This window comes from Pristiophorus japonicus, chromosome 3 (genome assembly GCF_044704955.1).
Source record: "Pristiophorus japonicus isolate sPriJap1 chromosome 3, sPriJap1.hap1, whole genome shotgun sequence".
Classification (NCBI taxonomy): Eukaryota; Metazoa; Chordata; class Chondrichthyes; family Pristiophoridae; genus Pristiophorus; species Pristiophorus japonicus.
This window is the reverse complement of record NC_091979.1, coordinates 90,744,495-90,996,926: the sequence shown is the minus strand read 5'-3', so window position 1 is coordinate 90,996,926 and position 252,432 is coordinate 90,744,495. Positions and strand designations below refer to the sequence as shown.

General features: G+C 44.9%; 1 protein-coding gene across 1 annotated transcript; it reads right to left on the bottom strand.

Moving 5' to 3' along the window:
• Positions 1-57,606: 57,606 nt before the first annotated feature.
• ifih1 (interferon induced with helicase C domain 1) lies at positions 57,607-247,253 on the bottom strand. The gene is made up of 16 exons (XM_070875538.1): positions 246,719-247,253; positions 205,392-205,566; positions 198,237-198,449; positions 159,619-159,720; positions 107,543-107,772; positions 105,939-106,149; positions 99,294-99,499; positions 90,032-90,148; positions 89,189-89,312; positions 79,549-79,770; positions 75,386-75,642; positions 67,134-67,283; positions 61,852-62,013; positions 59,638-59,828; positions 58,424-58,517; positions 57,607-58,326 (listed from the first exon to the last, which is right to left on the bottom strand). Exons 1-16 carry the CDS (start codon positions 247,172-247,174, stop codon positions 58,150-58,152), a joined length of 3,087 nt encoding a protein of 1,028 aa, XP_070731639.1. The 5' UTR covers positions 247,175-247,253; the 3' UTR covers positions 57,607-58,149.
• Between the last annotated feature and the right edge of the window lie 5,179 nt (positions 247,254-252,432).

Below are 252,432 nucleotides of genomic sequence, written 5' to 3'. Positions count from 1 at the left end.
ACCACTCTCTGGGTGAAGAAGTTTCTCCTCATCTCGGTCCTAAATGGCTTACCCCTTATCCTTAGACTGTGACCCCTGGTTCTGGACTTCCCCAACATTGGGAACATTCTTCCTGCATCTAACCTGTCTAAACCCATCAGAATTTTAAACGTTTCTATGAGGTCCCCTTTCATTCTTCTGAACTCCAGTGAACTATCGCCCATGCTGATCGCCGGCACAAGGCCCATTTTTTTTCGCGATTTTCCACTCGGCCTTAGCCCAGCGATGTCAAATGGGCGATGTGATTTTGCGGTGATCTCATGATCGCCCAAAGAAAACGGAAGTGAATGAAAAAAAAAAGCTTCCCGAGCAACGCATTACTGCGCATGTGCAGGTTGTTTTTTTTTTCAGGTTGATGCTCCTTCCCGCATTTTGGGAGGTCAGGGGTCATCACACATGCTCAGAAGCTCTGTGAGGGTCAGAGAGAGAGAGAGAGGAGAAAGCATTTTGTGGTTTGAATAATCTGCTGATAATTGACATGGAGAGATCATTTGAGAGACGTAGGGCCAAGCCCTTCAGCGAGGAGGCCAATGAGGCCCTCGTGAATGCTGTCAGCACCAGGTGGAAGGATCTGACATGGGATGGGCATGGGAAACCTCCATCCCATGCATATCGGAGGATTTGGTCTGACATTGCCGACGTGGTCACGTCGGCCTCTAATAAAACGCGCACACCGGACCAGTGCCGCAAACGGTGGAACAGCCTACTGGCAGCTGCGAGAGTAAGTTGAAATTTATACTTATGTATTATTTAATGATCTAAATAGTAACTAGAATCTGCAATGTCATTTGGTTACATTTAAACACAACTAAACCCAGCATAAAGTTAAATGTTGTAGTGTGAAATAAGCAACGTAATGCTAATTTGTAATAGAACATTTAAATCTGTCAGTCTTAAATGTCTTCAATGTCTTAAATTGCCTGATCCATTTGCTTATGCTGTGCAATATTATCGTATCATTTATAGAAGAAGATCTTGATCAATAATCGTGAGCAACGCAGGATGGGCGGGGGCTCTGCCATGATGCACAGTTTAAGTGCTTACGAGGAGCTTGCGGTGGCCTTGGTGGGACCAGAAAGCTGTTCGGTCACATCCCGTGGTGTGGCCAAACCCACCCTTGAGACATGTGAGCAATGAGAAATGTGCATTGTGCAATGTGTGAATCATTAGTAAATACTGAAAATACCATAGTTATGCATGTAATTTTATGCAATAAAAATGTAATTTGATGTTATGCAATTACAATGTAATGTTATGCAATTATAATATAATCTGATATATAATGGTGATGTACTATAGATGTTAGAATGAGGTCATGTTAGGTCATGTTAAACCTGGTGATCACTTGTGCATATGGGGTAATGGAAAGCATTGCAATGTTTTGAGTTCGAGAAAAATTGTAATACAATGATTTGAATTGTTAAACGTTGTTTATCAAATTAAAGGTCAAGTGGTCGTCGAGTCAGTGGAGTCCACTACCACTGAACCGTCTCCTACATCGCAGGAGGCTGAAAAAGAAGAGGAGTCACTGCAGACTCCTGCTGCTGTGCTTCAGCAGGAGGAGGAGGAGGAGGAGGAGCCAGAGGAAGAAGAGAGATTTTTTTGTGGAGGGGGATCAACCTGCGGCCATCTCGGTTGAGATGGAAGAAGCACTGGGACCAAGCGGTGTGCAGGTGGCGACGCCAAGGCGCGTCATATTGCAAACGCTGACCCCACGGAGGTCCGGTCAGTGTGGCGAGCAATCACCTGCCTTGGAGGGCCAGACAGAGAGCTTGATTTCCCTGTGCAGGGAGACGGTCGCGGTTGGTCGTGACCTTATCCAGGGGTTCGCGGGATTCTCTGTGAACTGGAGCCAGTTCTCTGCGAACTGGAGCCAGTTTCCAGCATCCTGCAGCGAGTTCTGCCATAACTTCTCCAACTGGTCTTCTGAGCAGTCACAGACTGCAAGGGAGACCTTGGAGGCTATTCGGCAGCAGACAGCCGCAACCAATGCCCTACGGCATGCATTGCTGGCTGGACACGGCGCTGCACCCCAAGGTGTCATGTCTACTCGTAGCGACACCCCGAGCACGGAGGACACAGTTCCTCCGGACTTGGAAATAGAGCCTCAGGCTTACGCTTCCTCTGCGTCATCTCCACCACGGCAGGAAGTCTTGACATCCCACTCTGCCCGACGTCTTGGTGTCGGTCTGGAAGTCTTGACATCCCACTCTGTCTGATGTCATGGTGTCGGTCTGCGTAGACCAAAACGGGCGGGTGGGATGCAAACACGGAGTGGGACAGGATCTGGAGAGAAATGTGGCCGCAGGTAGGGAGGGGGGAGTGCTTCTCTACAGTTCACTTGTTTTAAAATGTTCATTTGTTATTATCAATTTATTATACTCTTGTTATTGTTATTGTTACTAAATTGACCAATTGTATTTAATAGTTAAATGTTCACTTGTTCACTTGTTATCATTACTTAACTGTTCACTTTCCATTCTTTTTGAAATGGTCACTTGTTAGCATGACTGAAATGGTCACTTGTTGTCATGACTGAAATGGTCACTTGTTGGCATGACTGAAATGGTCACTTGTTATCATCACTGAAATCGTTACTTGTTCTTTAAAATGTTCAATTTCTTCTTCTTCTAACGTTTTGGGGATTTTGAGGGAAGGGTGGGTTGGTGCGGGGTGTGGGGGGTTGGAGAGAGGGTGTTGTTCATTAGTTCTTACAAAAAATTTTGTTTGTTAATAAAAAAAAAATTTCTACAACTTTTGTTCCTTCTCTCTTATTTACATAAGTTTTACAATGTACGGTTCTTCATGCAAATTTGTTTGTTTATTCTGTTTCCCCACGGAATATCATTAAATAACTTCACTATGTAAAAGCTATTTACTAATAATTCCAATATATGAGATCTATTTTGCATAAATAAGGTGATAATACCTATTTATATTCCCTGTCCCAAATTTCTGAGTACAATTGGCTTCAATTTTACTTTCTAAATAACTCAGAACAATTCTCTACCCTTCCTCAGAGGCTAAAAAAGGCATCCGTAGTGCACATTTCCCTGTCTAAGGCCCTGAAAAAGCAACTATTTTTGAGCACTCTTTTGGGCCTTGCATCGGCCCAGCGAAGTGCATGCTAAGTGCTGAAACTTGGGATAGGCCTTGTGTGGGTGATCTTTTGGGCAATCATCTCAGCGATCAAAGTGGAAACTTGGGGGCCTATTTTTCCGGTGATATTTTGGGCCTAGTTTCCACTTTTTGCTCAAAATGGGCAATAGCGGTCCATTTTGGGCCATAGATGGGCCTTAGATGGGCGATGTGAAGTGGAAAGTCTAGCCCACAGGCTCTAAGATGGCTGATAACTTCAGGAACCTGTCAGGTGACCTGTTCCCTCTTTATTGTTGTAAACAGCAATGGATGCATTACCACAGTAGTCCACTAGGTGGAGATTTATATATATTACACTTCTCCCTCCTTAATGAAGAAGTAATTCTAACAAACAATCATCATACATAACTTGCATGGTTATACATAACAAAGGATATGGACTTATTTTGCCATATTTACAAATCAAGCTTAACCACTTGTTTTCTGTTTTGAAGAGGATGCATTCACTGTCAAACAGAACCTTCCAAACATGGTGTCAAACTTACACTCATTCTAGGCTGATCCTGAGGAAAGATTTCCTCCAAGGGATGCCCTTGATTTACATTTGAACTCTTTACAACTTCAGACTGTTTGTCTGCCTAACTCGGACTCAGACTTAAATTCTAACTTTCTCTTGGACTTGTTTCCAGTACATTTGATATAGGATGTGCTACTGGTACTCTACTTGTAATAAAACTATCTGATGAATCAGAAATAATCGAATCATTCCAACTTCCAACTCCTTCCACATCTGTAGATAAAATATGATCAATGTGAACAAACCTGTCCATGATTAAACATCTTGACCAAATATTTGCGAGGACCACATATCTTCATCCTAGTAACCACTTTAACCATTTATGATGATGGTTCTTCACTCTTACCTTCTGATTTAATTTCACACTTCTCTATTATTCTACCTCTATCATGATTCTCTTTCTGTCTTAATTGTTTCTCTGCTACGGACTGTGCCAAGTTTGGTTTTAACATCGATAATCTGGTTAGGTGGCTGTCATTAGAGAAACAACTCTGCTGGTGTTCTACCAGTAATTGTATGAGGAGTATTACGATACGTAATTAGAAAATTAGCCAATTTGTGGTCTAGTGACAACTATTGTTTCTTTGGATTTGGATCCAACATTTGTTTGATGAGGGCACGCTCGACAATTTGTACTGCTGCATCATTTGAAGCAGCTTGGTACGATGGGACCTTGCTGTTTCACACCATTTTTTCTTGTGAACTGTGCAAATTCTTCTGAACAAAATTGTGGTCCATTATCATACATAATTTCTTCTGGGAAGCCATATGAAGAAAATAATCTTCGCAAAATGTCTAATGTTTTACTTGTTATTTTTTGCATTGGAAACACCTCTACCCACTTTGAATGACGATCAATCACAATGAACAATTGCTGTCCTTCTAGCTCAGCAGAATCTATATGTAACCTTTACCACACCCTGGGAGGCCATTTCTATGGCTGTAATGTTACTGATGGTGGTTTCTTGCTTACCGATTGACATGTTGCACACTGACTAATGATGTACTCTATATCTTTATCTAGACCTGGCCACCATAAGTAACTGCGTGCACAACTGTTGGTCAAGCACATTGCCAGGTACTGGTCATTAAGATCTCCTAATAATTTGAACCTGAATTTATTTGGTATAACCACTCTTGCACCCCACATGATACAATCTTTATCAACTAATAATTCATTCCTATGAATGAAGAATGGATGAATATCTTTCTCTGATACCTGATTTACAGTTATTTTATAATCACCACACAACCTTACCTTACCATCGGACTTAGGTACAACAACAATGTGTGTAGCCCAATTACATAGATCTATCTTAGAGATAATGGCCCCGAAATTCATGGTCCTGGGAAGGACTGTGATACGTCCTTACTACACAGTATAAATGCACACGAGGCCCATGCTTGAGAGAAGGTCAGTCTGTGACCTGTCCTTTATTCCTTAGCACTCAAGTAATGAAGGTGGGTGGAGCTTCCCCTTTTATACCTGAAGGTCCAGGTTAGGAGTGTCTCCCACCTAGTGGTCAGTGTTCTCACGGTGTACAACTTAGGTCAGTTTATACATGGGTTACAATGCTGGTTGAATACATGACATCACCTCCCCCCACAAAGTCTTATTGGGATCACAGGTTGAGTCTCTCTGGTGGTTTATGCTCCCTTGTAGAGCGCCTGAGTTGGGGCTCCGGTTGTTGGGCGCTGGCCTGAGTGTCTGCTGTTTGCAGTGCCTCAGGCCTGTCCGGACTGCCCACAGTGACGGGGCTCTCCTCCCTTTGGTTCCGGTGTTCGGTCACCTGTGGTGGAGTGAATTCTCTATCGTGTTCTTCCTCTGCTTCTTCTATGGGGTTGCTGAACCTCCTTTTTGTTTGATCCACATGTTTGCAGCAGATTTGTCCATTGGTAAGTTTAACTACCAGAATCCTATTTCCCTCTTTGGCAACCACAGTGCCTGCGAGCCATTTGGGCCCTGCAGCGTAGTTGAGGACAAAAACAGGATCATTTACATCAATACATCGCGCCCTCGCATTCCTGTCATGGTAGTGATATTGTGACTGGCGCCTGCTCTCGACAATTTCTTTCATGGTGGGGTGTATAAGGAATAATCGGGTTTTGAGCATCCTTTTCATTAGTAGCTCTGCGGGTGGAACCCCTGTGAGCGAGTGTGGTCGGGATCTATAGGCCAACAGGAGGTGTGATAAGCGGGTTTGTAGGGAACCCCCTTGGAATCTGAGCATCCCCTGTTTGATTATCTGCACTGCTCGTTCTGCCAGGCCGTTTGAGGCCGGCTTGAACGGTGCCGTTCTAACATGGTTAATTCCATTGCCTGCCATGAAGTCCTGGAATTCAGTGCTTGTGAAGCACGGGCCATTGTCGCTGACCAAGATGTCCGGTAGACCGTGGGCGGCGAACATTGCCCGTAGACTTTCTACCATGGCAGAGGATGTGCTTGAATTTAAAATGTCACACTCGATCCATTTGGAGTAGGCGTCTACTACAACCAAAAACATTTTCCCCATGAAAGGACCTGCGTAGTCCACATGGATGCGTGACCAAGGCTTGGCGGGTCATGGTCAGGGGCTAAGGGGGGCTTCCCTGGGCGCATGGCCCAGCTGGGCACACGTGACAATGCCCGGGTGCCCATTGTGGAGTTCTCTGATGAACACCTCTCTGCCCATCTGGGGCATGACTACGCGGTTTCCCCACAGTAGGCAATCGGCCTGAATCAAGAGTTCATCCTTGTGCCTGTGAAATGGTTTAAATTTCTCAGGGCATGCCCTGTACGTGGCTGCCCAGTCCCCATTCAGGACACATTTCTTGACTAAAGACAATAGCGGGTCTCTATTTGTCCAGACTTTAATCTGATGGGCTGTCACGGGTGAGCCTTCGCTTCCGAAAGCTTCAACAGCCATGACCATCTCAGCACCATGCTCGGTAGCCCCCTGAGTGGTGGCTAGTGGGAGCCTGCTGAGTGCATCGGCGCAGTTTTCGGTGCCCGGTCTGTGCCGAATTGTGTAGTCATAGGCAGCTAACGTGAGTGCCCACCTCTGTATGCGGGCCGATGCATTTGCATTTATGGCCTTGTTGTCGGCCAAAAGGGACGTTAGGGGTTTGTGATCTGTCTCCAGCTCAAATTTCCTGCCAAACAGGTACTGGTGCATTTTCTTTACCGCATATACACATGCGAGCGCCTCCTTTTCTACCATCCCGTAGCCCCTTTCTGCCTGGGACAGACTCCTGGAGGCATAAGCTACCGGCTGTAACTGACCCTTGGCATTGACATGCTGCAACACACACCCGACACCATAGGACGACGCATCGCACGTTAACACAAGTTTCTTACATGGGTCATATAGCGTTAACAGATTGTTGGAACATAACAAATTGCATGCTCTATTAAAAGCCCTTTCCTGGCTGTCCCCCCAGACCCATTCGTGACCTTTGCGAAGGAGCACATGTAGCGGCTCTAGCAGCGTGCTAAATTGGGGAAGGAAGTTACAAAAATAGTTCAGGAGCCCCAGGAACGAACGCAGCTCCGTCGTGTTACGGGGTCTGGGTGCTCTCTGGATCGCTTCCGTCTTGGATGCAGTAGGACTGATCCCGTCTGCTGCTACCCTCATCCCCAGGAACTCTACCTCTGGAGCTAGGAAGACACACTTCGCCCTTTTCAGTCACAGACCTACCCGGTCCAGTCTGCGTAGCACCTCCTCCAGGTTGTGGAGGTGTTCTTCAGTATCATAACCCGTAATGAGGATGTCGTCCTGAAAAACCACCGTCCCTGGAATCGAATTGAGGAGGCTTTCCATATTTCGTTGGAAGATCGCGGCGGCCGAGCGAATCCCGAACGGACATCTGTTGTACTCAAACAACCCCTTGTGTGTCGTGATGGTGATCAGCTTCTTCGACTCACTCGCCAGCTCCTGGGTCATGTAAGCTGAGGTCAGGTCCAATTTTGAAAAAAGTTTGCCACCGGATAGCGTCGCAAAGAGGTCCTCCGCTCTCGGTAGCGGGTACTGGTCTTGGAGTGACACCCGATTGATGGTGGCCTTGTAATCGCCACATATCCTGACCGACCCATCCGCCTTGAGCACCGGCACAATCGGGCTCGCCCAGTCACTGAAGTCGACTGGCGAGATGATGCCTTCCCTCAACAGGCAGTCCAATTCGTCTTCTATCTTTTCCCGCATCACGTACGGCACCGCTCTGGCCTTGTGGTGTACTGGTCTGGCATCCGGGTTTATGTGAATCACTACCTTGGCCCCCATGAAAGTGCCAATGCCGAGTTGAAATAATGAATCAAATTTGTCCAGGACCTGTGAGCATGATACTCGCTCCACAGAGGAAATTGCATTGACATCGCCCCATTTCCAGTTCATGACAGCAAGCCAACTCCTCCCCAGTAGTGCGGGACCATCCCCTGGGACAATCCAGAGTGGCAACCTGTTCTCCGAATCTTTGTGGGTCACGACTACCGTGGCGCTGCCTAGCACCGGAATGATCTGCTTTGTGTAAGTCCGTAGCTGTGCGTCAATCGGCGATAATTTTGGCCTCCTGGCCTTGGATGCCCACAACTTTTCGAACTGTTTGATACCCATCAGGGACTGGCTGGCACCCGTGTCTAACTCCATTGATACTGGGATGCCATTGAGGAGCACTTTCATCATTATCGGTGGCGTCCTGGTGTATGAACTGTATACGTGCTCCACATGAACTCGCTGAACTTTAGCTTCCAGCGATTTCCCCCAGTGTCCATTTCTGCAATTTCTGCAGGTATTTTGCTCATCTCTGCAAACTCTAGCTGAATGTATGCCTCCATGCCTCCAGCATGAGTTGCGGTTTGAAACAAAAGGTCCCTTGCCAGTCGATCGTCCCTGACTGCCCCTGTTATTGTCCTTGAGTGCACCATTAACAGGTGTTGATGGCCCCACTACTGGCCGCATTGTCCCTTGCAATGGCGTGAATCGCTGTTCAGCTTGCCATTGTCTCTGTTGAACTCCCCCTCTGGGTTCGACTACATGTTGGGGCATGCCTGACTGCCCTTGTCTGCCTGGAAAACTGTGTGCTGCTTTAACAATGTTGAATCTCTGTCCCAACCATTCCTTAACACAGTACCTCTCGTCTGTTCTGCTAGTGGCCATGCTCGCGTGGTTTAAATCCCAGTTTCTTGTCGCCATTGATACGTCCTTACTACACAGTATAAATGCACACGAGGCCCATGCTTGAGAGAAGGTCAGTCTGTGACCTGTCCTTTATTCCTTAGCACTCAAGTGATGAAGGTTCCCCTTTTATACCTGAAGGTCCAGGTTAGGAATGTCTCCCACCTAGTGGTCAGTGTTCTCACGGTGTACAACTTAAGTCAGTTTATACATGGGTTACAATGCTGGTTGAATACATGACAGACTGTAACTGCTTGTTTGCAGCGACCATTCGTCAAAGTCGAATAGCTGCTGCTTTGGGCGCAACTGGCTGCCCTGACATAGATTCGGCCCGGTTGGTCTTGCAGTGGTATGGGCCACCGCTGATTCTCATGGCGGTGTGGGGTTTGCGGCAGTGGTGACACGGTAAAAGTGCACACTGTTATCACTCCGCACCCGGACGCATTTTCAACATTAAGAAGCCGGCCCCTTAGCTGACGGTGCCCCCGCCAGCTTTTAGGGCCGGTGAACAGTGGCAGAGATTGTGGAGCCGTGGGAATGGAGTGAGACAAGAAGGTAAGATCTAAACCTGAGGATGTTCAGCACAGAATTCACACTCAAGGGGAGAGAGGGAGAGGGAAAGAGAGAGTGTGAGAGAGAGAGAGAGGGAGAGAGAGGGAGGGAAGGTGGGAGAGAGAGGGAGGGTGAGGGAGAGAGAGAGAGGGAGAGAAAGAGAGAGAGGGAGAGAAAGAGAGAGAGGGAGAGGGAAAGAGAGAGGGTAAGAGAGAGGGGGTGAGAGAGAGAGAGGGGGTGAGAGAGAGAGATGGAGTGAGAGAGGAAAGAGAAAGAAGGAGAGGGAAGGGAGCAAAAGAGAAAGGAGAAAGAGATAGAAGTGAGGAATTGGAATGAGAAACAGAATGAGAAAATTTGATTGGGAGAGAAAAAGAGAAATAGGAATAGAGAAAAAGAAAAGGGGGAAAAAACTAGAGAGAGAGAGAGAGAGAAATAGAGATCCCAAGCTTCACAGAGAGAAAACTGAAATCTCAATCCAGGGGCTCGGACTGGAAATGTCACCCCAGCTCAGCATACCGAGCGGTAACAAATGGAAATCTGTTCCACCTCTGCCGCCTCCAGGCTAGATCCAAGGTTGTCCCATCCTTTGTCAGCGAAGGCCAAACTCCAAGCCATCATCAACACCTTCAGCGAGGCGTACGAAAGCAAGGACCTTACAGTAAACATCTGTGAGACAAAGGCCCTCCACCAACCTGACCCCGCCACACAGCACTGCCCCCTGGTTATCAAAATCCACGGTGAGGCCTTGGACAACGTGGACCATTTTCCATACCTCGGGAGCCTACTGTCAGCAAGGGCAGACCTCGATGATGATGTCCAACACTGCCTTCAGTGTGCCAGCGCAGCCTTTGGTCGCCTGAGGAAGAGAGTTTTTGAAGACCAGGACCTCAAATCTGGCACCAAGCTTATGGTCTACAGGGCAGTAGTGATACCCACCCTCCTATATGGCTCAGAGACATGGACTATTTCAAGCAGACACCTCAAGCAGTACCACCAACGCTGCCTCTGCAAGATCCTGCAAATCCATTGGGAGGACAGATGCACCAACATCAGTGTTCTCACTCAGGCCAACATCCCCATCATCAAAACACTGACCATTCTCGATCAGCTCCACTGGGCAAGTCACATCGTCTGCATGCCCGACACAAGACTCCCAAAGCAAACACTCTACTCGGAGCCCCGACACAGCAAGCGAGTCCCAGGTGGGCAGAGGAAACGTTTCAAGGGCATCCTCAAAGCTTCTTTGATAAAGTGGAACATCCCCACTGACACCTGGGAATCCCTGGCCCAAGACCATCCAAAGTGGGGGAAGAGATCCGGCAGGGCGCTGAGGACCTCGAGTCTCGTCGCTGAGAACATGCAGAAACAAAGCGCAGACAGCGGAAGGAGCGTGCAGCAACCCAGGCTCCCCACCCACCCTTTCCTTCAACCATTGTCTGCCCCACCTGGGACAGAGACTGTAGGTCTCACATTTGACTGTTCAACCATCTGAGAACTCACTTTTAGAGTAGATGCAAGTTATCCTCAACTTCGAGGGATTGCCAATGATGATCTTACGAGTGCCTAACTTGCGACTTCGCCTCAGTGTCTCCCCTGTGGCTGCCTCATGGATCTGGGAAGACTGCTGCGTTCCCTGTGTGGAAGCTGCAGATGTCCTTCTAGGACGCCCTTGAGCAACTTTGGGCCTGGAAGGGCTGGCTGGAGACTGGTCAACACCCTCCTGGGACGGTTCAGTCTGGCTTGGCTTGGGCGAGGCCATGCGTGGAGGCACTGGCAGAGTGAGAGGTCTGGGGCCATGAATGCTGTGAGCCGGAGAGAGCGCATCATCTGTATCCTGGCCCAAGGAGCCTGAGTAACTCACCAGGGGCGGCACAATATCACCACCACCAATCTGAGGGAGGTCAGGTCGGTGCTGTGGCACCATACCAGAAGGTCCCCCGTGGCCCGTGGTGGACCCAGCTGCGAAAGTTACACTGAGGTCTCGGGGGGCATCCAGCTGAGACTGCATGCGAGCAGCCACAGTCTGAAAGCCACCAGATATGACAGCACTTAGACGCTCCGTCGACTCTTGCAGAGCTGTGGCCATCCTCTCCAAAGCAAAACGGATATGCTCGTTCCCTTGCACCTGTGCTGCAATGGCAGTTGCCACATCACCCTAAGGGTGAATTTCCCGTGGGACAAATGCCCCAATTAAGACTGCAAACTTTCAGGTTTGAAGGGCTAATAAGACTGGAACACTTTCTTGTGGTCAAAAAGCTGAATTTGGATCCAATGGCCGCCGCAAACTTTGAGGCACTAATCAGGGGGAAAAAAGGCCTTAACACCACCAGCTTTCTGGCTGCACTGAATTTCAGCCCCAATGTTCTCAGTCTCGAATCTTTTGAGTTCTTGCTCAACTTTCTCCTTGAGTGCATATGGTACAGGACGTGGCTTGCAGTAAAGTGGTCCAGCTTCCTTCTGTACGCTGACACTCGCTTGAAGCCTTGGATTGGACTGCCTGTTTCACAGAACACCTTCGGATACTACTTGATGACATCATCCTTCGATGCAAATCTCGTTTCAACATGAAAAATCTCATTCCAATCCAGCTTCAGTGATCCCAAGCAATTTCTTCCTAGTATGGCAGGTTTGTCTCCTGCCACTACTAAGAGAGGCAAGCTCTGAAATTGATCTTTGTATTTCACCGGTACGGTGATATGACCTACCACAGGGATGTTCTCTCCCGAGTAGCCTCGCAACTCTATCTTGGATTTCTCCAATGGGACATCACGCAATTTGTCGAGATACAGCGATTCTAGTACTACGCTCAGGCATGCACCAGTGTCAATTTCCATAGATACCCTGGTTCCTGCAACATTTACTTGGATGATGATACTTTTTGAATTGCTGTTAGATAACCTTGTGCTCCTGATGACTTGTATCTCTTCATCCTGTTGCTTTTCTTCCATGCTATGTAGTCTCTGGGGATTTCTACTTATAGCCTTGAAAGTTAGTCAATTGGCATGCCTTCGCAAGATGCACAGTTTTCTTGCAGAAGAAACACTCTGCCTTCATATATGGACAACTTTGAGCAATGTGTTATCTCAGGCACTGATAGCATGACTTCAATGTTCTGTTACTATTGCCAGTTGCTGAGACCTTGGGGCCCAACTGCCTTTTACATTTAACCTGCAGGCGATTCACCTTGATTGTCTGATGACTGGAAATGGTACAAAATTCTCGGAAATATTGGTCGGCCATGTCCATTGACATAGTTGTCTGACAAGCTAAATCAAAAGTTAAGTTAGGGGTTGTCAACAACTTTCTTCTGATCGCTTCAATTTTCATCCCACAAACAAAGCGGTCACACAATGCTCGGTCCTGAAAGTTCCCAAAATGACAGTGAATGGGTAGCTTCTTTAATGGTACAATGTACTCACTGATACATTCGTCAGGTAATTGATTTCATATTCCGAAACAATAACTTTCAGCAATTTCCAGGGGCTCAGGACTGTAGTGCTGTTCTAACTTCCTTTGAATCTCCCTAAGTGAAGTATCCTTTGGCTTAACGGGAACTCGCACATTTTTCAGGGTCCCATACACCTCGGGGTCTGCTTCAGTCAAGAAAATAGACCATTTTCTTTCCAACACCACCCGGTTATGGTTTTGATCATCAGGGATTTCGATGATACTATTCGTGGTGAAAAACATTTCTAGCCATTCCATATACGCTCCGAAAGTCTCATGGTCACGTTGAAACTCACCCAAGCGCCCCATTATTCCCATAGGAGCGGCCACCTGGACTCTGGCAGTTCAGTCACGTGTGCTTGGATTATTAGCGGTTAATCAAAACAAAGAAGCTCTCAAAGTTTCTCTGTCGGTTGGCTGAATCATCCACCAACAAAAATTTCAGCTAGGTTCTCCAGAAATCCTATCCTTCGTCGCCAATGTTATATCTTCTGCATGACCTCACAAATACACAGGCTTTAAGATGGCTGATAACTTCAGGAACCTGTCAAGTGACCTGTTCCCTCGGTATTGTTGTCCACTGGGTGGAGCTATATATATTACAAGGAGGATAGTAGCAGATTTCAGGAGGGCACAGATAAATTGGTAAAATGGGAAGACAGCAGCTGAAATTTAATGCAGAGCACAACAACAACAATAACTTGCATTTATCTAGCACCTTTAACATAGTGAAACATCCCAAGGCGCTTCACAGGAGTATTATGAGATAAAAGAATTTGACACCGAGCTGCATAAGGAGAAATTAGGGCAGGTGACCAAAAACTCAAAGAGGTAGGTTCTAAAGAGCATCTTGAAGGAGGAAAGAGAGGTGGAGAGGTTTGGGGAGGGAATTCCAGAACTTCGGGCTTAGGCAACATAAGGCACGGCCACCAATGTTTGAGCAATTATAAAGAGGGCAGAATTAAAGGAGCGCAGAATCTCAGACGGGTTGTGGGACTAGAGGAGATTACAGAGATAGAGAGGGGTGAGGCCATGGAGGTATTTGAAAACAAGGATGAGAATTTTGAAATCAAGACGTTGCTTAACCGGAATCCAATGTAGGTCAATGAGCACAGGGGTGATCGGAACTATGTGCGAGTTAAGACACAGGCAGCTGAGTTTTGGATCACCTCTAGTTTATATAGGGTAGAATGTGGGAGGCCAGCCAGGAGTGCATTGGAATAGTTAAGTCTAGAGGTAATGAAGGCATGGATGAGCAGATGAGCTGAGACAAGGGCGGAGCCGGGCGATGTTACGGATGTGGAAATAGGCGATCTTATTATGCTGCGGATATGTGGCCGATAGCTCATTTCAGGGTCAAATATGACACCAAGGTTGTGAATAGTCTGGTTCAGTCTCAGACAGAAGTTGAGGAGACAGATGAAGTCAATGGCTAGGGAATGGAATTTATGGCCGGGACCGAAAACAATGCCTTTGGTCTTCCCAATATTCAATTGGAGAAAATTTCTGCTCATCCAGAACTGGATGTCGGACAAGCAGTTGACAATTTAGAGACCGTGGAGGGATTGAGAGAAGTGTTAGTGAAGTAGAGCCGGGTGAACATAAGAACACAAGAATTAGGAACAGGAGTAGGCCATCTAGCCCCTCGAGCCTGCTCCGCCATTCAACAAGATCATGGCTGATCTGGCCGTGGACTCAGCTCCACTTACCCGCCCGCTCCCCATAACCCTTAATTCCCTTATTAGTTAAAAATCTATCTATCTGTGACTTGAATACAATCAATGAGCTAGCCTCAACTGCTTCCTTGGGCAGAGAATTCCACAGATTCACAACCCTCTGGGAGAAGAAATTCCTTCTCAACTCAGTTTTAAATTGGCTCCCCCGTATTTTGAGGCTGTGCCCCCCTCGTTCTAGTTTCCCCGACCAGTGGAAACAACCTCTCTGCCTCTATCTTGTCTATCCCTTTCATTATTTTAAATGTTTCTATAAGATCACCCCTCATCCTTCTGAACTCCAATGAGTAAAGACCCAGTCTACTCAATCTATCATCATAAAGTAACCCCCTCATTTCCGGAATCAGCCTAGTGAATCGTCTCTGTACCCCCTCCAAAGCCAGTATATCCTTCCTTAAGTAAGGCGACCGAAACTGCACGCAGTACTCCAGGTGCGGCCTCACCAATACCCTGTACAGTTGCAGCAGGACCTCCCTGCTTTTGTACTCCATCCCTCTCGCAATGAAGGCCAATATTCCATTCGCCTTCCTGATTACCTGCTGCATCTGCAAACTAACTTTTTGGGATTCATGCATAAGGACCCCCAGGTCCCTCTGCACCGCAGCATGTTGTAATTTCTCCTTATTCAAATAGTATTCGCTTTTTTTGTTTTTTTTCCTAAGGTGGATGACCTCACACTTTCCGACATTGTATTCCATCTGCCAAACCTTAGCCCATTCGCTTAAACTATCTAAATCTCTTTGCAGACTCTCTGTGTCCTCTACACAACCCGCTTTCCCACTAATCTTTGTGTCATCTGCAAATTTTGTAACACTACACTCTGTCCCCTCTTCCAGGTCATCTATGTATATTGTAAACAGTTGTGGTCCCAGCACCGATCCCTGTGGCACACCATTAACCACCGATTTCCAACCCGAAAAGGACCCATTTATCCTGACTCTCTGCTTTCTGTTAGCCAGCCAATTCTCGATCCATGCTAATACATTTCCACTGACCCCGCGTACCTTTATCTTCTGCAGTAACCTTTTGTGTGGCACCTTATCGAATGCCTTTTGAAAATCTAAATACACCACATCGATCGGTACACCTCTATCCACCATGCTCATTATATCCTCAAAGAATTCCAGTAAATTAGTTAAACATGATTTCCCCTTCATGAATCCATGCTGCGTCTGCTTGATTGCACTATTCCTATCTAGATGTCCCGCTATTTCTTCCTTAATGATAGTTTCAAGCATTTTCCCCACTACAGATGTTAAACTAACTGGCTTATAGTTACCTGCCTGTTGTCTGCCCCCTTTTTTAAACAGAGGCGTTACATTAGTTGCTTTCCAATCCGCTGGTCCCTCTCCAGAGTCCAGAGAATTTTGGTAGATTATTACGAATGCATCTGCTATAACTTCTGCCATCTCTTTTAATACCCTGGGATGCATTTCATCAGGACCAGGGGACTTGTCTACCTTGAGTCCCATTAGCCTGTCCAGCACTACCCCCCTAGTGATAGTGATTATCTCAAGGTCCTCCCTTCCCACATTCCTGTGACCAGCAATTTCTGGCATAGCTTCTGTGTCTTCCACTGTGAAGACCGAAGCAAAATAATTGTTTAAGGTCTCAGCCATTTCCACATTTCTCATTATTAAATCCCCCTTCTCATCTTCTAAGGGACCAACATTTACTTTAGTCACTCTTTTCCGTTTTATATATCTGTAAAAGCTTTTACTATCCGTTTTTAGGTTTTGCGCAAGTTTACCTTCGTAATCTATCTTTCCCTTCTTTATTGCTTTCTTCTCATTCTTTGCTGTCGTTTAAAATTTTCCCAATCTTCTATTTTCCCACTAACCTTGGCCACCTTATACGGTTTTTAATTTGATATTCTCCTTAATTTCCCTGGTTATCCACGGCTGGTTATCCCTTCTCTTACCGCCCTTCTTTTTCACCAGCGTGTCATCAGCGTACATGTGGAAACTGACGCCGTGTTTTTGGATGATGTTGCCAAGAGGCAACATGTAGATGAAAAATAGGAGGGGGCCAAGGATAGGGGGACACCAGAGATAATGATGCAGGAGTGGGAAGAGAAGCCATTGCAGGTGATTCTCTGGCTATGATTAAATAGATCAGAATGGAACCAGGCAAGTGCAGTCCCACCCAGCTGGACGACGGTGGAGAGGCGTTGGAGAAGGATAGAGTGGTCAACCGTGTCAAAGGCTGCAGGCAAGTCAAGAACGACAAGGAGGGATACTTTGCCTTTGTCACAGTCACAAAGGATGTCATTTGTGTCTTTGATGAGAGCCGTTTCGGTACTGTGGCAGGCGCAGAAACCAGATTGGAGGGATTCAAACATGGAATTGCAGGAAAGATGGGCATGGATTTGGAAGGCTACAACACGTTCATGGACTTTGGAAAGGAAAGGGAAGTTGGAGATGGGGCGGTAGTTTGCAAGGACGGCGAGGTCAAGGGTTGTTTTTTTTGAGAGGGGTGATGACGGCAGATTTAAGGGAGAGGGGGACAATACCTGAGGAGAGAGAACCGTTAACAATGCCAGCTAACATGGGCGCCAGAAAAGGAAGTTGGGTGGCCAGCAGTTTGGTGGGAATAGGGTCAAGGGAGCAGGAAGTGGGTCTCATGGACAGGATGAGCTCGGAAAGGTCATGAGGGGAGATTGGAGAGAAACTGGAGAAAGAAGTGAGGCTAGGGCTTGGGCAAGAGGGACCCCAAGAAGAACTTTGGCCCAGGGGAAGGAAGAGAAAAGGCAGAGACGGCCAAACAGATGGCCTCAAACTTAGAGACAAAGAAGTCAATGAGCTCCTCGTACTTATTGTCACGGATGAGGGTGGAGATTGGGGACAGGTGTTTAAAAAGACCATTAGCAGAGGAGAATAGTAGCAGGGGTTTATCTTTACATTCCAGAAAGATTCTGGAATAGTGAGCGATTTTGGCCGACGAGAGCAATGCTTTATGTGGTCCAGCCAGATCTGGTGGTGAAGTGTGAAGTGATGCATTTTGGAAAGTAAAATGAGGGGAGGCAATATAAATTAAATGGTACAATTTTAAAGGGGATGCAGGAAGAGAGTCCTGGGAGTTCAGATTCACAAATCTTTGAAGGTGGCAGGACAGATTGTTAAGGATGTTAAAGAAGCGTGCGGGTTCCTTGGCTTTATAAATAGAGCCAGAGTACATATGCAATGAAATTATAGTAAACCTTTATAAATCACTGATTAGGCCTTAGATATAGTTTTGTGTTCAATTTTGGGCACTACATCTGGAGACCTTGGAGAGGGTGCAAAGGAGATTCACCAGAATGGTAGCATGGAAGAGGTACTTCAGTTATGTGGAGAAGCTGGGATTGTTCTCTTTGGAGCAGAGAAGGTGGTTCAATAAAGGTATTCAATATTATGAGGGATTTTGATAGAGTAGGTAGGGAGAAACTGTCAGGAAGGTCGATAACCAGAGATCATAGATTTAAGATAATTGGCAAAAAAGCTGGGGGGATAAGGAGAATTTCTTTTCACAGTGAGTTATTATGATTTGGAAGGCACTGCCTGAAAGGGGGGTGAAAGCAGATTCGGTAGTAATTTTCAAAAGTGAATTTGATATTTACTTGAAAGGAAGAAATTTGCAGGGCTATGGAGAAAAAGCAAGTAACTGGGACTATTTAGATAACTCTTCAAAAGCTGACACAGACACGAAAAATCAAATGACCTCCTCTTTGCTGTTTGATTCTGTGATTCTATGAGCTCGGATAGGGCATGAGGGGAGATAGGAGAGAAACTAGAGAATGATGGGGAATGAGCACTGGGATAGGGGAGCCCGGAGGAAGGTTTGGCTTGAAGGGCAAGGAGAAGGGGAAGCAGCAGAGGCAGCTGACTGAATGGCCTTAGAGACAAAGAGATTTTAAGTTACTCGCACTTGTGGTGGAGATGGTTGGTAGTGGTATAAAGCAGACAGCAGACAGCTGATTAGGCCTTAGATACAGTATTATGTTCAATTTTGGGCACGAAATCTGGAGACCTTGGAGAGGGTTCAAAGGAGATTCACCGGAGTGGTAACAAGGAAGAGATCCTAGCTTTCCATGATGAGTGGCAGAGCAGAGCCATGGCAGCTATGGCATAAAGTGTAGGCCAGCTGAGCAGCACAGTCCTGATGGTAGAAAGTCCAGGAAAACAAATGTGAGCAGAGTTTTTATACAAATTAAAACTTTTAACTTATGCAATAAACTCACTGGATGCAGTAAATATTGATTCATCCAAAGTACTCATGTAGGAAAATTAATAAATATTAATTCAACAAGGAGTGAAGTGGTACTGGATTGGCACTGAATCAGGAGGGAGACAGTCTATTTGGGTCCAGTGCATCAACCTGAACAACAGTGAGATTGACACCTGAAAGACTTATTCCCAATTCATCATTTTATATTCTTACTGTAACTATTATGAAGAGTGTTTTGTCAGACACTGAAGTAGTGACAAGAACTGCAAATAAATCAAGTTGTTGAAAGGCAACACGAACTGTGAGAAAGAAATGCATAAGAATATTTGTACATTAAAATAAGGCATTAGTGACAACAATGCAAATTTACTAAAAGGAGAGGTGGACATACTAAGGATAGATGCATAGATAAAGATAGACAGACAGACACATTATAAAATTCATATTTCAAAAGCACTTGTACTACGTGAATAGGTTAAAACCTGCCTAAAAACTTCACACATGAATGTTGTAAGAGCGTGTCAAATGTTCATTTCTGATGATGTTTAGTATTCACATTTCTTGAGTAAAAGTCACTTATCATTAAATTCCATCAAACTGTAGGATGTAACCCAATTAAAGCACTCCCTAGAAAGCGCTAATTTTGATAAGAAATATTCCTTGCTTTAAGTGTAATTCCCACTCAATTGAATTTCTAGCAGTTACTAACATTTATACGAACTTGAATTTCCATATCATGGACCTTCAAAGATAATTGTTCACGTAATCCCATTCTATCATCCAAATATAATATTGAAAAAGTACACAGTGCAGTGTGAAAAATACATACAAGAACAAATTTGGAAGATAATGAAACTGACCATAGCTTTAGCTATGATCAATTACACCCAGAAAACAACAACAACTTGTATTTATATAGCATCTTTAACGTAATAAAACGTCCCAAGGCACTTCACAGGAGTGTTATAAGACAAAACAAATGAATTTGACACCAAGCCACATAAGAAGAAATTACGGCAGATGAGGTAGGTTTTAAGGAGCGTCTTAAAGGAAAAAAGAGAGGTAGAGAGGCGGAGAGGTTTAGGGAGGGAGTTCCAGAGCTCAGGGCCCAGGCAGCTGAAGGCACGGCAACCAGCATTCATAAATGATCCTTTATTCAAAACGTACAAGAAAGTCGTTTCTCTGTCTCCCATTTCTATGTTTCCCCTCTCTGCTTTTAAGTGCTCAAAACATGCGGATTAATTTTTACTGGCAGTGTGGGTGACAGATTTTTGAACATGATACTACCTGGAGTTTACCTCCAACAATAGACATGAGGGAAAATTGCTTCATAGAAAAAGCAACAGCTTTATTATGAAATAAATCCTTAATAATCTGCTCTGTAGGCCCTCAGGCTCTGAAGAACATGCTCACATGTTCTCATTTGGCTTAACACAAGCACAGGGTGCTCCACAGAAGTTCTTAAGTGATATCTTTGAGCATTTGCTTTGTATTACAGATTACTGCATGGTGGCAATTTATAGTTATTTCCTCATCCACATCAGAGGTTCTTAACCAAAGCAAATGTGTACATACATTTCATCTTATGGTATAACCCATGTGTTCAACCAGGAAGATTCTTACCTAATGCCCATATGGATATTCACTCCATATAACTACAATAGGTATTTGTTGACACTGGTGCTAATTATTTGGTGCTTTGCAGAAAATGATATTCATTTAGATCAACGCACACGACTGCCCTGTGATGCTTTCGGAAACAAAAAAGAAAGATAATGCCTTAATGTAGTTTTGTGTAACAAAGTCCCCATAGATTGTGACAGTAGTGCATTCAGTACCAGTAATCCACGAGGGAGGGTGCTTTCAGGTCCTTACCATAACGTAATATATATATAAAGACCATTGAATACATGACTACTTAAAGATATTTTGCCAATAAAGATATCTAATTAATTAATGGCATATTAAAAAGAATTATATCTGTAAAATAATACTTGGTGACATCTAGTTAGCTAAAAAAAAGAGGTGGAAGAGAGGAAAATTGAGCAGAGGGAAGTAATGAGAAGATATGGATAAATTTGTATCGATACAATTAATCCCCCGCTTTAGACCCGAAAGCTCACCTTGCTGGAGCCAATTTACCGAGCATTGCCAATTATCACGTTCAGCTGATGGTGTCCATCTTGCAGGCTGTCAGTGACTACAGTGTCACTGTTGGACTTGAGGTACAGACAGAAGACAGAAGACAAAGTTGCCTGAAAATAATAATGAAACAATATCTATGAATAATTCAATGTTATGGTTACCTAGCCATTGGGGTGTTTAAAGAGAAACTCTGAATGACAGTGATTACATAGTGGTCTGCAGAGGTCCCTTTAAAAACTGCTGGTTAGGCAGCATGCAGACCTAGTTTTTCCCTACGCAGCTGCTGTCAGGATAACCCTATTTTGTACCAAGGGCCTCAAACAGATCTTGGCTCATTATTTACATATGCAAAGGGCTTAATGCTTGTTTCAGGAGCTTACCCTGGACACCTATTATTTTGCCCACACCAATATGGTGGTCGGCACACCAATGGTTCATAAAGAGTGCGTGTCTCCTGCCTATTGGAAGCTTAGGCCTGAAAATTAGATGCGGCACAATTGCTCGGGGCAATGGGAACATTAAAAATTATTTTCTTCAGCAAAAAAGTATCAAAGGCCATTGACAAAATATGGAGGATACACTGCCGAGGAACATAAAATAATTGAGGTAATTAATCAACAATGGATGCTTGGTTCCTTTCAGACTATTGATTCAAGGAATGTGTTTAATAATTCAAAATGTGCATAGGTTATGGATGTGCACTTATTTGGAAGGGACAGTCTCCTTGAGAGAGGGGGAGGAGGTGAAAAGTTACCTTGATAAAATTTGTGGGTCTCCTTGTCTAGGATTGCAGCAGCTTGGTCAGTGACATCTGCTTTGAGATGTGAAACTGAAAACAGTTGGAAATGGAGTGCCAGTAGTCAACTCTTTTGCTTCGATTCTTTAGTATTACAACAGGTGATGTAGAGGGCAACTGTAAGAGGAACAGATGCCTCATGAACTTGATCTTAGTTGCTGCTGGAAGCACAAAGAGACCTTAAGAGATTGTACTGCAGTATCAATGGATACTTTTCATAACTTAATGTGGGCCCTAGTAAGTCTGGTAAAGTCTGTTAGGGACAAATCTGCATTTGTACTTTGGCATACAAGAGATAGAATTGCACATGACAACACATATATTTGGCACACATACAAAATATCAGAAATGTGAAGATAATTTAAGTTTAGTCAGTTCATTTCTGCCTTGTGGAGATATGATGAACAGTTTTTTAAAAAATGAAAATGTTGAATGCTATAATATTGGAGCATTGCCTATGTCTGGGCTGCATGGAAAGCCAACATCATTTATTTTTACTATTATCCATATGAGCTCATTCTGAGAATTATCCAATGCATGACAGTTTCTCTCAACACAGTAGGCATTTGACTGAGACATCACGCTGTTGTTACCAAGGGCTGAATTAGTTAATGCTGGTGTCTCAGTGACATGGTTCCTATGGGCTAGATTTTACACTTTTGTGCAGATCGCCCAAAAATGGGCGTTATTTCCGGTGTGGGCAGTAAAAATGGGTTTTCAGATCGCCGGCTTGTTGCCCGTTTTCATAGCTCCTAGTCTCCATTTTTGAAATTAGGTGTTACCGCTACCGATCTGAAATAGGCGTTAGCGTTAAATCTCTCTGACCTTCTGTCGTAAAGTGTCACCATCCTTAGCAACGGCATGGCAACGCTCGATTCCCACAATTCAGGAGGTCAAGGGTCATCATGACATGCGCATAAGAGGAGACAGAGAGAGAGGGAGAAGAGAGGGAGTGAAGGCGTGTGTGGGTGTGGTGTGGCTGTTTTGGGAGGAAGGAGGGAGAGTTTCGAGCTTTATAGCAAATTAGAATAAATAAGTTAACTGTTACCAGCCAGATATTTTCCTGAATTTGGTGCCTATAATGGAGGAAGAGGAGGAGGCAACACAGCGCGCTGTGGAGACTGACGCTGGCGAGAGCAGTGAGCTGGGAGAGGAGCACTTTGGAAGGCACAAAAAAGCGAGGAGGTTCTCAGACGAGGCAAATGCCTCCCTCCTGCAGGAGGTCGAGTTACGCTGGTGTGATTAGACACAGGGAGGGCGTGGGAAGCCCACCCCAAAGGCCTACCAGAATGTATGGGCCAAGGTAGCAGAGGTGGTCTCGTCAGTGACCAACAAGGTGCGTGAGGGCAACCAATGCTGCAAACGATGAAACGACCTTGTCGGATCCGCAAGAGTAAGAATTACATTTATTTACATGTACTTATATATATAATTTGATTTGTAAGAGTCATGAGTGACTATAATCAGATGTGAGGTGTTTCACTTTTACCGGGAATGTTTTACTCAAAGCCTGCGTTCATGGTGTATGTCTTTAGGTAAAGAATGATAATAATCATAATAATCATGATTACATCTGTCGGTTATGCATTGTATCAGTCTCTGTGTTCAGTACCTAGCAATGATATCAGGCAATGATCTCATGCCATGTCGTCCTGTTACGTTTTACAGAAGAAGCTATCGACGATTAAGTCAGAGCAGAGGCGAATGGGTGGGGGGCCACCAGTCACCAGCGACATCACTAACATGGAGGAGCGGGTGCTCACACTCGTGGGGAGGCACACCCGGACGGCCATGCAAGCAGTTGTAGACCCTGAAGTGATGCCATGTGAGTAAAGTATACACCATTGCGTGATCTAAAGTCAATTGTTGCCACACCCACTTATATGCGAACAATAATATATGATAGATGGTTTCTAAAATTGTTCTATAAATACCGCTGACTAATGAAAATCATTGCAATGGTATTGATGGTCATGAAATGTGACGTCTGTGATGATTTTGATAGTGGTGGTGCTTTTGTTGTGCATATGATGTGTATAGCACTGGACTCACCTTGTGACCCGAGCACCCTTCTTCTCCCCTAATAACCTCATTTGTGTTTTGCAGCTCAGCCAGCAGTGCGTCCAAAGGCAAGATCACAGAGGCCAGAAGGTGGGGGCGTGGGGCCGGACTCGGCAGATGATCCTACATCTGCTGCTGAGGAGGTCTGATTCTCGCCCGTCAATCCGCTGGGTATGTTCTCTACGGATGAGAGCGCCAACTTTGAGGAGCCTGCATCGGCAGGCTCCAGAAGGCATTCCGCTCCAATGGCTCCTCTGGCCATTTCCGCCTCCACTCTGGAAGTACTGGGCCCAAGCATCTCGTCACAGAGCACCCCATTTATCCCCAGGACGGTGTCGACCCCGTGGAGGTTTCGTGGACCTGGCAGGTCTGGTCCACGAGTGCCAGATGAGAGCGGAGAGATGGTTAAGTTGTCCAGGAGGATTGTAGATATTGGTGACCAGATCCTCAATGCATTGGGGGGCATATCCCGACAGCTGGCCAGCATCTCCGGCACCATGACTGAGTACGTTCTGTGGATGGCGGAGGTCCTGGAGGTGATAGCCAGGAACGCTGCTGGCACAGGCCTCCCAGTGGTCCCGGAGCACGGCACTCCACCCCGAGGTTCTGCACCACCAGTGCCAATGACACATAAGAGGCAGGACCAGGATCCTGCTTCTGGATCCGAGAATGTTCCCACCTTGGCAACCCCCGCTCCCGTACCCGTGCAACCACCGGTTCTGCCTTCATCCCCCCCAATGAGGCACCGCCTGAGGAGTTCCTCGGCCAGGCAGCGTGGAGCGAGGAGGGGAAGTGGTAGAGATGGGGAGAAGAAGGGGAGGGGGGAAGGAAAGTGCATGTCCACTGGTGATGGATGTGAGATATCTCCATCTCGGTGTATGCAATTTGTTGTAATGTATGGGGGGAGGGAGCCACCCTCCTGCTTTGCAGTTGTGTTCTGTGTTGCTGGACATGTTGACCATTTGATTGATGTCAATGGTCGAAAAAGTGGGGTAGGGGTGGAGTGTTTTTGCCCATGATACTTATGATTTCAGACCAATGGTCGTATAAAATGTTTTTTATTCAACATAACCTTGTTGCGCATTGTTTCAGATAGCTGGACAGTTACACACTGGTGATTCCTTAACATGAAAGGGTAACATTAAACATAACTTTGTAATGTCTTAAGCTTGTAATGTTTGTAGCTCCACACTATGGATGTGGACATATTGTGTACTGCAATTGCACAGTTAATAATTAAACAGAACCAGGCAGATTTACGGAGGCTTCTGAGAGAGCTGCCTGCCATGTCGGAAGCTGTGTGTGCTTGTGCTCTGTGAATATATCACATTTGGCGGCGAGATAAGAATTTTTGGATGATTTAAAGCTTAAATTTTGTTGGTAAAGGATTCAGCCAGCCGACAGAGAGACTTTGGAAGTTTCTGTCTTTGGAAAAAGCTAATAAATCCGAGGTAAGATACAGCACACGGCATGAACAGCTAGAGATTAAAATGGCAGGTGTAATCGAACATTTGGGAGAATATAGACATGACCGGAAATGTTTTAAAGCATATGTGGATCGGCTAGAAATGTATTTCACTGCAAATAACATAATCAAAGTTCCAGACAATGCATTCCAGAACTGGGCTGTATTGGAATGTAAGAAAGCGATCTTCTTATCGGAGGCGGGTCCAACATTATACGAAACCCTTGTAAATCTTCTTGTGCCTGACGAGCCAAAAGACACAACGCTTAAAGAGATTTTAATGAAGCTGGAGCAGCACTATAAACTCAAACCGTTAGAAATTGCTGAAAGCAATCGTTTTGGGATTCGGAATCAAAAGTCTGATGAATGTATCAGTGATTACATCGTAGCATTAAAAAAGCTATCGATGCATTGTAATTTTGGAAACTTTCAAAACCGAGCATTACGGGATCGTTTTGTTTGTGGGGTGAAAAATGATGCGATCAGAAGGAAGTTATTGACGACAGATAACTTGACTTTTGAGATTGCTTGTCAGACAGCGAGGTCGATGGGCATGGCCGAACAATATTCCCGAGAATTAAATAGTGATTACGGTCGTCAGTCAACCGAGGTAAATCACCTGCACATTCAAAGTGGGGGCCCAAAGTCTCAGAAACTGGAAATTCTAACAGAGCGTCGAAGTCATGCTATAGGTGCCTGGGACAACACATAGCTCAAAGTTGTCCGTACGTGAAGGCAGAGTGTTTCTTCTACAGGAAGACTGGGCCTCTTGCGAAGGCATGCCGACTGAAGGGTAAACCAGTTTTTAAAGCTATGAGGCCAGTGTTCAAAGCTATGAGTAGAAATCCTAAGAGACTACATAGCATGGAAGAACAACAACAGGACGAGGAGATGTTAGAATTACACATCATCAGGAGCACAAGGTTAACGGACAGCGATTCGGAAAGCATAAAAATCCACATAGATACCAATGGAAATTGACACGGGTGCATCCGTGAGTGTAGTACTGGAGTCACTGTACCGCGACAAATTGCGTGATTTCCAACTGGAGAAATCCAAGATAGAGCTGCGAGGCTACTTGGGAGAGAAAATTCCTGTGGTAGGTCGTATCACCGTACCGGTGAAATATAAAGATCAATTTCAGAACTTGCCACTAATAGTAGTGAAAGGAGACAAGCCTGCCTTACTAGGAAGAAATTGGTTGAGCACATTGGAGTAAGATTTTCTGTGTGGAAGCGAGATTTTCATCAACGGATGAGGTTATCAAGAAGTAACTGAAGGCGATACGGCAGTCCGATCCAAGGCTTCAAGGCAAGTGTCAGGATACAGCAGGACGCTAGATCGGTTTACTACAAGCCACGTTCCGTACCATATGCACTCAAGTAGAAAGTTGAGCAAGAACTCAAAAGACTAGAGACTGAGAACATTATTTGTAAGATAGATCGATGTAATTGGGCTACACCCATTGTTGTTGTACCTAAGTCCGATGGTAAGGTAAGATTGTGTGGTGATTATAAAGTAACCGTAAACCAGGTTCTAGAGGGTAATGTCCCCAATACATTGCCGAATATAGAAGATTTGTTCACAACACTGACAGGTGGTCAGATCTTCTCAAAACTGGATCTTATAAATGCCTACTTACAGCTTGAACTAGATGAGGAGTCCAAGTCATGTTTGACTATAAATACTCATCTAGGCCTATATCAATTTAATAGGCTACTGTTTGGAGTGTCTTCTGCCCCTGCCATATTCCAAGGGGCGATGAACCAGATTTTGCAAGGTATTGAAGGGGTAGTATGTTATTTGGATGACATACTCATTTCAGCACCAAATAGGCAAATTCATAATAACATATTAAATGAAGTCCTCAAACGGCTAGAGAAGCACAGAGTCTGCTCGGAAGTGTGAGTTATTTAAAAACTCAGTGGAGTACTTAGGATACAGAGTAGACAAAGATGGTTTACATCCAACCATGGAAAAATTGGATGCAACTAGAAATGCACCCACTCCCAGGAATGTCACTGAACTTCGTTCATTCTTGGGTCTTTTGAACTATTATGGGAAGTTCCTACCAAATTTGGCTACAGTATTACATCCACTGAATGAACTTTTGAAAAAACAGGTCCATTGGAAGTGGTCAAAAGAATGCGATACAGCATTCAAGGAGTGTAAAAGCAAATTGGTAGAGAGCACCATGTTAGTTCACTATGACATATCTAAGGAGATTAAGCTAGCATGTGATGCCTCTCCGTATGAAATTGGGGCAATAATCTCTCATGTATTAAGTAGTGGGGAGGAGAGACCAATTGCTTTTGCTTCACGCACTCTCAGTGCCAGTGAGAGTAATTAAGCGCAAATTGAAAGGGAAGCTTTGGCATTAATTTTTGGGGTCAAGAAGTTTCACAAATACTTGCATGGTCGTAAGTTTACTATCGTTACGGACCATAAGCCCCTAAAAGCAATCCTCCATTCAAAGTCCCCAGTTCCAACATTAGCTGCAGCCCGAATGCAGAGATGGGCTTTGATTTTGTCAGCATATACATATGATATTGAATACAGACGATCAGCTGATCACAGTAATGCTGATGCAATGTCTAGATTGCCTTCCCCATCACAAGTTACACTCGATAGGGAAGAAGTATTTTATTTTTCATACATTGATGAACTGCCAGTCACAGCTGAAGAGATTGGTAGAGCAACCAAACGTGACCCAGTGATGTCAAAGGTATATAAGTATATTGCAAATGGATGGCCAAACCAGGTAACAGACAAAGATACACATCCATTCTTCATTCGTAGGAATGAATTATCAGTCGATAAAGATTGTATTATGTGGGGTGCAAGAGTGGTTATACCAAATAAATTCTGGATCAAATTATTAGGAGACCTCCATGACCAGCACCTGGGAATGTGCTTGACCAAGAGTTTTGCACGCAGTTATTTATGGTGGCCAGGTCTTGATAAAGATATAGAGTACATCGTGAGCCAGTGCACGACATGTCAATCGGTAAGCAAGCAACCACTAGTACCAGTACAGCCATGGAAATGGCCTCCCAGGGTGTGGCAAAGGCTACATATTGATTTTGCTGAGTTAGAAGGACAACAATTGTTCATTGTGATTGATAGCCATTCGAAATGGGTTGAGGTGTTTCAAATGTGGAAAATAACAACAAGTAAAACATTGGACATTTTACAAAAATTATTTTCTTCATTTGGCTTCCCTGAAGAGATTATTTTGGATAATGGACCACAATTTCGTTCAGAAGAATTTGCACAATTCACGAGCAAAAATGGTGTGAAACATACCAAGGTTCCACCATACCACCCTGCTTCGAATGGTGCAGCAGAGCGCACTGTACAAATTGTAACACGTGCCCTCATAAAACAAATGTTAGATCCAAATCCAAGGAAACGACAGTTGTCATTGGATCACAAATTGGCTAATTTTTTGATTACATATCGAAATACTCCTCATACAGTTACTGGTAGAACACCAGCAGAGTTGTTTCTCAAATGACAGCCACAAACCAGATTCTCGTTGTTAAAGCCAAATTTGGCACAGTCCGTAGAAGAGACACAATTAAGACAGAAAGAGAATCATGTTAGAGGTAGAGTAAAAGAGAGAAGTGTGAAATTAAACCAGAAGGTGAGAGTGAAGAACCATCACCATAAATGGTTAAAGTGGTTACCAGGAAGAGTGGTGAAGATATGTGATCCTCGTACCTATTTGGTAAAGATGTTTGACAATGGACAGGTTAGGTTTGTTCATATTGATCATATTTTACCTACAGACATGGAAGGAGTTGAAGGTGGGAATGATTCAATTATTTTTGACTCATCAGATAGTTTTGATATACTAGTAGCAAATCCTAAATCCAATGTACTGGAAACAAATCCAGGAGAGAATCAGAATGAAAGTCTGAGTCCGAGTAAGGAAAACAAAGAGCCCGAAGTCAGAGTGAGTTCAAATGAAAATCAAGGAAATTCTGTGGAGGAAAACGTTCCTCAGGATGAGCCTCGAATGAGTTTAGATTCAACACCATGTTTGGAAAGTTCTGTTCGAGAGCGTAGGTATCCTCTTCGAAACAGAAAACAAGTGGTAAAGTTAAATTTGTAAATATGGAAAAAATAAGTTCATATCCTGTGTTATGTATAATGAAAGTTATGGATGATGTTGTAATAACTTCTTCATTAAGGAGGGAGAAGTATAATGTCTGTAAGCTTGTAATGTTTGTAGGACGTATTGTGTACTGCAATTGCACAGTTAATAATTAAACAGAACCAGGCAGATTTCCGGAGGCTTCCGAGAGAGTTGCCTGCCATGTCGGAAGCTGTGTGTGCTTGTGCTCTGTGAATATATCACAAACTTGAATTAACTTAAACTATAACTGGCATCAAGGTGATGCCCACCATTGATGTCTGAGCTGCACACACACAGCAGTGTGTCAACTTTGTCAATTACAGCAACGTTCATTGAGGCAAATCACTCATTTATGAGCTCCTGACATAAGAGTCTTGCAGCGAAGTAGCCACCACGGGCCCTTTCCTGTGGTCTGGAGTGGGGCATGGGCATGGTTGCATAGTCAGCCTGATTGTCTGGCCCGAGGTCAGCGTCCTGCTCCTCGTCCTCCTCTTCCTCATTCTCCTGAGGTGGACCATCAGTCCCTTTTGCCAATTCCTGTCCCCTCCTGATAGCCAGGTTGTGCAGCATGGAGCACACGACCACGAATTGAGCTACTTGCTCAGGATTCTTTTGTAGCTCCCCTCCTGAGTGGTCCAGGCATCTAAAGCATTGCTTAAGCACACTGATTGTTTTCTGGACCACTTTGCGTGTGTCTCTGTGGCTCTGGTTGTATCGCTTCTCGGCCTTGGTGTGGGTGTCACGCAGGGAGGTCATCAGCCAGGTGGCTAGGCCATATCGGTTGCCACCAAGCATCCAGCATTGTCCTTGTGGCTGACAGTTAAACATGTCAGAGACAACACTTTCACGCAGGATGTGAGCCTCATTGAAGCTGCCCGGATATTTGGCATTCACTGCCATTATTATCTGGTTGTGGTCGACAGCTAGTTGGACCTTCAGGGAGTGAAATCCTTTTCTGTTGCGAAAAAACTCTGGGTCCTGAGAAGGTGCCCGCATGGCGATGTGACACTGGAAACATCGCTGACTTCCCACATAGCATAGGAGGAGCATGACCATAATATGGTAGAATTCTTTATTAAAATGGAGAGTGACATAATTAATTCAGAGACTAGGGTCCTAAACTTAAGGAAAGGTAACTTCGATGGTATGAGACATATAGAATAGACTGGCGAATGATACTTAAAGAGTTGATGGTGGATAGGCAATGGCAAACATTTAAAGAGCACATGGATGAACTTCAACAATTGAACATCCCTGTCTGGAATAAAAATAAAATGGGGAAGATGGTTCAGCCGTGGCTAAAAAGGAAAATTAGGGATAGTGTTAAATCCAAGAAAGAGGCATATAAATTGGCCAGAAAAAGCAGCAAACCTAAGGACTGGGAGAAATTTAGAATTCAGCAGAGGAGGACAAAGGGTTTAATTAGGAGGGGGAAAATAGAGTAGGAGAGGAAGCTTGCTGGGAACATAAAAACTGATTGCAAAAGCTTCTATAGATATGTGAAGAGAAAAAGATTAATGAAGACAAACGTAGGTCCCTTGCAGTCAGAATCAGGTGAATTTATAATGGGGAACAAAGAAATGGCAGATCAATTGAACAAATACTTTGGTTCTGCCTTCACGAAGGAAGACACAAATAATGTTTCGGAAATACTCGGAGACCGAGGGTCTAGCGAGAAGGAGGAACTCAAGGAAATCCTTATTAGTCAGGAAATTGTGTTAGGGAAATTGATGGGATTGAAGGCCGATAAATCCCTAGGGCCTGATAGTCAGCATCCCAAAATACTTAAAGAAGTGGCCCTAGAAATAGTGGATACATTGGTGATCATTTTCCAGCAGTCTATCAACTCTGGATCAGTTCCTATGGACTGGAGGGTAGCTAATGTAACACCACTTTTTAAGAAAGGATGGAGCGAGAAAATGGGGAATTATAGACCGATTAGACTGACATCAGTAGTAGGCAAAATGTTGGAATCAGTTATTAAAGAAGAAATAGCAGCGCATTTGGAAAGCAGTGACAGGATCGGTCCAAGTCAGCATGGATTTATGAAAGGGAAATCATGCTTGACAAATCTTCTAAAAATTTTTGTGGATGTAACTAGTAGAGTGGACAAGGAAGAACCAGTGGGTGTGGTGTATTTGGACTTTCAAAAGGCTTTTGACAAGAGATTGGTGTGCAAAGTTAAAGCATATGGTATTGGGGGTAATGTACTGACATGGATAGAGAACTGGTTGGCAGACAGGAAGCAGAGAGCCAGGATAAATGGGTCCTTTTCAGAATGGCAGGCAGTGACTAGTGGGGTGTCGCAGGGCTCAGTGCTGGGATCCCAGCTATTTACAATATACAACAATGATTTAGATGAAGGATTTGAGAGCAATATCTCCAAGTTTGCAGATGACACTAAGCTGGGTGGTGGTGAGCTGTGAGGAGGATGTTAAGAGATGCAGGTGACTTGGACAGGTTAGGTGAGTGGGCAAATGCATGGCAGATGCAGTATAATGTGGATAAATGTGAGGTTTTCCACTTTGGTGGCAAAAACACGAAGGCAGAATATTATCTGTATGGAAAAGGGGAGGTGGAACGAGACCTGGGTGTCATCGTACATCAGTCATTGAAGGTAGGCATGCAGGTGCAGCTGGTGGTGAAGAAGGCAAATGGCATGTTGGCCTTCATAGCTAGGGTATTTGAGTATAGGAGCATGGAGGTCTTGCTGCAGCTGTGCAGGGCCTTGGTGAGGCTACACCTGGAATATTGTGTTCAGTTTTGGTCTCCTAATCTGAGGAAGGACGTTCTTGTTATTGAGGAATTGCAGCGAAGGTTCACCAGACTGATTCCCGGGATGGCAGGACTGACATATGAGGAGAGACTGGATCGACTGGGCCTGTATTCACTGGAGTTTAGAAGAATGAGAGGGGAGCTCATAGAAACATATAAAATTCTGACGGGACTGGACAGGTTAGATGCAGGAAAACTGTTCCTGATGTTTGGGGAGTCCAGAACCAGATGTCACAGTCTAAGGATAAGGGGTAAGCCATTTAGGACTGAGATGAGGAGAAACTTCTTCACTCAGATAGTGGTTAACCTGTGGAATTCTCTTTCACAGCACGTTGTTGATGCCAGTTCGTTAGATATATTCAAGAGGGAGTTGGATATGGCCCTTGGCTAAAGGGATCAAGGGGTATGGAGAGAAAGCAGGAAAGGGGTACTGAGGTGAATGATCAGCCATGATCTTATTGAATGGTGGTGCAGGCTAGAAGGGCCGAATGGCCTACTCCTGCACCTATTTTCTATGTTTTCTATGTTTCTATGTGAGTACACTGTATTGCTCCCTGCACCATGGGGAACTTAGCAATGCGGTAGAATGCTCCAGCCCTGTCAATCTGAGCCTCCGTGGTCATGGGGAAGCTGATAAAGTCGATCCTACACGCGTACAGGGCCTACGTGACCTGCCTAATGCAGTGATGTGTGGCATGGTGAGCCATAGAGAAAATGTCGACCGCGGAGGCCTGAAAGATACTGGACACTTAGAACGACAGTTCCGTGGTGACCTTGACCTCGACGGATAGTGATGTCCTGAAGGTGATGGCAGGCTACAGATCTGCCCTGATGAGCTGGCATATTTCAGCGATCACCACTTTGTGGAAGCGCAGACTCCGAAGGCAGGTGTTCTCGGACACGTCGAGGCAAGACCTCTTCGCCCTGTAAGTGCGGGGTGTGTATGGCCTGGATCTCCTCCTCCTCATTTTGACACCATCTTAGATTGGGCACATAATGGTGTGCATTAGACGTTGTGCCATTTGCATTCTGCAGCATCTGCGTATTAATCGATGCAGGCTGAGAAATGGCTGGCCCCATTCCAATGAAAGTATAATACCGATTGATCATAAGCAATAATTTCAACATTAAAAGACACCTACAGTAAAACCCAATCATCCAGAGTCTGAAAAGATGTCTGTTGAGATGGTCACTTCACCCGAGACAAACTCGGAGATTGACTCCCCGGAAGTTGAAGCAGTCTTTTATTGAAGTGACCTGCGATTTGAAAAATGGCGCCCACACCGCTGTGATTAGTTCAGAACAGTTCCACTTTTTCAGAGCGGTGTTTTGGGCGAGCGATATTGTGTGCGAGGTGGTGAAAGTGAAGCTGGGTGATTTCCTGGGCGTTAGTTTTGGCAAATTTGATCTTTAGGAAACAAAAAGTAGGCGGCCGGTATTATTGAATCTCGGCGTTAATTATGTGCTGAAAGTAATGTTGGGCGATATTATGGGCATTGGTTTCGCCCATTCTGATAATTCCGCCCCAAAAAAGTGGACGGGAAGTTTTATTTTTGCCCAGTGTTACATACATGCCGAAAGTAACGCTCGGCGATAAGTGTCCGAAAAATGGGCTTCGGTTTCCATTTTGTGGCTAAATGGGCGATATCTGGGCGTTACATCTCATTTCAGCAGTAAAATGGATGTTAAGTGGGCGTTATGCATGCAAAAATAATGGAAACTCTAGCCCCATATGTTTCCTTCCCATTGTGTAGATGAACTTGTTGCACATGTGTCTTCCTATTCTTGCTACTGTGGTTATTAGGGTCAATGTGATTTGCTGGATTGTTCAAACTTATGGAGAGTTTTCTTCTCCCTGATCTTTTAAATTCAGCTGCTTTGTGATACTTTTAAATTAGTGACTTTAGCTGTACTTTTTGTGTATAGTGTTGCTGCAAACAGCAGGAGTACATGATTGGGTAAGAAATCATGAAGTAAGTAGGAAAGCCCTGACTTAGCCTGAATTGCTAGATGAAGTCACTATGATAACAAGAAAAAAATGTCCTATTTGAGAAAACTAATAATAGTTCTACTGGCAGTTACTTTCGAATAACAAGGGGAGAAATTAGACATACCTAAAATAGGTGGCAAGTTGCCAAACCGAATACTTCACACATCTGTTCGTGCGGGCCTGAGGCCTGATCCAAAATCGGCTCATTGAACTAAATCATTCAGCTGTTGGCACCAATTGGGCATCCCAATGCAATTTGCAAGTCGGGGCCTGACAAATTCCGACTGGCTCCCACCTGACATGCAGGAGAGTCCTGGACTACAAAGCGGTCGGGGTAGGCCCAGGCTGGCAATGGCTTGTAGTAATTTTGGTGGAGCCAGGCTCCACAGAAATATAACTCATATAGAGTTTTATGGCCAATTCTTCAGTGGCGGTACCTTTAAGGATCACTGGTTGGGACATTCAAGACATGGTGGAGTTCTGGCCAGAGATCTGTTCTACCCGGGAGGTAGCTTTTTTTTTTATTCACTCATTGGATGTGGGCATCACTGCAAGACCAGTCCTAATTGCAGGCGAAGGTGGTGGTGAGTCGCCTTATTGAAACGCTGCAATCCGTTGTAAGAATAAAAGTGTTTATTAATGATTAAAATTGATTGTGTGTGTGTATAAATGTTAAGTGTAGATTATACGAAAAGGCCTGTTTGTGTTGAAACAAAATGAAAGCCCACAGGTTGCCAGCATGGGTTGCGTTTTGAAAGAAACAAAATGAAAGCCCACAGGGTTGCCGCATGGATTTTGTGTATTGGAAAACCATTAAACTAATCAATGGCTGAGCCAGGCTAGCCAGGCCAGACAGCCACATGTGTGAGGAGAGCCAATAAGGAACTGCCCTGGAACCAATGTCCAGTCCGGAGGCGTTTTGAGGGACAATGACTTTGACAAGTATAAAGAACTCAGGCAAAGACCTTTCTCTTCCTCTTCTCTCTGCTGGACACATGGCATGAGACCTCCTGAATCAGCCAGCCAAAGGGAAGTAACGTATGTCACTCTTTATTATAACCTCATTGTATCTGTTGTAACTAAGGTGGATGTGCGTTTATGTGCGTGTTTTTTTAATAAACTGTTCGAATTGTTTTAGAAGAATTGTCTCACTGTCAAATTTAATGCCAGAGATTTAGAAATCTTACATTGGTGGAGAATGCGGGCAGCTGGCGAGACAGTTAGCTTTTTGATGATTCTTTTGAACAATTGGAAATCTTGGGAGTTGTGATTCTAAACTGTGTTGTGAAGTATAGCTTGAAACGATTATACGGATCGGGAGAAATCGCATCTTAAGGAGCGGTCGTCTCGATAGTTGTAACTATTGAAGTGGGGTGGGTTGTAACTGTTGAAGTGGGGTGGGTTGTAACTGTTGAAGTGGGGTGGGTTGTAACTGTTGAAGTGGGGTGGGTTGTAACTGTTGAAGTGGGGTGGGTTGTGGGGTGACCATAATATGGTGGAATTCTGCATTGGGATGGAGAATGAAACAGTTAATTCAGAGACCATGGTCCAGAACTTAAAGAAGGCTAACTTTGAAGGTATGAGGCATGAATTGGCTCGGATGGATTGGCGAATGATACTTAAGGGGTTGACTGTGGATGGGCAATGGCAGACATTTAGAGACCGCATGGATGAACTACAACAATTGTACATTCCTGTCTGGCATAAAAATAAAAAAGGGAAGGTGGCTCAACCGTGGCTATCAAGGGAAATCAGGGATAGTATTAAAGCCAAGGAAGTGGCATACAAATTGGCCAGAAATAGCAGCGAACCTGGGGACTGGGAGAAATTTAGAACTCAACAGAGGAGGACAAAGGGTTTGATTAGGCAGGGAAAATGGAGTATGAGAAGAAGCTTGCAGGGAACATTAAGATGGATTGCAAAAGTTTCTATAGATATGTAAAGAGAAAAAGGTTAGTAAAGACAAACGTAGGTCCCCTGCAGTCAGAATCAGGGGAAGTCATAACGGGGAACAAAGAAATGGCGGACCAATTGAACAAGTACTTTAGTTCGGTATTCACGAAGGAGGACACGAACAACCTTCCGGTTATAAAAGGGGTCGGGGGGTCTAGTAAGGAGGAGGAACTGAGGGAAATCCTTATTAGCCGGAAATTGTGTTGGGGAAATTGATGGGATTGAAGGCCGATAAATCCCCAGGGCCTGATGGACTGCATCCCAGAGTACTTAAGGAGGTGGCCTTGGAAATAGTGGATGCATTGACAGTCATTTTCCAACATTCCATTGACTCTGGATCAGTTCCTATGGAGTGGAGGGTAGCCAATGTAACCCCACTTTTTAAAAAAGGAGGGAGAGAGAAAACAGGGAATTATAGACCGGTCAGCCTGACATCGGTAGTGGGTAAAATGATGGAATCAATTATTAAGGATGTCATAGCAGTGCATTTGGAAAGAGGTGACATGATAGGTCCAAGTCAGCATGGATTTGTGAAAGGGAAATCATGCTTGACAAATCTTCTGGAATTTTTTGAGGATGTTTCCAGTAGAGTGGATAAGGGGGAACCAGTTGATGTGGTATATTTGGATTTTCAGAAGGCGTTCGACAAGGTCCCACACAAGAGATTGATGTGCAAAGTTAGAGCACATGGGATTGGGGGTAGTGTACTGACATAGATTGAGAACTGGTTGTCAGACAGGAAGCAAAGAGTTGGAGTAAATGGGTACTTTTCAGAATGGCAGGCAGTGACTAATGGGGGTACCGCAAGGTTCTATGCTGGGGCCCCAGCTGTTTACACTGTACATTAATGATTTAGATGAGGGGATTAAATGTAGTATCTCCAAATTTGCGGATGACACTAAGTTGGGTGGCAGTGTGAGCTGCGAGGAGGATGCTGTGAGGCTGCAGAGCGACTTGGATAGGTTAGGTGAGTGGGCAAATGCATGGCAGATGAAGTATAATGTGGATAAATGTGAGGTTATCCACTTTGGTGGTAAAAACAGAGAGACAGACTATTATCTGAATGGTGACAGATTAGGAAAAGGGGAGGTGCAAAGAGACCTGGGTGTCATGGTACATCAGTCATTGAAGGTTGGCATGCAGGTGCAGCAGGCGGTTAAGAAAGCAAATGGCATGTTGGCCTTCATAGCAAGGGGATTTGAGTACAGGGGCAGGGAGGTGTTGCTACAGTTGTACAGGGCATTGGTGAGGCCACACCTGGAGTATTGTGTACAGTTTTGGTCTCCTAACCTGAGGAAGGACGTTCTTGCTATTGAGGGAGTGCAGCGAAGGTTCACCAGACTGATTCCCGGGATGGCGGGACTGACCTATCAAGAAAGACTGGATCAACTGGGCTTGTATTCACTGGAGTTCAGAAGAATGAGAGGGGACCTCATAGAAACATTTAAAATTCTGACGGGATTAGACAGGTTAGATGCAGGAAGGATGTTCCCAATGTTGGGGAAGTCCAGAACCAGAGGTCACAGTCTAAGGATAAGGGGTAAGCCATTTAGGACCGAGATGCGGAGGAACTTCTTCACCCAGAGAGTGGTGAACCTGTGGAATTCTCTACCACAGAAAGTTGTTGAGGCCAATTCACTAAATATATTCAAAAAGGAGTTAGATGAGGTCCTTACTACTAGGGGGATCAAGGGGTATGGCGAGAAAGCAGGAATGGGGTACTGAAGTTGAATGTTCAGCCATGAACTCATTGAAAGGTGGTGCAGGCTAGAAGGGCCGAATGGCCTACTCCTGCACCTATTTTCTATGTTTCTATGTTTCTATGTAACTGTTTAAGTGGGGTGGGTTGTAACTGTTGAAGTGGGGTGGGTTGTAACTGTTGAAGTGGGGTGGGTTGTAATTGTTTAAGTGGGGTGGGTTGTAACTGTTTAAGTGGGGTGGGTTGTAACTGTTGAAGTGGGGTGGGTTGTAACTGTTTAAGTGGGGTGGGTTCTAACTGTTTAAGTGGGGTGGGTTGTAACTGTTGAAGTGGGCTGGGTTGTAACTGTTGAAGTGGGGTGGGTTGTAACTGTTGAAGTGGGGTGGGTTGTAACTGTTTAAGTGGGGTGGGTTGTAACTGTTTAAGTGGGGTGGGTTCTAACTGTTTAAGTGGGGTGGGTTGTAACTGTTGAAGTGGGGTGGGTTGTAACTGTTTAAGTGGGGTGGGTTCTAACTGTTTAAGTGGGGTGGGTTGTAACTGTTGAAGTGGGGTGGGTTGTAACTGTTGAAGTGGGGTGGGTTGTAATTGTTTAAGTGGGGTGGGTTGTAACTGTTGAAGTGGGGTGGGTTGTAACTGTTGAAGTGGGGTGGGTTGTAACTGTTTAAGTGGGGTGGGTTCTAACTGTTTAAGTGGGGTGGGTTGTAACTGTTGAAGTGGGCTGGGTTGTAACTGTTGAAGTGGGGTGGGTTGTAACTGTTGAAGTGGGGTGGGTTGTAACTGTTTAAGTGGGGTGGGTTGTAACTGTTGAAGTGGGGTGGGTTGTAACTGTTTAAGTGGGGTGGGTTGTAACTGTTGAAGTGGGGTGGGTTGTAACTGTTTAAGTGGGGTGGGTTCTAACTGTTTAAGTGGGGTGGGTTGTAACTGTTGAAGTGGGGTGGGTTGTAACTGTTGAAGTGGGGTCGGTTGTAACTGTTAAAGTGGGGTGGGTTGTAACTGTTTAAGTGGGGTGGGTTCTAACTGTTTAAGTGGGGTGGGTTGTAACTGTTGAAGTGGGCTGGGTTGTAACTGTTGAAGTGGGGTGGGTTGTAACTGTTGAAGTGGGGTGGGTTGTAACTGTTGAAGTGGGATGGGTTGTAACTGTTGAAGTGGGGTGGGTTGTAACTGTTGAAGTGGGGTTGGTTGTAACTGTTTAAGTGGGGTGGGTTGTAACTGTTGAAGTGGGGACCTACCAGTAGTTATATTCAAAAGACGCAGGATTAAGCGATCGGTCATGGACAGAAAGCCAACAATAAAAAGAAATGTTGAGCTAGTTTATCAGGAGAATTTGTCCAAAAAGTTCCCAATACAAGACATAGAAGAGTTAAAGGCACAGGCACGGCACATCCACGAGGGTCAACCTGCTTCGTTTGGGGAGATGGTGAAACTTATCCAAGAGAGGGTAGATAAGGGGGAGCTAAGGCCAAAAAGTCTTGTGGCCTTCAGCGCATTTTATTGTGCCCGGAGACATGAGGAATTAATGAGACAGGAGGCCAAAGTGAAACAAGATTTGAAACAATTGCAAGTAAAAGAGATTCAACTAAAAGAAAGAGAGCTCGAAAGTATAAAACAACAAAAGGAAGAAGGCCTCCAACTTGTGAAGCAGTTAAAAGAGGGAAAAGTATAGCATTTAAGACAAGAAATTGGTCAATTAAATCACAGTATTAAGCAATTAGAAAGATGGACGGAACAGGTGATTGCTACATCAACAAAGTCTCTCAAACTTAAATGCCACAGCAGCCGTTGTTGAAGCAAATGAAAACAAATTTGAGTTAAAAAAATATAAATTGGAAAACTTGAGGCTCCAGCAAGAGATAGAAGATGCTAGGGGGGCATTAAAGGAAGTAATTAAGAAGCCACATAGGGAGGCACATCACTCTCAGTGCCAACTAGAAATAGCGAGGCTAAAAAGTAAGTCGGGGAGCAGCAGGCCCTGATATCCGCAGTAACATGGGGAGCTATAACAGAGACAGCAGAAGGGGAAAAGGGGGAGACAGATTGGGAAGAGGAAGGAAGTCAGTATAATCCCCAGGAGAGTGATGTAGAATGGGATACCTTGGAGACAAAAGCCAATTGTAGCCGTAGTAACCACTTCTTTATGACGTAATGTGCACAGTTACATCACCAGTAACCATACCGACTCACGGCCCATATCTGGTGCTGATGCCACTGTGTGTAGTCATGAGTTGGGGCCCATTAATGATGGGGATGACCCACTGGAAGTTAATTGGAGGTGGGTAAATTTCAGGAGAGGTCACCCTGAATTGGAAGAGAGAGACTTAACACGAGTCCTCTTCTTGGCCTGTTCCACTTCCCTAAAAGATAATCTGCCAGAAGCAGTCCTCCAGCCTGCCGCAGCGGCCGATGCACTCATGATCGGTCCTAAACCATTTAGGGATCCAAAACTTGAACTTAGTGGCTCTGCTTAATCAGACCAAGCAGCGCCCAGAAGAGACCCCTAGAGCCTTCAGTAATCGCCTGTACGATATCTATTAACGTACGCAGAACCAGGCACCCGCAAATGCTACAGTAGGAAAGAATCAGGAACAATTTAAATCGATGTTCCTGATCCAACTCCACCCTTTAGTTAAAACCACCTGGGAATAGCCATGAGGCCCACCAATTAGTGGACAGATATAGAGACCAGCGCTCGAAGAGCCTGGGAGATGGTAAAAGACCAGTTAAAGGTGAAATCACCACCCCCTGCAAATAAACGAGTGTCAATGGTGGCGGGATCTCGAAACTACCCTTTTAAGGGACAGTGCTTTAATTGTAAGAAGGTAGGCCACCTAGCAAAAGACTGCAGCAGACCCAGACCAGCACCGAACCATGTTGCAATGCATAGCTACCTCCCGAGGGATAAATCCAAGCCCTCTGGGACAGATCAATGATTGGATCAATTGATAACCCTTATACAAATGCAAATTGCCACAGGGAGGATGTAAAATAATTTACCGGTGCACACAATCGGCGATGCACACTCATTAGAGGGACCCATTCAAGGATCGATACTATGACTGGGTTCGGCCCCAAAAGATTGGTCAGAAGTGGAGTTCCGACGTGATGGAAGTGGGAGACCAGTAGTCCTTGTTGTTTTAAAAGGGGGCAGGCAACAGATTATGCTTATCGATATTGGCTCAGCCGTTAGCATCATCCACACCCCATACCCTGAATGCCATGCAGTGGCGGGCAAGGGTTATATGACCCTTAAAGGGTTTAACGGTGATACAACCACCAAGTATACAGGGAAGGCCACTGAACTTCAGTTGGGAGGCCTCACCTATAAGGTCCAGCACCTATGCTGATGACCACCCCCGACAGAAGGGGAATTTTAGGGACTGATGTGTTGGATCAGTATGGCGCAGTGATAGATTATAATCAGAACTGTGTTTGGATGGAATTGAGAGATAAGACAGGAGTGATAGAAATTTCAGATGCTCACTCAGTTTTTGCTATTAAAAAGCAATCTGAGTATGACGCTCCAGGGAGCGAAAATGAAGCTGTGGCAAAACTAATTCAGAAACACCTAGCGGTGTTTGCCACATGCAAGCATGAGTGTTGAAAAATGGCAGGCGAGGAATCTATTGAGGGACCCCCCCACTCATTCACTAAACATACCCCATCCCAAGGGAGAGTCACCCTTACATCCGAGACACCATAAAATCCCTAGTCGAGCAGGGTGTTCTTAGGACAGGCACTTTCACGACCAATTCACCCGCATGGCCGGTTAAAAAGCCTGATAGCAGCTGGTGACTGACCATTGATTACAGAAAGTTAAATTCTGTCACACCAGCCTGCTCACCGGCAGTAAGAGAAACTCCTACCATATTATCTCAAATTCCTGCTGGTTCCAAGTACTTCTCGACCCTCGACATTGCCAATGGATTCTGGAGTATCCCTGTTAAAGGGGAAGACCAGTACAAATTTGCATTCTCATTTGAGGACCAGAGCTCCACCTGGACATGCCTGCCTCAGGGGTTCCACAATGCCCCCACGATATTCCACAAAAGAATGGCTGCAATTTTAAAAGACTTTTCCAACCCTACCTGCTTGCTGCAGTACGTAGATGACCAACTGCTGGCAACCGACAGCATGGAGGAGCATCTGTCACTTTTGCACAAACTTTTGACATTGTTGGCTCAGGCGGGACTAAAGGTGAATCCCCGTAAGGCTCAATTAGTAAAAGAACGGGTCACCTTTCTAGGAGTGTCCATTTCTCCAGAGGGATCATCCCCTGACTCTCACAAGGTGTAGATAATACAGCGACTGCCATTACCTACTTCAAAAACAGCCCTACGATCATTCGTGGGTTTGGTGGGGTACCAAAGGAACTTTATCCCAGGCTTTGCAGAGTGTGCAAAGCCCCTGTATGATTTATTAAAACTGCAGGGTGATGACATACGTCTGGCATGGACTGATGCCCACACCCAGTCCATGGCTAAATTAAAAACTGCAGTGATACAGGCTGCATGTCTGATCCCTCCTGATCCCATTCAGCCCTTCCATTTGGAGGTCAGGGCCACAGAGCAAAGCCTCACTGCAGTTCTGTGCCAAATGCGAGCTGATTCACGACAGCCCATTGCATATGCATCTCGAATCCTGCAGGGGGCAGAAATGACATATACCGCATGCGAGCGCCACCTACTGGCCGTCTTCTGGTCGGTACATCACTTTACTTTTATTACTGGGTTACAGGCTACAACCCTGCACAGCGGACACACACCTCTGAAACTACTGATGAAACCTGGAGATTCGCGAGTTTCCTCGCAGCGCCTCAGCAAATGGATATTGGAGTTTATGGAAAGAGACACTGATACCATTTCCAAACCCACCACATTGTTGCCACAATTTCTGATGAATGGGACCCGCATGAATGTCAGTTACCCCTGATTAACTTTGAGACCCATCCTGTGCAGAAAGAGCCCATACAGGGTGCCCCAGATATCTCCATCAATGGGTCCTCATATCACATTGAAGGATCCCCTCACACCGGATATGCTGTGATATTGACAGAAAGAACCATCCAGCAAAGATGCAACAGACAGTCTTCACAATATGCAGAAATCACCGTACTTCTAACTGCTGTAAAGGAGACCTCAGATAGACCCGTGAATATTTGGTCTGATAGTGCCTATGCTATAAACACCATGCTCTCCCTGTCCCTATACCACAAAAATGACTATTGTACGATAGACAGCAAGGCCCTGGTCCATGGGCCTTGGTAACGCCTGCTCTGGTCATACCTTAAGCAGCGATCTCAGCCCTGCTTCATAGGAAAGGTAGCAGCCCATAGAAAAGGGGATCTACATAGTGAGGGAAATTCCAGAGCAGACAGAGCAGCCAAGGTCGCTGTGATTGATGGGGAGATAGGGGATATAGTTGTCGAGCCCTGCAATGCTGTTAGCAAGGCCTCCCCAACAGATCACCTCGATTTAAAATCCCTGCAGCAGCAATACTGGCCATATGCTGTTGTAAGCACCTGGCATGAGGAAGGCAGACCCCTTCCTCAACCAACAGCCTGGGCTCCAACTACCATACTAGCCACTGCCCCTGACTCAGATGAGCAGTTGCTGATTTTCAAAAGAAAGCCAAACGCCTGCTCGGTGGTGTGTGTTCCACCAGAGGTGAGCCAGGAACTGCTCTCCCTCTTTCACTCCCACCCCACAGCAGGGCACTATTCGGCCCTGGTAACCTTCTATAAGGTAGCATCCACAGCTTGGTGGCCTTCCATAAGGGAAACAATCAACCAATACGTGGCACGATGCCTACCATGCCTGCAACACAATCCTTCCGCATGCACTAACCGACCCTTACTTCAAAGGGCATCCCCACCTAAAGGGCCATGGACTCACCTCCAGATAGACTTTATTGGGCCACTTCCATAGGCGCAAGGCAAATTTCAACATGCCCTCGTGGTGGTGGATCAATTCACTAAATGGATCGAAGCATTCTCCTGCCGCTCCATCACCGCAATCACAGCAGCCAAAACACTATTGAATCATGTGTTTTGTAGGTGGGGAGTACCAGTACAAGTGGACAACGATCAAGGTTCACACTTTTCCAGTAACATTTTTACCCACCTGCAGGAAATGTTGGGGACAAAACGCAAATTACATATTGCGCACCACCCCCAGTCATCCGGAGGGGTCGAAAGGGGGAACAGGACCCTCAAGTTAATGTTAAAACAATTGTGCGTGGACCACCCCACTCAATGGGCTAACATGCTGCCAATGTGCTTAATGGCAATGAGGTCCACACCTCATAGAACAACAGGGATCTCCCCATATCAGGCCATGACGGGAGGCTCATGAGAACACCAGATCAGCTAACACTAACTGGGATGAGTCCCATGACAATGAAAACATGTAGTTCCAAGTGGCTGGAACAAGTGGTAGATCACACCGATCAGATCAATCGACTTGTGGCCACCAAATTGGGGAAGCCAAAAAGACAACTTAAAAAGTACTTTGACAAGAAAGTACATCCCTTTGTATACCAGGTGGGAGACTCAGTAATGATTCCAAATTATGGGAAAAAGAAGCTGTCTTTGAGCCCAGGTGGTGGGGATCGCATAAGATTTTGACCAATTGAACCCTGCGGTCTATTTGATTGAGTTACCGGGGAAAAAGGGTGTTAAGTACAAGAAGTGGTTTCACATTAATCAGTTAAAAACTGCCAAAGCGTAAATAGTGCACTGATCTTGTTTCCCACAGACTATGTTATGGATCCTCACGATTGTCAGGACGATACTAGTCACGACCGAAGCCGAGGGAAGATGGAGAAGTGACGGTGCACTGAAGATATGGGAAGGGGAGAGTCTCCGCTGGAGATGTTAATGGACTATAGTAAATCCTCTGCGTGGCCTACACCTTATGTGATGGGGACCAAGTCAGGCCATCCACTTTTCTTTCTCCCTCTCAATGTCTAAGAGGAGTGGTGCAAGAGGGAGGGATTCAAATTCCTGGGACATTGGAACCGGTTCTGGGGGAGGTGGGACCAGTACAAACCGGATGGTCTCCACCTGGGCAGGACCGGAACCAATGTCCGAGGAGGAGTGTTTGCTAGTGCTGTTGGGGAGGGGTTAAACTAATATGGCAGGGGGATGGGAACCTATGCAGGGAGACAGAGAAAATAAAATGGGGGCAGAAGCAAATGATAGAAAGGAGAATAGTAAAGGTGGAGGGCAGAAAAACCCAAGGCAAAAATCAAAAAGGGCCACATTACAACAAAATTCTAAAGGGACAAAGAATGCTAAAAAGACAAGCCTGAATGCTCTGTGCCTCATTGCACGGAGTATTCGTAATAAGGTGGATGAATTAACTGCTCAGGCAGCTATTAACGATTATGATATAATTGCGATTATGTAGACATGGCTCCAGGGTGACCAAGGCTGGGAACTCAACATCCAGGGATATTCAACATTCAGGAAGGATAGACAGAAAGGAAAAGGAGATGGGGTAGCGTTGCTGGTTAAAGAGGAAATTAACACAATAGTAAGAAAGGACATTAACTTGGATGATGTGGAATCTGTATGGGTAGAGCTGCGGAATACCAAAGGGCAGAAAACGATAGTAGGAGTTGTGTAAAAATTTTACCGGTAAAGAGTGAACCTTGATCGCTGTCCACTTGTACTGGTACTCCCCACCTACCAAACAGTAGTAGTGAGGTTGGGAATGGCATGAAACAGGAAATTAGGGATGCGTGCAATAAAGGTACAGCAGTTATCATGGGAGACTTTAATCTACATATAGATTGGGCTAACCAAGCTGGTAGCAATGTGGTGGAGGAGGATTTCCTGGAGTGTATTAGGGATGGCTTTCTAGACCAATATGTCGAGGAACCAACTAGAGAGCTGGCCATCCTAGACTGGGCGTTGTGTAATGAGAGAGGACTAATTAGCAATCTTGTTGTGCGAGGCCTCCTGGGGAAGAGTGGCCATAATATAGTAGAATTCTTTATTAAGATGGAGAGTGACAGTGTTAATTCAGAGACTAGGGTCCTGAACTTAAGGAAAGGTAACTTTGATGGTATGAGACGTGAATTGGTCGGATAGACTGGAAAATGATACTTAAAGGGTTGACAGTGGATAGGCAATGGCAAACATTTATAGATTACATGGATGAACTTCAACAACTGTACAACCCTGTCTGGAGTAAAAATAAAAAGAAGAAGGTAGCTCAACCGTGGCTAACAAGGGAAATTAGGGATAGTGCTAAATCCAAGGAACAGGCATATAAATTGGTCAGAAAAAGCAGCAAACCTGAGGACTGGGAGAAATTTCGAATTCAGCAGAGGAGGACAAAGGGTTTAATTAGGAGGGGGAAAATAGAGTATGAGAGGAAGCTTACATCGGTCCTTTGCAGTCAGAATCAGCTGAATTTATAATGGGGAACAAAGAAATGGCAGACCAATTGAACAAATACTTTGGATCTGTCTTCACTAAGGAAGACACAAATAACCTTCCGGAAATACGAGGGGTTCGAGGGTCTAGCGAAAAGGAGGAACTGAAGGAAATCCTTATTAGTTCGGAAATTGTCTCAGGGAAATTGATGGGATTGAAGGCCGATAAATCCCGAGGGCCTGATAGGCTGCATCCCAGAGTACTTAAGGAAGTGGCCCTAGAAATAGTGGATGCATTGTTGATCATTTTCCAACATTCTATTGACTCTGGATCAGTTCCTATGGATTGGAGGGTAGCTAATGTAACCCCACTTTTTAAAAAAGGAGGGAGAGAGAAAACAGAGAATTATAGACCGGTTAGCCTGACATCAGTGGTGGGGAAAATGTTGGAATCAATTATTAAAGATGAAATAGCAGCGCATTTGGAAAGCAGTGACAGGATTGGTCCTAGTCAGCATGGATTTATGAAAGGGAAATCATGGTTGCTAAATCTCCTAGAATTTTTTGAGGATGAACCAATAGAGTGGACAAGGGAGAACCAGTGGATGTGGTGTATTTGGACTTTCAAAAGGCTTTTGACAAGGTCCCACACAAGAGATTGGTGCGCAAAATGAAAGCACATGGTATTGGAGGTAATGTACTGATGTGGATAGAGAACTGGTTGCCAGACAGGAAGCAGAGAGTCGAAATAAACAAGCCCTTTTCAGAATGGCAGACAGTGACAGTGGGGTGCCGCAGGTTCAGTGCTGGGACCCCAGCTATTTACAATGTACATCAATGATTTAGATGAAGGAAATGAATGTAATATCTTCAAGTTTGCGGATGACACTAAGCTGGGTGGCGGTGTGAGCTGTGCGGAGAATGCTAAGAGGCTGCAGGGTGACTTGGACAGGTTAGGTGAGTGGGCAAATGCATGGCAGATGCAGTATAATGTGGATAAATGTGAGGTTATCCACTTTGGTGGCAAAAACAGAAAGACAGAATATTATCTGAATGGTGGCAGATTAGGAAAAGGGGAGGTGCAACGAGACCTGGGTGTCATGGTACATCAGTCATTGAAGGTTGGCATGCAGGTACAGCAGGCGGTGAAGAAGGCAAATGGCATGTTGGTCTTCATAGTTAGAGGATTTGAGTATAGGAGCAGGGAGGTCTTACTGCAGTTGTACAGAGCCTTGGTGAGACTACACCTGGAATATTGTGTTCAGTTTTGGTCTCCTAATCTGAGGAAGGACGTTCTTGCTATTGAGGGAGTACAGTGAAGGCTCATCAGATTGATTCCCAGGATGGCAGGACTGACATATGACGAGAGACTGGATCAACTGGGCTTTTATCCACTGGAGTTTAGAAGAATGAGAGGGGATCTCATAGAAACATATAAAATTCTGACGCGATTGGACAGGTTAGAGGCAGGAAGAATGTTCCTGTTGCTGGGGCGTTCCAGAACCAGGGGTCACAGTCTAAGAATAAGAGGTAAGCCATTTAGGACCGAGATGAGGAGAAACGTCTTCACTTAGAGAGTGGTTAACCTATGGAATTCCCTGCCGCAGAGAGTTGTTGATGCGAATTAATTGGATATATTCAAGAGGGAGTTAGATATGGCCCTTACGGCTAAAGTGATCCATGGGTATGGAGAGAAAGCAGGAAAGGGGTACTGAGGTGAATGATCAGCCATGATCTTATTGAATGGTGGTGCAGGCTCGAAGGGCCGAATTGCCTACTCCTGCACCTATTTTCTATGTTTCTATGATATGTGATCCCTGAGGAGATAAACCATATGAGGGGTCAATAAGGATATTTCCCCCTCAAGTTGGGGAGTTTGTAAGAATAAGTGTTTATTAATGAGTAAAATTTATGTGTGTATGTATCAATGTTAAAAGTGCAGATTATACGGAAAGCCCTGTTTGTGTTGAAACAAAATGAAAGCCCACAGGGTTACCGCATGGGTTTTGTGTATTGGAAAGGGATTAACCTAATCAATGGCTGAGCCAGGCTAGCCAGGCCAGACAGCTACATGTGTGAGGAACTGCCCTGGAACCAAGGTCGAATCTGGAGGCGTTTTGAGGGACAATGGCTTTGAGAAGTATAACGAACTCAGGCAAAGACCTTTCTCTTCCTCTTCTCTCTGTTGGACACACGGCATAAAAACCTCCTGAACCAGTCAGCCAAAGGGAAGTAACATATATCACTCTTTATTATAACCTCATTGTATCTGTTATAACTAAGGTGGATGTGCGTGTGTATATTTTTTTAATAAACTGTTCCAATTGTTTTAGAAGAATTGTCTCACTGTCAAATTTAATACCAGAGATTTATAAATTTTACACTGTGTGGTGAAGGTACTCCCACAGTGCTGTTATGGAGGGAGTTCTGGGATTTTGACCCAACAACGATGCAGTAACGGTGATATACTTCCAAGTTTCTGGTCAATGGTGACCCCCAGGATATTAATGGTGGGGGATTCGGCTATTGTAATGCTGTTGAATGTCAAGGGGCTGTGTTGGAGATAGTCATTGCCAGGCACTTGTGTGGTGTGACTGTTACTTGTCACTTATCAGCCCAAGCCTGAATGTCATCCAAGTCTTGCTGCATGCTGACTTGGACTGCTTCATTATCTGAGGAGTTGTGAATGGCACTGAACACTGTGCAATCCTCAGCGAACATCCCCACTTCTGACCTTATGATGGAGGGAAGGTCATTGATGAAGCAGCTGAAGATGGCTGAGCCTAGGATACTGCCTTGAGGAACTTCTACAGTGATGTCCTGTGGCTGTGATGTTTGACTTCTAACAAGCACAACCATCTTCCTTTGTGCTAGGTATGACTCCAGCCAGTGGAGAGTTTTTTCCCCTGATTCCCATTGACTTCAGTTTTACTAGGGCTCCTTGGTGCCACACTCGGTCAAATGCTGTCTTGATGTTAAGGGCAGTCGCTCTCACCTCACCATGCCCATTTGTACCAAAATTGTGCATTGCAGACCTAGATTCCGTCATTAGGACCCTGATTCATTGCATATGCAAGGTACCTATCCCACTGAACTCCTAAAAGGTGTCCGCTTCCAATATGACGATCAAGTCACTTACAGATCAGACTGGGTGAGGGAGATTGCGAAAAACAAGCAAAGGTAAGTTGAAATTCTCCCCTATAGTGTTTGCCTCGTAGACAAGTGGAGAGAAAAGAGAAGAGCAATTCATTGCTAGAGTGCCAAAGTTTCGATCACGCCACAGAAAATCAGGTAGACCAGATCTCTGCCCAGAAGCGACTGAACAAAAGCCCCAGTAGTAATCAAGTCCCAAATAGTGCACTGCTTGAGAGGAAAAGCACTATTCTTTGAATAGAAGCTGGCATGCATGGGTTATAGGGTGGCAAATTCCTAGGGTAATTGAGGAAAGTTGTGTCACGTTGGATAAAAAGGAAACCTCAAACAGCTGTCTCTACTTTTCTCAAACATGGAACAATATAACTACTTCATATAATATGCTATTCTGCTTATTGGTTGGCCTTGGACTGCTTAGTTCACCAAAGATTAACGAAGAAAAAATAATTTTCACTTATATAGTGCCCTATCATGTCTCTCAGAAAATTCTAAACTATTGCTAAATTATTTTAAAGTATAATTAATGTTAATATGTAGGTGAACTCACCAACCAACCTGTGCACAGCTAGGGCCCACAAAGAGGAATTAAATAAATCACCAGATTTTTTGTATTTGGTTGTGATGATTGAGAGAACAATGTTGGCTCGAATGCAAAATTGAAAAAATGGTGGAAAGTAAAGTTGTACAAAATTCTGATGTTTAATTGAATCATGTCGCACTTGTGGAAACTCTGGAGCATCGTTCTGATCTAGGCTTGAACGTTCAGTAATGAACATACATCATCATCATCATAGGCGGTCCCTCGAACGAGGATGACCTGCTTCCATGAGTTCACAGGTGTTTCGATAAAGGACCCGATGTTCCAGTCTTGAACTCCAATTGATGGGGTGGAAGATGTCTCTGTGTGAATTTTTTTTAACGTGTGGTGACCGTTGCACACCAGCCACCACACGGACTTGACAGAGCTAGGTCTTGGTCCAGTGGCAAGGATTAACCAAGACATCTGGAGGCCTGCTCTGCTGCACGGACCAAGCGCGCACACATATCGCAGTGTGGGCTGGCCCGTGCTGCCCCTGGGCCCTCGGCTCTTCTGGGCCCCGTACCCTCATCTGTCGCACCTCCGCCACAATCTCTCGCCGCTCCTCCACCATTAACATTCACCGCATCTCACCACAAACACTCGCCACTTATCCGCCCTGACCTTCCCACTCCTCTGTACCTGGGCCCCGCCGATGTTCCTGCCCACGCTCCAAAACGGCGACCAGGGCTTTGATGACGTCACCCACTTGCCCATCTCAAAACCCTTGGAGCAGCTTGCGCTGGAGGTTGAAGTGATACACCGCTCCAACTCTTTTATAGCCCGACCTGCGGAGCTGTTCTCCCGCAGGTCAGGGGGCCACGATCTTGCTACATGCAGCCAATGACTGCTTCATTATCTGAAGAATTGCAAATGGAGCTGAACACTGTGCAAGCACATCAATGAGAAGCTCAATTTATGACATTTTGATTAAAAAGCAGGTAAAATCCAACCCAGCCAATTACCATCCCATCAGCCTACTCTGAATCATCAGCAAAGTGATGGAAGGAGTTGTGAACGATGCTCAGTTTGTATTCCGCCAAAACCACTTTGCTCCAGATCTCGTTGCAGCCTTGGTCCAAACATGGAGGCAAATTGAATTCCAGAAGTGAAGCGAAAGTAACTGCCCAATCCAACATTTGACTGAGTGTGGCACCAAGGTGTCCTAGTAAAATTCAAGTCACTGGGGATCGCAAGGAAAACTCCCCAGTGGCTAGAGTCATGCCTGACATAAAGGAAGATGGTTGTGGCCATTGGAGGCCAATTATCTCGACTCCAAGTCATGGAGCAGAAGTTCCGCGGGGCAGTGTCTAGGTTCCACTATCATCAATAGCCTTCCTCAATCACAATGTCATAAAATGAACATACAGGCAACTCTCGATTATCCGTACACGGATCCAACGGAAAACAGCTGTAATGGGATTTAAAATTCTGTTGCTAACAAATGAAAAGACAGCCCCAAATAATTTGCAAAAATCTCCTTCCAAATACTGTGCTCATTTGTATTTGCTCATTCTCCCTCTCAAAAACTCTCTCACACTCGCATTCTCTCTCACACACTCTCCCTCACACTCGCACATTCTCTCTCTCACACTCTCTCTCTCACTCACTGTAAAAATCACCCTCCTCTGCCCTTGCTTTGCTGGTGTGTGTGTGTGCGCTGCTGCAGCCGTTGTCTCTTGTGGCAGCCGTTAACGTTGGGAACGGGGGCAGTGCCGGCACCGGGTTCCAGGCACAGAACCTGTACATGCATGCTGGTAATGTCCGTCTTTTGTTACTGTTTGTAGCTGATTGTATTGATTCATTAAAGTTTTCACTTATAAATGTGAGCTCGCCCTAACGATTGTATTTATTCATTAAAGTTTTAACTTTAAAATGTAGACTCACCCTAACGGAAAAATCGTTTACCCGGAATAGCCCAATCCCCGAGGGACCTGGATAATCGAGAGTTGCCTGTATTTGTATAATTAATACAATGGAAAATAGCATTAATATACATATATAGCAATATGTTTAAGAATTGATTGTGTTATTTTTAAAGCCCATATCCATGTGGCCCATCAGCCTATCCAAGATGGCACAGAAGTTGGAGCCCACAGACTGAATGGCAGCAGTTTAAGTTTCCAGCAAACCTGCAAAATGACGGTTATAGACTCTTGGTGTGAGAGTCCAGCCACTGCATCGATGGAGGTGGCCACATGCTCCATGGTAGACTGCAGAGTGCTGATGCCTTAAGACAGAATGACACACAAACTGGAAACAGACTTCGCTAACCTTTCAGACATTGTATTGCAACTTTATTGCGGGCTTTCCCATACATCATACAATTGCATGTGTGCCAAAAGGAGTTTTTTTTTTGAAGGCTGGGACTTAAATTTAGCATCTGTGTCCCCCTCAACAGAGCTTGATGATGAGTTTATCCTCCAGCAATCTGACTCCTGTATTTTCCAGTAGACCCTGCCCTGCTCAATCATGTTGGGTGCTTCACCAAGTACAGACTCCTCTAACCCACCTGGGATGCCAATCTCTGTGCTGGCGCTTGGGAAGGATGGAGCCCCTGATGGTGCAGCATCTCCAAATCCTCCTTGACAGGCTGCAGGTGCTGAGAAGGAGAAAATAAAGGAACAAGAGTTAACATTGCAATTGACAGGCTATTTAGAAGCAGATGACCGACTTCACTATGTAACATGACTTTGTCAACTTGGTTAAATGTGTGATTTCCTGATGTAAAGGAAACCTCATAAAAGATTACATCGCTCTTAGTAGGTAGGTAGAGTCTGTGTCATGGTGCATAAGGCATCACAACTGTATATGACAGGCTAGATGGACCAGTTGGTTTTTTCCTATCCAACATTTTTGTACGTTTGCATGGTTCTCTGCTCAATTAAGCCCTCAGATGAAATTCTCGCTGCCCTGCTCCATCTTGCTTTGGGCCTGGATGTTGGATGGTCCTCCTCTTGTCCTCTCCCTAGTGTTGTGAGCCATTCTTTTTCTGCAGAAACAGAGGGAGAGAGGTACTGGGTGGCTATTGAGAAGGAATATTCATGTGTGTGGGGCTGCTTCATGTGGTGCATATGCTAAGAATGAGAAGCAACAGGTTTGCAAGTAGAATGGGAAAGGTTTTCAATGGGGAGAAATGGCTGGAGTGTGAAGTGAGAAAGGCGTCATCAGAGGAATTCCTGGCAGCAAAAGGAGATGTGTTTGGAATGTGAAGGAGAGGTCTACAGTGACCCCCTGTGATTAGTGGAGAAGGATGTAACACAGGGGAGGGAAGTCTTCAGAATGCTGAGGGCAGTGCTGTTGCCAGGTGTTATACAAAGACAGAGAAAAGAGCTGTATTCACCCATGCTACTTTAGCCAGGTCATTGGACTTTTTCCTGCATTGAGTGCAGAACCTGGGAGTGATGGTCTTTGAACTGACAAGCTCAGCAACTCTTCTCCAGGGCTGTGGAAAGCGAACTCTGCTCTCTGTTCTCACCTCTTCAACAAGGACCTCAGACCACACAAGGAAAGCTTAAGCCTCTCCTGCCGCATACCCACCTCCCCTCCTGAACGCACGACCCTCATAAAGAAGGATCTTGCCACCTACCTTGTGTCAGTGGGTGTTCTAAGGTTGCCCGTCTTTCCGCTGTTTCACACCGACTTCTCGCCCATTGCATTCAAATGAGGCCTGGGAGTTAAAATAGCCTTTGCTTCATTTCTGGAGCAGCGAGAGTCTCCCATTTGCCTCCCTATCCATATGTCCAAAAGCTGGTGATGGAGTTAAAATCGAAGCCTTTCAGTGAATTATTTGTTTTGGTGAAGCAATGTATCAAACTCAAACATACTTTGTTGGTAAGGAAACATCATTCCCTGCAAGACATGCTGTTCAGGGTCTTTTAGAAATCAGATCCAGATTGCTTGTTATTTTTCTAGTCTCAGGTGGCGTCTGAGTGCCACTTGCTCTAATTGACATATTTTCCATGAATCCTTCATGTTTGTAGTGGGTGTAATTTCTGCATAGCTTTTCTCTTGGCCTAGTTGTGCTGACTTCTTAGTTGGAGAATGTAATTAAATGTTTTTTTCTTTTAACAGTTCTGTAGAGGAATATCTGGTACTGAGGGAGGGGCAGGGAGGAGGACAGATAGGATCTTCTGAAAGGACAAGTGAACTATTTTAACCCACTGATTATGTTATTTCTTTGCAAACATGGCTTTTTAATGATGGATAATGTGGTCTGGAATTGGCAATAAGCCAACAAGCCTTGTGATTCTAGCACGAGATGATGGGGGAGCAGAGGTGACAGTTGCATATATCTTCTGGTCAGGGGATAAACCTATGACCAATTTAATTACAAATGTAATTCTAAAACAAATATACCAACCCAAAACAAAATACACCTAATGGAATGAGGCCCATCATCTGCTAATAGACAGCCAGAATAACTTGGCGTGGGAATACCAACACGAGCAAATTCTTTTTGAACCCGATATCCCTACTTGGGTTTTTTGAACCAGCTCAAAAGGGCCCTAGTTTCCCTAGCATCTGGTCATCAGGAGCCTTGCCTGCATTGACGTTGAAATTCTTCAATGTTCTTTAACTACTTTGCTTGCAGGTCATTAGGGAGACTGCAAATCTTAATCAGGCATAGTTGCAGGGCAATGCCCCCACCTCAAGGGTATCAGTTGCAGATTGCAGCATTAATGGTATTCTGCTTAATGTTATGTACATTAGGGGATCTCTCTGGGTGATCTAGACTATATTTATCCCACAACCAGCATTATTAAAACAGATTATCTGGTCATTTATCTCAATGCGTTTTGTCGGACCCTGCTATGCACAAGTTGGCTGCCGTGTTTCCCTTCATTACAACAGTGACTACGCTTCAAAAATAATTAATTGCCTGTGAAACATTTTGGGACGCCCTGAGGTTGTGAAAGGTACTATATAAATTAAAATTCATTTTCTTAATTAACACAGCAAAAAATAATAATTTATTTATGTTTTCATTATCATAAATTCCCTGGTGAGTTTTAACAAGGTTCTGTACCATGGAACAATAGAAGTTCACAGCTCACAAAGAGGCCATTTGGTGAAGCATGTCCATGCTGGCTATTAGCTATTATAATCCAAAACCAATCCTAGTGTCCTGCTTTCTCCTCGTGTATTTTCTTTTGTTTCAAGTATTATCAATGTTTCCCTTAAAAGATGAAGTGGTCTCTCCCCCGCTGTAGCAAAGTATTCTCAGCTCCAATTCCTAACTTCTCTTCAACTTTAAGTGACAATTTTAAATTAATAACTTCTTGTCACTGACTCCCCAGCCAGAGGAAATAGTCTTTCTCCATTCACCATGTCAAAATGCTTCATAATTTTAAAATTCTCTGTTAAATCTCCAGTAGCTGTCTGTAAATCTTGATTCTGCCAATGGTTGGCTTTTGGTATTCAAATGCCTGCTGTATCATTGGTGTTTTTGAGGTGCGGGAGGGGGATTTTTGCCTCTTTTATGTCCCTATCTATGTCTGTTTGAGCTGAACACGTCCATAAGGAAATATTTCTCTCTTCTGTTTTGGACCCCTAGGAATGTAAACACAGGAGAAGGGTGCTGCATTTGGAAGGAGTGTCTACAGTGCTAAATTTGCTGTCTACATCCCTGCCACAGATGGTCCTTTTGCTTGGTAAAATGGTTGTGGAGACTCATGCTAGGCCTGTTTTGTGCTGAGGAGAACTTATCGGGAGGTTTCCTACACAATTTTGGTGAGACTGTCTTAGGTGATATCACCATAGTTCCCACAGTAAATGATATGGAAGTGGTTCCAAAAATGTGGAACATGAAACCTGTCCATTTGAGCCATAGTGAGAGGCTAGAAAACAACTGAGTGATTGGTACTGATAGTATTGCTGAGATCACCATTGAATTAGTGTGTTACAATGTGCACCTTAGGAAGCTGCCAGAAAGCATCTATTGTAATCTAACTAAGGAATTTAGATCGGGAAATAGTGGGCCGACTATGCTCACAATGCAGTAACAGCAGGGATTTAAGCAACTAGATTGGTCTAGTACGTTGTTCTTATTCTTACCTCACTGGATAGTTTTATGTGCCACTTCTTGTTGGAGGGCTGGTCCCACTGTGGATTTGTGGCATTGGCAGATTACTACTGCCCATAGAGGCATGCAAAGATTTTTTTTATAAGATCTGTGGCTGATACATGAAGCTGAGAGTTACATCCATTATGAGTAAATTCTCCCTTTTAATATAATGGGTCATGCACTGGTGCTGGCAGAGAGGAAATCATGGTTTATGGCTACTCTCTTGAATTTAAAAGTAGTATTGTCTGGAGCCTCAAATAGCTTGGGAGATGACTAGTACTGTTACTTTGCTGCATATTGATTTTAGTTGTTATTACTGTTTTAGTCAGCTCTGCAAAAAGTATAGTTTTTGACTGGAGATGTGGATTTAAGGATGGGCAATAACAGCGACGCCCACATCCGGTGAATTAATTTTTTTTAAATTAGCAATGGGAATCCTTCATTCCATAAGAGAAGGGGGATGAGGATATAGGAGAGGTTGTTATGGAGACAGAGGGAAGCATCACAAAAGGCACTTCCCCATCCCCACTTCTGGAAACAATTGTGGACATATGTTAACGGCAGCCCACTTCCAGCAGGAGAACAGCACTGTCTATGCCAGCCAAGGTCACCCACTGCCTTGAATCGTTTTGCAACTGGATCATCACCGATTTGTTCATAGCTTTAGGGAAAATTGTTTTGTGCTACAGTATCAATAATTTACACAATATTAATTCAAATCCAGAATATTGGCTACTTCTCCTGTGTTATCTCAGAAAACCACTAGCACATTTACTGATCTACTGATCTACAGCAAAGTGAGATATGAGAGACAAAGAGGATTTTTGGTGTAATGAAATATGATGTCAAAATGAGAACACTAACATAAGATTTCATGACATGTTGAAACAAAGACAGAAAAATAAACACCTGTCAAAAAGATATTTTTATTGAACATAAAATATTTAATTTTTCACTCCCATAAAAGATCTACTAATAGCGCTGAAGAAGCAATAAGTTGAATCCACTGCGGATCACCCTCTTTCTGTCCCAATCATTTATTCCACCAGAGACTGTATTAATCCTTCATGTTATGTTCCACGGCAGTTAGACTGAAGATTGAGTTCAGATCTGCTGCAGACTCCAAAGCCTAGAAATGGGTCTGTGCAGCGTCCGATTTTCGGGCACTACTCAGACTGCTAAGGCAACAATATGTTGGCAGGAAGCATGTGCTCTTTCCGCTCGGAAATGTTACATGCACTATATTGGGTAAGGAGCAACAAGAGTTATCCTTTACCAACGCATGAACCAGGAATTAGGCCCACTGTATGTGGAAATAAGGGGCCTATTGCCTATTTGAGTTCTCCTCTCCAAGACTGGTTTGCCCTGAAGAAGCCAGTTCCATCACTCTTGGAAACCAGACCCTAGGATTGCATGCCAACAAAGAAGGCATGTAATTTACCTGATGTAAAGCCGGGAGGAACAGGTGTGTTCCTTCAGACACCACATTAAAGGAACCGATCAGCGCCACTCGCGACCCCGGATCATCTGTTTCTGCCCCCAAACCCATAACTAACTTACCCTGCCCCCCCAATCCCTGACCCTGCGTTCCCTGCAACCCCCAGCCCCAGGACCCCTACACCCATTTAGCATATACTTAAGCTAGCAGCAGACAGACTTTCCATGACTCTTCACCAGGCGGCTCTGAGGCTATCGTGGCTCCATTATAATGAAGCCTAAGGCCCAATATCTGGGGAGCCTCTGGCCTCACCTTTCAGTCGCATGGCCGTATTTCTGAGCCTAGTTAGCTTCTGTAGCACAGGATAGGATCATAATTCTTTCATAATCTTTAATCATCTCCAGCTCACATTTTCACCTCGGCACTGCTTAATGTTAAAGTAAATCAAAAAACAAGCATACTGGACTGATCACCTCATCATTTTACAAAATGTAGTAACAACAGCAACAGTAGCATCTCAAACATTTGAGAAGCAGCTAGGAGTAAAACAAAATCACACCAAGAGGGCCTTTAGTCCAAACATACACAGTATTAACACATTCATATTGTGTGATTATAATTTACACAATTGTTAATCAATATTCAGCATAATACAGATGTAAGATAAATGCGCCATTGTTTAATTAACATGGAGAATGCCAATACAAATATTATCTGTGACTTTCAACATATTTGATGTAGTCGAATTGGGGCAGCTTGAAGGGGACTTCACTCCACTTTTTATAAGTATCTTTATCAAAATTCTTGTCGTCGATAAACACAACAAAGTTTCTGATTGACAAGCAAGGTAAATTCACTCCACGATGGACCATCATTGTTCCCCATGACTTTAAAATAAGATAAGCAGAATAAAGTTAGCCTTTGCATGACGACTAATTATGTAACAATTGAGTCAGTTACAAATTAAATAAAATCTCAATTTACCTGGCCACAGTTCTTGCAGTGTATCTCTTGATTTGTTTGGTAATCAAGACATTTCTCTTGTAAGGCTTTATTTTCTCGTACACCATACAAATCTCTGTAATGAAACGTGGATAATTAAAATTCAACAGCAACAACTTGTATTTATATAGCAATGTATTTAACATTGTAAAATCCCAAGATGTGTCACAGGAGCGTTATCAAACAAAATTTGACACTGAGCCACATAAGGAGATAGTAGGGCAGATGACCATTGGTCATAGAGATAGGTTTTAAGGAGCATCTTAAAGAAGGAAAGAGAGGTAGAGAGGTGGAGTGGTTTAGGGAGGGAATTCCAGTGCTTATGGCCTTGGAAGCTGAAGGCATGGCTGCCAATGGGTGGAGCGATTAAAATAAGGGTTGCTCAAGAGGCTAGAGTTGGAGGAGCACATATATCTTGGAGGGTTGTAGGGCTGCAGGAGGTTACACAGATAAGGAGGGGTGGGGCATGAGAATTTAAAAATTGAATCGTTGCTTAACTGGGAGCCAATGTAGATCAGCGAGCACAGGGGTGATGGGTGACCAGGACTTGGTGCATGTTAGGACACGGGCAGCAGAGTTTTGGATGACTTCAAGTTTACGGAGGGTAGAATGTGGGAGACCGGCCAGGAGAGCATTGGAATAGTCAAGTTTAGAGGTAACAAAGGCATGGATTAGGATTTCAGCAGCAGATGAGCTGAGGCAAAGGTGGATGTTATGGAGGTGGAAACAGGCGGTCTTAGTGATGATGCGGATAATAAAAATTCATAAAAATCCATCCTACAAAATATCGGTTTAATCATAGCACAATGTGATGATAGCTTGATTGGCGTTGGTGCCGAACAAATTCATCGACATTGAAATAAATTTCAAAACCTGTAACTCTAATACCACAATTCACAAATTCAGAAATCTAAAAAAACAGAAAATACTGGAAATACAAAGCAGGTCAGTCAACCTGTGTGAAGAGAAGACTGGCTTTTTTATGGTTGTACCCTTCATCAGAAATAATAACAAATGAAGGGTATAATTACAACACATCAGAACCTGTTTCTTTCTCTTTCCGGAGGCTTTGTAGTTCCAGGATTTTGCTTTTATTTCAGATGTTTGGAACAGGTTTGAAAACATAACCACAGTAAGTAAAATTCAAGATTTTATGCACTGGATGATAAATTTGCAAAAGTTTTATGAATTCTTACTTGAATTCATCTGTGACGTTGACATGGTGCATGTTTTCAATTACTTGAACATCTTTTCCTGAGCAGGCAAGTTTACTGCAGGTATTGCAGCGAAAAGTTACTTTAGAGGGATCACTTTTTATTCTTTTTGCCAAATTTTTCTTCTTCTTCATTCTGTGTTCCATTATGTTCTGCAACTGCCTTTCTTCTATCTGACCATTGGAAAAGAAAGTAGGAGTTATATGGCTATCAAACAGCCCTCTGTTTTTCAGTTTACATATAAATGTAGTTTACAATCTACTCCTCTTAAACTGAAGTTGCTTAATTCGAATTATTGATTAATTCAAGTTTGAATTCTAACCCCAAATGGGTCTTGAGCAGTTAAATTTGATGTTTAATTTGATTTCCAGCTGATTCAAGCATGTGAGAGCAACTAATGTTCCTGGGTATTGTGACTTCAGCTTGATGGAAAAGGCAAAGAAAATCACTGTATAATTTGGAATTGACCCTGTTGTTACATCATGGATCAGCCACTTCAGGACCATCATGTAATCAACTTCACTTACACACCGAGAGGAATATTATGTTCCTGCAAAAAGCAGCAACAATTCAGTGCATGCTAAAATTCCTGAAATGTTATCTTATTTTTCAGCCCAATGACACCTTTAATATTGATGAAATTAGCCTTGTTTTAAAACAAACAGCACCGAAGCAGAATGCCAGGTAACATAATTGAAAAATGTCCAGGTGGAAAAAAAGCTAAGCAGCAAATTATTATCATGGTTTGTGCTGTCAGACTGGGGAAAAAACAGAAAGCTGTTGGTGATTGGGAATTCCCTGACATTTTTGTGGTTTTGCTACTCTGCCTGTAATCTACAAAAACTATGAAAGGCAGAGATGACTGCTGTTATTTTTGATAATGTCTATCATTTTGTCCAAAGCATGGCACCACAAAGCAGAAAAGTCATCTTGATAATCGACAACTGTGCAGCTCATGGGAAGTGCCAGTGTCTAAAAGCAGATTCCATTGTCAACTGCTAATGCATATTCGTCCTACAGAAGCAGCTGCATCAGCTACTGTAGCGGATTCTACACAGGCATTGATGGCTGACATCTTTCAGCACATGCATTCTCTCTTGTGACAGCCAGAAGACACGAAAGAAAAGAAATAACATGCATTTATATAGTACTTTTCACGACCTCAGTCCATCCCAAAGCACTTTATGGACAATTAATTACTTCTGAAGTGTAGGCACTGTTGTAATGTAGGAAAACACAGCAGCTGCCATAAACAGCAATAAGATACATTACCAGAAAATGTGTTTAAGTGATATTGATTGAGGGATAAATATTGATCAACAGTTCCTCCCCCTTAGTACGGCACTGAAATGTCAGGCTAGATGCTTTGCTCAAGTCTGCATTGGGACTTGAACTACAACCTTCTGACTCAGAGGTGAGAGTGCCACCACTGAGGTGTGAATCCTTTATAGGTGCTGATTGCTGATTGCCATGACAGTTGAGGATGTTGCTGCTAGTGGGAGGAAGAAGCCCAAGCAAGTGAATTGAGTAAGCAGATGTAGGTAGAGGAAACAGATTTCACAATGGCCATGGCATCCAATTCTGTTGGACTGTTGAGGAAGTAGCTCAGAGGAAGCAAACCACAAACCACAATCATTGAGTATTTTACGAATTAACTGAATTTCAATCGCCTGCTTTTCAACAGTTGCTTTGATGTGTTATGTCATTTTATGTTCATCCTGTAGTGTTTTGCTGTGTTGCTTTTCATTAAATGTGGCAAATTACAACTATTGGATAATTCTGTATTTTTTCAAGCAAAGGAAACAACTCTGATTTAGCAGAAGTAAAGTGTAACTATAAGCATTCCTACAAAATGATTTAAATACACTATTTAAAACACTGCGGTTGAATTTCCATGGAAACTGTGGAGAAATGGAGTAAAAGCCTTTTATCCGGGGCTTCCAGACCTTCTGCCAGTTACAGCAGATGACTGGGCGAACTCCTATGGAAATTCAACCCATTGTTCTTACTGGGACATAACTTACTACATATAATTTGGTCACTGCTTATGGACCATCTTTTTAAAAATATGCTTTCTGAATTAAGCAGCAGATTTCACTGATCAAGGCAAATTTGGGGAGGGGATTCAAATCTAAAAAAGATCATTTATATTTAGAAAATGAAGAACTTTTCTGTGGATTATTTCTTCTGTGTTACCTGCTTCTTGTATTCCACTTCTGGCATTTCCTGCACTTTTTGGATTGCATTGTACATCATTGTCTCACGGAAGACATTCACATGCTCACGTTCAAGAACTCCTGATCCCTCGTTTGCTACTAAAGCATAGGTGCTATCATCCGATCGAGCCCTGCCACGAGCCTGCAATTGAACATTAGTCACGGCAGAATGAACGTATGCTTTTGAATACTCTCAGTGAAACATCCTAAAATTATGCATTTCTATGAACAGAAAAGTTGCACTGAGCATTACTCTGACACAAGCCTTAGTATTTACATTCTACAATGAATCTACATGAATAACAAGTTACTTTATAGAATCAAAACCACATTTTAGTGAGGAACTAAGCATACTGTTTCAATTCTGACTGCCCTCATCGGACATTAATGGGGCGGTAACGCCTCAACATGGGGTCGGTAGCATTCCCATCCCGTTAACACTGGCAATCTGTCGGCTTCATTTTAAAAAGGTTTGTCCAAAGCGCCTGCCTGTTTCAGGCGATAAGACCATTTTTAACATGGAAATTGAGGTCCTGTGACAGAAATAGGAGCCCAATTGTCATGTTAGGTAGGAATTGGTTGGAGCCTGCAAAAATAATCTGGGCCTCTACCGCCCCGGGACCCCCACCCTCAGTGAACCCCATTCCACAACTTACCTCGCTAGTGGCAGCTCCGACCCGATTTGCAGTCCTCAAACTGACAAACTGCGTCAGGATGCCTGTTCGGTGCCCTGCAACTCGCCTGCCAAATTCAAATCATGGAGACCACTTTGCCTCCAGAATGGGTAGCAAACCAGCGTACTTCATCGGTTAGCTGCTCAAAAGTCAAAATCTACCCCACTGTTTCTATTTCTTAAAATAATTCTCAAGTTCAAGCTATAGTAGGAAATATCATCGAACCTGTGTAGTGCAGACAACTGACAGGCATTCCCAGGAAACTGAGCAAAGAGGCCTCGAATAACTTTTTCTGAATGGGTTTCCCACTGCTTTTCAAGGAGTTTCTTTTGTTCTTTACTTTGTGGAAGAATGAAACTCAGAGTTGTGGGGAGCAGGTTGGTGGTTGTGCCTCTCTGTATGGGACTTGGTTTATGGGCCAGTGTGAGGGATGGAGTGGGAGGAATGGAGACATGGCTGGGAGGGATTGTAGAGCAAGGTTGGGGTGGGGTGAGGCATTGGAAAGTTTAAAAGATCATGTGGGTTGTAGAGCCAAAATAGGTTAATCAGGACAGTGATAATGGGACTTGGTGTGGGTCAGGATTTGTGCCACAACCTTTATGGAGGATAGGGGAAACAAGGAGAGCATTTTTTGGATATGGAGGTAAAAAAGGTATGGCTGAGGGTTTCAGCACAGAAGGGCCTGAGGTTGAAAATGTTGCGGAGATGGAAGTAAGCAGTCTTGTGGTGGAAAGGATCTGGGTCCTGAAACGGAGTTCAGGGCCAAAGCGATGCCAAGGTTGCAATTGAGCCTTAAACAATGGTTGGGAAGCGGAATGAATTTGGTGGCGAAGGAGCAAAATTTGTGTCAGGGATCAAAGCCAACAGCTTTGGTTTTCTCAACATTGAGCTGGAGGAAGCTGTGACTCTTCCAAGACTGGAATGCAGTCAAACAACAGGAAGACAGTTGAGGGATCAAGGCAGTAAGATCTGCCTGTTTTCAGTATAGATGAACAAGCTCACCCCATGCCTGCTAATAATGTCACTGAAGGGCAGCATGTAATTGAGGATGAGGAGGGGAACAAGGACAGATTCTTGGGAAACTCCAGAGGTGACAATGAAGAGGTGGGAAGAGGAGCTATTGCTGGAGATGCACTGGCTACATTGTGACAGGTAAGAATGGAACTTTGCAAAGGCAGGCTCTGAAGCTGAATGATGTAGGAGAGGAATAGAGGAGGATGGTGTGGTTAGCTGTGTTAAAGTGCACAGAGGTCAAGGAAGACAAGGAAGGACAAACCATGGTCTAATATTTGAAATATCTGGCTGGGTAATATATGGTTTCCAGCACCTACATTATTGTTCACTTCAACACAATTTAAGAAATTAGTTACAAAAGTACATTACTTGTGTAACTATTTTATTGAATTGTGTCGAAGTGAGCAATAATGTAGATGCTAGAAACTATATATGGCGCATAGACATCTATAGAGCTGCTTTCTTGCTCTCGAGCTGTGTTGCTGTTTCCAGTTCAAGAATGCCTTGCGCTTGCGGCTTATCAGCTCCTGGATCTCCTGGTCGTTCTCGTCGAACCAGTCTTGATGTTTCCTGGTGAAGTGACCAAGCATCACTTCACAGGTGCTAATTATGGAGGCCTTGTGTACAGACCAGGCACTGTGGACATTCTGCTTCTCTGGTTCACAGGAAATCGTCAGGTTGGTTGCGAGGCACTGGCTGAATAGGGCTTTCTTAGCATGGTCTTTGAGTGCTCCAGCGCTGATTTTCCTGTGGCATCGTTTCTGTTGCCACCGCTGTTTTGGGGCTACATTGATGGAGATGACAGAGGCGGTGGTCAGTCCGGCAGTCATCAGTTCCTGTCATGGCGCGGGTGATGCGGATGTCCTTGCGGTCCCTCGCTCAGACGATGACGTAGTCTAGCAGATGCCAGTGCTTGGAGCGAGAGTGTTGCCATGAGGCCGGTAGACGTCTGACGGCCGATGTCCAACATAAAACTCGTGACCTAAAGAACAGATGGTGGATGGAAAAAGCACAGGAGATCCAGCAACTAGCCGACAACCACGAAGTGTGTGGATTCTTTAGCGCAGTCAAGAACACCTGCGGCCCAAGCACCCATGGTCCTACCCCACTGAGGGCCAAGAACTGGTTCGAAGTGAATGACCAGGAGATCCAGGAGTTGATAAGCCGCAAGGTATTCATCAAGAACAGAGAGGCAGTCATTGCCCACTGGAAGGAGCACTTTGAAGATCTCCTTAAACGTGACTCTCTCTTCGACGCGAGTGTCCTCGACTCCATCTCGCAGCATGCTACCCACCACCACCTCAGCACAACCCCAGCCTGGCATGAGGTTGAAAAGGCCATCCGACAACTGAAGAACAACAAGGCCTCAGGAGCAGATGGAATCCCCACCGAAGCACTAAAGCATGGCGGAGAAGCACTATTGGCGTGAATACATGAACTCATTTATCTTATTTGGAAAAAGGAGAGCAAGCCAGGGGATCTCAGAGACGCTGTAATCATGACCATCTTCAAGAAAGGTGGCAAGTCCGATTGTGGTAATTACAGAGGAGTTTCCCTGCTGTGTGCCGCAGGGAAAGTCAGCGCAAGAATCCTCCTCAATTGCCTTCTCCCAGTGGCTGAAGAGCTCCTTCCAGAGTCGCAATGCGGATTCCACCCACTAAGGGGCACAATGGACATGATCTTCACCGTGTGTCAAATTCAAGAAAAATGCAGGGATCAGCACCAGCCTCTGTACATGTTCTTCTTTGACATCACAATGGCCTTCGATACTGTCAACCGGGGGGTTATGGAGAGTCCTCCTCAAATTCGGCTGCCCTTAAAAGTTTGTCACGATCCTCCACCTGCTTCACGATGACATGCAAGCTGTGACCCTGACCAACGGATCCACCACAGACCCAATACACGTGCGGACTGGGGTCAATCAAGGCCGTGCCCTCAATAAGCTCCCTGCTGGAGTGGAGCTAATCTATAGAACAAATGGGAAACTGTTCAACCTCCGTTGCCTCCAGTCCAAATCCAAGGTCATCCCATCCTGCCACTGAATTACAATATGCAGACGACGCTTGCATTTGCGCACACTCGGAGGTCGAACTCCAAACCATTGTTAACACCTTCGTCGAAGCGTACGAGAGTATGGGCCTTACACTAAACATCTGTGAGACAAAGGTTCTCTACCAACCTGTCCCCGCCACACAGTACCGCCCACCCGATTATCAAGATCCACGACGAGGCCTTGGACAATGTGGACCATTTTTCATACCTCGGGAGCCTGCTGTCAACAAGGGCAGACATGGACGACGAAGTCCAACATCACCTTCAGTGTGCCAGTGTAGTCTTTGGTTGCTGGAGGAAGAATGTTTGAAGACCAGGACCTCAAACCTGGCACTAAGCTCATGGTCTACAGAGCCGTAGTGATACCCGCACTCCTATAAGTTTCAGAGACATGGACTATATACAGCAGGCACCTCAAAGTACTGGAGAAGTACCATCAATGTTGCCTCCGCAAGATCCTGCAAATCCATTGGCAGGATAGGAGCACCAACGTCGGTATTCTTGCTCAGGCCAACATCCCCAGCATCGAAGCACTGACCACGCTCGATCAGCTCCGATGGACGGGACACATTGTCCGCATGCCCGATACTAGACTCCCAAAACAAGTGTTCTACTCAGAGTTACGACATGGCAAACGAGCCCCAGGTGAGCAGAGGAAACACTTCAAGGACACCCTCAAAGCCTTCTTGAACGTGCAACATCCTCACCAACACCTGGGAATCCCTGGCCCAAGACCGGTCAAAATGGAGGAGAAGCATCCGGGAAGGCGCCGAACACCTCGAGTTTTTTTGCCGGGAGCACGTGGAAGCCAAGCGCAAACAGTGGAAGGAGCATACGACAACCCAAGCACCCCACCCACCCATCCTTCCAACTACTGGCTGCCCCGCCTGTGACAAGAGACTGTAGGTCCTGCGTTGGACTCATCGTTCACCTGAGAACTCATGTTAGTGCGGAAGCAAGTCATCCTCGACTCCGAGGGACTGCTCAAGAAGAAGAAAATATTGCCCATAGTTTTTAATAGTTTTCAATGAAGATTACAGCTATTCAGTTTTTTCTTTATTTAATTATTGTGTTCATTGAGTTGAGGGATGTTAGTACTGGGAAATGGAACTCTTCCTATTTTCGGCATCAAATGAAGCAATCCCATTTTGGATTTGGCAGCAAGCTGTACAGTAAAGCCCCTCGTAATCTGCCTCAGCCCCAACCCCACAAGAACATCCCTTCTTACTGCACCAGTGTGCCATTATTTTCAATTTGCCACCCAGCCTTTCTGAGTGTGATTGCCAATTAATGCTGAATTAAAAACAGATACAGATGCATGCCCCCCAGGAACTCTCTTTTCAGAGAGAATCCTTCCAGGTCCCAGTGGTAAAATGCCAGTGACTAGCCTAATACATCAATCAGTTTACCCATTTATTTGGCTCTTAGTGATGATTACATCTATTAACATCTTACCAAAAATATCTATCTGATATGAAACATGAGCGTTTAAGCAAACAATTTGTACATTAAATGAACTTACTTGGACCATGGCAATCTCATTGGTGACTAGACCATAACGGATTACAAAATTACATTCTTTTATATCCAGACCTTCTTCTGCTACAGTGGTTGCAATCAGTAGGTTTATTTCGCCATCACGGAATTTACTGAGCACCTCCATTTGTTCATTCTATTTAAAGTATAAAAATAGATTAAAAATTCAGAAATAGACTGCATTAACGTATGATTAAAACTTAGGTTTATACCCATCTATAAAATCTATAATCAGAATTATCATTGGGAAGTTGGTACTCTTGAGATTCAACAAATTCATGATCCCCTACATCTGGTATTGATTTAGAGGCTGACGATTAAATTAATGGCTGGTTAAAATATTGAGATATTGAAATAGAAAAGAGCTTTTTGTTTTGAATTTGTTAATTCATTAAGCTATGGTTTTCATTTTTATGCAATTCTGAAGTAAGGAGAAACCAATTTTATGTTAAGTTCTAAAAGTCTCAATTTTCTCCCTTACTTTACATGGAATTCTAGTCTGTTGTTACACAAGAATATTTATTTACAAGTTTAAGGCATGCCAGAGAAAAACACAACAGTAGATGAATAATCTTCAGGAATAGCAATTCAGTTTCTGGAATTTAAAGGTCAGGTCAAGGTTTTTGACTTTGATAACACAGTGTACAATTAGTTTCCAAGTCCAAACCTCCAATGTCCTTCACATAAAAGTAAAGCCATGCTGATAAACAATGGTTATTCGGTGATTTTTAAGCTCTGAAAATCTAAATTATTTAAAAAATATATAATTCCAATGCTATACAGATTTTCATTCACAGCCACACAAGTGTATGTAATTATTTTAACCTGAAAATTGAAGATTAATTTGGCACATATTTTGGGTTAGGATTCCTGTTTATAGCAGGGTGCCTATGACAAAATGCATGCTGAGAAAGTTTACCTGAGACCAGACATGTAATAGATTTGCTCAGAGATTACAATCAGTATCTCCTCCTGTAATTAATATCATGGAATGCAATAAACAGACAGAGAAATAAGGAAGTGGAACAGGGAGTACACTAATACTTTGTTGAGATTCTGTTTTTCAAAAGTAAAAATAGTGACTAATGTAGAATGCTCTGCCTTGAGCTATGGCAATCTCTAGCTATGGTTTCAAAACCAGAGAAGTTTTCACATGCATAACTCTAAGCACAATTTACACCAAATTAATGTTTTCCAGTTGCTATGTTCTAAACTGGTTTCCATCATACAGAATTTCTAATCTAGCTGTAAAGTCCAAATATACAACCTTGACCTAAGTGCAACACATTCCTTAATTTATTTTTTTTGCTTTCTCAGCACACTGAATATTGAATACGCCCAGTCACCTTCCACACTTCCAAAAACTTATAAATTACTATTGTTCAATATATCTTGTAAAGTAGACCCAGGTGTGGTTAATTAAATGGTATGAGGTACGAATATTACAACGTTAGAGGAATCTATAGATTTGATCCAAGCAAATTCTTCATGGCTACCCAGCAACTGGTGCACAGTGTACAGATCTACCATTTAAGGAATCTGTTCTGTGGGTCCAAAACTTGAACTAACTGAGACAGCTAATGGCTTACTTTCTTTTGTGGCATGAGTTTCCAAGTGGAAGGACAAGCCAGCTATAGGGTTCGAGGCTTACTGAAACATATCTGGTAACTTTGAATACCAAATCTCTGTCAGAAACTATGTTACATAAAGGCCTTAAGAATTATTTGAAAATATTCTTTTACAAATGGATTAGAAATATGATATGTGGAAGACAAGATACTACTCTGAATTATTCAGTTATTACATAGAACTGCAATATGGAAACAAGTTTTTCGGCACAACCAGTCTGTTTAACCTCCACACAAGCAGTAGTTCTAATTGTAGAATCATAGAATGATACAGCACAGAAGGAGGCCATTCAGCCCATTGTGCCTCTGCCAGCTCTTTGGTGGAGCTTTCCAATTAGTCCACGCCCCTGCCCTGTCCCCATAGCCCTGTAATTATTTTTACCTTCAAATATATATCCAATTTCCTTTTGAAAGTTATGAGTGAATCTGCTACCACCACCCTATCAAGGCAGTACAATCCAGGTCACAATATCTCGCTGTGTAAAAAAATGTTTCCTCATGTCGCCTCTGCTTCTTTTGCCAATCAGCTTAAATCTGTGCCAACTGTTTACTGCCCCTTCTGCCGATATAAACAATTTCGACTTGCTGTCAATGATTTTGAACACATTTATCCACTTAACCTTCTCTGCTCTGAGGAGAACAATCCCAGCTTCTCCAGTCTCGCCATTGAGTCCCTCATCCCTGGTACCATTCTAGTAAATCTCCTCTGCAGCCTCTCCTAGGCCTTGACATCCTTCCTAAAGTGTGGTGCCTAGAATTGAACACAATACTGCACCTTATGTGTAACCAGTATTTTATAAAGGTTTAGCATAATTTCATTGCTTTTGCACTCTATGCATCTATTAATAAAGCCAAGAATCCCATTTGCTTTTTAACTGCCTTCTCGACTTGTCCTGCCACCTTCAATGATCTGAGTACATAAACCCCAAGGTCTCTCTGTTCCTGCACCCCCTTTAAAATTGCACCCTTTAGTTCATATTGCCTCCCTTCATTCTTCCTACCAAAATGTATCACTTTACACTTCTCTGCATTAAATTTCATGTGCCACGTGTCTGCCCATTTCACCAGTCTGTCTATGTCCTCCTGAAGTCTGTTACTGTCCTCCTCAGTCTCCAGTGTGCCCTGTAGTGACTCCCTTGCTCCTCAAGCTCAGAAATCCCAAGCCCAAGTTCGAGCAACTGGAGACATTTCCTGCATGCTTGGTTATCCAGGACACATGAAGCGTCCTGGAGTTCCCACATGGCACAGGAATTGCAGGCAATGGGTCTCAGCTGTTTTTTAAGTTTATCTAGTTTTATCAAGGGATATGCTTTTTGTGATATATGTCAATGATCTAGACTTGAATATAGGAGTTATGATTAAGAAGTTTGCAGATGATACTAAAATAAGCTGTGGTTGACAATGAAGAAGAAAGCTGCAGACTGCAGGAAGATTTCAATCAACTTGTCAGGTTTGCAGAACAGTGACAAATGGAATTTAATCCAGAGAAATGTGAGGTAATGCATTTGGGGAGGGCTAACAAGGACAGGAAATACACATTAAATGATAGGATACTGAGAAGTGTCAAGGAACAAAGGGACCTTAGAGTGCATGTCTACAGATCCCTGAACGTAGCAGGCCAGGGGGATAAGGTGGTTAAGAAGGCATACGGAATGCTTGCCTTTATTAGCTGAGGCACAGAATACAAGAGCAGGGAGGTTCTGTTGAACTGTATAAAACACTAGTTAAGCTACAGCTCAGTTCTGGTCACCGCATTACAGGACGTGATTGCACTGGAGAGGGTACAGAGGAGATTTACAAGGATGTTGCCGGGAGAGGAGAATCTAAGCTGTGAGGACAGATTAGATAGGCTGGATTTGTTTTCATTGGAACAGAAGAGGCTGAGGGGAGACCTCATTGGGGTGTATAAAATGGGCCTAGATATAGTAGATAGAAAGGGCTTATTTCCCTCAGCAGAGGGGTTAACAACCAGGGAGCATAAATTTAAAGTAATTGGTAGAAGGTTTAGAGGGGATTTGAGGGGAAATCTCTTCACGCAGAGGGTTGTAGGGGTCTGGAACTCGCTGCCTGAAATGGTGGTAGAGGCAGAAACCCTCACCACATTTAAAAAGTACTTGGATGTGCACGTGAAGTGCCGTAACCTACAGGATAACGGACCTAGAGCTGGAAAATGGGATTGGGTTGGATAGCCTCTTGTTGGCTGGCATGGACACGATGGGCCGAAGTGGCCTCCTTCCGTGCTGTAAACTTCTATGATTCTATGAAGGAATTTGGGTATAGTGCAGGAAAGTGTAGTTGAGGTGGAAGTTCAGCCATGATCTTATAAGAACATAAGAAATAGGAGCAGGAGTAGGCCATACGGCTCCTTGAGCCTGCTCCGCCATTCAATAAGATCATGGCTGATCATCGACCTCAACTCCACTTTCCCACCCGATCTCCATATCCCCTGATTCCCTTAGACTCCAAAAATCTATGTAAATCAGCCTTGAATATATTCAGAGACTCAGCATCCACAGCCCTCTGGGGCAGAGAATTGAAAAGATTCACAACCCTCTGAGTGAAGAAATTCCTCCTCATCTCTGTCTTAAATGGCCTACTCCTTATCCTGAGACAATGCCCCCTAGTCTTAGACACTCAGCCAGGGGAAACAACCTCTCAGCATCTACCCTGTCAATCCCCTTCAGAATCTTGAATTATTGAATGGCGGAGCAGGCTCGAGGGGTTGAATGGCCTACTCCTGCTCCTATTTCTTATGTTCTAGGATGCAATTGCTGCCAACGACATAAAGTAGTTGTGCATGCGCAGTTCCAGTCGTTTTTTGTTTATTAGAGAAAGGAGCGCTGGACAAAGAGACTGGGGATGAAAACGAGAGGGAGGGCGGAAAAGGAACGCAAGAAAAGTGGCAGCGGTGTGATTAATTCATCAGAATGAACTGCTAAAACTTTCAGTACAATTTAACAAGGAAATATGACTTGAATGTGATATTCGGATGTTGTCAGCTTGTGAGAGTTTTGTTGTCTCGGCAAGTGTGCTTCTCGCAGAATGCTTCTGCGCAGCTTCCGGTTCGTTGGCAGCAGTCACTCCGTGTGTTATATAGATATATGTTTTTAGTTTAGCATCCCCTTACTCCTATTTATTATTCAATTATTTATGTATACACAATTTTTATTTGCAATTTGGATCCCTTTGATGTTGGTATCCTCTACTTAAGTTACTTTAATTTTATCCCCTTCAATCTAATTAATTAATCTGATTATTTATATATTTACTTTTGCCTCTTGGCTTAAAGTACTTAGCATCTCCTTTCCCCTCTGCACCAAATTCCTGTTGCCACTCTGTTTAGCAAGTCACTCTGTTTAGCAGAATCACCGAACTCTGTGCCTGTCTGTTCCCATATCCCTTTATTCCACCAGCTAACCTATTATAAGAACATAAGAATTAGGAACAGGAGTAGGCCATCTAGCCCCTCGAGCCTGCTCCGCCATTCAACAAGATCATGGCTGATCTGGCCGTGGACTCAGCTCCACTTACCCGCCCGCTCCCTGAAACCCTTAATTCCCTTATTGGTTAAAAATCTATCGATCTGTGATTTGAATACATTCAATGAGCTAGCCTTAACTGCTTCCTTGGGCAGATAATTCCACAGATTCACAGTCCTCTGAGAGAAGAAATTCCTTCTCAACTCGGTTTTAAATTGGCTCCCCCGTATATGGAGGCTGTGCCCCCTAGTTCTAGTCTCCCCGACTAGTGGAAACAGTCTCTCTGCCTCTATCTTGTCTATCTCTTTCATTATTTTAAATGTTTCTATAAGATCACCCCTCATCCTTCTGAACTCCAACGAGTAAAGACCCAGTCTACTCAATCTATCATCATAAGGTAACCCCCTCATCTCCAGAATCAGTCTAATGAATCGTCTCTGTACCCCCTCCAAAGCAAGTATATCCTTCCTTAAGTAAGGTGACCAAAACTGCACGCAGTACTCCAGGTGCGGCCTCACCAATACCCTATACAGTTGCAGCAGGACCTCCCTGCTTTTGTACTCCATCCCTCTCGCAATGAAGGCCAACATTCCATTCGTCTTCCTGATTACCTGCTGCACCTGCAAACTAACATTTTGGGATTCATGCACAAGGACCCCCCAGGTCCCTCTGCACCGCAGCATGTTGTAATTCCTCCCCATTCAAATAATATTCCCTTTTACTGTTTTTTTTTCCCAAGTTGGATGACCTCACATTTTCCGACATTGTATTCCATCTGCCAAACCTTAGCCCATTCGCTTAATCTTAAATCTCTTTGCAGCTTCTCTGTGTCCTCCACACAATTCGCTTTCCCACTAATCTTTGTGTCATCTGCAAATTTTGTTACACTTCACTCCGTCCCCTCTTCCAGGTCATCTATGTATATTGTAAACAGTTGTGGTCCCAGCACCAATCCCTGTGGCACACCACTAACCACCGATTTCCAACCCAAAAAGGATCCATTTATCCCGACTCCCTGCTTTCTGTTAGCCAGCCAATTCTCGATCCATGCAAATACATTTCCTCTGACTCCGCGTACCTTTATCTTCTGCAGTAACCTTTTGTGTGGCACCTTATCGAATGCCTTTTGGAAATCTAAATACACCACATCGATCGGTACACCTCTATCCACCATGCTCGTTATATCCTCAAAGAATTCCAGTAAATTAGTTAAACATGATTTCCCCTTCATGAATCCATGTTGCGTCTGCTTGATTGCACTATTCCTATCTAGATGTCCTGCTATTTCTTCCTTAATGATAGCTTCAAGCATTTTCCCCACTACAGATGTTAAACTAACCGGCCTATAGTTACCTGCCTTTTGTCTGCCCCCTTTTTTAAACAGAGGCGTTACATTAGCTGCTTTCCAATCTGCTGGTACTTCCCCAGAGTCCAGAGAATTTTGGCAGATTATTAACGAATGCATCTGCTATAACTTCCGCCATCTCTTTTAATACCCTGGGATGCATTTCATCAGGACCAGGGGACTTGTCTACCTTCAGTCCCATTAGCCTGTCCAGCACTACCCCCCTAGTGATTGTCTCAAGGTCCTCCCTTCCCACATTCCCGTGACCAGCAATTTTTGGTATGTTTTTTGTGTCTTCCACTGTGAAGACCGAAGCAAAATAATTGTTTAAGGTCTCAGCCATTTCCACATTTCCCATTATTAAATCCCCCTTCTCATCTTCTAAGGGACCAACATTTACTTTAGTCACTCTCTTCCGTTTTATATATCGGTAAAAGCTTTTACTATCTGTTTTTATGTTTTGCGCAATTTTACTTTCGGAATCTATCTTTCCTTTCTTTATCGCTTTCTTAGTCATTCTTTGCTGTCGTTTAAAATTTCCCAATCTTCTAGTTTCCCACTAACCTTGGCCACCTTATACGCATTGGTTTTTAATTTGATACTCTCCTTTATTTCCTTGGTTATCCACGGCTGGTTATCCCTTCTCTTACCGCCCTTCTTTTTCACTGGAATATATTTTTGTTGAGCACTATGAAAGAGCTCCTTAAAAGTCCTCCACTGTTCCTCAATTGTGCCACCGTTTAGTCTGTGTTCCCAGTCTACTTTAGCCAACTCTGCCCTCATCCCACTGTAGTCTCCTTTGTTTAAGCATAGTACGCTCGTTTGAGACACTACTTCCTCACCCTCAATCTGTATTACAAATTCAACCATACTGTGATCACTCATTCCGAGAGGATCTTTTACTAGGAGATCGTTTATTATTCCTGTCTCATTGCACAGAACCAGATCTAAGATAGCTTGCTCCCTTGTAGGTTCTGTAACATACTGTTCTAAGAAACAATCCCGTATGCATTCTATGAATTCCTCCTCAAGGCTACCCCGTGCGATTTGATTTGACCAATCGATATGTAGGTTAAAATCCGCAATGATTACTGCCGTTCCTTTTACACATGCCTCCATTATTCCCTTGATTATTGCCCGCCCCACCATGAAGTTATTATTTGGGGGCCTATAAACTACGCCCACCAGTGACTTTTTCCCCTTACTATCTCTAATCTCCACCCATAATGATTCAACATTTTGTTCATTGGAGCCAATATCGTCTCTCACAACTGCCCTGATATCATCCTTTATTAACAGAGCTACCCCACCTCCTTTCCCTTCTTGTCTATCTTTCCGAATTGTCAGATACCCCTGTATGTTTAATTCCCAGTCTTGGCCACCCTGCAACCACGTTTCTGTAATGGCCACCAAATCATACCCATTTGTAATGATTTGTGCTGTTAACTCATTTACTTTATTTCGAATGCTGCGTGCATTTCGGTAGAGTGTGTTAATACTAGTTTTTAAAACATGATTTTTAGTTTTGACCCCTCCTGCAGCCCCTTTATCTTCATACATATTGTCCCTTCCTATCACCTTGTGGTTTACACTTACCCCAGTGCTACTCTGCTCTGTTGCCTCCTGCCTTTTGCATTCTTCCTTGGGATCTTAAATGTTGACATGGTCTGAGCTTCAATCACTAACTGTCGTAGTGCATTTCGCAGCCTCACAACTCTCTGAGCAAAAAGCTTGTTTTGCTCTCAGTCCTAAATCTCTTACATTCAATGTTATATCTATATTTTACCTGAGTCATGTGCTTGTACTGACTGTTACTGCCAGCTCCAGTTAAGTAATGGGCCTTAATTCCAACATCCTTAAATTTCTCATTCTCTTCTATCCATTCTTGCAGAGCATGTGCATTTTGGCGTGTCTTTGTAAAGATGATGCCTCTTGAGTTTCTTTTTTTGGTGAATTCCTGAAGTATAGTTGTTCGTAATTTTGTCAGTTTTCCGTTTTCATACTGAGGCTTCCCAGCGAGAATATGAAGCTTTGCTTGTTTCTCTGAAAAAGAGAATAATAAAAAAATGTCCTGAGAGGCCACTAACCTCTGCTCCTGAGTTCCAGAAATATGCTCCAAGTGGGTGAAACTCAGCATCAGTCACAGAATTTCATAAAATATACCCTTCAATGTGTTGACATCAAGCATTATTAAGCAGGGTATACAATGGCTTGGCCATAAAGCAAAGTGTCTTCTTTCTAACCTAATAATTTAATTTAACCATGACCTCAGATAAGCACTGGTTATCTACTACACCAACGTGACAATTCTGATTACCATATCAACCATCCTCGTGGCTTGACTGAATCTACTAACTAGGAGGTAGCTTTGCAGACTTACAACATGAAATGGAAGAATGTATTATCATTCATTAAATTAACTGCTTCCAGAGATTATAGGGGGCATTTAAACTTGGTGGAAACTGGGCGGAGCGAGAATTAAAATGGAGCGGGTCAATTTTTGCTCCATTTCCACCCTGCGGCAATATCAATGCCACTGTTTAGTGGGTGGCCGAGGCATCTGCCTGGATCTGCATGGGAAACATCGGAACAGGCGCAGCTATCCATGCACTCTGAAGTAATACAAATTAAAATCCAGTGAAACAATGCAGTGTTCAGCCCTTTCTGCCTTTAAAAAAAATATTTAACATTTAAAAAGTCCCAAATGTGAATATTCAGCTCTTAAAGCTGAATTATCTTTCTAACCTCAAAAAATGGAAAAACTGCCTCAGCACCAGTACAAATGACTCAGCAAGCCAGGGAAGGGGCACCCAGGATCTCGCACGCAGCACTCCAGCTTTGTGCATGGGGTCAACACTGCAAGACAGGCCCTCTACTCACAGGGGCGAGGAGGTGCTCCAGAAAGAACGATGTGAGGGTACAACACCGAGGCTGTCACTGCCAGCAGTGTCACCCCCGCCACCTGGCTCAAGTACCCAAAGAAGCTTCACGACCTCAGACCACTGGTTAAGGTCTGTGAATGCATCTTCAAAAGCTGTCTCCTATCAACTTTACCACTAGCCTCACGCACTGCTCAATGCACGACCAATGCAGTGTTGACATCACCACGTCAGGTTAACAGGGTGTGTTTAGGACCCAGCGCTGAATTCAGCGTTGGGGTCAAAGTTCGCGTTTGTGACGTTATGTTGGCGTTGCACACCAATTGACATTACAACACCGCCATTTTGTTTGGGATGGCGCTGCCAGTTACCGGCAGCGCAAAGGTAGGGATGAAAACGGCAGCTGCCGCGGGACCCACCACCAGCTGGCGAAAGAGCGGTGACCGACATTTTTGTGTCATTTAATGGTGCTACAGAGCGATGCTATGGCCACAAATTTCTCGCTCATTGTGTTTTCACTGCCCTATCACCCTTTCTGAAATCCCTTCTATCATTTCACGAAAGTAGTGCACTGTAGCACAAAAGCATTACTTCAGAGTGGCAGAGTGCATTTCTGCCCATGACTCAATATGAGGCCGAGTTAACAATCACAATAATATCACGGATATGGGGTAAGTCGAGACCAAACATTAGGGGTGGAATTTAAACCCCAAAAACGGGCAGATTAGGGTCAAGTGGGATGTTGCAATGTTAAAAATCTGATTCCTGACCCCAACCCGTCAACGTCTGGTTTTAACGGAGGTGGGATGGGCGGCGTCCAGCCAACACGCCCGTAGGATGCAGGTTGGCAATTTAAATATTATAATGAGGCTAGGAGTTTCACATATAACCACCATTTAAAATTTAACTCTGGACGGCCTTGGGAAACCCGGCCACGAAAGGGAAGTGGGGACTGCTGGATCTAGGAGGTAAGTGCCTTTCCACTTATCTCCTGGATCCAGCTTACCTGCTTCATCACGCACCCCCCCGCCCACCACCCCTCCTCTTCCCCGCCCGACCCTTCCGATCTCCTCCATGAGGCCTCCAATCTCCCTTGTGGCTTCTGGACTTCAGTCACCCCGTCCTCCTATCTTCCCGATGTTGTCCAGCTCAGGAATCCCGATTTTCCTCTGCCCTCCGCCCGCCCTCCTTCGGCTCAGGACTGCCAATCTTCCTCCCCTGCTCCGATCTCCCCCGGCTCAGGACTCCTGATCCTCTTCTCCCTGTTCAGGACTCTAGATCGTCCTCCCCCGCTCCGATTTCCCGATGTTGCCCAGCTCAGGACTCTCGATCTTCCTCTCCACTTCAAAATTAGCAAGACCCGAGGGAGACCCGTTCTTCCGGGTTTCCTGACCTCAATCCAGCACCCCCGCACCCGAGTTAATATTCAGCCCTTACTCACATGGAGCCAAGAAGGAAACATGCAGAGTGAAAGTTATCCCAGGATGATCTTATATAATTCAATGAGTAAATCAACTTTATCGAGCTCTTTGATTGAAGTAACGGAGAATGCTGATAAGGGTAGTCCGGTTGATGTTGTGTATATGGACTTTCAAAAGGTTTTGACAATGTACCACGTAATAGACTTGTTATCAAAATTAAAGCCCATGAGATTAAAGGGACAGTGGCAGCATGGAGACAAAATTAGCTAAGGGACAGTAAGTAGAGAGTATTGGTGAACGGTTGTTTTTCAGACTGGAGGGAAGTATACAGTGGTGTTCCCCAGGGGTTGGTGTTAGGACCACTGCTGTTTTTGACATATAATAATGACCAGACTTGGGTATACAGCGTGTAATTTCAATGTTTGCAGATGATGCAAATCTTAGAATTGTAGTAAATGATGAAGAGGATAGTAACATACTTCAGGAGCACATAGACTGGTGAAATAGTCAGACATATGGCAGATTAAATTTAATATGGAAAAGTGCGAAGTTTAGTAGGAAGAATGAGGCGAGTTAATATGAACTAAATGGCACAATTTTAAAGGGGTCTGCAGGAACAGAGAGACCTGTGGTGTATGCACACAGATCTTTGAAGGTGGCAGAACAAGTTGAGAAGGCAGTGAAAAAAGCATTTAGGATCCTTGGCTTAATTATCAGAGGAATAGAGTACAAAAGCAAGGAAGTTATGCTAAACCTTTATAAAACACTGGTTAGGCCTCAGCTAGAGTATTGTGATCAATTCTAGGCACCACACTTTAGCAAGGGTGTCAAAGCCTTGGAGAGGGCGCAGAAGAGATGTATTGGAATGATACCAGGGAGGAGGGACTTCAGTTATGTGGAGAGTCTGGAGAAGTTGGGATTGTTCTCCTTATAATAGAGGAGGTTAAGAGGAGATTTGATTGAGGTGCTCCAAATCATGAATGGTTTTGATAGACTAAATAAGGAGAAGTGCTTCCAGCGGCAGAAGGGCCGGTAACCAGAGGACACCGATTTACCCATTTCCAGGGCTATGGGGAGTGGGATAAATTGGATAGCTCGATAAAGAGCCAGCACAGGCATGATGAGCCAAATGGCCTCCTTCTGTGCTGTATCATTATGATTCTAATGTAACCCTTGCTTGAGGAAAGTATGTAGCTTAGATATATCCAGAAAGAGAATTCACTCAATCTGTACCATGTTGGTCAGGGAGGAATTATGCAAGGGCTGTGACATCTAGCAGCATGGTTAGGGAAGCTAAAGGGGAGAGTCATGCCCTGGATGGTCTTAGGCATTTCCTCATACATGGCTAGAAGGGGCATTAGAGAAAGCTGTTTACAAATATGGCAGGACAAGTGAGTGAAGAAAAGGGACAAGATTGCATAAAAAGTGTGAAAGTAACCCAAGAAATGTTGTGATTCGCCTTTTAACCCTTTTATGGTTTGACCATAGTGAAATTTCCCTCTACATTCCAAAGCCAGCAGTTATACATAAAAAAGCTATTTCAAAAATGTTCATTCCGGGAGTGTGCACATGAATCCAGATGTAGTTATTTTGTACATAAATCTTTGAAATGCCTTGAAAATGCACACTACAATGTAGAAGTATATTACCATTAAATAAAGTAATAAGAAATCTATCAGTATCATCCAATTTTGACTTTGGTACATCCTCATCATCATCTGTGATCTTTTTCCTTTTTTCGGCTTCATAGAAGCTTGTGAGATAATTGTATGCATCAATCATCCTTATAGTATCATTAATCATCAAGACGTCATTGTATTTTCTTAAATGCTCTGCACAGACACGCAGTTTACGATTCTCTTCCTTTGCTCCTGTGGAAGACAAAGTGATATCATTAACAAACATTTCTGTAGTGTGCATGCGCTGCAGTACAGTTTGGCCAGTCAAGTACTTAAAAAACAGCGGTCATCCAATGATTTTACACTTACATTTATGTTCCATTCTATAGTGTTCAAAACGGTTTCAGGTGGGAGGCTACCCATATGCCGATTGGGTATGACATACATAGGAACCTGATAGTAATTATTGAGGTATAAATGGGTGGACTGTGTACACTGCACATTCCTCCCATTTGTACCAGGGATTATGTGGCCTAAGCACTGGCCTGTCAAAGGCCAAACATTCTTTTTAACTATTATTTTTGTGAAGCCAGGAGGAGCAGGAGTGTTGGTCCTGGGCCCAAAAAAACCAAACTCCGGCCTATTGCCAGCCCATGACAATTTCCTGCATCCCACAACTAGTGAGCTTCATCTGGGCATCCATTTGGTGCCCGCAGCTCGCTGGCTGCATGTAAATGAGATCCAGGTCTCAAAATGGCTCAGACTTCTAGAACATAAGAACTAGGAGCAAGTATAGACCATTTGGCCCCTCGTGCCTGCTCCGCTATTCTGATGGCTGATCTGATCATGGGCTCAGCTCCACTTTCCTGCCGGCTCCCCATCTGTCTTTCTCCACCTTAAATATATTCAATGACCCAGCCTCCACAGCTCTCTGGGGCAGAGAATTCCACAGATTTACAACCCTCTGAGAGAAGAAATTCCCCCTCATCTCAGTTTTAAATGGGCAGCCCCTTATTCTAAAAGTATGCCCCCTAGTTCTAGATTCCCCCATGAGTAGAAACATCCTCTCTGCATCTACCTTGTCGAGTCCCCTCATTATCGTATATGTGTCAATAAGATCACATCTCATTGTCTGAACTCCAACGAGTACAGGCCCAACTTGCTCAACCTTTCTTCATAAGTCAACCCCTTCATCTCAGGAATCAACTGAGTGAACCTTTTCTCTGAACAGCCTCCGATGCAAGTATATCCTTCCTTAAATAAGGAGACCAAAGCTGTACACAGTACTCTAGGTGTGGCTTCACCAATACCCTGTACAATTGTAGCAGGACTTCTTTGCTTTTATACTCCATCCCCCTTGCCTTAAAGGCCAACATTCCTAATTACTTGCTGTACCTGCATACTAACATTTTGTGTTTCATGCACAAGGACCCCCAGGGCACTCTGTACTGCAGCAATTTGTAATTTTTCTCCATTTAAAAAATAAGCTTTTTTATTTTTTTTTGCCAAAGTGGATAACCTCACACTTTCCCAAATTATATTCCATCTGCCAAATTTTGGCCCACTCACCTAGCCTATCTATATCCCTTTGCAGATTTTTTGTGTCCTCCTCACAACTTGCTTTCCCACCCACCTTTGTATCATCAGTAAACTTGACTACATTACACTTGGTCCCTTCATCCAAATCATAATAGATTGTAAATAGTTGAGGCCCCAGCACCGATCCCTGTGGCACCCCACTAGTTACTGTTTGCCAACCGGAAAATTACCTATTTATCTCGACTCTTTAGAAACATAGAAAATAGGTGCAGGAGTAGGCCATTTGGTCCTTCGAGCCTGCATCACCATTCAATATGATCATGGCTGATCATGCAACTTCAGTACCCCATTCCTGCTTTCTCTCCATACCCCTTGTTTTCTGTTAGATAGCCAATCCTCTATCCATACTAATATATTACCCCTAATCCCGTGAACTTTCATCTTGTGCAGTAACCTTTTATGTGGCACCTTATTGAATGTCTTCTGGAAATCCAAATACACCACATCCACTGGTTCCCCCTTATCCACCATGCTCGTTACATTCTCAAAGAATTCCGACAAATTTGTCAAACATGATTTCCCTTTCATAAAACCATGCTGACTCTGCTTGACTAAATTATGCTTTTCCAAATGTCCTGCTACTGCTTCCTTAATAATGGACTCCAGCATTTTCTCGACGACAGATGTTAGGCTAACTGGTCTATAGTTTCATGCTTTGTGTCTGCCTCCTTTTTTAAATTACATTTGCGGTTTTCTAATCCGCTGGGATCGCCCCAGAATCAATGGAAATTTGGTAGATTATAACCAATGCATCCACTATCTCTGTAGCCATTGCTTTTAAGACCCCAGGATGTAAGCCATCAGGTCCAGGGGACTTGAACTCCTTTAGTCCCATTATTTTACCAAGTATTTCTTCTTTAGTGACAGTGATTGTTTTAAGTTCCTCCCTCCCTATAGCCCCTTGATTATCCACTATTGGGATGCTTTTAGTGTCTTCTACCGTGAAGACCGATACAAAATATTAGTTCAATGTCTCTACCATTTCTCTGTTTTCCATTATTAATTCCCCAGTCTCATCCTCTAAGGGACCAACATTTACTTTAGCTACTGTCTTCCTCTTTATATACCTGTAGAAGCTCTTACTCTTTGTTCTAGATAGTATAAATGGGCAGGCTGTGGACATACTCCACCTATCACTCACCCACTGTTTACCTCAAGTTAAAATCGTCCCCATAGTATTAAATGGACATACAGAGCTCTGCAGAAGTAACATATAAAGCAGCATAACAACTAAAATTTACAAAAGCTAAGGGCCCCGGAAATTTCACAAGGCCAATGATATTGTTTTGGGCCTAAGCCAGAACTTGCGCTTGTCGATCCTCCGCAGCACTGACCCTGGGATAATTTGCTGAGCCCGCTCATTTAAATATCCATTGTCAGTTCTGTAGCACAAACCCTTTATAAAATGTGATGGGAGTTCTTGTCAATTAAGAGTACTATCTTTAAAAAATAAACTCTGTCTCAAATGTGGAGCACCAGGTAAGTAGGAAGCTGCTTGCTCTGCTCATCAACTGTCAGGTAGTTAGACTGGATGGCTCATGTGTTCATTTGTGCTTCCACTGGAGGATCTGCTAGATGCAGCGAAAAAGAAGGGTATTGTAAGGCCGGCATGGCTGCGTTTAGGTCATCCCAATTCTGGGAAGGGATCCTGAAAAAGGCATTGGGTCCCCTATTTGCATATACAAAGGGCTAATGCCTGTTTCAGGCATGGGTCCTGGACGCTTAGATTTCAGCCTTTACCAATAAGGCGCCCAGCACCCTTCTGGCATGGGATATGCACATGTATGCCGTCCGCCATATTAGATGTTTAGGCGCCCATTTTAGCACCAATAAATTTCTACCCCAAGAGATCCATTACGAAGTATCACTTCATCTTCATATATTCCAATTCTGGATAAGTTTCTCAAAGTGCATTTATTGAACTTTTTTATTGCGATTGTAAACATGATCTTAAAAGTACGCCTAAGAAAGTTTTTAGCCAATCCAAGCAAAATTACTTCAGACAAAAGCTGGTGAGAATGTGGGTCATGCTGCCACAGAAGGGCATAGATATATAGAAAAAAAATGAACTGAGGTGGTTAAAAAGGGAATTATATATTTACCTTTGAAGCAAGGGTATTAAACAGGTATAAAGGGTGGGCAATTGGGATTAAAAAGACAAACACTGACGTGGATTGAAAACTGGTTGGCAGACAGGAAACAAAGAGTAGGAGTAAATGGGGACTTTTCAGAATGGCAGGCAGTGACTAATGGGGGTACCGCAAGGTTCTATGCTGGGGCCCCAGCTGTTTACATTGTACATTAATGATTTAGACGAGGGGATTAAATGTAGTATCTCCAAATTTGCGGATGACACGAAGTTGGGTGACAGTGTGAGCTGCGAGGAGGATGCTATGAGGCTGCAGAGCGACTTGGATAGGTTAGGTGAGTGGGCAAATGCATGGCAGATGAAGTATAATGTGGATAAATGTGAGGTTATCCACTTTGGTGGTAAAAACAGAGAGACAGACTATTATCTGAATGGTGACAGATTAGGAAAAGGGGAGGTGCAACGAGACCTGGGTGTCATGGTACATCAGTCATTGAAGGTTGGCATGCAGGTACAGCAGGCGGTTAAGAAAGCAAATGGCATGTTGGCCTTCATAGCGAGGGGATTTGAGTATAGGAGCAGGGAGGTAGTGCTACAGTTGTACAGGGCCTTGGTGAGGCCACACCTGGAGTATTGTGTACAGTTTTGGTCTCCTAACTTGAGGAAGGACATTCTTGCTATTGAGGGAGTGCAGTGAAGGTTCACCAGACTGATTCCCGGGATGGCGGGACTGACATATCAAGAAAGACTGGATCAACTGGGCTTGTATTCACTGGAGTTCAGAAGAATGAGAGGGGATCTCATAGAAACGTTTAAAATTCTGACGGGTTTAGATAGGTTAGATGCAGGAAGAATATTCCCAATGTTGGGGAAATCCAGAACCAGGGTTCACAGTCTAAGAATAAGTAACCGAGATGAGGAGAAATTTCTTCACCCAGAGAGTGGTGAACCTGTGGAATTCTCTACCACAGGAAATTGTTGAGGCGAATTCACTAAATATATTCAAAAAGGAGTTTGACGTAGTCCTTACTACGAAGGGGATCAAGGGGTATGGCGAGAAAGCAGGAATGGGGTACTAAAGTTGCATGTTCAGCCATGAACTCATTGAATGGCGGTGCAGGCTCGAAGGGCCGAATGGCCTACTCCTGTACCTATTTTCTATGTTTCTATCCAAATTCCTCTAAATCCCCTGGACGTGATGGCCTAAATCATAGGGTTTTGAAAGAGATGGCTATCGAGATAGTGGATGCATTGGTTGTCATCTTCCAAAATTTCATAGATTCTAGACCAGTTCCCGCAGATTGGAAGGTAGCAAATGTAACTGCACTATTTAAGAAAGGAGGGAGAGAGAAAACTAGACCAGTTAGCCTAACGTCATTAGTATGAAAAATACTAGAATCTATTATTAAGAACATGTTAACAGGACACTTAGAAAATAATAATAGGATTGGACAGGACACTTAGAAAATAATAATAGGATTGGGCAGAGTCAACACGGATTTATGAAAGGGAAATCATGTTTGGCAAATTTGTTAAAGAGTTTTTTGAGATTGTAACTAGCAGAATAGATTAAGGGGGAACCAGTGAATGTGGTGTATTTGGATTTTCAGAAGGCATTCGATAAGGTGCCACAGAAGAGGTTATTAAACAAAATTAGGGCTCATGGGATTGGGGGTAATATACTAGCATGGACTGAGGATTGGTTAATGAACAGAAAACAGAGAGTTGGATTTAACGGGTCATTTTCGGGTTGGCAGGCTGTAACTAGTGGGGAACCGCAAGGATCAGTGCTTGGGACTCAGCTATTCACAATATATATTCAATGATTTGGATGAGGGGACCAAATGTAATATATCCAGGTTTGCTGATGATACATAGAAACATAGAAAATAGGTGCAGGAGTAGGCCATTCGGCCCTTCTAGCCTGCACCGCCATTCAATGAGTTCATTGCTGAACATGCAACTTCAATACCCCATTCCTGCTTTCTCGCCATACCCCTTGATCCCCCTAGTAGTAAGGACTTCATCTAACTCCTTTTTGAATATATTTAGTGAATTGGCCTCAACAACTTTCTGTGGTAGAGAATTCCACAGGTTCACCACTCTCTGGGTGAAGAAGTTTCTCCTCATCTCGGTCCTAAATGGCTTACCTCTTATCCTTAGACTGTGACCCCTGGTTCTGGATTTCCCCAATATTGGGAACATTCTTCCTGCATCTAACCTGTCTAAACCCATCAGAATTTTAAACGTTTCTATGAGGTCCTCTCTCATTCTTCTCAACTCCAGTGAATACAAGTTTAGTTGATCCAGTCTTTCTTGATAGGTCAGTCCCGCCATCCCGGGAATCAGTCTGGTGAACCTTCGCTGCACTCCCTCAATAGCAAAAATGTCCTTCCTCAGGTTAGGAGACCAAAACTGTACACAATACTCCAGGTGTGGCCTCACCAAGGCCCTGCACAACTGTAGCAACACCTCCCTGCCCCTGTACTCAAATCCCCTCGCTATGAAGGCCAACATGCCATTTTCTTTCTTAACCGCCTGCTGTACCTGCATGCCAACCTTCAATGACTGATGTACCATGACACCCAGGTCTCGTTGCTCCTCCCCTTTTCCTAATCTGTCACCATTCAGATAATAGTCTGTCTCTCTGTTTTTACCACCAAAGTGGATAACCTCACATTTATCCACATTATACTTCATCTGCCAGGTTGCAATGTAATTTATGAGGAGGATGCAAAGAGGCTTCAAGGGGATATCGACAAGCTAAGTGAGTGGGCAAGAACATGGCAAATGGAATATAATGTGGAGAAATGTGAAGTTATCCACTTTGGTATGTAAAATAGAAAAGCAGAGTATTTTTAAAATGGTAATAGATTGGGAAATATTGGATTTCAGAGGGAGCTGGGTGTCCTTGTACACGAATCACTGAACGTTTACATGCAGGTATGGCAAGCAATTAAGAAAGCAAATTGTATGTTGCCCTTTATTACAAGAGGATTCGAGTACAAGAGTAAAGACATCTTATGGCAATTATATAAGGCCCTGATGAAACCACACCTGGAGTATTTTGTACAGTTTTCGTCTCCTTACCTAAGGAAGGATATACTTGCCGTAGATAGAGTGCAATGAAGATTCACCAGACTGATTGTTGGGATGGGGGGATTGTCATAAGAAGGGAGATTGAGTCGAGTAGGCCTATATTCTCTAGAGTTTAGAAGAATGAGAGGTGATCTCATTGAAACATAAAAAGTTCTTACAGGGCTTGACAGGGTAGTTGCAGGGAGGATGTTTCCCCTGGCTGGGGAGTCCAGAACCAGAGTTCACATTCTCAGAGTAAGAGGTCGACCATTTAGGACTGAGATGAGGAGAAATTTCTTCACTCAGAGGGTGGTGAATCTTTAGAATTCTCTACCACAGAGGTCTATGGAGCCTCAGTCGTTGAGTATATTCAAGACAGAGATCAATAGATTTCTGGATATTAAGGGAATCAAGGGATATGGGGATAGTGCAGGAAAGTGAAGTTGAGGTAGAAGATCAGCCATGATCTTATGAATGGAGGAGCAGGCTCGAGGGGCCGAATGAACATAAGAAATAGGAGCAGGAGTAGGCCATTTGGCCCCTCGAGCCTGCTCCGTCATTCACTATCATGGCTGATCTGATCCTGGCCTTAACTCCACTTCCCCGCCCGCTCCCCATAACCAGTGACTCCCTTATCAGTCAAAAATCTGTCTATCTCCACCTTAAATATATTGAATGATCCAACCTCCACAGTTCCCTGGGGTAGAGAATTGCAAAGATTCACGACCCTCTGGGAGAAGAAATTCCTCCTCATTTCTGTCTTAAATGGGCGACCTCTTATTCTGAAACTATGCCCCCTAGTTATAGATTGCCCCACGAAGGGAAAACATCCTCTCTACATCTAACCTGTCAAGCCTCCTCAGAATCTTATATGTTTCAATAAGATCATCTCTCATTCTTCTAAACTCCAATGAGTATAGGCCCAACTTGCTCAGCCTTTCTTCACATGACAACCCCTTCATCTCAGGAATCAACCTTGTGATCCACTATCTCTGCAGCCACTTCTTTTAAGACCCAAGGATGCAGACCATCAGGTCTAGGGACTTATCCACCTTCAGTCCCATTAGTTTGCCTAGTACTTTATCTCTCGTGATAGTGATTGTTTTAAGTTCCCCTCCCCCCCACTAGCTCCTTGATTATCAATTGTTGGGATGTTTTTAGTGGTTTCTACCATGAAGACCGATACAAAATATTTGTTCAAAGTCTCCTCTATTTCCCTGTTACCCATTATTAATCCCCCAGTCATATCCTCTAAGGGACCAACGTTTACTTTAGCTACTCGCTTCCTTTTTATCTACCTAGAGAAGCTTTTACTGTCTGTTTTTATATTTCTTGTTAGTTTACTCTCATCTTCTCTGCCTTTATCATTTTTTTAGTTGTCCTTGCTGCTTTTTAAAAATGTCCCAATCCTCTGGCCTTCCACTATTCTTCGCAACATTGTATGCCTTTGTTTTCAACTGGATACATCCTTTACTTCTTTAATTTGCCACAGATGGTTCATCCTTCTCTTAGAGTCTTTCTTTCTCACTGGGATATATCTTTGCTGAGAGTTATGAAATATCTCCTTAAATGTTTGCCACTGCTTTTCTAGTCTAGCCCTTTAATATATTTTCCCAGTCCACTTTAACCAACTCTGCCTTCATACCTTTGTACAGGTGCAACGTCCAAAATCCGGAGTTCCAGAATCCGGACTGATCAGTGGTGGGGTCGTCCGGAAACTGGAAAATATTCCGAAATCCGGACTCCCCCACCTCGGCCTGACCACCCCAGGCCTCTGTCTGCCCGACTTCCAGCTGCCCAAATTTTTCCCGCCTTGGTCCGACCTCCGGCCACCCCCGACTTCCCCCGGCTCAACCGACATCCCCGGCCCACCGAGCCCCCCCGACCTTCCCACCCTCCCCCAACCTCCTGCGGTCCGACCGACCTTCCCCCCCAACCCCTGCAGCCCGACCACCGCCGGCCCCCACCCCGACCAACACCTCACTTCCCCCTCCCGAGCTCTGGCGGCCGAATCGACCCCCCTTCCCCCGACCGACCCCTGCCCGGCCTCGGCCCGACCGCCACCCCCTCCTCCCGACGTTGGCTCGACCAACCAACTCTCTCCCCCCGCCCCCCCCCCCCACCTCCGGCGGCCTGACCGACCTCCCCCCTGACCAACTTCCCTCCGCCCGCGACCAACTGCGGTCCGACCAACTGTGGCCCGATCAACCCCTCCCCCAACCCCCCGACCTCCTGTAGCCTGACCAAACCCCCAAACCACCCCTGACCTCTGGAGGCCCGACCGACCCCCCCCTCCCCTAACCAACCGAACCCCCCCCCTCTGGTCCAACTGACCTCCCCGTGTGTCCCCCCCCGACCACCTGCAGCCCGACCAACTGTGGCCTGACCAACCTCCTGCCCCCCCCCGACCTCTGGCGGCCTGACCGACCCCCCCTTCCCCCAACCGATCGCCCCCCCGCCCACCCCGGCCCGACCGACCGCCCCCGACGCGACCGACCAACACCCCCCCCTTCCTGCGGCTCGACCAACCACCCCCTCCCCTACCTACCTTCCTCAGCCCATGCAAAGTTGTTCCGAAATCCAGAAATACCTGGAATCCGGAACGGCCTCGGTCCCGAGGTTTCCGGATTTCGGACGTTACATCTGTAATTACCTTTATTTAAGTTCAGGACAATAGTTTGACATATAGCTTTCGCACCCTCAAACGGAATTTGAAATTCTACTACGCTTTGATCATTCTTCCCAAGAGGATTTTTCACTATGAGATCATTAATTAATCAATGGCCTACTCCGGCTCCTAATTGTTATGTTCTTATGCCTAACACAATGGCTGAACAGGCTTTATGGATCGAATGGCTTACTTTAGTACTTTCGTTCTTGTAAACATACAGTGAGTCATCTAACCTGTTTTCTCTTTTTGTACAATCCATTGCTCATAAGACTGTGTGCCAAAATCTGATGCAGGGCTTCGTCCAAGATACGTGTGAATTTCCGTCATCATTTCTTTGATTTGACCTCCAAAAGGATCCTTAAAATCATACATAAAGGGCAATCAGCTACTTCAATAAAAGTTCCTTAATTGTGATATTTGAGTGTCACAGTTAAAACATGCATCTGCTATGTGTCTGCACCTGATGATGCTATATTATGCTTCTATAAGTGGAGAAAAAAGTAATCTACATAGGACAGCTGACATATTTCCTGTGGGTTAGGGTAGTCTCTTTCAATTAATATAGGTGAATTCTATACATGTTATTATTCTGCCAGAACTCTTTAAAAAAATAAAATGTTGCAGATGTTGAAAATCTGAAATGAAAACAGAAAATGCTGGAAGCACTCAGCAGGTCAAGCATCATATACAGAGAAAAGAAAAAAGGTTAGGTTGACATCTCAGGTCTATGATCCTTTTCAATGTAGCTGTGGCTGATACAGTAGGAAATGGCAAGTGGACGTCAAAACCAAACAAAGCTCCAATTGTTGATCGCCTAACTGAGTCGGAGAGCAATTTCCCAGAAATTCTTTTCCCCAAATTGGCCTGGGTTTTCGCCTCTCCCAGGAGATCACAAGGTTTTGGGTGGGGTGGAGTGTAAAAGTTGTGTGGGACAGGTTGGATGCAAAAATCCTACCGAACAGTAAGGGGGGTTTGAATTGTACCCATACTAATTTTGGACCTAAATCAAAACAAATTCTACCATTTTTAAGAGATGGATGTTATTTATATGGACTTCCAGAAGTAGATATTTGTACCTCTCTTCGTTCTTCTGCAATCTCCATCTTTTTGACTGGATCTTTCACTTGGTCTTTCAGCTGTGCATAATGCTTCTGAACGGTCATTATTTTGTATGCATCAAGGTTTGCACAAATCTACAAATTTAAAAAGGAACAGAAATTCATCAGTCAGATTCACATAAAAAGCTAATTGGTAACAGGTACTGATTTGCCCTATTTATCCTAAAGCACCAGTCAGCAATTAATCTGCTTGAAACTAACCTGTTTGCCTGTGCTAGAATCGACATCGCAATTTGGCTGAGTTTAGTACTCCCACCTATCAATCAGAAGGTTGGACATTCAGCCTACACACCAGCAGATAATCCAGTGCACTGCTGAGGGAGAGCTGATTTGTCAGAGGTGCCGTCTTTCAGGAGAGCTGTTAAATCTGAGACCACTCAACCTGTTCCGGTGGACATAAAAGATATCATGGCATTTGAAGAAGAGCAGGGGAATTTTCTTGGTTCTGACCAACATTTAATTCTTAAACAACACCAACAGAATAGATGAACTGCTCATTTATCTCACTCCTTTCTGTGGGACATTGCTGTGCACGAATTGGCTGCAGCATTTACCTACTCAACAATAGTGACTTCAAAAGTACTAACCTGGCTATGAAACGCTTTCGGACAACCTGAGTGCATGAAAGATGCCATATAACTGCAAGTCCTTTCTATCCTCTTCACCATAGAATACCTGGGGCGATTTTCAACTGCCATCCACCTGTTTCTTGCCTCAAAAAATGGGTAGTCAGCAGTGGAAAATGGGGAGGGTGCCAATGCCTGCCTAATGCAATGGAACACTTGAGGCTTGCCTGATGCAATTTTTAAGCAAGTCTGTAAATGGGTGCACCGCACACCTGACCAAAACAGGCAGGAGGCTGCTTACATATGCAAATCGGGATCCTACTCCGTTTGTAATTTTCATGCGTAAATGGGCATAAATGTCCCTTTGTATCAGGTGGCGAGCAATCTAACCATTAGTCCTTAAAGGTCGCTCCAGAAATGACTTGGAACCTTTTGGGGGAATCTCTCTGGGGCCAGGAATTGCTGTTCTTTGCCCCACAAACATACAGCAGCCAGCTCCTACCCCTTGGGTTGCCTCCCTTGATTTTTTTTAATTGCTGTCATCTGGTGTGGCTTGCTGCTGGAGCCGATGGGTATCCCCTCTGACTGGTGAGCTGCCCACTGGGGCTGGCTGGCAGGCACTCAACAGCTCACTTGAATTCTGCTGGTGAAGTCCAAACTTGAACACAGTTTGGGCTTCCTGATGTTGGCATCAGGCAGGTGGCGCGGCTGCTCCGCTGACTTCATGGCTGTTTTAGGTGGAAGTTAAAAATCAGCCCCGGCACGTGCTGTCTCCAAAAGGTAGCTATCGTTAATTGGGAAAATGCTACCAAAAAAATATGTTTCTGCATAAACCTGGACATTTGGTACAGTACTGAATTTGAATATTACTGACAGCTTGACAGTTCGGCATAGTATCTGGGACCAAAATGATGTGGACCACATCCATCTCTACGGAGGCTGGGATTGACATCAATGTAATGGCTCACCAGCAACAGTTAGATTCAAAATGTTTGGTCAATATGATGCCATGGAAAGATAATAAAGGGCAGAGAAGATTTTAGTTTGTACAGAATTGTGGTATGAAAACTAGAGAGAGAAAGATTCACACTGAAAGTAATCCAAAGCACAGTAATGTTCATCTTGAAATAAAAGAATGATTTCTGCCTGTTTGCTGGCCAAAAGAACTGTGAGCTAACTGCCTATAGTTTTGCATGATCAACTCATTTTAATACTTATTCAGAGCTGCTTTCACAAATTTGGCCCTGTGCTTGGAGCTAGCAGAATGTGGAATTCACAAAATCTGGCCATCAATTCAAAGTTAAAGTAACATGTTCTCTTAAAAGTAGCTGTGCATGAAGACAAATATTCTTTCAGCATTTCTAAAGCTTCAGCAAGAGTGGGGCACAGGTGGATGGGGAAGAAGGAATTGCCAGGCAAAAATGAAGTCGAAGGAAACCCAAATTGGAGTCTGCGGGAAAGTGAGACCCAATAAACTGGACGTAGTGCATTATGACATGGGTATGAGGAGGGCTGCTTTGTTTGGCACTTCAGAACAACCTCCACAGGAGGCAGTCGGTGGTGTCCCAGAGCCAGGAATTTCAGCAAAGCTGCTCCCACTCTGCTGCTGTGATTTCACCGTAATTGTGTCAGAAGTCCTATTCTGTGCATAAACAAGGTTTCCGGGGAACCGAGCAGAATCCTTGAATGGGAGCAGCAGAACCCCATCAGAAAAACCCAGCCATGAGTAGATGCAAGGCTTGGAATAGTTTGACTCTTGTTCGTTCACAATCACATGATCTCAAAATTTTCTCTAACATGCCTAAAATTTTGGTTCCGTTTTTAACATCAAAGGCTCCAATTCACAGATAATGAAATATCTATTGGTATATACACAGATCTAAATTGTACACTACTAAGGTATTTAGAAAAATAAAGATTTGGGGAAGAGTGCACCTCAGTGCTTATTGCGACAGGAGATTCATTCACTGACCGACTGCAATTTATTTTTTTTAAATAGGTGCAGGAGCAGGCCATTCAGCCCTTCTAGCCTGCACCGCCATTCAATGAGTTCATGGCTGAACATGAAACTTCAGTACCCCCTTCCTGCTTTCTCGCCATAACCCTTGATCCCCCGAGTAGTAAGGACTTCATCTAACTCCCTTTTGAATATATTTAGTGAATTGGCCTCAACTACTTTCTGTGGTAGAGAATTCCACAGGTTCACCACTCTCTGGGTGAAGACGTTTCTCCTCATCTCGGTCCTAAATGGCTTACCCCTTATCCTTAGACTGTGACCCCTGGTTCTGGACTTCCCCAACATTGGGAACATTCTTCCTGGATCTAACCTGTCTAAACCCATCAGAATTTTAAACGTTTCTATGAGGTCCCCTCTCATTTTTCTGAACTCCAGTGAATACAAGCCCAGTTGATCCAGTCTTTCTTGATAGGTCAGTCCCACCATCCCAGGAATCAGTCTGGTGAATCTTTGCTGCACTCCCTCAATAGCAAGAATGTCCTTGCTCAAGTTAGGAGACCAAAACTGTACACAATACTCCAGGTGTGGCCTCACCAAGGCCCTGTACAACTGTAGCAACACCTCCCTGCCCCTGTACTCAAATCCCCTCGCTATGAGGGCCAACATGCCATTTGCTTTCTTAACCGCCTGCTGTACCTGCATGCCAACCTTCAATGACTGATGTACCATGACACCCAGGTCTCGTTGCACCTTCCCTTTTCCTAATCTGTCACCATTGAGATAATAGTCTGTCTCTATGTTTTTACCACCAAAGTGGATAACCTCACATTTATCCACATTATACTTCATCTGCCATTCATTTGCCCACTCACCTAACCTATCCAAGTCACTCTGCAGCCTCATAGCATCCTCCTCGCAGCTCACACTGCCACCCAACTTAGTGTCATCCACAAATTTGGAGATATTACATTTAATCCGTCTAAATCATTAATGTACAATGTAAACAGCTGGGGCCCCAGCACAGAACCTTGCGGTACCCACCTAGTCACTGCCTGCCATTCTGAAAAGTACCCATTTACTCCTACGCTTTGCTTCCTGTCTGACAACCAGTTCTCAATCCACGTCAGCACACTACCCCCAATCCCATGTGCTTTAACTTTGCACATTAATCTCTTGTGTGGGACCTTGTCGAAAGCCTTCTGAAAGTCCAAATATACCACATCAACTGGTTCTCCTTTGTCCACTTTACTGGAAACATCCTCAAAAAATTCCAGAAGATTTGTCAAGCATGATTTCCCTTTCACAAATCCATGCTGACTTGGACCTATCATGTCACCATTTTCCAAATGCGCTGCTATGACATCCTTAATAATTGATTCCATCATTTTACCCACTACTGAGGTCAGGCTGACCGGTCTATAATTCCCTGTTTTCTCTCTCCCTCCTTTTTTAAAAAGTGGGGTTACATTGGCTACCCTCCACTCCATAGGAACTGATCCAGAGTCAATGGAATGTTGGAAAATGACTGTCAATGCATCCGCTATTTCCAAGACCACCTCCTTAAGTACTCTGGGATGCAGTCCATCAGGCCCTGGGGATTTATCGGCCTTCAATCCCATCAATTTCCCCAACACAATTTCCCGACTAATAAAGATTTCCCTCAGTTCCTCCTCCTTACTAGACCCTCTGACCCCTTTTATATCTGGAAGGTTGTTTGTGTCCTCCTTAGTGAATACCGAACCAAAGTACTTGTTCAATTGGTCTGCCATTTCTTTGTTCCCCGTTATGACTTCCCCTGATTCTGACTGCAGGGGACCTACGTTTGTCTTTACTAACCTTTTTCTCTTTACATACCTATAGAAACTTTTGCAATCTGCCTTAATGTTCCCTGCAAGCTTCTTCTCGTACTCCATTTTCCCTGCCCTAATCAAACCCTTTGTCTTCCTCTGCTGAGTTCTAAATTTCTCCCAGTCCCCGGGTTCGCTGCTATTTCTGGCCAATTTGTATGCCACTTCCTTGGCTTTAATACTATCCCTGATTTCCCGAGATAGCCACGGTTGAGCCACCTTCCCTTTTTTATTTTTACGCCAGACAGGAATGTACAATTGTTGTAATTCATCCATGCGGTCTCTAAATGTCTGCCATTGCCCATCCACAGTCAACCCCTTAAGTATCATTCGCCAATCTATCCTAGCCAATTCACGCCTCATACCTTCAAAGTTACCCTTCTTTAAGTTCTGGACCATGGTCTCTGAATTAACTGTTTCATTCTCCATCCTAATGCAGAATTCCACCATATTATGGTCACTCTTCCCCAAGGGGCCTCGCACAATGAGATTGCTAATTAATCCTCTCTCATTACACAACACCCAATTTCAATTTTCTTTTAGCAACAACCTAATTCCAGCAATATTACCACCAATATTCCAGCAGTTATACTCAAAAAGGCTGGAGAGATAAACTAGGAAATTATAGGTCTATTAGTTTAACATCAGTTGTGGGAAAGTAACTAGAATCTGTTATTAGGGACAAAGTGACTGAGCAGTTGGACAAATGTGAGCTGATCAGAAGGAGCCAGCATAAGGGTAAGTCATGTCGAATGAACCTAGTTGAACTTTTTGAGAAAATAACAAACGTGGTTGATAAAGTAGTGTCTATGGATGTTAATTATATGGACTTCCAGAAGGCATTTGACAAGGTTCCAGATAAGAGACTTAACAAAAATGAGAGCGATTGGAATTGGAGACCATTTGGCTTGGATAAGGAATTGGTTAGGTGATAGGAGACAGAGAGTAGGAATAATGGCTATGTACTCAAATTGGCAGCAAGTGGTGTCCCCCAGCGACCGGTTTAGGGGCCTCAGCTTTTCACTGTAGTTATAAATGACTTGGATGAAGGAATAGAGTGCCGTATATATAAATTTGCTGACACCGCAAAGTTAGGTTCACAGAAAGCAGTGAAGATGGGAGCAGAAAGTTGCAAAGGGAAATTGATAGATTAAGTGAGTGGGCAAAATTGTGGCAGATGGATTTCAATGTAGGAAAATGTGAGGTCAACCACTTTGGATCTAAGAAAGATAGATCAAAGTATGTTCTAAATAACGAGAAGCTAGTAACTGTGGAGGAGCAGAAAGATTTAGGGGTCCAAGTAAAAAAATCACTAAAAGCTGGAGGGTTAGCCTTTATCTCAAGAGGGCGAGGGCTGGAATACAAAGGGGTGGAAGTTATGGGAGGAAGGGCAATGTGTGAGGAGGACATAAAGAGGCTGCAGGAGGACATAGACAGGCTAAGTGAGTGGGCAAGAATTTGGCAGATGGAGTATAATGTTGGAAAGTGTGAGATCATGCACTTTGGCAGAAAAAAAATCAAAGAGCAAGTTATTATTTAAATGGAGAAAAATTGCATAGTGCTGCAGTATAGTGGGACCTGGGGGTACGTGCAAGAAACACAAAAGGATAGTATGCAGGTACAACAAGTGATCAGGAAGGTCAATGGTACCTTGGCCTTTATTGTAAAGGGGATGGTCTTGGTATAGCTGTACAGGGTATTGGTGAGGCCATACTTGGAATACTGCGTGCAGTTTTGGTTTCCATATTTACGAAAGGATATACTTGCTGTGGAAGCAGTTCAGAGAAGGTTCACTAGGTTGATCCCGGGGATGAGGGGTTTGACTTCTGAGGAAAGGGTTTGAGTAGGTTGGGCCTCTACTCATTGGAATTCAGAAGAATAAGAGGTGATCTTATAGAAACGTATAAGATTATGAGGGGGCTTGACAAGGTGGATGCAGAGAGGATGTTTCCACTGATGGGGGAGACGAGAACTAGGGGACATGGTCTTAGAATAAGGGGCCGCCCATTTAAAACTGAGATGAGGAGAAATTTCTGCTCTCAGATGGTTGTGAATCTGTGGAATTTGCTGCCTCAGAGAGCTGTGGAAGCTGGGACATTAAATAAATTTAAGACAGAAATAGACAGTTTCTTAAACGATAAGGGGATAAGGGGTTATGGGGAACGGGCGGGGAAGTGGAGCTGAGTCCATGATCAGATCTGCCATGATCTTATTGAATGGCGGAGCAGGCTCCAGGGGCCGTATGGCCTACTCCTGTTCCTATTTCTTATGTTCTTATGTTACAGCTGTGCGGAGCTCTGGTTAGCCACCATCTGGAATACTACATTCAGTTCTGGGCACCACACCTCAAAAAGGATATATTGACCCTGGAGCGAGTGCAGCACAGACTCAACAGAATGATACCGGGACTAAAAGGGTTAAATTATGAGGAGAGCTGACATAAGAGTGGCTTGTATTCCCCTGAATATAGCAACATTCCCTTGAATATAGCAGATTAAGAGGCGATCTAATTGAGGTGTTTAAGATGATCAAATGAGTCGACAGTGTTGATGGGGAGAAACGATTTGCTCTGGTGGGGAATCCCGAACAAGGGGCATAACTTTAAAATTAGAACTTTTCTGTTCAGGGGTGATGTGAAAACTCTTCACACAGAGTAGTGGAAATCTGGAACTCTCTTCCCCAAAAAGCTGTTGAGGCTAGGTCAACTGAAAATTTAAAAACTGAGTTTAATAGATTTTTGGTAGCCAAGGGTATTAAGGGTTACAGAACCACGGTGGGTGGAGGGAGTTAAGATATAGATGAACCATAATCTAACATAAGGGCTCGAGAGGCCTGAATGGCCTACTCCTGTTCTTATGTAAACATAATAACTTAGTTATGGACACCAATTGCAACTGCTGGCAAAACATTGGGCTTGGTCACATCTTAAAGCGAATCGTCCATTAGCAGACTTTAATTTAAATTGATTCGCACTTTGGCTTGTGACTGAACAAAGTGAAAGAGCGACATCATTCTAGTGATTTTGAAGCGTGTTATTTTTTAACTTAGACAAGAAATGTACAGATCAATAGAAACAAGGGTCTCTTTAAAATGTTAAGAACAACTCGACCTGTTTCCCTAGCTATTATTAATGATTATTTTATCTGTATTATTCAGCAAACCACAGCAATTTCCAAAGGAATAGGGAGGAAGAGAAACTTTATATAACCTGCTTTGAATCACATAACATTTTCATTCTACTTTTAATCACAGCCATAACATATTTTCTTGATCATTACAGCAATGTCAATTCTCTCCCAGCATCGGTTATAATGGTACAACTCACTTCGAAATAGAAGCCAGTATGGGGGTAACATTCCTCCTGTATTTTCCTCCATTTGTTAATGTTAGCAAAATTGTTAACGCAAATACTAAGTGGGGATATAGTTGATGTATTCACCGAGACATATGAAAGCATGGGCCTTACGCTTAACATCTGTAAGACAAAGGTCCTCCACCAGCCCACCCTCGCCGCACAGCACTGCCCCCCTGTCATCAAGATTCACGGCACGGCCCTCGAAAATGTGGACCACTTCCCATACCTCGGGAACCTCTTGTCAACAAAGGCAGACATTGATGCGGAGATTCAACATCGCCTCCAGTGTGCCAATGCAGCCTTCGGCCGTCTGAGAAAAAGAGTGTTTGAAGACCAGGCCCTCAAACCTACCACCAAGCACATGGTCTACAGGGCTGTAGTAATTCCTGCCCTCCTGTATGGATCAGAGGCATGGATAATGTACAGAAGACACCTCAAGTCGCTGGAGATATATCACCAATGGTGTCTCTGTAAGATCCTGCAAATCCCCTGGGAGGACAGGCGCACCAACATCAGTGTCCTCACCCAGGCTAGCATCCCCAGCATTGAAGCACTAACCACACTCAATCAGCTTCGCTGGGCAGGCCATTTAGTTTGCATGCCAGACACGAGACACTCCAAGCAATTGCTCTATGCGGAGCTCCTTCATGGCAACCGAGCCAAAGGTGGGCAGCGGAAACGTTACAAGGATACCCTCAAAGCCTCCCTGGTAAAGTGCAACATCACCACTGACACCTGGGAGTCCCTGGCCGATGACCACCCTAGGTGGAGAAAGTGCATCCGGGAGGGCGCTGAGCTCTTTCAATCTCAACGCTGCGAGCGTGAAGAGGTCAGGCGCAGACAGCGGAAGGAGCGTGTGGTAAATCAGTCCTACCCCCGCCTTCCCCCGACAAATGTCTGTCCCATCTGTGGCAGGATCTGTGGCTCTCGTGTTGGACTGTTCAGCCACCAAAGAACTCACTTTAGTAGTTGAGGCAAGTTTTCCTCGACTCCAAGGGACTGCCTATGATGAACATTCTTCCTGTATTTTCCTCTGTTTGTTAATGTTAGCAAAATTGTTAACGCAAATACCAAGTGGGGAAAATCAATAATGATTTAGCATTTGTTAAAAAGGGAGTAATCCAATCTAAGTTTTCTTTTGACTTTCCTAAACTATGACACTCGTTATAATTCCCTCTTTGGTACCCATTTTCTATATTTAAATTCAGAAAATGTTTATTCCTATCTTCTGATCACTGGCACATTTTATTTCTTCCTCAGCTAGGAACAGTCACAGAACCAACATGCATGCTTCCCTGAGGTAGGCTATCGAGAGTTGCTCCTCATAGCTGAGAATGGACAAAGCATAACTGTGCCAAGTAGCCTGGAGCTAATTGTCACTCATACAGGACTTGATTCCATGTTGGATTTCCAAAGGATATTTTATAATTAAATATGCAGACCACCCTTGTTGGCAATATTTAGTCTGTACAAGCAGAACAATGCAAGATCTTACTTGTAAAATGTGCGACTCCGCATTTCGTTTATTCTTTGCACCACCCACGCCAGGTGATGCTGTTAGTCCAAGGATCTGTGGAAGTGGCTCCACTGCATTCCCTTTTTTGTTGTTCAGCTTTTGCTCAATGTATCTGGTCATTATGCCCTTGTATACTCCTTCTTTCTGAGTGTGGTGGCATTCATCAATTATTATCAGCGAGAAATCTGATAAGACGAAAGTATTCACATTTCATTACAACCAGTCACCACATCTCAGTGCTAAACCTTCACACCATTTATTGATGTGCAAAGTGGAAATTCTTTTGTAATCTGGAGGAGTGGCTCGCCCACCCCCTATCGAACCCACGTGAGTTTCATTCTGTAATCCACTCTGCCAGATTACTGCCCAGATGGTGAATATGCAAATTTACCTCAATGATTCTTAGCTTGGTTGGAATAATATAATCAGAATAGGAGATAAATAAAGGTAGGTTCTTTTTCATTTTTAAGTAACTTGTACTGGGAATAATGTACTAGATTTTAAGAATTAGGATGCTGGTGAGGAGCTTTGCATCCCTGGAATGCATATCAGGAATTTGGGTGTGGAGATCAGCATGCTTTGCAGGATTTGTAATAAGGTGGATGAATTAACTGCGCAGGCAGCTATTAACGAATATGATATAATTGGCATGAAGGAGACATGGCTCCAGGGTGGCCAATGCTGGGAACTCAACATCCAGGGATATTCAACATTCAGGAAGGATAGACAGAAAGGAAAAGGAGGTGGGGTAGCATTGCTGGTTAAAGAGGAAATTAACGCAATAGTAAGGAAGGACATTAGCTTGGATGATGTGGAATCTGTATGGGTAGAGCTGCGGAATACCAAAGGGCAGAAAACCTAGTGGGAGTTGTGTACACCAAACAGTAGTAGTAAGGTTGGGACAGCATCAAACAAGAAATTAGGGATGTATGCAATAAGTGTAAAGCAGTTATCATGGGCGACTTTAATCTACAAATAGATTGGGCTAACCAAACTGGTAGCAATATGGTGGAGGAGGATTTCCTGATTTCCTGGGGTGTATTAGGGATGGTTTTCTAGACCAATATGTCGAGGAACCAACTACAGGGCTGGCCATCCTATACTGGGTGATGTGTAATAAGAAAGGACTAATTAGCAATCTTGTTGTGCGAGGCTCATTGGGGAAGAGTGACCATAATATGGTAGAATTCTTTATTAAGATGGAGAGTGACACAGTTAATTCAGAAACTAGGGTCCTGAACTTAGGGAAAGGTAACTTCGATAGTATGAGATGTGAATTGGCTAGAATAGACTGGCGAACGATACTTAAAGGGTTGACGGTGGATAGGCAATGGCAAACATTTAAAGATCACATGGATAAACTTCAACAATTGTACATCCCTGTCTGGAGTCAAAATAAAACGGGGAAGGTGGCTCAACCGTGGCTAACAAGGGAAATTAAGGATAGTGTTAAATACAAGGAAGAGGCATATAAATTGGCCAGAAAAAGCAGCAAACCTGAGGATTGGGATAAATTTAGAATTCAGCAGAGGAGGACAAAGGGTTTAATTAGGAGGGGGAAAATAGAGTATGAGAGGAAGTTTGATGGGAACATAAAAACTGACTGCAAAAGCTTCTATAGATATGTGAAGAGAAAAAGATTAGTGAAGACAAACGTAGGTCCCTTTCAGTCAGAATCAGGTGAATTTATAATGGGGGACAAAGAAATGGCAGACCAAGTGAACAAATACTTTGGTTCTGTCTTCATGAAGGAAGACACAAATAACCTTCTGGAAATACTAGGGGACCGAGGGTCCAGTGAGAAGGAGGAACTGAACGAAATCCTTATTAGTCAGGAAACTGTTAGGGAAATTGATGGGATTGAAGGCTGATAAATCCCAGGGCCTGATAGTCTGCATCCCAGAGTATTGAAGGAAGTGGCCCTAGAAATAGTGGATGCATTGGTAATCATTTTCCAGCAGTCTAGCGACTCTGGATCAGTTCCTATGGACTGGAGGGTAGTTAATGTAACACCACTTTTTAAGAAAGGAGGGAGAGAGAAAATGGGGAATTACTGACCGGTTAGCCTGACATCAGTAGTGGGGAAAATGTTGGAATCAATTATGAAAGATGAAATAGCAGCCATTTGGAAAGCAGTGACAGGACTGGTCCAAGTCAGCATGGATTTATGAAAGGGAAATCATGCTTGACAAATCTTCTAGAATTTTTTGAGGATGTAACTAATAGAGTGGACAGGGGAGAACCAGTGGATGTGGTGTATTTGGACTTTCAAAAGGCTTTTGACAAGGTTCCACACAAGTGATTGGTGTGCAAAATTAAAGCACGTGGTATTGACATGGATAGAGAACTCGTTGGCAGACAGGAATGAGAGAGTCAGGATAAACGGGTCCTTTTCAGAAGGCAGGCAGTGACTAGTGGGGTGCCGCAGGGCTCAGTGCTGGGACCCCAGCTATTTACAATATACATCAATGATTTAAATGAAAGAATTGAGTGTAATATCTCCAAGTTTGCAGATGACACTAAGCTGGGTGGCAGTATGAGTTGTGAGGGGGATGCTAAGAGGCTGCAGGGGGACTTGAACATGTTAGGTGAGTGGGCAAACGCATGGCAGATGCAGTATAATGTGGATAAATGTGAGGTTATCCACTTTGGTGGTAACAACACGAAGGCAGAATATTATTTGAATGGCAGCAGATTAGGAAAAGGGGAGCTGCAACGAGACCTGGTGTCATGGTACATCAATCATTGAAAGTTGGCATGCAGGTACAGCAGGCGGTGAAGAAGGCAAATGGCATGTTGGCCTTCATAGCTAGGGGATTTGAATATAGGAGCAGGGAGGTCTTACTGCAGTTGTACAGGGCCTTGGTGAGGCCTCACCTGGAATATTGTGTTCATTTTTGGTCTCCTAATCTGAGGAAGGACGTTCTTGCTATTGAGGGAGTGCAGCAAAGGTTCACCAGACTGATTCCCGGGATGGAAGGACTGACATATGAGGAGAGACTGGATCGATTGGGCCTGTATTCTCTGGAGTTTAGAAGGATGAGAGGGGATCTCATAGAAACATATTAAATTCTGACGGAACTGGACAAGTTGGATGCAGGAAGAATGTTCCCGATGTTGGGAAGTCCAGAACCAGGGGACACAGTCTAAGGATAAGGGGTAAGCCATTTAGGACTGAGATGAGGAGAAACTTCTTCATTCAGCGATTTGTTCACCTGTGGAATTCTCTACTGCAGAGAGTTGTTGATGCCAGTTCGTTAAATATATTCAAGAGGGAGTTCGATATGGCCCTTAGGGCTAAAGGGATCAAGGGGTATGGAGAAAAAGCAGGAAAGGGGTACTGAGGTGATGATCAGCCATGATATTGAATGGTGGTTCAGGCTTGAAAGGCCAAATGGCCTACTCCTGCACCTATTTTCTATGTTTTCCAATCATTGATTTTAATGGATAGATCTCCATACCTAAAATCCTAATATGTGTGTCAGGGTGCGAAACTCTACACTCGGAGCACAAATTTCTCATACCTGCCCTGATATTCTAACATGGAACACATGTTAATGCATGAAAATGTGGATGGCTGGGAATGAGTAATATGTTGAGTTCTAATTAAGAGCATCAAAGTAGATCATGTTTTATTAGAATAAATTCTTACAATTATTTGTGCACAGCAAGATCCCACCAACAGGACTAAGATAACCGACCAGATAATCTGTTTTTGGTGGTGGAGGGATAAATGTTGGCTTCAACCCTGGGAGAAATTCCATGCTCTTCTTCAAATAGTGCTATGAGATCTTTGATGTCCACTTGAGATTAGATGGGAGCTCACTACCATACAGAAGTGGCAGCCTCGATTATGTGATCAAGTCTCTAGAATGGGGCTTGTAACCACGTCCTTCTGACTCAGATACAAGAGTGCTATCACTGAGGTGAGGCTGACACCAAATTGATTAATAAAGCTGTAATTTGGGTGATATTTAGATTGAATTCAAAACTATTTGTGCTTCTTCACATCACCTATATCCCTTGATTACAAAATACCCGTATTATTTGCAAACTAGAATACTGCCTGTCAGAAGACACACAAAACTTTAAGCATATTCTTTTGCAATTGGAGAGTATGATTGGGCAATTGAGATAACAGAATACATTTTACTCATTATTGAAATAAAGCAGATACTCGAATAGCAGTTTATATAGCAATTGGGAATGTTTGTTGCATTTTAACAGCTGGAGTTACAGTCTTCTACAATAAATCAATGTAACAATTTTCAAACCAGGGTCATATAGAGCGCATGGACTGAGATGTTATTTCCAAAAGGCAGAACAGAACTGTTTAATCTTGTGGAAGTCGGCCAGTTGTACTTTGGCAGTATTTAAGGATTAATATATTTTGGAAACACTGGTTAAAAATCAAAAAAGGGAAGCATTTTGTGTATTTCCTAATTTATTGATCGATTTATTCCTCCCATCATGTTACTTGAAGGAGGGACCTTTGACAAATTACATGTCCAAAGCTACAGAATAGGCCAATAATCCAAATTAGTTTGTAGCCAATATACAAGTGTTCACAGCTGGGACACAACAATTGTTTTTAACCATCTCCCTGTTTTGATGTGGTTGTACATCACATTAACGTTAGCTGATTTTTTTATGCATTTCTCTAAGATTAAAACATTGAAACATAAAGAAAAATACACATTATTTCATCTAGAAAGAGCTTGAATGGTGTGCATGGCCATTAGTCTATTTTGAAAAAGTAAACAGTTAACTGCAAACTAAATTATTAAAATGAATCATTCCACAAGAGCAGGCATTTATTAAAAAAATGATTACATCTGGTCTTAGTTTCAACATTGCATGGACTCAGTGATCCACCAGTGATCAGTTAGAGATAACACCCTAGAACCCAATAAAACATGAAGAAACACTGGAGTCTTTTTATTCCAATGTCACAGTCTCTTGAGAAACATTTGCCACAGTAGTGACAAGCTATGCTGTGCTGAAAGTTAAAATCAGAGTAGTGATTGTACACAAACACTTACTTACTAAACAATATGGCCCTGGAATCCCTGGGTTGGGAGAGGGCATGTGTCTGATTTCCACCCGGAGGGAGGAATTTGGGCTGGAACCCATTTCTGCCAGGATTCCGCCCCATTTACACCAGGACCTTTAGATTCCATTCAAGGATGGGTGGGGGGAAGAGAACCCTGGGCAGATCTTACAATTGTGCCCCTACACATGCCAGTGAGGGGAGCAGGATGAGTTCCTGGGCTTCGCCAGGAAATTCCTCCCTTTACACCATTAAAAGGCCTCAGCAGAACACATGCAAGTTGCGAGCTGACGCAAGTCCCTTTGAGGCCTTCTGAAAGCCCAAACCTTCAAGGATAAGCTAATCAATCCCAGAGTGGGTCATTTATCTTCTCTAGTGGCAGAGTGAGTCCAGTAGAAGCCAAAAACTTAAGAAAAAATCTTCGGCCCAGTTGGAGTTCAGGGGGAATTTCAGGCTGCTTGGGGTTAGGGTGGGTGGAGGTTCTGCAGAGTAACACTTACCCCAGCAGAACGAGTCCCCATAAAGAACTCACAATACTACTGCTGCTAGAATTCACCTAATTTCCCCAGTTTATGCTGGCAAAAGATGGGAAAATTATATTTTTCACAACTGGTGAACTGATCGTGTAAATCATGCTCCTCTTCCCAAGATAAAATGTTGCTTTCTTCCAATAAAATAAATTGTTCATCTCTTGTTTTTAGCATTTGGTTTCTTTAGACTGGCAGAAGAGATTTTTTTAAATCAAGCGGTTCAATCACTGCAGCATCTAGATGGTAGACTAGCATCAACAATGGGCTGCAGAGCAACGCAGTAACCAAAACAAAGTGAACAAAGAAACTGAATGGTAAGGTTGGGAGAAGAAGACATTTTAAAAAGCAAGAGAAGTGAAAACAAAACCTGCAGGAGAGAAAATTAAAAATGAAGAAGCAATATTATATAAAATTCAAAATTGCTCCTGGATTTATCCTAGAATCATTCTAGGTGCAGCATCCAATGGGAATTGATACAAAAATGACATGAATGTGACACATCCATGCAAATGCCATCCTCTCCCTTTTACCACCATTTGTTCAGATTAATTATTCTTCAATTAAATATTTTAGATTAAAGGAGCTTATTTATAGGTGATCTGTTAAATTTATCATCATCATCATAGGCAGTCCCCCGAAGCGAGTATGACTTGCTTCCACGCCAAAAAGGGATGAGTTCATGGGTGTTTCAATATTCCAGATCCCGAACTACATCTTGAAGGATGGAAGATGCTTGTGCGAGGATTTTTTTAACGTGTGGTGGCCGTTGCACACCAGCCACTACACGGGCTTGACAGAGCTAGGTCTTGGTCCAGTGGCAAGGGTTAACCAAGGAGACCAGCTATGCTGCACAGACCTAGCGTGCACGTATCGTAGTGTGGGCTGACCCATGCTGTCCCTGGGCCCTCTAAAGGCCTTTAGAAGGGCTTATTAACTGTCAAGATTATTATCACTGTTGCATACAGATCAATTACAAATAACACAGCGATTACAGTACTTCAAATAATTAGCACATTAAAAAGTGTGTTAAAGACAAAAATGTACCTGATATTTTGAGATTATCTGCATCACTGTCGTTTAGTTCAGCCAGTTGATTCTCCAGGATTTGAGCTGTACAGATAATAATGTCATTCTCACGCACCACTTGAGGGAAGGAGATCTTCAGCTGGGTATCACCACTTATTTTGCAGACACTATACTTATCTTTCAGGTATGGATTGAACTCCTTACGGAAATGCTGGTCAACTAACGGCACCTGGTGTACATATGAATGAAAGAGAAACAATCATTGTAATTTTGCCCACCTGATTGAATTAGAATATGAATCTAATGTCTGGTGCTTTGCCTACAATAGACTACACTTTAAAAGTACTTCATTGGCTGTAAAGCGCTTGGGTGCATCCAGAAGTCGTGAAAGGCGCTATATGAATGCAAGTCTTTTTAACCTTTTTTCTTTTAAGTAGATTTTAACTTCATCTTATTTCACTGTCAAAGTAAGTACAGATTTTCATGACAGCAGTTTTGGCTTTTCCAAAATAATGACAATGTTGTCACTTTCTGATGCAAGAAAGCCACAACACTGTGATTTCTATAAATCGGTCATCCTATATTAGATTATCTTTTATCCATTATATCAATGAACTAGTGGATTGCCCATGCCATTGCTCATGGTGAGTCAGAGGAGACATTGCCTTAGAACGTGTGCTTGCTAAGCCCCACCCCTCCAATCTAGCAGAATCAGAAATGGAACCCTCGGTGTCCTAATCTTGGGTTTCTTTTCCTTTTCCCTCCTTGCTCAACAGGGTCTCTCTCTGTCTCTTTTTCTTCCTTTTTTAACAGGGCCCTCTTGCGCGCATCTCCACCCCAATAGTATCTCTCTCTTTCTCCCTTTACAAAAGTGGTATCCCAGAGCGTCTTTTCTCTCCATTCGCCTTTGAAAAATGGCTTTCTCCCTCGGTTCTCTCTTTCCACTTTCCCCAAGAAGATCTTTCTCTCCTCCCCGATAACAGTATCTGTTTCTTTTTTTCCTCAATTACCAGGCCTCAGTGCTGCTGAAAGAGGCAAATAAAAGTCAGCAGTTTGTTTATCAGAGCCAAACTCTTCTGCGTGCACATGTCACAGCCATCTGAAAAAAGAATCCTGTGCATGCAGATTTTGTTTATTTGCATTCAGGTCCTAATATCAAGTCTCTGATTAAGTCTGCTGACTAGATAGGGATTTTGAAGTAAGAATAGAGTGTGCACATGAAATTTAGGATGTTCACAGGCCTGTTAGGATATATATGCAGGGTTCTCACCTAGCAAACAGAGTGCGAGACACAACTCTGGTCTTGCTGGTTGTGCTTCGTACTCTGTTGCCATCAATTTCAGACCGATAGTGTTGTACACCTATTAAGAATACTTGGAGGAGGTGCTCTCATACCATTTCAGCTTTGCACTGTAGCAATGATAAAATGACTTCATGGAATCGTCTATTCTTCGCTAACTTTAAATGTCAGTGGCAGTTGGATTAAGTGCCTATAGAGATTTGCTTTCCCCACTTTGGTGTACTCCAAGCACTGTCTGTCCATATAGCTCCAAAAATAGCATTTAAAATATAATGCTACCAGCAGTATAACTGAACCACAGTCACCCTTAACAATAAATTACCTTGTTAACAAGCACTATAGCCTTCCCCATTTTGCCCAGTAACTTCAGTTTGTCGAGATGATGTCTGGTAATGTAGACAGCCACTCTAGTCTTTCCACTTCCTGTGGGCAGGCAGATAATTAGGTTTTTACCCTCCAAAGCTGGAGCTGCTACTTCCTGCTGATAGTCTCGGAGCTGGATCTCAGGAACTGGTGATCGTCTGCCTTTCTCTTTGTTCTCCTCATCTGAATCTGGAACATGTGTATAGCAAATTTCAAGATGATAACTAGGGAATGAGATTGATATTTAATATATAACATTTTTGGACCTTTTTTGTATCTACAATAAATGGATCCTGACTATGGAAAGTGTTCAACACACAACTGTTCAATGACAAGCAACATGTTCATCAGTTGGCAAGTGTGCTGGAATCATTATAGTATCCCAGTAGCCAGTACAGCAGGTGAGAACAGGCAGCAGGGGATGTGACTTTGGATTGCTTGAGAGCTTATCCAGAACCTCCCAAACCTCAGAAGGCATGCTTGTCTGCCTAGGTGTTCAGCATATTCAATTTGTTGCATGCTTTCCAAAGGTCAGATGGCTCTGAATCAGCTCTTAGTCCAAAGTTGGGCAGCTGCTACTGCAATCTTTAAACCCCCTCTAGACTCCTCCCACTCTGTGACAGCACAGAACAGCTGAGCAGCCAGAGTGACCCTTGACCTGACAGGTCACTGAGTAAAAACTTGGCACATTTAAGAAAAGATCAAGGCTGTTTTTTCTGAATATAGTGTGAGGAAGCACTTTGAATAATATATGCTCACCCAGACTTGCCTTCTCCTTTCAGTGCCTTAAGGGCTTTCATTTATAAAACTATGCTGGGTCTTTGTTCTCAATAGCAGGCTGATGTATCCACTGTACAAATAAAGTGTCAGGAAACTGCAAGGATTGCAGGAAGTCTGAAGATTTTACTTTACAAACAACACATAGGCATTTTGGGGAAAAATTCTAAAAAGCACTTTGTGTAAATGGCTTTCAAAGATCGACTTTGTGAATAGCAGTGTGGTGGCACAACATTTGGGTGCTGTAATCTAGAGTGGCACAGGCTAATAGGGCAGGAGTTGCGAGTCATAACCTCTTCGCAGTGAGTTTGAGCTGTGCCGCTGCAGGGAGATACCAAGCAGGGGCATAGTGCTACTCGACAGAGAGGCAGAGAAAAGAACAGAGAAAGTTACACTCGGCCACTCCTGCACTTCTCAGTTGTTGGCTTCACAGAGGCACTGGCAGAAGCTTGGGAACAGGCTATCTGCCCTCTCTCTTTGGTAGGGATGGTGCATAACACAAGACAATTAAAGGAGGATGGAAAGAAAATACCTAAAAAGGAGAGAATTTCACCCTGATAAAAACTGAAAAATTAGGTAGATCTGTGCACTACTTTTTTAAAGCTTTTTTTATTTGCTGTTCTGGTAACATGATTCAAGAAACAAAACAGACAGTATGTACAAGTACCCAATAGTCTAGTTAAAGGGGAGTGTCACCCATGGGGGTGGAGGGGCATAACATCTACTTCAGTGTTACGTAAGGAAACAAATGATGTTCACTGCCTCTGGACTACTATAGTTTGCACGGAAAGCTAAGCTACTTAAGGGGCTGTAATCAAAATTAAAATCAAGCTTTACTAAAGCAGCTTTGTTTAAAATCTTAGTTATACTGCTACAAAATCATTGCTTCTTCAACATTTTCTGATCTTAAATATAAACAAATAGAATGATTTCCTCATTGATGTATTTTCTTCTTTTTCTATTTCTCATGTCTCACCCACTTCCCCAGACAGAAAAGCTGCCAAAATTCTATGAATAGTATTAAGTCAGCCACCAAGATGTGACAAAAGGGATAGGCTGACTCTCACCTGCAACTTTTCTCCCCCCACCCCACGTCTGTCAAACCTTCTGTTAAATGAACCGACTTCCACGTGGCATTTTCTAATGATAAATGGTGGCATAGTGGTTATGTTATTGGACCAGTAACCAGAGTGTGCTATGTGGTGGGGTCTGTCCCGCCTGTTACAGAGACTGTAATTCCCGCATTGGATTGTGCAGCCACCTGAAAATTCACTTTTAGAATGGAAGCAGTCTTCCTTGATTTCAAGGGACTGCCTATGATGATGATGAACCAGAGGCCTGGACTAATGATCCAGAGATGTGAATTCAAATCTCACCACGGCAGCTGGGGAATTTAAATTCAGTTAATTAAATAAATCTGGAATAAAAAGCTAGTATCAGTAATGGTGACCATGAAACTACCGGATTGCCGTAAAAACCCATCTGGTTCACTAATGTCCATAAGGGAAGGAAATCTGCCGTCCTTACCCAGTCTTGTCTAAATGTGACTCCAGACCCACCGCAAAGTGGTTAACTCTTAACTGGCCCTCTGAAATGACCTAGCAAGCCACTCAGTTGTTGCTCACCACCATCTTCTCAAGGGGCAATTAGGGATGGGTAATAAATGGCAGGTTTGTCAGAAACACCCACATTCTGTGCATGAACCTCCTCGTAGGACTGCTCCTGGGCACGGCCAAGGGTGCCATCAGCCGGTCCAGGCAGCGGGCGGTCGAGGGGGTCGTTCAACCTGACTGCCTGCCTCTCTTCCGCTCTTACATCCGGTCCAGGGTGTCCTTGGAGATGGAGCACGCGGTGTCCACCGGTACGCTCGCGGCCTTCCGCGAGAGGTGGGCACCGGAGGGACTGGAGTGCATCATCACGCCCGGCAACCAAATTTTAATTTGATTTTACGTTTTAAAGTTTAATTTGTTTTAATTGCCGGTGCTTTTAGTGTCCCCCTCTCCTTTTATAGGGGGCACTGGAAAAAAGGAAAAATTTGATTTTAGTGCCCCAAAAAAAAAACAAAAAAGGGCCTTGTAAATGTCTTGTGTGTGTCATCCAGGTCGGGTGGCACGGATACATGTTTTATGTTTTGCAGGTTAACTCAAAAGAGTTTCTGTGCATGAATATAAAAAACAGAACCGAGACTGATAATTGGGTGTGTGGGGAAATTGCTGGCACAATAATAAACAAAAGTAATTTACACCATTAGCTCTTGACAGATAGGAGGCTGCGGTAAGAATGAAACAGTGTACAAATGAATGCATTCAGTTGTCATTGCAGATTAGTCCTTAGATCAGGAATCAATTACCTTCACTATATCGCCACAAGCAACTTGTCAGTACAGATTTAACTCTCTTCCCCACAGACTCACAAAAAGTTTGCTTAATTATTCCATGCCCTCAAAGCTGATTGAAATGTGAAAAACTATACATTACACTACTTCAACTTGTGATTAAAGGACAAAATGATTAACATTGTACTCAGAAAGGAGAGCTGTTATTTATGTATTAAATAAAGAGCCTATATTTATCTGTATCTACAATGACATTAAAGCTTTATGTATAGAATATGCTCTTGTCACACAACTAGACAGCTGAAATAATAAAGTCTTATAGTCAGTATTTCTGTAAATTCCATAGTTGCCATGAAAATTCACAAAATAATGGAAATAACAGTTTTAAACTCAGCAAAACTTACAGGTATAAGAAACATAGCCTATACTGAAGCAGAGAAAATTGACATGCATAGCAAGGGTAGGTAATAGATTCACTCCAGAATTGATTACCTTTCCCCAGTAAAGGGTTAGAGCCTGTTAAGGCCCACCAGTAGGACTTACGCCAGCTCAGTCTCACATCACTGACATTTAATGGGCAGTGAAAATGGGGCTGAATCTGGTTACACCCCAATGGTGTAACCGTCGCCCCGATAATGTAACCGGGTTTCCCTCCAGATTCCCGCCCCTGCAATCGGCTCAGGTGGAACTGAAGATCTCTGCTTTCTCCAGCCCCAGGAATTTCAGGGGCAATGTTTTTTTTTTACATTGGATTGAATCCAAATTAATCGTAAGTCATGAGCAACCGTTGAGCAAATATATCTAAAGTCAGCTTTGACAAATCGAAATACTCTTCTGGGACTTGATTGAGTGAAGTGGATTGCAGCATTTGCACATTTCTGTCATGCGGCGACATCAGTTCTATGATTTTATGGAACTACAATCATCTGCACTGAGCAGAATATAGCTCTTGACCCCTTAACCTTTCCTTCAACCCATTCTAGTTTGATGTCAATAGGTAACATAAATGGATCTAATATAACATGAGGCAATGGAGTCTGCTTAATTACATCCAATAAGTGTTTATTTTCATATCTGTAGTCGCCCTCCTGTATGGCTCTGAAACATGGACCATGTACAGTAGACACCTCAAGTCGCTGAAGAAATACCACCAACGATGTCTCAGCAAGATCCTACAAATCCCACATTAGCTTCTTCGACCAGGCCAACATCACCAGCATCGAAGCACTGACCACACTTGATCAGGCCGCATAGTCTGCATGCCAGACACGAGACTCCCAAAGCAAGCGCTCTACTCGGAACTCCTTCACGGCAAACGAGCCAAAGGTGGGCAGCGGAAACAAGGACACCCTCAAAGCCTCCCTGATAAAGTGCAACATCCCCAGTGACACTGGGAGACCTTGGCCAAAGACCGCCCTAAGTGGAGGAAGCGCATCTGGGAGGGCGCTGAGCACCTCGAGTCTCGTCACCGAGAGCGTGCAGAAATCAAGCACAAAACCAGTCCCACCCACCCTTTCCTTCAACGACTATCTGCCCCACTTGTGACAGAGACTATGGTTCTCGTATTGGACTGTACAGTCACCTGAGAACTCATGCTAGGCGATTCCGAGGGACTGCCTATGATGATGAATTCTAGTATGCTCTTTTCTTGCATCAATTCCAGGTCTTTAGGTTTCATATTGTTCTACATCTCACTCTTTTGCAATCCATTGTATATGCGGTAATAGGAAGAACCGGTTGAGGAACTCACAACAAGACTTCACAGAATCATACTGGTAGATTTATTCTAGCTTTTACCATTACTCCATCAAACTCCTTAGATAATGTTTGGAATTTTAAAATGTCTGATCCTACAAATGAACTCAATTCCATTGTATCCCACCTAATTAAAGATTTTAGCAAAGCGTAAAATCATGAGACCAATTTTTACACAATCTGAACTAATCCTAAAGGAAGATCTGACCAGCAGATAGAGCAAAGGGGCTTTTGGTAATGACCCTTGAGCATGTGCTGATTAGAACAGTTTCAATGTACACTGGTGCTTGTGTTATCTTTATTATTTTAGTGAGCAGCTGTAAATTGCAGAATTCTCACCAGATGGTGCTTTATGATTAATTTTCCACTAACCTTTGACCACTATAATCAAGCACAGGCAGCAGAAAGAGCGTGCGGCAAACCTGTCCTACCCACCCTCTCCCTCAAAGACTATCTGTCCCACCTGTGACAGGGACTGTGATTATCGTATTGAACTGTTCAGCCACCTAAGAACTCATTTTTAGAGTGGAAGCAAGTCTTCCTCGATTACAAGGGACTGCCTATGATGATGATAACACTGTTTACCTTCAATCCCACTGCCTACATTCAGGATGCACTAAAACTAAGTGATGTACTTTGCCTGTTTTCATACAAACCCCCAACCAATCTCTAGTTTATAAGTTTATAGTTGAAACTAAATTAAATGCAAAAGCATTCAGCTTTTCACTTTTCATATTCTGAGCTCAGTTTCACTGTAAACATTTGTGACAAGCTCATTCAACTAATGTGATCAGTGAAAATTAACTTGTTCACCTAGGAAGTTGCTTTTGATACAAGTTGTCTGCACAGAATAACATTGCATAATAAACTTCTGTGACTTTCTGGATGAAAGAGAGTCTGAGAATCTCTAGAGAAACATTTGAGCTTTTAAGCTTGAAAGTTTAAAGTAATTTAGTGGTGGGAGTGCCCCCTTACAATAAATTATTTTTTATATATAAACTTAAAAGGATGGAGCATTTCTACAGGGTTCTTGGATATATTTCACTGTCCCTTATCACTGAAATTTCACCCTCACAAAGGCCCAACTTTGGCCATGATTTGCATCAATTTTTTTGGAGTAAGTTGTTTTTTCTGGCGTAAGTTAAAAAATGCCACTTTCCCCAAAAAATTTGCTCCAGAGTAAGTCAGTTAGGTACGATTTTTTTTTAGGTCAGTTTTTTTTTTCAAAAGGGGGCATTCCCGACACTTACGCCAGTTTTGGCCATTTATGTCATTTTGGCCAGCTTACTCCAAATCGACTTAGGTCAGGGTATGTGGCCAGCTCTGAAATACCTTGCGGGCAGTGAAGAAAAAGCAGCGCATATTCGGCAGTCATTAGGGCAGGGAAGGGAACTGGAGAGGACCTCAACAACCAAGCACCAAACATTGCAAGGAAAAGCTCAAGCAATTAAAATACTAATAAAAATGAAGTAAATGCAAGTGGATAAATGCGAGCTGCTGGCCGCGATGTCACGGGGGGGGTGGGTAGCCAGAGAGAGAGAGAGAGAGAGATGCTGGTATACAAAACACTCTTTCTCCCCCCCGCCGAAACACTCTTTCTTCCCTCTCCTCCTAAACTCTCCTCCTCTCCCCGCCGCTTCCATTCTTTCTCTCCCCCCTGACCAATACACTCTTTTCTCTTCCCCAATATACTCTTTCTCTCTCCCCTCCCCCAAAACTCTCCTCCTCCACCTCCGCAAAAAACTTTCCTCCTGCCCCCCACCAATCAAAACTCTGAAGCACACACAGCCAATAAATAAAAAATAAAACCGAAGTCCTACCTCGCCCGGGAACTCAGCGTGCCGGCCGGCCAGTGCGAGAGGCCACTTGGCCGGGGATAGGGTGCGGTGAGATCGGGGCGCCCCTTTGGCCAGGGATAGGGGCTGCGAGCACGAGTCCTGCTCACAGCCCGCAGGACACGCTGGGAGGGCAGGAGCATGTGCGCAGGTGCCGACAGTGTTTTCTGCGCCTGCCAGTTGCTCTGCCTCCCCCTTCAGACTGCACGCCACACCACGACTCCGGGGTCTCCAAAGAGCGGGCAGGATGTGGCCCCTTTTTTCCGGCGCTCTTTTCAACGCGCAAAGTTGGCACGCTTCAGGTCAGTGCACCGAAAAAAGCGGTTGGGCAAAGTTGGGCCCATAATGACAAAATGCAGCTGCTTTCAGCAGCCATTCATCGGTCTCTGCTTCTCCTTCAAACTAAAATCTAATCCTTGTCCCCCTCCGCCCCTTCAGCCCAACAAAACGTTGAGTGCCAAATGATAAGGAGCTGACAGAAAGCATCACAGAAGATGCATAATTTGACCTTACTTTAGTAAGCAGTAGCTCAGAGGCTGGCTATACACGTTAGTTAGAGGACAGGCTAGAGGGGTCTGCACTAGGAGATTTAAGGAACACTCGTGCACAAGATCATGGGCAGGGGATGGGATGGCCCAGGAAGCAGCAAGCTGAAGGGAGTGCTGTAGAGGGAAGAGATGATGATCTCAAGGGCACTGCCTACCTTCAAAGACTGATCCCGATACACCAGGACCTTTTACGTGCACTGCGCAGCCTGCCAGAGAGCTTGCGCATAATGGCACAAGCACGGAAGAATCCAGCTCCAGTTCGTGTGTGGTCATCCAACAAGGCATTGAGACCATGCAGTCAATCATGGAATGAGTGGTCAGTGAATAGCGAGACACAGTAGTCTGCAGCTGAGCCCTCAAGGCCCAGAGCTGCTTGATCACCCACAACAGCCATCTCAAATGCCCTCGGTGGATGATCAGTCGCATCCCACCTCCCAGTATCCTGCGACAGGGGGAACACTTTGTAGGAGCACTTGAATAGGTCAATGAGCACAGAGGCCAGGCACAAAGGGCGATTTAATATTAATATGAAGAGGAAGAAAAGTTGTAAAATACAAAATGCACACAATGTGAAGTAAACAGCTTTTATTTTCTGTTCATCTTCATATTCGTAGTTATATAGGAGGAAGATCAACGAGGTTGTGTTGGAGGGCATTCAGAAGGTGGTTGGAAGGAGTGTGACAAATGGTGCGACTGTTGGTTGCTTAACAGAGCTTTTATATAAGTTATATAAGTGCGAGCAGCGGGGAGTCCGGGGATCGGCGGAGGCCTATAAAAGGCCAGCTGGTGCAGCTGCAGCAGGGAGAGAAGGCAAATAAGAAATAGAAAGAAATCGAAAGGTGACATCACAGCAAGGCCATTGCGATAGCACAGGGGTTTATGTCCACCAGTGATAATACCAAACAAATCTCTCGGCACTCAAGTGCTAGCAAGGTTCATAAATTAACTGGAACTGTGTTTGCGAGCAAAAATGTACAGGGCAGAACGCACGAGTCTGCAACTGCAGCAGGCCTCAGGTGACCCAGGTGGCTCAGAGTCCCCAACGAAGGATGAATACAGGGCAATTCACACCTTGTTGGCGTTGTGGAGGCTTCCATTCAGCCTATTCATGCCGCTTCAAAGAGTGTGTTTGCAAGAGCTGTGGAACAATGGGGCACCTCTAACGAGCTTGCAAACGAGCTGCAAGCTCTGCAAAACCTGCTAACCACACGTGGCAGAGGAAGATTGGTCCATGGTGGATCAAAGCAATTTCGAGCCTCAGAGAGCAGAGGCAGATGCTGAAGTACACGGAATGCACACATTTTTGACGAAATGTCCACCTATAATGCTTAACGTAAAATTGAATGGCTTACATGTAGCCATGGAACTGGACACTGGCACTAGCCAATCCATCATGAGTAAAAAGATGTTTGAGAGACTGTGGTGCAACAAGACATTCAGACCAGCCCTGAGTCCCATCCACACGAAACTGAGAACGTACACCAAAGAGCTTATCACTGACCTGGGCAGCACCATGGTTAAGGTCACCTACAAGGGCACGATGCATGAACTGCCAGTCTGGATTGTCCCGGGCGATGGCCCCACACTGCTTGGAAGGAGCTGGCTGGGCTAAAATCCACTGGAACTGGGATGACATCCGAGCACTATCACATGTCGATGAGGCCTCATGTACCCAGGTTCTTAACAAATTTCCTTCCCTTTTTGAGCCAGGCATTGGAAACTTTTCCGGGGCGAAGGTGCGGATCCACTTGGTCCCAGAGTCTAGAACTAGGGGGCACAGTCTCAGGATAAGGGGTCGGCCATTTAAGCCAGAGATGAGGAGGAATTTTTTCACTCAGAGGATTGTGAATCTTTGGAATTCGCTGCCCCAGAGGGCTGTGGATGCTGAGGGGCTGAAATTCGGGGGCTGAAATTCAGGGTCCGAATAAGGCCCGTTACCGCCGTTTTGCGGCAGCCATGCGGTGGAATCGAGCGGCCGCTGCGTTGCAGTTGATGGGCCGCCCTGACCCAAATTTGCTCGGGAATTTTTCGGCCTGTCCCCACTTCCGCCCCGCTGCTGCCAACCGCTGCAAGCGCATCATCAAAATACGCAGCGCCGATCTCCCGCATCTCCAGAACACTCCGGACCAAATTCAACTCAAAAACTCGCCGATCCGCTGTGCGGTGCCCTCAACAGCTTTCTCTGTCGGTGCACCTTCTCCTGACTGTGTGCGTCCTGGCAGCGCGGCAGCTTTTCAAGGGAAGGACGCACTGCCATGGACGCTATGTTTTTATTTTTGCCGGCCGACTTCCCGATTGGCCGGCAAATTATTGCCCTGGGTTCGGCCAGGCCACTAACAGGTGGCCTGGCACCCCCTTATTAGTCATGAATAGCGAGCTCCTAATCCATATTGGCCTGGCACTAGGAGCTTGGTAAGAGGGATGAGCTGACAGGAAATTGCATGTATCATCAGCCCTTAAAGAGATGTTGCCAACACTTAAATGGATGCAGCTTAGGCTGCTGGCCTAGCTGAAACCCTCCCTGGTGGCCCAGTGGCCGAAGCTAAAAAATCCCTGATTCTCTCCCCTTTAATGGAGCAACTTTTTTTGCCCTCATACAAACTGAAAAAGATATACGCAGCCTATGGAAAGTCTGAATTTTAAAAATTGGGAGTCATTCCCAATCGTCACCTTCTGAGAATTTCTCCAGGATACCAACAGTTCTCAGCATTTTCGCCTGATGGTTCATTATCTCGTCGTCAATTGTTATGTCTCGAATAAAGCAACGTGACTGAGTACTGTTGGTTTGAGTAAGTGTGACCTTCGTCTCTTTATTCTGCCTCCAGAGTGCTGGTACAGCATGGGAGGCCAGCTTATATACAGTGCTCTCAAGGGATGCTGGGATTCCTTGGGACTCCAGCAGATACGTCCTCTGGTGGTGGTGGAATGCTGGTTACACGGTGTTGCATACATAACACACCTCTCATTCTTCTGAATTCCAAAGAGTAGAGGCCCAACCTACTCAACCTTTCCTCATAAGTCAACCCCCTCATCTCTGGAATCAACCTTGTGAACCTTCTCTGAACTGCCTCCAAAGCAAGTATATCCTTTCGTAAATATGGAAACCAAATCTACACGCAGTATTCCAGGTGTGGCCTCACCAATACCCTGTACAACTGGAGCACGACTTCCCTGCTTTTATGCTCCATCTCCTTTGCAATAAAGGCCAAGATTCCATTGGTCTTCCTGATCACTTGCTGTACCTGCATACTATCCTTTTGTGTTTCATGCACCAGGACCCCCAGGTTCCTCTGTACTGCAGCACTTTGCAATCTTTCGCCATTTAAATAATAACTTGCTCTCTGATTTTTTTCTGCCGAAGTGCATGACCTCACACTTTCCAACATTACACTCCATCTGCCATCTGCCAAATTGATGATAATATTAGAACACATTAGCAGGGATATGAACTCCTTCAACCCAGAAATGGAGTGGTAGCAAAGATAAAATTGAAGTGGCAAATTTATAACCTGTAAAGCCCTTTGAGACATCCAGTGGTCGTGAAAGGTGCTATATAAATGCAAGTCTTTTTTTCCAGTGTGCAATTGAAATCAATGCAAGTTAATGGGGAATCCCTAACGCGAGCTGATATATCAACAAGCTGTTTAAGTAGCCAATCTAAATGCAGAATCAGGAAGTGATTTAAGCTCCTTTGAATCTAACTTTTTATTACAAGTTAAATTAAATTATTTTTAAAGTTTCTTATAAATTTAAATTTTTATTAAAATGAATAAATTTGACACTCCACAAAATTAAAATTAGTTTTTCAGGGCCAGAACCTTTGATTAACAGTCAATACACTGTTAAAACCCCAGTTACACCTAATCCAAAGGAGTCTTTTAATGGGTTATTTAACAGCAGTATTATTGCAGAAGAGTCGAAGTTTTCATCGGTTTCCCTGATTTCACAGATTACACTGATTGCTGACTGTGGGGGATGGGGGATGGGAGTGGTCACAGCGCAGCGAGTGAGCAGTGAATGACTGAGCACAACTTCAGGATTTCTGCATTGGGATGTGCATGCACTACATCCTAAAGTTGCAGTCAGTTTCAAAGGAGTAATAACGCTCGTTCGCTGTGATTACCCGCCACATTGCGGGTAATATATTAGCATGGATAGAAGATTGGCTGACAAACAGAAAACAGGGAGTCGGGATAAATAGTTCATTCTCGGGTTGGCAATCAGTAACTAGTGGGGTAGTACAGGGATCAGTGCTGGGACCCCATCCATTTACAATCCATATTAACAACTTGGATGAAGGGACCAAGTGCAATGTAGCCAAGATTGCTGATGATACAAAGATGGGAGGAAAAGCAATGTGTGAGGAGGACACAAAAAATCTGCAAAAGGACAAAGACAGGCTGAGTGAGTAGGCTAAAATTTGGCAGATAGAGTATAATGTTGGAAAGTGAGAGGTCATGCACTTTGGCAGAAAAAAAATCAAAGAGCAAGTTATTATTTAAATGGAGAAAGATTGCAAAGTGCTGCAGTACAGAGGGACCTGGGGGTACTTGTGCATGAAACACAAAAGGTTAGTATGCAGGTACAGCAAGCGATCAGGAAGGTCAATGGAATCTTGGCCTTTATTGCAAAGGGGATGGAGTATAAAAGCAAGGAAATCTTTCTACAGTTACACAGGGTATTGGTGAGGCCACACCTGGAATACTGCGTATAGTTTTGGTTTCCATATTCAAGAAAGGATATACTTGCTTTGGAGGTAGTTCAGAGAAGGTTCACTAGGTTGATTCCGGAGATGAGGAGACTTATGAGGAAAGGTTGAGTAAGTTGAGCCTCTACTAATTGGAATTCAGAAGAATGAGAGGTAATCTTATCGAAACGTATAAGATTATGAGGGGGCTTGACAAGGTGGATGCAGAGAGGATGTTTCCACTGATAGGGGAGACTAGAACTAGGGGGCATAATCTTAAAATAAGGGGCTGTCCATTTAAAACTGAGATGAGGAGGAATTTCTTCTCTCAGAGGGTTGTAAATCTATGGAATTCACTGCTTCAGAGAGCTGTAGAAGCTGGGTCATTAAATAATTTTAAGACAGAGATAGACAGTTTCTTAACTGATAAAGGAATAAGGGGTTATGAGGAGCGGGCAGGGAAGTGGACCTAAGTCCATGATCGGATCAGCCATGATCGTGGTTGTTATGTATGCATGTCAATGATGTACTGTAACACTAGACCTGAATGTATCTTCACCCTGTATATACCATACCTGTACACCAGAGGGTGCTGCTGCTGGAGACCTAAGGGTCACCTGTACACTGCAGGTAATCAAGTATAAAAGGAGCTCACCTCTTGGTGTCCTCACTCGAGGAGCTGCAATAAAGGATTACAGTCTGTACAGTTGAAGTGCCATACCCCTGCCTCGTGGAGTCATTAACAGAGTCCTTACATACACAATAACTGGCGACGAGGTTACGAATTCCATGCACAACATGTCTAATCTCAGCAACTTCCAACAATTCACTGATGGGGAAGATTGGGACGCCTTCGACGAAAGGTTAAAACACTTCTTCATCGCGAACGACCTGGATGGGGACTCACCGGCCACGCTGGCGAACAAGCGCAGGGCCATCCTGCTCAGCAGTTGTGGGCCCACTATCCATGGCCTCGTCAGGGACCTGCTAGCCCCAGTAAAGACAACAACTAAGAGCTATGCAGAGCTCGTAATCTTAATACAAGAGCAACTTAAACCCAAAGAGAGCATCCTCACAGCCAGGCACTGGTTTTACACTCACCAGCGGCCCGAAGGCCAAGAAATTGCTAAGTATGCTGCAGATCTAAGAAGGTTGGCTGCATCGTGTGATTTTGGCGACCACCTCGCCAAAGCACTAAGGGACATTTTCGTCATTGGAATCAGCCACGAGGGCCTCCTCCATAAACTGCTCTCTGCGGACACTACGGTCACCCTGCAGAAGGCAATCAAAGTGAGCCAGGCTTTCATGATTTCGGTCTACGACTCCAAATGAATGATGACCCACACCCAGGACTCTAAACTGACGAGCGCAGTAAACAGAATGGTGACTTTCAGAAGCAAGAATGCTGCCCGAGTCCCGCAACCCTGAGTCCACCACATGGGGCCAACCGACTAGCCCTGTGCTGGCGCTGTGGAGGAAACCACAGGGCCCACCAGTGCCGATACAAAGAGTACACCTGCAAAGGCTGCAACACAAAAGCTCACCTTCAACGAATGTGTCGAAAAAGTTTTACTCACCGCGTCGCTGAAGTGTTAGTCGATCACCTGGGCTCCAATACTGATGAAGATGAAACTGCCCAGCCCCTGGAAGAAGAGTACGGAATATATACCTGCTCCAACGAGAATTCCCCGTGGAAGATGGAAGTGGACATCAATGGAGTTCCAGTTTTGATGGAGATCGACACAGGGGCGAGCCAGTCATTGATGAGTCAGATGGCCTTTTAAAACTCTGGAACATCCCCACCGAACGACCAAAACTGTCCCCAATCCAGGCAAAGCTGCTGACCTATACAAAAGGCACCATTCCAGTCGTTGGCAGCGTGGAGGTCCAGGTGTCCCATGGTGTCGCGATGTACAAGCTCCCCTTGTGGATCGTTGCCGATGATGGTCCAATGCTGCTGGGAAGAAGTTGGACGAAGCGAAGCAGGTCCAAATCTGTCGGAGCGACGACGGCCTTTGGGCCCCAGCGATCGACATCCTACGTGGCTCCAAACTTGGATCCATCGCAGCACCTACCATCCAGCTTGACCGCATGGTGAAGACACAGACTACATAACACCGTGGCGAGATCATCCAACCCAAACGTCCAGACCTCACCTTTCGAACCATGGCAGGACTCCGAGGGAAGAAGATCGGTGAAAAAGGTGGATTCCTGGCGTCCGTGGCTGAACCTGGTGAGAAAAGACACAACAGCCGACCTCGAGGGGAGCGAGAAGATGGTGGCCGCACCACGAGGCGAAGAACCTGGAATCAAAATGGCCGCGACCAGACCACAAGGGGCAGCGTTGGAGGAGCAACACGTGGCACCGAGTGGCGAACCTGATTGGAAGGCCCTCTTAAAGGAGACCGGCAACCCAAGGCAATTAAAGGGAGAGGTCCACTCTAGATACAGCGATGTCAAGGACATGAAAGTTAAAAGTGCAGGAAGTGAATGCAGGTATGCAAATGTAATGTTAAATGGTGATGCCGGAAAAACTAATGGAAAAAATGTAATGAATGCTTTTAAAAGTGATGTAAGTAACAAGTGTGTACTGTTAAATAATGATGCCAGAAATGCTAATATGATAAATGTAACCCTGTATGGAGACACCGATACACAATAGAGTGTTGTAAGTGCAAAATGTGATAATGTGAAGTTGCGATTGGACCCAATGTGTCATGCATGTAAAAAGTAGACTGTTAAAGTACACCGGGTTCTACAGGTATAATGCCAATGCCAGAGGAACCCCCCCGTGGGAGATCCCCAGGTCCAGCAGGCTACCTGACCATGTATCCTGGGGCTTCTGGGACAAATGTAATGCCCTAGGAAGGGCTCACACAAACCCAGTGGGAGCAGACCCACTGCAGGGACAGCGGTCAATGGGCAGCACATCCACCACCACTGGCAACCTGCCCCAGATCATCACTGCACCCCCTGGCCACCAGGGCCAGCACCAGGAGCGAGAGGGCAGTACCCTCCAGCTTTTCCGGTGGACCCTGGAATGACCAGACTTCCACCATCAATGGAGGACATAGAAACATAGAAAATAGGTGCAGGAGTAGGCCATTCAGCCCTTTGAGCCTGCACCACCATTCAATAAGATCATGGCTGATCATTCACCTCAGTACCCCTTTCCTGCTTTCTCTCCATACTCCTTTATCCTTTTAGCCGCCAGGGCCATATCTAACTTCCTCTTGAATATATCTAACCTACTGGCATCAACAATTCTCTGCGGTAGAGAATTCCACAGGTTAACAACTCTCTGAAACTTCTTCACTGGTGTTGGAAGTTTGGGATGACCAGACTTCCACCAACAATGGAGGACAAGGAGCCCACACAGCCCTGTGGCCCTGCCCACCAGCAAACGTCACCACCTACCCATTCTACAGTGTATGTACCCTACCCATTGCACTGGCTCCACCACTGAGGAATTCTCCAACAGTGACACCCACATGGTCTGTGTGTGAGGCGGTGAGGGGGGGAATGGATGAGGGCAGCCACAAGCACAGACATCACACCTGGCACCCAGACAACCCTCACCACAACCTCCCACAGCCCACTACTGATCACCTCCCCATGTCATGGCAATAGGACTTGGGAAAGACTTAGGAGGGAGTGTTGTTATGTATGCATGTCAAAGATGTATTGTAACACTAGACCGGAATGTATCTTCACCCTGTATATACCATACCTGTACACCAGAGGGTGCACTGCTGGAGACCTAAGGGTCACCTGTACACTGCAGGTAATCAAGTATAAAAGGAGCTCACCTCTTGGTGTCCTCACTCGAGGAGCTATAATAAAGGACTACAGTCTGTACAGTTCAAGTGCTATACCCCTGCCTCGTGGAGTCATTAACAGAGGGCTTACATACACAATTGTTATATATGTATACTTGTATTTACTCTGTACAGCCACCAGAGGGCTCATCCCCTGGAGTCCCAAGGGATCCCATAATCCCTTGGGAGTACAGGTATTTAAGGAGGCTTCACAGGTTGGAGTGGCACTCTGGAGACCTGCAATAAAAGACTAATGTCACACTTTAGTTGAACTCAGTGTTCAGTCTGACTCTTTCTCCATACACAACAATTGGCGACGAGATACAGATAGTGAACCCAAAGATGTAGAGAACAGTGGGCATCCTGGAGAAATTCTCGGAGGGAGATGATTGGGAAACTTTTGTGAAGCGACTTGACCAATATTTCTTGGCCAACGAGCTAGATGGGGAAGAGAGTGCTGCCAAGCGAAGGGCGATCCTCCTCACCATCTGTGGGGCACCAACATATGGCCTCATGAAGAATCTGCACACTCCAGCGAAACCCATGGATAAATCGTATGACGAGAGCATCTGAATCCGAAGGAAAGCGTTCTGATGGCGAGGTAGCGGTTCTACACCTACAAAAGGTCTGAAGACCAGGAAGTGGTGAGTTATGTCGCCGAGCTAAGACGCCTTGCAGGACATTGCGAATTTGAAGGACATTTGGAGCACATGCTCAGAGACTTTTTCGTACTTGGCATTGGCCACAAAACCATACTTCACAAACTTTTGACTGTAGCGACCCCAACCTTGAGTAAGGCCATAGCGATAGCCCAGGCGTTCAATGCCACCAGTGACAATACAGAGCAAATCTGTCAGCACACAAGTGCTGCTACAAGTACCGTGAACAAAGTGATGTTTTTTTCGAATCGTAACATACAGGGCATGTCACATATACTTGCAGCTACACGTCGGCAGATGTCTCAGAGTTCACCATCAAGGGTGATGAATGCAAGGCCATTAACACCTTGTTGGTGTTGCGGGGGTGATCATCGTTTCCGTTCATGCCGATTCAAAGAGTACGTTTGCAAGGGCTGTGGAACAATGGGACACCTCCAACGAGTGGGCAGGCAAGCTGCAAAGCCTGTTAAACCTGTAAACCACCATGTGGCAGAGGAGGACAGATCCACAAAGGATCATGAGAACCAGAGCCTCAGATCGAGGAGGTACATGGGATGCATACATTCACCACAAATTGTCCCCCAATAATGCTGAATGTTGAACCAAATGGAGTCCCGGTGTCAATGGAGCTGGACACGGGCGTGAGCCAGTCCATCATGGGCAAAAAAACTTTCGAAAGGTTGTGGTGACACAAGGCCTCAAGGCCACTCTTAACTCCAGTTCGCACGAAACTAAGAACTTACACGAAAGAACTGATTCCTTGAATCGACAATGCAATGGTAAAGGTCTCCTACAATGGAGCGGTGCACAAGCTGCCACTATGGGTGGTACCGGGCGATGGTCCCACGTTGCTCGGCAGAGCTGGCTGGGAAAGATACGCTGGAACTGGGACGTCCGAGCGCTATCGCCCGCTGACGACACTTCATGTGCCCAGGTCTTAAACAAATTTCCTTCGCTGTTCGAACCAGGCATCGAGAAATTCCAAGGAACAAAAGTGCAGATCCACCTAATTACGGGGGCGCAACCCATCCATCACAAGGCGAGAGCAGTACCGCACGTGATGAGAGAAAGGGTAGAGATCGAGTTATACCGGCTGCAAAGAGAGGGTATCATTTCCCCGATCGAGTTCAACAAGTGGGCCAGTCCTATCGTCCCAGTCCTCAAGGGAGACGGCACCGTCAGAATCTGTGGCGATTACAAAGTAACTATCAATCGTTTCTCCCTGCAGGACCAATACTCACTACCAAAGGCCGACGACCTATTTGCAACGCTGGCGGGAGGAAAGACATTCACGAAGCTGGATCTGACTTCAGCCTACATGATGCAGGAACTGGAGAAATCATCGAAGGCCCTCACCTGCATCAACACGCGCAAAGGTCTTTTTGTTTATAACAGATGCCCGTTTGGAATCCGATCGGCTGTAGCAATATTCCAGAGAAACATGGAAAGCTTACTGAAGTCGGTCCCGCACAACGTGGTCTTCCAGGACGACATCTTGGTCACAGATCGGAACACAGTCGAGCATCTGCAGAACCTGGAGGAGGTTCTTAGTCGACTCACCGCATGGGGCTCAGGTTAAAACGCTCGTAGTGCGTTTTCCTGGTGCCTGAAGTGGAGTTCCTGGGAAGGAGGTTTGCGGCGGATGGCATCAGGTCCAGCAACGCGAAGACAGAGGCAATCGAGAACGCACTGAGGCCACAGAACGTGATGGAGCTGCGGTCGTTTCTGGGACTCCTGAACTACTTTAGTAACTTCTTACCGGGTCTCAGCACACTGTTAGAACCACTGCATGTCTTACTCCGAAAAGGGGATGAATGGGTTTAGGGCAAAAGCCAAGAAAATGCCTTTGTAAAAGCGAGAAAATTGTTATGCTCAAACAAATTGCTTGTGTTGTATGATCCATGTAAGCGTTTGGTACTAGCAAGTGATGCGTTATCATATGGCGTCAGGTGTGCAACAAGTTCATGATTTCGGGAAACTGCAACCGGTTGCTTATGCATCCAGGAGTCTGTCTGAGGCTGAGAGAGCCTACAGCATGATTGAGAAAGAAGCGTTAGCGTGTGTCTATTGGGTAAAGAAAATGCATCAATACCTGTTTGGGCTAAAATTTGAATTGGAAACTGACCATAAGCCACTAATATCCCTATTTTCCGAGAGTAAAGGGATAAATACCAACGCATCGGTCCGTATCCAGAGATTGGCGCTCACGTTGTCTGCATACAACTACACCATCCGCCACAGGCCAGGCACAGAAAACTGCGCCGATGTTCTCAGTAGGCTGCCATTGCCCACCACGGGGGTGGAAATGGCGCAGCCCGCAGATCTAGCTATGGTTATGGAAACATTTGAGAGTGAGCAATCACCCGTCACTGCCCAGCAGATTAAAACTTGGACAAGCAAGGACCCCTTATTATCTCTAGTCAAAAGCTGGGAGCTGGTCCAGTGTCCCAGTGGAAACGCAGGAAGAGATAAAGCCATTCCAGTGGCGCAAAGATGAAATGTCTATACAGGCTGACTGCCTTCTGTGGGGCAATCGAGTAGTGGTCCCCAAGAAGGGCAGAGACACCTTCATCAATGAACTACACAGTTCCCACCCAGGCATCGTAATGATGAAAGCTATAGCCAGATCCCACATGTGGTGGCCCTGTATCAATGTGGACTTAGAGTCCTGCGTTCACAGATGTAATACATGCTCGCAGTTAAGCAATGTACCCAGGGAGGCACCGCTAAGTTTATGGTCTTGGCCCTCCAAACCGTGGTCTAGGGTACAAGTCGACTGTGCAGACCCGTTCTTGGGTAAAATGTTCCTTGTGGTTGTAGACACGTACTCCAAGTGAATTGAATGTGAGATAATGTCAGCTAGCACGTCCGCTGCCACTACTGAAAGCCTGCGGGCCATGTTTGCCACACACGGCCTACCCAATGTCCTGGTGAGCGACAACAGGCCATGTTTTACCAGTGCTGAGTTCAAAGAATTCATGACCCATAACGGGATCAAACATGTCACACTTGCCTCGTTTAAGCCAGCGTCCAATGGTCAGGCAGCGAGAGCAGTGCAAACCATCAAGCAAGACTTGAAGAGGGTAACTGAAGTCTCACTGCAGACTCGCCTATCCCGAGTCCTGCTTAGCTACCGCACGAGACCCCACTCACTCACTGCGATCCCACCTGCTGAACTGCTCATAAAAAGAGCACTTAAGACAAGGCTCTCGTTAGTTCATCCTGATCTACATGAACAGGTAGAGAGCAGGCGGCTTCAACGGCATACCATGACAGCACAAATGTGTCACACAAGATTGAAATCAATGATCCTGTATTTGTATTAAATTATGGACAAGGTCCCAAGTGGCTTCCCGGCACTGTCGTGGCCACAGAGGGGAGCAGGGTGTTTCGGGTCAAACTTTCAAATGGACTCATTCACCGGAAACACTTGGACCAAATCAAACTCAGATTCACGGACTAGCCTGAGCAACCCACCTTGGACCCTACCTTTTTTGATCCTCCAACATACATATCAGTGGCAACCGGCACGACGGTTGACCACGAAGCAGAACCCATCATCCACAGCAGCCCAGCAGGGCCCAACATACCAGTCAGCCCAGCAAGGCCAGCTGCACAGCAGCCCAGCGAGGGCCCAACAAATGATTCAACAACACCAGCTTTCACACCAAGACGATCAACCAGGGCAAGAAGGGCCTCAGGTCAACTCACATTGTAAATAGTTACACTATTGAGTTTGGCGGGGAGTGTTGTTATATATGTATACTTGTATTTACTCTTTACAGCCACCAGAGGGCTCATCCCCTGGAGTCCCAAGGGATCCCATAATCCCTTGGGAGCACAGGTATTTAAGGAGGCTTCACAGGTTGGAGTGGCACTCTGGAGATCTGCAATAAAAGACTATGGTCACACTTTACTTTGAGCTCACAATGTTCAGTCTGACTCTTTCTCCATACACAACAGTATTAAATGGCGGAGCAGGCTCGAGGGGCTGTATGGCCTTCTCCTGCTCCTATTTCTTATGTTCTTATGTAAGCCATGGAGGGATTTGAACATGAGAATGAGAATTTTAAAATCTAGGCATTGGTGGACTGGGAGCCAATGTAGGACGGGGTGATGGATAACTGGGACTTGGTGCAAGTTAGGATATGGGCTGCAGAATTTTGGATGAGCTCAAGTTTATGGAGGGTGGAAGATGGGAGGCCAGCCAGGAGAACATTAGAATAGTCGAATCTGTAGGTAACAAAAGCATGAATGAGGGTTTCAGCTGCACATGGGCTGGGGCAGGAGCCATAATTTAATTTAAATCATTCTAACCATAAACTCTAACCCTACATTCTCAATGCATGATTCATAAGGTTCAAATTATCCTGTGGGAATGCAGGAAACAAAATGTCTTCAAGCTATTTTTCATGCCATACATATGGTATGATGAAATATCTTATGACCTCACAACATTTGGCAATATCCAGTTCTTCTTACATAGGTCTGGAACGTCTTTCTTACAAATGGATTTTAAAGTTGGGGACAACATGGATAGCTGGAAAATCATTCATCTTAAAGATTATGAATATTCAACTTACTGCTTTTGCTAGTGTGGTTCCACTAGTTAATTGAAAACAAACTAAATATTGCAATTGTTAAATATCTTCTCGCAAGTTTCGAGTAAAAATGATCTTTGCAAGCACAACAGCAGTTAAGACTGCAAAAAGTAATATCTAAAAGAAGGAACACAAATAAAATATTCCAGACTTACAAAGACTCTCCCAGAACACTCGATTTTGTCCTCAGTTTTGTGACACAAAATAGTTTATATCAACTATCATTATGAAAAAAACCCATACAAGCCTGCTCAGAATTTTTTGCAACATCTGGTGTGTTTGTTTTTGCACATACTGTACTATAAATTGTTAGAATTCTTGATTTAATACACCCTCTGAATCAGCAATATGGACAAACTAACAATCAGAATACTTCATTTTTTTCAACACTTTCAAAAATGTAGATGCAATTACAAGATTAAAGTATATATCACAGCACAAGGAATGTTCCATCAACGGTACCCTAAACCTGCTGAAAATGCAATTGAATGCACAGAAATAATCTATTTATTTCAGTTAAGGATAATAAACCACAAATAAAAACATGTTATGGGTTTAATAAGGATATAAAACTGTGATAATAATACTAGAACACATTGGGCCCAAGTTCCAACAAGAAAAAAAAGGGGCGCCCAACGGCGCCTAAAAAAATCCTTGGTATTCTGCACCGACTTACAGGTCCTCTGGCTCTCGGCGCAGACAGCACGAGCTGTGGGGGGGGGCGGAGTCAGCAGCGCCGGGACCTCTGCACATGCGTGCTACAGTGGGCACGCAAGTGCAGTAGCTCCAGGCGCCGAACTGTGTGGGAGGGGCCCGAAGCACGCAGCCCCTAGCCCTGGCCCAATGGCCTCACTGGGGCTCCTCCCACGGCCAGTTCCTGCGCCCCGCCCGACCAGACCCGACACTCATTCCCCCGCCGCCGACCAGACCCGACCCGACACCCGCACCCACCCCCCCCCGACCCGAGACCCGAGACCCGCTCCCCCCCGACCAGACACCCGCTCCCCCCCCCCGCACCAACCCGAGACCCGCTCCCCCCCCCCCCCCGACCAGACACCCGCCCCCCCCCGACCAGACACCCGCTCTCCCCCCCCCCCGACCCGAGACCTGACACCTGCTCCCCCCCGCCCCCCCCGCCCCGACCCGACACCCGCTCCCCCGACCCGACACCCCCCCCCGCACCGACCCGAGACCCAGACACCCGCTCCCCCTGCCCCGACCCGAGACCCGCTCCTCCCCCCGGATCCGAGATCCGCTCCCCCCCCCACCCCGAGACCCGCTCCCCCCCCCGACCCGACCCGACACCCGCTCCCCCCCGACCCGAGACCCGACCCCCGCCCCGACCCGAGACCCGCTCCCCCCCGAATGACCCGACCCACGCTCCTGTTCCCCGACCCGACGCCCCCCCCCTCTCTCTCTCTCCCTCCCTCCCCCTCTCTCTCCCTCCCCCCCTCTCTCCCTCCCTCTCTCCCTCCCCCCTCTCTCCCTCCCCCTCTCTCCCTCCCTCTCTCTCTCTGTCCCCCTCCCTCTCTCTCCCCCTCCCTCTCTCTCCCCCTCCCCCTCTCTCTCCCTCCCCTCTTTCTCTCCCTCCCTCCCCCCCTCTCCCCTCTCTCCCTCCCTCCCTCCCCTCTCTCCCCCCTCCCTCCCCTCTCTCTCTCCCTCCCTCCCTCCCCTCCCTCCTTCCCTCCCCTCTCTCTCTCTCCCTCCCTCCCTCCCCTCTCTCTCTCTCCCTCCCTCCCTCCCTCTCTCTCTCCCTCCCTCCCTCCCCTCCCTCTCTCTCTCTCTCTCTCCCTCCCTCCCCTCTCTCTCTCCCCCCCCTCCCCCCTCTCTCTCTCTCTCCCCCCCCCTCCCTTCCTCTCCCTCCCCTCTCTCTCTCTCCCTCCCCTCTCTCTCTCTCTCTCTCTCTCTCCCCCTCCCCTCAGCGGCACGAACGGCTGCAGAATTCTCCCTGGCTGAAGCACTTTCACACAGGTAGGAAGATGGTTTATTTAATCTTTTCTTGGCTTATAAATGTTTATTCAGTTTGGATTTATTTGTATAATATTTGTAGAAGTATAAATAAGGATTTATTGTCGAATTTAATGAGTTCCCTTCCCCCCCATTCCCCCCACCTCGTTCTGGACGCCTAATTTATAACCTGCGCCTGATTTTTTAATGTGTAGAACAGGTTTTTTCAGTTCGACAAAAATCTTCACTGGCTCCATTCTACTTTAGTTTGGAGTACATTTTCTCTGTGGAAACTTTCAAATCAGGCGTCAGTGGCCGAACACGCCCCCTTTTGAAGAAAAAATTCTGTTCTAAACTAGAACTGTTCTACCTGACTAGAACTGCAGAAAAAAAAATGTGGAGAATTGCGATTTCTAAAATAGTCCGTTCTCCACCAGTTGCTCCTAAAAATCAGGCGCGAATCATGTGGAAACTTGGGCCCTTAAAGAGGGATTTTAACTCCTTCAACCCAGAAATGGAGTGGTAGCAAAGATAAAATTGAAGTGGCAAATTTACAACCTGTAAAGCCCTTTGAGACATCCAGTGGTCGTGAAAGGCGCTATATAAATGCAAGTCTTTTTTTCCAGCGTGCAATTGAAATCAACGCAAGTTAATGGGGAATCCCCAATGCGAGCTGCTATGATGTCAACAAGCTGTTTAAGTAGCCAATCTAAATGCAGAATCAGGAAGTGATTTAAGCTCCTTTGAATCTAACTTTTTATTACAAGTTAAATTAAATTATTTTTAAAGTTTCTTATAAATTTAAATTTTTATTAAAATGAATAAATTTGACACTCCACAAAATTAAAATTAATTTTTCAGGGCCCGAACCTTTGATTAACAGTCAATACACTGTTAAAACCCCAGTTACACCTAATCCAAAGGGGTCTAACTTTTAATGGGTTATTTAACAGCAGCATTATCGCAGAAGAACCGAAGTTTTCATCGGTTTCCCTGATTTCACAGATTACACTGATTGCCGACTGTGTGGGGGATGGGGGATGGGAGTGGTCACAGCGCAGCGAGTGAGCAGTAAATGACTGAGCACAACTTCAGGATTTCTGCAGTGGGATGTGCATGCACTACATCCTAAAGTTGCAGTCAGTTTCAAAGGAGTAATAACGCTCGTTCGCTGTGATTACCCACCGCACTGGGGGTAATATATTAGCATGGATAGAAGATTGGCTGACAAACAGAAAACAGAGTCAGAATAAATGGTTCATTCTCTGGTTAGCAATCAATATTGAGTGGGGTGCTGCAGGGATCAGTTCCGGGAACCCAACTATTTACAATCTATATTAACGACTTGGAAGAGGGGATTGAGTGTAACGTAGCCAAGTTTGCTGATGATACAAAGATGGGAGGAAGGGTAATGTGTTAGGAGGACATAAAGAGGCTGCAGGAGGAAATAGACAGGCTAAGTGAGTGGGCAAGAATTTGGCAGATGGAGTATAATGTTGGAAAATGTGAGGTCATGCACTTTGGCAGAAAAAATCAAAGAGCAAGTTATTATTTAAATGGAGAAAGATTGCAAAGTGCTGCAGTACAGCGGGACCTGGGGGTACTTGTGCATGAAACATAAAAGGATAATATGCAGGTACAGCAAGTTATCAGGAAGGCCAATGGAATCTTGGCCTTTATTGCAAAGGGGATGGAGTATAAATACAAGGATGTCTTGCTACAGTTACACAGGGTATTGGTGAGGCCACACCTGGAATACTGCGTGCAGTTTTGTTTTCCATATTTACAAAAGGATATACTTGCTTTGGAGGCAGTTCAGCGAACGTTCACAAGGTTGATTCTGGAGATGAAGGGGTTGACTTATGAGGAAAGGTTGAGTAGCTTGGGCCTTTACACATTGGAATTCAGAAGAATGAGTGGTGATCTTATTGAAATGTATAAGATTATGTTTTTTTTTGACAAGGTGGATGCAGAGAGGATGTTTGCACTGATAGGGGAGACTAGAACTAGGGGGCATAATCTTAGAATGAGCCGCCCATTTAAAACTGAGATGAGGAGAAATTTCTTCTCTCAGAGTGTTATAAATCTGTGGAATTCGCTGCCTCAGAGAGCTGTGGAAGCTGGGACATTGAATAAATTTAAGACAGAAATAGACAGTTTCTTAAACGATAAAGGAGTAAAGGGTTATGGGGAGCGGGCAGGGAAGTGGACCTGAGTCCATGATCGGATCAGCCATTATCGTATTAAATGGCGGAACAGGCTCGAGTGGCCGTATGGCCTACTCCTGCTCCTGTTTCTTATGTTCTTATGTTCTTAAAGTGGCAGGTTGGATCCAAAATTGGCTCAGAGGTAGGAAGCAAAAGGTAATGGTTGATGGGTGTTTTTGTGACTGGAAAGATATTTCCAGTGGGGTTCCGCAGGGCTCAGTACTAGGTCCCTTGTTTTTTGTGGTATACAACAATGATCTAGACCTGAATATAGGGGATATGATTAAGAAGTTTGCAGATGATACAAAAATAGGCTATGTGGTTGATACTGAAGAAGAAAGCTGCGGACTGCAAGAAGATATCAATCAACCGGTCAGGTGGGCAGAACAGTGGCAAATGGAATTTAATCCAGAGAAGTGTGAGTTAATGCATTTGGGGAGGGCTAACAAGGAAAGGGAATACACAATAAATGGTAGGACATTGAGAAGTGGCACCCCATCCACCACCTTAAACATCCACTCCCTCCACCACTGGCAGGCATACTATGGCTGCAGTGTGTACCATCTACAAGATGCACTGCAGCAACTTGCCAAGGCTTCTTCGACAGTACCTCCCAAACCCGTGATCTCTTTTACCTAGAAGGACAAGGGCAGTAAGCACATGGGAACACCACCACCTCCACGTTCTCCTCCAAGTCACACACCATCCTGAATTGGAAGGATATCACCGTTCCATCGTCGCTGGGTCAAAATCATGGAACTCCCTCCTTAACAGCACTGTGGGAATACCATCACCACATGGACTGCAGTGGGTCAAGAAGGTGGCTCACCACCATCTTCTCAAGGGCAATTAGGCATGGGATATAAATGCTGGACTTGCCAGTGACGCCCACATCTCGCGAATGAATTTAAAAAAAGGGCAGATTATGTAGTTTGGAATTCTCTACCCCAAAGGGCTAAGGATGCTGAGGGGCCGTATGGCCTACACCTGCTCCTAATTCTTATGTTCTTATTATGTTCTTACAAGAAAAACTATATATTTTTAAATAATTGTCATTACAAAGTGGGGTTGAGAATGTGAAAAAGGATTGCGAAAGTGGTAGATGGCTAGAGAAGGTAGCAAAAGGATGGAGATAGGGAATCATGGGAAAATGGCTAAAAGAAAATGTCAAGCTGAGATATTTGCAATGTCGACACAAAAAGGAGTTACTCAGAGTTGTGGTCAAACACGAGTTATGCGAAAAAGCAAAAGTCAGACATGAGTCAGACGAGGGGCTGCTATATCCAGCCATGAAATAGGGAAATGCTATGAAAATCGAAACAATAAACACATCCCTGGAGCCCGCCCTATTTGGAGAGTTGTTAGCCTGCAATTGGGTATGCTATGGGGGAAATCGACCAATGATTGTATAAACTGAGTGTCACTCAAATGTGTTCTACTGTAACAATGTATAAGTGTTGAGCTTTTGTACTGTTACGTAGCTTGTCAGGACAGAGGTGGACAAGCTCGACTCGAGTGTGTTCCCCTTTATCTTAACAGGTCCCGGCCGGGAGATTCTCTAATAAAGGTCTTATGTTGCTAAGACTAAAAGTGTTCGTGTGTCAGTGAATTCGCTGAAACAGATTGAAGGGAAAAGAATCCAGTATCAACAGGGTTATCACCTTTCTAGTAATAGGGGAAGGGATAGGATATATTTTCATGTTTACGAAGAAAGTAGAGATTTGTAATGAAATAATGATTTTAAAAAGGCCATGAATATTTATACGGTTGGAAGATCAGATGGAACGCACCCAAGTATACGTAAGGAAATGAAAGTAAAAGAACAGGAAGCGGTGGTTGAATTTCATTTAGCTTATAAAGGCAAGGTTAGTAACAAGTAACATTTTATTTTAAAAAAAGCCAAAAACAAGATCCTGAAAATTATATACCTGACAGTGTGAGATTTATAGTGGGGATAATGTCATGTATGTACATTCTGTTTGTAGCCACAAGATGGTGTCATTGTTGGAGGCCACTGAGCAGCACGCACATGGTGCTGCTCTGGTATAAAAGGCCAGCTATTTTGTGAGTCAGGAACTTTGGGCCGTAATAAAGCAGAAGCAAGGTTGTACCTTGTTCAGTTAAACAGTACTCAGTTTGAACCTTTATTGCATACATAACATTTGGCGAAGAGAATACAAGAACCTTTGTTTGCAAAATGAGCACAATTGGATTTTTAGAGCGATTCGTGGAGGGAGAAGATTGGGCAGACTTTGTGCGCCGTTTGAACCAGTACTTCGTGGCCAACAAAATGAAGGGGATCGACGATGCAGATCAGTGCCGTGCCGTGTTCCTCACTCTGTGCGGTTCAAAGAACTACGGTTTGATAAAGAATCTGCTCATGCCCAGTGATCCAACAAAGAAAACGTACGAGGAGTTGTGTACATTGGTACGGGAGCATCTCAAGCCAGACAACGGCATCATCATCTCGAGATACAGGTTTTATACACACGTTCGATCAGAGGGCCTGAGCACGGCGGAATTCGTTGCCAACCTGTGCAAGTTTGGGACGGTGTTGGCAGACATGCTGCGGGACTTCTTTGTTATCGGTATCAACCACGAGGTGATCCTGCGCAAACTTCTGGTGGTGGAGGAGTTGGATTTAAAAAGGGCCATCCAGATCGCTCAATCATGTATGACGACGGACAGGAGATTAAAGCAAATATTGGTGAAGAACTGAACCTCGGCAAGTACTGTAAATGCGATTGATTCGGCGTTCGGCAGAGCGGCACATGGCAGAGCCAATCCGGCTGCGTTCGCGAAACCTGTGGCTGCCCAAAGTCTGCCAGCGGGAATGTATCTGACTTCTCCGTGTTGGCGTTGTGGGGAAACCATCGGCACCAGCAGTGCCGATTTAAGCAATATAGTTGCAAAGGCTGTCTGAGAGTGGGGCATCTCCAGCGCAAGTGTCCGCAGATGAGCAAGCGAGCTGTGACACACCACGTGGAGGATGAGAGTCAGACTAGCATGGATCCGGATACGCAATCCGAGATGCCAGAGGAGGAAGTGTATGGACTGTACTCTTTCATAACCAAGAATAAACCAATTTTGATTAATGTGAAGTTTAACGGGATACCGGTATCGATGGAACTGGACACAGGGGCGAGTCAATCAATCATGAATGAGAGGGCATTTAATAAGCTGTGGGATACTATGACTGTGAGGCCCAGGCTGAGCCCTGTTAACGCCAAGCTGTGCACATACACCAAAGAATTGATAAAGGTGATTGGCAGTGCACAAATTAATGTGTCGTATAGTGGTGCGGTTCACGAGTTACCGCGGTGGATTGTTCCAGGCAATGGCCCAATGCTGCTCGGCAGGAGCTGGTTGGAGAAAATCAGATGCGACTGCAATGACATAAAGGCATTGTCATCGGAGGAAGATACATATGTCAAGTATTGAGCAAGTTCCCCTCGCTGTTCGAACCGGGTATCAGCAATTTCACGGGAGCCAAGATGCACATCCACGTGGACTCGGATGCAAGACCCGTCCATCATAAAGCTCGGGCAGTGCCGTATATGATGAGGGAGAAGGTCGAAATTGAACTGGACAGACTCCAGCGTGAAGGGATCATATCACCGGTGGAATTTAATGAATGGGCCAGCCCCATTGTTCCTGCGCTGAAAAGTGATGGCACAGTAAGAATCTGTGGAGACTACAAGGCTACGATCAACAGGGTTTTGAAACAAGATCAGTACCCGTTACTGAAGGCTGGTGACCTGTTTGCGACGCTAGCCGGAGGGAAGTCATTCACAAAACTGGACTTGACATTGGCCTATATGACGCAGGAGTTGGTCGAGATGTCGAAGAGACTTCCGTACATTAACACGCACAAAGGACTGTTTATTTACCACAGGTGCCCGTTTGGAATTCGCTCGGCTGCAGCAATATTCCAGAGGAATATGAAAAGTCTACTGAAGTCCGTTCCCAGAACCGTTGTGTTCCAAGATGACATCCTGATCACCAGTCGTGACTCCAAGGAACATCTGAACAACCTGGAAGAGGTTCTACTGCATTTGGACAGAGTGGGACTCAGACTTAAACGCTCGAAGTGTGTCTTCATGGCACCAGAGGTCGAATTTCTCAGGAGGAAAATCGCCGCTGATGGCATCAGACTTACTGACATGAAAACCAAAGCCATCAAGAATACACCCAAGCCGGAGAGCGTGACGGAGCTGCATTCGTTCCTGTGTCTACTCAACTACTTTGGTAACTTCCTACCTAAATTGAGCACCTTACTTGAACCACTGCACGTGCTATTGAGAAAAGGCAACAACTGGGTGTGGGGCACATTGCAAGACAGAGCTTTCGAGAAAGCCACCAATCTGCTTTGTTCGAACAAGCTGCTGGTACATTATGACCCATGTAAACATTTAGTTTTGGCCTGTGACGCATCGTCATATGGAATTGGTTGCATGTTACAACAAGCCAATGAGTTGGGGAAACTTCAACCTATCACGTATACATCCAAAAGTTTGTCTAAAGCAGAAAGAGTCGACAGTATGGTAGAAAAAGAAGCTTTAGCATGTGTGTACGGTGTTAAAAAGATGCATCAATATCTGCTCGGTCTGAGGTTTGAATTAGAGACCGATCACAAGCCGCTCATGTTATTGTTTTCCAAGAGCAAAGGTATTAATACCAATGCTTCATCCCGTATCCAAAGGTAGACGCTGACATTATCTGCCTATGATTATGTCATTCGCCACAGACCTGGCACAGAGAATTGTGCCGATGCTCTGAGCCAGTTGCCGCTGCCCACATCGGAGGTGGAAACGCCACAACCGGTAGATTTAATGTTAATCATGGATGCTTTTGAGAGTGTCGCGGCTCAACAAGTTAAGACATGAACCAGCCAGGACCCGATATTATCGGTGGTAAAGGGTTGTATCCTCAAAGGGGATTGGTCTGCCATACCTATGCAAATGTGCAAGGAGGCCAAACCGTACATTCATCGCAAGGACGAACTGTCTATTCAAGCAGATTGAATATTGTGGGGCAATCGAGTTGTAATGCCTAAGAAAGGGAGAGAGAAGTTTGTGCGTGAGTTACACAGCACACATCCTGGTATAGTGATGATGAAGGTCATCACCACGTCCCACATATGGTGATCAGGAATTGATTCTGAGCTGGAAGCATGCATGCATCAGTTCAACACCTGCATGCAGCTCAGCAAAGCACCAACGGAATCGCCGCTGAGTCTGTGGTCATGGCCATCCAAACCTTGGTCCAGGATTCATGTAGATTTTGCAGGTCCCTTCCTGGGCAAGATGTTTTTAGTGGTGGTGGATGCTTATTCGAAGTGGATAGAATGCATATCATGTCATCCAGTATGTCCACGGCAACCATAGAGAATCTCAATGTCATGTTCGCGACACATGGTCTGCCTGACATAGTGGTGAGCGACAATGGGTCGTGCTTCTCCAGTCAGGAGTTTCATGAATTTGTAAAACTTAACGGCATAAAACATGTAAGGTCAGCACTGTTCAAGCCTGCGTCCAACGGGCAAGCAGAATGTGCAGTACAAATTATCAAGCAAAGCATGAGGAGAGTAACCCAAGGGTCACTGCAGACCCGTTTGTCTTGCATACTGCTGAGTTACAGGACAAGACCCCACACACTCACAGAGGTCTCGCCTGCTGAACACATGATGAAAAGAGGTCTTAAAACCAAGTTATCTCTTGTACACCTGGATTTAAGTAATCGTGTTGAATACAGAAGACAGAGTCAACAAGGGTACCACAATCGCGCAATTGTGTCACGCGAGATTATGTTCCCAGCAAGCTTCCTCTCATACTCTATTTCCCCCCTCCTAAGTAAACCCTTTGTCCTCCTCTGCTGAATTCGAAATTTCTCCCAGTCCTCAGGTTTGCTGCTTTTTCTGGCCAAGTTATATGCCTCTTCCTTGGATTGAACACTATCCTTAATTTCCCTTGTTAGCCACAGTTGAGCCACCTTCCCCGTTTTACTTTTATCCAGACAGGGATGTACAATTGTTGAAGTTCATCCATGTGATCTTTAAATGTTTGCCATTGCCTTTCCGCCGTCAACCCTTTAAGTATCATTTGCCAATCTATTCTAGCCAAATCACGTCTCATAGAAACACAGAAAAAAGGTGCTGGAGTAGGCCATTCGGCCCTTCGAGCCTGCACCACCATTCAATAAGATCATGGCTTAACATTCCTTCAGTACCCCTTTCCTGCTTTCTCTCCATACCTATGGATCCCTTTAACTGTAAGGGCCATATCTAACTCCCTCTTGAATATATCCAACGAACCGGCATCAACAACTCTCTGCGGCAGGGAATTCCACAGGTTAACAGCTCTCTGAGTGAAGAAGTTTCTCCTCATCTCAGTCCTAAATGGCCAACCCCTTTTCCTAAGACTATGTCCCCTGGTTCTGGACTTCCGCAACATCGGGAACATTCTTCCCGCATCTAACTTGTCCAGTCCCATCAGAATCTTACATGTTTCTATGAGATCCCCTCTCATCCTTCTAAACTCCAGTGAATAAAGGCCCAGTTGATCCAGTCTCTCCTCCTATGACAGCCCAGCCATCCCTGGAATCAGTCTAATGAACCTTCGCTGCACTGCCTCAATAGCAAGAACGTCCTTCCTCAGATTAGGAGACCAAAACTGAACACAATATTCCAGGTGAGGCCTCACTAAGGCCCTGTAGAACTGCATTAAGACCTCCCTGCTCCTATACTCACCTAGCTGTGAAGGCCAACGTACTATTTGCCTTCTTTACAGCCTGCTGTGCCTGCATGCCCACTTTCAGTGACTGATGAACCATGACACCCAGGTCTTGCTGCACCTCCCCTTTTCCTAATCTGTCACCATTCAGATAATATTCTGCCTTCGTGTTTTTGCCCCCAAAATGGGTAACCTCACATTTATCCACATTATATTGCATCTGCCATGCATTTGCCCACTCACCTAACCTGCCCATGTCACCCTGCAGCCTCTTAGCGTCCTCCTCACAGCTCACACCGCCACCCAGATTAGTGTCATCTGCAAACTTGGGAGATATTCCACTCTATTCCTTCATCTAAATCGTTAATGTATATTTGTAAAGAGCTGGGGTCCTAGCACTGAGCCCTGCGGCACTCCACAAGTCACTGCCTGTCCTTCTGAAAAGGACCCGTTTATCCTGAGTGTCTGCTTCCTGTCTGCCAACCAGTTCTCTATCCACGCCAGTACCCGCAATACCATGCGCTTTCGTTTTGCACACCAATCTCTTGTGCGAGACGTTGTCAAAAGCCTTTTGAAAGTCCAAATACACCACATCCACTGGTTTTCCCTTATCCACTCTGCTAGTTACATCCTCAAAAAATTCCAGAAGATTCGTCAAGCATGATTTCCCTTTCATAAATCCATGCTGACTTGGTCCGATCCTGTCACTGCTTTCCGAATGCGCTGCTATTTCATCCTTAATGATTGATTCCAACATTTTCCCCACTACTGATGTCAGGCTAACCGGTCTATGGCCCCAAGTTTCCACATGATTTGCTCCTGATTTTTAGGAGCAACTGGTGGAGAACGGAGTATCTTAGAAATCGGAATTCTCCACATTTAATTTTTCTGCAGTTCTAGTCAGGTAGAACAGTTTCACTTTTGAACAGAATTTTTTTTTCAAAAGGGGGCGTGACCGGCCACTGACGCTTGATTTGAAAGTTTCCAGTGAAAACGTACTCCAAACTAACCTAGAATGGAGCAAGTGAAGATTTTTGTCGGCTTGAAAAAACCTTGTCTTCACATTAAAAAATCAGGCGCAGGTTACAAATTAGGCGTCGTGAACGAGGTGGGGGAAGGGAAGTCATTACATTCGACAATAAATCCTTAGTCATACTTTTACAAATATTATACAAATAAATCCAACCTGAATAAAAATGTATAAGCAAAGAAAAGATTAAATAAACCATGTTCCTACCTGTGTGAAAGTGCTTCAGGCAGGTCTTTCAGGCAGCGGTTTGCCGTCGGGACCGACCGACGGCAGGGTGGGGAGGCAGGGAGAAGGCTGCAGGAAGCCTCATTACTTGAGGCAGCCGTTCCCGACGGCAGGGGTGGGGAGGCAGGGAGAAGGCTGCAGGAAGCCTCATTACTTGAGGCAGCCGTTCCCGACGGCAGGGGTGGGGAGGGAGGGAGAAAGCTGCAAGAAGCCTCATTACTTGAGGCAGCCGTTTGCCGTCGGGCCCGACGGACGGCAGGGGGAGGGAGAAAGCTGCAAGAAGCCTCAGTGCTGATCATGGAAGGGCAATGTGGTTTTATTAACAAATGTTAAAAATTGAACAGCTACAAAGAATTTGAATAGTCTCAAACAAGTGCATGTGTCCCGTTTATCACAGTCTATCTTTAATTACAGAATGCACTCCCTCACCCTCACACAGAAATATCAAGAAAATTAAAATACAAGCCTTTGCAAGGGTTCAATAAACAAATTTTCACTTTTTCTGCAGTACTTTTTAAAATGGCCGAGTGCCAATGTTTCCTTCAGACTGCGCATGCGCAAACGCTCCAATGTGCACGCGCAGGTTTGCCGGCACGAAAAAAACTCATTTAAATTGTACCCGCCCCCTCCTACTTACAAAATCGGCGCGAGTGGTAGGCTCCGCCCCCTGGGTGCCGCGCCAAGCAGACATCGAGCTGCAAAGCGCTCGAGAATAGCGCGTTTTTTTTCAGGCGCCGTTTTCGGCGCGAAAAACGGGCACTCAGCTCGGAGGGGCGCCTGTTTTGCCGCGTGTGGAAACTTGGGGCCTATAATTCCCCGTTTTCTCTCCCTCCTTTTTTAAAAAGTGGTGTTACGTTAGCTATCCTCCAGTCCATAGGAACTGATCCAGAGTCGATAGACTGTTGGAAAATGATCACCAATGCATCCGCTATTTCTAGGGCCACTTTCTTAAGTACTCTGCGATGCAGACTATTAGGCCCCGGGGATTTATCGGCCTTCAATCCCATCAATTTCCCTAACACAATTTCCCACCTAATAAGAATATCCTTCAGTTCCTCCTTCTCACTAGACCCACTGTCCCCTAGTACATTCAGAAGGTTATTGGTATCTTCCTTTGTGAAGACAGAACCGAAGTATTGGTTCAATTGGTCTCCCATTTCTTTGTTCCCCATTATAAATTCACCTGAATCTGACTGCAAGGGACCTACGTTTGTCCTTACTAATCTTTTTCTCTTCACATATTTATAGAAGCTTTTGCAGTCAGTTTTTATGTTCCCTGCAAGCTTCCTCTCGTACTCTATTTTCCCCCTCCTAATTAAACCCTTTGTCCTCCTCTGTTGAATTCGAAATTTCTCCCAGTCCTCAGGTTTGCTGCTTTTTCTGGCCAATTTATATGCCTCTTCCTTGACTTTAACACTATCCTTAATTTCCCTTGTTAGCCATGGTTGAGCCACCTTCCCAGTTTTATTTTTACTCCAGACAGGGATGTACAATTGCTGAAGTTCATCCATGTGATCTTTAAATGTTTGCCATTGCCTATCGACCGTCAACCCTTTAAGTATCATTTGCCTGTCTATTCTAGCCAATTCACGCCTCATACCATCGAAGTTACCTTTCCTTAAGTTCAGGACCATAGTTTCCAAATTAACTTTGTCACTCTCCATCTTAATAAGGAATTCTACCATATTATGGTCACTCTTCCCCAAGGGGCCTCGCGCAATAAGATTGCTGATTGGTCCATTCTCATTACACATCACCCAGTCTAGGATGGCCAGCTCCCTGGTTGGTTCCTCGACCTATTGGTCTAGAAAACCATCCCTAATACACTCCAGGAAATCCTCCTCCACCGTATTGCTACCAGTTTGGTTAGCCCAATCAATATGTGGATCAAAGTCGCCCATGATTACTGCTGAACCTTTATTGCACACGTCTCTTATTTCTTGTTTGATGCTGTCCCTAACCTCACTACTACTATTTGGTGGTTTGTACACAACTCCCACTAGCGTTTTCTGCCCTTTGGAATTCAGCAGCTCCACCCATACACATTCCACATCATCCAAGCTAATGTCCTTCTTTACAATTGCATTGATTTCCTCTTTAACCAACAACGCCACCCCGCCTCCTTTTCCTTTCTGTCTATCCGTCCTAAATGCTGAATACCCTTGGATGTTGAGTTCCCAGTCTTGGTCACCCTGGAGCCATGTCTCCGTGATGCCAATCACATCGTATCCGTTAACTGCTATCTGCGCAGTTAATTCATCCACCTTATGCCGAATACTCCTCGCATTTCGGCACAGAGCCTTCAGGCTTGCCTTTTTAACACACTTTGCCCCTTTAGAATTTTGCTGTAATGTGGCCCTTTTTGTTTTTTGCCTCGAGTTTCTCTGCCCTCCACTTTTACTATTCTCCTTTCTATCTATTGCTTCTGACTCTCGAAGTTACCTTTCCTTTTCAGGACCCTAGTCTCTGAATTAACTGTGTCACTCTCCATCATAATAAAGAATTCTACCATATTATGGTCACTCTTCCCCCAGGGACCTCGCACAACAAGATTGCTAATTAGTCCTTTCTCATTACACATCACCCAGTCTACGATGGCCAGCCCTCTAGCTGGTTCCTCGATATATTGATCTGGAAAACCATCTCTAATACACTCCAGGAAATCTTCCTCCACCATATTGCTACCAGTTTGATTAGCGCAATCAATATGTAGTTTAAAGTCGCCCATGATAACTGCTGTACCCTTATTGCACGCATCCCTAATTTCTCATTTGATGCTGTCCCCAACCTCACTACTAATGTTTGGTGGTTTGTACTCAACTCCCACTAGCGTTTTCTGCCCTTTGGTATTCCTCAGCTCCACCCATACAAATTCCACATCATCCAAACTAATGTCCTTCTTTACTATTGTGTTAATTTCCTCTTTAACTAGTAACGCTACCCCACCTCCTTTTCATTTCTGTCTAGCCTTCCTGAATGTTGAATACCCCTGGATGTTGAGTTCCTTGCCTTGATCACCCTGGAGCCATGTTTCCGTGATGTCAATTATATCATATTCATTAATTGCTGCCTGTGCAGTTAATTCGTCCACCTTATTATGAATACTCCTTGCATTGAGGCACAGAGCCTTCAGGCTTACCTTTTTAACACATTTTGCCCCTTTAGAATTTTGCTGTAATGTGGCCCGTTTTGACTTTTGCCTTGGTTTTCTCTGCCCTCCACTTTTACTTTTCTTCTTTCTATCTTTTGCTTCTGCCCCCATTCTACTTCCCTCTGTCTCCCTGCATAGGTTCCCATCCCCCTACCTTATTAATTTAACCCCTCCCCAACAGCACAAGCAAACACTCCCCCTAGAGCATTGGTTCCGGTCTTGCCCAGGTGCAGACCGTCCGGTTTGTACTGGTCCCACCTCCCCCAGAACCGGTTCCAATGTCCCAGGAATTTGAATCCCTCCCTTCTGCACCACTCTTCTTCGAAATAGAGCATTGGGATCTTTTAAATCCACCTGAGAGGGCAGACAGCGTCTCGGTTTAACACTGCAGCACTCCCTCAGTACTGCACTGGAGTGCCAGCTTAGATTTTTGTCCTCAAGTCTCACAAGTCGGACTTGAACCTACAACCTTCTAACTCAGAGGCAAGATGCTACCAACTGAGATATGGCTGATACGCAATTAAGAGTAAAATAATATGAGTTTTGAGTAGGAAAATGACAAGAGTACTGAAACAGACTTGGGTGATAGTTGCGCTGAATGGGCTGAAAAGGCTTCCTTGTTTTTATATTCTACTCTGAAGAGTTTGATGTAAAATGTGTGGAAGTCAAACAAATGACTACTGCAGCTACAATTCTGTATAAAATTCCAAGCTATCTTTGCAGACTGTTAAAAAAATGGACTGACACAGCAGAAACAAATCAGACTCAGTCTTCGTCATTGCAATACATCTACATCAGACCTGTCGAGCACAATTGGGTCATTCTGTCAGTCACTTCTAACTGGTTCGCTGTTCAAAGCATGTCATCAGAATTATAGTTATGGAAGTGGCACCCATCATATTAAGCAGTAAAGCTAAGCCTCCTTGTACCTTTGTGACTTCACATGTCAAATTTTATTATTTAAATAAAGATAGTACAATGCCCTGAAGCAAAACGAGCACAAGGCTGCGTCAATTGAGCATGAGCACTCGAAATATTTAAACTTCGCTCTCGGTGGACCATAAATTTAATTGCTGATCTTTCTATTTTTAATAACTTTTTTTTTAACAAATGTAACGCAGCAATAAAAAATGTCTGTCCTACACTTGATGACTTTTCACCACGTATTTAGCATTCGAGAAAAGAATGAACAAATGTGCCCCACCCTGATAAAGCTACAAGTTATACCACTACTTGTGCCCAACATTATTGGACCTTTGTTCCTATATATTCATCTGATTTTCATAAGATTAAGTGACTTAAATGTGAACATTGCAATGAAGGACATAAATTATATTACATTTATAAATACTTGCATTATATTATTAACTAGCAGAAAGATAGAAATAGAAGAGGCCAATTAACTGACCAGTCTCTCTCTCACAGGCATTCATCATAGAATCATAGAATTATACAGCACAGGAGATCATTTGACCCATTGTGCCTGTGCTGACTTTTTTTAAAGAGCTATCCCATTAGTCCCATTCCCCTGTCCTTTCTCCATAGCCCTGCAATTTTTTTTCCTTCAATTATTTATCCAAATCCCTTTTGAAAGTTATTATTGAATCTGACATTTCAAGCAGTGCACTCCAGATCATAACAACTCATTGCGTAATTTTTTTCCCCTCAGCTTGCCTCTGGTTCTTTTGCCAATTACCTTCAATCTGTGATCCCAAGTTATTGATCCTTCTGCCATTGGAAATAGTTTCTCCTTATTTACTCTAACAAAACTATTCATGATTTTGAACACCTCTATTTAATCTCCTATAACCTTCTCTGCTCTAATGAGAACAACCCCAGCTTCTCTAGTCTCTCCACGTAACTGAAGTCTCACATCCGAGGTACCATTCTCGTAAATCTCCTGTCCACCCTCTCTAAGGCTTGGATATCCTTCCAAAAGTGTGGTGCCCAAAATTGGACACAATGCACTAACTGAGGTCTAATCAGTGATTTATAAAGGTTCAGCATAGCTTCCTTGCTATTGTACTCTATGCTTCTGTTTATAAAGCCATGGATCTCTATGCTTTTTTAACAGCCTTCTCAACTTGTCCAGCCATCTTCAAAGATTTGTGTACATATGCCCCCTTCTCTATTCCTGCACCCCCTTCAAAATTGTACCAATTAGTTTATATTGCCTCTCCTCATTCTTCCAAACAAAATGCATAACTTCACACTTCTCTGCATTAAATTGTATTTGACAAGTTCTACCCATTTCATCAGTGTATGACCTCCTGAGGTCCAGGGGCTCGAACTTCCACTTTTTTTGCATGCTTAACGCCCACTTTACTGCTGAAATGACGTATAACACCCATATAGCGCCCATTTTGTCACAAAATGGAAACTGACGGGCATTTTTAGGAAACTTATCACCGAGCGTTACTTTCCCCATGTGCTTAACGCCAGGAAAAAATATTACCGCCCGCCCACTTTTTTGGGGCGGAATCATCAGAATGGGCGAAATCAACGCCCATAATATCGGCCAGCATTACTTTCCGCACTGATTTAACGCCGAGATTCAATAATACCGCCCGCCCAGTATTTTTTGTCGTAAAGAGCATAGTTACCGAAACTAGCAGCCATGAGATCGCCCAGCGTCAATTTCACCACCTCGCACACATATCGGCCACAATATCGCTCACCCAAAAAAACGCCCAGAAAAAGTGGAACTAACCGGAACTAATCACAGCGTTATGGACGCCATGTTCTACATCACATGTCGCGTCCTTTAAAAGGCTGCTGTGCTTCAACCTCGGTGGAGTTCGGATGTACTCTGCAGGTCGTTGGAGTTGATGTGAACATCTGTAAAAACATCTTGACCATACTGTGACCGGTTGGAATTGAGTAGGTGTCTTTGTCGGGACATTCCTTGATGGTGACCAATCGGTGGAAAACAGAGAGCTACTGAAATGGGGCCTGTCCTTTCTCACCCTCTCTTGGTGACCAATCACATGCAGCAGACTCGAGATTGTCGAAGGAACGCTCCACTGCATGATGTGCCCAATGTAAGACTGATGAGGAGGACCAGACATTACACTCCCCGCAAGTACAAGAAGCATTCTTACTTCGACTTGCCTGACATCACCTGCCTTCAGAGACTGCGCTTCCACAAAGAGGTTATCACTGAGGTATGCCAGCTGATCTACAGATCTGCAGCCTGCCAGCACCATCAGTACTGCACTGTCCGTCGAGCTCAAAGTCACTGTGGCACTGTCGTTCTACGCCTCGGGTTCTTTTCAGGCCACAGCTGGAGACATTTGCGGACTTTCTCAGAAGCCCCATACGCACACAGGAGGGACTTGATCAGCTTCCCTATGACCAGGGAAGCACAGAGTGAGAGGGCTCTACGATTCTCCAGAATTGCAAACTTCCCCAAGGTGCTGGGAGCAAAAGACTATACGCACATTGTGATGCAGGCACCTTTTCAGGATGCAGAAGTTTTCAGGACCACAAGACATTCCACTCCCTGAATGTCCAACTAGCTGTCGACCACCAGCAAATTATATTGGCAGTGAATGCTCAATTTCCGGGCAGCATCCATGATGCTCACATCCTGAGTGAGAGCACTGTATCTGACTTGTTTAACAATCAGCCACAAGGTCAATGCTGGATGCTTGGTGACAAAGGATATGGCCACGCCACCTGGCTGTTGACCCCCCTGCGTGACCCACACTGAAGCCGAGAGGCGATACAACGAGAGCCACAGAGCAACTTGCAATATCGTGGAGAAAACTATTGGAGTGCTGAAGCAGTGCTTTAGATGCCTGGACCACTCAGAAAGTGATCTCCAATACCACCCTGAGCAGCTAGCTCAGTTCGTGGTGGTGTGCGCCATGCTGCACAACCTGGCTATCAGGAGGGGACGAGAATTGCCTGATGAGCCTGATAGTCCATCTCACCAGAGAGAGGAAGAGGAGGACGAGGAGGTGGACGCTGACATCGGCCCAGACAATCAAGCTGATGCTGAAGCCATGCCTGCACCCCCCTGTAGACTGCATGAAAGGGTCTGTGGTGGCATGATAGCTGCAAGAGCCTTACATCAGGAGCTCATCAAGGATCGCTTTGCCTGAAAGAACGTTGGTGTTATTTACAAGGCTGACACACTGCTGGATGTGCAGGTGATAGATCAATGTGGGCATCACCTTGGTGATAGTTAAAGTTTAAGTTGATTGAAGTTAAGTGTGATTATGCCCTTTGATGTTAAGGAACCACCAGCGTGTAACGGTGCAGCTATCTGAGCCAATGTGCTACAAGGTTTTGTTAAATAAAAGACATCTAAACCGAACATTGAACATTAGTCTGAAACCATCAGTATTGCTGTATAAACCAACCCTCCCCCCACCCCCCCCCAGCTTCTCCTCCCCACCTCTACCCCTTTCCTTCCTGACTCCAAGCCGCCTGGCCAAGGAGCTCTTCAGGCGATGCTTCATTGGGGGGTGATGGCCGAACCGCTGCTTGGACGGATACGGGAGAGGACGGTCTCGAGGTGGGAACGTGCTCCAAGCCAGAAGCAAGATGTTGCTGCTGGCTCTCATGTGTGGTTAGCAATGGAGGTGCGGCACTTTGGGGTGCAGTGCTATGCTCTGGGACCACTGGGAGCCCTCTGCCACCAGTGTTCCTGGCTAACAACTCCAGGGCCTCCTCCATCCCTTGCACGTTATATATTATTTGTTGGACAAAAACTCGGTGCCAACTATGTTCTTGGTGCTTAGTAGGCTTTTTGCTGCTGGTGAATCTCCCTCGTGCCTTCCACAACAGCCAGACAAGCACACACCACAGCCACACACGCTTTCAGTGCCTCTGAGCTCCCGCTCTCTGTCTCCTCTTCTGCGTATGTCAAGATGATTCTTGACCTTCTGAATCGCGGGAGTCGAGCGTTGCCATGCCATTGCTAAGGACGGCCACACTTTACAGCAGGAGGTCAAAAAAATGTAATGCTAATGCCCATTTCATATCGCTCGTGATAACGCCCATTTTCAAAAATGGAGACGAGGTGCTTTGAGAATGGGCGAGAAGCTGGCAATCTGAAAACCCTTTTTTACCACCCACGCCGGAAATATCGGCCAGCACAAAAGTGGAGGTTTTAGCCCTGGTCACTAATGTTCATCAGAAACAGCAGTGGTCCTAATACCGACCCCTGGGACACTACTGTATTCTTCCCTCCAGTCTGAAAAACAATTATTCACCACTAGTCTCGGTTTTCTGACTCTTAACCAAGTTTGTATCCATGCCACCACTGTCCCTTTAATCCCATGGGCTTTCATTTTGCTAACAAGTCTATTATGTGGTACTTTATCAAACATCTTTTGAAAGTCCATACACACATCAACCACACTATCTTCATCAACCCTCTCCATTGCTTCATCAAGGAACTCACTCAACTTAATCAAACACGATTTGCCATTAACAAATCCATGTTGGCTATCATTTATTAACCCATATTTTTCCAAGTGATAATTAATTTTGGCTTGGATTATTGTGCATAGGAATGGCTAAGTAGAGAAAAACCTGACAAAATTATAGATTTTAAGGATAATTTTACAAAATTGGGACTTCCAGTGGGGAGATTTACCCATCACGAGTGCAAATTAGTACCAGGGATGCAGGACTTCGGTTACCTGCATATTGAAACCCCATGGTTTTCTGCCAATTAATTTTAATGGACAGAAAATCAGAGGGAGCATGCACTCAAATTCCTGATATGTGCTTCTGGCAAGAAAGGCTCCTTGCTCAGAGAACCCTTTGTAAAATTACACCGATTACTTAATGTTTGTCATGGCCAAATACACTTTCTAGGGCAATATTTAACTTGACAGGTGTGGAAAACAGCTACAAAAATAAAAAAGATTATTTATTGTACTCAGTTTTGAAAATACTGTGGAAGCAATTTCCCTCTCTCAAGCCTCACTTCTTTCCTACTCTATAGAGGGCTGGATTTTCAGGCTTCTGTCGCCTGTTAGTGCACCGGAGGAGCGGCCATGGCGGCGGTAAGCATTTTCGACATGGAGCATTACTGCCTGATGGAGATGAGCCGATGTGCAACGCCCCTGGTTGCGACACCCGGCTCGATTTTTGGCTGCCGCCCGATCCATAGCGCTCTATAGAGCGCTGTGCTGGGACCATCTGTGAAAGAGGGCGGTCCGAGCTGTAGCGGATGCAGTGAGGTAAGTAATGTCGACAACAGGTAAGTGTGATTGTTTTTTATTTTTATTTTTTTGCAATTTATGTTGTGGTGGCTGCGTTATTTATTGGGAATGTTCTTGCTGGTTTGTTTCAGGTTTTTTCCCACCCTCCAGGCCTCTCTCCGAGGCCGGCTGTTTAGCTCGGGATTTTCGCTTGCTCAGCTGGCCTAGCGCCCTAAGAGAGGTGTGTAATGCCTCCACCCCACACTCAGGGCCCAGCTGCTGAATTTTGCTGACTGAGGCGCAAACTGTTCCCGGGCGCAAACTTTACCGCTCCGCTGTCATTACCACCCCAATATGAGCAGAACCGAAAATCCAGCCCTACTAATCTGTAAAACCCATGCTTGCTCCTTAATTCCCAAACTTCTCACTCTACTTCATGCCTCTGAAATCCGGCCCCCACCCCAACCTGCCCTCATCTTCCTAGTTGCTCATCCAATGTCTCCACTTCTGACTTGCCTACGAGCATGTCTTTGCTCCAGAAAGCACCTCATTCCCACTCCATGCTGAATACAATCCCTGTCCTTTGCTTTCCTTTTATTCCTAATGCATCTTTTTCACAGCTTTGCTCTTGTGAACATGCAGACAGATGAGGCTATTCCAGCACCTCAGCAATAATGAAATCTGGGAGTGTTAGAGATGCCCAATTGCAATAAGAGCGAAGGAGTGGCAATTGTGAAGAAGAAATGATAGAATGAAGTATCGTTAGCACCTGATGATTTTATACAACATGATGAAGTATTAGTTGGCAATGACAGTTGTCCATGACTGACATTACTGAATATATCAGTAATCTTATCATGGGCATTCCCACTATTACACTTCTATACTCTTATTTTACACATGCAGATTCAGATGATATCATGAAATGCAAAAGTGAAGCTTCAGCAATTTACAACCAGCCTGAGATTATATTATCTTCTTGAATCCACTAGTTTATCAATTATAAGTACAGTAAACATTAAGGGGGCGAAATTGTTCCTTTGGGAAAGGCCTGTTAGCGCCTCCGGGAGGCGTAAACGGGGTGCTAATTTTTATTATCCGAGCGCGGCTGCCAGAGCATCCACCTGGGGATTGCCCCTGGGATTTTGGGCGCTGAACCCTTATCGCTCCGTGTTGACCATTTGCGCCCCGTGGGGAAAATTGTGCCGCAGGACGTGAAGTTGGTGTGTGGTGATGCCAATGAGAACGCCGTGGGGCGCGAAGCTATCGTGGCTGGGGCACCCTGGCCACCCTTAAAGGGGAGGGCCTTGCACCACGGCCGCCATCTTTCTTTTGGCGGCCAACTTTTGCAGTCGGTCAGACAATGGCGGTCGCTGGTTTGACTGTGCTGCCAACATGCAGCCCGGCGCCCCCCTCTTGGGTGCTGGGCCACTGGCCAAGCCAAAACCATCACTGGTGGACCAGTGGGGGCCACGAAAGCAGCTGCAGAGTTCGCTGTGGCCATCCCCTTTAAAAGGGGAGAACGTTGTGACGCATTGTGCTGTATCGTACTGACGTCAGCACGGCGCTGAGCATCGTGTCCCTCTTCCACCCCACTCATCATCATAGGCAGTCCCTTGAAAATGACTTGCTTCCACTCTAAAAGTGAGTTCTCAGGGGACTGTGCAGTCCAATACGGGAATTACAGTCTCTGTCACAGATAGGACAGACAGTCGTTGAAGAAAAGGGTGGGTGGATAGTCTGGTTTTCCGTACGCTCTTTCCACTGTTTGCTTTTGACTTCTGCATGCTCTCGGCGATGAGACTCGAGGTGCTCAATGCCCTCCCGGATGCTCTTCCTTCACTTAGGGCATCCATGGGCCAGGGATTCCCAGGTGCTGGTGGGGATGTTGCACTTTATCAAGGAGGCTTTGAGGGTGCCCTTGAAACGTTTCCTTTGCCTACCTGGGGCTAGCTTGCTGTGTAGGAGTTCCGAGTAGAGCGCTTGCTTTGGGAGTCTCGTGTCGGGCATGCGGACAATGTGGCCCGCCCAACAGAGTTGGTTGAGTGTGGTCAGTACTTCGATGCTGGGGATGTTGGCCTGATCGAAAACACTGACGTTGGTGCGTCTATCCTCCCAGTGGATTTGCAGGATCTTGCGGAGGCAGTGCTGGTGGTACTTCTCCAGCGATTTGAGGTGTCTATTGTACATGGTCCATATCTCTGCGCCATATAGGAGGGCGGGTAACACTACTGCCCTGTTAGCCATCAGCTTGGTGCCAGATTTGAGGTCCTAGTCTTCAAACACTCTCTTCCTCAGGCAACCAAAGGCTGCACTGGCACACTGGAGGCGGTGTTGGACCTCATCGTCGATGTCTGCCCTTGCTGATAGTAGGCTCCCGAGGTATGGAAAATGATCCATGTTGTCCAAGGCCGTGCCGTGGATTGTGATGACCGTGGGCAGTGCTCTGAGGCGGGGTCAGGTTGGTGGAGGACCTTTGTCTTATGGATGTTTAGTGTAAGGCCATTGCTTTCGTACGCCTCGGTGAAGATGTTGACGATGGCTTGGAGTTCTGCCTCTGAATGCGCGCAGACGCAAGCGTCATCCGTGTACTGTAGTTCAAGGACAGAGGATGGGATGACCTTGGTTCTAGCCTGGAGGCGACGAAAGTTGAACAGGTTCCCATTGGTTTGACAGTTTAGTTCCACTCCAGCGGGGAGCTTGTTGAGAGTGAGATAGAGCATTGCAGCGAGGAAGATCGAGAAGCGCATTGGCACGATGACGTAGTCCTGCTTGACCCCAGTCCAGACGTGGATTGGATTTGTGGTGGATCCGTTGGTCAGGATCATGGCTTGCATGTCATCATGGAGCAGGCGGAGAATGGTGACAAACTTTGGAGAACAGTCGAAATGCAGGAGGACGCTCCATAGTCCCTCATGGTTAACAGTGTCAAAGGCCTTTTTGAGGTCAAAGAAGGCCATGTACAAGGGTTGGTGCTATTCCCTGCATTTCTCTTGTAGTTGCCGCGCAGTGAAGATCATGTCCATTGTACTCCTTAGTGGACGGACTCCGCATTGTGACTCTGGGAGGAGCTCTTCAGCCACAGGGAGAAGCTGGTTGAGGAAGATTCTAGCAATGACTTTCCCAGTGGCCGACAGCAGGGAGATTCCTCTGTAGTTACCGCAGTCGGACTTGTCCCCCTTTTTGATGATGGTCACGATTACGGCATCTCTGAGATCTCTCTTTCTCAGTGCCCAATTCAGCAAGATTTAGCAGCCCATCTTGCCGGGTGCTAAACTTTCACTTAATTCAAATTGTGCCCCCCTAAACAGAGCGCAGGGAAATTTAGCGCCCTAAGCGTCTTTCTTCAGAACCTCATTTTTTTGTGTGCTGGCAGTAGGTCGTAGCGGAAGCACCAACTCACATTGACACTGGAACCTGGCCTAGATATTCAATGCTAACACACCCATTTTAGGGTGCTAAATAAGTGCATAAGCCTCCAATGTGGCAGGCAGGAAATGCTCATTTCGAACCTGAACTTTGCAGTCCATGAAATTGGTAGAGGCAAAAAATAGGTGCCCAGGGCCTGTGCCTGAAATAGGCATTAGGCCCTTTGTATATGTAACTAAGGAACCTAATGTCTGTCTGAGGCCCCCTCTGTAATACTGATTTGTCCCTTGTCATGAGGCAGCCATGCTGGCTGCATTCAGGAAAGCCAGGTCTACGTATGGCCTAACAGGCAGACTTTAAAGGGTCCACTGCAGGCTGCCACTAAAAAGATAAGTTTGTTAAAAATACTGAGGCAAATAAGGAGCTGGGAGTACCAGTAGTGCTCCTCTTGACCCCACATTAAAACCGCTGGCCTCTGCCAACGACCACTCACTCCACTCCAATCACAACCTCACCCAGATCGGATAGCACCCTTGACCCCTATGCGCCACCTCCCCCCCGCCCCGCAGTTGCCGCCGCCACTCTCACTCCCGACTACCCCCTTCCCCCCCACCCTCCCCTCCCTCCCTCCTTTCCCCCCTCCTCCAATCGGCCCCCTTCGGATCATCCCCCCTCCAGGTCAACCCCCTTTCCTGATCACCCCTCTTTCCCAGTTCCCTTTAAGGACTTACTGGGGGCCACTGCTGGCGAGGCCTCTTCTCTGGTGAGCTTCCTGGGGCCACCCATTAGGTGTCTGCAGCTTACTGATTCGATGATAATGAGGCCTGAGAACCAGTATTAGGTGTGCCTCAGGCACCAAAATCGTTCTCCATGCCCCTATGCACTCATTCTTGGACGTGAACCAAGTTTTACATCTTACTGTTTGTGGAATAAAATGTACTTGTGATTTACAGCACAGTTTTAATAACTATTTTGCTGATTTTGTTGTGGATATTTTCTACTATACCTTGAAAATGATTTAAAAAAATAGAAACAGTATGCTTAGCTCCCCACCAAAATGTGGTTTTGATACACTTGTTATTCATGTAGAATCATTGTAGAATGTAAATACCAAGGTTTATGCCAGAACATTTCTCAGTGTAACTTTTCTGAGCATAGAAATGCATAGTTTTAGGATGTTTCACTAAGAGTATTCAAAAGCATATGTTCATTCTGCCCTGACTAATGTCCAATTGCAGGCTTGTGGCAGGGCTTAATCAGAGATAGCACTTATGCTTTAGTAGCACATGAGGGATCAGGAATTCTTTCATTTCGCGAACATAGCTCTAGGCCCCTTGCCCCTGTGCTTTGGCTTCTGCACTTTCTAGTTTGATGTTCATAAGGTTGAGCGATTTACATGTGAACAGTGAAATGTACGCCATAAATCATTCCAGTGTGTTTCATGTCATGGGAAGTTTTTTCTCTGTCTGTGAAACAGTCTTCCAGCAAACGCAGTCTGTACAGCTCAAAGCTTTAAAGATTAACTTTCCATAAATTGAATTACACTCTTTATTCTTTGAGTGTGACTATGATCACGGGGTGGGACAAAGATCAGCTCCAATGATAACTGTGCTGCTGGCACTAAGTAAATGTCAACTGTGGAAAGCAGGTGGCCAGGGTTGAACTGACATTATAAGCTCACTCCTTCCATAGGCCAGAGAAAAGCTGTATCAATAGCTGGGCAGGATTGGGATTGAAGGGTACATAGTAAAACATAATCCGAGATGATCAAATACTCCATACAACACAATACTGATTCACCTCTCTGTGCTGGGGACCAGTCAGTTCCCAGGTGAAAAGAGGCAGGTTTATGCTCGCAAAAGGTGCAGCTGTGATAATGAAGTAGCAGGGGGGCACTTCTGGCCTTCTACCTCATATACTTCTCTCAATACCGGAAGGGTGCCCATTTGTGGGGTGCCCAGAAGAAGGGATTTTATGTCCTGCACCCTCTCCAATCAGGTTAAAAAGAACTTAGATTTATATAGGGTCTTTCACGCCCACTGGACGTCTCAGAGTGCTTTACAGACAATGAAATGCTTTTGGAGTGTAATCACTGTTTGATGTAGGAAACGCAAGAGCCAATTTGTGCACAACAAGCAGCAACATGATAATGACCAGATCATCTGTTTTTTGTTATGTTGATTGAGGACATCAGGATAACTGCCCTGCTCTTCTTCGAAATAGTGCCATGGGATCTTTTACATGCACCTGAGAGCGCAGAAGAGCTGGAGGTTGTTTTTGAAGCCCGTAAACATTATTTTTGCTACAAGCCTTAGGCTTTTAAACCTCTGTTTTAAGCTCGAGGCCCTACCAGTGGTCAGCCCTACACTGGAGTCTATTAGTGTAATGACTTCAAACTGCCAACACATGCAGCTCCATATTAGGTGAGGCAAATCACTTCAGGTGTGCTCACCCTGGTTAGTGCCCAGACCTGCAAGAGAGGGAAGGGAGAAAAATCAGTTCCAATGATTCCTGTGCTGTGGGCACCAAGTAAATGTCAGCTGTGGAAAGCAACTGACCAGGGTCAAATCACTAACATTCATCATAGGCAGTCCCTTGAAGTGAGGATGACTTGCTTCCACGCCAAAAAGGGAAGAGTTCACTGGTGTTTGAATGAAGGACCTAATATTCCAGATCGCGAACTACATCTTGGAGGGTGGAAGATGCCTGTGCTTGGAATTTTTTAACGTGTGGTGGCTGTGCACATCAGCCACCACACGGGCTTGACAGAGCTAGGTCTTGGTCCAGTGAAAAGGATTACCCAAGACGACTGGAGACCATCTCTGCTGCACGGACCTAGTGCGCACATATCGCAGTGTGGTCTGGTCCGTGCTGCCCCTAGGACCTCGCCTCTTCTGGGCCACAGACTCACGCCTCTCCTGGGCCCTGGTCACTTCCTTCTACAAACTCTTGCCGCTTCTTCGCCCCTCCTGCTGTGCCTGCCCGCACAGCAATCAGCGACCTGACTTCGCAGTCGTCACCCTCTTGCAGTGGTATGCCGCTGCACGCTGCTCCCTCTGATGGCCCCGGCCTGCTGATGGTCTTGCAGGCTGGGACCGCGCTGCCGCACACTGCTCCCTCTAAACATTATAACATTTCTGAATCAGCTTTCGGGTTAGGAAGAATTTTTGCACAACTTACTCCTCAAAAGATTACATAAATGGGGGCAGAGACTGTGATGAGCAGATTGTAGATGCTCCTCTCTATGGTCTATAGAACAAATTAACTTGATGGGACCACTGGCATTTTCTTGTTGCAGGTTTTCTCTTATTCAAATCATAAGTTAGGATATTCACACTGAAAGATTAATGATTTCAATTGCTACAATGTTGTGGAGAAAGAAAGTGTAATTGGAATTATGAGAAACAGTTTTGCCTGTATAGACTGCCGTGTTTTAATCAGTAATTTTGTCATTATTCCTAGCACAAGGAAATTGGAGGAAACCACCTGTTGACTTCACTGTGTCGCTGTCATGTAATATTTGTAAAACTTTTAATTCTAAACAAGTCTGCTATATCTTGTCATTTAGATTGTTATTATTGTAGTATGGGATAATCATTATAGTATTTATTATAACACAAACAATAAAGTGGTCGCCAAGAACCCTTATTTTAATGAACTTGAAGTGTATTAATAGCAACAAGTTAATAACATTCCATTCCTCGTCACCCATCATAATACTTTTAGAAAATAAACTGACTGAAGGATGGGGAAGAATGAGTATACTTAAGAGGATGTATGGGGGGTTGTACGGAGTTGGGGTGGTCTTGGACATGGCCTGGAGACGGCGAATGTTGAACAGGTTCCCACTAGTTCTGTAGTTTAGTTCCACTCCAGCGAGGAGCTTGTCGACTGTGAGGTGGGGCATAGTGGCGAGGAAGATTGAGAAGAGGGCTGCAATGACGCAGCCCTGCTTGACCCCGGTCCGGACGTGGATTGAGTCTGTGATGGATCCGTTGGTAAGGATCATGGCCTACATGTCGTCATGGAGCAGGCGAAGATGGTGACGTACTTTTGGGGGAAAACAGAGGAGGACGCTCCATAGACCCTCGCAGTTGATAGTGTCAAAGGCCTTTGTAAGGTTGAAAAAGACCATGTATAAGGGCTAGCGCTGTTCCCTGCATTTTTCCTGCAGCTGTCGCGCTTCAAAAATCATGTCCGTTGCGCCCTGTAGGGGACGAAATCCGCACTGCGACTCTGGGAGGAGCTCCTCAGCCACAGGGAGAAGACCATTGAGGAGGATTCTGTCGTCGAGCTACAGTACGCGAACGATGCCTGCATCTGCGCACATACAGAGGCTGAACTCCAGGACACAGTCGACGTATTTAGTGAGGCGTACGAAAGCATGGGCCTTACGCTAAACATCAGTAAGATGAAGGTCCTCCACCAGACTGTCCTCACCGCACAGCACTGCTCCCCAGTCATCAAGATCCACGGCGCGGCCCTGGACAGCGTGGACTGCTTTCCTTATCTCGGGAGCCTCCTATCAACAAGAGCAGGCATTGACGATGAGATCCAACACTGTCTCCAATGCAGCTTTCGGCCGCCTGAGGAAAATAGTGTTTGAAGACCAGGCCCTCAAAACTGTCACCAAGCTCATGGTCTACAGGGCTGTAGTAATACCCGCCCTCTTGTATGGCTCAGACACATGGACCATATACAGTAGACACCTCAAGTCGCTGGAGAAATATCACCAACGATGTCTCCGCAAGATCCTACAATTCCCCTGGGAGGACAGACACACCAACGTTAGCATCCTCAACCAGACCAACATCCCCAGCATTGAAGCACTGACCACACTTGATCAGCTCCGCTGGGCAGGCCACATAGCTTGCATGCCAGACACGACACTCCTAAAGCAAGCGCTCTACTCGGAACTCCTTCATGGCAAACGAGCCAAAGGTGGGCAGCGTAAACGTTACAAGGACACCCTCAAAGCCTCCCTGATAAAGTGCAACATCCCCACTGACACCTAGGAGACCCTGGCCAAAGACCGCCCTAATTGGCGGAAGTGCATCCGGGAGGGCGCTGAGCACCTCGAGTCTCGTCGCCGAGAGCATGCAGAAATCAAGCGCAGGCTGCGGCAAACCAGTCCCACCCTTACTTACCCTCAACGACTATCTGTCCCACCTGTGACAAAGACTGTGGTTCTCGTATTGGACTGTACAGTCACCCAAGAACTCATGTTAAGAGTGGAAGCCAAGTCTTCTTCGATTACGAGGGACTGCCTATGATGATGATGTACGGAGTGGTGTACATTAGTGCTTGGTGCAGGCCTACTATGGTTTATAATTTACAGAAATGACCTGGATTCAGAAACCGTGATCACATTTGCAAAGTATACCAAATCAACAGGAGCCGTGGAATCAGAAGAGGCAGTCCAGAAATTCCAGATTGTGTTTGAAAAAATATGTAAGAGGGCACATAATGGCAGGCGAGATTTAATTCAGGCATCTATAAAATGCGCACATTGGAAAGAGAAAAAAGACAAATGCATGCTCAATGAATGGTGTCAAATGGTTATGGATAAAGCTGAAAGAGACCTAGGAGTCTTAGTAGACTCAATGGTAAACATGTGTAACCAATGCAAAGTAACAATCAACAAAGCCAATATGATTTAGAACTACACAGCCAAAACAGTAGAATATCAGTCAGAGGAGGTTATGATCAAACATTATAGTTCTTTAAAAAAAATTGCACCTTGAATACTGCATCCAGTTTCAGTCACCAAAAAACAAGATATATTCAAGCACTGAAGACAGTGCAAAGCGGCACAAGGCCCATCCCCAGTGTTAGAGATCTGAGTTATGAGGAAAAACTGGATAGACTGGGGCTTTTTAGCCTGGAAAGGAAGTATCCTAAAGGTGATCTTATAGAGGACCCGAGAACGAAGTATCAATCTAGTGGCTCTCCTTTGAAAATCATTGCCTGAAAAATTACAATGCATTAAAATGAATTGTATTGGATGGAAAACAGATAATATAAAAGGCAATAATTTTATTGACCAAACTTATGTGAAGAAATCTATGCCATTTATGGTATCTTTAAGTAAATACAGCAAATTGCTACAAAGAAGCTGATATCAAATCAAAACCACAACTGTTATTAGATAAGATTCTATATAAAAATTTGTTATCAATTGAACTGCACAACACCTTACCTGAACAGGCATTCTCCTCTCCAGACACACCATAACTTCCATTCTCCGGCAGACTATCATTTAAACTGCAGATACTTGTCTCTGCTGAATCCTGAACAGGTTCTGTTGGAAACAGGAAAACAACTGCTGGTAATAACTTCCTGATACTATAAAATAAAGTACAATATGTCTTCAGTTATACAGAGGGTTCATAATATTCCTATAATATACATATAGGTTATACTAGTCCCCTGAAAGACTTGGAGAATTCAGACTCTAAAGCACTACATACAAACATTAAAACAAAGGGACAGAAAAAGACCATCTGGTCCATTGAGATTGTCCCAATTTGGAATGGTGTGACTTCTGCATATCATCACTGCACTACCCCCACCCCATCATAGCCATGTAATCTGCTGAGAGACACAAAACAACAGAGAAGGCCTTTTGCCAATTTAGAGGGGAAAAAAATCTGAAATACCTCTTTGACCCCTGAAAGTGACCAAGGAAGTTCCTGGAGATTATGGTGACTGGATGACATATCCCACAAAGATCCATTTATAGTCTATATATAAATGTGTTTGGCACTGTTCAGTTCTTTTTTGAATTTTTGCAGCAAATCCACACTCAGTGCATGAGCCAGTAACTTTTCCAGAGCTCGATGTCATGGTGAAAAGAAGTACTTCCTACCAGCTAACCTAGTTCTATGTTGTCATAACTTATACTTATGTCCCCTGGTCATCCCTAACCTATCCAGCTCAAATAGCATATCCACTTGTATCGAGTCTTTTAAGATTTCAATCATATCTCTTCAAAGTATACACTTTTCCAAACTAAAAAAAACCCAGCTCTCTTTGGTAGCTGAGGGCCTTGAATGAGGTAGTATTCTAGTGGCCCTCCTCTGAACTATATTTTAATTTGTCACCATGTGATGTGACCAAAGCTCGACACAGTATTCTCTATGTGGCCTGCACACAGTCTTAGAAACATAGGGCCCAAGTTTCCACATGATTTGCGCCTGATTTTTAGGAGCAACTGGTGGAGAACGGACTATCTTAGAAATCGCAATTCTCCACATTTTTTTTTCTGCAGTTCTAGTCAGTTAGAACAGTTCCACTTTGGAACAAAATTTTTTCTTCAAAAGGGGGCGTGTCCGGCCACTGACGCCTGATTTCAAAGTTTCCACAGTGAAAACGTACTCCAAACTAACTTAGAATGGAGCAAGTGAAGATTTTTGTAGAACTGAAAAAACCTTGTCTACACATTAAAAAATTAGGCGCAGGGAACGAGGGGTGGGAAGGGAAGTCATTAAATTCTACAATAAATCCTTAGTTATACTTATACAAATATTATACAAATAAATCCAACCTGAATAAAAATTTATAAGCAAAGAAAAGATTAAATAAACCATGTTCCTACCTGTGTGAAAGTTCTTCAGGCAGGCCTTTAGGAAGCGGTTTGCCGTCGGGACCGAAGGCTGAACGGGCCGGGCCCGAGATTTCGGGCAGGGCCCGTCCCCAGCACCAGAGGTAGGTGGCGTTGGGTCGGGTCGGGGAGAGAGGTTCGGTTCGGGTCGACGGGGGGAGGGAGGGCGGTCGGGGAGGGGGGTCAGGTCGGGGAGAGAGGTCAGGTCGGGGAGGGAGGTCAGGTCGGGGAGGGTGGGGAGGTCGGGGTTGGTCGGGGAGGGGGAGGTCAGGTCGGATCCAGTCCGGGGGCGGGGGCGGGAGTAGAGTCGGGTCGAGTCGGGTGGGAGCGGGAGCGGCAGACGCAGACGGGTCGAGTCGGGTCCGGTTGGGGGGGGGAGCAGGAGCGGCAGCGGCAGGCGGGTTGAGTCGGGTCCGGTCCGGGGGGGGGGGGGGGTTGCAGGAGCGGGAGTCGGCAGGAAGCAGGAGCTGGCCCTGGGAGGAGCCTTATTCACGCAGCCCCAGTGAGGCCATTCGGCCAGGGCTAGGGGCTGCGTGCTTCGGGCCCCTCCCACAGTTTCAGGCGCCTGGAGCTACTGCACTTGCGTGCCCACTGTAGTGCGCATGTGCAGAGGTCCCGGCACTGTTTTCAGCGTAGGGACCTAGCTCCGCCCCCTACAGCTCCTGCTGCGCCGCGCCGAGGGCCAGAGGACCTGCAGGAGGTGGAGAATATGGAGGGTTTTTTTAGGCGCACTTTGTGGCGTGAAAAACGGGCGCCCAGCTCGGAGGGGCACCCGTTTTTTATCGTGTGGAAACTTGGGCCCATAGAAACATAGAAAATAGAAAATAGGTGCAGGAGTAGGTCATTCGGCCCTTCGAGCCTGCACCACCATTCAATATGATCATGGCTGATCATTCACCTCAGTACCCCTTTCCTGCTTTCTCTCCATACCCCTTGATCCCTTTAGCCGTAAGGGCCACATCTAACTCCCTCTTGAATATATCCAATGAACTGGCATCAATGACTCTCTGCGGCAGGGAATTCCACAGGTTAACAGCTCTCTGAGTGAAGAAGTTTCTCCTCATCTCAGTCCTAAATGGCCTACCCCTTATCCTAAGACTGTGTCCCCTGGTTCTGGACTTCCCCAACATCGGGAACATTCTTCCTGCATCTAACCTGTCCCGTCCCGTCAGAATCTTATATGTTACTATCAGATCTCCTCTCATCCTTCTAAACTCCAGTATATAAAGGCCCAGTTGACCAGTCTCTCCTCATATGTCAGACCAGCCATCCCTGGAATCAGTCTGGTGAACCTTCGCTGCACTCCCTCAATAGCAAGAACGTCCTGCCTCAGATTAGGAGGCCAAAACTGAACACAATATTCCAGGTGAGGCCTCACCAAGGCCCTGTACAATTGCAGTAAGACCTCCCTGCTCCTATACTCAAATCCCCTAGCTATGAAGGCCAACATGCCATTTGCCTTCTTCACTGCCTGCTGTACCTGCATGCCAACTTTCAATGACTGATGAACCATGACACACAGGTCTCGTTGCACCTGCCCTTTTCCTAATCTGCCGTCATTCAGATAATATTCTGCTTTCGTGTTTTTGCCACCAAAGTGGATAACCTCACATTTATCCACATTATACTGCATCAGCCATGCATTTGCCCACTCACCTAACCTGTCCAAATCACCCTGCAGCCTTTTAGCATCCTCCTCACAGCTCACACTACCACCCAGCTTAGTGTCATCCGCAAACTTGGAGATATTACCCTCAATTCCTTCATCCAAATCATTAATGTATATTGTGAAGAGCTGGGGTCCCAGCACTGAGCCCTGCGGTACTCCACTAGTTACTGCCTCCCATACAAAGCAGGTATAGTATTTCTTGTTCTATATTTAACTGCCCTGGTAATACATACTAATGTCTTATCACTTTCACAATAGTCTCACAGTACTGCTCATGGACCTTCAATGATGCATGGACGGTGACCCTCAGGTCCTTCTCCTTCTCAGCCATCATCAATATGTAATCCTGCATGACATGCAATCTTTAAGTATGTAATAGCGGTTACTGAATTTCAAAAGTAATTCACTAAGTGTTTTATAAATCAGATGGATCTACTGACTAAGGTCCAAACTATGCATCAGAAAATGACCTAATCAATCTCATTCCAGTTGACCCTGCAAAGTCCTCACTGGGTCTGGTGCCCAAATTGGGAGAACTGTCCCAGAGACTAATCAAGTAGGAGCTTAACAAAGTTATACTCACACTCATATGTATCAGCCAACATCCTAGCCTGTTCCATCATCATCCCTGGATATATCCTGTCCTATCAGCGGGAGAGACCCACCAAAGATGGCAGCATAGCGGTATACAGAGGGTGGGAGTGGCCTTGGGAGTCTCATGGCTTCAGGTAAACAAAACCTGCTGGTCACTACCTACTTCACTCCCTTCAACTAATAAATCAGTACTCCTCCATGTTAACATCACTTGGAGGAATGTCTGAGGGAAGCAAGGACACAATGTATTCTGGGTGGGGAACTTCCATGTCGAAGAGTGGCTCAGTGGTACTACCACTGACTGAGCTGTTCACAATCAATTATAACCTTATCTGTGTGATCTAAATAGCAGTTGACAAAAATCTGGAAGCAACAGGGTAGGAGGCAGCCACACGGTTGAGCTGGAAAGTCAGCCGGGGTTCAAGAGAGGCAGAGAACAGTTGAAGAGCACTGAGAGACTCGGGCCGAAATTGCCCCTTTTTTTAAGCGCCGTTACCTGAGGCGGCAACGGTGCGGAAAACAATCACTGCTCAGTCAGCTAGGAGGGACCGACATTTTCTAAATTGGCCTCCTTTATATTTGATGCGGTGTATGGGACCGCCCCGGCCATCTTCCCACCCTGTCGGGCACACGCTGGTCCCTTACCGACCGGCGACAACCCCCTTTCTGTCCCACGTGGGAAATTGCCCCGCGGGAGCAGATCGGCAGCCGCTTGGTGCCCCCGTCAGCTTTCCCCGACGGCCCTTAAAGGGGAGGGCACATTACCGCGGCCACCGTTTTATTTTAAATGTCGGCCGACTCTGAGGTCGGCACGACAATGGTAGCCACGTGTTCAGCCGGGCCACCAACAGGCAGCCCGGCACTCCCTCTTGGGTGCCAGGCTGCTAGCCCAGCCAAAATCCTCCCTAGTGGCCCAGTGAAACTAACTGAAATAAATGCAGAGTTCACAGAGACCCTCCCCTTTAACTGAAGGGGAGGGACGCTGTGATGCGGGCAGGGAGGTATTACTACAGTTGTACGGGGCCTTGGTGACACCACACCTGGAGTATTGTGTACAGTTTTGGTCTCCTAACTTGAGGAAGGACATTCTTGCAGCGAAGGTTCACAAGACTGACTCCCGGGATGGCGGGACTGACATATCAAGAAAAACTGGATCAACGAGCTTGTATTCACTGGAGTTCAGAAGAATGAGAGGGGATCTCATAGAAACGTTTAAAATTCTGACGGATTTAGACAGGTTAGATGCAGGAAGAATGTTCCCAATGTTGGGGAAGTCCAGAACCAGGGGTCACAGTCTAAGGATAAGGGGTAAGCCATTTAGGACCGAGATGAGGAGAAACTTCTTCACCCAGAGAGTGGTGAACCTGTGGAATTCTCTACCACAGAAAGTTGTTGAGGCCAATTCACTAAATATATTCAAAAAGGAGTTAGATGAAGTCCTTACTACTAGGGGGATCAAGGGGTATGGCGAGAAAGCAGGAATGGGGTACTGAAGTTGCATGTTCAGCCATGAACTCATTGAATGGCGGTGCAGGCTCGAAGGGCCGAATGGCCTACTCCTGCACCTATTTTCTATGTTTCTATGTAGTGCTACGCGCTGCATTGGGGCGGAGAAAAAAAAATCGTAAGTACGCCCCATTTGGGGCGGAGCGCAAATTCGGCCCCTCAGGCTCTTATCAGGAGTCAAAACTTTAAACGTCAGCCTGTAAAGCATGCTGACCAGCAGGAGGCGAGTAGTCCAAGAACTGGGAAAGAATACTTGCAGGAGGAAATAATAACGGTATCACTATTGAAAAAAAATTTAAAGAATCACTTTCAAAAATCAATAACAGTTGGGGGGAAAAAAGTCATTCTGCAGTGCCACAGAGTGGTCAGAGCCTGAAAATGCATATAAGGTTAAAAGTAGTTGTTATTCCAAAGGGGTTACACTAATTGCAGTACTGAGAGAGTGCTGCACTGTCAACAGTGCCATCTTTTAGATGAGATGGTAAACTGACTCCCTTTCTGCACTCTCAAGTGGACGTAAAAGATTCCTTGGCATTATGCGCCGAAAAGCAGGGGAGTTCTCTCAATAACCTGGCTAATATTTAACCCTCAACCAACTTCACTTAAACACAATGGTCCAGAAATCCTAGCCTCTCCGGGTCTGTATGGAGTGTGTACGGACCCGGGAAGGCATCGCAAAAGCTGGTTTTCAGTGCATAATGCACATGTGCTGAAAACAGGCTTTTATGATCGGTCAAGTTTCTGGCTTGACAGATCCTCCGCATCTCGGGAACAAGATTGCGATATTTACCCATACCTTGCCCAGCAAATGTCCTGAAAACTCTTGCGCCTGATAAAAGCAGGCGCATAGCCTACTTTTACAGGCATAAGAGTTTTAAAACATACAAAAACATATAAAATTTAAAAAACACATTTTATTGTTAAAAGCCCTTCCCACTAAAGTTTATTTTAAACCATAATTTTAAAAACTTTTTTTTAAATCAGGAAAATATATTTTTTTATGACATAAATAACTTTAATTTAAATTACTGTTAAATATGTGGTGTATTTTTTCTATTTTTTATTAGTGTTTTGGGTGTTTGGGGCGGGTTCTCAATTATAATAATGGGAACTCCAGCTTACGGAGTTCCATTATTATGAATGAGAAAATACTTTACCTTGATTGGCTGCCCAGAGCCATGTGACTCCAGCTCCAACTCTGCTGGCGTCCTGACGTGCACGCGCTCCGACATGCAGTGAGTGGAGGCCTCAGGACCAGGATCGCCAGTGGGCGCAGCAGGTTCTGGTAAGTGCGCATCTTTTTTCCCTTTATCAGCCGATCGCCTGCAGGTAGCAGCCGACCGGGATTTCTAGGCCATTACATGATCAATTATCTCATTGCTGTTTGTGAGATCTTGTTCTGCACAAACTTACTGCCGCATTTCCCTACATTCAACATTAATTACACTTCAAAAGAACGTCATTGCTTGTGAAGCGCTTTGAAACATCCAAAGGTCATGAAAGGTACTATGTTAATGCAAGTTCTTGTGAAATATGATTCTTTCAATAGATATTTGACAATCACAGCTATTTCATGGTATTGATCAGCAGGACTTGTTGCTGCAGCCATATTACAACGTTTTATGTCTCTTAGGCATAAAAACTCAACTGCATCTGCTCCTGGTGTGCAATGGGAGCAGTGATTTAAAAATTGCACATTAATGGTCTGCAATTTTCCATCATTAAAGTAGCGGTTAGAACATTTGCAGGCTAGGAGTCGGCAATATTGCAATGTGTTCTCCTGGCACATGCCAGGAGCGGGCACATAAGAATCTTTAACCTTTAGTATTCTCATTAAAATTCACATACTGTACAGACTTGTACCATAAATCATCAAAGTGTATCTATCAGATGCACCTAAAGACAAAAAGAAGCTGCATTTATATAATGCCTCATCACATCCTCAGGATGTCTCCAAAAATATTTAAAAATTTATTACAAGTTCACACCTGCCTGAATGACATATTAGAATTCAGACATGAGGCCAGCATGCATGCCCCACAGGAGTTTACATCGACTTTCCACTCAGACTTACGGTATTAAATATATCAAGAACTGCCTGGGAAGTTATTAATTATTAGTGCAATGGCACCTTGCTATAATAGGCCCTGCAAAAGCCCCATTTTATTTCCAAACCTGAATATTCATAGTCCTTAATGATCATGGCTTGTTCTTACTCTATTTGATGACTGTACTTGCGAAGTGTCACTGTCAATAGCTGAGCAATACATCTGAGAAAAGGTCAGAAATACAAGTCAGAATCATCAGGAACCATGAATGTGCAGGGTTATAAATAAGATCTTGTTACTGGGAAGCCTGTTAAAGAGAGGCTCCACAGCACTAAGAACATATTGCATAGTTCTTTTAATATTAAATACTGTAAGATTGAGGAAAAGCTTTATTAATTCTTGTGTCCAACTCTTTTAAAATATATATTGGTCTGATAAAAGCACAACATAAAGAGATATCAAAGCTGAGGCTGTGTGCTTCAAGTGTCGTGCTTGCTGAATCCAGGAAGCAGGCTATGCTTTGTAACTATTTCATGGTCTCAGGGGCTCGGTGCCAGGGACCAGAACTATATTGAGAGGGAGTTCTTTACATCTCATTTGTGAGTGATGACTGAGATTAGCTCTTTTTCCTGTTATAATTACATCGGAGGCCATCAGAACCCTTTTAAAGAAAATAAATATTGTGCACCTGTAAACTGTTCTATGATTTACACTTCTGACATTGCTGAGACAACAATCACACATAAATGTCAACAGTGGTAACTAATTTCAACTGGAATTAAAAAAATGCTATCATGGATTAGGTTTCTGAGATAAACTCAAAGCCGTGTCTTAACAAGTAATAAAGTGGCTCAACACTGTTTTTGAAGTAACGGAGATGTTTGATGAAGGTAGTGCGGTTGATGATGTGTATATAGACTTTCAAAATGGCGTTTGATAAAGTACTAAATAATAAACATTAGCAAAATAATAGCCCATGGTATTAAAGGGGCAGTAGCAGCATGGATATGAAATTGGCTAAGAGACAGAAAGCCGAGAGTTGTGGTGAATAGTTGGTTTTCAGACTGGTGGCAAGTATACAGTGGTGTCCCCCAGGGGTCAATGTTATGATCAGTGCTCTTTGGGTATACAGGGTATTATTTCAAAATTTGCAGATTACATGAAACTCAGAAATGTAGTAAACAGTGGGGAGAATAGTAACAGATTTCAGGAGCATATATTGTGAAATGGGCAGACACATGGCAGGTGGGGGCCGAAATTGGTCGAAACCGATGGTCCACCCATTTCTCGGCGGTGTGCCGGCAGTATGCCGCTGGGGCGGAGTGTGCACGATTTTCCTGACTTTTTTCTCGGCAGTATGCCGAGCGGAGTGCAGCCAGCGATGTGCGGGCAGTGAGTCCTTTTCACTCAGGAATCTTCGGCTCCCAAGTTGTGCGCCCATGCATGCTCTGTGAAGCTCTGCCCGAGAGGCACCGATGAGCGTCCACAGAGACTACTGGCCTGAGAGCACTGTGGGGCGGCCTGAGATTGTTGTGGAGGTTTGTACACTATTCCTTTGTACAAAATAGCACTTAGTTATTTTGATTGGAAGTTTTATTTACTTGTACTTTTAAATGAGGTTTAGTTTTTCTCTTCAGATGTTTTTTCAATATATATATATAGCGGGGAATGTAATGGGGGGGGGGGGGAATGTCAGTGTTCCGCAGGCAGCGGTATGTCGACCAATTTTGGATCCATGAAATTTAACGCAGAAGTGTAAATTGAATGCATTTTGGTCAGATGAGAAGCAATATAAACTAAATGGTACAGTTTTAAAGAGGGTGCGGAACAGAGAGACTTGGAGTATATGTACACAAATCTTTGAAGATGGCAGAACAAGTTGAGAAGGCTGTTACTTCAAAATCATAAACCCACGGAATTCTTGGCTTTATAAATAGAGGCATGGAGTACAAATAAAAGAAAACTATTCTAAACTTTTATAAAACACTGGTTCGGCCCTGGCTGGAGTATTATGTCCAATTCTGAGCACCATACTTTAGGAAGGATATCAGGTCCTTGGAGAGGATAGAGGAGATTTACTAGAATGGTGCCAAGGAAGAGGGACTTCAGTTACCTGGAGAGACGAGAGAAACTGGGATTGTTTCCTATAGAGCAGAGAAGGTTAAGAGAAGATTTAATAGAGGTGTTCAAAATCATGAATGGTTTTAAATAAAGAGAAACTGTTTCCAGTGATAGAAGGGTCCAAAGCACACAGATTTAAGGTAATTGGCAAAAGAACCAGAAGTGAGATGAGGAGACATTTTTTTACTCAGCGAGTTGTTATGATCTGGAATGCATTGCCTGAAAGAGTGATGGAAGCAGATTCAATAATAATTTTCAAAAGGGAGTGGGATGTATAAGAACATAAGAAATAGGAGCAGGAGTAGGCCATATGGCCCCTCAAGCCTGCTCCGCCATTTAATACGATCATGGCTGATCTGATCATGGACTCAGGTCCACTTCCCTACCTGCTCCCCATAACCCCTTATTCCCTTATCGTTTAAGAAACTGTGTATTTCTGTCTTAAATTTATTCAATATCGCAGCTTCCACAGCTCTCTGAGGCAGCGAATTCCACAGATTTACAACCCTCTGAGAGAAGAAATTATCCTCATCTTAATTTTACATGGGCGGCCCCTTATTCTAAGATTATGCCCTCTAGTTCTAGTCTCCCTTATCAGTGGAAACATCCTCTCTGCATCCACCTCGTCAAGCCCCCTCATAATCTTATACGTTTCAATAAGATCACCTCTTATTCATCTGAATTCTAATGAGTAGAGGCCCAACCTACTCAACCTTTCCTCATAAGTCAACCCCCTCATCTCCGGAATGAACCTAGTGAACCTTCTCTGAACTGCCTCCAAAGCAATTATATCTTTCGTAAATATGGAAACCAAAACTGCACGCAGTATTCCAGATGTGGCCTCACCAATACCATATATAACTGTAGCAAGACTTCCCTGCTTTTATGCTCCATCCCCTTTGCAATAAAGGCCAAGATTCCATTGGCCTTCCTGATTACTTGCTGTACCTGCATACTAACCTTTTGTGTTTCATGCACAAGTACCCTCAGGTCCCACTTTACTGCAGCACTTTGCAATCTTTCTCCATTTAAATAATAATTTGCTCTTTGATTTTTTTTCTGTCAAAGTGCATGATCTCACACTTTCCAACGTTATACTCCATCTGCCAAATTTTTGCCCACACACTTAGCCTGTCTATGTCCTTTTGCAGATTGTTTGTGTCCTCCTCACATATTGCTTTTCCTCCCATCTTTGTATCATTAGCACACTTGGCTACGTTACACTCGGTCCCTCCTTCAAAGTCGTTAATATAGATTGTAAATAGTTGGGGTCCCAGCACTGATCCCTGCGCCATCCCACTAGTTACTGATTGCCAACCCGAGAATGAACCATTTATCCCAACGCTCTGTTTTCTGTTAGTTAGCCAATCCTCCATCCATGCTAATATATTACCCCCAACCCCGTGAACTTTTATCTTGTTCTTATCTTGAATTTATACGCTTGAAAAGGAGAAATTTGCAGGGCTATGGGGAGAGATCAGGGAAATGGGACTAATTGGATTGCTCTTTCAAAGAACTGGCACAGCCTAATGGCCTCGTTCTGTATCACGCTATGATTCCAAAAAGATAGTCATGCCACTGCCAAAGACATCTTTCATTGCACCTGAGCAAACTTCTGGTTAGTGCCTGTTGTTGGTTCTTTGACATTTTCTTATGCTGTTAATGATTACTCTTTTTTTCACCCCAGTTAACAATGAGAGGAAATCACAAGCTGCAAGTGTTTGCAGTCAGTAACTGCCCTCTGCTGATTTATAAATGTAATGACATTTAAAACATGCAACAAAAATGCCACCTTTTGGCAGAACACAGCAATAGCAAACATCAATTCAAAAATGACAAATTTCATTCAGGTTTCTGAAAGTGAGGAAATGTCATTTTAAATAATTGTAAATACATAGTACATACCACAAGATGTATATTTGACACAACATGTGTCCTTAAAGTTTTTAATATTCAAAAAAATGTTTATTCTAATTCTGGATAGGATGCTATCCTATCGCGTTCTTAGTTCCCCAACATACATTTTATAGGATACTGAAAGAGGTTGATCATGTTTAGTATTATTAGTCTATTGGATGTTCACAAATTACAATTTTACAATTGTTGTTTGTTCTAAAGTCCTTGTTTTTGTTCCTTATCCTCCCAGGCATTTTATTTACAAACTGCTAAACTATATATATGAATTGGATAAATATTTGAAGGAGAAAAAATTGCACAGATATGGGGAAAGAGCTGGGGAGTGGGACTAATTGGATTGCTCTTCGAAAGAGCTGGTGCAGACTCGATGAGCCAAATGGTCTCAAGTGCTGTACTATTCTATGATTCTATATACTTTCCCTCCTCGAATGTTCCGACAGATTTTCTTCCCTTACCCCGCTTATTATGAATGCACAACTCATGCTGATGTTTAGGATACATAGAAACATAGAAAGTAGGTGCAGGAGTAGGCCATTCGGCCCTTCCGAGCCTGCACCACCATTCAATAAGATCATGGCTGATCATGCAACTTCAGTACCCCTTGATCCCTTTCGCCATAAGGGCCATATCTAACTCCCTTTTGAATGTATCTAACGAACTGGCCTCAACAACTTTCTGAGGTAAAGAATTCCACAGGTTCACAATTCTCTGAGTGAAGAAACTTCTCCTCATCTCGGTCCTAAATGGTTTACCCCTTATCCTTAGACTGTGACCCCTGCTTCTGGACTTCCCCAACATCGGGAACATTCTTCCTGCATCTAACTTATCCAATCCCATCAGAATTTTATATGTTTCTATGAGATCCCCTCTCATTCTTCTAAATTCCAGTGAATATAAGCCTAGTCGATCCAGTCTTTCTTCATATGTCAGTCCTGCTATCTCGGGAATCAGTCCTGTGAACCTTCGCTGCACCCCCTCAATAGCAAGAATGTCCTTCCTCAGATTAGGAGACCAAAACTGCACATAATACTCAAGGTGTGGTCTCACCAAGGCTCTCTACAACTGCAGCAAGACCTCCCTGCTCCTATACTCAAATCCCCTCGCTATGAAAGCCAGCATGCTATTTGCTTTCTTTACTGTATCTGCATGCCTACCTTCAATGACTGATGTACCATGACACCCAGAACTCGTTGTACCTCCCCTTTTACTAATCTGTCACCATTCAGATAATAATATGCCTTCCTGTTTTTGCCACCAAAGTGGATAACCTCACACTTACCCACATTATACTGCTTCTGCTATGCATTTGCCCATTCACCTAACCTGTCCAAGTCACCCTGCAACCTCCTAGCATCCTCCTCGCATCTTGCACTGCCACCCAGCTTAGTGTCATCTGCAAACTTGGAGATATTACATTCAATTCCTTCGTCTAAATCATTAATGTATATTGTAAATAGCTGGGGTCCCAGCACTGAATCCTGTGGCACCCCACTAGTCACTGCCTGCCATTTTGAAAAGGACCCGTTTATTCCACTCTTTGCTTCCTGTCTGCCAACCAGTTCTCTATCCAGGTCAATACATTACTCCCAGTACCATGTGTCTTAATTTTGCACATTAATCTCTTGTGTGGGATCTTGTCAAAAGCCTTCTGAAAGTCCAAATATACCACATCCACTGGTTCTCCCTTATCCACTCTGCTAGTCACATCTTCAAAAAATTCTAGAAGATTTGTCAAGCATGATTTCCCTTTCATAAATCCATGCTGACTTGAACCAATCTTGTCACTACTTTCCAAATGCGCTGCTATTACATCTTTAATAATTGATTCCAGCATTTTCCCCACCACCGATGTCAGGCTAACCGGTCTATAATTCCCTATTTTCTCTCTCCCTCCTTTTTTAAAAAGTGGGGTTACATTAGCTACCCTCCAATCCATAGGAACTGAACTAGAGTCCATGGAATGTTGGAAAATGACCACCAATGCATCTACTATTTCTAGGGCCATTTCCTTAAGTACTCTGGGATGCAGACTATCAGGCCCTGGGGATTTATCGGCCTTCAATCCCATTAATTTCCCTAACACAATTTCCTGACTGATAAAGATTTCCCTTAGCTCCCCCTTCTCGCTAGACCCCCTAGTATTTTCGGGAGGTTATTTGTGTCTTCCTTAGTGAAGACAGAACCAAAGTATTTGTTCAATTGGTCTGTCATTTCCTTGTTCCCCATTATGAATTCCCCTGATTCTGACTGCAAGGGACCTACATTAGTCTTCACTAATCTTTTTCTCTTCACATATCTATCGAAGCTTTTGCAGTCAGTTTTTATGTTCCCTGCAAGCTTACTCTCATACTCTATTTTCCCTCTCCTAATTAAACCCTTAGTCCTCCTCTGCTAAATTCTAAATTTCTCCCAGTCCTCAGGTTTGCTGCATTTACTGGCCAATTTATATGCCTCTTCCTTGGATTTAACATTTTACCCAATTTCCCTTGTTAGCCACGTTTGAGCCACCTTCCCTTTTTTATTCTTACGCCACACAGGTATGTACAATTGTTCGAGTTCATCCATGTGATATTTAAATGTCTGCCATTGCCTATCCACCGTCAACCCTTTAGGTATCATTCTCCAATCTATCCTAGCCAATTCACGTCTCATACTGTCGAAGTTTCCTTTCTTTAAGTTCAGAACCCTAGTCTCTGAATTAATTGCGTCACTTTCCATCTTAATGAAGAATTCTACCATATTATGGTCACTCTTCCCCAAGGGGCCCCGCATGACCAGATTGCTAATTAATCCTCTCTCATTGCACAAGACCCAGTCTAGGATGGCCAGCTCTCTAGTTGGGTTCCTCGACATATTGGTCTAGAAAACCATCCCTTATACACCCCAGGAAATCCTCCTCCATAGTATTGCTACCAGTTTGGCTAGCCCAATCAATATGCAGATTAAAGTCACCCATGATAACTGATGTAGCCGTATTGCACGCGTCCCTCATTTCCTGTTTGATGCCATCCCCAACCTCACTATGACTGTTTGGTGGTCTGTACACAACTCCCACTAACGTTTTCTAAGTAGCCATTATTCATAGATAAGCCTGTACAGCAAATGTTAGGCATCTGATATAATATTTTAAAGGTTTTGCATCTAGTGTCCACTTCCTATTTGTCACATTTACTTCCTGTGCCAAAATGTTGTCATGTTGGGCTGTCGCACATGGGTGTAACGCCTGGGTATTTATTTTAATTGTACAATATGGATATTAGTGTTATGCACTTAACTCTCAGTCTCCCCCAATGCTGCTGGTCCACAAGCTTTGTCTCCCGGATCTGTTCCCCTAGGTGACACCGCAGGTAATCTTTTTGATATTTTTAACATCTGCGAGCCTCTATTCCCTCAGTTAAGATTTTAATTAATGTAAATTTTATTTTAAGCCACTGCCAAGTCATTTTTTTAAAATGTAATTTAATTGGCCCTCAAGAGTCTCCCTAGCTCAGACCACTAACCACACACTTTGCTTCCCCTTTGCCGATGTTGACACACCCTCTACCCAATCACACCTCTGGCCGTTCACTTGCCTGGTTCCGCTCAAGCCTATTGCCAGCACTGCACACACCCATCCACCTGCACCCACCAGTGCTCAGGCTGTAGTGGAGAATGGGAAGATCGAGAGGTGAGAGAGTGGGGCAATATGGGATGGAATGGCAGTGCACAGCAGGATCAGCAGCAAGGGAGATTATGGTGGAATTGGAAGAATTGGGTGCTGAGGTAATAATGCGCATTATGAGGTGAAGAGAAGGTAAGGTGACAAGGAGTGGAGTAGGGTGGGGTAGTGGGAGGTGAGGTGATGGGACGATTGGAGAGGATAGAGGGTCTCTGACAGCAATCCCTTGGTTGAGTACAGTGATTGAGGGGGAACAGAAAGAAGGGGAAGTGAGAGGCAACATGGGACTGAGGGAAATGTGAGGATAGAGAGGTTGGGGTAATTTTGACTTTGGGGAATAGTGTAAAATGACAATATTCATTCAATTGCCCGTTATACATATCTCTCGATTTAAAATGAAAATCGCGAAAGATGTTTAACAGGTGGTTGAATCAATATTGCCCATTTTACATTATCCACCGAAATTTAAATTAGCCCCGTTGAGTGGGTAGTTCAAAGGGCAAGGGATAGGGAATATAATGGGGCATGGAAGTAGTAAGATTACAGGAGAGGGGGGTCAAGAAGGGAGCTGCTGAGAGATGCTGGCCGCATTTCTCCTGCATTCGCCACTGGCAAATGGGACCTGTAGCCCATGGTGTCTCCATACCTGGCATGCCAAACACCAATTATCAGTCAAAAAGACAAAGAGTAACCAGAAAAGAAATGTGATGGAGATAAAGGTTAAATAGAAGAGAGAAAGAAAAGCAAAAGGGAGCGACAGACAGAAACAGAAAAATGAAGGCAATAGAGACAGGCAAGAGAAAGATCATGGGTAGATATTCATCTTCACTGCCTTTTCATTCTGTCTCTTACTGTGTCTTCTTCAGCTTCTTTGTGTCATATGTTCTTTCAGGTGGAAGATAGTGTATAGGATGTATTTTGTGGTGGTACCTGTGGTGATGGCGACGGGACAATGGGGATGAGAGATGGTAGGAAGCAGGAGGAAAAGAGAAAGGCCGATAGGGAAGGACAATTGGGGTGGGAGGCGGTAGAAGGGAGATGATAAGGTAAGGGGTAGGAATTAATGAGTATTCAGGGTGGAACATAGCAGGAGGAAGAGGGAAAATTTAAGATGGCACTGGAGGGATATGGGCAATAGGGTACTTTAGGCCAATAGGCCATGGGTGCATTTTAGAATGCAAGTTTTAGCTGAAGGGTGAGGACAGGGATGTAGCCCGAGGGGTCGTATTTTCCCATAGTGTATGCAGACTGCTGGCTGGGGAAGGATGTGGCCAGAGGCAAACTGCACTAGGAGGGAGAATGAAAAGGTGAGGGGCCAAATGGAACAGCTGCTTGAGGTATTCCAGAAGGAGTTGGTACAAAGAAATAGGAAAAGGCAAAGGATGAGCTTTCGGGCAGGCAGCACAGTGAGAAATGGGTGGTCAGGGTGGGATGAGGGAGCAAGAACATTAGATACTGCTCCAAATTGCAGATTTGGAGAAGACCCTGTAATTTGAAGCCTATCTAGTTTAAATAATAGGACCTTCACCTAGGAGTAGGGAAGCCCTTTAGGGAATTCCTTGTATGCAGTTCAAAAGCTGTTTCCTGAGTGAAACTGGGAAATGGCTTTCAAACTACCACTACTGCAACAACTTTATTTATAGAGGGCCTTTAACATAGAATAATATTCCAATTCACTTCAGAGAGGTGCAATGAAAAAAACAGATCCTGATCCAAAGAGATGGTGTGACCTTGGTCACAGAGGTTGTTTATAAAGCAGGTCTTAAAGAAAGAGAGGTTTGTGAGGTGGAGGAACTTAGGGCGGGAATTCCAGAACATGGGATCTAGGCAGTCGAAGGCACAGATGTTAATAGTGGAGTGAAGGAATGAGGGATGCACAAGAGGCCAGTCAGATGAATGGAGAGTTTGAAAGGGTTTGTAGAGCTGGAGGAGATTACAGATAGAGAGGGGTAAGGTCATGAATCAATTGAAGCACAAGTCTAAGAATTTTAAATCTGAGGCACTGGGAGACCATAAGTCAATGAATGTCAGCAGGGACAGGTGAGCAGGACATTCATAGGTATCATCATAGGTAGTCCTTCGGAATCGAGGAAGACTTGCTTCCACTCCTGAAGTGAGTTCTTTGGTGGCTGAACAGTCCAATACGTGAGCCACAGACTCTATCACAGGTGGAACAGATAGTTGTTGAGGGAAAGGATGGGTGGGACTGGTTTGCCACATGCTCTTTCCACTGCCTGTGCTTGATTTCTGCATGCTCTTGGCGATGAGACTCGAGTGCTCAGCACCTTCCCGGATGCACTTTCTCCACTTAGGGCGGTCTTTGGCCAGGGATTCCCAGGTGTCAGTGAGGATGTTGCACTTTATCAGGGAGGCTTTGAGGGTGTTCTTGTAACGTTTCCGCTGCCCACCTTTGGCTCGTTTACCATGAATGAGCTACGCGTAGAGCACTTGCTTTGGGAGTCTCGTGGCTGGCATGCGAACTATGTGGCCTGCCCAGCGGAGCTGATCGAGTGTGGTCAGTGCTTCAATGCTGGGGATGTTAGCCTGGACGAGGACATTGATGTTGGTGCGCCTGTCCTCCCAGGGGATTTGTAGGATCTTGTGGAGACATCGTTGGTGATATTTCTCCAGCGACTTGAGGTGTCTACTGTACATGGTCCATGTCTCTGAGCTATACAGGAGGACGGGTATTACTACAGCCCTGTAGACCATGAGCTTGGTGGCAGTTTTGAGGGCCTAGTCTTCAAACACTCTTTTCCTCAGGTGGCCGGAGGCTGCACAGGCCCACTGGAGGCGGTGTTGGATTGCGTCGTCAATGCCTGCTCTTGTTGATCGGAGGCTCCCGAGATATGGGAAGTGGTCCACGTTGTCCAGGGCCGCGCCATGGATCTTGATGACTGGGGATGCAGTGCTGTGCGGTGAGAACAGGCTGGTGGAGGACGTTTGTCTTACGGATGTTTAGCGTAAGGCCCATGCTTTCGTACGCCTCAGTAAATACGTCGACTATGTCCTGGAGTTCAGCCTCTGTATGTGAGCAGACGCAGGCATCATCCACGTACTGTAGCTCGGCAACAGATGTTGGGGTGTTCTTGGACCTGGCCTGGAGACGGCAAAGGTTGAACAGCTTCCCACTGGTTCTGTAGTTTAGTTCCACTCCAGCGGGGAGCTTGTTGATTGTGAGGTGGAGCATGGCGGCGAGATTGAGAAGAGGGTTGGGGCGATGACGCAGCCCTGTTTGACCCCAGTTCGGACGTGGATTGGGTCTGTGATGGATCCGTTGGTAAGGATCACGGCCTGCATGTCGTCGTGGAGCAGGCGGTGTATGGTGACATACTTTTGGGGGCATCCGAAACGGAGGAGGACGCTCCATAGACCCTCGCGGTTAACAGTAAGGATTTTGTCGTCGGAGTAGGACGTAGTATGGGGTCGGATACAGGCAAGAAAGTTTTTGATAAGTTGAGGGCCGTTTAAGACACTTGGCTATGAACAGTCGGGTTTAGCCTGAGACAGTGGCTCGGGAGGGGAATTGAATCGGTGGCAGGTGTACGCTGGTAGGGGTGGAAGATTATGGCGTTGATCTTCCCAATGTTTAGCTGGAAGAAATGTGGGTCATCAAAGACTGGATGTTGGACAAGCAGTTTGGCAGCACAGAGGCAGTGGAGGGCTCAGAAAAGATGACGAAGAGGTAGAGCTGACTGTTGTCAGTGTATATATGGAAGTTGACTCCATAGCTGTAGATGATGTTGTCAACGAGCAGCATACAGATGGGGAAAAGGAAGGAGCCAAAGATAGGTCCGTGTGGGGCTAGAAGAGAAGCAATTGCTGGAGATACTCTGGCTACAGTCAGATAGGTAACAGTGGAACCAAGCGAGTGTAGTCCCTCCAAGCAGGACAAAAGAGTGGCCTTAAAGGAGGACAGTGCGGTCAACTGTGTCAAAGGCTGCAGAGAGGTCAAAGAGGAATAATGCACCACGATCACAGTCACAGAGATTGCCATTTGCAACTTAGGTTGGTGCCATTTCAGGTGTGGAAATCTGACTGGAGAGGTTCAAACATGAAGTTGCAGAGAATATGGACAAGGATTTGGGAGGCGACAGCATATTCAAGGACTTTAGAGAGGAAAGGGAGGTTGGAGATGGGCCAGAATTTTTCAAGGGCAGCAGAATTAAAGGTGAGTTATTTGAGGAGGGACATGATGATGGCAAGGGAAGGTGACCCAAGGCGTGGGAACCACTCACAATGTCAGCTAGTATGAGTGCCAAGATGGGAAGTTGCATGGTCAGCAGTTTGGTGGAGTCAAGGGAGCAGGAGGTGGGTCTGTTGGGTGAGATGAGCTTGTAAAGGACATAGGCCTGAAAAAAGCATAGGGAAATGGGATAGAAGCAAAAAAGATACAGGGGGCATATCGTGAAGAGGTTTGGCTTGGTGGGCAAGGGGAAACAGCAGAGGCAGTTGAACTACAGGGAAATAATTCCTTATAGGCCTTCCCAATGACCTGAGGAAGCCATTGATATTTAAACTGAAAATTAGTTAAGCTTCCTTTTGGGAATCCTGCCCACCTGCACTTTAAAGGCCTATTCCTGGTGAAGACCAGAAATTCATTTTTAAAGTGAAGCCTAAGGGAGGCAGAAGTGGAAGCAAAGCTCCCACAAAAGTGCAGTTGGACCAGTGGATAGCTGATTTACAACAGTGGCTGGCAATAAGAGTTGGGAGAGAAGTTAGGAAGGCAAAGGCTGACAAAGCAGTGACAGATTGGAGTGCTGAGGCAAAGGGAGGCCAGCAAAAGTCTGGGCGTGGGCAGCGGCAGTGATGGGAAGAGACAAGATTGGAGAGTGGGCCTGGAGGAACTTTGGGAGAAGGGGGATAGAGTAGCATGCCTGAAAGGAGACAGTCAACAGGTCAAATGATGTCATACTGCAATACACAATAGCTGCTATTTTATTTTATAGTGAGACTTTCACCCATTGATTGTGTAATCTGGCCGCTGGATTCCCACAAATTGCACAAAATACTTTCTGTAATGTCTTTACATTTCTCCCCCCGCCCCAGTAACTAAGATTTCTAGTGTCCAAAATAAGAGTTTAAACAAAAAAAACCTCCAAAAATTACAGATTGCACAATAATATAATTAACGGTATCCACCGAATTATCTTGTTTGCCCTTTTTACTGCCTTCATTAAAGCTTTTATTTGTAGATATCAGCCTCTCCCAAAAGCCTGGTCTTGGACTTGATCATTTATCACACAGCTTTGACTCTGAGCTGAATTTGCATTTTGTAGTTCGATCTTGTGTAGTATTCCTAATTTCCCATAAAGAATCAGCATCATTGTAGCACTTTCTACTCGGCAGCTCTTCAAATAATTTTGAAAACCAAGATGTTTCAAAGCTCTGAAGTAAAATTTATACTGAGTAATGTTTTTAAAAAAAGAAAAGGAGAAAGAGGACAAGAGAGGGACCTGTGTCAGAGAGAGTAAATGAGAGGTAGAGAGTGAGAGAGGTAGAGTTTTTTTTCATTTACTGTTACTTCAATTTTCGGAAAAAGCAACAGTTGAATTTTGAAGGCAACTGATTATCTCAACCCATGTTTTGTTTGCATAAAAGTTTAATTCTAATTGCTTATACCTGTGGGACAGAGATTTTAATTTCTAACAACTATGAGACAGAGGGAAAGGGACAAAGAAAAGACACAAATAGAGAGAAGAACAGTCCGGAAGTGTCATTCCACATTGATTTAGAAACAACAAATGTACTTTTGGAAGCAAATAAACCTGAGGGGAAAAAGATAGGTAACAGGAGGTGGGGGAGTGGAGGAGGAAAACTGGTTGAGGGTGAGGAGCCCTCTGGTCTCTCCATCCCTTGGGGGATCAAGTGAGAGTTGGGGATTGGAAAGTTAAAAATAAGGTGAATTACAGTAGAGCAAGGGGGCGGGGGGGGGGAATACATGGGGTAGTTCAAAGGGAAAGAGGTATGGGTAGTGATGGGAGTGAGTGGGTCATAGCAAGAGGAATGGGGTATTGTAAAGGTGATGATGTAGGGGTTGCTGTGGGAGTGAGGGTGGGGGAAGCATGAGTGATGAAGGAGAGGGTAGGAAAGGAGCTATTACTGCTACATATTCTCCACAAACCCCACCCCAAATGTAGCCTGCAATTGTAAGTGGTTCCTTTTTCCATCACACCATGTCATACCTTCTACCGCCTCCCAGCTGAAATTAAAGGAAAGAAAACAGAGACAGAGAAGCAGAAGTTGATTACAGATAGAGCCGTGCAGGAGAACAGAAGCAGTAAAGGAGAGTCAGAGAGAAAAACAGCAATACTAAGACAACAGAGACAGGTAAAAGAGTGACGAGATGACAATGTTGCCAGACACAGCAAGCAGTGCAAGTCTTTTCTGATGGACTTCTCAGCTTCTAGTTTGATCGTCTGATCTTCCCCACTACTGCAGGCACCACACATATGTGTAGCTATAGGAATATATTAAATTACATCAAAAGAAGTTTCTTTCTGGCTATAATAATGGACAAAAACTCTAAATGAAGATCCGAACTTGGATTTTTTTTCAGCAAGATGTACAGTCTAGCCTAGTACAACCATACATAATAGAAACATCAAAAATAGGAGCAGTAGTAGGCCATTCGGCCCTTCAAGTCTGCACCGCCATTCAACATGATCATGGCTGATCCTCTATCTCCATATTCCCACTTTTTCCACATACCCCTTGATGCCTTTTGTGTCTAGAAATCTATCTATCCCCTTCTTAAATATATTCAGTGACTTGGCCTCCACAGCCTTCTGTGGTAGAGAATTCCACAGGTTCACCACCCATTGATTGAAAAAATTTCTCCTCATCTCGGTCCTAAATTTCCTATCCTGTATCCTGAGACTGTGACCCCTAGTTCTAGACTTCACAGCCAGGGGAAACATCTTCCCCGCATCCAGTCTGTCCAACCCAGTCAGATTTTTATACGTTTCAATGAGATCTCCTCTCATTCTTCTAAACTCTAGTGAATACAGGCCTAGTCGACCCAATCTCTCCTCATATGACAGTCTGCCATCCCAGGAATCAGTCTGGTGAACCTTCACTGCACTTCCTCTATGGCAAGTATATCCTTTCTTAGGTAAGGAGACCAAAACTGCACACAATACTCCAGGTGTGGTCTCACCAAGGCGTTGTATAACTGTAGTAAGACATCCTTGCTCCTGTACTCAAATCATCTTGCAATGAAGGCCAACATACCATTTGCTTACTAACTGCTTGCTGCACCTGCATGTTTGCTTTCAATGACTTGGTGTACAAGGACACCCAGGTCCCTCTGTACATCAACACTTCCCAAGCCATCACCATTTAAGTAACACTTTGTCTTTATGTTTTTCCTACCAAAGTGGATAACGTTACATTTATCCACGTTATACTGCATCTGCCATGTGCTTGCCTACTCACTCAACCTATCTAAATCACCTTGCAGCATCTTTGCATCCTCCTCACAACTCACAATCCCACCAAGTTCTGTGTCATCAGCAAACTTGGAAATATTATATTTGGTTCCCTCATCCAAATCATTTATATATATATTGTGAATAGCTGGGGCCCCAAGCACTGATCCTTGTGGTAACCCATTAGTCAATGCCCGCCACCCCGAAAAAGACCTGTTTATTCTTACTCTCTGTTTCCTGGCAGTTAACCAATTTTCAATCCATGCGAGTACATTACCCCCAATCCTATGTGCTTTAATTTTGTACACTAACCTCTTATGTGGGACTTTATCAAAGGCCTTCTGAAAATCCAAATACACTACATCCACATAATCAACATAACTGTGGTTTTGGGCGTCTTTTCCAACTCCCAATGCAAACACCTATTAGCACAACCACTGAATTAAGGGTTTTCAGCAAGAAGTGTGTCAGCAAACTGTCCAGAGGGATAACATTACAGAGTCACACTCATGTCAAAACGTTAAAAGTCTTCTTGAAAGATTAAATGCAGTGGAAACGTACAACTCTTGGTCTGTCGACATTTATATAGCTATAGACCCTAATACGTGGCTAAACGGCACTGTAATACAAATATAAATCATATTCCCACAACAGGGAGTTAATTGAAAAAAATGTATATCGAGCAGTATAAAGCAAACATAAACTTTCGATTGATTATAATGCAACCAGAAGAAGAAGCTAAAATCTTAATGAAGGTTTCCAGTTTCTTTTTGAGTCTTATTGTTTGGAAAATGATAAATGAAACTCGAAACTAAAACATTGCTGCCTCTTGCAGAAAGTTTCAGTTTTCAGTTCGAGCCTTGCTGACATCAGTTTGGCTACAAGCAGTGGAATACCAAAGGGCAGAAAACGCTAGTGGGAGTTGTGTACAGACCACCAAATAATAGTAGTGAGGTTGGGGACAGCATCAAACAAGAAATTAGGGATGCGTGCAATAAAGGTACAGCAGTTATCATGGGCGACTTTAATCTACATATAGATTGGGCTAACCAAAGTGGTAGCAATGCGGTGGAGGAGGATTTCCTGGAGTGTATTAGGGATGGTTTTCAATACCAATATGTCGAGGAACCAACTGGAGGGCTGGCCATCCTAGACTGGGTGATATGTAATAAGAAAGGACTAATTAGCAATCTTGTTGTGCAAGACCCCTTGGGGAAGAGTGACCATAATATGGTAGAATTTTTTATTAAGATGGAGATTGATACAGCTAATTCAGAGACTAGGGTCCTGAACTTAAGGAAAGGTAACTTCGATGGTATGAGACGTGAATTGGCCAGAATAGACTGGGGACTGATAATTAAAGAGTTGACGGTGGATAGACAATGGCAAATATTTAAAGATCACATGGATGAACTTCAACAATTGTACATCCGTATCTGGAGTAAAAATAAAACTGGGAAGGTGGCTCAACCGTGCCTAACAAGGGAAATTAAGGATAGTGTTAAATCCAAGAGACATATAAATTGGCCAGAAAAAGCAGCAAACCTGAGAAATTTAGAATTCAGCAGAGGAGGACAAAGGGTTGAATTAAGAGGGGGAAACTAGAGTCTGAGAGGAAGCTTCCTGGGAACATAAAAACTGACTGCAAAAGCTTCTATAGATATGTGAAGAGAAAAAGATTAGTGAAGGCAAACGTAGGTCCCTTGCAGTCAGATTCAGGTGAATTTATAATGGGGAACAAAGAAATGGCAGACCAGTTGAACAAATACTTTGGTTCTGTCTTCACGAAAAAAGACACAAATAACCTTCTGGAAATACTAGGGGACCGAGGGTCTAGTGAGAAGGAGGAACTGAACGAAATCCTTATTAGGCGTGAAATTGTGTTCGGGAAATTGGTGGAATTGAAGGCCAACAAATCCCCGGAGCCTGATAGTCTGCATCCCAGAGTACTTAAGGAAGTGACCCTAGAAAAAGAGGATGCATTGGTGATCATTTTCCAACAGTGTATCAAATCTGGATCAGTTCCTCTGGACTGGAGGGTAGCTAATGTAACATCACTTTTTTAAAAAGGAGGGAGAGAGAAAACGGGGAATTATAGACCGGTTAACCTGACATCAGTAGCGGGGAAAATGTTGGAATCAATTATTAAAGATGAAATAGCAACGCATTTGGAAAACAGTGACAAGATCGGTCCAAGTCAGCATGGATTTATGAAGGGGAAATCATGCTTGACAAAACTTCTAGAATTTTTTGAGGATGTAACTAGTAGAGTGAACAAGGGAAAACCAGTGGATGTGGTGTATTTGGACTTTCAAAAGACTTTTGACAAGATCCCACACAAGAGATTGGTGTGCAAAATTAAAGCACATGGTATTGGGGGTAATATACTGACGTGGATAGACAACTGGTTGGCAGACAGGAAGCAGAGAGTCGGGATAAACGGATCCTTTTCAGAATGGCAAGCAGTGACTAGTGGGGTGCCGCAGGGCTCAGTGCTGGGAACCCAGCTATTTACAATATATATTAATGATTTAAATGAAGAAATTGAGTGTAATATCTCCAAGTTTGCAGATGACACTAAGCTAGGTGGCGGTGTGAGCTGTGAGGAGGACGCTAAGAGGCTGCAGGGTGAATTGGACAGGTTAGGTGAGTGGGCAAATGCATGGCAGATGCAGTATAATGTGGCTAAATGTGCGGTCATCCACTTTGGTGGCAAGAACACGAAGACAGAATATTATCTGAATGGCGGCAGATTAGGAAAAGGGGAAGTGCAACGAGACCTGGGTGTCATGGTACATCAGTCATTGAAAGTTGGCATGCAGGTACAGCAGGCGGTGAAGAAGGCAAATGGTATGTTGGCCTTCATAGTTAGGGGATTTGAGTAAAGGAGCCGGGAGGTATTACTGCAGTTGTACAGGGCCTTGGTGAGGCCTCACCTGGAATATTGTGTTCAGTCTTGGTCTCCTAATCTGAGGAAGGACGTTCTTGCTATTGAGGGAGTGCAGCAAAGGTTCACTAGACTGATTCCCGGGATGGCAGGATTGACATATGAGGAGAGACTGGATCGACTGGGCCTGTCTTCACTGGAGTATAGAAGGACGAGGGGGGGGGATCTCATAGAAACATATAAAATTCTGACGGGACTGGACAGGTTAGATGCAGAAAGAATGTTCCCGATGTTGGGGAAGTCCAGAACCAGGGGGCACAGTCTAAGGATAAGGGGTAAGCCATTTAGGACTGAGATGAGGAGAAACTTCTTCACTCAGAGAGTTGTTAACCTGCGGAATTCTCTACCGCAGAGAGTTGTTGATGCCAGTTCATTGGATATATTTAAGAGGGAGTTAGATATGACCCTTACGGCTAAAGGTATCAAGGGGCATGGAGAGAAAGCAGGAAAGGGATACTGAAGTGAATGATCAGCCATGATCTTATTGAATGGTGATGCAGGCTCGAAGAGCCGAATGTCCTGCTCCTGCACCTATTTTCTATGTTTCTATGAAACACAGCATCGTTTAGAACAGGGGTTCTCAATCTTTTTGCTTCTGATGCCTCCCTCCCATGCTATAAAAATTCCATGGACCCCCTGTAAGTATTTTAATGTAGTTATTCCAGGTTTGAAATAAATTGTGGTATTCCGTTGCCAGGTGTATTATTAGCCCACAATTACTTTTTCTGTATAACAATTTGCTGTACAATTAAACATATATATTTATTATTATTTTTGTTTTACTTATATATGATTAATTAGGAAGAGAAATTCCAAACATGTATTAACCCCACTGCCTTTAATCAATAATTGGAAATTAGATGCAAGTCAGAGACAAACTAACACAGGATATTACCTGAACCAGGCCCTAAACTCCATCTTTACTGGCACCCAACGGAATGAATGGATGTAAAGAGAATCCTCTCATTTGGTGACTCTATTGTTACTGCTGGTTATTTATTATTCATTGGCTGCTGCTCCTTACTGAATGAATTGAGGAAATCCACTATATTTCTGATTCTGCTGGTGATAACCTCAAATTACTCCAATGAAGCTCAACGCAAGCTCAAGGAGCAGCACCTCATCTTTTGTTGAGGAATTATACAGCCTTCTGGACTTAACATCGAGTTCAACAATTTCAGACCATAACCTTGCCCATATTTCGCTCCCTTTCCTCCTTTTTTTAACCCCTCCCACCCCCGGATCTTATGTCATTTTTTTCCCTGTTTCCCATGACAGCTGGTAATTATTCTGCTATTCACACCCTATCTCAACTAATCTTTTTCTAACATCTGCCATTACCATCTCAAGTCAGCCCTTCATCCCTTTTGTCTCTCTAATATCTCATGCCTTCCACCCTATCACAGACCTTCCCTTTTGTTCTTTCCTCCCCTCCCCCTTCAGTGCTCCTTAAGAATCTGTTCATTTCGAACACTCGGCAGTTCTGACGAAGGGTCATTGACCTGAAACATTAACTCTGTTTCTCTCTGCACAGATGCTGCCCATCCCGCTGAGATTTCCAGCATTTTCTGTTTTTATTTCAGATTCCAGCATCCGCAGTATTTTGCTTTTGTGTCAATGTTGGCCCAGTCCTGGTGAATCTCTCTCTGCGCAGATCACCCTGCCCCACCATGTCTGAAGCACAACGACGTCCCCCCGACCCTCCCCTACTTGTAATCGCTATGCTGATTGGATGGGTGATGCAAAGCCAAAGTGCCGAATAAACCAAACAACCAGATTGGCCATATCTAACCCAAAAATGCAAGGTAGGCAAATATTACTGGTCAGGAGGACAGCAGATTGAGACGATGGATGAAACAAAAGTTTCTATTCGTTAAACATGAAGGAAAGCTCAGACTTTGGAGCAAAAGAAGAATCTGATTGGTTAATTGATTGGCAAGAGGTTACATCTCGATTTCGATTAGTTTAATTGAAGAAGCAACTAGAAATATAATTGATTTAACGTGGGTTAGTGCTATTTTGGCAGACCCCTTGAAATCTTCTCGGGGACCCTTAGGGGGCTGCGGAACCCCGGTTGAGAACCCCTAGTTTAGAACACACCCAGTATGTGTCATCGGAGGTCATATTTCCTACTTGATCCACCCATGCAACCAATTTCATTCACAAATTTCATTCTGCGATAAACTCCGGCATCATATTATTTTAGTTTAGTTTAGTTCTGCTCTCCACATTTTACTCAATAATTTGCCATCTGTTGCAGGTTACATGTGTGGACATCGTTCTGCTGGAAAGGATAGCAGTGCTTCTGAACAGCAGCATTTCAATTCAAAGTTGGGCATCCACCATTATCAGCTCTTTTATAACTTCCAGTCCTTCCAGGAAATCCAAATTCTGCTTCTGGCCAGAAGAGTTCACTTTTCGAGTGTGAAATTCAACTTTTGTGTGGCGCAAAAAGGCGGAAGCGAATCAGCCACACATTATGCACCCATCTGATTTTTCTTTCCGTTTAATTTTGCTATGAATACCTAACAGCAGTAATCTTCCTCAGTCATGACTATCTATGGGCTAATACACAAGGCAATGAAATATCACAATTTATTTTAAACCTGGAATAACTATGTTAAAATAATGTGAGGTTAAGCTATCAAATAAAATTCAGAATCATCCATACTTTTTTCCTGATTAATGAATGTGTACTTTTTTTAAAAAATGGATCTAAATAGCTTCAGTTTTTTGGGTGATGTAAATTTTGGAACAAACAACTGAGCAATATCGTGTCCCAATTGTATCAATGTTCATTCCAATTAATTATACCAATTTCACCAACATTGGCATAGCACTGAAAATAAAATATATTGTACAACACTTAATAATACCCCTGACTTTTAATTAAGATTAATATTTCACTAGTGAAACCCTAACATCATTAGTAAAAGCTGCTAACCGCTTGGCTATTTTCCACAGTGCATGTTTTGTGCAGTAGTGTATAACACATTTTCAAGGCATCAAATGCTGCATGGATCAGCTGTGACACTGTGATCTTTGACATTTTCAATCTGGAATAGGGAACTGAGCTGAGAATCCCTTCTGCCAATGGAGCTGTTTTGGAATAAACTTTATATTTATCAGTTGTTTACTTAATGTACAATTTACTAATTGGCTGGCACAAATGATAGTAAATGTATCCAAAGTAAATTACTCATTAACTAATAGGCAGAGGCAGCAGTGCCATACCACCTTTTTCTTTAGCATAAGATCAGAAGTGATCAGTGTGTGCATGTGTGTAGACCGTTTGTTCTTTTCAAGAACTAAAAAATCCACTATCCTGAGCTTACTTTTACCTTCCTGGCACAGAGATAAAGGCCTGGATTCTCATCCTTTTGGAGCATAAGAACACAGGGATCGGTGCTGGGACCACAACTGTTTACAATATACATACATGACCTGGAAGAGGGAACAGAGTGTAGTGTAACAAAATTTGCAGATGACACAAAGATTAGTGGGAAAGCAGGTTGTGTAGAGGACACAGAGAGGCTGCAAAGAGATTTAGATAGGTTAAGCGAATGGGCTAAGGTTTGGCAGATGGAATACAATGTTGGAAAATGTGAGATCATCCACCTTGGAAAAAAAAACAGTAAAAGGGAATATTATTTGAATGGGGAGAAATTACAACTTGCTGCGGTGCAGAGTGACCTGGGGGTCCTTGTGCATGAATCCCAAAAAGTTAGTTTGCAGGTGCAGCAGGTAATCAGGAAGGCGAATGGAATGTTGGCCTTCATTGCGAGAGGGATGGAGTACAAAAGCAGGGAGGTCCTGCTGCAACTGTATAGGGTATTGGTGAGGCCGCAGCTGGAGTACTGCGTGCAGTTTTGGTCACCTTACTTAAGGAAGGATATACTAGCTTTGGAGTGGGTACAGAGACGATTTACTCGGCTGATACTGGAGATGAAGGGGTTACCTTATGATGATAGATTGAGTAGACTGGGTCTTTACTCGTTGGAGTTCAGATGGATGAGGGGTGATCTTATGGAAACATTTAAAATAATGAAAGGGATAGACAAGATAGAGGCAGAGAGGTTGTTTCCACTGGTCGGGGAGACTAGAACTAGGGGGCACAGCCTCAAAATGCGGGGGAGCCAATTTAAAACCGAGTTGAGAAGGAATTTCTTCTCCCAGAGAGTTGTGAATCTGTGGAATTCTCTGCCCAAGGAAGCAGTTGAGGCTAGCTCATTGAATGTATTCAAATCACAGATAGATAGATTTTTAACCAATAAGGGAATTATGGGTTACGGGGAGCGGGCGGGTAAGTGGAGCTGAGTCCACTGAGTAGATGGCCTACTCCTGTTCCTAATTCTTATGTTCTTATGTTCTTATAAGAAATCGAAGGAGTAGATCATTTGGCCCCTAAAGGCTGCTCCGCCAATCAATACGATCATGGTTGATCTGATCCTGGCTTCAACTCCACTTCCCTGCCCACTCCCCATGACCCTTACCTCCCTTATCATTCAAACATCTGTCTATCTCCACCTTAAATATATTCAATGACCCAGCCTCCACAGCTCTCTGGGAAAGAGAATTCCAAAGATTCACGACCCCTTGAGAGAAAAAATTCCTCCTCATTTCCGTTTTAAATGGGCGATTCCTTATTCTGAAATTATGCCCCTAGTTCTAGATTCCCCCATGAGGGGAAACATCCTCTCTTCATCTACCCTGTCAAGCCCCTTCAGAATCTTATATGTTTCAATATGATCCCCTCTCATTCTTCTAAGCTCCAATAAGTATAGGCCCAATCTACTCAACCTTTCTTCAGAAGACAACCCTTTCATCTCAGGAATCAACCTCGTGAACCTTCTCTGCACTGTCTCCAGTGCAAGTATATCCCTCCTTAAATAAGGAGACCAAAACTGTACACAGTACTCCAGGTGTGGTCTCACCAATGCCCTGTACAGTTGTAGCAGGACTTCCCTACTTTTATACATCATACCCCCTTGCAATAAAGGCCAACGTTCCATTTGCCTTCCTGATTACTTGCTCACATTTTGTATTTCATGTACAAGGACCACCAGATCACTCTGTACCTCAGCATTTTGTAGTATCTCCCCATTTAAATAATAATTTGCTTTTTTATTTTTCCTACCAAAGTGGGTAACCACACATTTTCCCACATTATACTCCATCTGCCAGATTTTTGCCCACTCACTGAGCCTATCTATATCCCTTTGCACATTCTTTGTGTCCTTCATACAATTTGCTTTCCTACCTATCTTTGTATCATCAGCAAATTTGGCTACATTACACTTGGTCCCTTCATCCAAGACATTAATACAGATTGTAAATAGTTGAGGCCCCATCACTGATCCCTGTGGCACCCCACTAGTTAGTTTGCCGAATCTGAAAATGATCTATTTATCCTAACTCTCTGTTTTCTGTTAGTTAGCCAATCCTCTATCCATGCTAATATATTACCCCCAACCCTGTGAGATCCTATCTTGTGCAGTAACCTTTTATGTGGCACCTTATCGAATGCCTTCTGGAAATCCAAATACACATCTACTGGTTCCCGTTCATCCACCCTGCTCATTACATCCTCAAAGAACTCCAGCAAATTTGTCAAACACGATTTCTCTTTCATAAAACCATGCTGATTCTGCTTGACTGTATCATGATTTTCTAAATGTCCTGCTACTACTTCCTTAATAATGGACTCTAGCATTTTCCCAATGATAGATGTTGGGCTAACTGGTCTATATTTGCCTGCTTTCTGTCTCCCTCCTTTCTTAAAGAGGGGCGTTACATTTGCGGTTACCCAATCCGCTGGGACCTCTCCAGAATCCAGGGAATTTTGGTAGATTACAACGAATGCATCCACTATCATTGCAGCCATTTCTTTTAAGACCTTAGGATGCAGGCCATCAGGTCCAGGGGACTTGTCCACCTTTAGTCCCATTAGTTTGCCTAGTACTTTTTCTCTAATGACAGTGATTGTTTTTAGCTCCGCCCTCCCAATAGCCCTTGATTATCAATTATTGGGATGCTTTTAGTGTCGTCTACCGTGAAGACTGATACAAAATATTTGTTCAAAGTCTCTGCCATTTCCCTGTTTCCCATTATTAATTCCCCAGTCTCATCCTCTCAGGGACAAACATTTACTTTAGCTACTCTCTTCCTTTTTATATACCTGTAGAAGCTCGTACTGTCTGTTTTTATATTTCTTGCTAATTTACTCTCATAAACTGTCTTCTCTCTCTTTATTTTTTGTTTAGTCGTTCTTTGCTGGTTTCTAAAAACTTCCCAATCCTCTGGCCTTCCACTATTCTTCGCAACATTGTATGCCTTTGTTTTCAATTTGTTACCATCTTTTACTTTCTTAGTAAACGGATGATTCATCCTTCCCTTAGAGTATTTCTTTCTCACTGGAATACATCTTTGCTGAGAGTTATGAAATATCTCCTTAAATGTTTGCCACTGCTCTTCTATTGTCTTACTCTTTAGTCTATTTTCCCAGCCCACTTTAGCCAACTCTGCCTTCATACCTTTAGAATTGCCTTTACTTAAGTTCAGGACACTAGTCTGAGACGTAGCTTTCTCACCCTCAAACTGAATTTGAAATTCGACTGTGCTATGATCACTCTTCCCAAGAGGATCCTTCACTACAGGATCATTAACTAATCCAGTCGCATTACACGTTATCAGATCTAAAATAGTCTGCTCCTAATGCCCATCAATGTGAAACTGCCAATAGCCTACCACAGTTTCCTCCCAAAAACCTTAGTAGCCATGCGGGGTGGCTAACTGTCACTGGGAGGGAGGGAAATATAGTACTGGAGCAACATTTAAAAGTTGCAGCCAATTAAATGGCAACATCACTTTTTAGCAAGAGGACAGAAAGAGCAGCAGCCTCGGGGGTGTCAGCAGCTGGAAGGACCCTATTGTGAAACAGCTATTTAATTATGCCTCTGTAAGCTTAAACATCTAAAAATGCTTTCTTCTGCATTCATAAAAAAATTACATCACTCAGCAGCTGTTTGTTAATACTTACTAATTTACAGCTAGTATTCACAGTTAAAAGCAGATTGATAAAAAATTAGTCAAGGAAAGGACATAAGAACTTAAGAATTAGGAGCAGGAATAGGCCATACAGCCCCTCGAGCCTGCTCCACCATTCAATATCACGGCTGATCTTCAACCTCAACTCCACTTTCCTGTCTGATCCCTATATCATTGATTTCCCTAGAGTTTAACAATCTATCTATCTTTGTCTTGAATATACGCAAAGACTCAGCATCCACAGCCCTTTGGGGTAAAGAATTCCAAAGTTTCACAGCCCTCTGAGTGAAGACATTTCTCCTCATCTCAGTCTTAAATAGCCTACCCCTTATCCTGAGACTATGCTCCCTAGTTCTTGGTTCTCCAGCCAGGGCAAGCAACCTCTCAAGCAACCTCTCAGCATCTACCCCGTCAATCTCCCTCAGTATCTTATATGTTTCAATGAGATCACCTCTCATTCTTCTAAACTCTAGAGAGTATAGACCCAATCTATTCAATCTCTCTTCATACAACAACCCTCTCATTCCAGGGATCAATCTAGTGAATCTTCACTGCACCACCTCTAAGGCTTTTATGTCCTTTCTCAGATAAGAAGACCAAAACTGTGCCCAGTACTCCAGGTGCGGTCTCACCAAAGCCCTGTACAATTGTAGCAAGACTTCATGGGGCTGAAATTGTCCCCTTTTTAAAAAAAAGTCCATTATGGAGCCAGATGGCCTTTCCGACCTGGGGTAGGTATATGGTGCAATCCATTCAGAATTGCGCCCAGGCCAGGGGTGGCGGAAACAGATTTCCGTCCCGCCCCGTGTTTCGGCCCCGCAAGGCGCTCCGATCCATTGTTGGCCGCATGCCGACCCTTTACCGACCGGCGGCGACCTTTTTTCCGCACCGCGGGGGAAATTGCCCTGCGAGAGCGCAGCCGCCGCCGGTCGGTGCTCCCGACAGCTTTGCACAGCGGTAAGCTGCCAGTGGCTGGACGCCATTTTGTTTTATTTGTTGCCCGACTCTGCAGTCGGATTGACAATGGCAGCCGATTGTTCGTCTGGCCCACCAACATCCAGGCCGACACCACCTCTTGGGTTCCAGACCGCTGGCCCGGCTGAAGCCCTCCTTGGTGGCCCAGTGGGCACCAAGGAACTCTCTCTAGGCCTCACAGCGTCCCTCCCTTTAAGTGAAGGGGAAGGACGTTGCACGACATGTCTGCGTCAAGCTGACGTCATCAGCACGGCACTGATGACATCGCCTGCCTTCCGCCCGCTCCCAACTCTCTTCTGCTCCTTTGCTGCCCCCAACACCGCCCCGTTCATTTTTGCAGCCAAAAGAGCCCAATTTCCCTCTATTCCCCACCCCATCTGTACTGGCGGTAATTCACCATTTAATTCGAATTATCCGCCCCAAATGGGGCGGAGGGCAATTTTGGCCCCCCTTACTCTTGTACTCCAATCTCCTTGCAACATAGACATAAATGCGATTTGCCTTCCTAATTGTTTTCTGTACCTGCATGCTAGCTTTCCGTGTTTCCTGTACTAGGACACCTAAATCTCTCAGAATACCAACATTTAATAGTTTCTCGCTATTTACAAAATATTCTGTTTTTCTATTCTTCCTACCAAAGTGAATGACCTCACATTTCCCCACATTAAACTCCATCTGCCATCTTATTTCCCACTCACTTAACCTGACTATATATCCCATTGCAGGCTCTTTGTGTCCTCCTCGCAGCATACTTTCCCGAGTAACTTTGTATTGTCAGCAAACTTGGATATATTGCATTCGGTCCCTTCATCTACGTCATTAATATAGATTGTAAATAGTTGAGGCCCAAGCGCTGATCCTTGCGCCACCCGGATATAAAAGGGGTCAGAGGGTCTAGTAAGGAAGAGGAACTGAGGGAAATCTTTATTAGTCGGGAAATTGTGTTGGGGAAATTGATGGGATTGAAGGCAGATAAATCCCCAGGGCCTGATGGCCTGCATCCTAGAGTACTTAAGGAGGTGGCCTTGGAAATAGCGGATGCATTGACAGTCATTTTCCAACATTCCATTGACTCTGGATCAGTTCCTATGGAGTGGAGGGTAGCCAATGTAACCCCACTTTTTAAAAAAGGAGGGAGAGAGAAAACAGGGAATTATAGACCGGTCAGCCTGACCTCAGTAGTGGGTAAAATGATGGAATCAATTATTAAGGATGTCATAGCAGTGCATCTGGAAAATGGTGACATGATAGGTCCAAGTCAGCATGGATTTGTGAAAGGGAAATCATGCTTGACAAATCTTCTGGAATTTTTTGAGGATGTTTCCAGTAAAGTGGACAAAGGAGAACCAGTTGATGTGGTATATTTGGACTTTCAGAAGGCTTTCGACAAGGTCCCACACAAGAGATTAATGTGCAAAGTTAAAGCACATGGGATTGGGGGTAGTGTGCTGACGTGGATTGAGAACTGGTTGTCAGACAGGAAGCAAAGAGTAGGAGTAAACGGGTACTTTTCAGAATGGCAGGCAGTGACTAGTGGAGTGCCGCAAGGTTCTGTGCTGGGGCCCCAGCTGTTTACATTGTACATTAATGATTTAGACGAGGGGATTAAATGCAGTATCTCCAAATTTGCGGATGATACTAAGTTGGGTGGCAGTGTGAGCTGCGAGGAGGATGCTATTAGGCTGCAGAGTGACTTGGATAGGTTAGGTGAGTGGGCAAATGCATGGCAGATGAAGTATAATGTGGATAAATGTGAGGTTATCCACTTTGGTGGTAAAAACAGAGAGACAGACTATTATCTGAATGGTGACAGATTAGGAAAAGGGAAGGTGCAACGAGACCTGGGTGTCATGGTACATCAGTCATTGAAGGTTGGCATGCAGGTACAGCAGGCGGTTAAGAAAGCAAATGGCATGTTGGCCTTCATAGCGAGGGGATTTGAATACAGGGGCAGGGAGGTGTTGCTACAGTTGTACAGGGCCTTGGTGAGGCCACACCTGGAGTATTGTGTACAGTTTTGGTCTCCTAACTTGAGGAAGGACATTCTTGCTATTGAGGGAGTGCAGCGAAGGTTCACCAGACTGATTCCCGGGATGGCGGGACTGACCTATCAAGAAAGATTGGATCAATTGGGCTTGTATTCACTGGAGTTCAGAAGAATGAGAGGGGACCTCATAGAAACGTTTAAAATTCTGACGGGTTTAGACAGGTTAGATGCAGAAAGAATGTTCCCAATGTTGGGGAAGTCCAGAACCAGGGGTCACAGTCTGAGGATAAGGGGTAAGCCATTTAGGACTGAGATGAGGAGAAACTTCTTCACCCAGAGAGTGGTGAACCTGTGGAATTCTCTACCACAGAAAGTAGTTGAGGCCAATTCACTAAATATATTCAAAAGGGAGTTAGATGAAGTCCTTACTACTCGGGGGATCAAGGGTTATGGCGAGAAAGCAGGAAGGGGGTACTGAAGTTTCATGTTCAGCCATGAACTCATTGAATGGCGGTGCAGGCTAGAAGGGCTGAATGGCCTGCTCCTGCACCTATTTTCTATGTTTCTATGTTTCTATGTTTCTATTAGTTACAGCCTGCCAACCTAAAAATAACCCATTTATCCCTACTCTCTGTTTTCTGTCCATAAACCAATCCTCTATCTGAGCTGATATATATATTTTTTATTCGTTCATGGGATCTGGGCGTCGCTGGCAAGGCCAGCATTTATTGCCTACCCCCAATTGCCCTTAAGAAGGTGGTGGTGAGTCGCCTTCATGAACCGGTGCAATCCGTGTGGTGAAGGTACTCCCACAGTGCTGTTATGGAGAGAGTTCCAGGATTTTGACCCAGCGACAATGAAGGAATGGCAATATATTTCCAAGTCAGGATTGTATGCAACTTGGAGGGAACTTGCAGCTGATGGTGTTCCCATGCGCCTGCTGCCCTTGTTCTTCTAGGTGGTGGTGGTCACGAGTTTGGGAGGTGCTGCCGAAGAAGCCTTGGCAAGTTGCTGCAGTGCATCTTGTAGATGGTACACACTGCAGCCACAGTACACAGTGTTGGAGGGAGTGAATGTTTAAGGTGGTGGATAGGGTGTCAATCAAGCGGGCTGCTTTGTCCTAGATGATGTAAAGCTTCTTGAGTGTTGTTGGAGCTGCACTTATCCAGGCAAGTGGAGAGTATTCCATCACACTCTTGACTTGTGCCTTGTAGATGGTGGAAAGGCTTTGGTGAGTCAGGAAGTGAGACACTCACCACAGAATACCCAGCCTCTGATCTGCTCTTGTTGCCACAGTATTTATGTGGCTGGTCCAGTTGAGTTACTGGTCAATGGTGACCCCCAGGGTGTTAAGGGTGGGGGAATTGTCAATGGTAATGTCATTGAATGTCAAGGGGCGATGAATACAGGCTCATTTGTTGGAGATAGGCACTGCCTAGCACTTGTGTGGCGCGAATGTTACTTGCCACTTATCAGCCCAAGCCTGAATGTCATCCCCAACCCTTATCTTGTGCAGCAATCTTTTATGTGGCACCTTATTAAATGACTTTTAAAAATCCAAATATACTACATCCACCGGTTCCGCTTTATTTACTCTGCTACTTACATCCTCAAAATGCTCTAATAAATTTGTTAAACAAGATTTCCCTTTCATAAAACCATGTGGACTCTGCCTAATCATATTATGATTTTCTAAGTGCCCTGTTACCATTTCCTTAATAATGGATCCCTACATTTTCCCGATGACTGATTTCAGACTAACTGGCCTGTAGTTCCCTGTTTTCTCTCTCCCTCCTTTCTTTAATTACATTTGCTACCTTCCAATCCGCTAGAATCTAGGGAATTTTGGAAGATCAAAACCAATGCATCCACTATCTTTGCAGCCACCTCTTTTAACCTAGGTATGTAGGCCATCAAGTCCAGGGGGATCTGTCGACTTTTAGTCCCATTAATTTCTCAAGTACTTTTTCTCTACTGATCTTAATTACTTTAAGTTCCCTACTCTTATTAGCCCCTTGGTTCCCCACTATTTTTGGTATGCTTTTTGTGTCTTCTACAGTGAAGACAGATACAAAATATTTTTTTAAAGACTCTTCCATTTCCATATTCCATATTATAATTTCACCTGTCTCAGACTCTAAGGGACCAACGCTAAATTCTGCTACTATCTTCTGAAAGTACCTCATGTTGCTCCACAGGTAGCAGTTACAATGCTATAAGAACCAGAGTGAAAAGAACTTCGTTGAAGAGGCAAAAAGGAGAATGAGGTAATAAAACAGATAAATGAAAGCTAAAGAGCGGAAAAAGTAAGAGGGAGAGAGAGAAAAAGCAATGGCAAGATAGAGAAAAGGTGGGAGAAAGACGTCTAAGTGAGGGCGAGAGAAAAGACAGAAAGGAATGTGGAGGTGAGAGAGAGAAAAACAGAGGGTACAGCAAGGGGAAAAGGGAAGTGAAGGAGGAAAGTGTAAGAGAAACAAAAGTGAAGAAAGCGAGCCACAGAAACTGAAGTAAAGGAGGAGACTGCTGATAGTGGAGATGAAGGATGAGAGAGGGTTTTTTTTTTTAGCACTACCATTATCCTTAACTAAAGAGGTGTGAGAAGCTGAGAATTACAGTTTTTTTTAGCAGGGCCCAGCCTGAAAACATTTGAGAAATACTAAAGCATATAACTTTGTTCAAATTTATCAAGAGTAACAATTGACTTGAACCAACCTTGAAGGTATGTGCATTGGAAAGACTTATAGGATCCACCTACATTTTGTCAGTTTATGCATCAACATTAGACTTGAAACGTGATTAAATGTTGTGGGGAGAGGTATCTGTTGGAAGTAGCCAGCAAGTTGCAGAGGTCTCAACTGGACGTGATAAGTTTGCTCATGACTAAATTAAGAGAGAGTTAGGTCAATTCACTCATGAAAATGTATTCATTATAAAGTAGTATAGCAAGTTAGAACACCAACATAGAACAGTGGGACTTTGGATCAGTTCCACTCCCAACTTTACTAAAGTACTGATATCAGCAGCATTTCAGTAGACAGGCACCAAGAAGTGGCTAGGAGGAGTCCAAAGGATTCATAACTGAGCTATTCCACTCAGAGCTGGCTTGTAGTAGCATTTGTTGGGGCCTGGGAGTCTGCCTCATCTCTTAGTCACAAACAATCAGTGACCTAGGAAGATCTAATAACAGGAGGCGGATGGGAAAATCAGGCACATTTCCCATAGAAATAAGCATCTTCAGTATTTCTTCTCTCACCCATATTCTCTGTGTAAGCAAGCCATTGACTACAGATAATGCTTGCTGATACAATCTTTTACCTGAATTCGCAGACAAATCCAATGCTGAAATACTATTATCAGTTTGCCTGCTGTTTAGATCATTTTCCTCTGCAGTAGTAGGGCTACTATACAAGTCCTGGGATATCTTCTCTTTTTCAACAGCTAACTGGTCCAGTTGACCATCATCTACTTTGTTCTCCACCTTAGTTGCCAATTGATCACCAGCTAAATCTTGACATTCTTCTATTGGATCTGCGTAAAAAGAACAAAACGTGTACTTGGTTAATAATGTATACCGAAGTGACCTGTTGATCTCAATTTTTTCTTTCACATTTTTTTATTAATTTCTTCCCTTTTTATGTCCTTCTGCAAAATGCACCATATCATCCAGGTGTCAACTTGGCTCAGTTGGTAACACTGGCTAAAAGGTTGTGGGTTCAAATTCACACCAGGACTTGAGCACAGAAATTAGGCAAGCACTTCATACAGCACTGAGGAAGTACTGTATCGTTGATAGTGCCATCCTTTAAATGAGAAGTTGTATCGAGGTCCCAGCTGCTTGTTCATGTGGACATTAAAGCTCCCATGGCTTTTAACAAAGGGCAGCGAGTGCTCCAACATTCTCCCTTCAAAAAAACCTCACAGTTGTTTGTGAGGTATTACCATGTAAAAACATAAGAACATAAATATCTCCCGAATGGATAGCTGATCTGTTCAAATGCCACTTTGTAACAGGTACACAAGAACAAGGTAACTCATCTTGATGCTGAGAATGATGTGAATAGCACATTTAGTGAGTTGGTCTTACCGCAGGAAAAGGGTACACAGCCAGATAGGGAATGGAAGACCAACAGGAAGAACAGTGCAAAGAAGGTAGTGCAGGAATCCCCTGCGGTCATCCCCCTGCAAAACAGATACACCGCTTTGGGTGCTGTTGAAGGGGATGACTCATCAGGGGAGGGCAGCAGCAGCCAAGTTCATGGCACCATGGCTGGTTCTGCTGCACAGGAGGGCAGGAAAAAGAGTGGGAGAGCGATAGTGATAGGGGATTCAATTGTAAGGGGAATAGATAGGCATTTTTACGGCCGCAACCGAGACTCCAGGATGGTATGTTGCCTCCTTGGTGCAAGTGTCAAGGATGTCTCGGAGCGGGTGCAGGACATTCTAAAAAGGGAGGGTGAACAGCCAGTTGTCGTGGTGCATATAGGTACCAATGATATAGGTAAAAAACAGGATGAGGTCCTACGAGACGAATTTAGGGAGCTAGGGGTTAAATTGAAAAGTAGGACCTCAAAAGTAGTAATCTCAGGATTGCTACCAGTGCCACGTGCTAGTCAGAGTAGGAATCGCAGGATAGCTCAGATGAATACGTGGCTTGAGCAGTGGTGCAGAAGGGAGGGATTCAAATTTCTGGGGCATTGGAACCGGTTCTGGGGGAGGTGGGACTAGTACAAACCGGATGGTCTGCACCTGGGCAGGACCGGAATCAATGTCCTTGGGGGAGTGTTTGTTAGTGCTGTTGGGGAGGAGTTAAACTAATATGGCTGGGAAACAGAGGGAAATAAAATGGAGTCAAAAGCAAAAGATAGAAAGGAGAATAGTAAAAGTGGAGGGCTGAGAAACCCAAGGCAAAAGACAAAAAGGGCCACATTACAGCATAATTCTAAAGGGGCAAAGTGTGTTAAAAAGACAAGCCTGAAGGCTCTGTGCCTCAATGCAAGGAGTGTTCGGAATAAGGTGGAAGAATTAACTGCGCAGATAGCAGTTAACGGGTATGATGTAATTGGCATCACGGAGACATGGCTCCAGGGTGACCAAGGCTGGGAACTCAACATCCAGGGGTATTCAACATTTACGAAGGATAGACAGAAAGGAAAAGGAGGCGGGGTGGCGCTGCTGGTTAAAGAGGAAATTAATGCGATGGTAAGGAGGAACATAAGCCTGGATGATATGGAATCGGTATGGATGGAGCTGCGGAATTCCAAAGGGCAGAAAACGCTAGTGGGAGTTGTGTACAGACCACCAAACAGTAGTAGTGAGGTTAGGGACAGCATCAAACAAGAAATAAGGGATGTGTGTAATAAAGGTACAGCAGTTATCATGGGTGACTTTAATCTTCATATTGATTGGGCTAACCAAACTGGTAGCAATGCGGTGGAGGAGGATTTCCTGGGGTATATTAGGGATGGTTTTCCAGACCAATATGTCGAGGAACCAACCAGAGAGCTGGCCATCCTAGACTGGGTGATGTGTAATGAGAAGGGACTAATTAGCAATCTTGTTGTGCGAGGCCCCTTGGGGAAGAGTGACCATAATATGGTAGAATTCTTTATTAAGATGGAGAGTGACACAGTTAATTCGGAAACTGTGGTCCTGAACTTAAGGAAAGGTAACTTCGACGGTATGAGGCGTGAATTGGCTAGAATAGACTGGCAAAGGATACTTAAAGGGTTGACGGTGGATAGGCAATGGCAAACATTTAAAGCTCACATGGATGAACTTCAGCAATTGTACATCCCTGTCTGGAGTAAAGATAAAACGAGGAAGGTGGCTCAACCGTGGCTAACATGGGAAATTAAGGATAGTGTTAAAACCAAGGAAGAGGCATATAAATTGGCTAGAAAAAGCAACAAACCTGAGGACTGGGAGAAATTTAGAATTCAACAGAGGGAGACTAAGGGTTTAATTAAGAGGGGGAAAATAGAGTGTGAGAGGAAGCTTGCAGGGAACATAAAAACTGACTGCAAAAGCTTCTATAGATATGTGAAGAGAAAAAGATTAGTGAAGACAAACGTAGGTCCCTTGCAGTCAGATTCAGGTGAAGTTATAATGGGGAACAAAGAAATAGCAGACCAGTTGAACAAATACTTTGGTTGTCTTCACGAAGGAAGATACAAATAACCGAATGCACTAGGGGACAGTAGGTCTAGTGAGAAGGAGGAACTGAAGGATATCCTTATTAGGCGGGAAATTATGTTAGGGAAATTGATGGGATTGAAGGCCGATTAATCCCCAGGGCCTGATAGTCTGCATCCCAGAGTACTTAAGAAAGTGGCCCTAGAAATGGTGGGTGCATTGGTGATCATTTTCCAACAGTCTATCAACTCTGGATCAGTTCCTATGGACTGGAGGGTAGCTAATGTAACACCACTTTTTAAAAAAGGGAGAGAGAAGACGGGTAATTATAGACCGGTTAGCCTGACATCAGCAGTGGGGAAAATGTTGGAATCAATCGTTAAGGATGAAATAGCAGCGCATTTGGAAAGCAGTGACAGGATCGGACCAAGTCAGCATGGATTTATGAAAGGGAAATCATGCTTGATGAATCTTCTGGAATTTTTTGAGGATGTAACTAGCAGAGTGGACAAGGGAGAACCAGTGGATGTGGTGTATTTGGACTTTCAAAAGGCTTTTGACAAGATCCCGCACAAGAGATTGGTGTGCAAAATCAAAGCACATGGTATTGGGGGTAATGTACTGACGTGGATAGAGAACTGGTTGGCAGACAGGAAGCAGAGTCGGGATAAACGGGTCCTTTTCAGAATGGCAGGCAGTGACTGGTGGAGTGCCGCAGGGCTCAGTGCTGGGACCCCAGCTCTTTACAATATATATTAACGATTTAGATGAAAGAATTGAGTGTAATATCTCCAAGTTTGCAGATGACACTAAACTGGGTGGCAGTTGTGAGGAGGATGCTAAGAGGCTGCAGGGTGACTTGGACAGGTTAGGTGAGTGGGCAAATACATGGCAGATGCAGTATAATGTGGATAAATGTGAGGTTATCCATTTTGGGGGAAAAAACACGAAGACAGAATATTAATTGGATGGTGGCAGATTAGGAAAAGGGGAGGTGACCTAGGTGTCATGGTTCATCAGTCACTGAAAGTGGGCATGCAGGTACAGCAGGCGGTGAAGAAGGCAAATGGCATGTTGGCCTTCATAGCTAGGGGATTTGAGTATAGGAGCAGGGAGGTCTTACTGCAGTTGTACAGTGCCTTGGTGGGGCCCCACCTGGAATATTGTGTACAGTTTTGGTCTCCTAATCTGAGGAAGGACATTCTTGCTATTGAGGGAGTGCAGCGAAGGTTCACCAGACTGATTCCAGGGATGGCTGGACTGTCATATGAGGAGAGACTGGATCAATTGGGACTTTATTCACAGGAGGATGAGGGGATCTCATAGAAATGTGTAAGATTCTGATGGGACTGGACAGATTAGATGCGGGAAGAATGTTACCGATGTTGGGGAAGTCCAGAACCAGGGGACATAGTCTTAGGATAAGGGGTAGGTCATTTAGGACTGAGATCAGGAGAAACTTCTTCACTCAGAGAGTTGTTAACCTATGGAATTCCCTGACCCAGAGAGTTGTTAATGCCAGATCATTGGATATATTCAAGATGGAGTTAGATATGGCCCTTATGGCTTAGGGGATCAAGGGGTATGGAGCGAAAGCAGGAAAGGGGTACTGAGGGAATGATCAGCCATGATCTTATTGAATGGCGGTGCAAGCCTGAAGGACTGAATGGCCTACTCCTGCACCTATTTTCTATGTTTCTATGATTTCCTCCCTCTTATTGCACAAACTGATCACCTGGCCAAGACTGGAAATGGTCGCAGCAGGAACTGATGGCAAAATCTGTATTGCAGCACTCAATGGCACAGTATACAAGTGCAACATCGCACTTCATCATTCTTGAGAATGGAAGACTGATAAGAATCTGAAAGTAGCCATTTCAATTGATTTTCAATCTAGTGGAATACATGCACAATAACATGTATAACATGTATAAAATGGTTAACTCAAAGATAGCTGGCGATTGCAAAATAGAAACATTTACTGCCACATACTTTAGAAAATACCCTAACTAAATATTAATGAGTCCAGTACCTTAAAGCATCATGATCTTGCAACTTCTAAAATTAAAAAAACTCATCTATAAATGGGTGTAATGGAAAGAAAATGTACTGGTAATTTAATATAGCTTTATGCTTTTACAGTTTAAATATACCAACATTCAATAAAAACATGTCTACATCTTACTTTCACCTCTGAAACATGATTTTGTGACAGACATAACATGCACCATGATTATGTCATTATGCTGAAGGTTACAGGATTTATTGTTTTAAAAATTGGATAGGACCTCTGGCATTTGAAAAGCAAAAGATTGTTTTAGTTTCAAATAAAGAGGATGTTGTTCCATTATTTTCTCATTTGAAAGTGCTCTATTTCCATTGAGAACGGTCAGAGACACTCAGTAAAATGACAGCACGCATTAAATTCAGCGCTGACAGCACCATCTGTGCCTCATAACTTCAGCTTGGAAATATTCACACTGTGCACAAACAACCAATCTCACTAAAGAAATGCTCCAGAGTATTCAGATTTTTGTAATAAAACCAGTGGCCTGCTTTGCATTGGTATTGTACGAAACAAGATGTTGAAACTTTTGTGCTCCTTGTCCTTTTGCTCCACTGTTTGCAGCTGCAATGGATTTTTATCAGTTATTCCTGAGTGATAAAGTGAAATACACTGAACAGCTTAATGACAGAAAGATTAGGTCGGTCAACACATGGCTGGTGCAGGAGGGAAGCGTTCATATTCTTGGCGGAAATTGGAGCAAGGGAAGGTTAAACCAAGGGGGCAGCCTTCACCTGAACTGAAGTGGTCCTAATGTCATTGCAGAGAGGGTAAATAAGAGCAGTGGGGAGTAGTTAAAATAATATAGTGGGAGAGGGAAAACTCTAAGGCCCGAAATTTAACTCTGGGCCAGTTTTGGGCAGGTGGACAGCAGTGTGAATTAGAAACTCACTCGATGTTCCATAAATGAACCAAGGCCTCATTTAAATACGACCAGCCAACCTCGGATCTGTTTTGGGTGGCTAAGCCAAACGGTGGAAAATGGCAGGAAATGACATGCTCCGGAAGCCGCCCACCGATAACAGGTAAGTGGTGGGGTCGGCTGCTTGGTCATCCGGGGGAGTCCCATGATTTGGGCGGGGGAGGGGGGCGGAGGAGGAGTTTGTGATAGGAGAGGGTTAAGTTTTCCTGATAGGATCTGGAGGAACACATCTACTCCTCCGGACCCCACAAAGAAAGTTAAAAAAAATGAAAAACTTTTGGGCCTCTTCTGGCCACAATTTGCTTTGTCACAGGGTTGGCCTGGCAGGAAACTCATTTATGATTCCCATTTAGGCCGCCTAGTAAAAATTACAGTTGGGTCCGAAATCAGAACTAGTCATCTCTCGGTGGTTCCAGGGCGGGTAGGGAACTCCCCACCCAATCGGTTTCTGTGGTTGAGTGGGGTTAAAATAACTTTTCAGACTAGAGAAGGAGAGCATGATTAATAAAGCCACTGGAATAAAAGCAAAATACTTAAGTTTAAATAAACAGTATGGCAATACTGACAGGAAAGGGAATGAAACAGACTATGAGGTAGTGAGAGATTAAAAACTGTTGTACAAAGAGCAAGGAATATTAAAAAAATGAATGAGAAATTCCAGAAAAAGAATAAGGGTTCTGGTCCACAAGAATTGGAGTTAGGAATGAGTGACATGTATGTGAATGCACAAAGCATTCAAAACAAAACTGAAGAAATTAGAAGCATTAATGACTGTGGACAAATATAATATAGTTGCTATAATAAAAACATGGCTTAAATTTGGGCAAGACTTAATATTCCTGATTATACCATTTTCAGGAGAGATAGGGAGGGAAAAAGGTGTCCATGTTAGTGGAGGACTGTAGCACAGCATTAGAGTATAATAATGTCCTACAAAGTTGCATTAAGACAGAATTCACATGAATAGAGTTAACACATAGGAAAGGAAATGTCCTCTGTTTGGGAAGCCAGTAAAAAGTCTCTAAATCTATTTTCTCATTTAGTCCAACAGATTTTAGGTGTTGGAAAGATGAAACATTATTTAATTTACTCCCTATTTTCCCAATGAAATGGATGATATGTCAATTTAGATTTATTACAATCTATGTGAGGAATTATCACCAAGCTGGAGTTCAGAAATCTGTATTTTAATTGCATATTCAAATCCATGACAAAACAGCCATCAGTGTTGACTTAACATTCTAAGAAACTAGTCAGCTATTATTCTGTGTCAGCCTTAAGGCATTCTTGGGTATAGATGCACCATTAGATACAGATATATAAGTATGAACATGAACAGTTCAGAACTTACCTTCTGTTTCAGATATGCTATCATTGCCAGCTAACATGTTTGCAAGATCCTCATGTCCAGCCTTTTGCAGTGCAGCCAAAAACTTGGAGAACCAGCCAGGAGGTTTCATCACTACTCTGCTCAATAATTGTCGGGTTCCTGCTTTTTCTCCCTCTTTATCAGTTTCCTTCATAATCTAAAAGGACAGGCTCAGATTAGCATTAAAGAACATTATCACAGCTATGCACTAGTTTACACATTTTTTAATGAGACAATTTGATGATGTTGATTGAGGAAGTCACTGTGAGAATAACTAGTACCATCGGATCTTTGGCACTGACCTAAACCAGGAGAGGCAAAATTTAACATTTTGTGCAAAGAATGATGCCTTCAACAATGCAGCACTCCATCAGCACTGCACTAAAATGCCAACCTAGATCACATGAACAAATTTGAACCTATAACCTTCTGACTCAGAGGACAGATATCTGCCAACTGAGCCAAGCTAACGACATAATTACAGTCACTGCACGTTATGATACTTGATTGTATGAGGGAACTGATAAGGGACTAGAGGTCACTAAAAATCCACCGCCGTAACTTCAGTGGAAGTGCAGTAGAAACCCTGTTTATATCTTCGGTGAAGTTACGACTCCGGATCGAGTGCAGCACTGAGTAAATTCTGCGCTCATATGACTGTGCACTCTTCTTGTTTATCCTACTTCCTATTGCCACATTTTTTCAAGTTTTGCCATTATAAATTCCTATGTCCACATTCTTATGTAAATGAGTCATCGTGTAATTGCACAATCTGGCCATTTGGTGGCACATCTTTTCTCTACAAATTACTCAAAATGCATTCTAAAAATTTTTGATCTATCAGGGCTGCTGACCGAGGGCCGTGCAGCTCTTTGTCGGCCAGCACAGACACGATGGGCCGAAATGGCCTCCTTCTGTGCTGTAAATTGCTATGTTTCTATCATTTTTACTCCATAGCTGAAATTTTTGAAGCTCTAAACATAAATATTTCACAACAATATAATCAAATCTATCTACTGAATTGCCTTTTGTGTCTTTTAGTGCCTTCATTAATGTCTTTACTTAAAGGCCTCAGCCTCTCCAAAAGCCTGGGTTTTGATATTTTTGCCGAGAGTTGTGACACTGTGAGCTGAAGTTGGATTGTGCAATCTGTGTACTTAATTTCCAAGGATGCATCAGTACCATTCAGCTCTGTTGATCTGAATTTTTCTTTTATCTCTCGCAGTTTCTGGTCACTTATTTTTCAAAACTATTTGAAGAAAAGATAGAGAACAATTTTCAAAAGCTTTATTTAGGTAGTATTCATATTGAGTGCTTGTTTAAAAAAAAGCAGGGGCTGCATGTGTCAAAATGAAAAATATGATGATATACTGATTACATACCTGTTAAACTTCAAAAACAACAACTTGTATTTATATAGCACCTTTAATTTAGTAAAACGTCCCAAGGCCCTTCACAGGAGTGTTATAAGACAAAAAACTGACACCGAGCCACACAAAAAGAAATTACAACAAATGACCAAAAGCTTGGTCAAAGAGGTAGGTTTTAAAGAGCATCTTAAAGGAGCAACGAGAGGCAGAGATGCGGCGAGGTGCAGGGAGGGAATTCCAGAGCTTATGGCCTAGGCGGCTGAAGGCACGGCCACCGATGGTTGAGCGATTATAATCAGGGATGCTCAAGAAGGCAGAATTTGAGAAGCGCAGATATCTCGGAGGGGTTGTGAGGCTGAAGGAGATTACAGAGATAAGGGCCCCAAGTTTCCACATGATTTGCTCCTGATTTTTAGGAGCAACTGGTGGAGAACGGACTATCTTAGAAATTGCAATTCTCCACATTTTTTTTTCTGCAGTTCGAACAGTTTCACTTTGGAACAGAATTTTTTCTTCAAAAGGGGGCGTGTCCGGCCACTGACGCCTGATTTCAAAGTTTCCACAGTGAAAACGTACTCCAAACTAACTTAGAATGGAGCAAGTGAAGATTTTTGTAGGCCTGAAAAAACCTTGTCTACACATTAAAAAATCAGGCGCAGGTTACAAATTAGGCGTCCGGAACTAGGTGGGGGGGGAAGGGAAGTCATTAAATTGTACAATAAATCCTTATTTATACTTATACAAATATTATACAAATAAATCCAACCTGAATAAAAATTTATAAGCAAAGAAAAGATTAAATAAACCATCTTCCTACCTGTGTGAAAGTGCTTCAGGCAGGGAGAATGCTGCAGGAAGCCTCACAAGTTGAGGCAGCCATTCCCGACAGCATGGGGTGGGGGAGGAGGCAGTAAGAACCCGACCGACCGCAGCGGGGGGGGGATTCAGCTGTTCCCGACGGCGGGCGGGGTGGGGGGGAGGCATAAGAACCCGACCGACCGCAGCGGGGGGGGAGGCAGGGAGGAGGCAGCCGTTCCCGACGGCGGGCGGGGTGGGGGGGAGGCATAAGAACCCGACCGACCGCAGCTGGGGGGGGGAGGCAGGGAGGAGGCAGCCGTTCCCGACGGCGGGCAGGGGGGGGGGGAGGCATAAGAACCCGACCGACCGCAGCGGGGGGGGGAGGCAGGGAGGAGGCAGCCGTTCCCGACGGCGGGCAGGGGGGGGGGGAGGCATAAGAACCCGACCGACCGCAGCGGGGGGGGGAGGCAGGGAGGAGGCAGCCGTTCCCGACGGCGGGCAGGGGGGGGGGGAGGCATAAGAACCCGACCGACCGCAGCGGGGGGGGGAGGCAGGGAGGAGGCAGCCGTTCCCGACGGCAGGTGGGGGGGGGAGGAGGCAGTGAGTAGGCTGCAGGAAGCCTCAGAAGTTGAGGCATCCATTCCCGACGGCAGGGCGGGGGAGGGGGGGAGGCCCCCCTGCCGTCGGTCGGGCCCGTCGGGAAACGGCTGCCTCAACTTCTGAGGCTTCCTGCAGCCTTCTCACTGCTGCAAGAAGCCTCAGTGCTGATCATGGAAGGGCAATGTGGTTTTATTAAAAAATGTTAAAAATTAAACAGCTACAAAGAACTACAAAAATGGCCGAGTGCCAATGTTTCCTTCACACTGCGCGTGCGCGAACGTTCCAACACGCACGCGCAGGGTTGCCAGCACGGAAAAAAATAATTTAAATGGTACCCGCCCCCTCCCACTTACAAAATCGGCGCGAGTGGTAGGCTCCGCCCCCTGGGCGCTGCGCCAAGCAGACATGGAGCTGCAGGGCGCTCCAGAATCGTGCGTTTTTTTTTCAGGCGCCGTTTTCGGCGCAAAAAACGGGCGCCCAGCTCGGAGGGGTGCCCGTTTTGTAGCGTGTGGAAACTTGGGGCCAAGGAGAGGCGAGGCCATGGAGGGATTTAAAAACAAGGATGAGAATTTTGAAATCAAGGCGAGGCTTAACCGGGAGCCAATGTAGGTCAGCAAGCACAGGGGTGATGGATGAACGGGACGGTGCAAGTTAAGGCACGGGCAGCCGAGTTTTGGATGACCTCAAGTTTACATAGGGTAAAATGTGGGAGCCCAACCATGAGTGCGTTGGAGTAGTCAAGTCTAGAGGGTTTCAACAGCAGATGAGCTGAGGCAGAGGCGGAGACGGGCAATGTTACGGAGGTGGAAATAGGCGGTTTTAGTTATGCCGCTGATATGTGGTTGTAAGCTATTTTCAGGGTCAAATATGACACCAAGGTTGCAAACAGTGTGGTTCAGCCTTAGACAGAAGTTGAGGAGAGGGATGGAATTGGTGGCTAGGGGACGGAGTTTGTGGTGGGGACCAAAGACAATGGCTTCGATCTTCCCAATATATAATTGCAGAAAGTTTTTGCTCATCCAGTACTGGATGTCGGACAAGCAGTCTGACAATTTAGACCTCGTGGATGGGTTGAAAGAAGTGGTGGTGATGTAGAGCTGGGTGTCATCAGCGTACATGTGGAAACTGACACAGTGTTTTTGGATTATGTCATCAAGGGGCAGCATATAGATGAGAAATAAGAGGCCAAGGATAGATCCTTGGGGGACCCCAGGGTCAATGACAGGGGAGTGGGAAGAGAAGCCATTGCAGGTGATTTTCTGGCTACAATTAGATAGATAAGAATAGAACAAGGCAAGTGCAGTCCCACCCAGAAGGATGATGGTGGAGTGGTCAAATGTGTCAAAGGCTGCAGATAGGTCAAGAAGGACAAGGAGGGATAGTTTGCCTTTGTCACAGTCACAAAGAATGTAATTTGTGACTTTGATGAAAGCCGTTTCAATATTGTGGCAGGGACGGAAACCGATTGAAGGGATTCAAACATCGAGTTCCGGGAAAGATGGGTATGGATTTGGGAGGTGACAACACATTCAAGGACTGTGGAGAGAAAGGGAGGTTGGAGATGGAGCGGTAGCTTGCAAGCAGTGGGGTATTAGAGGGAGACTTTCCTCATAAGAACATAAGAAATAGGAGCAGGTGTAGGCCATTTGTCCTCTTGAGACTGCTCCACCATTCAATAAGATCATGGCTGATCTGATCCTGGCTTCAACTCCACTTCCCTGCCCATTCCTCATAATTCTTGACTCCCCTATCTTTGAAAAATCTGTCTATCTCCACCTTAAATACATTCAATGACCCAGCCTCCACAGGTCTCTGAGGTAGAGAATTCCAAAGATTCACAACTCTGAGAGAAAAAAATCCTCCTCATTCTGTTTAATTGTGCGACTACTTATTCTGAAACTATGCCCCTAGTTCTGGATTCCCCCACGAGGGGAAACATCCCCTCTGCATCTACCCTGTCAAGCCCCCTCAGAATCTTCTATGTTTCAATAAGATCACCTTTCAGTCTTCTTAACTCCAATGAGTATAGGCCCAACCTGCTCAACCTTTATTCATATGACAACCCCTTCATCTCAGCGATCAACCTCGTGAACCTTCTCTGAACTGCCTCCAGTGCAAGTATATCCTTCCTTAAATAAGGAGACCAAAACTGTACGCAGTACTCCAGGTGTGCCCTTACACCCTGCACAGTTGTAGCAGCATTTCCCTACTTTTATATTCCATCCCCCTTGCAATAAAGGCCATTTGCCTTCCTAATTACATGCTGTACCTTGTAAGGGTTTACACATTTTGTGATCAGGGCACAGCAAGATGCCACGGACTGAAATGGTTTTAAAAAAAAAGAACCTTTGGGACTGTTGGGCTGGAAAAAGGGTGCCAGCCCAAGGCAGGTGGTGACGCATAACTGATTCATGCGATTTCTGGGATTGGGAGCAAGACCCGGTTAACATCGAGACAAAGGGTATAGATGCAATTAGGCAGAGAAGGCCATGGACTAATTGGCCAGAGGGGAAAACCAGTTCCCCATGGAAACTACAAGTCTGCGAAAACCCAGGACCACAAAGGATCCCATAAGATGTGCATTTTTGGATAGCGAGGCATAAAAGATACGGGGTTATCTTTCCCTGCCGATTCCGTGCACAGGTTAGTGGTGAAAGCAACAGATAACCAGGTGCGAATTGTGGCCATCCAAACCCATCATTACAGTCATCAAACTCATCCAAACGCATTAACTGGAAGCAGCCCAGCATGAGACTTGTATAATCAAATGAATATATATTAAGGAGCTAACAGAAGCAAGAAAGCAGGCAAGCAGAGAATGGACAGAGCTAACAAGAGGCAAGCTCGAAGAGGAGCCGGAACCCACCATCTTCCCTAGCTCCCTGGGCCTATAGTCGACAGCAGCAGCAACTAGCTGGATGGGTGATTGTATGTCTTCGATCAATCTCTAAGAAGTCTTGTTCTGTCATTTTTAGTTGTTTTTTTGTGTAATAAACTAACAATTGGGTTTAAGCCTAAACTTTGTGTTACATGGAGGTTTTCCTGTAATTCCCGAGGTCTATGAATCAAAGTAGAGTGGAAAACAACCACCCTACATAAAATGGCGACCGCGGCAGGACGCGGAGTTTAGAATAGGATCATGGACATAAATCAAGGGCAAGAAACCCTGGGGAGGCTTGATTAAGTCTCAGGTTGGCTAAGGTAGTCGGAAAAAAGAAACAATCTCAAGGGTGGCTAGGACAACTGGAGGAGTGAAACAGTCTTGAGTAGGCTGGAGTAATCCCGGATTGACTAGGGTAGCCACCGTGAAAGTATCGAGGTAGACTGTGAAGGGGTCTCAGGGAGGCCGAAGCAATCTCAAGGGCGACTAGGGTATCCAAAGAGCTCAGGCTGACTAGGATAGCCACGAGAAAAGTAATCACATATAGGCTGTGAAGGGGTCTCAGGGAGGCCAGAAGTAATCTCACGGACTGAGAGGGCAACCGGAAGAGAGAAACAGTCTCAGATAGGCTGGAGTAATCTCGAATTGATTGAGGTAGTCACAGAGAAAGATAAAGTAATCTCAAGGACAGACAGGGCAACCGGCGGAAACAGTCTCGGATAGGCTGGGGTAATCTCGGGTTGACTGGAGTAGTCACAGAGAAGGGTAAGGTAATCTCAAGGGCAGCTAGGGCAACCGGAGGAGAGAAACAGTCTCGGATAGGCTGGAGTAATCTCGCGTCGACTAGGTTAGCCACAGAGATAAGCCAGAGTAACAGTAATCGCAGGTCACTGCGAGGTCAAGGTAGTCAGGAATAATTTCTCAGCCAGAGGCACTGGAAATGGACTCGCTGCAGCGAAACGCGGTCGAGCCAACGGCTAAGAGTAGTCGTAGGATGTCCATGGAGGCTCAGGTAACTGCATATATATGCAACAAACTGGACATTTCGGAGCCATGGGCACGAGAAATACTACACTCTGGGGATCCGGAGGAAAAATCGGCAGAGTGGACAGTTAGTAGTAATCACAAAGGGTCAAACGAGAAGGCTCATGTGCTTGCAGAAGCAAACGCAACTGTTAAGGGAAAGGGTAGGATAGCTGGAGGATGAGAGTGGGGAATTAAAAGGTGAAATAAGCAATAAGGACGCCGTAATAGGGCGGTTAACGGAAGATTTGAGTAAACAAAGGCAGGAGCAAAGTATTAAAAGAAATGGCGTGTAATCACCTAGAATACTTGCAGTGTCAGGTGACCGAGTGCAAAAGGCAGCTGCAGGCCCACATCAAGCAGAGTGAAAGGCACACAGAGAGAGCCAAAGAAGCAGAAGAACAGCTAAGAAAGATAAAGGTAGCATATCAGGTAGCACAGAAACAGGGTTACGAGAGGGCAGATCACGGACCTTGTAAAGAAAAGATCCGCCAGTTAACGGCAGAGTTAGACGGGATCAAAGGGATGGTTTGTCTCATCGCACCCGGGGAAGGCGAGGAAGATTGGGATCCAGAGGGGAAGGAGTGAGACGACCGGCCCCAGTATAGTGAGCCTCAGTCGGCTCCCGAGGCACCGGGACCCCCGAGACCGATGTGTCCCTGAAGACAGCAGAAGTTCGGTCCACCCCACCAAATGGTGGCCCGGCACCATTACAAAGTGACTATGTGATCCCATACACGCCGCTTCAGCTGCAGGAGATGCTGACAGGTAGGGCAAAATTAAAACAAGCAGGGGATGCCTCATTTTGCCAACATAGAGCAGATAGGGGGTATCAATAACTGCAGCGAAGAGGAGATGATGAAGTTAACACTGCTCTCTCTGGAAGGGAAGCTATATCAGAGTTTGCCAACAGCCACCAAGTTAGGTGGAGGAAACGCAAAGGGCTTAAACATAGAAACATAGAAACATAGAAAATAGGTGCAGGAGTAGGCCATTCGGCCCTTCGAGCCTGCACCACCATTCAATAAGATCACGGCTGATCATTCCCTCAGTACCCCTTTCCTGCTTTCTCTCCATACCCCTTGATCCCTTTAGCCGTAAGGGCCATATCTAACTCCCTCTTGAATATATCCAATGAACTGGCATCAACAACTCTCTGCGGCAGGAAATTCCACAGGTTAACAACTCTCTGCGTGAAGAAGTTTCTCCTCATCTCAATCCTAAATGGCTTAACCCTTACCCTTAGACTGTGTCCCCTGGTTCTGGACTTCCCCAACATCGGGAACATTCTTCCCACATCTAACCTGCCCAGTCTCATCAGAATCTTAAATGTTTCTATGAGATTCCCTCTCATCCTTCTAAACTCCAGAGTATAAAGGCCCAGTTGATCCAATCGCTCCTCCGATGTCAGTCCAGCCATGCTTGGAATCAGTCTGGTGAACCTTCGCTGCACTCCCTCAATAGCAAGAACGTCCTTCCTCAGATTAGGAGACCAAAACTGAACACAATATTCCAGGTAAGGTCGCACCAAAGCCCTGTACAACTGCAGTAAGACCTCCCTGCTCCTATACTCAAATCCCCTAGTTATGAAGGCCAACATACCATTTGCCTTCTTCACCGCCTGCATGCCAGCTTTCAATGACTGATGAACCATGACACCCAGGTCTCGTTGCACCTCCCCTTTTCCTAATCTTTCGCCATCCAGATAATATTCTGCCTTCGTGTTTTTGCCCCCAAAGTGGATAACCTCACATTTATCCACATTATACTGCATCTGCCATGCATTTGCCCACTCACCTAACCTGTCCAAGTCCCCCTGCAGCCTCTTAGAGTCCACCTCACAGCTCACACCGCCACCCAGCTTAGTGTCATCTGTAAACTTGGAGATATGACACTCAATTCCTTCATCCAAATCATTAATGTATATTGTAAAGAGCTGAGGTCCCAGCACTGAGCCCTGCGGCACTCCACTGGTCACTGCCTGCCATTCTGAAAAGGACCCGTTTATCCCGACTCTCTGCTTCCTATCTGCCAACGAGTTCTCTATCCACGTCAGTACATTACCCCCAATACTATGTGCTTTGATTTTGCACACCAATCTCTTGTGTGGGATCATGTCAAAAGCCTTTTGAAAGTCCAAATACGCCTTTTGAAAGTCCAAATACACATCCACTGGTTCTCCCTTGTCCACTCTGCTAGTTACATCCTCAAAAAATTCCAGAAGATTCGTCAAGCGTGATTTCCCTTTCATAAATCCATGCTGACTTGAACCAATCCTGTCATTGCTTTCCAAATGCGCTGCTATTTCATCCTTAATGATTGATTCCAACATTTTTCCCACAACTGATGTCAGGCTAACCAGTCTATAATTATCTTTTTTCTCTCTCCCTCATTTTTTAAAAAGTGGTGTTACATTAGCTACCCTCCAGTCCATAGGAACTGATCCAGAGTTGATAGACTGTTGGAAAATGATCACCAATGTATCCATTATTTCTAGGGCCACTTCCTTAAGTACTCTGGGATGCAGACTGGGGCCCTGGGGATTTATCGGTCTTCAATCCCATCAATTACCCTAACACAATTTCACGCCTAATAAGGATATCCTTCAGTTCCTCCTTCTCACTAGACGCTCGGTCCCCTAGTACATCCGGAAGGTTATTTGTGTCTTCCTTCGTGAAGACAGAACCAAAGTATTTGTTCAATTGGTCTGTCATTTCTTTGTTCCCCATTATAAATTCACCTGAATCTGACTGCAAGGGACCTACATTTGTCTTCACTAATCTTTTTCTCTTCATACATCTATAGAAGCTTTTGCAGTCAGTTTTTGTGATCCCGGCAAGCCTCCTCTCGTTCTCTATTTTCCCCCTCTTAATTAAACCCTTTGTCTTCCTCTTTTGAATTCTAAATTTCTCCCAGTCAAGGAGGAAATCTTGGCAGCGTTAGGGTACTAGTCAAAGTAGTCTGTTCTGGCAAGTAGAACAGACTAGGCAGCAAGTAAATGATACGTTCACAGATAGACTGTGGCCTATTTATTTAAGGGCCACTGGAGGAAATCTGACACGGGCAAGCTTACTAGGGGAACTTAGAAATCATTGGCTGAGAACAATAATGGCTAACAGTTTACCAGGGTTCAGAGCGAAGGTTGAAGCATGGTTTGACCCAGACGATCTCCAAAATACTGAGGCAGGGGTACTGAGAAAATTGACTCAATCATTTAAGTCCAGACAATGGGAAGAGGAGAAAGCAAAGGGGAAAGTGCACGAATTAAGAGGAGATGTTAGGGCAAAGAGAGAATGGAGACAAGAGGGAGGTATTGCGGGTCGATCCAGAGGACGTTTTAACTGTGTGAAGTTGGGGCACTGGAGCAAGGATTGTAGACTCTCGAGAGGAGGGAAGCCAGGTTGCGAGGGTGCTGAGGGAGAGAAGGGCCAAAGGAAGGTAGCTGATGACCGAGTACAGGTTTTAGTGGCCGCATTACAGCAGGTTATGGGCATGGGTAAAGGAAAGCTGGATGCTGCAGTGGGTGAAAAAGGACCCAATGCGTCGGCACCCCCACTCTGATGTTGCACCCAGCCAGAATACCTGCGTCCGCTCATCTACGATGAGTGGGGCAAGCCATGTGTAGATGTAAAGGTGGAAGCCATTAGGGAAGGTATTTGGTAGATACAGCAGCCTCTAACACTCACCAAATCCAACCACTTCCCCGTGGTCTAGCGGAGTCCCATTTACACTGGCAGGCTTTACGGGTATCAAACAGGCTGGGGCACTGTCAAAACCCTTAACCATAGAATTAGGACCTAACACAACAAAGTGGGAATGCATTTTAATGAAGTGGGAACAGCCCGGTTCTGGAGTTTTCGGGGCCGACTACATGTTGGCACACCATGCCATAGTGGATATGAAGAACAATTGTCTATGGGGGGCAGTTGATGCAGATAGCATAGGTGACACTGTAGTGATTCCCAGGGACAGTACAGATAAAGGCAGCACCTGCACGATGAAGCTGAAAGGGAGTTATGACTTAGAAAGATTAGTCGATAATGTTCCGGCCAGGTATCAAGGGCATGTACGGGAGAGTATAGATGCATTTGTAACGTACAAGCATGATTGCGGGAGAGTAACTAGGGTAGAGATGAAGATAGATGGGGACCCGATGACACAGCCCCAGAGACAGTATAATTTTCCCCGGGAAGCAGAAAGGGATTTGGAAACTGCTATAAATTCTCTGGTGGAGCAAGGTGTGTTAAGAACCATAGCCACACACGTAAATTCACCCCTATGGCCAGTAAAGAATCCCGCTAACTCATGGAGGGCCACGTTAGATTACTGAGTCCTGAATAAAAATATTCCAGCCTGTGCACCCACGGTAGCAGCGGTAGCAGACTTGATCGGGAGTATCCCCACGGTCGCAACAACCTTTACCATGCTGGATATTTCAAACAGGTTTTGGTCCATTCCCCTGAGACGGGAGGACCAGTATAAATTTGCCTTTTCCTTTAAGGGTCAGCAGTACATGTGGACATGTCTTCCACAAGGGTTTCACAACAGTCCCTCAATCTTTCACCAGAGCATGGCCGAGGCACTAAAAGGTTTTAGTCAGCCAAATCGGTTGGTCCAATATGTGGACGACCTGTTGTTATTCTCCGAAAGTGCGGAGGATCACAGGCCACTATTGAGTGAATTGTTGAATTTGTTAAAAGAAGCAGGTGTTAAAGTTAATCGGAAAAAAGCCCAAGGCGGCCAAGAGGAGGTGCAGTTTCTAGGATTGACCATTAGAGCAGGAGAGAGAGCTATAGCTGGAGCTAAGAGAAAGACAGTCCAGGAGCTACCAGTTCCTAAGGACGTGTCTGGGGTAAGATCTTTCCTGGGAATAACGGGTTACTGCAGGGAGTTGATCGAAGGATATGCAGCCATGACAGCTTCTTTGTTGAGGCTTCTTAGGAAAGGAATAGAGTGGGAATAGAGGGAGAGCTGTCAGGAAACTTTCATTCATTTAAAGGAGGTGTTATAGACAGCACCAGTGTTGAGAGCAATAAATGGGGGCCAGGACTTTAGTCTGGAGGTAGCAGCTACTGGGGACAGCTCCAGGAGCGACACGGCAAGCTAAGACCAGTGGCCTATGCCTCCCGAGTTCTCACAGAAGTAGAAAAGAGCTTTTCGAATTGTGAGCGACATCTGTTAGCAACCTTTTGGGCAGTAAAACATTTTCGGTCGCTCACAGGGTTAGCTACAGTGACTTTACTGACCTGTTACCACCGTCACAAATGTTACTGGATGGTAGGATGAAAGATGGGACAGTAGGCAGTAATAGGATTGGCTGCTGGACATTGTTGCTTACTCAGTTAGACCTGAAGGTAGAAAGGATAGGAGAGCCAAAGCTAGCCCCGAATTTAGTGTATCCAGGAGAAGCTCACGTGTGTTCAGTGGAAAGAGTGTGGGATTAGATGTAGGATCTCTCCCCATTTAAATAATAATTAGCTTTTTATTTTTCCTACCAAAGTGGATAACCTCACATTTTCCCTACATGTGCCAAACTTTTGCCCACTCACTTAGCCTATCTATATCCCTTTATAGATCCTTTGCATCCTGCTCACAACTTGCTTTCCCATCTATCTTTGTATCATCAGAAAATTTGGCTACATTATACTTGGTTCCTTCATCCATGTCATTAAAATAAATTGTAAATAGTTAAGGCCCCAGCACTGATCCCTGTGGCACCACACTAGTTACAGTTTGCCAACCTGAAAATGACCTGTTTATCCCAAGACTCTGTTTTCTGTTGTTAGCCAATCCTCTATCCAAGCTAATATATCACCCCCAATCCCGTGAGCCTTTATCTTGTGCAGTAACCTTTTATGTGGCACCTTATTGAATGCCTTCTGGGAATCCAAATACACGACATGGTTCCCCTTTATTCACCCTGCCCGTTACATCCTAAAAGAACTCCAACAAATTTGTCAAACATGATTTCCCTTTCATAAAACCATGCTGACTCTGCTTGACTGCATTATGATTTTCTAAATGTCCTGCTACTACTTCTTTTATGATGGACTCTAGCATTTTCCCAATGACAGATGTTAGGCTAACTGGTCTATAGTTCCCTGCTTTCCGTCTCCCTCCTTTCTTAAATAGGAGTATTATATTTGCAGTTTTACAGTCCGCTGGGACCTCTCCAGAATCCAGGAAATTTTAATAGATTACAACCAATGCATCCACTATCTCTGCAGCCACTTCTTTTAAGACCCTAGGATGCAGGCCATCAGGTCCAGGGACTTGTCCAACTTTAGTCCCATTAGTTTGCCTTGTACTTTTTCTCTAGTGATAGTAATTGTTTTAAGTCCCCCCCCCGTCCCGTCCCCCCATCGCCAATAGCCCTTGATTATCAATTATTGGGATACTTATAGTGTCTTCTACCGTGAAGACCGATACAAAATATTTTTTCAATATCTCTGCCATTTCTCTGTTTCCCATTATTAATTCCCCAGTCTCATCCTCTAAGGGACCAACGTTTACTTTAGCTACTCTCTTCCTTTTTATATACCTGTAGAAGCTCTTACTGTCTGTTTTTATATTTCTTGCTAATTTACTCTCAGAAACTATCTTCTCTCTCTATTTTTTTTTAGTCGTTCTTTGCTGGTTTCTAAAAACTTTCCAATCCTCTGACCTTCTGTTCTCCACAACATTGTATGCCTTTGTGTTCAATTTGATACCATTCTTTACTTCCTTAGTTAGCCACAGATGGTTCATCCTTCTCTTAAGAGTCTTTCTTTCTTACTGGAATATACATTTGCTGAGAATTATGAAATATCTCCTTAAATGTTTGCCACTGCTTTTCTACAGTCTTACCCTTTAATATATTTTCCCAGTCCACTTTAACCAGCTCTGCTTTCATACCTTTGTAATTACCTTTATTTAAGTTCAGGACACTAGTTTGGAGACCTAGCTTTCTCACCCTCAAACTGAATTTGAAATTTTACTGTGATCTGATCACTCTTCCCAAGAGAATTCTTCACTACAAGATCATTAATTAATCCAGACTCGTTACACAGTACCAGATCTAAAATAGTCTGCTCTCTGATTGGTTCCACAACATATTGTTCCAAGAAACCATCCTGCATACACTCTATGAACTCTTCCTCCAGGTTACCTTTGCCAACTTGATTTGTCCAATCAATATGAAGATTAAAATCGCCCATGATTATTGCCACAGCTTTCTCACAAGCCTCTATTATTTCTTGATTTATACTCTGTCCTACAGTGTGGCTACTGTTTGGGGGCTGTAGACCACTCCCACCAGTGACATCCTGCCATTATTATTTATCTCCACCCAAATTGATTCTACATCTTGATCTTCTGAGCCAATATCATTTCTCACTACTGCACTGATCTCATCCCTTATTAACAGAGCTACCCACCCCTCCTTTTCCTTTCTGCCTAACCTTACGAAATGGCAAATACCCCTGAATATTCAGTTCCCATCTTTGGTCATCTTGCAACCACGTCTCTGTAGTGGTAATCAGATCATCCCTATTTATTTCTACTTGTGCCGTCAACTCATCGATCTTGTTATGAATGCTGAGTGCATTCAGAAATAGAGCTTTTAATTTTGTCTTATGTGGATACACTCTGTCCCTTCCTGTCACACTCTGGTTATCATTACCCCTATTGTTACCCTGCACTTTTACCTTTTCCTTTCTCTTTTTACATTTCCACTCATCGGATCCGCCTCCCCCCCCGCCCCACTATTTATTTTAAATCCCCCTCTACAGCCCTAGTTATTCGATTCGCCAGGCCCCAGCCTGGTTCAAGTGAAGCCTGTCCCGACAGAACAGCTCTCTCCTATCCCAGTACTGATGCCAGTGCCCTATGAATTGAAACCCATTTCTCCCACATCAATCTTTGAGCCACGCCTTCATCTCTCTGATCTTATTTACCCTATGCAAATTTGCTCGTAGCTCAGGTAGTAATCCAGAGATTATTACCTTTGTGGTTCTGTTTTTTAATTTAGCCCCTACTGCTCATACTCTCTCAGCAGGACTTCTTTCTTTGTCCTACCTATGTCACGCTCTCGGATGCAGAGAACAGTATCCCCCTAATGAGACTGTCCCCTACCACTACATTTCTTTTTACTCCCCCCCACTTGAATGGCCCCCTGTACCACGATGCTGTGATCAGTTTGCTCATCCTCCCTGCAGTCCCTGCCCTCGTCCAAACAGGGAGCAAGAATCTCGTACCTGTTGGACAAGTGCAAGGGCTGAAGCTCCTCCATCATTTCATCCTGGGTCCCCATACCTGCCTCACTCGTAGTCACACCCTCCTGTCCCTGACCACGGACCAAATTTGAATTAATTAATCGAAGGGTTGTGACTGCCTCCTGGAACACAGCGTCCAGGTAACTCTCCCCTTCCCTGATGTGTCGCAGTGCCCGCAGCTCGGATTCCAGTTCATCAACACGGAGCCGAAGTCCCTCGAGCTGCAGACACTTACTGCAGATGTAGTCGCCGTGGACCTCAATGGGGTCAACCAGTTCCCACATGCAACAGCAGTAACACATCGCCTGCCCTGCCATCTCTTATGTATTTAATTAATCAAGTTTTGAAGTTTTTTAGTTTATAATCCCAGCTCTTAATTTAAACTAATGCCCAAGAAAAAAGAGAAAAACTGACCAACCAATCACTTCCTTGCTCTCCTGAGACATCACACTTCCAATCTTTTTACTTCTTATCCTCCCAGGTCAGTTGGTGCTGTTTGGACTAGCTGTTTTATGGTCGACTGCTGGGCTGCTCCTCTCATGCTGTTTTATGGTCACACTAATGTTCGTGTAATTTGAAAAGGAAAGGTTGAATTTTGACGCCAACTAATGATCTCTCCTATCCTGCTATGTTCTAATAGTATCCGCCTGTCAGAAAGAACGTCTCATTTTTAACACCTGATAAACAGAGAGAAAAAAGGCAGACAGACAAACAGACAAAGTGTGTTATTCATTCTATTTTGATGTAAATTTTTCAAATGAACAAAGTCTCTTTAAGGGGAAAGAAGAAGGGAGGGTAGGAGGAAGATAGAAAAACTGGTCTGACAGTGAGGATGCTTCTGGCCTCTTGCCCTCGACCCTAGGTGGGGGAAGCAGGAGCAAATATTTTTTTTTACATAGAATTAACAGCACAGAATTTACATTTGGCCCACCTGGTCTCTGCCGGTATTTATGCTCCACACGAGCCTCCTCCCACTTTACTTCATCTCATCCTATCAACATATCCTTCTATTCCTTTCTCTCTAGCTTTCCTTAAATGCATTTATGCTAATCCAATGTGGTTGTGAATTGCACATTCTCACCACTCTCCGAGTAAAGAAGTTTCTCTTGAATTCCTTAGTGGATCTTCCGTCCAGACCCAGAATTGGCAAGGTGAAGTCAAAGTGATCATTTCCTTGGTGAGCGAAGCTGAACCACACCAGCCCCACCCACACAGCCCTGTGCGTAAAGACTGTTAAAATAGAATATGTGAAGTGACTGTCAATCTCAAGTGCAGCATGAAGGTCAAGTTAGGAATGGATCACTGTAGTCAAGTGTGTGTTAGTCATAATAAAGGGCTACACTATAGTTAATGGCTTATTCAAGATAAGGGGTTGCACTGTGCTTACATTTCATTTTAATGGGTGTACTGTGGGAATGTATGAGTTATTCATGATGTAAGCACAGTGGCTATATGTGTTATTCATGGTAAGGGGCTGACTGTAGCTATATATGTGTTATTCATGTAAAGGGGCTCCAATAGAATTCTGATACAGATGAAAAAGGAGGCCCATCAGTGCTCATCTATCCATTATATGGTGACACCCAGCGCACTGGCCTCCTCAACCAATATGAAGTGCCAGAGCACACAATGGGAGTGAGGGTGTGATGGGAAGTGTGTGCTTGGAGTGGGACTGAAGCTACTAAGGGCCATATTTTTCCCCTAAATCCTACCCAAAATGCAGCCTGCAGTCATTGATAGCTTACTTCCCCATTACACACATCCCTCCGAAAAGGAAAACAGACCAAGAAAGAAGCAAAAAGGAAAGTTAGGGAAAGAGAAGCAGAAGGGAAGAGAAAAAAAGACAGAAGTAGAAGAGAAGAAACAGAGAGAGAAACAGAAACATTAAGACAACAGAGAGACCATATTCTCTGACTTATCATGTGCTACGCCACGAGAGACTGACTGGTGAATGCAAGGGGCTAGACTTTCCACTATGATCACTATTGCCCAAAAATGGGCAATATTTCCGGCCTTAGTGATTTTTTATTTTTCAGGATCGCTGGAATATTGCCCATTTTTCTGACCACTAGTTTCAGCTTTTATTTGGGGCGATAGCCTTAGCGACGTGAAATGGGCCTTAGCGATGTGAAATGTGTCTTAGCGATGTGAAATGTGTCTTAGCAATGTATTCAGTCGTGCAAGGCTGGCATCCATAGCAACGGCCATTCTGCACATGCGCTTTTTTTTAAGCAAAAAACTTTCCCCACGATTTGGGAGGTCAGGAGTTATCTGCACATGTTCAGAAGACAAAGAGAGGGAAGAGAGACTGTTTGTAGTGGAGAGGGAGAAGAGCTTTAAGGAGTGATGGATTGCTAAGATTTTTGAAGGAGTGCTATTGTTGTGAAGGAGTGGTAAAGTTAAAAGATTGTTGTAAACTAAGTGATAAAGTCAAAAATTATGATGGCGATGTCCCACGAGGACTCGGGAGAGAGTCTCCAGGAAGTTGCAGGGCAAAGGCCTTCTCGGATGACGCGAATGAGGCATCAGTCAATGAGGTCGAGATTCGGTGGGGCCAATTAACCCGGGATGGGCATGGGAAACCTACACCCCGGATTTATCAAAGAATATGGGGCAAGATCGTCGATATTGTTTCCTCGGTGTCCCACGATAGGCGTGAGTCCAATCAGTGCCGCGAGAGGTGGAACAGTCTGGTTGATTCGGCAAGAATATGTATTAAATTGATTTTAAATTGTAATTATCCACTGAATATGTAAATCTGCTGGATTGTAATGAAGCTGGGTAATCTTACGTAGGTTCCCTGCTAAGATTTGGACTGGAGTCAGAACCTACGCCCTTGAAGTCAAATTTGGGCACCGGCTCCTTTTGGGTTACGTTGGTGGATGGGGCACGACTGAGCACTGAGGGATCCGGTTACCTTTACCCAGACTGTGTGGGTCTCTCCGGCTGCTGTCACTCACACCATGACCTAGCCTGGACTGGGGGAGAGCTGCCCTGGCTCACTGTCTGCCATGGGACACTTTGGGACATTAGACCACACGGAGGTCTCCGAGCACAGCCCATGGACACGGTGCCCCCTCCCATTACAGTCCTGTCATTGCCGAGCTCATCAGCGGTCCTGATTTTAACCTCTGGGGAACCTCCATCGAGTCAAATAAACCGCCTACCTCCCCTCAGGCACCGAATGCAATGAGCCGTGTATGAGGACCTTCCTGGAGACTGTACGCGAGATGTTTAGTGTCAAGCATTAGTTCCCAAACACAATTTTATTAAATATTTTCTCTGAACTTAGATGTTATAACCATGCATCCATTGTGGATACAAACTGTATTAGCATACAACGTTCGAATTTGTTGTCTTTCTGTAATACTATTAGCTTATGCCATGCTCTTGTCACATTTGCAGAGGAAGATATCCAAGAATCGGGCGGAGCAGAGGCGCACTGGAGGCAGCCCTGCTGAAATTGACGCTGACTGATTTAGAAGAACGTGCTGCAGCAGTAGTGGGAAGCAACAGTCGTTCTGGTGGTGGGGATCCCGTTGTTGCGCCACATGAGTAATGTGTAAAGCAGTGGTAAACCAGTGGTAATTTAAAGTAATGTAACGCCATTTCATTATAATATATGAATGATGTCATGTTATGCATGCAGCTTCTATACTACTCTCAGGTTAACAACATAAGAACATAAGAAATAGGAGCAGGAGTAGGCCATTTGGCCCCTTGAGCCTGCTCCGCCATTTAATACATGGCTGATCTGTTCATGCACTTCCCTGCCCACTCCCTATAACCCTTTACTCCCTTATCACTCAAAAATCTGTCTATCTCCGCCTTAAATATATTCAATGACCCATCTTCCACAGGTCTCTGGAGCAGAGAATTCCATAGATGTACAACTATATGATTTAATTATATGTAAAGTCTTTCGTTCACACTTATCGCAGTAGTGTTGCTTCTCATACATATGCCAGCGCAGCGCAAGCATTCTCATGTCGACCCTTCTCTTCTAATAACCTCAATTATGTTTTGCAGCTACCGAGACTCACGAGGTGCAAAAGGAGGTCCCTGCACGAATGCCTTTGCTGTTGCAGGTGGTCATTACCACAGGTCCAGAGGAGCAACTGAGGAGGAGGAAGATGACCACTTGTCATCTGTTGTACCTGCGGCCACGTCTTCATCAATGGATGAAGTAGCGGAGCCAAGCGGCTTGCAGCAGGCAAATCCAAGGCGTACAGTGCCCACGCCGACCCCACGGAAGTTGAGTTGGCGAGGTAGGCACGCGCTGCGGCGGGCAGATCCTAATGAAGACATGGTAGCATTGCCAAGGGCAATCGTCGACATAAGTCAAGAGCTCCTCCAAACAATTGGTGGGTTAACCGGAAATATTTCCACAATGTTCGCACGAATAACGGAGGGCATGGAGCGGATAGTTGTGGCAATGGGGCAAATAACCGACACGGTCCATGCCTTGCGGTATGCGATAATGTCGGGAGACGGCACTGCACTCCAAGGTGCCGTTCCACTAAGCACCAGGAAAGATGCGAGACAGGAGGAAGAACTTCCTTCTGACTCGGAAGACGTTTCTTTGGAAATGTCTTCTCCTCCAACCACTGAGGAGAGTCTGCCGATGTCACCCCCCCACAGCAGCAAATCTTGAAGGTCCCTGCTGCAATATGTCCTGGTCCCTTTATTCAGGGATTTAAACGGGGGCTGACTACAAGGGGGGGGTCAACATTCAGGAGGGAAGCATGGCCGCAGGTAATGAGGGGGGTTGCTGTATATATATAGTTCTCGTTAAAAATACATTTTTGTTAAATGTTCACTGTTGGGGGTGGCGGGAGGGTGTTGTTATGTTATTGTTGTGTTAAAAATATTGTTGAATGTTCGGGGTTCAGGTGGGGGCTTATATATGTTTGTTGTAAAAATTTTCAAATTTGTGTTTCCTTATTAAACATTTTTATTTAACTTTACAATTGTCAAGTGTCTTCTAATAACACAAGGTAAAACATCAATACAATGGTTGGAAACAATGGCCATGGCCAGGCAAAGATGAACGTAACGCAACTGTAACTGTCACCAATATAAGTTCACGCAAAGCGTTCATTTATGAGCTGCTGACGCAAGAGTTTTGCGGCTGCGTAACTAGCACGGGGCTTTTCCAGTCTTGCAGGGTGGCATGGGGGCATGTTCATCGCCAGGCTGATTGTCCTCCCCGAAGTCCTCGTCATGCTCCTCCTCGTCCGCCTCCCCTCTCTCCTCAGGTGGACCGGTGGTCCCATCTGGCAATTGTTGTCCTCTCCTTATAGCTAGGTTATGCAACATGCAGCACACCACAATGAACTCAGGTCAAGGTGGTATTGTAGGATGCCTCCTGAGTGGTCCGGGCATCTGAAGCGCTGCTTAAACACTCCAATTGTCTTTTCAACACATTGTGTGTTGCTATATGGTTTTCATTGTAGCGCTTCTCGGCTTCCCGTCTGAGACTTACGCAGAGGGGGTCATGAGCCAGCTGGCAAGGCCATATCCTTTATCCCCCAGCATCCAACCGTGACCTTGTGGCTGACTCTTAAACAAGTCAGAGACAGTGCTCTGACGCTAGATGTGCGCATCATAGAAACATAGAAACATCGAAAATAGGTGCAGGAGTGGGCCATTCGGCCTTTCTAGCCTGCACCGCCATTCAATGAGTTCATGGCTGAATATGCAACTTCAGTACCCCATTCCTGCTTTCTCACCATAACCCTTGATTCCCCTAGTAGTAAGGACTTCATCTAACTCCTTTTTGAATATATTTAGTGAATTGGCCTCAACAACTTTCTGTGGTAGAGAATTCCACAGGTTCACCACTCTCTGGGTGAAGAAATTCCTCCTCATCTCGGTCCTAAATGGCTTCCCCCTTATCCTTAGACTGTGTCCCCTGGTTCTGGACTTCCCCAACATTGAGAACATTCTTCCTGCATCTAACCTGTCTAACCCCGTCAGAATTTTAAACGTTTCTATGAGGTCCCCTCTCATTCTTCTGAACTCCAGTGAATACAAGCCCAGTTGATCCAGTCTTTCTTGATAGGTCAGTCCCGCCATCCTGGGAATCAGTCTGGTGAACCTTCGCTGCACTCCCTCAATAGCAAGAATGTCCTTCCTCAGGTTAGGAGACCAAAACTGTACACAATACTCCAGGTGTGGCCTCACCAAGGCCCTGTACAATTGTAGCAACACCTCCCTGCCCTTGTACTCAAATCCCCTCGCTATGAAGGCCAACATGCCATTTGCTTTCTTAACCGCCTGCTGTACCTGCATGCCAACCTTCAATGACTGATGTACCATGACACCCAGGTCTCTTTGCACCTCCCCTTTTCCTAATCTGTCACCATTCAGATAATAGTCTGTCTCTCTGTTTTTACCACCAAAGTGGATAACCTCACATTTATCCACATTATACTTCATCTGCCATGCATTTGCCCACTCACCTAACCTATCCAAGTCGCTCTGCAGCCTCATAGAATCCTCCTTGCAGCTCACACTGCCACCCAACTTAGTGTCATCCGCAAATTTGGAGATACTACATTTAATCCCCTCGTCTAAATCATTAATGTACAGTGTAAACAGCTGGGGCCCCAGCACAGAACCTTGCGGTACCCCACTAGTCACTGCCTGCCATTCTGAAAAGTCCCCATTTACTCCTACTCTTTGCTTCCTGTCTGACAACCAGTTCTCAATCCATGTCAGCACACTACCCCCAATCCCATGTGCTTTAACTTTGCACATTAATCTCTTGTGTGGGACCTTGTCGAAAGCCTTCTGAAAGTCCAAATATACCACATCAACTGGTTCTCCCTTGTCCACTCTACTGGAAACATCCTCAAAAAATTCCAGAAGATTTGTCAAGCATGATTTCACTTTCACAAATCCATGCTGACTTGGACCTATCATGTCACCTCTTTCCAAATGCACTGCTATGACATCCTTAATAATTGATTCCATCATTTTACCCACTACCGATGTCAGGCTGACCGGTCTGTAATTCACTGTTTTCTCTCTCCCTCCTTTTTTAAAAAGGATGCTCCCTGAAAAATTTACTGCATGATTATTTGCTTGTGGTCGACAACGAGCTGCACACTCAGGGAGTGGAATCTATTTTGGTTCCGAAACACCTCTGCATCCTGTAAAGATGCTCGCAGGGCGATGTGCGTACAGTCTATTGCTCCCTGCATCTTGGGGAAGTTTGGTATTCATGAGAAACCCAAGTCGGTGCCTCCCTGGTCATTGGGAAGCTTATAAAGTCCATCCTTCGTGCGTAGAGGGCTTCAGTCACCTGTCGAATGGAACAATGTGTGGCATGCTGAGAGATACCGCAAATGTCGCCAGCTGAGTCCTGAAAGGAGCCCGATGCGTAGAAGGAAAGTGGCGCAGTAACCTTAACCTCAACGGACATTGTGGTCCTGATGGTGCTGGTAGGCTGCAGATCTCCCTTAATTAGTTGGCATAGCTCAGCGATGACCTCCTTTCGGAGGCGCAGCCTTCTAACGCATGTGTTATCGGACAAGTTCAGGTATGATTGCTTATCCCTGTAAATGTGTTGGGTGTAACATCTACTTCTTCGCAGCAGTCTGCCATCTCTTTGATTGGGCACATAATGCTCTTCAATATACCTTCTCCCAATCTCTATTCTGCAGCATGTGATTAATGACCAATACTGGTTGAGAAATGACAGGCCCCATCACTATAAATCGCTATAAATGCCCTCAATTTGTCCTCAACAGATACAAATGTGATTAGATGATTGGCAAGAGCCAAAAGGCCCTTAAAATCACTCACAAATTGATTCTCCTCACAAGCACTTGAAGCAGTCTTTCAGTACAAATCCTGCGAGTTTCAAAATGGCATCCGTAGCGCCAAATACTGCCAAGTAGTGCCGACTTAAGGTCAGGTGAGTGCAGCTTTTTTCCGGCAACTTTTTTGGCCAGCGATCATTTTGGCGAAGTGTGGGCGAAATGCTGAAAGTTGTGGTCAGCAATAATCTGGGCAATAATCGGGCGAAAGTTTCCATTTTCAGCACTATTCTCGACCTAGCACACGGATGACGTTATATTTTTTTTAAACTTAGGCCGGGTGGTGCAGCACATTCATGTATGCCGAAAGTTGGACCAGCGATAAATGGGCGATAATTGGGCGCTAGTTTCCACTTTTTAGCAAAAATGGGCGTTAGCCTGCATCTCCGTTCTTATATGGGCGTTAAATGGGCGATGATGTGCCGAAAGTCTAGCCCCAGGTTTTTTTATAGCAATTAAATAAAAAACTCAATGGAACGCCACTGAATATAGAATTTATCTCACAACAGTGGAGGCCCAAAAAATGGTACAGGTATATGCAATGCTTATGAAGCATCTGACAAACCAGTATTCCTAATCTTACTCAGCATACATGGGTTGCAGAACTGGTGGGAACCCAGTGCTAATTAAGCACCAGTACATTTTTGGCATTCATGAAATTGTATCCCAATACAACTAAGCAACAAGATGGCATAGTCAATCACTACCTGTGCAATGAAGCAGTGTAAACAGGTCTTCTCTGACATACCCAGTTTGGAGTCTATAAATACATAGCTTTGGATATTGACAGGAGGGTAACTAAAATGAGGTCCACCAGGTCTGGAAGGAGGTGGCAGAGGTGGTCAGCTCCAGAAGCATTACTTCCGGAAACATCACCTCTAGGATCTGTAATCAATGCCAGGAAAGGTTCAATTAACTCACAAGAGTAGTTAAGGGCAAGTACAGATCTGCATTCTCCATTTCTGTCAGTAACACCTGCCAACAGTACTTCCTACTCCCTCCCACCGCACTGTGATCTATTCCCTTCCCTTCATCATTTCCCGCACCACCCAACACAAGGGCACACAATACCATGTCTCGTTTTATTACAAACACACACTCTCCTCTTCCTTGCTCTCTTAACGGCAGCCACTAGCAGCATTCTCTTCCGACTTAACAGCCTTGGCAAAATCAGCAACTTCTCTCATTGGTTATTCCTCACTTCACATCCACACATATGCTTTCCATGTAACAACTTCCCATTCTGCTTGAATCTTGCTGCTTCTCCCTCTCAGTACATGCACAACAACCAGAAGCCCCATAAATTTGCATTCTCCTTTGTCAGAGACGCTTGCTGACTCTCGCCCTTCTGCAAGATAAAACGGCATACAACACAAGGGATAGTACAGCCGGGGAGGATCAACCGACATCATGAAACACTCCGAGCAGGAGCAGTAAGCATTGGAAATGAGTGGCCCCCCAGAGCTATCAGAATAGGAGATTCCGAGGCCGAGAACTGCTCTGAACAGGATCTCTTACTTGCACACCTTCATGTATATCATCAGTCGACTCTCAATCAGCAGCAAAGTGAGGGAAGGTGTCGTCGACAGTGCCAAGCGGCACTTACTCACCCATAACCTGCTCACGAATGCTTTATTTGGGTTCCGCCAGGACCACTCGGCTCCAGACCTCATTAAAGCCTTGGTCCAAACATGGACAAACGAACTAAATTCCAGAGGTGAGGTGAGAGTTTCTGCCCTTGACATCAAGGCAGCATGGTTCTTCTAGGGAGTGCAGCCAGAACCAAGTCCACGGCACCACGGGTGGCTCAGCTGCACCAGGAGTGGGGGGCGGGGGAGGGGGGGAAGGAGAAAGGACAGAAGAGCAATAATGGTAGGGAATTCAACAGTTAGGGGAACAGAGAGGCGCCTCTGTGGCCACAGATGTGACTCCAGGATGGTATGTTACCTCCCTGGTGCCAGGGTCAAAGATGTCACTGGACAGCTGCAGGACATTCTGAGAGGGGGAGGGTGAATTGCCAGAGGTCATGGTCCATATCAGTACCAATGACATAGGTAGAACGAGGGATGAGGTCCTGCAAGCAGATTTTAGGGAGCTAGGAGATTAAGAATCAGGACCTCAAAGGTAGCAATCTCCAGAGTACTCCCGGTGTCACGTGCTAATGAGTACAGAAATAGGAGGATAGACCTGATGAATGCGTGGCTGGAGAGATGGTGCAGGAGGGAGGGCTTTAGATTCCTGAGGCATTGGGACTGTTTCTGGGGGAGATGGGACGTGTACAAGCCTGACGGGTTGCACCTCATCAGAGCCGGGATCATTATCCTCGCGGGGTGCTGTTGGGGAGGGTTTAAACTCGCTTGGCAGGGGGATGGGAACCTGAGAGTAGATTCAGAAGGGAGAGAAGCAAAGCTGGAAGTGGAAGGCAGAAAATTAGAACATGAAGTTGGAAGGCAGAGGAAACAAAGGCTGGAAAATAGACAAGGGGGTTTGGCAGTGCTAAATGGTATATACTACAATGCAAGGAGTGTAGGGAATAAGGCAGATAGAGAATAAGGCAGATGAGCTGAGAGCACAGATAGATATGTGGGAGTATGATATAGTTGAACGTCCGAAATCCGGAAACCTCGGGACCGAGGCCGTTCCGGATTCCGAGTTTTCTGGATTTTGGAACATCTTTGCCTGGGCCAAGGCAGGTGGGGTCAGGCAGCTCAGGTAAGGGGGAGGGAGGGGGGCAGCGGCGAGGTCGTGTCGCGCAAAGTCGGGACGGGCGAAGTCGGGGTTGAGGTCGGGCCGCCGAGGGCCGGGGTGAGGTCGGGCCGCCGAGGGCCGGGGGCAAGGTAGAGTCGGGGCGAGGTCCGGCTGCAGGGGGCCGGGGCGAGGTCGGGCTGGAGCAAGGTTCGGCCGCCAAAGGCCGCCGAGGGCTGGGGTGAGGTCGGGCCGCCGAGGGCTGGAGCGAGGTTCGGCCGTCGAGAGCCGAGGTGAGGTGGGGCCGGAGCGAGGTGGGGCTGCCGAGGGCCGGGGTGAGGTCGGGCCGCCGAGGGTCAGAGTGAGGTGGGGCCGTCGAGGGCCGGAGTGAGGTGGGGCCGCCGAGGGCCGGGGCAAGGTCTGGCCGTCGAGGGCCAGAGCGAGGTCAGGCCGGAGTGGGGGCGAGATCGGGGGGAGTCTGGATTTCGGAACATTTTCCAGTTTCTGGACGACCCCGCCACGGATCGGACCGGTGTCCAGATTCCAGAATATTCCGAATTTTGGAACACCGGATTTCAGACACTTTACCTGTATAGTTATTACTGAGGCATTGGTGAAAGAATGGCAGGAATGGCAGCTCATCATTCCTGGTTACAGGGTTTTCTGATGGGATGGTGGGGTCGCAGTATTAATTCATCATCATCATCATCATAGAAACATAGAAAATAGGTGCAGGAGCAGGCCATCTAGCCCCTCGACATTCACTGATCACTGATATATAAATGAAGTCTTTGTTTCCATTTCACAAGCTTAACTTGCATCAGGACTTTGCTGTCATTGAAGTGAGATGCGAAAGGTCCTTCTCAAGTCATAGAAACATAGAAACATAGAAAATAGGTGCAGGAGTAGGCCATTTGGCCCTTCGAGCCTGCACCACCATTCAATAAGCTCATGGCTGATCAATCACCTCAGTACCCCTTTCCTGCTTTCTCTCCATACCCCTTGATCCCTTTAGCCGTAAGGGCCATATCTAACTCCCTCTTGAATATATCCAATAAACTGGCATCAACAACTCTGTGGCAGGGAATTCCACAGGTTAACAACTCTCTGAGTGAAGAAGTTTCTCCTCATCTCAGTCCTAAATGGCTTACCCTTTATCCTTAGACTATGTCCCCTAGTTCTGGACTTCCCCAACATCAGGAACATTCTTCCTGCATCGAACCTGTCCAGTCCCGTCAGAATTTTATATGTTTCTATGAGATCTTCTCTCATCCTTCTAAACTCCAGTGAATATAGACCCAGTTGATCCAGTCTCTCCTCATATGTCAGTCCTGCCATTTCGGGAATCAGTCTGGTGAACCTTGACTGCACTCCCTCAATAGCAAGAACGTCCTTCCTCAGATTAGGAGACCAAAACTGAACACAATATTCCAGGTGAGGCCTCACTAAGGCCCTGCACAACTGCAGTAAGACCTCCCTGCTCCTATACTCAAATACCCTAGCTATGAAGGCCAACATACCATTTGCCTTCTTCACCACTTGCTGTACCTGCATGCCAACTTTCAATGACTCATGTACCATGACACCCAGGTCTCGTTGCACCTCCCCTTTTCCTAAACTGCCACTATTCAGATAATATTCTGTCTTCGTGTTTTTGCCACCAAAGTGGATAACCTCACATTTATCCACATTATACTGCATCTGCCATGTGTTTGCCCACTCACCTAGCCTGTCCAAGTCACACTGCAGCCTTTTAGCGTCCTCCTCACAGCTCACACCGCCACACAGCTTAGTGTCATCTGCAAACTTGGAGATATTACACTCAATTCCCTCATCCAAATCATTAATGTATATTGTAAATAGCTGGGGTCCCAGCATTGAGCCCTGCGGCAGCCCATTAGTCACTGCCTGCCATTCTGAAAAGGACCCGTTTATCCCAACTCTCTGCTTCCTGTCTGCCAACCAATTCTCTATCCACGTCAGTACATTACCCCCAATACCATGTGCTTTGATTTTGCACAACAATCTCTTGTGTGGGATCTTGTCAAAAGTCTTTTGAAAGTCCAAATACACCACATCCACTGATTCTCCCTTGTCCACTCTGCTAGTTACATCCTCAAAAAATTCCAGAAGATTCGTCAAGCATGATTTCCCTTTCATAAATCCATTCTGACTTGGTCCGATCCTGTCACTGCTTTCCAAATGTGCTGCTATTTCATCCTTAACGACTGATTCCAACATTTTCCCCACTACTGATGTCAGGCTAACCGGTCTATAATTACCCGTCTTCTCTCTCCCTCCTTTTTTAAAAAGTGGTGTTACATTAACTACCCTCCAATCCATAGGAACTGATCCAGAGTCGATAGACTGTTGGAAAATGATCACCAATGCATCCACTATTTCTGGGGCTGCTTCCTTAATACTCTGGGATGCAGTCTATCAGGCCCCGGGGATTTATCAACCTTCAATCCCATCAATTTCCATGAAAAAAAAATTCCGCCTAATAAGGATTTCTTTCAGTTCCTCCTTCTCACCAGTCCCTCGGTCCCCTACTACTTCCAGAAGGTTATTTGTGTCTTCCTTCGTGAAGACAGAACCAAAGTATATGTTTAACTAGTCTGCCATTTCTTTGTTTCCCAATATAAATTCACTTGAATCTGACTGCAAGGGACCTATGTTTGTTTTCACTAATCTTTTTCTCTTCACATATCTATAGAAGCTTTTGCAGTCAGTTTTTATGTTCCCAGTAAGCTCCCTCTCATACTCTATTTTCCCCCTCCTAATTAAACCCTTTGTCCTCTTCTGCTGTATTACAAAAGTCTCCCAGTCCTCAGGTTTGCTTCTTTATCTGGCCAATTTATATGCGTCTTCCTTGGATTTAACACTATCCTTAATTTTCCTTGTTAGCCACGGTTGAGCCACCTTCCCCATTTTATTTTTACTCCAGACAGGGATGTACAATTGTTGAAGTTCATCCATGTGATCTTTAAATGTTTGCCATTGCCTATCCACCGTCAACCCTTTAAGTATCACTCGCCAGTCTATTCTAGCCAATTTACGTCTCGTACCATCGAAGTTACCTTTCCTTAAGTTCAGGACCCTAGTCTCTGAATTAATTGTGTCACTCTCCATCTTAATAAAGAATTCTACCATATTATGATCACTCTTCCCCAAGGGCTCTCGCACAACAAGATTGTTAATTCATTCTTTCTCATTACACATCACCCAGTCCAGGATGGCCAGCCCTCTAGTAGGTTCCTCGACATATTGGTCTCGAAATCCATCTCTATTACACTCCATGAAATCCTCCTCCACCGCATTGCTACCAGTTTGGTTAGCCCAATCAATATGTAGATTAAAGTCGCCCATGATAACTGCTGTACCTTTATTGCATGCATCCCTAATTTCTTGCTTAATGCTGTCCCCAACCTCACGACTACTGTTTGGTGGTCTGTACACTACTCCCACTCGCATTTTCTGCCCTTTGGTATTCTGTAACTCCACCCATACAGATTCCACATCATCCAAGCTAATGTCCTTTCTTACTATTGCATTAATTTCCTCTTTAACCAGCAATGCCACCCCACCTCCTTTTCCTTTCTGCCTATCCTTCCTAAATGTTGAATACCCCTGGATGTTGAGTTCCCAGCCTTGGTCACCCTGGAGCCATGTCTCCGTGATGCCAATTACATCATATCCGTTAACTGCTACATGTGCAGTTAATTCTTCCACCTTATTCCGAATACTCCTCACATTCAGGCTTGTCTTTTTAACACCCTTTGCCTCTTTAGAATTTTGCTGTAATGTGGCCCTTTTTGATTTTTACCTTGGGTTTCTCTGCCCTCCCCTTTTACTTTTCTTCTTTCTATCTTTTGCTTCTGCCCCCAGTCTACTTCCCTCTGTCTCCCTGCATAGGTTCCCATCCCCCTGCCATATTAGTTTAACCCCTCCCCAACAGCACTAGCAAACGCTCCCCCCAGGACATTGGTTCCGGTCCTGCCCAGGTGCAGACCGTTCGGTTTGTACTGGTCCCAGCTCCCCCAGAACTGGTTCCAATGTCCCAGGAATTTGAATCCCTCCCTTCTGCACCACTCCTCAAGCCACGTATTCATCTGAGCTATCCTGCGATTCCTACTTGACTAGCACGTGGCACTGGTAGCAATCCTGAGATTACTACTTTTGAGGTCATACTTTTTAATTTAGCTCCTAACTCCCTAAATTCGTCTTGTTGGACTTCATCCCGTTTTTTACCTATATCTTTGGTACCTATATGCACCATGACAACTAGGCAGTCCCTTGGAATCGAGGAAGACTTGCTTCCACTCTTAGCATGAGTTCTTGGGTGGCTGAACAGTTCAATACGAGAACCACAGTCTCTGCCACAGGTGGGACAGACAGTAGTTGAAGGAAAGGGTGGTTGCGAAGTCTGTTTTGCCGCACGTTCCTTCCGCTGCCTGCGCTTGATTTCTGCATGCTCTCGGCGACGAGACTCGAGGTGCTCAGCGCCCTCCCGGATGCACTTCCTCCACTTAGGGCGGTCTTTGGCCAGGGACTCCCAGGTGTCAGTGGGGATGTTGCACTTTAACAGGGAGGCTTTGAGGGTGTACTTGTAACGTTTCCGCTGCCCACCTTTGGCTCGTTTGCCGTGGACGAGTTCCAAGAAGAGCGCTTGCTTTGAGAGTCTCTCGTGTCTGGCGTGCAAACTATGTGGCCTGCCCAGCGGAGCTGATCAAGTGTGGCCAGTGCTTCAATGCTGGGGATGTTGGCCTGGACGAGGACGCTAACATCGGTGCGTCCATCCTCCCAGGGGATTTGTAGGATCTTGCGGAGACATCTTTGGTGGTATTTCTCCAGCAACTGTACTGTACATTAATTAAATAAATATTTACAGCTGTGAGGAGGGATGATATGTTGGAAGGATTATCAAATGAGGCCGTATGGGTTGAACTGAAGAACAAAAAAAGGGGCGATCACACTGCTGGATGTGTACTATAGACACCCAAACAGTGAGAGGGAGATAGTAGAGCAAATGTATCGGCATATTTCTGAGAAGTGCAAAAACTATAGGGCAGTAGTAGCAGGGATTTCAACTACCCTAATTTTAACTGGGATAGAGTTAGTGTGAAACATAGAAACATAGAAAATAGGTGCAGGAGTAGGCCATTCGGCCCTTCTAGCCTGCACCGCCATTCAATGAGTTCATGGCTGAACATTCAACTTCAGTACCCCATTCCTGCTTTCTCGCCATACCCCTTGATCCCCCTAGTAGTAAGGACCTCATCTAACTCCTTTTTGAATATATTTAATGAATTGGCCTCAACAACTTTCTGTGGTAGAGAATTCCACAGGTTCACCACTCTCTGGGTGAAGAAGTTCCTCCGCATCTCGGTCCTAAATGGCTTACCCCTTATCCTTAGACTGTAACCTCTGGTTCTGGACTTCCCCAACATTGGGAACATTCTTCCTGCATCTAACCTGTCTAACCCCGTCAGAATTTTAAATGTTTCTATGAGGTCCCCTCTCATTCTTCTGAACTCCAGTGAATACAAGCCCAGTTGATCCAGTCTTTCTTGATAGGTCAGTCCCGCCATCCCGGGAATCAGTCTGGTGAACCTTCGCTGCACTCCCTCAATAGCAAGACTGTCCTTCCTCAGGTTAGGAGACCAAAACTGTACACAATACTCCAGGTGTGGCCTCACCAATGCCCTGTACAACTGTAGCAACACCTCCCTGCCCCTGTACTCAAATCCCCTTGCTATGAAGGCCAACATGCCATTTGCTTTCTTAACCGCCTGCTGCACCTGCATGCCAACCTTCAATGACTGATGTACCATGACACCCAGGTCTCTTTGCACCTCCCCTTTTCCTAATCTGTCACCATTCAGATAATAGTCTGTCTCTCTGTTTTTACCACCAAAGTGGATAACCTCACATTTATCCACATTATACTTCATCTGCCATGCATTTGCCCACTCACCTAACCTATCCAAGTCGCTCTGCAGCCTCACAGCATCCTCCTCGCAGCTCACACTGCCACCCAACTTAGTGTCATCCGCAAATTTGGAGATACTACATTTAATCCCCTCATCTAAATCATTAATGTACAGTGTAAACAGCTGGGGCCCCAGCACAGAACCTTGCGGTACCCCACTAGTCACTGCCTGCCATTCTGAAAAGTACCCATTTACTCCTACTCTTTGCTTCCTGTCTGACAACCAGTTCTCAATCCATGTCAGTACACTACCCCCAATCCCATGTGCTCTAACTTTGCACATCAATCTCTTGTGTGGGACCTTGTCGAACGCCTTCTGAAAGTCCAAATATACCACATCAACTGGTTCTCCCTTATCCACTCTACTGGAAACATCCTCAAAAAATTCCAGAAGATTTGTCTACACCAGAGGGTGCAGAATTCCTAAAATGCATTCAAGAGAGCTTTTTTAGCCCATACGTAGCAAGCCCAATATGAGAGGGGTGCGGTTCTGGACTTAGTTTTAGTGAATGAAGCTGGGCAGTTGGATGGGGTATCAGTGGGACAGCATTTTGGAACTAGTGATCATAATTCAGTTAGATTTAGGGTAGTGATGGAGAAGGATAAAGATAGACCAGAAACAAAAGTTCTCAATTGAGGAAAAGTCAATTTTATTAAACTGAGATGTGATTTAGCCAAAGTGGACTGGAAACAGCTATTAGAAGGTAAATCAGCGTCAGAGCAGTGGGAGGCATTTAAGGATGAGATGGTGAGCGTTCAGAGCAAATATGTTCCCTTAAAGAAAAAGAGTGGGACGAACAAATCTAGAGCTCCCTGGATGTCAAGGGGCATATATTGTAGGATAAAGAAAAAAAGTGAGGATTAGGACAGATACTGAGGGCTCAAAACTGCAGCAACCCCAGAGGAGTATATAAAGTGCAGGGGTGAAATTAAAAAGGAAATTAGGAAAGCAAAGAGGGAGCATGAAAAATATTGTCAAGTAAAATTAAGGAAAACCCAAAGATGTTTTATAAACACATTAAGAGCAAGAGGATAACTAAAGAAAGAAGAGGGCCTATTAAGAGACCATAAAGGCCATCTGTATGTAGATGCGGAAGACGTGGGTATGGTTCTTAACATAGAAACATAGAAAATAGGTGCAGGAGTAGGCCATTCGGCCCTTCGAGCCTGCACCACCATTCAATATGATCATGGCTGATCATGCAACTTCAGTACCCCACTCCTGCCTTCTCTCCATACCCCCTGACCCCTTTAGCCATAAGGGCCACATCTAACTCCCTTTTGAATCTATCCTACGAAATGGACTCAACAACTTTCTGTGCTAGAGAATTCCATAGGTTCACAATTCTCCGGGTGAAAAGGTTTCGCCTCATCTCAGTCCTATATGGAGATGAGAGTAGTGCGTTTGATGTAGTCTATATGAATTTTAGCAAAGCTTTTGATAAGGTCACACATGGCAGACTGGTCACGAAAGTAAAAGCCCATGGGATCCAGGACAAAGTAGCAAGTTGGATCCAAAAACGGCTCAGAGGCAGGAAGTAAAGAGTAATGGTCGATGGGTGTTTTTGTGACTGGAAGGCTGTTTTCAGTGGAGTTCCACGGGGCTCGGTACTGGGTCCCTTGCTTTTTATGGTATATATCAATGGTTTAAACTAGAATGTAAGGGGGGGATGATTAAGAAGTTGGCCATGTGGTTAATAATGAAGAAAAAAGCTGTAGGCTGCAGTAAGATATCAATGAACTGATCAGCTGGGCAGAACAATGGCAAATGGAATTCAATCTGGAGAAGTGTGAGGTAATTTGGGGAGGGCTAACAAGACAAGGGAATACACAATAAATGGTAGGACACTGAGAAGTGTAGAGGAACAGAGGGACCTTGAAGTGCATGTTCACAGATCCATGAAGGTAGCAGGACGGGTAGATAAGGTGGTTAAGACGGCACACATGATACTTTACCTTTATTAGCCGAGGCATAGATTATAAGAGCAGGAAGGTCATGCTTGAACTGTATAAAACATTAGTTAGGCCACAGCTAGAGTACTGTGTGTGTTATGTATGTAAACATTATCAATGTGTAAGACTTGCCGCTAGGGGACGCACCTGTGGGAGATCCAAGGGTCATCTGCACATCCTGGGGAAGCAGGTATAAAAGGCAGTCTACCATGCTGCCTTCTCACTCTGGAGTTACAATAAAGAGACCAAGGTCACAAAAGCTTGAGCTTAAGATATACAGTCTTGTGGAGTTATTCTAAATGTAACAATTGGCGACGAGATCACGAACTTTCACGCAGTCATGGCTGCCGTTGGTATTCTTGAGAGATTTGTTGAGGATGATGATTGGGAAGCCTTTGTTGAGCGTCTTGACCAGTACTTCATGGCCAATGAGCTGGAAAAGGAAGAAACCGCGATCAAGCACAGGGTGATTCTCCTCACCGTTTGCGGGTCCACGATATATGGCCTCATCAAAAATCTGCGAGCACCGACTAAACCAACGGACAAGACATATGACGAGTTGTGCACGCTGGTTCAGAAACACCTCAAGCCGAAGGAAAGCATCTTGCTGGCCAGGTATCGCTTTTATACACACCACCGCTCTGAGGGCCAGGACGTGGCGAGCTATGTCACCGACCTAAGGTTCCTTGCGGGACCGTGCGTATTTGCTGGATTTTTGAGGGAAGTGTTGCGGGACATTTTCGTGCTTGGAATCGGCCACGAGGTCATTCTTCACAAACTGCTGTCTGCCGAATCCCTAGATCTGAGCAAAGACATCACAATAGCTCAGGCTTTTGTGTCCACAAATGATAATACTATATCGGAACTCACCGGCAAGTACTGTGCATAAAATAATGCCTTCAGTAGGCAGAACTGTACATGACAGGGCCTACACGCCCACATAGGCCAGACCGAGAATAACTCAGAGTCCGCCGTGGGATGTGAATGCAAATCCATTAGCACGGTGTTGGCGCTGCGGGGGTAATCATCGAGCCCATCAATTTCGATTCAAGCACTATGTGTGCAAGGGCTGTGGAACAATGGGTTACCTCCGGTGAATGTACAGACGTGCTGCGATTCACTATGTGGCAGAGTCGGCAGAAGATGACCGATCCGGCGCGGATCTCACTAAACGAGTAAGAGAGGCAACTCAACCCGAGGCTCAAGAGGAAGTGTATGGGGTACACACCTTCACCACCAAAAGCCCTCCGATAACGTTAAAAGTCAAATTAAACGGCATTCCAGTTTCCATGGACTTGGACACGGGGCCGAGTCATTCAATCATGGGCCAGAAGGCTTTTGAGAAACTGTGGGGCAACAAGGCACAAAGGCTAAAACTAAGTCCGATCCACACCAAGCTGCGCACTGACACCAAAGAGCTCATACCATAGAAACATAGAAAATAGAAACATAGAAAATAGGTGTATGAGTAGGCCATTCGGCCCTTCTAGCCTGCACCGCCATTCAATGAGTTCATGGCTGAACATGCAACTTCAGTACCCCATTCCTGCTTTCTCACCATACCCCTTGATTCCCCTAGTAGTAAGGACTTCATCTAACTCCTTTTTGAATATATTTAGTGAATTGGCCTCAACAACTTTCTGTGGTAGAGAATTCCACAGGTTCACCACTCTCTGGGTGAAGAAATTCCTCCTCATCTCGGTCCTAAATGGCTTACCCCTTATCCTTAGACTGTGTCCCCTGGTTCTGGACTTCCCCAACATTGGTAACATTCTTCCTGCATCTAACCTGTCTAACCCCGTCAGAATTTTAAACGTTTCTATGAGGTCCCCTCTCATTCTTCTGAGCTCCAGTGAATACAAGCCCAGTTGATCCAGTCTTTCTTGATAGGTCAGTCCCGCCATCCTGGGAATCAGTCTGGTGAACCTTCGCTGCACTCCCTCAATGGCAAGAATGTCCTTCCTCAGGTTAGGAGACCAAAACTGTACACAATACTCCAGGTGTGGCCTCACCAAGGCCCTGTACAATTGTAGCAACACCTCCCTGCCCTTGTACTCAAATCCCCTCGCTATGAAGGCCAACATGCCATTTGCTTTCTTAACCGCCTGCTGTACCTGCATGCCAACCTTCAATGACTGATGTACCATGACACCCAGGTCTCTTTGCACCTCCCCTTTTCCTAATCTGTCACCATTCAGAAAATAGTCTGTCTCTCTGTTTTTACCACCAAAGTGGATAACCTCACATTTATCCACGTTATACTTCATCTGCCATGCATTTGCCCACTCACCTAACCTATCCAAGTCGCTCTGCAGCCTCATAGCATCCTCCTCGCAGCTCACACTGCCACCCAACTTAGTGTCATCCGCAAATTTGGAGATACTACATTTAATCCCCTCGTCTAAATCATTAATGTACAGTGTAAACAGCTGGGGCCCCAGCACAGAACCTTGCGGTACCCCACTAGTCACTGCCTACCATTCTGAAAAGTCCCCATTTACTCCTACTCTTTGCTTCCTGTCTGACAACCAGTTCTCAATCCATGTCAGCACACTACCCCCAATCCCATGTGCTTTAACTTTGCACATTAATCTCTTGTGTGGGACCTTGTCGAAAGCCTTCTGAAAGTCCAAATGTGCTACATCAACTGGTTCTCCCTTGTCCACTCTACTGGAAACATCCTCAAAAAATTCCAGAAGATTTGTCAAGCATGATTTCCCTTTCACAAATCCATGCTGACTTGGACCGATCATATTACCTCTTTCCAAATGCACTGCTATGACATCCTTAATAATTGATTCCGTCATTTTACCCACTACCGATGTCAGGCTGACCGGTCTATAATTCCTTGTTTTCTCTCTCCCTCCTTTTTTAAAAAGTGGGGTTACATTGGCTACCCTCCACTCCATAGGAACTGATCCAGAGTCTATGGAATGTTGTAAAATGACTGTCAATGCATCCGCTATTTCCAAGGCCACCTCCTTAAGTACTCTGGAATGCAGTCCATCAGGCCCTGGGGATTTATCGGCCTTCAATCCCATCAATTTCCCCAACACAATTTCCCGACTAATAAGGATTTCCCTCAGTTCCTCCTCCTTACTAGACCCTCCGACCCCTTTTATATCCGGAAGGTTGTTTGTGTCCTCCTCAGTGAATACCGAACCAAAGTACTTGTTCAATTGGTCCGCCATTTCTTTGTTCCCCGTTATGACTTCCCCTGATTCTGACTGCAGGGGACCTACGTTTGTCTTTGCTAACCTTTTTCTCTTTACATATCTATAGAAACTTTTGCAATCCGTCTTAATGTTCCCTGCAAGCTTCTTCTCGTACTCCATTTTCCCTGCCCTAATCAAACCCTTTGTCCTCCTCTGCTGAGTTCTAAATTTCTCCCAGTCCCCGGGTTCGCTGCTATTTCTGGCCAATTTGTATGCCACTTCCTTGGCTTTAATGCTATCCCTGATTTCCCTTGATAGCCACGGTTGAGCCATCTTCCCTTTTTTATTTTTACGCCAGACAGGAATGTACAATTGTTGTAGTTCATCCATGCGGTCTCTAAATGTCTGCCACTGCCCATCCACAGTCAACCCCTTCAGTATCATTCGCCAATCTATCCTAGCCAATTCATGCCTCATACCTTCAAAGTTACCCTTCTTTAAGTTCTGGACCATGGTCTCTGAATTAACTGTTTCATTCTCCATCCTAATGCAGAATTCCACCATATTATGGTCACTCTTCCCCAAGGAGCCTCGCACAACGTGATTGCTAATTAATCCTCTCTCATTACACAACACCCAATCATTGACAGTGCGGCAGTGAAGGTATCGTACGATGGAGCTGTGCATGATTTACCACTATGGATTGTACCAGGCAATGGCCCAACACTGTTCGGCAGAAACTGGCTAGGAAAGATCCGATGGAACTGGTACGACATCAAAGCACTGTCTTCAGAGGATGACGCCTCGTGCACCCAAGTGCTAAACAAATTCCCGTCATTATTCGTGCCAGGCATCGGCAACTTCACAGGCGCCAAAGTGCAGATCCAGCTAGTCCCTGATGCACGCCCTTCCATCACAAGGCCCGAGCGGTTCCATACATGATGCGAGAGAAAGTCGAGATCGAGCTGGACAGACTTCAACGAGAGGGGATCATATCACCAGTCGAGTTCAACGAATGGACCAGTCCAATTGTTCCGTAGTTGAAGAGCGATGGAATGTTCAGAATCTGCGAAGACTACAAGGTAACGATCAACCGAGTCTCGTTACTGGACCAGTACCCACTATCCAAAGCGGATGACCTGTTTGCAACGCTAGCAGGGGGGAAGTCATTCACCAAGCTGGATCTAACCTCTGCTCACATGACACAGGAGCTGGCTGAACCTTCGAAAAAATTGACGAGCATCAACACATACAGAGGACTGTTCATATACCACAGATGCCCCTTTGGGATTCGCTCAACGGCGGCCATCTTCCAGAGGAACATGGAGAGTCTGCTGAAATCGGTTCCGCGCACCGTAGTGTTCCAAAACGACATCTTGATCACTGGCCACAACACCACCAAACACTTGCACAATCTGGAAGAGGTTCTCAAGCGACTGGACAGAGTGGGACTCAGGTTGAAATGCTCCAAGTTTGTTTTCCTGGCGCCAGAGGCCGAATTTCTGGGTAGAAAGATTGCGGCGGACGACATCAGACCCACGGACTCCAAGACGGAGGCCATCAAGAATGTACCCAGACCACAGAATGTGACGGAGCCGCGTTTGTTCCTGGGACTCCTCAACTATTTTGATAACTTTCTACCGGGGTTGAGCACTTATTTATTGCTACGCAAGGGTGACGACTAGGTTTGGGGTAAAGCTCAAGAGACAGCCTTTAACAAGGCCAGAAACCTGCTTTGTTCCAACAAGTTACTTGTATTGTATGACCTGTGTAAACATTTAGTACTAGCTTGTGATGCATCTTTGTACGGGGTCGATTGTGTGTTACAGCAAGCCAATAGGTCAGGCAAACTGCAAGCGGTTGCATATGCATCCAGAAGTTTATCTAAGGCTGAAAGAGCCTACAGTATGGTTGAAAAAGAAGCGTTAGCATGCGTATACAGGGATAAGAAAATGCACCAATACCTATTTGGGCTCCGGATCGAGTATGAAACCGACCACAAACCGCTCATTTCGTTGTTCTCAGAAAGCAAAGGTATTAACACCAATGCTTCGTCCCACATCCAAAGATGGGCACTAACGTTATCTGCGTATGATTATGTAATCCGTCATAGACCAGGCACGGAGAACTATGCGGATGCCCTCAGTCGGCTACCAATGCTGACACTGGGTTAGAAATGGTGCAACCCGCAGACTTGCTCCTTGTAAAGGATGCTTTTGAGAGCGAGGGGGTCACCCGTCACAGCTCGCCAGATCAGGACCTGGACTAGCCAGGACCCGGTGCTATCACTAGTAAAAAGCTGTATCCTCAATGGGAGCTGGTTGGCGGTCCCAGGGAGAAATGCAAGACGAAATTAAGCCGTTCCACTGACGCAAGGATGAAATGTCCATCCATTCGGACTGCTTCCTAGGGGGGAATCATGTAATTTTGCCAAAAAAAGGCAGGGAAACGTTTATACGCACCTTCACTGTACCCACCCAGGCATCGTCAAGATGAAGGCTATCACCAGGTCACACGTTTGGTGGCCTGGCATTGATTCGGAATTGGAGTCATGTGCACACCAATGCAACACTTGCTCACAGTTGAGCAATGCACCAAGAGAGGCCCCACTGTGGTCTGTGGTCATGGCCCTCCAAACCGTGGTCAAGGTTCCACATAGACTTTGCTGGCCCCTTTCTCGGAAAGATGTTCCTAGTAGCAGTGGATTGAATGTACAATAATGTCGTCATGTACGTCCACTGCCACCATTGAAAGCCTCCGGGCCATGTTCGCCACCCATGTTTTACCCGACATCCTTGATAGTGACAATGGACCATGCTTCACCAGCTCGGAATTCAATGAGTTCATGACCCGCAATGGCATCAAGCATGTCAGGTCTGCGCCGTTTAAGCCCGCATCCAATGGTCAAGTGGAACAGGCACTCCAAACCATCAAGCAGAGCTTGAAACGCATGACGGACGGTTCCCTGCAGACCCGGCTATCTCGGATTCTGCTCAGCTACCGCACGCGACCCCACTCGCTTACCTGGGTTCCCCCTGCAGAATTGCTAATGAAGAGAGCACTCAAAGCCAGGCTCTCCTTAGTCCATCCAGATATCAATGATCATGTAGAAACCGGCGTCATCGGCATAACATGTATCACGATCGCGCGGCAGTATCATGCAACATTGAAGTTAATGTGTTTGTTCTTAATTATGGTCATGGTCCCAAATGGTTTGCTGGCACTGTGTTAGCCAAGGAGGGGAATAGACTGTTTGTTGTCAAACTTTTGAACGGACAAATGTGCAGAAAGCACTTGGATCAGACCAAACTGCGGTTCACTGACAACCAAGAACAGTTTGAAGAGGACATTACCATCATTGATCCACCCACACACACCCAACCAGCAATCGATCTCGCGGTCAACCACGAGGATGAACCCACCATGCCCGACAGTCCAATCAGACCAGCCACACCGTAGCGCAGCACTGATCTGACCGACTTACCTATGCCAGGACTTCAACTCAGGCAATCAACCCGGGAACGCAAAGCCCCGGATCGCCTCAACTTGTACATAAGACTTTGGGGGGGGGCGGAGAAATGGGGAAATGATGTTATGTATGTAAACATTACCAATATGTAAGACTTGCCAGCAGGGGCGCACCTGTGGGAGACCCGAGGGTCACCTGCACACCCTGGGCAAGCAGATATAAAAGGCAGTGTACCATGCTGCCTCCTCACTCTGGAGTTACAATAAAGAGACCACGGTCACAACAGTTTGAGCTTAAGATATACAGTCTTGTGGCGTTATTCAAAACGTAACAGTGTTACCACATTACAGAAATGATGTGACTGCACTAGAGAGAGTGCAGAGGAGATTTACGAAGTTGTTGCCTGGACTGGAGAATTTTACCTATGTGGGATGATTTGATAGGCTGGTGTTGTTTTCTCTGGAACAGAGGAGGCCGAGGGGAGACCTGATTGAGATGTATAAAATTATGAGGGGCCTAGATAGCATGGATAGGGAGGACCTATTTCCCTTAGCAGAGGGGTCAACAACCAGGGGGCATAGATTTAAAGTAATTGATAGGAGGTTTAGAGGAGATTTGAGTGGAAGTCTTTTCACCCAAAGGGTGGTGGGGGTCTGGAACTCACTGCCTGAAAGGCTGGTAGAGACAGAAACCCTCACCACATTTAAAAAGTACTTGGATATGCACTTGAAGTGCTGTAACCTACAAGGCAACGAACCAAGAGCTGCAAAGTGGATTAGGCTGGATAGCTCTTTCCTGGCTGGCATGGACACGATGGGCCGAATGGTCTCCTTCTGTGCTGTAAATTTCTATGATTCTATGACCACCACCTCCAAGTTCCCCTCCAAGTCACACACCATCATGACTTGGAAATATATCGCCATTTCTTCATTGTCGCCTTGTCAAAATCATGGAACTCCCTCTGTAACAGCACTATGGGAGTACCTTCACCACCTTCTCAAAGGCAACTAGGGATGGGCAATAAATGGTGGTGACGCTCATGACCCGAGAATTAATTTTAAAACCTCCAAGGCCACACCATTTCTAACCCTTCTCCAGCTGAGCAACACCCACTCACTTTGGTAGGATAATGTTCAACTGCAGTGACATCACATGGTTTACTGACAGATCCCTTGGAAACAAGAAACCAAATGACTACAGTCAATCTGACTTTTTTTTAAACTCCAACACCTAAAATAGACTTGTTAAGAAAGGCATTAAGTTCCACAAATGTGCATGTTTCGGATAAAAGAATAGGGCACTCACTTTTTGCACGTCATCTATGGTCAAAATTTGATCGGCAAAACAGTACATGGACACTTCGCGTGGTTGCAGCATGTCAATCAAAGTCGGGGACAAGATGTTGATGAGTTGCACTTCTTCATCGTTGTGAGCCTCGAGTGACGGGGTTATTAGGTTACCCGCTTCGGGATCGATATATTCGGCGGCGTGATAACAACCCACTTCCTTCAGGGCGGTGACAAACTCCGCAAACCAGCCCGGTGACGGGGGCTTCTGGATTATTTTCGAGATCAGCAAGTGGTTAGCAGCCCGATTGCCCATTTGCGCCTTCGTTGCGCGGATCTCTTCAAGATCGGCCTCTTCCATGAACTTGATGAAGTCCAGCACTGACTCCACTGGAATGATCGCGACCAGGCGATTGCGGAAACACTCGATCAGCGCCAGCCGCTGTTGCTCCCGATCCGGATCGCTGGAACTCATCCTAACCCTGGGCTCGACCGACTCGGCTGCACCGCTTTGAACAGCTCGGTTGCACTGCGCTCCTGAGAAAACAGCCCCGAACTCTGAGCCCCGCCTCCCCTGCGCTCTGTGTTAAAAAGCGACAAGTTTCAGTTTCGATTCCGGATTGCCAGCGCAGTGAAACGCCGGTGACGCGCGCAGTGGGGAATTTCAGCAGCATTGTTAGAGGGAGCGACAGGCTACAGAAAGGTTGGGAACAGTGCAGCCGTAAAGCTCCGATTTCTGTTTCTGTTTCACAGATCTATTGAACAAATAATCGGATTTCCTCATACATATGGGATGTTTACCTTTTAATGGCGATGCATTCCAGGTTTCAAGATCCAGATGCAGCAACATTACTGATGTTTATCCCCGTGTATACGATCTTGTTAAATGTACACGTATAAGGAAAACATATCAATAATTAATAAATAAATAATTAAACGTTTATCTTGTTTTTCGTTGGTATCTTTTTATTCCTCTACCATTAATAATACTTTAATCGTATTTATAACACTTGGGGCATTTCACTAGGTTAAAGGCGCTATATAAATACAAGTTGTTGTTGTTTACGGTCACGTTGTTGCTCTTCTGAGCCTTTACCTTTCCCTTTACTGTTTCTCTTTTATGATTTTTTTCCCTTCCTCTTCTGCTGTTCATTTCATGTCCTGGAATATATCTTCAATTCTTTATCTTTGCTGCTCACATGGAGCAGAAACGTCGGCGTAGACCAGTTGATGACGCTAAACTGGATGGCGGTGTGAGCTGTGAGGAGGACGCTAAGAGACTGCAGGGTGATTTGGACAGGTTAGGCGTGTGGGCAAATATATGGCAGATGCAGTATAATGTTGATAAATGTGAGGTTATCCACTTTGGGGGCAAAAACACAAAGGCAGAATATTATCTGAATGGCAGCAGATTAGGAAAAGGGGAGGTGCAGCGAGACCTAGGTGTCATGATTCATCAGTCATTGAAGGTTGGCATGCAGGTACAGCAGGCTGTGAAGAAGGCAAATGGGATGTTAGTCTTCATAGCAAAGGGATTTGAGTATAGGAGCAGGGAAGTCTTACTGCAGTTGTACAGGGCCTTGGTGAGGCCCCACCTGGAATATTGTGTTCTGTTTTGGTCTCCTAATCTGAGGAAGGACGTTCTTGCTATTGAGGGAGTGCAGCGAAGGTTCACCAGACTGATTCCTGGGATGGCAGGACTGACATATGAGGAGAGACTGGATCGACTGGGCCTGTATTCACTGGAGTTTAGAAGAATGAGAGGGGATCTCATAGAAACATATAAAATTCTGACAGGACTGGACAGGTTAGATGCAGGAAGAATGTTCCCGATGTTGGGGAAGTCCAGAACCAGGGGACATAGTCTTAGGATAAGGGGGTAAGCCATTTAGGACTGAGATGGGGAGGAACTTCTTCACTCAGAGAATTGTTAACCTATGGAATTCCCGACTGCAGAGAGTTGTTGATGCCAGTTCATTGGATATATTCAAGAGGGAGTTAGATATGGCCTTTGCAGCTAAAGGGATCAAGGGGTATGGAGAGAAAGCAGGAACGGGGCACTGAAGGAATGATCAGCCATGATCTTATTGAATGGTGGTGCAGGCTCGAAGGGCCGAATAGCCTACTCCTGCACCTATTTTCTATGTTTCTATGTTTCTGCAGGTGATGTGGCAGCTGCCATTTCAGCACAGGCATGAGGGAACGAGCGCATCGGTGCTGGATTGGAGAGGATGGCCATGGCTCTGGAAGCTCAAAATGCTCTTATGCACTTTGGGCAACAGGCCATGGAGCATCTTACTGCTGCCATGTCTGCTGGCTTTGAGACTCTGCTCTCATGCAGTCTCAGCTCAATGGCACCCGACACCTCAGTATTGCGTTCGCGGCTGGGTCCAACACAATCACGGGGGACCTTCCGGTCTTGCGCCACAGCACCAACCTGACCTCCTTCAGCTTGGTGGTGGTGGTAATGTATCGTCCTCGGTGAGTGACTCAGGCTCCTCGTACCAGGATCCTGATGATGTGCTCTCTCAGGATTACAACATTCCTGGCCCCAGACCTGCCACTCCACCAGTCCCTCCATGCATGGCCTCGCCCGAGCCAAGCCAGACTGAACCTTCCCAGGAGGGTGCTGACCAGTCTGCCCCCGGCCCTTCCAGGCCTAAAGGTGGTCGAGGGCATCCAAGAAGGACATCTGCAGCTCAGACACAAGAACCACAGCAACCTTCCCAGACCCATGAGGCAGCAACATGGGAGACACTTAGGCATAGTGGTAGGTTAGGCACGCTTAAGAGGTGTTATAAGGAGATGCACAAGGGTAAAAAATGATGTGTTAGTTTCTGGTACTGTTTTTTTGATCTGTTATTTGCACTGACTTGTTTCATGTCATAAATTTGTATTTTTTGCACATATATCTGGGCAGGTGTTTCATTTGAGAGTGGGCAATTCTGTGTGAAGGCACTCATTGGTATGGCTGTGGAAAATAGGAGCTGAAGGGTCATATGGGGATGAGATTATGTGAATCGAGCAGCAATGAGACATGTCTGTACCTCCCTTGCAGGGTTGCAATGGCGACGACACCTCCTGGCTGGGTGGCGACGGGGATCCTCCTCCTCCTCCTGCGCCTCCTCCTCCTATGCCTCCTCCTCATCGGGTGGTCCTGCTGGCTCGACCTCCAGCAGCTGACCCCTCATGAGGGCCAGGTTGTGTAGCATGCAGCAGACCACCACGAATATGGAGACACGTTCAGGAGAGTACTGTTTGGTGCGACCAGACCGGTCCAGGCAACAGAACCTCTGCTTGAGGAACCCAATGCCGTGCTCGATGATGCAACTGGTGCCAGAATGACTGTCATTGTAGGCATGCTCGGCTGCTGTCCTGGGGTTACATCGTGGAGTCAGCAGCCAAGTTGACAGGGGATATCCCTTGTTGCCAAGCAGCCATCCACAATATGATTTGGCCCAGTGAAGAGGGTAGGCAAACTGGTCTGGCGCAGAATGAATGAATCATAGCTGCTGCCTGGATACCTGGCATCAACTGCTAGGATCGTACGCTGGTGGTCACACACCAGCTGCACATTGAGGGGCAGAATCCCTTCCTATTGATAAAGAGTTCGGGATGGTGTTGTGGCACCCTCAGGCCAATGTGTGTGCAGTCGATGGCAACCTGGTAAACCCTGCAATCCAGAGAAATCCAGCCTGTCGCTCCACTTTCTTCTCCCTGATCATCGGGCAGGAGATATAGTCCACTCTTCCATATAGAGCATCGGTGACCTGCCAGATGGAGCAATGGGCAGAGAATTGAGAGATGTTGCCGATGTCTGCAATTGCAGACTGGAAAGAATCCGTAGCTTAAAAGTTCAGTACTATGATCAAGTGGGGCTAGGCTAACATTATAATAGCAATGCTTGAATTGTTAGTAAAGTGTATCTTTGAAATAAACACTGTTGATGGTAATGGTTCTTCTCCGGCCCATGCTGGAATATTTGGCTACAGGTAGCTTTAGAGACAGCTAGTTTATTCAGAAGCTTGGAAAAAATAAAGTGCTATTCAGAAGCTTGGGAAAATTACTCACTGTTATGTTCAGAACAAGAAGATAAGGACAATGAAGGCCAGATGGTGCCATGGGAATAGGAAGCCAGGCTAGAAGGAGTTAAGATAACAGAGACACCTGCTAGACTTGAATAACTTCTTTGATGGGGTTTAAGTGTTGAAACAGTGTGTACTGATTTATGACTATCGCAAAACCACCCAAATTACAGTAACGTGTGTATTATAAAAGTATGCTGCAAACTCTGTATTGTTGAATGTGGTATCTCAGGCAACTGAGGATCACTCCCTTGCATGTGCTCAAATAAACTCTTTACTTGATGAACTCAGTAGACTCGTGAGTGGTTATTTTTACCACAATATATGGTCTCAACAGTCAGAGCGGTCCTGAGCCTTGTGTGGGGCTGCAGATCTTGGCGCAGGACACTGCAGAGCTTCCTCAGGACGTTCTTTCTAAATCTGAGCCTTCGCAAGCATTGCTCATCACTGAGCTCCAGGAAGGAGAACTGATGTCAGTAGACCCTTTGACAGGAGGACCTACTTTCTCCAGATCTGTGCTGGCCACCTACCATGGCAGCTGGCTGATCGCCTTCTCCCTGTTCCTCCTCACGTTCGGGAGCCTCTGCAGGCTGCTGATGGCAAGGCTTCTGGCCCAGTATGTGGTATGGGTCATTGTAAAATTCTAAAAGGACAAAGGGTGTTAAAAAAACAAGCCTGAAGGCGTTGTGTCTTAATGCAAGGAGTATCCGTAATAAGGTGGATGAATTAACTGTGCAAATAGATGTTAACAAATATGATGTGATTGGGATTACAGAGACGTGGCTCCAGGATGATCAGGGCTAGGAACTCAACATCCAGGGGTATTCAACATTCAGGAAGGATAGAATAAAAGGAAAAGGAGGTGGGCTAGCATTGCTAGTTAAGGAGGAGATTAATGCAATAATTAGGAAGGACATTAGCTTGGATGATGTGGAATCTATATGGGTAGAGCTGCAGAATACCAAAGGGCAAAAAACGTTAGTGGGAGTTGTGTACAGACCTCCAAACAGTAGTAGTGATGTTGGGGAGGGCATCAAACAGGAAATTAGGGGTGCATGCAATAAAAGTGCAGCAGTTATAATGGGTGACTTTAATATGCATATAGATTGGGCTAACCAAACTGGAAGCAATACGGTGGAGGAGGATTTCCTGGAGTGCATAAGGGATGATTTTCTAGACCAATATGTCGAGGAACCAACTAGCGGGGAGGCCATCTTAGACTGGGTGTTGTGTAATGAGAGAGGATTAATTAGCAATCTCGTTGTGCGAGGTCCCTTGGGGAAGAGTGACCATAATATGGTGGAATTCTGCATTAGGATGGAGAATGAAACAGTTAATTCAGAGACCATGGTCCAGAACTGAAAGAAGGCTAACTTTGAAGGTATGAGGCGTGAATTGGCTAGGATAGATTGGCGAATGATACTTAAGGGGTTGACTGTGGATGGGCAATGGCAGACATTTAGAGACCGCATGGATGAACTACAACAATTGTACATTCCTGTCTGGCGTAAAAATAAAAAAAAGAGAAGGTGGCTCAACCGTGGCTATCAAGGGAAATCAGGGATAGTATTAAAGCCAAGGAAGTGGCATGCAAATTGGCCAGAAATAGCAGCGAACCCGGGGACTGGGAGAAATTTAGAACTCAGCA

Excerpts from the sequence above, each read along its gene's own strand:
- ifih1 (XM_070875538.1), bottom strand. The coding sequence starts at position 247,174 with ATGAGTTCCAGCGATCCGGATCGGGAGCAACAGCGGCTGGCGCTGATC. Across the intron at positions 159,721-198,236 it reads GGATTTGTCTGCGAATTCAG|AACCTGTTCAGGATTCAGCA; the intron begins GTAAAAGATTGT and ends TGTTTCCAACAG. Across the intron at positions 59,829-61,851 it reads AAGTGGAATACAAGAAGCAG|ATAGAAGAAAGGCAGTTGCA; the intron begins GTAACACAGAAG and ends TCCAATGGTCAG.